Source organism: Dermacentor andersoni, chromosome 9 (assembly GCF_023375885.2).
Source record: "Dermacentor andersoni chromosome 9, qqDerAnde1_hic_scaffold, whole genome shotgun sequence".
Lineage (NCBI taxonomy): Eukaryota > Metazoa > Arthropoda > Arachnida > Ixodida > Ixodidae > Dermacentor > Dermacentor andersoni.
The window spans coordinates 20,750,002-20,970,153 of record NC_092822.1 but is presented as its reverse complement, the minus strand read 5'-3'; the positions used below and the strand labels follow the sequence as shown (position 1 = coordinate 20,970,153).

General features: G+C 44.7%; 8 protein-coding genes across 13 annotated transcripts; 2 read left to right on the top strand and 6 right to left on the bottom strand.

The window, feature by feature from the left end:
- Positions 1-8,271: 8,271 nt before the first annotated feature.
- LanB1 (laminin subunit beta-1) lies at positions 8,272-61,017 on the bottom strand (the record flags this gene model as incomplete). The annotated part of the gene is made up of 29 exons (XM_050174979.2): positions 8,272-11,441; positions 13,348-13,504; positions 15,350-15,526; positions 17,430-17,571; positions 18,090-18,253; positions 20,258-20,446; positions 21,074-21,304; positions 22,006-22,199; positions 24,214-24,398; positions 24,811-24,991; positions 26,729-26,920; positions 29,365-29,601; positions 29,946-30,230; positions 32,831-32,994; positions 36,525-36,756; positions 38,230-38,373; positions 39,940-40,132; positions 42,355-42,482; positions 44,397-44,517; positions 45,023-45,181; positions 45,716-45,931; positions 47,207-47,313; positions 47,750-47,929; positions 50,041-50,229; positions 52,934-53,054; positions 53,172-53,570; positions 54,959-55,136; positions 56,914-57,148; positions 59,382-61,017. Coding segments are annotated over 29 exons (6,876 nt in total), but the record flags the coding sequence as incomplete, so codon positions are not given.
- Positions 61,018-72,304: 11,287 nt separating this feature from the next.
- Positions 72,305-104,086, bottom strand: LOC126527216 (F-box only protein 25). Its single transcript, XM_050174971.3, has 7 exons — positions 103,154-104,086; positions 96,215-96,383; positions 94,084-94,176; positions 92,238-92,366; positions 89,766-89,992; positions 83,367-83,622; positions 72,305-81,143 (listed from the first exon to the last, which is right to left on the bottom strand). Exons 1-7 carry the CDS (start codon positions 103,261-103,263, stop codon positions 81,003-81,005), a joined length of 1,125 nt encoding a protein of 374 aa, XP_050030928.1. The 5' UTR covers positions 103,264-104,086; the 3' UTR covers positions 72,305-81,002.
- Positions 104,087-105,236: 1,150 nt separating this feature from the next.
- LOC126527219 (syntaxin-12-like) lies at positions 105,237-119,699 on the bottom strand. 2 transcript variants are annotated; one of them, XM_055068612.2, is made up of 9 exons: positions 119,453-119,699; positions 118,311-118,422; positions 118,154-118,225; positions 117,927-117,996; positions 115,408-115,633; positions 114,059-114,214; positions 111,768-111,840; positions 110,485-110,567; positions 105,237-105,887 (listed from the first exon to the last, which is right to left on the bottom strand). In XM_055068612.2, exons 2-9 carry the CDS (start codon positions 118,354-118,356, stop codon positions 105,792-105,794), a joined length of 822 nt encoding a protein of 273 aa, XP_054924587.1. In that variant the 5' UTR covers positions 118,357-118,422; positions 119,453-119,699; the 3' UTR covers positions 105,237-105,791. The 2 variants fall into 2 exon arrangements, with proteins under 2 accessions (XP_054924587.1, XP_054924588.1); XM_055068613.2 differs by lacking the exon at positions 119,453-119,699 and adding an exon at positions 118,503-118,599.
- Positions 119,700-121,201: 1,502 nt separating this feature from the next.
- LOC126527222 (zinc finger CCHC-type and RNA-binding motif-containing protein 1-like) lies at positions 121,202-128,517 on the bottom strand. The gene is made up of 6 exons (XM_072284445.1): positions 128,503-128,517; positions 128,219-128,368; positions 124,879-125,098; positions 123,985-124,076; positions 122,768-122,855; positions 121,202-121,792 (listed from the first exon to the last, which is right to left on the bottom strand). Exons 2-6 carry the CDS (start codon positions 128,329-128,331, stop codon positions 121,661-121,663), a joined length of 645 nt encoding a protein of 214 aa, XP_072140546.1. The 5' UTR covers positions 128,332-128,368; positions 128,503-128,517; the 3' UTR covers positions 121,202-121,660.
- A 176-nt stretch (positions 128,518-128,693) lies between these two features.
- On the top strand, positions 128,694-134,699 carry shtd (anaphase promoting complex subunit 1). Its single transcript, XM_050174980.2, has one exon. The coding sequence runs from the start codon at positions 128,922-128,924 to the stop codon at positions 134,622-134,624; it is 5,703 nt and encodes a 1,900-aa protein (XP_050030937.1). The 5' UTR covers positions 128,694-128,921; the 3' UTR covers positions 134,625-134,699.
- A 3,126-nt stretch (positions 134,700-137,825) lies between these two features.
- On the bottom strand, positions 137,826-153,928 carry LOC126527221 (lysosomal-associated transmembrane protein 4A). 2 transcript variants are annotated; one of them, XM_050174976.3, is made up of 7 exons: positions 153,381-153,928; positions 150,661-150,856; positions 146,638-146,714; positions 144,685-144,903; positions 143,407-143,496; positions 142,225-142,242; positions 137,826-139,410 (listed from the first exon to the last, which is right to left on the bottom strand). In XM_050174976.3, the coding sequence occupies exons 1-7, from the start codon at positions 153,477-153,479 to the stop codon at positions 139,318-139,320; spliced, it is 792 nt and encodes a 263-aa protein (XP_050030933.1). In that variant the 5' UTR covers positions 153,480-153,928; the 3' UTR covers positions 137,826-139,317. The 2 variants fall into 2 exon arrangements, with proteins under 2 accessions (XP_050030933.1, XP_050030934.1); XM_050174977.3 differs by lacking the exon at positions 142,225-142,242.
- Positions 153,929-158,407: 4,479 nt separating this feature from the next.
- LOC126527209 (protein phosphatase 1G) lies at positions 158,408-176,776 on the bottom strand. The gene is made up of 9 exons (XM_050174956.2): positions 176,510-176,776; positions 176,039-176,108; positions 173,575-174,018; positions 172,911-173,181; positions 169,034-169,112; positions 166,700-166,934; positions 163,533-163,665; positions 161,143-161,230; positions 158,408-160,856 (listed from the first exon to the last, which is right to left on the bottom strand). Exons 1-9 carry the CDS (start codon positions 176,618-176,620, stop codon positions 160,554-160,556), a joined length of 1,734 nt encoding a protein of 577 aa, XP_050030913.1. The 5' UTR covers positions 176,621-176,776; the 3' UTR covers positions 158,408-160,553.
- A 458-nt stretch (positions 176,777-177,234) lies between these two features.
- Madm (MLF1-adaptor molecule) lies at positions 177,235-209,419 on the top strand. 4 transcript variants are annotated; one of them, XM_050174962.3, is made up of 13 exons: positions 177,235-177,573; positions 182,263-182,385; positions 184,661-184,852; positions 193,585-193,625; positions 193,809-193,903; positions 197,525-197,608; positions 197,906-197,964; positions 199,130-199,231; positions 201,236-201,368; positions 204,755-204,902; positions 206,276-206,462; positions 206,894-207,013; positions 207,745-209,419. In XM_050174962.3, the coding sequence occupies exons 1-13, from the start codon at positions 177,445-177,447 to the stop codon at positions 207,853-207,855; spliced, it is 1,524 nt and encodes a 507-aa protein (XP_050030919.1). In that variant the 5' UTR covers positions 177,235-177,444; the 3' UTR covers positions 207,856-209,419. The 4 variants fall into 4 exon arrangements, with proteins under 4 accessions (XP_050030919.1, XP_054924584.1, XP_050030917.1 ...); XM_055068609.2 differs by having other exon boundaries at positions 197,525-197,617; XM_050174960.3 differs by having other exon boundaries at positions 197,525-197,617; positions 204,743-204,902.
- Positions 209,420-220,152: the final 10,733 nt, after the last annotated feature.

The following is a 220,152-nucleotide window of genomic DNA, read 5'->3' as shown; positions in this document are numbered from 1 at the left end:
ATTACCAGCATGTGCTGTTTTGGCAGTCTAAATAACCCTTGTAGGTGTTGACTTTTTTCTAGAAATAGCTTTGCATTCATTGAGGGTGGTTTCTAAGCCACAGTCATGCTAATTCACACCAGGATAATGTTGATCTGCATGGTCAACAATTTTTGTTTTTTTATGATGATTGGTATACAATCCTGTCTGCTGGCAAAGTAAATGTTTGTTGAAAGTATAGTGCTATGCATTTTATTCATGCGTTGCTTTGTCTTCAATGTAATCTTATGCTGTTCCTTTGTAAGTGATGGGAAAACCAACAAGCCCAACTCGAAATGTTGCTGAACGTCATTTAAAGTAAAACCTGGCTTACTGTAAGTGCACAAGATATAGAATCACTCATTGTTGGACTCTGAAGTCTGTACAGTTGTGCGATTTTCAAAGACCCAAACCAAACTTTCTTTAGCCATCGCATGAAATTTTTTGCTTATGAAATATATGGGCTGACCAATTCCTTCATTTGCACAGCAAACATAATTACCTTTCTTGTTTCATTGTATTTTAGCAAGTTTGCAAAGAAAGTCATTGTGCTAAAAAAAAAGAGCTCTTGCAAAGTATCCTTGTCATTAACAAACACAATTGAGGGTGAGAAAAAGAAAATGTAAAAAAATGCAGATCCATTGTACATGTTGGAACCTTTGTGAAGCGAACCTTTTGTGAAATGGTTGATTAAATGCAATGCATAGAATTGCCTTTATTGTTATCTTACGCATCTCTAATGTCAGGCAATGTTTTTGCACTGCACCAATCATAAGCGATGCCAAAATGCAAATGCAAACAGTATTTCGTGCAAATGCACACTGCGAGACGTCAAAGGAGTGATGCCACGAGGACGAAGGTGACATTTGATGTTCGTCGAGGAGAAAGAAAGGTGAGGAGAGGTGCACGCAGAGAGAAGACTTGAAAGACTGTAGCAGGGTTGGAAATTATTTATCTGTTTTATTCTTGTGTCTTTGGTACCCATGCATTTGCTCTTGCATGCATGTGCTACGCGATGTGATGAGCACGGCAGTAGTCTCGAAGTGCTACTTGGTGCTGGCAAGACGATGAGCAAGACGAGAAAGGTGAAAGCAGGAGCCAACGTTTTGACAAGTAGATTTGTCTTCTTCAAGGCGACATATGCTTTCCTCGCCACAGTATATATAGCTGGGGTTCTTCTAAAGGGAGGAGGGCTTAAGGCGGGTGGGTGTGGCAACGAGCGAAGGTGTGTAAGCGGCGAGGGTGTCGAAGTGAAAATAAAGGGGTAGTGTGCACAAGGCCAGGGACATGGCCGTCTGTCAATCACGTGTCAATGTCCGTGTGTCAGCCGGCATGTCAACGACGTGCACGGTAGCCCTCTATTGCCTGTTTTGCTGGTGGTAGCGGGCTATCGTGTCTCTGAAAGAGATGATAGAAGGAGCGCAGAAACCAGTGCTCGTAAAAAAAAAAATGTAAGAATAGAGAATACGTAAAATAGAATAAATAAATAAAAGGAAAAAAATGGAAAGAAGACGAAGAAAAGAAACGCTAAGAAACCATTAAGTGCTGTTGCCTATAGCTTGAAATTTAGCATAGCGAATAGATATTAAAGCTCCCTTTGAAATGTTTATGCCTATTGGTTGCAATGTCTAGAACTTATGGATAAGGTATGATTCTCTATATTTTATTTCTCGTTCAGAACGAAAGTTTGACTGTAATTTGTTTAGTTTAAGTTCATCAAAGTTATGACCTGATTGGTTGAAATGCTCGGCGACGGCTTTGGGAAGCTTTTTAGCTGTGTCCACGCGATGTCCATTTAATCTGACGTTCATTGATTGTCCCGTTTCACCAATATATCGTTTCTTACAGAAGGAACATTCAAGCATGTAAATCACATCCGAACATGTGCAAGTGAAGCTACATTTGTCTTCGTGTGTATAACTGTTTGCAGTGGTTTTAATTTTAATCTCACTTTGAAGGTGCCTGCAGGTTTTGCACCTGCAGCAACAACACGCTCTTACTACGGGGGAATGATTTTGGCTGACTTTTGCATAGACTAACATGTCTTTAACGTTCCTGTTGCGGTGATAGGTAACCCTTGGTACATCCGGGAACACTTTTCTCAGGCGCTCGTTACTTGATAATACTGGCTGGCATTTTCGTAGGATGTTGTTTATGTTTGGGAGTGCATTAGAATATTTTGTTATAAAGGCTGGCAGTCTGTCAGATTCTGGTGTAGGCTGTTTCTTAGCTAATTCTGACTGTCTCTATCATAAGCTCTATCGAGAGCAACTTGTGGATAGTTTCTTTCTGCTAGCATTGTTTTAAGGTCATTTAGGTGATGGATATAACCGTGGTCTTCGCTGCAGGTTCTTCTTATTCGTTTAGCTTGTCCGACAAAAATTCCTTGCTTGCAGTGTCGCAGGCGATGACTGTTGTCGCCTAATATTTAGGCTTCCGGTAAAGTAGGCTTCCGGTAAAGTGCCGTTCTCAGTTTTCCATTTTCAATGTAGACTGTCGTGTCGAGGAAGTTGATCTGACTAGGAAAGTGGTGAGCAGTAAATTTAATACTCGGGTGAAAGCGATTGAAATGACTAATTAAGTTGGTTAAAGTGCTTGTGCCGTGTTCCCATATTATAACTATGTCATCAATGTAATGAAGATAGGTGAGGGGTTTTAAAGGGTAGGATTTCAACAGGTCTGCTTTAAGTTGTTCCATGAAAATGTTTGCATACGTGGGAGCAAATGGTGTTCTCATGCTAGTGCCGAAAGTTTGCAGCTAGTGAATAGAACCGAATTCAAAATAGTTGAGCATGAGAACTAACCTAAGGAGTCACAGGTAAACTTCAGGAGCGTGCACTTGGCGATTGAGTGCGAGGGATTTCGAAACGGCGTCAGTTCCTTCACTCCTGTGTATGTTAGTGAAAAGGGTAGGAACATCCAAAGCGACTAGAATAGCGTAGTCAGAAAGGATTTTGTTGGCATTGATGCCGTCGATAATTCGGAGGAAGTGCGGCATGTCTTGAACAAAAGATGGGAGGCTGGTGGGGATGCTTGACAGGTGGTGATTTAGGAATTAGATAGTGACTCAGTAGGTGTGTTGTTATCATACACAATAGGCCGACCTGGGATTTCTGCTGCAAATATTTCTTCGACCGGTACTTTATGTATTTCAGGAAGAAGATTAAAGCAGCCCGTTTTTTCGTTCTTGGGTATCATATGAAGCAATAGATTGCATGATTAGTTCCCTGGCCAGGAGCTCCGCTATTGTGTTTTTCACAGTATTGCTGTAGTCTGAAGTTGGGTTAGAGTCGAGTTTTCTGTAATGGGTGTGGTTGCTCAGTTGTTTGGAGGCCTCATTCTTGTACTGTTGCAGGGAATGCTCCCTGTGCTGGCAAGAGATGCATGTGATTGTGGCCTAATGGTTAGAGCATGAAGCTGTTCTGCTGGTCAATTGGACATATAATGCTTTTATTTCCCATGTGTGAGCTATTCAGCAAGGTTGCAGCAGCAGCTGCCACAATCTGCAAAGCCCGAGAGAAGTTTCAAAGAAGGCTTCGCTTCAGTACGTTTTATTTATATTGTGTTGCAAGTGTCATGACAAGCATCCCACGAGTGGACGTGTACGGGGCAGTGACAGCCACGTGTTCGTCGCTCAGGAACCCTCCCATGCGTTCTAGCAAATGATCGCCCAGCTTGGCGGATATGGCATCTTCCCCGGCCATTGGAAGCCGAAGCTGCATCTTCACATTCATTGCTGTGGCATATGGTATCTGTCTCCGGGTCTCAATGCTCGTGGACTTATGGATCAAGATAAGCAGAGCATGCATCGTCATTCCTTTCGTCTACCATGCAGCCGAACGGTACATGCACTCTTTAAAAAAAGTTCGCGCAGAAACTCTCTTGGGAGTTGTCTAAGTATGTGCAAGCATTGTGCCACTTCTTTAACGCGGCGAGCCCGGTACTTTCCAGTAACAAACGACATGCGCGTTATCATCATGACATAGCATTCCCGACAGGAAAGTATATATAGCGGGCGTGGCGTTTTCAAAAAAGGAAACGCAAGCAAGGCAGATGAGGATTATCGTTGTGTGGCAGAGATACACCCCAAAGGGTGTAACTTTGCCTAAGAGCTAGTGTATGGCGCGGCCGCGTGGTTCCTATATTGAAGCGATATGCGATGGCGGCAGAGTGCGGCGAATTCTGATATATAGCTTTGTGAGCGCTGTGTTCTCATCGCTAATTTGTTCGCGTTGAAGCGAGAGGCAGCACGAAGGTGGATTCGCTCGCTGCTGCAGGTCGTATTTTCAAAGCGACCGTCGACGGACGGACGGTTTCCTTTACGCATTCAAAGATTTGCTTCCACACAATCATAAAGTTGTGCGTCTTTTCTTTCTTTAACGCTGCGCGCTGGGTACTTCAATTTTATGTTGAACGGCATGCGGGGCGTGCGTGACATAGCATTATTGACAGGAAAGTAGCGAGCGCACACTTTTCAAGAAAGGAAATGCAAGCAAGGTAGAGGATATTACGGTTATCGTTCTGTGTCAAGATAAGCCCCAAAGGTCGCCAGCTTTCCCTAGATAAGGAAAAGGCTTTTTTTTATCTAGGGACTTTACCGAACCGCTGCCTGGCATTGCCTAGCCGGCATTAATGGACACGGGAGAGCAGCGCAGCCATGTGCACGCCGCTTCTACTCTAAACGGACGAGCATTGTTTGTTTGCTGCTCCTCCCGTGTCCACAAGTATTGGCGAGCAACCTTGTTTGAATGTATATTCGTCGCGGAAGGCTTATTAATGTGTGGTGAGGTCGAGTCCAATCATCCAATGTTCCGGATTTAAGCGGTAAGCCTAATGACGACGTGCTTTCAGCTATCTTTCCTCGAAATTTGAATCGCGGCATGGGCAGATAATCGCTGGTCGTGATGAATTTAATAATAAAGAAGCTCGAAGGTATACGCCTAGCGTTCGAGTAGCCGCAATTGAAGCGTATATTGAAGTAAGCTACAACACAGGCAGTCGAGCACTGATGTGCCACGCATCGTTGCTGAAGCAGTGAGTAAAGTACAGGCCGCACTGCAGTCCAGCCTCGATGATCTCGGGATCGTATGAGACGTGAAAATTCAATATTTTATGGAATCCCCAACACTACTTTGGAATATTGGGCGCAGTCTGAAACGCAGGTGCGCAATTTTCTTTCCCGTCAGCTGAATTTGAATATCCAGGAGGGACAGATTTCGAGGCCACAGATGAATTGGGTAATGTCGTCGCGAGCAAAACTGGACCTATTGTGTAATTTTTGTCTTCGAAATTAAAAGTGTTCTTGCCCAAAGAGCAAAGTTTAAGAGTACTGCATGGTGTATCCTTAGATAAAGATTTCTGCAGGGCCACGTGACAATCGTGTGAAAGCAAGCGGCCATCCTTGCATATGCCTCATCATAGCAGGCTGGCTGTGGACAGAAAAAGCTATCTGTACTGCACAACTACAACCACTAAACTCGCCACACGCCAGCTCATCTTAGTTAATATTGCACTCTAAAACCATAACATATAGATTATTTATTCACAAATAAGCGTCCTTAACAACCAAACCACTTTATCGCTCATCGCCGATTCCTGTTCAGCATTCAGCAGGCATCATTATTCTCACTCAAACGTGGCTATTGACTGAAATAAGACAGCGAAATCTTGGACTGCAATAAAACCTACAATATTTGTAGGTACGAATGTGGCATTTGCTCTGGAGGGGCGTATTAGTTGCTGTCAGTAACTCCATTGTTTCTTCACCTATTGCTATTCCGTTTGCTCTGGATTTAGATTGTGTTTATGCTCAAGCTGGCTACCAAGGATTTCTATTCTTCTGGGCAATTTCAATTGCCCTACCATTATGTGGAGCGATAAGGCTACTACTCTTCAATATAATTCTCCCGAGTGTGTTCATTTCCCAAGCCTGTGTGATTTTAACCTAGCCCAACTTGTTCATCAACCAACATGAACCACTGCATCTATTTCCAACATACTTGATCTTGTGTTGACCACCACGCCTGACATAGTTCGCCCTCTTACTTTACTTTACCATTCACTTTACCATCCGTCAAAGCACGGACCTTTCTGACAAAAGGCATAAAATAATTCTAGGCTATGGTTGGGTAGATTCAAAAATGATAGTAGCAAAAATGCAATCATTCCTCCTTGATTTCATGTGCGATTTTTTTGGGGCGCACAATTGAGGAAAACTGGTGCCTCTACAGAATGAACTGGTTTCCTTGGTCCAACGCTTCGTACCTCAGCAAAACTTAATTTATAACCCACCCACGGTCACCATGGTTTAATTTCTAATGCTCTAAAATGGCTTTTGAACAAATAGAAACATCTTTTTCCTTGTGCTAAGCAAACCAATAACCCTATCATTGGGCTGCCTATTCCCCCCCAAATGAACATGCAGTACAATAATGACATTGAGTATGCCAAGGATTTTTTAAACGCTACTTGGCTGGAAGTGTTGCGAACTGACCCGCGCAAGTTCTGGAATATTATCTGTGGCTCAGCTTCATACAACTGGCACTCCATGATAACACTTTAGTCTCTCCTTGCCAGTACTGCTCAGTGTATAACCACTATATATATATTTTTTTCTGTAATACCGTGCCTGCTTCTTTCCCATGTTTTCACAGCTGAAACTTTCTTCCTATGGATCCCATAAGCATCAATTTTGTAGGCATTGGTACACTGTAATCTTAGGATTTTCATTTCATTTGTCTGTACTGTCAGCCCCAGTAGGGCTATTACTGGGGTGGAAAGAAAAAAAAAATGCATTTCGTCATCTGGCTGTGATTAAACTAGATAAAAAATATTGAGTATGATGGCGCTGTACTCCTCTGTTACCCTGTCCAATATTTTTGCTCAATCCCGTCGTTTGTGTTCTTCTTCTGTCCTGGTCTATTGCGCCTTGCTCTTTACTCATTCAAGTATGAGCCAACTAACCCAAGCAAGAGTTTTACTTGAGTATATTTCTTCTACATTGGGCCCTTTCTTTCAATGAAGCTTTCGCACCGATCCTGCCATTTTATGAGTCAACTTGATCGCAGTCTTAGCTTGCAAATCTCGAGTGGCGCCAGTCCCGTCATTTGTGTTCTTCTGTCCTGGTCTATTGCGCCTTGCTCTTTACTCATTTTAGCATGGACACTAAGGTATTCCACTGGATTAAAGACTTTCTTTCCTACAGCACCCAGTATGCAACTGCTAACAACTGTTTGTCTACTCTTTCTCCTGTGTCTCATACAGTGTCCTAAGAGGATCTGTGTTGGGACCCATGCTCTTTCTCATTTACATTAACGACCTCCCCAACAGTATCATGTTTTCGTCAATAAAAGCTTTTGCTGGCAATTGCATCCTTTAAGAAAAGCTAGCCCAACCCTTTGATAAGCAGAAATTTCAGAATCTTAACCATTTATCCTCATGGTGCAATAAATGGATGATGCAGCTAAACATCAAGTCTAAAAGCATGTGAATAATTCGACAGGGCCACACTATTATGGGCACACATTTTCTTGATGGTATCCTACTAGATTCTGTGACCTTTCACAGTTGCCTCAGCATCCACATCAGCTGCGATCTTTCTTGTTGCATACATGTTGCCTATGTTACTAACAATGCTAACCGCATGCTGGGTTACCTGCATCATTTTTCCTGATGACCTTCTTCAGTAAAACTACACCTACATAAAACGCATGTTCATCCTAAACTAGAATATGCATACTCTTATCTTTCACCCCAAAAACATTACATTTTCAGCATATTTAATCTATTCAGAATTGCACAGCTGATTTCATTCTATCAAATTACTCTCGGCATGCCAGCGTAGCATGCGAAACCCTGATGCCAGTTACGTCGGTGTGACTTCACGATTTTCGGGTTTTTTTTTTTTTTTTGTATTTGGGTTGCATTAACTTAGTAAAATTTCCGGAAACTCACCCTGTTCAATCTTGGGCTCCTTTAGAACACAACATAGCCGAGCTTTACCGCTAAATAGTTAACTAGGCCCTAGAAGGCTCCATCAAAATATGATGTAAAGGCGAGCTGGTGGGGAACTCTCCAACGAGGCGTTACCCCCGTCTTTCGTTTCGTTTTTGCTCTTTTTCTGGCTTACCAAGCGTCTTCTCGTGGTAAGAGTGGGGGTTCTTGGTATTGTGGTAGAGTAATTTAGTGATGCAGAAGAAATCATTTTTCTCTTTAGTGGCCCTTTGGCTTTGAATGAGTTGTACAGTGTCTGCATAGTTTTGGCACACATTCTTTTATTCCAACAAATATGGGTTGTCAACAAACAAAAGGCACTTTCTTTCTTTTTTCTGACCAGTGCAGTGTTTTGGCTGTGAAAGAGGGTATCCACTGGATCATGGCACACAGCAATAATTTGCGCACATTTATGCACACAACTATCTGTTCAGGAAATATGCACGGCACTCAAACAGGAAATAGAACCATAAAGGACACACACACACACAAAGAGGACAAAGACGCAAGCACACTAAAGCATTAAATAGGAGTCAATAGGACATAATGAAGGGTTCTCCAACACTTGCAAGCATGCACATACATGCGCAGCATGGACGAAAACATGAGTTAAGTGCAAGTGAGTGGCAGTGGTACTGGCACATCTGAGAGCCCTCCTCTGAGAGAGAGGAAAAAAAAACACTTGGCTATAAGGCACTGCACTAAATGGACTAAAGGAGAATAAGGAAAAACATCCAGTGTGCTACCTTTAATGTGTTTTTGTGCTTTAGAAGTTCTGTCAGCTGACTGTGATGTTGCATTCCTCATCCCATAGAAAATGTTGTTCCTGAACTGACAGTAATCCTTCACTCAAAAGCCCTTCAGCCCTCCCTGTTGACCAGCTGTGATCAATTAATTTAGTAATCAACTCGTGTTCAGGGTAACCGGATCAGATTGGGCCAAGCTGAGCTCCCTCAAAAAAACTAAACTGAATGCTTTTTCTAAAAGATAGTATGAAACAAGTAGAATGCGTCATTTGAAATATCTACTAAACATTATGAAACAAAAGTTACTTTGTAAAATGCATTACCAAGCACACTCTCAAAGATAAATGCATTTTGCTATAAATGTGAAAGTACAATCAAGACATTGGTCACCGTTATTGATTACAATACTAAAACTAGGCGCTGATGGCGATATTTAGGCTACTTTTCTCATTTATGACAAGACTTGCTATGTAAATGGGTGCACCAGTCCAGGCCACCTTCAAATTTTGCATGTGAAGAAACTTGTGAAACAATGTGAATCCAAGTTGCTACATTTTTTTAAATGGACTGTGTGAGCTTCCAGCACGGCCCCTAAAAACCACGAAAAGCAAACGGAGGATTTCACAAGCGATATTGCAAAAACAAGTCAAAATCCGTTTATGATAAGTGTAACTGGTCACCCCTGGGCATGCATTTCCGATTGATCATTTACGAAAATGCTTTTACTTTCGGGATCACTTTTCCAAATACTCATTAATGCTCTCAGCCACGCGGTGAAATTGCCTCCGAGCACTCTGAGGAAACCAGCCGAATGCAAAGCATGCCACAAGAGCGCTCTAAAGCAACCAGTCGAGTGTACTGTAAAGTTACACAATATGTCAGCAACAAATGCAAAAAAGTTGCGCAACAAGGGAAAAAAGTAAAAAGATTGCACTGCTCCGGTACTGCATGAAGAAACCTCATCTTGAGAACAGCTTTGCAAACTTGCACATATTTTCTTGGCAGGACTTTTCACAAACTGTGATTCACATGACCGAGTACAACACACAAAGCACCTACATTCGTCTTTTTTTTACATTTTATTTTCTCCATTGATTCCTTTACACTGTTATGAGTATACAGGTTGGTTTGCTTCATTAAATACAGATATATGAGAGTGATGTGGACAGCTGTACATTGCTTTATGCATGGCAAACAGCAGAGTGGGCACTTCAAAGTGAGGTGGTAATCAGTGCTCACTCCAATGCTATCCTTTGACACCCCTGTGGCAGGTGAATTAGTAGGTTCATTGGCAGTGAGTTCAGGAAAACCAGCTAGGCTGCATCACCAAAATTTAAGTGAGAAAAATGAGCATGAAAGCATGTGTGTGTGGCTATATGCACTACTTTGATTTTCTGCTAGCTTGGCATGTGATAGTCTCTAATATTGCCTCACTTTTTAAGCACATGAAAGAAAGCAAGGGACATGCATATTCCACTATCTTGCTAATTTGCCATAAGTATCCATTTTTTTTTTCTAGAGCAATGCGACAGCTGTCATCATAAAATATCTTGGTGTCGCAGGAAATATTACCACATTGTAAGCGACATGACAAAAGCATTGACAGAACAGTTGCTTGCAAGGTTTACACAATCTGCGGTTGAGTGAGCATAAATTTTGCTATTTTCTAGGCATGAACCAAGCAGAAAAATAAAAGAAGGAAAATTGTCACAAATTTGGTCAGCCCTTCTGCATTTCCAGCATTTTCTTGTTACCGCACACTTTCTGATGATTGACAGCAGATTTTTGAGACAGATCAAAAGCACTCGCATAAAAGAGTACAGACAACATGGTGGAAAAACTAGTGAATTTTCTTTTGTCATTTGCACTGCCCTCTAAAGAAAGCTGCACTCATGCATGCAGCAATGTCCTTGTGTTGAAGAGGCCTTCAACTGTTCACTTGTTTCGCAGCCCAGCTCACACACAACTGGTCTGCTCATCCAAGCATTCATTGGGCAACATAGAAGCAAACAAGCACCTTCTACTACTGAATGGCTGCTACCAGTATTCGAAAATGAGCCTCTTTCCCAAAGGCAGAGCATGTCTGTATGAATCTCTGCAGAAGGCCACTTGCTGGACTTACAAAAAATAAACCTTGCAGAAATTGATGCAAATGCGCAGCTACTATGTGAATTTGCTCATTGCATTAATGGGGTGGTACGATGTAACGTCCCATTAATTTAATGCATTTGCCTGTTCAACGGGTACAATGACTGAGTTCAAGGGTCGATCATTTTTTCTTGTGTGGAGTGAGCACGAAGATGAAAATGTCATAACACATGTGCATAACACATGTTGGAGCTATGTCTGCGTAGTTTTGTAGTCGATTGCTGATGCGGTGGCATCACTGTCGATGGAAAAAAGGCTCACTATCCGTCTGTACCTTTCTTTGAAAGCCAAGTACTATGCTGCCTCGTGGTGTGCTTTTGATGAACAGAGCCAACCAGTACATGGCACATGACATGTACGTGGCGCCCCCTGAGAGGCTAGGCTAGGCTGCCCAATGTTAGTTCTGACAATCGCGATATTTAGCGGACCGCTCATCGATGCGCTGCAGATGATTCATCATTTCTTGATTCAACTGCTCCAAGATGCCAGAGAAGTCCTGCAGCCGTTGCTCATTCTCGTCAAATTCATCTTCCATGCCTGTGCAAACATTTGAAAAGAAAAAACAAAAAAACATATAATGTGCAAGTAGAAAAATAGCAACCAGCCTGTACACCCAATCTTTCACTTTCCCTTTTCCATCTGCATACAAAATTACAGAAAGGCAAGGAGCTTCAAGTCTGCGCTGCATGTTATCCAAGAAGGCTTTGAGGAACGATGGTGGCTAATCCACACCACATTGATGCAGCTTACAACTGTACCTTCGATATTTTTTTAATAACATAAATCTTGCCTCAAGGCAATGCTCTTCACATAACATGCCATTTCTCAGCAGTCTTAAAATAAAATAAAAATTACTTGCTTAGTTTAATGAGAAGGAAACCGAGGCCCTATTTTGTTGGCTTCTTATGATATTGCTTATTTTAACTGTTTCAGTTAAATGTCTCCAGTACAAAATATTGTCAAGCTATAGTTACTGCAAAGTAAACGCGCTCTATAAGACTTTGTCCAAATTCAGTGCTTTGGTTTCTTTAATAATAGGGAAGGAAAAGGCTTACAAGAAGAGATGCATTTCATCCTCAGCAGTGCACCATAATAACGACTTAAGGTTTCTGGACACAGTCTCGACCAAACTATCGTGATATGAAGTGCTTCTCACCTGCATGTGTGCACATATTATATGTGCTGCAGTGCATGCATTCTTTTTTTTTGCAAAATTAACTAGCAGAGCAGGTGCGACATTCACATAGAAGGGCAGGCGATTTGGTTCATTTATGAAGAATGCATTCTGGTAACAGCGCAAGGAACAAGTCAGAGTAGACGTAACAAGCACTGAAGACGCAACATACTTGTCATCTGACTGTAACTACGAGAAGTCCATGCCCTATGTGCATATTTATCATGTATGCCCATGGAAGACAAAAGGGTGCAAGGATAGCGGACTTGGCATTGACCAACAGTGGACAAAAAAGGGAAGTCTCAGACTGGAGCCATTGTTTTGACAGCCAGGAATGAACGACAGCTGCATTGAAAACAGGCTCTGTGATGCTCTTTCCAAGCATTTCATATCTTGTGTCACTATATGGAATGTGCATTCCGTATCTCAACAGTACATTCCATATTTTGTCGTTGCTCGTGATTTCACTATTGGCATCTTTGGCTCGTTGAAAGATGGCGCGCACCTTGCGTTCGGCTGGTTCTTTTCGATCGCTCTCTTCCATGTTCAAGCGTATGAGGTGCTCTGAGCCCTGTCAGAGAAGTCATCGAGATTCAGAGCGTTTCCAGCAACATCATCACCACACAGCGCTGCTGTTGGCAACAGTTCACAGTAACCTAGGAAACCTAGGCCACTGCATGCTGGTGTCTCAACTAACGCTCGTATGGCTCATCCCATCAGCATGTCCGCTGGAGCTTCGGATAGGCAAAACCTCAGACGTTGGCAGTAGTCAAGTGGTTTTGCATCTGCCATCTCCTCCTGTGAGAGCGAGTCGCACATTTGGCTAGCGCCCTTGTCCCCTACCTCTGAATTCGAGGAAAGCCTGATCTGCCCAACTCTGATTCGGGAGATGGAGGCGACCAGTCTAAGGTACCATATGTATGATGGCTCCAGTTTTAGGCGTCCCTCATTTGCCAAGTGTGCGCCCTAGTTGCACACCACAATTGAATTTCAAAAATTTAAGGGCCATACATATATGGCTGTCGTTAATTGAAACAAATAATTGTCAAAGGTTGTCAAAATGATCTGACATAAGTACACCTTCATTATATCCAATTTCTTTTACAAGCATATGTTCTGTACACGCTGATATCGGAGAAATGCATTTTAGATTTACTTTGTTATGTCCAATAATTCATTATATTCAGGTTCAATATATTAAGGTTTTAATCTTTCTTCTTGTGGTCACAAAGCTGTAAAAACAAAGATGTCCCCCAAATTCAGGCTGACCTTGCAGTTGTTGGGCCTTGGAGTTCACACCTTCGGCTAGCTTTCGGGCTCGCTCTCGCAACTTCTCAGCCCTATCCTTCATGTCTCCGCTGGCTGCAGACTTGCCGCCCAAGTCTGCTACAGCCCTCTTGTACTCTGCTTCTAAATCCTCTGCTTCCTGCATGAAAACACAAGAGGCATACTTTCAGATGGTCTGCCTGTAAAATTTATAGCCACATTGCCATTGCGGCGACAAGTGTTTTAAGTAAGTTGCACATCACTGCCAAAAGACCTCAAGAGAGAGTTGGTGTAATGGGCTAAACATAAACGTCACCAAATCATGAAAACTTTTCTTGGCGTTTCGAAGTCGTCCAAGACATCAGAGGGTGCAGGTCAATGCAAATAAGGCTGTTTTAGTGTTCCATCTATCGGCACTGGCAAGTAAAGAACTGATATTTCTAAGTGTGAAATCCAGGTGATGCCTTGACAGAGCATAACTTGTTGAATGTCGGAAGCAATTTCTTGCGTGTTGTCAGTCGCCATTAGTGAAGACCAAATGGATCACTATTCCTGTATAAGCAAGTGGTACATCCAACAAGTCGTTGAATGTTTGTGCTAGTACCGTCTCTTTCTTTTCTTTTGTCTGTGTGTACATTACACTGCAGTTGGGCAGCATTAGTTATGCACAGTTTTGTTTGTCACTCAACAGGTACTGCACTTAAGACTTGCCATACAAAAAAGTACAGGCAAGATGAATAAAGAATGCTAACTAAAAAAAAAAATACACAAAAAAACTGTATGCGAAGCTAACGGTTCGGTTTCTTGGAGCAGATACTCAATCAACTTATCTTGTTACTTGAGAAGGTTTGGCATTCGCCAAGATGAATGTGAAAGAGCCAAGGAAGGAGATGAAATTCTAATGTAACGATGACTGCTATATTTTACGTCTTAAGGTGTATATAGATGCTGTAGAAAATAAGATGTTCATGTTTCCTGTTTGGCAGCTCAAAAACAGGCAAATGGGACCATAGAGCTTTTTCCAGGGACACTACCACGAGTGTGCGTTGCCTACATAGCGCTTCATTCATTGCCACAGAAAGTTGTCTGTAAATGTAGCCTGGAAAGAGGAGCTTATAACAGTTATCTCTGCAAAATAGAGCTTGCTGTTCCCCAAAAATTCAGAGCCATTCCACTCTGTGAAGGTGGATGACAAGCGGAGTTGTATATGGTGATAAATATGTTGATAACAAGTATGTTGATTGAAAATAAGATACATACTACAATGAATTTAGTGTCTCACGATTTTTTTTCTTGAAATTGCATACTCAATGATTTTTTTATTTGTAACCTTCTTTTGTTTGCTTTTTTTATTTATTATTTGGTCACCAAAGTGACTATCACTTTATGACTGCTATGATATGCGACCAATGGCTCTGGGGACACTGGAAAGGTTCTTGGCCAATGTGAGGTCTGTACACGACCGATGATGCGTTGTGGGCACACTGGTGTTTGTGTAACATTGAATCCCAAACCTTTCCAAGAGAAACGCCACGAATCACTTTCCCTCTGGCTGAGACACGTCTATGTTGAAATCGCCCACTATTACGATGGGAGTGGAGTCTGTAAGGGTGATCCAACGATAGGTGCATACGCTTGCCGTTTGCTGCATGATGTTCGTCCATATTACATGCCGCCTGCCGTCGCCGCTCACATTTTGGCTTCTGTTCACGACGGTGTTCTTCGTAGGCGCACTGTTCTTTCACAGTCCTCACCGCATGTGGCTCAGTGCGCGGGTGGAAGGGCACTGAGATAAGGCTACGTGGTTTGCCTTTTTTGCTTGCGCACACGAACTGCCAGAACCTAGCGCATAACAGCTCCGCTGTAATGAACATTATTTGAAGTTAAGCACCCGTGTTTCCTTGCCCCTGTGTTGTCCGTGGTGTAGAAAAAGTTTGTTCATTACTAGCACATCTGTATCGCCGCACAAGCAGTAGAGTACGCTACGCAAAACAGGGGAACGTACAGTGTGCGCCTGTCCCGCTAGACGTTCGGCCCCCTTTGCTTCGTTGACAGCTTTGCGGGCATCCAGGTTGTTCTGGGTGTACTGCTTCTTGAGCTCAGCCAGTCGATCCTGCAGTCCTCCGACCTGGTCCAGAGACCGGTTGGCCACACCTTGCGCTTTGTAGGCGGCGTCCTCGATCTGCAGCGTGCAAAAGTTGTACAGCTAGTCAGGTCATGCCCAGACACGTCTAGTGATTCTGTAATCGTCTCTGTGCCTGTTGCTGTGGCTTGATGGCTATGGCATTTTGCTGCTGAGCACAAGGTCATAGATTCGATTCCCAGCCATAATGGCTGCATTTCAACAAGGGAGAAATGCAGATATACTCGTATACTTAGTTTTAGGGGCACGTTAAGAAGAAAGCAGGTGGTCAAAATTATTCTGGAATACTGCCTCATAAGGCGGGTGTTGCTTTAGGACACCAATCAGTCTGCTGTACATAAAAAAAGTTTCTTCTATCCCATGATGTGTAATAAAGGCTTTCTCTGGGAAATATATGGAATGCCAATATGTTCCACTGCAATTTTGTTTATGGATAACTCAAAACTGATGCTGACCTCTGCATGTCTATTGAATGGACATGACTTGAGCACTGCTTGTGAATTTCACCTATATAGTATGTATACTGATTATTTTTATTCACTTAATAATAATAAGTAATACAATATGTGCCATAAATGCTTGGTGAACAATACAGAAGTAAACTTCAGAGACACCTTTATTTCAAAAGAAGGCTTCGAAGAATATTCTGAACAATTAAACAGAGAAAAAAAAACATATATATAAAATATTATATAAGGCAACCCTTGTGATGTTTCCCGTGAGGTGCCTAAATTCGGGTAGAACTGCAGTACTTTTGGAGGCTTCACAACAGAGCACCAAGGTTCTGAAGACAAATAAGTCCACACTTCCTTGTTTTGGTTGTTTTTAACTGTTTGGTGGCCAGAACTTGTCCAAGCAAACCACTGATAGATCATGATGTTACTTTTAACAATAGTTACCATTTCAGATGTGTTGTTTCTTTAAATTTGAGTAATTTTGCATATTTTTGTGGCATCATCTTACATATTTATTTTACAAATTATTTTCTTTGGTCTTGTATAACAGGACATAGGCATACAATGAAGCTGAATAAATATCTGGCAATGAATCCAACAATGTGTTTTGTAAGGTTTGATGAGGACAAGCCCAACTTGGTAGAAAATAGGTAAGAGGAAGAAATAAAGCAGCTACTACAACACGTGCAAGCCTTTCCATACTATTTTCACCCCTTGTCTCAATATTAAACAAGCAGTGCTCATCTTACTGCTAAGATCAGCCAATCAATTTGGTGAATAATTAAGCACAGTATAGATTCAAATGAAAATAATCATCGCACCTTCTCAAGACCCTTAATTAAAGGGTTACTAAACCATTCTTTCAAAACCATATATTCATTAATTTTGCAAGTAACAGGTTGATTAAGGAGGAAATGAAAGGAATGAAAAAATTAATGGAATGCAAATGAGTTCCATTTTTCCAAATTCGCACTGAAGTGGCAGGAAGCCAGTATGTCAGCGTGGCGCCACAAATTTCGATGTATTTTTTGTACCTTGGCTGCTGTAGCTCAGTAAAAGTTCTTGAAAGTTGCTCAGTTTAGTCCTCGGCTCTTTTAGAATACAATTTATAGTCCACCTCTAAAAGAATTCACTAGGCTCGAGCAGACATCATCAAAAATCCATGACATCACGACAAGCTGCCGTTGGAACTTCAAGGCAGAACGCCACTCGGTCTTTTGTTGCATTTTTTTCTGGCTTGTGAAGCATTTTTTTTTTTCTGGTAAGAGTAGCTTTTTTACGTATTTTAGAAAGGCAATTTATTAATACCCCAGTCACACGAGGCACTTTCAATCGCGATTGAGACTGCAACTTGCCAAGTGCGATCGAGGATATAGATCCCAACGAGGTTCAATCCCAATTGAAAGCGCCCCATGTGAATGCAGTACATTACAGCTCCTCAAGTTATTTCTTGTTTTAGTGTAGCTTGAACATGAGAAGGTGCATACCTGCGCAAGATCTTCCTCGGCTGTGTTGATGTGCTGTCGAGCCTGATCGATTGCTTGCTTGGCCCTGCCTTGGGCTTCAGCGGCATCGTCCAGGTTTTGCAAGACCTCCTTGGCGGTGTCCAAAATCTTGTTTGCCATAGTCCTGTGCAAGCAGCCGATTAAAGGTGCGCATGTTGCTGAGTGTGTGTTTGTTTCCCCTTCACACATTACTGTGAATAACAGGCTTATAACTACGTCTTTTGGCAGAAAGTAGGGCATAAGTGGATTTGTTAACACTGAAAATGAAGGTCTGTGCCTGCTCAAAATGGGTTGGATATTAGTAAAAGGCTTATTAGCAGTTACCACAACCAATGAGGGAGAACAGACACATTGCAGCAACTTGAAACTGCAGTCAGGGCTTCTTGCTTCAGCATCTGCATTGAACTGGTGATCCAAGTTCCAACAACTCTATGCAATGCCTCGTGAAAAGGTAGAACAGTCTTATTGTGTACTTCTCCAGTACCATTATATTTGAATGAAAACATGTTTCAAAACCACTTGTATGCAATGTGCACAAGCTTTGAATGCAGGACAACAGTGTTGATTAATAATGCCAAGCCTTGTGGCTACCCCAATACTGGTTACCAGTTGTCTTGCCAATGATCTATTTAGAGAGCGTACCTTGCACGATCTGCCTGAGCCTTGAGGTCCTTTGCAAGCCTGAGATCATCCCCGGTTTCTCTCAAGATGGCATCGATGTCAGTCAGGCTAGCTATGGTTTCATTAATTTCCTTCGCCAGCTCACGAATTTGTTCAGGTTCCAGCGAGATGGACAGACCAATACACTGCATCAAAGGAGGATGTCGGGTAATCAAATCAGTAATAAGCAACAACAGATAGATTCAGCAGAAACTATCAGAAGGTGATTGTCAACCTGACGGCGTCCTGACAGATATGCTGAGATGTGCTGCTGGGAACAGTTACCGTATTTACTTGCATAATGATGGAACTTTTTTGTAAGAAAAATTGAGGCAATATCAGGGGTGCGATCATTATGCGAGTTAAATTTCCCGCGAAAAGATAAAAAAATTTTTTTCCGTCTCGCGTTTGCTGCGGGACACCAAAACAAAAACGGCGGCCGGCGGAGCAAGCCGAATGCGATTTTTTTTTTTTCTCATGAGTACATAATGTGCATTGAAATTGTTTCTTACGTATCAGTAATGAATAATATCGTTAATATCGGGAAGTTCGCGGCAATAATGTATCCATGTCCACTTTGAGGGGACAGAAACAGATGGGCGCGCTTAGCTGCCAGTGACATAGAAACACATGGCCGGCATGCTGCGGAAACTACGGCATCTGTCTTCACTACTATTCTAATACGGCACGTTTCCGCTAAGAGTGGGTGAATATCTTAGCTGTGTTACAAGCGTCGGCGTATGAATAGGGTACACTTTTAACGTATCAGTGTAAACGTGGCTACTATCGTTGCCGCTCGCGATTTGTTGCGTGCCCATGAGTGCAGATGAGAAAAATTGAAAGGCACCTTTTTTGTTGTTGTTGACCACAACCATTATAAAGCCTACACATAATAAAGGCAAGTTTGGTTGCAGCTTTCTTTTCGTCATGGAAGTGCAGAAAGTGATGAAAGTAATAAAATGAGGCATCTACTTAAGAATGTTTGGTGTGTGCAGACCGCTTGGTTTGTCTTGAAGAGTCATTCGCGTAGCATTCGACAGATGGTAAGCGCGATCATTATTAGCTAAACTTGGCGCACAACATATCGCTGCGGCAAGTTCGGGGTGCGATCATTACACGGGAAATAAAAAAAATCAAATTTTGACGACGAAACTCGGGGGTGCGATCTTTACGCGAGTGCGATCATTATCAGAGTAAATACGGTATTCACTATCATCGCTATATCAGCATCAACAGCAACAGACAAAATGTCGCCACACATTTCCAACGCCAGCCTACTTGTTTGTCGTCTGCTGCCTCCACTTACGGAAACCACAGTGTAGAAAGTGCAATTTTGACGACAAAATTCAGGGGTGCGATCATTACGCGAGTGCGATCATTATGTGAGTAAATACAGTATTCGTTAGCTCTATCGGTTCATGCTACAAGGCTTGTCGGTGGTGTGACGTATGGAAGTGTCACAGTGCATTTGAAAAGTAGTCTTCAGCCTCACCGTGAGACATGATGAGGGACATGCTGATGCATTAATTTTCGCTGCACCTATGCTTACACGATTAGATACACGGTGGCCAGTGTCTTGTGAAGTGCTGCCTGTGCTGCAAAGCGAAAATTTTTTTTAATACTCATTGGTCCAGCATATAGCGCATTGTGTTCGACAAAGGAACACTACATGCAATGTACGGGGAATGCAAATTCCGTGATTTTTCACTGCGTGACGAAGGCTGCAGTCGGCCAGGACAGCATGGATACATACAGAAATGCGCACGCACACATATCCAGGACAACATGCCACAATTGCAGATGGAATTTTATAATTGCTATTGCAATAAAAAATTCAAGGGCTTTCTGCACTGTATCGTGCAGGAGAAGGGAGGCACCAGCTGGGTCCACTGACACTCTGCTACAATCTTCTGACTAGGTACACCAATTTTCATGCTGCTTATTTCATTAGATCCTGAGCTCGTTGCAGTTGGGACATTCGCATATCAAGCATACTTCAAAGGGGCCATGAAACACTTTCGATGGTTATGCACAAATGCACTAATGTGGTAAAGGGACACTCTAGTGAAGATTCACACGTGTCGGCCGTAACAAGTAAAATAAGCGCCTCGGAACATTTCTTGGTTATAGAAGAGTTTCGATTTGCGTACCTCTTCGGCGAGGACTCGAATTTCAGCTGGTCTCGCTCCTACTTCACTCAGGAATTTGTCAATACGGTCTAGCAAGTCCTGCAGGTCAGTGCCGACTTCTTCCGATTGATTCTTCGCCATCTGGGAGCGTGCAAAAGCCTTCTTCGCTTCTTCGAGGGCCCGTTGCGATTCCCTTTCTGCTGAACCAACCTGCATGTGGGGCATGGACAAGAACTTGGGTCAATCTATGTCGACAAACTTAAAACTTGCTCATTTTCTCCTAAAAAATATTTTTCATCTAAGGTAGTAACCTTCAGTTACGATCACTTCAGCGAGATTTCGTGCGATTCAGCCCCAGACACATTGGAGTCTATAGGCGACAGCATTGCCTGCACTGTGCCAAGACAGCTTCGCACTGTACGAGGAATGCTGTTGCCTGTATGTGCCGACGAATCCATTGCCAAGTTGCGCGAACTCTCATTAAAGTGATTGTTCCCCCAAAAGTGATTTATCAAGACTATGGCTTCTGTCTGGGCTTCTTAATGTGTACCAAAATTTCTTTGCATGAGCATTTTCACATTTCCTCCCATCAGTTTACAGCAACTGTGAACTAGTGCGTAAGAGCTTTTCTTCGAGCAACCTTTTGCAACTTTTGCTGCTAAGTGCCACCCGAACCAACCAGGATAAAACAGCAAAGACTAATCACAACATCGTAGTGCCAGAATTGACAGCTCATGTGTCATGAACACTAGACTGAATCGCGAGAGGGAGAGGAGCGTTAACTTGACACACATACAGTTTCTGTTCCTGACATGAAGAAACGATGATGCCACCCACCGCATTGAAGAGATCTCGGGCTTCCGCTTCTTTCTTCCCGAGAATCTGGTTCGCATCGACGGCCATGGTGAGCGTGTTGTTAGCACGAGTGAGAGCGCCTTCCTCGCAGCCTAGTCCACCACAGTGGTTGCAGCCTGCACCTCCACAGAGTGAATCGCAACGATCCACCGTTCCCCGTCGGTAGCAGACAAGCTCGTTGACGTCGGAGATTTGATCTTCCAAGTCAGCCACCTGAAACGGTGTGTAAGCATATCACATTCATCCTCTGATCTTGCACTTCTGTAACAAAGTTCAGATGAAGAAAAAAAAAATTGACGTACAGGAAAATGATGCAGGATACTGCCGTGATTTTGCATGAACCAACAACAACTTCGCCAACATTAAATTCAATTTTGGTACACACTACTTTGTGCAGCATTAGAAGAAGGACTCCTTCATGGCATAAATGATGTAGACCAGAATTCCCTTTCCGTTCTGTCACTGGGGGTAATTTGGCAAGCACGACAAGGACATGTTCCAGGATGTAAGAAAAATGAAAAGATGTGCACAGACAGAAAGGATGACAGAAAAGGCGAAGTGCTCTACCTTTTCTGACCTTTTTTCTCTGCACACCGACTGGAACATGTCTAAACTGCAACTAGCCCAACTCTCTGCCTTAATTGGCAAGCAAGTCATATACTCATGGAGATGTCTCTGCAAGACATATTGGAAAAGAATCCAAAAGAAGCCATCGAAGATGATCGTTGAAGTCAGCCCTCCTCTCCTCTTATGTGCTGATCAGTCAGGTGCCTCCTCCTCTGTGCAAGCACTTACCTCTCCACACTTTACTCTTCTACTCCTCAATATTTTTACCCTCCACGATTAAGAACATAAATTAAGAACAAATTAAGAACAGCATAACTTGCATAAGCAACCATAAGTCGATAGCCCACCTCTTGCTGCAGTTTGTGCAGGGCATTCTCATTCTCCTGGTATGTGCGATTGTATGCGCTGGCCGTGTCTTGCAGCTTTCGCTCAACGTAACGACGTGTGGCCTGCGACTTGACAATGTCGTCTTGTGCTCCCCGGACTCGTCCCTCGGCCAACTGGGACCTCTTTTGGGCTTCCCTTGTGATGTTTAGTGCTCCTGCAAATGAGTGTTACCAAAGAAGTCGTACACGTCACGAACATGTGTACACTTCAACACTGTTAACCACAGATTTTCAAAACGGGTTCCAAGAAACCTGGGGCTTTCCATGGGCAGCATTTGTGCATTCCATGAGCGTACAAATTAATGCACAACTCTCGCCCTCATTTTAGTTGAGTTGGTTTACGACTATGCATACCTCTTGAAGTTCCTGCATCACACGAACAATAAGTGCCCCCATCACCTGTTTCTTATACGTAACTTCAATATAGTGAAGTTGTATCAGACATGAAAATACTATGTTATATTTGATATTCATTATAAGCATACATTCGTTGCGTGCTGATACTGATGAGACATTTTAGGGTTACTTTTGTATTTCCAATAAATAATTATGTCAAAGTTCAACTATATACAGTAGACTTCCGTTAGTTCAACACCAGTTAATTGGACCTTTCGGTTAATTCGATCCCACTGAACATCTCAGCCAGAGCTCATGCATTTCTGTGGGCCCAAACTTTCGTTAGTTTGACCTTAAAATTTGCCTTCAGCAGATAATTCGAGCTTGACCAATCAGCATGCCTGTGCTTGACCTCAATAATGGCAAGTGTCTGTCTCAGTGGAGCCTAGAGCGCAGTGAATGTGTTGAACACATCATATCCCGTAGAAAATGCCCATCTTCGGCCTGCCCTAGGAAGATCTTTAAGCAATAACTGTAACTCACAATGTCTGATTACGGTACTTATGTGATTCTAATGCGCACTTCTTTCTTTCTTTTTTTCTTTCATTGTTTTTTAAATACAAGTGCACTGCGTCAAGATTAACTTTATTGACTTAAATAAACAATGTGTGGTGAAGCTGATTTTAGAAAAGCAGTTGCCATTGTGCAGCACGTATTAGAATCTTGCCCATCTTTCTTGCTAAAAAATTGGGTGCATGTTAGGTTTATGCTTTGTTTAGGCGCCTTAATGTCATTTCGACATAGTTGTCTACTTTGTACGCAGAAAATTAGTGCCCGTTTGATTCAGGGTTGTGTTAGACTTGGGCAAATGCTGCCAAATGAATTAGCAGTTTGCTTTGTTTTTTCTGCATCTTATTTAATTCAACCCGCTGGACAATTAGATCATTTTTATTGGTCCTGTCAGCGTCGAATTAATGGAAGTCGACTGCATCTACTGAATGGAACAAGGGGCGTTTTTATATATTTTAGTGTCTCAAACCATGGTGTGTGACACTGCAAGGTAAGATTGGCTTAAGAACAAAAGCATGCCTGTGGGCTTCATTTTGGACACAAAAATTAGTTTCCAACTGTCATGCTGCTACCCTGTTGCTTTTTCCCAAGCCGTCTCTAAGCGAGGATAATGTCCTTCTCGGAGCCACTCACAGACTAAATGTGGTGACTGTAAGCTTGCCATAAGGCCTTGCACTGCACACAAGTAACATGGCATCTGGGACAGCTAGCAGAAGTGCCATGCTGACGATCTCGGATGCAATGCTACCGACAGAATACGGTGGATGATTGGCAGTTCAGAAGGTCAAGTACCACGATGCTGGCTCCAATGAAGATTTCTTTCATTTCATGAAGCCAAGCTCTTACAACTCGCCTGTGTAAACTCATCATGCCATGAGGCAGTGCACTCGCAATAATTTTAGTGGCCATGCAATTTTATTGTGCAGAACAAAGAGCTGAAAAACCCCCTTGAAAATTTTTGTATAAAATTTTTCTTTTATACATTGAATTACTTGCATATCGAACTTTTTTGTCATCCCTTCAGATTCGATGTATCTGGGTTCGACTGTAGTATACCTGCCCATAATTTTAGTACCCGTAAAAGTTCATCACAGTTGTTGTTATCTACACACTATTAGTTTCTTGCTACGCTATTTGCGCCCACAATTCATGGTTGCACCCTAGCTGCCTAATCTTCATTCTAACATCTCTCAAACTGTTTTAATTGGTTCGTTACCCACTCTCCAGAAATTTGTATAACAGACCTTGAAGGTGCCTTCCTACCTTCGACGTTGGCCTCCTGCAGGGCTGTGGTGTTCTCGCGCAAAGCCTTGGCATCTCTTCCTAGTTCTTGTGCTCGCTCATGGAGACTTGCAAGCATCAGGTTGGTGGCGAAGGAGCGCTGCGTCACATTTCCTGACCGGTCTCCAATTTCCTCAAGTTGTATTTGGCTTTCAGTCAAGTTGCGCCTGCACAGAGCAAAAGCTGTAGTCACACACTCGTAATCAACTTTTATTGTCAAGTTATTTGTAACCACCCATGCTCAGTGATTCCAAGACATCAGCTCCTTCCACTGCAAGCTGCCGGCATGACTATGTAGGGCAACCCTATCGAACTATCACAGCCACTATAGTCAGCCTATCTAGGTTCACTGCAGAACAACGCCCGCTCCCAAGTACCTCCAATTACAGTCGGATAGCATAACAGTCTCATACTACATAAAAATACCTTTGTTATACTCTATATTTGTTGTTTGCATATATTTATTACGTACTGATATTGGCATGAAACATTTTAGAATTTACTCAGTCATATTCAATAATTCGTTATATCCCTGTTCATTACACAGAAGCTTTAATTATAAGAGAAACAGCAACTGACCGGATCTCTTCAATGAGTGATTGGCGGTCCAAAAGGTCCAGGCCAGTGATGTTGGCCCCGCTCAAGATTTCTTCCACTTCGTGCAGCTTTTCTTCCATCTCTTGGAACTCACGCGTGTAAACACCAGTCGTGCCCTGCTGCTTGATTTGCCGTGCTGAGTTTATCATGTTCTGGGTCTCCTCTAACAGCAAAAAATAAAGAAAGAAAGATGGAGTAAAATAAAATGTGATTCTTACAGTTGGGACAATGCTCCTCTTTATTTTGCTCCTCCCACATTTCACATGGGCCAGCATGTAAACAAAAAAGGAAAGCGGCATTCCAGTGTTTGACCACTGTTCACCACTCGTGATAAGCAAGTAAGGAGGAAGCCGAGGCAGAAACATGCATGTTGAAGGAAATATTTTGCGATTACTATTACATACTGGGTTGCTTATTTTAACAAAAAGACATATTAAAGACGTCTTATGGTAGATAGGTTTTTGCCATGTTCCACCATGCTGATAAGTGTTAACTGGAACATCAAGGCCACAGATTTTCTGGACATATTTCTCAAAATTGGTAGAATTTCCGCTAGATTACTTTTTTGGATCAATTCCACAATTGAGACCTGCTCGAAAGTGATTAATTACAAAGTTAATTATTAAGGATTTGTTCATTAGCTAACATCAATTTGTCTTGCAAGTAGTGTCTGCCTCATCAACTAATCCAGCTGATGCAACAGAACTGCAGTATTTACCACAAAAGATCTTTAATAGGTCTCTCTTCTTTCACATAGATGGCCCGGCACATCCTAATGTACTAATGACAGGCACAGAATCATTAAGTTGCTGAATTTTTCTTCTAATGTTGCTGCCATAAAGCTGCAATGCCAAAAGAGAGGGTTCCCAAGCCTTTTAAATTGCCTATGTGCTCATCAATGCCTTCATTCAGTCTGCACCACGGTACTCAAATCATTGCTAGGAATTAAAGGGAGGGAAAGATACACATGTGGATTAAATCTGAAATAATGAATCTCATCCGCAACTAGCTATTAACCTGTTTTTCTGTGTAAATTTTCCTGCTCTCTGCCCCTCTCGCACAAAACTTCTGTTTTGAAGAAACAAGCACTTGACTCCCTTTAAGACAAACTCTCTTAAGACAACTCTTAAGACAACTCGTATGACAACAAAACAGTTCAGACCTTTGCTAGCAATCCAATGGATCCAGCCCATTTCTACAAAGCCGGGCCGGTTGATGATGGGAACAGAGCTACAGATAACGTGCACAATGTCTGCAGTATCTCACAATCATTAGGGTATGGGCTTGGCTGTAGAGAGGCATAAACTAGTGGGATCAGTAAGAAGTCAAGTGCAGTGCAACATCACGCCAACCCTTTTGCAAATCCAATGCCAGCTGGAAGCAATCCACTAGACTTTGCACACATATGAGCATCCAAACCAAAATGAGCATAAAGAGTGCTACCACAAAGCCCAGTTTTCTTCTTCCAGCTAAGTTGAACAGGGGAGTGCCACAATATTGTGACGGAATGGTCAATGTCGGCTAAAGAACAAATAGCCAGCAACACAGCCTCCATCAGAGCTGTAAAATGGCCATACGGCCAGTCCTTCAGAACAGTCAGATGTCGGCTTCGGTACACCTCTTACAGCGTACAGGAACATGCGTCAAATATATTGGAGAGCTTACGAATACCACATTTAGATACAGTGAAGTGTTTAAAAAGAAAACTGTATAGCGATGCAATTGCACCAGATATGAACTGGTTGCAAAGTATCTGGTAGATTTTGGGCTGCGGCAGAACAGATCCCTAAAGCTTCCGAAGGGTGTGAGAACTCCCTTGTATAGGTTTGCTCTATTTTGCGAGCAAATTGCTAGAATTTGCACACAACTGCAAAGGGTTATCCCCCCCCGCCCAACGTACCACGCAGCTCTTGGATGATACGGTCCCAGTTGTCGAAGCACTCCCCGCAAGAGTCGCAGTACGGCGCCCGTCCCGTGAAGCCACGAGCGCACTGCTGGCAGCGGTCGCCAGCCACTCCCGAAATGCAAACACAGCTGCCGTTGTTCCGGTGGCACTGGCTGGTGGCTGCTCCAGGCACGTTGCACTCGCATGCTGTTCAGAAGCAGAAAAAAAAAAAAAAAAAAAAAATTGTCTCTGCACGTTTATCTTGGAGACATTACAATACAAAGGGGGACAGACTGACTAGAACTTTAATACTGGCAAATCTATTTAATTATTCAAAATATAGTGTAGTCTGAGGACCAAGCAGGTGCACAAACACCAAAATTTAAGAGCATAGAGCAAGAACACAATCTAAAAGCATTTAAAATAAAACAAACAAATCAAAATCAAGATCGGTTGCACCTGACAGGAAGATACCTTCGTTACGTTCACACCACTGTTCATGCTTATTCACTGCACTCCACTATCAGCATGTGCATAAGTAGGCAGAGACATGACAAGGAATGATGAAATGCAAAGGAAAAAAAAAATACTTTGTCTGATACAGTCATATCCTGGTAATTCAAAATCTCATAATTCAACTTGACAGATAATTCGAACTGCTCTGTTGGTTCCGGCAAAGTCCTATGTATCTGAATAGAGAAAAATTGCGACGAATTTGAACTCCAAAACCCATGCAATGGTTATTTTGAACAAAATCTCTCACTCCCATGCACCACTTTCCGAACAAACCCAACCCAAAGGACCATAAGGCCGCATGCCATAAAAATGGTGACCAAGAAAGGCTTAGAAGAAAGCAGAGACCAGGCGGTACCAGGGCAGTGCCAGTAGGAAGGAACCCCCAGTGCGCACTTGATCACCTTACTATGCCCCCTCTCCCCCTAGTGTGCGCTTGATCACGTTACCATGTGCACCATTCACATGCCCACTCTTCCCCACCCCCCTCTCCCTCCTAGCACACTTGATCCCATTACCGCACACTCACCTACACACTTCTCATAGTGCATGCTAGATCACACCATATTTATTTATTTATTTATTTTGTAAAGGGGTGTAGTTATTAACCCAGCTGGTAGCGTCAAGCCTAACTGAGAAGTCGGGCAACGCAGAGCAGGGACAACTGGATGGCCGAGTGGCTCTCTCTCCTCCCAAGCCCTGGCGATCCAGCTGGCTCACTGCAGGCATAAAATAGACGATCTGGCTGGCCTTGTCCGTATGCTCTTCTTCCTTGCAATTTATTTATTTATTTATTTATTCATTTATTTATTTATTTATTAGGTTAACCTACAGCACCAAGGAGGCATTATTGTAGGGAGGATACATTGCTGGCAGAATTGAAAAAAGCAACAAACATTGCAATACATACAAAATAGCCAATAAACGATTAACATTGCTGCAGATGATAAAAAAAAGGAATAACAAAATAGCAAGCATTGTTAGAACATCCAATACAACAAATTATCAAAGAAGATAAAGAAAATACATGTTTCAAAGCATATTTTCAACAGCCATAAGAAAATTGGGGCCATCAGCAGTTTCCTGGGGTAAAGCATTCCATTCATCAATTGTGCTAGGGGAAAAAGACATACTTAAATGCGTTAATCCGACACTTTTGACTATGGTCCGTGCTGCATTTATTACATCATCTCCAACATTGGGCACGCAGGAGTACGATGCATGTCAAGCCACCACCCTTGTCAAGTCGCCATCCTTCTCCGGTCACCCTTATCTTATTGCACTTGAACTTCACATAGAACATGCTGTCTTTTGGCACATGTCTGATGGAGGAAAGATAAGACTTTTTCAGTGCGAGCCCAGTAGCGGTTTTGGTTAGGCGCGCTGTAGCACAAGATTGACTGGGCGTTATGTATAAAGGGGCTCTCCTTAGTTCAAACTCCATTTTTATTTTATTTAATTAAATTTCCGGTCCCCCTGGAGCTTGAATTAACGGGATTCTATTGTATTCCTATTTTGCATTTGTTTCTTGTGATATCTTGTAATATTTACACTTCATTCAATTGATCGATTGCATGAAGTGCAATCGATAACTTGATCAATTGACACGGTGATGTGAGAGGCTATATAACATGCTTTTCTTTACACGTATACTATATGCATAGTTGCAAGTCATGCAAGGGGCAGACACCACAAAAATCATCCGAGGAGCTACTGCGATACTGCTGGATTTCTTCACGGGCATGACTGTTCCACAGCATGGTTCTTGCCTTGCCCAATTTTAAACATATACTTGAAAAAGATTCCACACAATATACGTGACTAGCTACTGCTCAGGGGTGTTAGCATAGCGACCCTGCTCTGCTGAAAAGAAACTTATGCAGGTTGGCACCTGCATTTCCCATAAACCATTGTTCAACTTAGGTCAATGTTATTGTTGATGAGAAAATACATATTAACCTGTTGCAGGGATAAATTTAACGGATGCAATGGCGTAGCATATATAAACCACACTCTTGAACATGGCAAAAAGAAAAGTGGTTCTTAGTGCTGCAGTTTTGGAGACCGTATTTGAAAGCCAATGCTATGTAGCGCCGCACCTTAACTGCACCTAGGTGACAAATACTGAGCATACTCACGATAGCATCGGACACGTGGGTCACCCCAGTGATTATCCTGGCACTGATTGCACTGCCGCCCACCATGGCCTGGCTTGCATGGACACTGGCCGTCAAACTCGTTGCACTTCAGGTCGTAGGAGCCAAGGGGGTCGCAGCCACATGCCTCGCAGCCTTCGCCGCTGGCAATTTTCCAGTAGTTGGGAGCGCAGCGATCGCAGGAGATGCCCTCTACATTTGGCAGGCATGGGCACTGGCCTATACATTGCAGGGAAAAAAAAAGGAGAAGCACCACTGAACTGAAGCAAAGCCATGGGTAAATGTGTTGTAATCCTACGATAATGAGTAATAAGAAAGATCTAGGGTGCAAGAGAAGTTGACAGAACTAGTACAAAGGGCACGACCGTGGTCTTCATAAACCAGCCCCGTCTATAGGATGTTTATGACAGAGATAGGCTGGATTTCCTGCACACCTCAGTTGTCTAGTGGTTAAACTCTCTACATTTTCAAGGGCTCTAATGTGAGGTGCTCCCTCGAGCTGGTATTCATGCAAATACGGTGAAGGAATGAAATGTCCTCGAGACATTTGGCTTTGTACCCACCGGTCACGGGGTCACAGTATCCTCGGTCGGGGTCCAGGCCGAGAAGGTTGCACACACACTCGTAGCACTGCTGGAGCGAGGCATTTCCGTAGTGGCCCGGCTTGCAGCGTTCGCAGTGGGGGCCTTCTGTGTTGTACAGACACCGCAGGCAGACGCCCGTGCGCGAGTCACAGTTGCCTGGCTGGGTCTCATCGACATTGCCACTGCATTCGCACCGCCGACAGGAGCCACCAGGAACGTTGGGTTCACCGTAATAGTTGTTGGCACATCGGTCGCACCTTTCACCTGTACGGTTGGGAGGCAGTGCCAAGAAATAAGTAAATAAGAATTGCAGTTGCAGCTACCAGGAACTCTCGGCACTTTGTATAGCTGCACTAATTTGGCGGGTTGTGAAAAGTGAAACAAATTTTCAGAAGATCAAACAGACAGAAAAGGGGATGCAACTATGCTCGAGCTGTGTCCCTTCATTGTGTCTTTGCGTAGTAAGAGATACTGCATGGTTTAAGGTGTACTGAATCTGATTAGAATGATTAGGCTGCCCCTTTCAAAACTTATTCTGTATTTCCAGTGACAAAAGGTTGCCTGTCAGATCTGAAAATAAGGGATAAACTGCCCTTTTTTTAAGTTTACGCAACTAAACTGCAGCTTACACATCCCGGTGACATTAATGGATTCCACGTTGCAGAATCCTTTTAATTATGTGGCCACTGCACCATTTTAATTAAACTTGATGCATTTAGAAGACACAGCCATGCTCCAAGACTCTTTGGAGTCGACGCCTCATTTATACCCTCAATATTCTACAAAAACTTATTAAAACTGGAAAAGCTCTGTATGTGTCTATATCACTGCAACAAAAACGGATGCAACAATACTGTAAACTCCTTCTCGTAGTGCGTCTAATCTCTGCAAAAAAATTGTCTTAGCATTAACAATGAACTGTTACTGTGGCTATGCGAGTCACAAAAGTCATACAGTGATAGTTTGAGCCATGTGCGGCATATACACTTTCCCTTCAGATGTTTTAGTAGGGAACTGCCATCTACAGAACTGTGATAACTGGTCTTGGTCAAGACTAATGAAAAACAACGTTTCAAGTTTTTGTTTGCTTTATTTTTTTTCCTTTTGGAAACAATTTTTTTTTAGCACAGTGCCCAAATAAAAGATTGTAATAGTTACTAAAATTAACCTTTTACCTTTTAAAAGCAATATAGTTCATTTAAATCAGATCAGCAGTCGGGAAACGAGAGCATTTTGCATGCACTGTGGGGATGCGCGACTCTCGCGCGTCCCCTGATGTTTTCCCGCATAGCGCATCCCCTGATATGCTGTTTTCCCGCACGGCTCGCGTGGCCTGGCGCCCGCGGCGCTCGGAGTGGTACAAGCGCGGTGCGAGAGATGGCGCGACGGTCGCGCCGCGGCGGGGTTACTCGGGCGCCGAGGGACAAGGCGCTGGCTCTTTCCCGGCGGGTCGGCGAACAGCGCCGGACGTACCGCGCGCGCGCGCCAATCCATGGTTCTGCGAGACCGTCTCGCGTGGCCGCCTTGGACACCGTTGGCGTGACTGTACACGCGAACGACCAGGCGTTGGGATCCAGCATGGGGCGAACATATTCGCTCGCAATGCGGTCGCGGTAAGTCGGACTTCTAGATTTGTCGCGCGCCCATCGGCATGTTTTGGGGATAGCAACTCGGCTAGCTGGCATTGATCTATGAAAGGTGCAATAAATGCCCTTGTGATTGTTTGCACTACTGTGTTGTCGTTCCTTTGTCCCAAGAGTACGGAGGAGAACCCCCGTATCTCCCACAGCACTTCAACAGAGAAGTCAGTCTTGGCCCCGAGTTAACATGTGGAAACATCAGGAGCTCTAATCTGAATACATGGGAACAGATTAATAATTTTTTGGGGCTTGCACTACACCGAATTTGATGAGGCATGCTGCATTTAAAACAAGAATTCCCTGCCAACTTAGGTAGCATATCTTTTATTTAGGCCACCAATGTTTTTTTTACATAAGTGGTTGAAAATTGGAAAACTTAAAAAGGAAGAAAGAAAGAAATTCGAGGACACCTAAGCACTTATACAAGTTGTGAATGCGAAAGCATTAATGTCGAATTGAACACTGCTGAGCGGACCTTCGAGTTTTGCGCTGCGAGTAACGTTTTCGTTAATGCTCGTTTCGGCCTGCGGCGTATTGGGAGAGTTGACGACAATGGTCGATTTTGCTGCCTGCCTTTTCGCTCCTTTTGCTGCGTTCTTCTGCTCCCTTACTTCGTCTGCTGTGTACTGGCATGGATGGCCACATTTCACTACTGCCGAGGTTGCGGCCGCCGACAATGTAGATGCTTCAGACTCCATAGCGGTATGTGCTGCCCAAGCCAGCAAGTGCAAGCCAGCATCACGAATGCGCGACGTGCACTTGTGACGTGATGTCGCAGCCAATGAGAAGCTAGGTGCCATTTTCTCACTGCAGACCCCACTTGCTTTTTTGCTCAATGGGCCACTTGACACTTTCGGCGGTGCTAGCTAAGCCAATAAAAGGAAGCCGAGCCAAGATAAAGGCACCCCACAGCTCTGGCAGCTACCATAGCAACAAATATTGCATCGCTCGATATCGGATTTTATCCTTACCTTATTGAGGGCATGGAAAGTACAAATATGTCCATTTCAACCTGCTTGGTTTTGAGAAACATGCGTTTAAATGAGTATGGGAACCTACAAATTGTGTAGTAGGGAATCAGGGGATGATCAAGACTCAAACTTTTGGACACTCTAGAAACGAAGCATATATCAACTGTATTGCCCTTTTGAACACATACGATGCCACCTGACATTGCATTCATTCGCATATGGTGGCATTAAGAAAAATGGATCTCAAACTTGCCTACATATCCTTGTGCACAGTGACAGATAACATTGCCAGTGCGTGGATCCAGGTCACAGCTAGTGGCGTGGTTGACACCACTGTCCGCAGTGCCCGGGCATGGGCACGGGCGGCAGGGGATGTCCACTCCGTACCGAGGGTCTCCATAGTAACCGACCTCACACCTGCATTAATTCAACAGTTCAGTGGTTTGCAACTAAATCATAAATGTGCAACAAATCTGAAATCTGAGTAGTGTCAGCATGCTTTTCACATAACTTGGCTAATATGCTGCCTCAGATTTAAGGATTTATTTAAATAATTTGTTTTCAAACTGACCAAGGGAAAAGCAGTTTGAAATCAATTTACACAGATAGTTTACTCTAAGAAAGCTTAATATTTAGGCAGGGATAGCACTGGGATAAACTGTGAACATTTGTGTGAAACTTTTCTTCTGCAGAAGGTACAAAACGAAGAAGTTTATGGTTAAATAAGTTCTTTGCGAATGATCTGCACTGCCTGTTCTTGCAAAGATTTCAATAATTATGTGTATTACAATACATTTTCATATTAGTCCTACACACAATAGTCCCAAGAGGAGGAACGTGAGCAAGCCCGATACTGTGACACAAAAGTCCACAGGCACTTTATTGTTGCAAAAACTTAACTTACATGTTTGTAGAAGCCCATATGGCAAGCTTGAGAGTCGCATAATCAAGTTTTTTCTCAGACTTAAAGCACATGCAACATTTATTTCAGGAATGCAGAGTTCAAAAAATGAAACATACAAAATTTACACAGAAAACATTATATTGCCTAAGGAATGACAAGAGGCACAGGCTTTGGATTGGAAAGTATTGACTCTTTCATTGTACCATGGGCTCAGTTCTTTAACTCTGCGAGTTTCTAGTTTTCATATGCTCAGTTTACGGGACATTTTCTTGTAGCTTGGCGATTTCACACTTCTGCCATTTATGATCTTATTAGGCTTGTGCAAATATCATTTTTTTGGTTTGACTTGAATAGTGGGATTTGCATAACACCTTCACACAAGTGCCAGACAATGACAAATAAGAAAATAATAAAAAGAAAAACTGGTTTACTTTCAAGGTGCCATCATTCAGGTATTTTCATGCAGAAATGCAAGTTCAACATTTCTTACAACTCCGGCAGCCCAGAAGATTTGTTTACTGAATACGGATTCAAGCTCACTGTGGTGCTTCAGTCTACTTAAAATTTTGTGGTGGTTGAGGCCGTGGGAGCGTTTTGCATCATACGTCGTCGCGATGCTGTGAAGGGCGAGCTTGACTGCGCAACACTGGCTGTTTATGTAGTGTTGTGCAATTTAACCGCTGACATGCGAGCTTAACCCACTTCCGTTCAGTAAGCGCCCGTACGAACTTGGTAGGGACACTCTCTGCTGCCTTTGCAGTCCTCAATTATGCCTGTGTGCATGGTCTCGGGCCCGATCACCGATGGGCAGCAAACTTCCTGCAGTAGTTCACCATCCACTTCCGTGTGTGCCTTGGCTGTTGGACATCAGCAGCGATGTTTTGCCGGGTGTCGACAACGAAAGACACTGTTTAATGCTACCCGCCGAGGGTTGCTTAGTGGCTATGGTGTTGGGCTGCTAAGCATGAGGTCGCGGGATCGAATCACGGCCACGGCGGCCGCATTTTGATGGTGGCGAAATGCAAAAAAACCCTTGCACTTAGATTTAGGTGCACATTAAAGAACCCCAGGTGGTCATAATTTCTGGAGTCCCCCACTACGGCGTGCGTCATAATCAGGAAGTGGTATCGGCACGTAAAAACCCCATAATTTAATTTTGCTGTTTAATGGCACATAGAAAATTTTAAATATGTAACAGTAAAATTGGGGTGCAGGTTATATGCGAATTTCGAGTTAAGATGTGGCTTCACAGCAGCACGGCACACACTGCCATCAAACCATCTTTACAGCAATCTTCTCAATGACCAGCATCGCCAGAAAGCTGGGGAACAGAGCAGCTGGCCGAAGATACGACATAGATGATTCATGCATCCGTGCATTGACTGTTTTTACAAATATTTGAGCGTTGTATGCAGTTTTGTTCCTTTTCTTTCCAGGGTGTTGTAATTGGAGGTGCAGCTTATATGCAAAAAAATTAAGTATACAGTAAAAAGCTTGTTCATTAGCATTCCACGGGGATGCTATGAAAGTCTGGATGAAAGTCAAGAGAAAAGAATTGCCCCGTTAAGGCGCGTATATAGTCCGACATAGCAGGAGCACGTGCGCGCGTGGGCTACGTCATGTTGGCAAGAACAATGTATATGGTTCGAAGCACTGGCGCAGCCAACGTAACTGGATGCCGCCAATGCGGTCCAACGTGCCCAATGTCGAGATGGCTGTTGCTCCATCCATGCGTTCTTCGTGCCGACTCACAATGCATGGCGTGGAGAAAAAAAGGTGCCCATGGCGCTTCACCGGCGGTTGCAGACAGCTGTTCAAAGTCTGCAAAGCGGTGCGGGGATTGGGGATCGTTCTGCACATACTCTGAAGAGAGCAGCCGACAGCGCGCACATCGAAGTCTAGAGAGGACGGCCTTTTCACCGCTGGAAGAAGCTGCGCTCTACAATGCATTTGCGAAACGCACCACAACCTGCTGCGACATTGGTCTCTGTTGTACTTTCGTAGCTGCACCGGCTGCACACTGCAGAGTTCCGCTACACGTACAGGTGTGGCCTTGCTCGTGTAATAGCCACAAATCTTAAAGGCTATGCTTTTTGGTACTGTGAGCGCCAATAAACATCGCGGCCACTATGTTTCAGACATTACCTGGTGCCGTGTAGAGAAAAAGCATAGCCTCTGATATGAAACAGAAAGGTGTAAAATTGTAAAGAAAGAAAGAAACATACAGCGCCACGTGGCATCTATGTTTTTATCTCTTGAGAGTAGCAGAGAAGCGACCTTCAACAGAGGCGTTGACCATGGCTGGCCAGGCGTGAACGCGTCTCTCTCTATTCAGGCCTAAATGAAGGGCTGTAGATTGAAAGAGCAAAGCGGCGTGGCCCACACGGCATTGCCAGCGTTGCTAACGTGATCTCGCGCACTAGCACCTGCCCCATCCACGATGGCACGGAGTTCGAATTATCGGTGGTGGTGTGGATTTCAGTGCTAATTAGCGGGATGTTTTACATATTGCTTTCAATACATTGTTGGACAGACTGGCAGCTACTTCGAATTATCCGAAATTTTGAATTAATGAATTATGAATTAACAAGCTTTTACTGTATTCGTTCAGGTGAAATACTTCGAATACTAAAATTCGAGCAGTAGCGCATATCGTAGTGCTGCTGTAGAGAGATAGCAGACTTTCTTCACGCTGCAAATGCTGGAAGAGCCCAGCAACCTCGCCATCCGCCTATTTCTACACAGCAGCACCACATATTGCAATTTTGCCCTTCTGGTTGCCGAGTGCCTGCGCTTATCTCTTTTCAAGCCCATTGTACAAGAGAACATTTTCGTAATATGTTGTGATGGTGTTGTTGCTCAGAAGAGAGTGTGCACAGCTCCATTGCACTCTAACCCATCAGCCAACTGAGCTAATTGGCATGCTTCCATCATTTGCATGCCAGTTGAAGCGCCACTGTAGAAACTCACATAGACACTAGCTCCAGATGTTCCTTTAAGCACATGTCACTTTCTTTTTTTCCTTTTCTTTTTCAGCTCTAACCTGTCGCAGTGAGGCCCTGATGTGAAGTCCCGACACTGGATGCAGTGACCTGTCCTTGAGTCGCATGTGTCTGCGTGACCGTTGCAGTCGCAGCGCTGGCAGTTGGGGTAGTTCCAGAAGCCAGGCTGGCATTCGTCGCACTGTCGGCCGTACGTGTTGGGCCGGCATTTGCACTGGCCCGTCTGGGCATCGCAGAAGTTGTCCAGGGAACCAATTCCATTGCAGTCGCATGCTGGAAGTGAATGCCTGCCAAGTCACTTTACCATTGGAGGCTATGCATTATATGTAAAGCTTCCAGATTCATGAATAGCGTTATGAATACACATTACAGGCGAGAAGTCCGGAAACAAATCCCCATGTCATGCATAGTACCAGTAACATGTAACTGCAGGGAGAGTCATGCATGCTCTCACAATGCCAATGCAGCTACAAGCACATTCTTTGGCAATGAAAAAAAAGGAATTCAAACAATCATCAGGGGAAACATTTGTTTGCCCAGGAGCAAGTACAGTTAAACCTCAATATAATGAACTTCAATATAATTAAATTCTCAGTATAATGAAGTATTTACATTTTTATAACTTTATAACTGCTATAGATAGTAGCAGTATATATGTGTGACAGTAGTATGGTGTAGGCCGCATTCCTGAGCAATTCATCATATCAACACATAAAACCATGCATTCTGTGCTAGAAAAATGCACAATTTCTGCTCTACAAGATGCTGAAAACGGACTGTGCCACCTTCTGAAAACTTAAAACAAACATGCTTCAACTGCTGTTATGTTTCACTTGTGGTCTCTTGTGATTTCTAGTTTTCTTTTAACTTGTGACCAAGCACATAGTACAAGATAACATTCCGAGTCTTCTAAGAATCATTGGTCATTATACTTTCTACATCCTCCATCCGTCAGTCGAAGCTACTACTAGTTGGGCGAGTTGCCTCGGCTTTGATGCAAGGATGAAAATGTGTGTTAAAAAAAAAAGAAAAAAAAGACATGCCAGTGTAGTTAGTGTCTGTGATGTTGACAGAAAAAGAATTCCTTTTCGGATATGTGACAAGATAGTAGTGCTCACGACTGAGTGGACATATCTTTTGTACATATATTGGTTAATTTAATTATTTTAATGCCCAGAGGCATTATATATGGAAGTGATGATTAAGAAAGAAGTGCAGTATCTATAAGTGACATGGCGGAGGTAGGTTGCCTTTGGGATAAATGAGTCAAAAATGGAATTTATGTGACAAAAAGGAACAGCAAATTTCAGCAAGCGATCAGTACAAAATGACATACAATGTGGCTTACTAAGGAGTGGTACATGTGTCGACAGGGTTTATTGAATAAGACCGTCTGAAGCGCCGTGAGTGGTCCATCTGTCCAATTGTCTGTCTACGTTTATTAACCCCCTTAACTGCCGATGACGAGATAACTCACCATCACAACAAATGTCCTCTGGTGCCGATGACGAGTTAACTTGTCGTGATTGTTTTGCAATTTTTGCACACGTGCAGGTGTTCAGTTTCTTGTAATTTTGACAAGAAAATAATGCACAATTACTTTTGTCATTTTTTTTTGCACTTCTACACACTTTCTTGTTTAGAATTTGTCGTGGCAGTTGGGGGGTTAAGCACATCGTACGTCTTTACATGTGGGTGTTCAAGTCAAGCACATAGAAATTCGAGCGCAGAAACTGCAGCACTTACGTCGGCAGCCTCCAGGACCAAAACCGTAGGTTCCAGGTGCACAGCGATCGCAGCTGCGACCCACCACGTTTGTCTTGCACTGGCACTGACCACCCAGTGTGCTGCACACACTGCTGTGAGAACCCTGTGGGTCACACCTGCAGTCTGCGAGAGGAAAGAAGCCGTGAAAAAAAAAAAGCAAATGAAAACAAGGGGAGAAGAACCTCGCTAGCAGAGAACGGGGTCGTAAACCAACAGGACAGGTGAAAGCAGATTCGTAAGCACTTGGGATGTTGACATTCGCTTGGGGACAAAGCAGCCTTCCAGGCTTTTGAATGGTTGTCTCGTAATGTGCCAACAAATTCACAACGCCTTCAACACGTTACAAGATTAAAGATTTCAATTCTTTGTCAGATACAATCATGGGAGCTCCATAACACTGGCACGAGTTTAATTTTTGCTTTGTTTATTGTTTGGTGCCTTTTGTGTGTATTTCATTCATGTATATTGCTCCAAGTTTTTTATTTTGTTGCTATTTTTGTTGTTGTACATCAATCTTACAAAAGCTTCTGTTCAGAATATAATAAACCACTAGGAAGTTAGTGCAGTGTCTCAATCACTTCTTTCTTTTGTCCATGTTCTAAGCTTGTGCTGTTCTGGTTATCTCCAACCAACTAGACCAAACCTACTTTACCCAGTTCTCTGCAACTTACGCCTGCATTTCTCTTTCCTTGGCACCTATTCTGTTACTATAATAAACTGCCAGTTATTTACCCCTTGCAATGCATGGCCTGCCCAACTCCCCCTTTTCCTCTTGTTTTATTTATAGCATAAGCTAGCCCCTCTTTGCTATATGGATTATACCAACATATTGTTGAAATCAAAGCCTGCCAGTGTAGCTGCTAGGCTCCAAATCCTTGGGCAAGCTTTGAGCTTGGCTCAATTTGCAAACAGTTCCACCATGACCAAAATTTTAAAGGGACACTAATGAGAAAATTTGTTTTAGTTTTATTAGCAAATTTTCTATAATGCTAAAGAAATAAGTCACTCTTAAGTGAAAAGAGGCTTAATAAACTGGAAAAGATGCAATAATAAAGTTGCCCCACAAGCTTTGCGTGGCCTTATAGGTTTTGATGGGAATTATGGGAGAGGCCTTTGCCCTGCAGTGGGCGTAACCAGGCTGATGATGATGATGCTTATTATAGGTTTTGATGGTGTTTGCATGGGCCTGGTTAATATTTCATCAGTAAAGATGGACTATACTGTGTTCTAAAAGGTCCAAACATTAAACTTGGCAAGTTTCAGGAACTTTTAGCGAGCCGCAAGAGCCCAAATAAGAAAAAATATTCTGAAATTTGCGATGTCATTCTGATGTGCAGGCACGCTGGTTTTTGATTTTGTGAAGTTGTCACAAGCAAAACACAAGACTTGAAGAAAGGGACAACATGAAGCGAACCGCTTTGTGTTGTCCTTTTCTTCCAAGTCTCGTGATTTGCTTGTGGCAACTTGACAAAATCATGAAGCACCGACTGGCCTACACCCACACTCTACTCTGGTTTTTGTGGGAAATTCAAGAAATTTAACTTTGACCCGCATTTTCTATTGTAATAATCAACCTATCACCAGGAAACTAACAAAAATTGAACTTTGAACGAGCACTTTACCAGTTCAAACTGATTTATTGTATTTATTTTGTGTTGCTTTAAAACAGACTAGAGTGTTCTTCCTCACCCTGAGCTCCTTGGAAGACGTAGAAGCCGATGCTGTAGAGGTACTTCTTGCAGATTTCGGGGAGGGTGGCCCCTCTTCGTACGGCATAGAATGCCTGCCCGCAACGAAAACGTTCGAATTCTTCCCTTCTGTATTCGTTCGCCGGAGTTCCGTGGAAGAATGGGATGGCATTTATGTCAGGCATGAGTACCATCTGTGGGAGGGTGGGTCAAATTCTTTCACAAAGCTGCAGCTTGCAAGGTACACAGGCACTTCATGTTGGCACAGGCTATTTATTTATTTGTTTTATTTATTTTTATTTATTTCATAGTACCCCTAAAGGCCCCCGAAAGGGTATTACATAGGGGGAACCGATACATGAAAAAATGTGAGCTTTGTGCGTTACGGAAAAAAAAACTAAAGTACACAAAAGTTCCACAAAAATTTTTAGGAAAAAAAACAAAAGTTATACAAAAGTACGTTGTCTAGCAAAATACACAAGTAAAACAATATACAAAATAAATTAGTCAAGTAAAACTCAGATAGAAAATACAAAACTGAAAAACCAAAGTAAGGGAATTAATAGGCACAATGTAGAAGTAAAACGAGGTGTTGCTCGAAACTGCGTCAGTTGTCACATAAACAAATTGATGAGACATGAATACACTTGTACAATGTGCACGCAGAACGGTAAGACAAATGATCAAAACAATATATACACTGGACAACGTATGAAGAAACAGTACGTGATGGATATTTACGCGTAACTATTGCGTAAAAGTTCCTGAAAGGTTGCGAAATCAGTTTGAGTAGCAATGTGTGATGGTAGGTTAGTCCATGCAACAATTGTTCGGGGAACGAAGGAGTTAGCCGATGGTGATAGGACTGCACTGCTTGGCACATAAATAGCAGGCCTTCAGGTTTAATTAATTTATGCTACTCCATGTAGTGATCAGGAGGGTAATGAGCTGCTGTGTTCAGTGATGAGCTCAATAATCTAAAAAAATTTGACTTGTTGATTGAACTGGGCAGACAGCATGCTGGGTGAAAGCCTGTTTTGGCTTAAGGCAGGCATAACACGCATTTACAGAGCACCCCCCCCCTTTTTTTTGCCCAATGTTCTGTTTGAGAAAAATACTGTAGATTACCGTATTTATTCGCATAATGATCACACTTTTTTGTCAGAAAAATTGACGCAAAATCAGGGGTGCGATCACTACGCGGGTTAAATTTCCCGCGAAAAGAAACACAAATTTTTTTCGTCCCGCGTTTGCTGCGGGTCACAAAAACAAAAATGGCGGCCGGCAGAGCAAGCCGAACGCGCCGAATGCGCTTTTTTTTCTCGTGAGTGCATTACGTGCATTGAAACAGTTTCTTCTGTATCAGTAATGAATAATATCGTTAATATCGGCAAGTTTGCGGCAATAACATAGCAATGTCCACTTTGAGGGGACAGAAACAGAGGTGGGCGCACTTAGCTGCCAGTGACATAGAAACACATGGCCGGCATGCTGCAGAAACTGCGGCATCTGTCTTCACTACTATCCTAATACGGCACGTTTCCGCTAAGGGTGGGTGAATATCTTAGCTGTGTTACAAGCGTCGGGGTATGAATAGGGTACACTTTTAACGTATCAGTGTAAACGTGGCTACTATTGTAGCGGCTCGTGATTTGTTGCGTGCCCTCGAGTGCAGATGAGAAGAATCAAAAGGCGCCTTTTTTGTTGTTGTTGACTACAACCATTATAAAGCCTACACATAATAACGGCAAGTTTGGTTTCAGCTTTTTTTTAGTCACGGAAGCGCGAAAAGTGATGAAAGTAATGAAATGAGGCATCTACTTAAGAATGTTTGGTGCATGCAAACTGCTTGGTTTGTTTTGAAGAGCCGTTTGCATAGCATTCGACAGATGGTAAGCGCGATCAATATTAGCTAGACTTGGCACACAACATATCGCTGTGGCAAGTTCGGGGTGCGATCATTACACGGGAAATAAAAAAAACTGAATTTTGAAGACAAAATTCAGGGGTGCGATCATTACGCGAGTGCGATCATTATGCAAGTAAATACGGTACAAATTTTCTCAAACTAGACTACTGCTCCTTTATCCTGTTCAGACGAGTGATTTAACATGGTGGTATGAAATGCATATTTGTTTTCCTCCACGTCTGTGATAAAAGCGTTGTATGCACCCCCCCCCCCCTTCCACTCACACAAGACCACCTAGAGTAATATTTCCAGGGAGACTGACTAGTCTAACTGAATCGTTAGGCCATTCCTGTCTGTAACCGTAGTAGTAGTCTGCGTATCCAAGTGCCACCAACAAACAAATGCTACCAAATGGGCATTGGCCAGTTAGCCTGTTTAGCTAGCTGGTCACTTTCACCAGAGATTTCATTGTCATAGCTTTACACAATTCAACATCACCGGACTCACCGAGTCGATTAGGATCGATGCTGAAGGCGTGTCCACCTCGCGGTCGTATTGCTTGAACGTGACTCGCACTTTGTAGTGCCTGCCCTTCTCCAAGCAGACGGGTGGTGCAACAATCACGTACCTGTCACCTACATGGGGCAGTGTGCAGATTATTGAACAAACAAGAATAGAGATTCGGTGATGACTGTGTCTACTCAAAATAGGTTAACTTGCAAAAAGACGACGTCTTATGTTGTCCAAAATATATAGCAGTAGTGGGCATCATATATTGTGTTTCAATTACCAATGTGCTCTTTAACCAATGAGATTAAATTAGCATATCAACTAATTCAGACATGTTGCAAAAGCTGAAACTGAAGGCAGTTAGTGCCCAAAGCATGTGCAGCTGGCCGGTACACTGAGACTGCCACCGGTTTTCAAATATGTACCAGCAAACTTGCAACAAAGTGCACTGGCATCAACACTTACCATTTTTAAGTAAGCCCTGCTTATGCAATCTCAAACAAAACCAATTTTTGTTGATTAAACAATTTACCATATCGCACAATTTCCAATGTATGTCGACACAAATAATGCACCAGGAAACAAATGGCCTTATCTCATCTGCACCATTTCTAAGAGTCGCTGAAAGTGCTCATTGAACCAACTGGCAAAACACACAAGACGACATGCCAAGATTTGTTCAATACGTATGTGTTGGTATGATACAAGTATGGTATTGTGTTTTCAGTTTAAACCGAAAAAAGAAAGTCAGAAAACACCCATTGATAAATTTTCTGGCCATTTGGTTTTACATGAAAAACATCGATTGTATGCCAAACTGTGGCCATGAAGATCAAGCCTCTTTCTACAACAAGTCCATCTTGATTTTCGTTTTGCAAAGCCCTCAAGGATGTCTTAGAGTATTGGAATGCCATTGTGTCTTTTTGAAAAGCGAGGATGCAAAGGATAAAAAATGTGAGAAGCTGAATGCGCTTGTTTCATCACCCAATACTGTGCCTGACTTGCCACTCAAGTTGATGTTTTTAAATTCATCATCTATGCTATCGATAATTCAGGAACTTGAGGCAGAAAGCACAGTGGTGTAGTGTATGTAGTTTACGAATACAAGGGGGTTGTTTTTGTGCATTAGTACTTAGTCAGTGGCGCAATCCAGCAGAGATAAGCTTCACTGCTGATGTTTCGAGTCTTCTAGACTTGCTAGATGATAGCTACTGCACCAGGACGGTTGTAGGCCTACACGAGTACTCAATTAAACTAATCATTAACTCATTAAAACTCCTTATTTCGGTACTCTTTTAATCATTTAAACTATAAGGTGCAGACATTTATTTATTATGGCCAGTGTCACTGCATGCTAAAATCTGTGGCTTCACGCCTGGCTCCCATGTACTTGAATTCACAATATAGATGACAACCAAGTTTTCGTTTACTTAATAGTCTCACAAGCAACTATTCGAGAAATTAGTCTCACTGAATAATAATTAAGACAAATTTTCTTTTGCATAGCACACATACATAAACATGTAACATAATGTCCAGTGCAAGACCTCGTTGGAACAGTAGGCCTCCAATGTGCTGTGTTATTCAATAAACGTGTGATGAGAGAGGGTTATCCCCAAAAGTGCCGGTCAGTGCATCAGGATTCACGTTCCATCAATCAGTCATGAACACACAGCACTGCAGAGAGGATTGAAAGCAGACCCGCTATCTTGTGTGCGTTCAAAAAGCCGACATTCGGTTTCACCTCATGCGATCGGCCTAGACTGACCTAGGCTATGATATCGGTGCGGCCTGGACAAGTGTGTGAGGCGAAAAAGAACATTGGCTTTTCAAATGCGTACAAGATAGCGGCCCAGGCACCTTGTGATGGTAACGCTATGAGTTTCACACTGAATACATGCACTGCCACGTTTGATATTTAAAATAAAGTTCAACATTAATACTGTTGGTCATAGTATTGAGGCTAGTTGACATCAGGCACAATTTGCACACATAAATACGATTCAGTGTACGTAAGCTCCAAGAAAGTGCTGACTTGCCTGCAGAAAACCTAATCACTTGACGGTCATCCTGAGGAATGGCATTGGCACAGGGCCCATTGGGATCAACTGGCCCCGGTCTGTCCACGGTCACGATAGCCTCTTCCCAGCCTTGAGCAAGCTGAAAGTGAGAAATCTGACGTTTCATTTGAAGCATCGTCATTCAGCTAAGACAATTTGTGAGCACCATCTCCAGTGAGTCTCACTGAAAATGATGCACGCTATTCATTACTTTGAGGTTTCGTGTAGCAATGAGAGTTGTATGTGTAGAGGTCTCAATACAGCAACAGCATAGCAGTGAGCAACTCGGCTTTCTAATTCGCACTGCGAAGGAGCACGAGTTCAACTCTTAAGTAACGGGCACAGTTTTGTTTTTCGTTGCCATGTAGCAAGGGTGAAGCTGAGAATTGGGATGTGACCCGACAATGAAAATGGCAAAACAAAATGAAAGGGTTGGAGAAAGCACAGCTACTATGGAACTTGTAAGTGCCTGTCACAGTAAAAGAAAAATTTTCCAGACTTATGTGACTCTCTGGTTTCCTTATCTCAACTATAAATGTCAGTTATGAGCCTTTAACTCCATGATACACTTATACCAATGTAATTTACAGTCATTCCAGACCTACCTTGGGTTCATAACGGAATACAATATTGTAGTCCATGGACGTCGGTATATCAGGAACGTCAAACTCCAGATAAGAGTCCTGATGGACTTGCATGAAGCCCAGACCAGTCCATGATGCCTCCCGGTCACCATAAGGCTCTCGTACCAGCACTTGGCAGTCCTGCAATGTGAATTATAGGCATGCAAAATCCTGCCTGCACATTTTGTCCACCATATGCGCATTCCATCTCGTGCCATTTTAAGTACAGTAAACACCCGTTAAATCGAAGCTGTAAGAACCAGAAGAAATTTCGAGATAAGCGAAATGACGAAAACAGAATCCCTCTGGCCATGCATAGACCACATGAAGCCTTTCCAATTACCTCTAGTAGTATTAAGCCAGCATGAATGCTTTGCACAGAGTCAAGACAATCGATCTTGATGATATATTTGAAGCCAGTCATCTGGACATAACCAATTTCAGACATCCAAAACGCTGTAAACCAAACTTGCTTATTCATACTTGGTCATCTTTTGTTGGCAACAGTCTAGAAAACTTTCACGACAAGTCATACAAATAAGAAAATAGCATATACTATATAATATTGCCAAGCTTTTTCAGCCCATTCATTGAAACTAAAATAGGCACTGTCCCATTAAAGACACCTGCAGCAGGCAAATGTGTATTCGAAAGACATCTAGAAGAGATACTCACAGGGCTGGCCTTGGCCAGTTCAGCCTCGTGGACCATGAAATCAAGGTTGCCAACAAAGAAGCCAGTGTCTGGCTGGTCACAGCGGCGTCCTTGGACACTGGGCCGACAGCGACACTGGCCGGTGATCACATCGCAGCTGTTCTCATAGGCACCTCCGGGGTCACAGTCGCAGGGCTTACAACCGTCATCGTCGTGACTCAGCCCATAGAATTCCGGCTGTCAAAGTTAGGAGAGCGCAGAGATAAGATATATCTTTGCCACTTGAAACACAAAGGAACCGTCGGAGTGCGGTGGTGCCTCAACCAAATTTTTCTCATTCTTCGCCTCATCCATTCATTGCGCCCAATTGTGGTAGCAATGACTCGGCAGGTATATACAGTGTAGTCTCTAAAGGGCAACTAAATAATATTAAACTGAACTGTATTAGTGAAGCGTGTAAAGTAAAATATAGCCACTGCCATCCTGACAAGAGGCTTTACAAGCTAGAAGAGACACAAAAACAATATATGAAGGGCAACACTGCCCTTAAGTTGCTGCATAAGCTTGTCATGAAGTCATAAATTTGGACATCTACACGGGTCTAATTAGTTTCTTACCGATAAAGAAGGGCCACATTAGGTTCTAAAGGGCCAATACAGCAATTTCAATAACTTGTACCGAGGTGGCCCAAATATGAGAAAATACTTTGGAATCCATGACATGACAACGCCAAGGTTTAAGTGTGGAATTCGAATAAGAAAACTTTGGCCTTTGTTTTCTCCAGTAATACCATTTTTCACCAAATGAATGAACATATAGAGCTTTAGAAGAACACTTCACTGCTCTAAACAGATTTAGTTTTGCTCTTTAGTGTTTCTTCAGATCAACAAAGCAGAATGCTGAACTGAATTTTTATGCAAAAATTTATTATCAGACCACATGCATGGAGTAATGTTGACCGCCAATGTATCTATCACATTCAAAATATTTGTCAAGACTAAACGCTTGAGCGAGTCAAGCAACAGATCAACTGCTATAACATACTGCAAATTTTTCATCGATAATTTTGCACCAATTCTGCAAAAGAAAAAAAAATGTTGCTTTAGAACAACCACTAATTTCACGTTTAAGTGCACCTTGTCTAAAATGCTCTAGAACAACGTATGTGTCTGGCAACCAACACCTGGTTGCCAGATGCTGCTTTAAACAGCCAGAAGTCCCGCAACCGGTATGAGGGAAAAAAAATATATATGGTGTCACTCATTGGCCTTGTTATAACCATAGCACCTTACTTTGATGTAAAAGCAGACAGCCTCCCAAGAAATGCAATTGCATCTCTTGTGAAAGTTGCACTCTTCACACACTGTAACACTGCAGTCTGAAAAAAAAATAGCTGCTCTCTGGATCTTGCTGAATATCTGTGCATTGTGCACGTATATTGAACATAGTCTGACCCTCTTCAGAAGGATGGCACACAGGAAAGTATTAGCCGCAGAGTTACTAGGGACTTACCAGGCACTGGTTGCAGTCGCGACCAATGACGTTGCGTTTGCAAGTGCATTCGCCTGTGTAGACGTTGCAGCCGTCCCCTGCTGTTCCAAGCTCATGGCAGCTGCATGCTGCAGATTGACATGCGTAATCTCAATCTCTAGGCATTAATGAGACTGCGCTTCCAAAATCCCATGATTTTATAATTTTAAGGAAGCTGACATCAGAAGTGTAATTAGTTTATTTTTTCCCTGTTACAGTTTTTTGAGCAATACCTAGGCTTCTAATCTAACCTGTCACAAACAAACAAAAAATATTAAGAAAAAGCATGTAAAAAAATAAAGCGCGCACACTCACAACTTTCTGAGGCACCCAATTATAGTTTTATGTCAGTGATCCAACAAAGATCAAGATGCACTAGGAATTGGGAAGAAAGGGCAAATGAGCTCATTAGTATATTCAAAATTTTTTCGTAAGGAGTGACATCCATCTAAACTTTGCTGCGCCTTTCCTCCAGAGATAAACTGGAGCATCCACAAACAGTGCGACACAAAATGTGGCACTTACGCTCGCAGCCGTCGGGATTCGCTGCCTGGAAGTTGAAAAAACCTTTCTTGCAACGGTCGCATCGGCGGGACTCAACATTTTTCTTGCAGTGGCAGCGACCAGCAACAAGCCCCGATGTTAGGTCATCCTGTGGGTCGCACACGCCTTCGTCCAAGGAACCGCGGGGGTCACAATCACAAGCTGCAAAAGACCAGTGACTGAAGGGATCAGACCCCGACCGATCTGAACAAGCAAAAGATGGGTAGCTCAAAAGCTTGAAACGTAAATGAAAGGCCCTAAGCACACAACTACACAATTTTCCTAATCACAGCTGCTTTGCATCGATGGATGAATTTCAGTTTGTTTCATAACTAAACATTAATCCAAAGTGATCATGGTTCTTATTTTACTATTCACCCTAATAAAAGTAATGATAGACGATCTTGTTCACATTTAGTGGGATGTTCTTTTGATGAATATGTACCAGGTGGCACATTATACATGTTAAGCATAATGTCCTGGTTGACATGTGCTTCTTCAACGGTGTAACGAAGTGCCTTAATGAAGAGCCCGAGGGAACATCCAAGCAAAGAGCACAATCTTATGTTGTTTTTATTTACTTATTTGAAATACTGCTAACCCCAGTAATAGGGGTTGTGGCAGAGCGGTACAAACAACGTAAGAAATACATGAGAACATCTTCATTAGAGTGGTACAGGCTAAAATAAAGCAAGTGTGCCGCTCATGGATATGTCTGCTTGTTGCAAAGCCCTCCTTGCAATCCACACCAGATTCTGACATAGGGCTATCTCTGGTTTCACCTGACGTTTAGGTGCACATCGAGGTGGAAGGCTGTGATGGAATTTATGATAATTGCTGTAGAATTTCAATTTGATGAAGTTCACTAAAGCAACATGAACTTTGATTCTAATTGAAAGTGACTGGGTGGCAGACTTAATGAGCATCTGGTTCAATGCATATTTTTACAAGAAGCATTCGAAGTGTCATTGTGAGAGGTGCACTCAGCACTTGAACATATTTTGATGAGATTGCTTTTAGGTATTTTCTTTTAAGTACGCTACTAGGGCCACATTCTGCTTGCTATACTGTGCAGCTTAATTTGCGAGTACTATACCGCTGCAAGTGAAGCATAATGCCTGTCACAAATGTAGCTGCTGTGTATAATGCCTGTGCCACTTGGCTAGACATAAGGTATAGACTGGCAGGGGTGACAGGATGGGTCTGTGACAAACATGGAAAAGCAACTAGTGCAGTTTAATTGTAGCGACTTACAACTCTACTTAATTCGAAGAAGTCTGAAAGTATGAACGGTTTCATTGAAATTTTTCAGATTCATTCAACCACTCTTAATATGGCTGTCATGTAAGCCTGTTCCTAAGTCAACTCATGCTAAAGCAAGCTGCCATTGATTTCACATAATCTGATAGTTTGGTGAACCAGTCAAATATGCTGTCCTGAACTGTGTAAATAACTGGGATAGCCGATGCGATCAACAGAAAGGTACATAAGCATTATATATGCCTATGCACCTTTTTGCTTTTGTATAAATGTTCATTTTTGTTTGCCTCGCATAGCTTCTACATTTTTTTCTATACTTCATTTTTTGGTGTACTTAGTAGTATTTCCTTGTTTGAATCAACTAATATTTACCTAATGGATCCCAACTAGGCATCCCAACAAGGAAAGCAGTTGCTGCAACAGAACTGCTTGTTGGCCTAGTTTGTGCTTGCTAAAAGACATGTTTTTTTGCCGCAAGTTAAAACACACACAAAAGGAAGACACATAGAAGACAACACAGGCGGCACTTCCAACTGATTTAGTTTGGGCAGTGACCCAGGAATATATATACACATACACGCTTGCGCAGGCTGTTCACAAACCTACGTTATCCAGCGGTAAAACAATCTCATTTCCGATTTGTAGAGCTAGATAGATGTATCGCTAATGCAACTTGAACCTTTCTTCTTTATATAATAAGCTTCCATTAGCTCACATGCTGTTTGATTTCTGCTTCTGCCAAGAATCTTAATCTCAGAAAAATGTGGTTTGCACATGCAGGCCTTGCAGTGCGCTGCAAGGCCTGCATGTCTTTTAGTAAAGCAGTTGCTGCCCTGACAGAGGCAAGACCCCTTGTTTAAATGGCTCCAAATGTCCCTTCTTCAACCACTGCTGATCACTTCAAAGTATTAATAATAATTTAATAACTTCAAGGTCTCTGCCGTCCCATGCACCGCTGTCCCACTGAAATAGCCAACGGCAATTCATAATGCCCACAGGTAGACCAGACTTACGTTGGCAGGCATAGGGATCGCTGATGTCGCGCTGAGGATCCTTGAAGTAAAATGGCACGCACTGTTCACAGTTGAGGCCCATAGTGTTGTCCTGGCAGTCATCACAGACGCCGCCACTCACACGTCCCGAACGCTCCCACACGGCCGCATCGAAGTGGCACTTGCTGGCATGCCCGTTGCAATTGCAGGCTGCAGCACCGGGTGGAAAACACAGATCGTAAGACGGCAGCACAGTATGCAACATGGACCCAATGTGGTGGCATAGTGGCTATAGCATTCTGCTGCTGAGCACAAGATCACAGGTTCGACTCCCAGCTGTGGCAGTCACATTCCAATAGACGCTAAATGCATAAATGCTTGTGTACTTAGATTGAGGTGCATGTTAAAGAACCCCAGGCAGCCAAAATTAACCCAAACCCCTCCACTATGGTGCCTCTCATAGTTCCAGGGTTGTTTTGGGAAATTAAGATCAATCAATCAGTCTGTAATAGGGCAGATTCAGAATGGTTTTAAGCATAGTGTGGTAAAGCTGAAACAAAATGCAATGAGCCTACTTGTCAGCATGAGTTGTCACGAGCCCAGAACTGCATGATCAAAGTGTTTTTATACGAAGTGTAAGACATGTATAAGGGATCGCATATAAGGAATAGCCCCTAACAAGGACACCTTGATTTGCCTGCTGGCCCTTACTTTTCATGTTTCTCTCAGTATTTTTTTTTATTTCCTAATTGAATAGTATACCGCAATGTGAAAAAGGCACTACGAGCAAAGCAAGAATGAATGACTCAATGCATCAAAGACATCAGAGCTGTATAAGCGAGTTCTCACACTTTTTGGACATACTAAGGGTGTCTGCTGGCTCTTGGCTTCGCTCGAATGCAGTGACAGCTGTTACTGCTGTTTGAGTGAGCAAATCAATTACTAAGCTACAAATATGCGCTACTCCTGTTGCCTTTTTATTTCTGCACTGATGTCCCTGGAGTAAAATTTGTTGAGAAAAGCTCAGAAAAGCATGCCCTTTTTGCACAAAAGCATGCCCTTTCGCACAAAACTATGTATGCACCTATTTACTGGAGAGTATTAAGGAATACAAAGGGGCCAAGAAACATGGCAAAGTACATATCCACTTTCTTTCTCAGCATACGTTTGAAGGACTGGGGACATTAACATATTGCCTGCAAGAACAATGAAATGAGAATTTTGAGCAAAAAAACTTCAACAGACGGCAAGCTTTGTTTCCAAGATATAGGTTACTATAACTTTTAATTGGTGTAACATTATGTCAAAGTAAGCATCATTTGTGCACAATTGTGCATCCAGTATGCGACATACTATGTTTTCATTGCAAGTGCAAGCAATATGCTGTGGCCACTGATCGCTGAAACGTTTCACTCTGCTTGTTTGGTGGTAAATAGGTTAACATCTGATACATTTTTCGTGTAATACAAGTGTCACATCTTGCAACATGACATAATGGCATTTAATGTTATGTCGAATTACAGATGACTATACCTGTATCTTTTGTTTTTTTTCTTACCTGACTCGCTACTTTTTCATCGTGGGTGCGAGTAGTGAGATAAGACTCTCTGGCCTTCGTAGTGTTGTCTGCTAAGTATGAAACAGAGTATAGCAGACAAAAAAAGATTGTTTAGATCCCAAGCACTGTGGGAATTGACGTAAGCGAAGAATTCTGTGCTGTTTGCTTTGAATGGCAATAAGCAGTGAGGTTTATGGCAGATGTTTAATTTCTTCAGCATTTAGTGCAATACGAGAGTGTTGAGTTCACGGTAAACATTATTTTGCATGCACCACACCTGCTCGTCTGCGTAATACACAGAACACGTAGCAAGACGTGTTTGCTTGAGGTGTTGCTGTGCTTCACTGTTCATAACCTGTGCGAAGGTTAGCAATGTCATTGCGCCACACATCACGTTGCATCATTGCAGAAGTGTTAAACTTTAATTTGAACTGTGGGACTGTACATGCCAAAACCACAATTGTATTATGAGGCACGCCATAGTGGCGGAATACAGATTAATTTTGACCCTCTGGGGGAATTTAACGAGCACCTAAATCTAAGTACACAAGCTTTTTTGCATTTCGCCCCCGTCTTAATGCGACTGCCGTTGTCGGGATTGAACCTGTATACTCGAGCAATGCTATTGCCGCAAAACTACTATGGCAGGCACAGAAGTGTTGATTTCATGTACAACCAGTGTCACCTAGACGCTATGGTGCTTTAATGCAGCTTTGAGTCTGCAAGCCGTGCATCACTTGTCCGCTTGATAAATTTGCATGGTGTTCATTTTTCAGAAATAGCAGATCTGTACCGTACCTTGAACATAAATTTATCCAGTTTCTGCGCAACTGCTGTCATGTCTAGTAGTAGCACTTCCTCGCCTTCTCGCATTTTTTCCCTCTACCACCCTCCCCACATGTGTGCGAGTTGAGAGTGAAGAGTGCCAAGGCTGTAATTCACTCGTTTCGTGGCTGCATCGGTTCTCCCCATTCTCTGTCTGCTCTCCCTATATCCTCTCTACCATTCTATCTACCTCCCCTCTGGACCGTTGGCATGTTAGCAGAAAGGTAAGCACTGCAGTTTCTGCAATACTTTGGCAAGGAGTCACGGATAATTACGGCTGTCAAGAGGGTATTGTCGCAACACCCAGGAAGCCCCAGAGGGCATTGTGGACATTCGACGTGGTGCAAAGGCCCAAACAAGTTTCTCTCATCGCCTTTCCTCTCTGCCATGCTCCTGCCATGTATATGCACACTCTGAACCACTCCCCCATGCAGTGTGCAAGACAACTACAGCAGCACTGTCAAAGTCGAAGGAAGAGGCAAAGAAAGTTTCGGTTTAAAAAATTAAATGTATCGACGTAGGCTGCCTTACGTTTGCATGGATTTGGGTCCCTCTCACTTGCTGGTCTCCAAGGCTGGTCATTGTACAGATCTTCGCAGCTTTCGCAGTTAAGGCCTTTCGTGTGGTGCGTGCACAGACACTTGCCGAACACCTAATGGTGAAGACAGGTTGAAAATCTCATAAACAGTGGGGGCCAACTCTTCACCAACAGAAGATATTTCAGACCAAGATTTTAAATTTACCCTTTTTATATGTAAAAAGTACACACCATGTCATCTTTTGCAGTAGCAGACTCTCCTTCCTCTGGTATGCAGCGACTAGCGTGTCCATAGCAGGAGCACGAGCCTCGAACAACCATGTCATAGATGGCGTAATAGTACTTCTGCTTGATTTCCCGACGCGAGTCCAGCAGATTGTCACCGAGAGTGTGCAGGCGAGTGAAGTTGATGCGCAGGTTGGTCATCTTGAGCAAGTCTTGCACGTCCCGGCTGTGCGGGTCGTCGATGTGGATGTGCGGTGGCAGCACACGGAAGATGACCTCTCCATTGGTCGAGGGTTCGACGTTGGAATAGTGTGACTCGCACGTCACATCAGTGATGTTTCGCCGTTGCCCCTTCCGCACGTGTGGGAAGGCGTCACTACAGTCGTACGCAAAGTATTGGTACACCTGCGAGTTTTGTTGGACACACATGCCGCATTTGTGACTCGCAGAAAAAAAGAGCACATCGCATTATTTAAGTGAGCCATTGTGTAAACAGAAGCCTTCTTCACTCTTGAACAACATGCTTCTTAGGATGTATAGCAGAATAGCAAAATTCAACGAAAAAGCTTCACTTCACAGTACAACACAATGCCATTGTAATGTGCAGCAGACTAACACAGTACAATGCCATTAACAGAACAGTTTCTTTTTAAAGAAGCTCAATTGCAAAGCTCTACATATCATAATGCCATAGATGTGGCCAGATCTTTGAATCAGAGGAAATTCACTTATAGTGTTTTATTATATAAGAGAGGACGCAAGATGGATGTATTTGAGCACACATAACAAAGAAAACATATCTTTTTTTTGAGGAGCCCCACCAAGCACCAGCATTGCAGTATCACTGGCTCAACTTGTTTAGATACACTTTTAATTAAAAGCATTTCTCCAGTTTAGTAAAGAAACAATGGACCTGTTTTCTGAGAAAGGTGACCACCCAAATGCCTACAGCTTCTAGTGCAGCAAGAAGCAAAATTTGCATATGCAATCGGAACAGAAATTACTGCTTGACTGTATGACAAGAAAGCTGGCCATAAGTCCCATGCAGATTTGTGAAGAGTTACATCTGAGACATGGCACCGGCTAGGCCACCCTTGATGTGTAATGCGATATCTTGCAAAATGACATTATGCCCTGCCAAGGAATTTCATAAAGAAATTTAGTGCCAGAACCCCCTCATGAAGTTGTAAACCTAATATAGGAAAAACAGAAAAGAAAAAAGCAAGTCATAAAACAGTGGAGTTCAGCTTTGTTTGTGCAGGTGGCTACATGTAAGAGTCACGCGGTGTGGTCAAGAGAGATGCGTGGTTCGACACAAAGACGGCGGCCTTGATGTATTGGAACTCCGGCTAGTGTCACCCTGGAGCTCCGTTGTGTACACACTGTATGCACCAAAGTGTGATTGGACGAACGAAGGGGTGAGGGGAATGTTGGAGATGCTCTTAGGTATGTGCAGGGCCGTTGGGAATTCGATGAAGATTTGGCTAAGAGAAGAAAGACCAAAGTTGTAACATCATTGTAACTATTGGCTCGTAGTCTGATGTCTGTGTAAATAGTTTCCATTCTATCGCTTGCCTATTCTGTCTTAATAAACAGTTAACCCGTTGCAATCAGTGTCACAGCCTTGGCTACTGTAGTGTGATTTTGCAGCATCCACAACACCTTCAAATTTCCCTCACCGACATCAAACGAACATCAACTTAAACAAACGCGGACAATTTCCTCAGCAAGCAATGCTCAAGTCAACAGATGAGTGCAGCACGACTAATGGCATACATGTACTTTTCCTGTACCTTCCATGTGTGCCCGTTGTCATGCGATCGTTCAATGAGCATGGCAGCTGGCCTAAATGTCTTGAATGTGATGATCAGATGCGTGAAGTGAAACTCTGCTTCCAGGTCCAGCCGAATGGACACGGATTGCACGCCGTTTTCGGACTGCCACCATGTCCCCTTGTGCCTTTTGCCAATCCTGAAATGCAAACAAAGCAGGGTATGGTACTTGCAACTCCACCATACTGAATGTCACATAAAAAGGAGCACCAAGTGTACATGACTCTTCTAACTTAAGCGATGGTTGATCTCAACTCGAATTTCACACAGACGCATCACCATGCAGTTGGTACAGTTGAATATGAAACTTGTTTGCATTACTTGCCCGTTTCATCTGAAATAAAATTAAAGTGGGTGACATCTGCAGCAATGATACTAAAAAAAACAAAAAAAAAAAAACAAAAAAAATCTAGATTCTACTGCGATGAAACAGTGACGCCGTCCATAGTGGCTGTAACAAACACACATTGTTTCCTGTGAACCCAAAGATGGCGCCACTGTTTCGTTTCAGTACAATCCATGCATTTTCAGTGGCATTGCTTCAGACAATGCCCACATAAAAAACAAGAAAAAGGAGACTGATCACATCCCCGTAAGTAAAGGTAGCGGTCATGTGGTACCACAAACAACTACAGTGGTTGGCGGTCGTACAATGACCGTGCGACTGAAGGCTGCCAAACTAGCCTTTCCAATTTGCTCATCTCAAGGAAACCCATTCTCCCCCCTTGTTCTGTTCGAGTGCTGAATGGACTGGACTTTCAGCAGCATGGTCATAGTGTGCGGCTCTCGGTGGTTTCTAGCACAACGAAACCACATCGGGTTTCACTGACGTGAATAGCCTTCTTTTTCACCTCCGAATACACGCTGCACTTGACTCATTTTGAACTAGTCACATTAATAAAGAACATAAATAATTGCTTGTTGCACTCTCGAGGAATCTCAATTTTGCAAACTGCATTTGCTAACTTGGCCAAAAAGGACATATACTGTGTGTTTGTTTAATACTTACCTAAAATTACTACATCATCTAACTTAATTTTGCAAAAGTCCTGTCCAAAAATTATTGGTACAATTCAGAATATGGTGTGACATAAATGTTGTTTTTTGTGTTTCAGTAGGTGCAGCTTACAAAATTTTGTTGTAACTTCTTATTGCTGTTTTAAGAGTTGTAAAACTGATGCTTGTTTATTATTTCATGTTTTTTTTTTGCAATTCTCAGCGAATTTCAACAGAAAAAAATTGCTGGCCCTAATTCAAACATGCTCCCTACAATTGATAGATTATAGCTTTATTATCATTATTTTTTTCAATGAAAGGAACCTCATCAAATTCGATCCACATACGCCATGCAAAACAATTTCTTTATTTCAATGTATTTAAATGGAAGATGCTGAGGTAGAGCTTGCATTTGAGTGGCCCTCTTGCGAGTATTTCTTTTCCTTTACTTTTACCGGCACCAAGCTTAAAAAATGAAGCATACAACATTGTTGTCATGAAAGGGAAAACTGTCATCCACTTGACTGTAGCATGAAGCTACAAAAGAAATGCATATGAATTTCTCAGGAAGAAAACTTCACAGATGAAAAGTTGTTGTCCAGAAATCGAACCCGAGACCAATGTCTCTCTGGGTCATTGCTCTACATTCTGAGCTAGCCAGGAGGTTGGCATCTAGCAGAGTGAGGCTGGACTAAGCAACAACTCGAAGCAAAGGGACACTGAATATGATGAATCAGTTCTGTGGATAGAGGAAGATTCACGAAAGAATGTCATCCACCAGAGTGTAGGGTGGATGACAATCTTCCCTTTCATGAACTTACCTTCAGCTTGCAGGCTTGCACAGAACTGATTTGCCAACATCCTTGTCCATCGCAGGAACACAAGCAAAGCATTTTATTTCCATGAAGCTATAGACTCACCTGGAGACAATGTTCTCAATGCCGTGGTAATCCCTTCCTTTCTTGGTTGAGTCACATCGGAAGCACTTGGTTTTTTCTTTAAGGTGGCTCACGATGCAGTACGTCTCGACACCACGCAAGCCGCATGTGGATGATGCCGACAATTTTTCCTCCCTACCAATGAGCAGGTTTCCCGTTGCTGGGTAGCAACTCGAGTCTTCGCAGGCATGCGGCTGGTGGGAGCCTCGCGATAGTGCTGCGATGTGGGAACCCCAGAAAGATTACAACTCACACAATGGCGACAGCTCGTGGTTAATTGTGGGCGCACCATCAGTCTTAGGTGCCCCTCGGCTGTGCTAAGAGACATTAACGACAAAAATTACGTCCAGACAAAGTGACAGCTTAAGGTCCTAATATAACAAATGTGTCATTGTTGCCACAGACAAAGCTTCTGTAATTGAGAAAGTGACTGTCACACAGACAATGAATATACAGTATAATATCAGTAGTAGTAAACAATGTATAGTTGCACAATAAATAGAGAGAGAAAGAAAGAAACAAAAAGAAAGGAAATTGGGCAGGAGTCCTCGGAGGAAAATCATCTAAGTCAAGCAATTAACCCGACGGTAGACCTGCTGAGATATGGCGTTGGATGACGCTGGTTGGTTAGGTCCATTGGTTAAAGCTATGGGGAACATGGGCACTGTGATGCTGTACTGCCTCCAGAATAGGCCCACATTGTAAACCGAGTTATAAGCCCCTGCAAGGAAAAGACGGGGAATGCGGGAGATGGAAATTCGAGACGATGAGCAAACGTGAACAAGGTGAATGCAGGAGCCAACGTTTCGACAAGTGGACTTGTCTTCTTCAAGGCCTTGAAGTGGACAAGTCCACTTGTCGAAACGTTGGCTCCTGCATTCACCTTGTTCACGTTTTGCTCATCAAAACCCTGCAAGGACGCCTTGGTATCAATATCAGTCCACCAATTTGCCACCCTTCACTATACTGTCTCAGAGATTGGCCCAGTCTTACTTAGTGAGAGAGCTGTCCACATGAAGTGGAGGGAAGAGGCTAAAAAAAGCTCAGCTCTAAAAGAAAGCAAGCAAAAAAGAAAGAGTGGTGCCATCACTTTGCAAATATAAGCTTGGCTCTTGCTGATGTACACTCTCCTGACAACGATTTGCAGAGAGCCAGTTAATGTTTGATGATAAAATGCAAATTACTCTGCATTTGAATATTATCTTTAAAAAATGGTACTATATGGCCTGCATTTAGTGCATGTTCCCACAGGTGAACTCACTGCTGCTGTCCTTTTTCACAGTATTGTCAGTGGCAATGACAGTATTGCGTGAAAAGGCAGTGGTGCATTTCTATTCTCACACCACCACTTTCTCCCAACTATAAGCATCTATTTCAGAGTCGCAGAGTATAGGTGAGGCATAGAAATAATGAGGCATAGATGACATGCATTCTCCTTCACTCACAGCATTGCTGCATAGACATATTGTCTTTCCCGGCAACATTGCTCGTGATTTAAGTCAGTCAAAGCAATACTGAAGACAATAAACACATGAAAGAATTTAGGGATCACAAGCTGTCATTTTGCCTGGAGTTAATGTTCACCTTTCTTGGTGCCTCTCTTGGCATTAATTTCAGACTATGCTGTGTGTGCCACAAGCTAGCTTGCTACTTCTAAAAAAAAAAAATTTTTTAAATGCTCACGTATTCACATTGTTTTGAGTAAGAGCCAAGCCACCAAGAAAATTACACAGTGCCCAGAGAACATTAAAGTTTCTGTTTTGAAAACGCTTCCCTACATTCCGAAGCTACATAAAGCCAACAAACTAAGTTCAAGCACAATCAAAGCAGTGAATACAAGTTGTTCTGCACTAGTCGCATCACTTTCCAAAGATGTCGAGTGACAAGTACCAGATCATCAGCTCTGTGGCAGATGGAAAACTGTCTTCTTTGTGATACTATGTGTAGCTAGTTAAGGTAGCTATGGATTGAATTGCAGTTGGCACCAGACAAATTGGTAAATTTCTATTGACACGTAAGAAAATAGTATAGAACTCCTGATGCCAAAGTACTGCCCAGTCATTAAATTTGAAAATTAAGAAGTTACCAGTGTTGAAGAACCTTTTTTTGTTGCTTGAAAACACAAAATAATGCATATTCATAGCATTAGTCCGGTGCATAAACTATCATACATGTGTATCGTATACACAAGCTACCATGCACACAAAACTGAATCTGTTCCAGACCGTGGATAGCAACAATAAATGATTAACATTCTCTTGACTGAATGGCCATGTGTAGCTCAGCTTTAGGCCTTTTGGCCAGATTCAATTTACACAGTCTTTACCCACATATGTCACAATACAAAGCAAAATGTAGTGTGTTAGTGGACATGTTGTTCTCATAAAAGGCTGGTTATACCTTCCACCAGGTTAGCGTAATCCCAAACTGTTCAAAGGTTTCGTTTTTACCAGTCAATGGATGCCTGTCGTCTTCGATGTCATCCACACCTCCAGTGACTCTATGCGTCTCCGTGGGTCGTGGTCGGACATAAGGCGGCTCGGTCTGCCCTTCCACACCACCGTATGTTCCACTGGCACGACTAGATCCATATGTCACTGAGCCGCCACTTGTTACATTATCTCTCCCGTACATCCAACGTGATGAATGCTGCCCTCCACCGTAATATATAGTTCCATTGATACGCCTTGTGTACGATGTTCTCGTGTATGTTGTGTCTTCGCCTTGTCCTCTCCTGACGTCATCGTGGCCACCGTATCGCCTCTGCGTATCCTCAGACCAGTGTGTCGGCTCCCCACGGACAATGGTAGTGTTGCGCCAGGCTGTCACACGATGCCTTTGGTGCACAGAGGTTCCATCATATTCAGCACGACTTGGCGGACTGATAACTGTGGGCTGAAACCGCGTACGTGAACCGACATCTACACGGTGTGTTGCGTTTCCATGCTCGCCAAAACGTGCCGTGTAGCCACGCCAGTTCCACCGTCTCTCTTCTTGTCCTCGGGACACGGTATCCTCTGTGCTTGTTCCCCTCTGTGATGACCATCTTCTTGACCCATCGCGATCACTTTCCCGGTCATAGCCAGTTGCTTCAACTTGGTGTCGACTGCCCGCACCCCAGTGTTCACGGCGTGGAGCTTCCGAGGAAGTTTCTGGACGATCACTCGTGCCATGGTGACTTCCTGCTGTGATCGAATGGTACTGCTGTCGAACATAAGTGGATCCGCTCTTGTCCTCCTCAGGAGTATCAGTGGTTGTAGAGCTGATTCCACTCGCCGACCAACTCGTCCTTTCAGTCGCCAAGTGGCTTGACCAGGTCCGTCTGCTTGAGGGGTGATCGGGAGAGGACCGGTGGTGTGTGTAGGTGGGACGCTCTGGCCTCTCTGTGCTGTACTGACCAGACCACCTTTGCTGTGAGGTCACCCGGTCAACTGATGCCCGCCGAGCCTCATACACCGAAGTAGTCTCACGTGTTGGCTGCTCAGTGGTTGCTGACCATCGGTGCCTGCCGGATAAAGTTTCTGCGGAACCGTACCGCCTGGACTGCAACAACGAACTTGTATCATCCTCACTGCCACCACGGCTTGACCATCGGTGCCGTGTTGTAGACTCAGTGCGCCTGATATAAGTGGGCCTGCTGCCATCTGCATCGTCTGGTTTATCTGTGCTTGTTCTCCTGGACCACACATCAGAGTGTGCTGAGCCCCGACGGCCTCCTGATCGGTCCTCTTCTGTCCGGTGCCTACTACCAGAATCAGTTCTGCTGATTTGTCCCCTGGCACCTGATGCAGATACAGTGTACACTCGACGGGTGTAGTTCGTGCGTGACTGATCTGTGTCCTCCTCTTCAGATTCCTCAGGTGTCTGCCGGTAACGATGAGCAGTGAAGTTATGCGATCCTGGTTTGCGCTCTTCGAATACTTTTTGCACTTCAACTTCCGATGTGTGTCTGGTGTCGCCCCCAATGCCTCCAACATGGTGCTGTCCTGAGGGCTGAGCCAAATCTAGAGTGTCTTCCACAACTCTTTGTTGCTGAACACTGTCCCAGTCGTCTTCATCCGATTCTGTCACCGCATGGGTAGAGTTTTGAGATTAACAAAACTACAAAATTTGCTGTGGTAATGTTAAAGGGTCAGAGCGTGGTCAGGTTGGACTTGCCTTGAATGCGCTGGTGAAACAAGCAATCAGAAGCTGCGTGACAAGCTCCCTACACCATAAGCCCGCTGCAGATAGAATGGGTTAAAGTGTGACAGCGGTGCAATTCTGGTTGGCTTCATTATGTACCAAAAGTATCAGCGATGATGTTGTCCCAACACCACATGAAGGTCCACAGAGACAATTAACAGCAATATTAGGGCAGGAAATTGAGCACAGCATTTTCCATGAGTTGAGCGGTACTACTAGTCACCAAAAGGAGAAAAGCACAAAAGATGCAAACAGAGTATACTGTGCGGTGTTCAAATTCCATGCCACAGTAAACCCAAGCTCAAGCTAAGCTCTTCAAACATGTAAAATAGAAAATTAAGCACAATGTCTTCAATCTGCATGTTAGCACAATTTTAAATGTGCCTTTGGGCAATTATGCAGATTTTGGAAAGTTCATGGAAATCAAACTGAAGTCATTCCTACTGGACTCTTTTAATAATGTGACACCCATTTATGGTCATGTCAAGCCTTTTTATTTAACTCGAAGCCCTCACCAGTGCAGTGGCTTGAATACGAAAGCTGGAGTTGACTGGGGCATGCTTTAGAATGTCTTGCATCAGCGAGCTAACTGAGGTCAATAAAGCAGTATGCCAGCACCACAGCTCGAGATGTTGTGCTTCAGAAAGCATAAAGAGCCCACCACCCTTATTTAGGTACCCACCGCACACAGCATGCTAGGATTTGGTTAAGGCGCAACGCAATAAATACAGCACCAATGAAAGCTAACACTGTTAAGTACTCAAATATACACAATAAAAGAAGAAACAGTAAGAAGCTAGCTAGTATCAATAACTGACTAATTTGCACATGCCAATAGCACTTAGGAAATGACCGAGGTCAATTCTTGAATGTAAATTACCAGTGCATACTAAAGCTACAAAATTTTAGGGACTGCACATAATGAGGTCATGACCAAGGTCAACTTTTAAATGTAAATTACCATTGAATATTAAGGTTACAGGTAGGCATTGCACGAGTAACTATAAACCACACAGAATAACTGTGAGCTCATGTTTCATAGGCCTTTGATTTTACTTTTTTTAAATGTATTTATTCTTCTTTAGGTGCAGCTCATGTGTCGGCTTTAGTTCAAGGCTGAAAGGAGAAGGGCATGCAGTTTCTCACCTGTATACTGCCGAGTGTATTGCGCGTGGCGCTCGTCAGACCTCGTTCTCTCTGGAAAGAGTAGTGGATAATGTGCACTAAGTCGCGCTAGCCCACTGTTATGATATGCCAGTGTTATCAATCCAGAAGCGCACTAATAGATTACAAATGTAAGGCAAAGGGCAGCAAGTCAAATAGCAGGCAATTCATATTGTGAACAGGTAACTAAGGTACCCTGAAAGAAAATGCATTACGAGAAGTCTCAGCTACACTGCAGCACAGTTTAGAGAAAATGGCCGGTGCACCGTGGCATAGCTATTTCTCCAAGTCACTAATAAATGAACAATGCAAGAATGAACAATGCAGAAACAAATACAGTAGAACATAAATGTATTGAACACAAATATAACAAATTACCGAATCCACCTAAGTAAATCTCAAAGCTTTTTCAACGATATCAGTGTGTAATAAATGTACACCTATAGGTACACTGTAAGGAAGACAAGAGGGAGAGTAGACTCACACAGCACTGACCTTGAACATATTTGATTAAAAAACAAAAACAAAAAAAAACTACTTCTGTTTTTGTCATCATTGTGCTGTACAGTGCTCATAAACTGAAATGCAGACAGCAATGAATGCCTTTTACAAGTGATTACACATGGAAGTGCGACATGTAATCGCTCAGTAGCCGGTTCCCAAGCAAGGAGTAATCCCAAGTGCAAGTTTTGGAGCCTGAATTAAGCCATTGTTACAAGTACAGGTGAAACTGGAAATAAAATAAAGCGATGTAGCAGTTTCAGCTTTGTTCACCGTTGAAATTGTGAGCACTGTACATATAGTTATGAACCATGAGCTAGCCCAACTTTCTACCCTATATGCTTATAATGAATGTTGGATATAACGGAGATAATTTCTTGTCTGACGTGACTTCATTGTTACAAGTTTTGACTGTGTTGTGATTGCCTCTTGCACTCATCTGGAGGCTGGAGCAATGTTTCTGTAAACACTACTGAAAGCAAAAGTACGGAAAATTAAGGAGTACAAACGCAAGGTTCCATTCAGTTCTTCCATTTTTAAGTGTTTGAAATGCGGTGACCAATGTTTTTATTCTAACAACTTGAAAGGAAATTTTGTGATTACTGCTGCTCCACGTTGCTCAAATTTTTGCAGCAGGATTGCATTCTTTTGTCTGTATAGTTCACCAAAACACTTCTTATATTTGCTTGCTTGGTCCCTCCAGAATTAAAAAAAAAAAAAAGAGCACTGTTGCATGTGCACTTTGCCATTGGAGAAGCACAGAGTGTCTTCACAGCCTATCAGCAAAGTCTGGACACGGCAAGCATGACACCAAAGGTTTTCTTGAATAATATGGACCGATGCAGTCTTACTATGCGGTTTAAGCAAGACCAAAGCAGCAATAAGAGAAAAATTGTTTGAAGTCGTCAGAATTAAAATGCAGGTCAGCAGACTTTCTAAGGCCTTCAGGTGCACATGTGCATGACCGATACTTGCAGTGTAAAAATCGCTACAGATTGCGCTTGCCTCAATCTGTTTTCAAAAGCGAGTTTGATAAAATAAGAGGAGCCTTAGATGTTCTCAATGATTCAGTCACTAAAGATGTATGCTCTATACAGCAGTGACGAGTGATGCAGTCTTACAGCCTCACACACATGCTAAAATGAGATGACCTGAAGGACAGACACAGGACAAGGTCACGGTTGCATGGTTCCTGAATCACTCTCTTGCAACATGTCTATGTGTCTGTGCAAGAGCTTGCGTACAAGAAAAAAGAAAGAAATAGAGATACATATAAAGAAAAAAATTTAAGGAAAGATCACAGTGGCTCTGTTCAAGTGCTGTCTCGTAGCACACCAGGCTGCCATTGCATTGCAGCAGAGGTGAAACTTTAGACTATCGGTGGCTGATAAAAAAATACGAAGAAAAAAAGGCCAGTCAGCAGACTTGCAGAGCGAGCGCTGTATCGTGTTACGGCCTAGAAAGGCTGCTTGGCAGACGTGTGCTAAGCCAGCCAAGATGTTTGAAGAGGGCATGAAGCAGCGTTGGTAACTTAGCAAGAAATTTGCAAAATTTAGAGAGCTTTCGGTCACCATAACAACTACTTCGCCCTTTTTGAGTGATGTAGGTAGCCAGTAAATTGCCCCGGTAAAATTCATCAAAAGCATTCACTGAGTACTGAGCCTCCTCCCCATTTTTTTTACCAACAGGTATATGCATGCCTCTATTAGTCGTTATGTCTAAGGAGATACGAAATATCTTATTAGTGAGCCATCTGATTGCATCAAAATGCCTTTTCTACGCAAGCAAAACCTTGAAATCTAATGCCGGTTTACAAAATCGCAAGTTGTTTTGCTTTTTTACACTCTGACCTCTAACTTGACACCAGAGGACACAATTTAAAACAATAGCTTAAAAAATAATAAGGAATGTGTCTAGTAACAATTAACACATCAAAAAAGTTTCTAAGCAAATCATCATCATCATCACTCAGCAATATTTTGTTGAAAATAAAGTGTTTTGAGCTGCAATCTGCTGAAACTATCCAAACATGAAGTTAGGAACACTGGTATAAAGCAATGCATACTACTCCTGATGAATTTATTGCAGAAAGATATGCAGAGATACAGCTGTAGCAGCATAACATGTGCGCAGTCATAATGCATCGACTGCTCGAGGCATTTAGTCGCAAAATTTCAATTCATGTACAGTCAGCCACAAGACTTTATGGACCACGGAATCTGAGAAAAAGCTGAATTTATTTGGAGCCTCACAATGGAGTCTGGTGTTTGCATTTCCAGCCGCTGCTAGTAAATGCAAACAACAGTGATTTATGGTTTTACTGACTAGTTTTTTTGGCTGCTCGGAAATTCAACATTTTATTAGATACTATGGTCCATAAACTTTTGTGGTTGACTGAACATATTGATGCCCATTTCACTAATGGCTTCATTTGTGACGCTTGTTAATGTTGGTGGTCATGTTTTGCAAGCCATGGACAATTCCTTCGTAACCATTCAAGGTCTTTAACAGCCACTGTTTTTCAACTGCCCCTGCCATATCACTGGAGTTCTTTGGAGCTATAACTTGGAACACTGTGACTGGAAATAAAAGTAATGAAAAACATTGACCTCATATATAAGTGCTTCTTCTTGTACAGTCAAATGTAATAAGACTTCCTTAGTAAATTAAGACTTGCTCATGTAAGCAGTGTTTTTACTCATTCAGCAAATATGTAAGTGATTGACCTGCATATGTATTTTCTGTATTGGACGAGGTACTAGCCACATAGGCTAGTGGTCAACTATTTCGCATGCATGTCTGAAATTGTTTAAACAGAGCTCATTTTCGTGATATAAAAAGAAAATGAATTCCACACGCTTAGACCAGAAGAAAGTTATTTAAGCCAGATCATGTTTACATTTATTAATTCAGTTTTTATTTTCTAAAGTAAGAACGCTCCCAGTCTGAATCTCGGGCACTTGATATCACGTTCATGCGGTAACCAAGTGGAGTTAACTAGACTGCTGCCATGGTAGCTACTGTAATTTTTGTAACGCGCATAAATGACTGAGCTGTAGCAGCTTGAAGAAAAGAAAAGAGTGCAATTCCCAAGTTCCCACCCTTGAACTTTCTTTCGTGGCTTCAATTGCATCACACGCTCTTTCAAATTTTTTCCACTCTTCCAGGTCAGCTTTCTTTCTTTCTTTTTTTTTTTTAGGACGAAGCGATGCAATGGAAAGAGAGGACACAGGGAGACGTCTCACAGGCAGCCTACGTTGGCTCACACGGTACGTGCTGCGCGGAACGCATTCGTCAGTCGCAAAGGGAAGCGCGACCTAGATGGTGCCCTTGCCGCTATCAATTCACTTCCAGAAGTGCCCCACTTCCTCACAGGAAGCGTCATTTGATTCAATTAGAGGCTTCATTAGAGAAGCCGTCACGAAGCCTCTCTCCTCTCGTGACACAGCTTCTCGGACAGACGGCTCTCCGAGAAGGCTGGCGACAGTGGTCCTAGAAAAGCGGAAGGTCGGCACAAGCCATAGCAAGCACTGCCCGCTTCATTGTATATGAAATGCACGAGTGTTCTGTCATTTTACTTCTTCCTGCTTGTGATAAAGTCTTCAGTTTCCTCGAAGACAAAGCCTATAACCTTGATAAACCCAGTACACATAAGTGGTAGAAGAAAAACAGTGCCTTGCTTGCACATGTCCGGCATGCAAGAACTGTGGGTTGATGCATTGTACTGCTAAACCATGCAGCCACCTGAACACACACAACTTAATTAACAATGTTTTTGATTTTGAATTCAATAAGGAAAACTAATAACAAGCTGAACCTGACGTGAACTCAAGAGCTGAAAAGGCAGCAAAGCTGTCTTAACATGTAAATTATATAGGCTTTATGTAGGCATATCAGTCACCCTGAATTAACTGTAAATACTGTACAAACGAAAATTACAGCCATATATGCAGTCAATGAATACACACTGTATAAAGCCTATAGGAACTAAAAATAAGCAAGACTAAGGCTAAAAAGAAACATGAAAAAAAGTTATGCACATCCAAGTGCAGGATGGAGCAATGGGGCTTTACGTGCCAAAACTATGATCTGATTACAAGGCATGCCATAGTGGAGGACTCCAGAAATTTGTGCCACCTGGGGTTCTTTTAACGTGCACCTAAATCTAAGTACAAGGATGTTTTCGCGTTTTGCCTCTATCGAAATGCGACCGCCATGTCCGACCTCGTGCTTAGCAGCCCAACACCATAGCCACTAAGCAACTACGGCGGGTAATGTTTCCGATTTTCCAAGTTTCATAAGGAAAGGTAATAATTTTTGACAGTGCTTACATAAGGATGCATGTAATTTTTTTGCCCTCATTACTGAGAGCTCCTCTGTACAGTCGTTGCATATTGATGAACTTGTATCAAGCTTCTTGTTTCAGAATGAGTTGCATCCTGAAACAATGCTGTTACAGTGCAGCAATTTTGAATTATCTGTGTTATTGTTCTGCCTTTTAAGCTTCAGCTCATTGGTTTCAGCAAAGTTTCAGAACATGCTGCCTGGCAAGCTTTTACACAAACATAAAACAAGACACACTAATGTCAAAGCATAAGCTGACTTGGCAACCTTGTGTCTCTAATAGAGGACAGAGGATCATGCTGTGCTAATCGTGTTTTGGGCAACCGGGCTTGGTCAGTATTTTGTAACTCTTCTACTCTCATTTTATTTGTTTCTTAGCATCACTTGCGCCAAATGGCTAGCAGAAATAATAATAATGCATGCACCACTAACTGATAGCAAGCATGGGATGAAAAAAGGAATGCTAAGGAAATCCAAGTCCAGTTCTCCTTGGTCTCCTAATATATAACGTGATAAAAGAGAAACCATCCAAGCTTCAATAATGTTTCATGTGTAGCAGCTACTTGCCCTCCATTAATGTAGTTCCTTCCATCTTTGCCAACAAGTGATTCCAGATAACTGCTGCAAGTGCAACTCCCGAACTCTCTTCCGTTTAACATTTTTTTTTTCATATTACAGTCAAACCTCAATATAATGAACATGGATATGACAAAGTAAGTATACAAGTTTTTTGCTGGTATCAGTATGTAACAATATATGCTTATAATGAGCATCAGATATAATGGAGGCGTTTTCATGTTGGATGTGACTTTGTTATAACGAGGTTCAACTGTATTGCTTACTGTTTTCCTCCACTCAATTAATGGCATGCAATGCAGTCTACTTATAATGGTACCACTCAGAACAATTAATAGTTGTAATAACATGCTCTCTAACACATTGTATGTTAATTCAATGTACACGAAATCCTACAGCTTGTATACAGTGGTACATGTATAGCTATAACTACCAGACCTTCAGGTTTTGTGAATATCAACATGCAGATTGTGCAGCAGAAGTTGCATGACATAGCAAAAAACCTGTCATATGAACACCATATAAAGAGCACCAGGAGATACGATTTGCCCGAGAATGAGGTGAATAGACTCGCACTTGCGGAAAACAGACTTGGAGTCATAAAATACAGCAAAAACAAAAAAAAGAATGATCAAGAACAGCCTTCTTTTGCCCGACACAGGTACACGCCTGCAGCAATAACAGCGTCCAAGAGACACTATGCACACTTACCTGCATGTGATGTGATGACCAGCAATGAGACAATGAAGAGTATATGTATGCACTGTCTTGATGATGCCATTGCCAAAGATGGCTTGTGGGATGACATCGCGTGTCACAGTTCCTGCAGCAGCGGATGATAAGGTGTTAAAATTCACTCCTGGTGACTTGGCCGTGTTTTTGTTTCAGCTGTCTGTCAGCAGTTGTTCTACAAAGTCCCTCGGGTCTCCATGCATTCTACCAGAAGCTTGTCACAGGTCTCCACATGAGAACAGTGATGGCTGATGGAGGGGCCCCCGTCAGCTAAGCGTGCGAGAGATGGAGCTGCAGCACACGTCTGGGCCCCAGCTATAGTGGCATGAAAGAAGCATTCTCAAGGCTGTTCAGTTTTTACCCACAGGGTTCGGGTTACGCGTAACAGATACATGCGCACTACTGCATTGCGAAATATAAGTAGACGATGAGAAGGAAAAAAGAGGGGGAGGGGGCTGCTGGCAAGGAGGTTTCGGAAAGAGGGGAGAGCGGCGCAAAGGAAGCGCGCACGCTGCGCGTTTCGGCTCGAGCGCACAGCGAGCGTTTGCGCGGCCATGCGCGCGATAACGCTGGCGCGCGATATAATCTGCCGTAGGAGTCATTGCCACTACCACGGCGTCGCCCTCGCGAGCACCCCCCCCCCCTCCCCCCTCTCGGCGGCTCGCGTCTTGGCGTGTACAAGATCTGCCGAAATTCTGAGGACACATTCCGCGGGCAGGACGTAATCGCGCAACTGTGATACAGTACCTCTCTCCCTCCTGGCTCCGACTAGCGATACGAGCGCCCGATCCCCGAGAGATAGCCGAGAACGTCAAGCGGGAGGAAGGGCGCGGGGAGTGAATAGCGGGGTAGCGTATATATACTACGTACGCTATAGTATACGGCGAATACTATAGCTGCATGCCCTTTATCTCCAAAACGGAGCCGTTCGATCATGTGTTCCGAGCACTTCAGCTCAGCATACCGCATCTCTTTTCCACAGCAAAGTCGTGGAAACGTGTTATCAGTGTCGGTTCCGACGACCTTGACCAGCGTGCAGTTTTGGGAGGTGCACAGAGGGCACAGGCCGCTGCTTTCAGTGTGACATGCACGCTCGCCTGTTGCGCGGCTATGTCGTTCAGCAGATCACGAGCTGTTCAGGCATCAATTTATTTCTCCGGCGGATTTTAACCTCGCCTGCGCAGTCGATCGTCAAATTCGATCGATCACGCCCTGCGTAAAATATACAAGTCCCAACTTTCGGCTACGCGGACCCACGGTCGGTATACGTGCCTGCTTACACACAACGCTTCGTACGGCTCAAGCAGAAGCTCACCGAGTGCAGGCGCGACTGATGACTCGGTTTGCTCGGGCGTGGATCTGCGCACGCAGCCTCGCATGCAGTCACTCGAGGCGGGCAGTGGGCGCGTTATCAGCTGGGCGGTCCACGTTTTACGCGATATGTCCATTCAGCGCGGGTCGCACAGCGCGGTTTCCGCGCGGACGTGCCGAAATGGGCACGGACTCGGCGAGCACAGCTAGGACGCGCCCGTTCTGCGGGGGCGAACTGTCCATATATAGGAGACGAAGAAGTTGGCCAGTCGTAGATGAGTGGGAGTACCGGGATGTCTCGGGCCTGTTCTCTTCACTGCTTCTCCGCGCACCGGTTTCTTCTCTCTGTGGGCCTGCTTCATCGACTTTTTTAATTTATTTTTTGCTGCGCGCCCCTCTAGTTTCTGCGGCTGCAGCTTGCTCATCGCGTGTATTGCACAATATAAGCCAAGCGCGTAACCATAACTGCATGCATGGTCGTGAGCAAACCAGAAAGTTCGCCCTGAAAGGCGATGGTGAATTTCGCACACCGCGAAATTCACAATCGTGTCACGAAACACATGACCGTTTAACAGTACATTTCTGAAGAGAATAGCAGCAGGCTTCACTTGTTTTCAAGTAGCTTTAAAGGAGTTCAGTCGTAAAAGACATGCCGGACTACTGAAGCCGGGAACGTGCAATGCCGCGCGGGCCATACATTTCGATCTATGCACCTGTGCTTCCGATGATGCCTGCAAGCGAAAAATAGTTTTCTTCCGGCGACGAGAATTTATCGCAATCGCAAAGACAGTCTCTTGCCTTTATTTGACACATTTCAGCAGCAAAAAGGTCGTGGCACGATGTTTTTTTCCACAACGGCATGGATCCCACAATACCGCCAGACAGGAGGACCGATCGAGAAGCGGCGGATAATCTGCAAGTACTTTCTTCCCGAAGAAAACGGTATCGAACACCAGAGAGGTGGCTCACTAAAGTTTCGGTGTTGCTGCAGTTCGTCAAGCACGGCGCGTTGACAGGCTCAAAAAGCACATTCTCCCGCCAGGCATCAGGAGGGGGGAGGTTGGGATCCCGAGAGAGAGGAAAAGAAAGAAAGAAAGATAGAGAAATGTTGCACTCACCGCAGTAAGCTGCAGCATTTGGGACGAACAATGGGTGCTGGTGGAGGTGAAGAGATGAACTTTTTTTCGATTCACTTTCCCTCGCCGAGCGACTCGCTTCGCGCACCGTCCGAAAAAGCGCCGCACACGAATGTGGTGGAAGTTGTTGTGACTTGTTGCGTCTGTGACGGGGCGACGCGGCGGTTTGAGAAAGCAAACTATAGAAAAGCGGCCCAGCCGTGGGACGTAGAGACGGAGGAGGAAATTTCGGCGGCGTCGGCTGCCGAGGAGGGGTGCGGTTCGGACGAGTGCCGTTAGGCGCCGTGTGGTCTGAGATGTCTGAGGCGCCGCTTTGCCCGCCTCCTCCGCCTCGCCCAGCAGTGCGCGCGCTTGTGGTCGCCCCCCCTTTCGCGGCCCCCTTCCAGCCCCCCCACACACACGTTCGGCCGCCCACGCGATCAGCTTAGCCATCGGGCGAGGAAGAAAAGCACCCTCCTCGCTCCAGTTCTGACGCGGTCGTTCTCTCCACGTACATACCTCTCTCCCTGCACGTGTTTTCGCTGCCCCGAACGGAGAACTCCCTCTTCCGCCGCTGCTGCATGCCACTGTTTCCGCGAGCAGCCAAACGAACCGCAGATGCTTCGATCAGCATTTACATTTCACACTTACGCGAGCCCTTTTCGGTATCTATCCCCTTCTCTCTTTCGTCCCCTTTCTCTGATCAAAGTTCACTGACGCTGTTTTGAAAGCCATCTCGTCGTGTTTCCTGACAAAACATGCCTGGGCTGGGCGATCGCGCTGAATACGGGGAATGTTTCGTGGAGAACAGCGGGTTTTTCCATGCTTCGCGACGGTTTTCAAAACGGCAAAATTCTGTAACGTACGTACAGTCGCGGTCAAAAATACGCGGCCCACGGCTCCAGTCGGCGGAGCGGCCGCGAGCCGCACCGCGGCGCTCGCGTCGGCGCTGCGAGAGTTTGCGCTCTGACGACAGGTATCTCCCTACGTATCGTCCGTATCCGTTACGTATCCGCCCGTTACGTATCCGCCCGAGAGCGAGGGAGATACCTGTCGTCAGAGCGCAAACTCTCGCAGCGCCGACGCGAGCGCCGCGGTGCGGCTCGCGGCCGCTCCGCCGACTGGAGCCGTGGGCCGCGTATTTTTGACCGCGACTGTACGTATGCGTAACGTGACCTCACTTGATGCAGCTCTTCCCATTTTTCTATGAACGTGTTGGCGAAAAAAATTCATTCACTAGTGTATGCGAAATGCGCGTTTTGTCGGGAATGAACACTGTATTAGTAAAGATAAGAGCCATATGTGAAGTTATGTACAAAGCATGATTGCCGCTTCCTCCGGCATTTTGAATTTTTGCTACTTAATTCTAAAGAAGCGAGTAGATGTTGGTGTTTGTGTGTTTGCAGAGGAGCTGAAATATGCTCAACGTGCACTGAATTGATACCTTTGATGGTAGAGACATACGCTTTATTTTTTAAAACATATAATACCATAAAGCAAAATATATTTTTGAGTATATATATATATATATGCATTTACCAGCTTGGATCACATACATGACTTGTTGAAGTAACATTATAGGTCGACAGACATTTCGGAGAAATATATTTGGGAGAAAAAAATATAAGTATCCACGAAAAAGAAACCAAGAAGAAATATGATTTAAACTGTACAATGTATGCATTGTTTATCTGTACACATAGGCACTGCATCACACCTAGTAAGCTGGCAACATACAAGCACGTGTCAGCAAGGCAGTACGGGATTAGTTTATATTATACACATAGAAACATAAGTTATGTATAGACCATATCCAACTTGATTACACAGCATAAAGACGGATTCGAAGGCAAAACACTTCAGCAGACAATTGCACATTTGATAAAACAATCTTTTGTAGAGAACTGCTTTTGATATCCACTCCACACTCGAGCTGAAAAGGCAGAAAAGCTGCCTTAACATGTAATTAACTATTCTCTAGGCATATTAGTCAACTATAATTAACTGTAAACACTGTACAAACAAAAATGACAGCCATATATGCAGTCAATGAGTATACTCTAAGACCTATAGGGACTAAAATTAAGAAAGACTAAATCTAAAAGTGTTGGACAAAAATAACATGTATCCACCTATCACCTAAATTCACCTCTAACATCAAACCAAAATGAGATAGTCATATAACAGATCAAGCTGCACAAGAAGTTTCCACTCCTTGTTCACACGGGTACATACCACTTCATCTTAGCACATTCAATGACAAACAACAACAAGTAACTTTCACAGAAAGCTGTCTAAATTAAGAAATCCAAAACCAGCTTGATAATATTTGGTTGTTTGCACGAAGCAACAGCCATCTTCACACTGTGCTCCATTTAAAAAAAAAGAAAGAAAGCTTTTATTTGGGTGGAGGCTCTTCTATGTGGTGGGAAAGAGTTGCGTTGTCATTAGAAGGACATTGGATATGCCACTTTGACTAGACAACTGTATAAGTTGACTTGGGATGAGAGAGTTATCAGGCCACACTGTTCGCGGACTTTACATTCACGCACTGCACAGAAATTTGCAAAGAGAGGGTCCAGCACGATCGAAATGCTGAGGAGACATAGGCAGCCGAAGCAGTGTCTTACAAATCACCTGCTGTGTATCACACATCTACCAGAATTCTCTCTCTCTTACAACTCCAAGGAAAGAATCACTTGTATTTACTGCACTAGTCTCACAACAGCACAAATTTCGAGCAGTTCTGCAACTTACAAACGGTAGTTGCCAACTTGATGCCCGAGCTGCTAGTATCGAGCACAGATACACGACGTAAGAATTCCATATTTCTAAAATTGTGACCTTTGCATTGCACCACTTTGGAAACTCGTGACATTTTGTTGAGCTCCATGTATCCAACTTGCCAGGACTACATTTAACTGGTCTCTCCTGTCAAATTCACGGGAACGCAATTTTCTTGGTATGCTCAAACACGAGCCAAGGTTGGCACAACAGCAGCTTCTGCTGTGTACACACAGTTTGGTGCAAAAACATGCCAAGGCTTTCCCTTGTCTTCTTGTGCCAAGAAAACAACAAAACTATAGCCTGTGGCTAAAAGCTCTAGACCTTTGTCTTTGATAATATTTCAGTGCGATCTACAGTGAGAAGAAGGGAAGGCTACGCTTCCACAAAGTAACAAATCCCGAGACAGCACGTGTGTTGAATAAAGGTGCTGCTAACAATGTGCAAAGCAACACAGTAAAACACAACAAGGAGCTAGTTAGGAATAAAGATTGCCAACCCTGTGCCGTCAGCTCGACGAAGAAGTGAAAGCCGGCTAGTTTCTGATGCTCCGTCGAGGAATCACAGCAAGACCTTACAGGGACCTTAAAAACATACACTAGAAGCCAGCAGGAGAAAACAATGTCACACTGCATTGTGGGACTGAGGCACTGCCATTTAACGCAGCGTGGTTCAAGCATTTAGTTAACCATACCACTCAAAGGCCCCAAAGAGGTTTGGCCATTGCAAAACAGATTATTCATGGCACAGAGTTTCCTATAAAAATTACAATACAAGACAGAACTCTGCCACTATATGTCTGCAAATACAGCCGGTTAAGCTAGCATGGAAATGACGGGTAGAAAGTGTATTTGCATGACTTTGTCCTAATGGCTTGAAGTGGCGTTGCGACTTTGCAAATTCGTCATTTTCGACTAAATATTGTATTATAAGTACGACAATTTGCAATGATTATGGTTGGAGAAGCTTATTGTCTTCATGCATTCAGAAAAAAATAAATATAAAGATTTCTTGGAAACTTGGAGAGATAAAGAAAGCATGAGAAATAACGCCACAAGAGCGTACGAAGCCACAAACACGAAAATTAGGCAAAGCCACTATTCCTGCACTATCTGAACAATTGCTACAGCAGTTCCCTCTAGTAATTTTTGTAGGAAGCTCTACAGTGCATAGATCCCATGGTGGTGATTGTTACTGCCAAGTACTACACAAATGTACGCTGCAAAAACAGCCAAAAATTCAAATGAAAGCCCACGCCTGTTCTTCTCAGAGGTGCTACTCCCTCTGCCAGCATTGACGACATCGCAGGCAGCTGCCTCTGTATCACACACACTGTGCCGTACAAATATCCAGGAGCAACACAAACAGTTTGGGGATCCCCACGAATAGCAGAGTGCCCAAGACGGCCATAAGAAATGCACTATGCAGTGATAAAAAAATAATAACAATAATAATGAAGGAAGGCGAAGAAAAACAAATGAGGCAGGGACCATGACAAACATTTTGTGAGCCTTTGGCTTTGATATGGCTAAAGGCAAGGAAGGAATGTCGCTTGTGTACAGTGGTCAAGGCAACGTTAGAGAGCCTCTGCTGAGGGGGGAGTTGACCTCCTCGCACCACCACCCTGGTATATTTCATCTGCTTCCATCTCTGCTATTATTAAACAACCTTTTTTTTTTTTTTTCAGAACAATTCCTGGATGGTGCTTTAAAACCTTCAGACTGCATAACCAAATTTTTCCATCTGGCGAGGGGGGTCCTTTAAGCAACATATTGTGAGAGACAAATTCATTTCGTACATTCTCGTCCTCATACATGTAGTAGTTCTTTGCAGTGAACTGGCACCTGCTGTTTTAGATTACATTTTTTTTTTTTTTAGAATGTACACAAGGTCTTGTAGCAAATACATGACCTGCAACTGTCCAGCTGCTAGAACTGCCTCACTAGTGAATGTTGAATAAATGCGAGCATAATAGCTTTTCCTCTCATGTCTAGACTAAAAGCTTCCGCACCCTTCCACTCGGGTATTTCAGTGTACTTTATTTTGCCTCATGTGCTTGCAGACCGTGAATAATGCAATTTTCAAACAAAAAATTCTTGCCAACAGTGATTATTCTGTTGATGGCTAAAATTTTCAGCATTTCCCAGTACATTTTAATGTTTTTCAATCTTCTTCACATTCACACTTAACCCTTCGTGATCATATGTCGGGCCCTTCCTGCCACGCAAAAAAAAAAGTTATGGTTGATCCCTTTCATAGGAATCGGTAGAACACGAAAGTGAAACGTGTCTTTACATAGCTGTGGCATGTTTGCTACATGAACTCACAATCCGTTGCAGCGAAAGGCTCACGATTTGCGGGTTGGCAACCGTGTTGCAGGTTTGCTTGGCGTGCGGTGTCCTGTCCTGTTGGCACGCGGCGTCATGCTGCAGAGTTGCTTCGGCGAAAGTACGAGCATTTTGGTTCGGCTCCGTATTGTCCTGTGCAGCCAGTTGAGTTGCAACGCGCTCAGCTTCAGGAATGCGAGTGGCAGAGTTTGCAGCGAAAGCGTTCTACTTCATGCTGGCAGTGTCTCTTGCCAAATCAAAGAGAGATTCACCTGTTGACGTCGTTGCCTTTCTGTGCCGATTAGCACAGCAGTTTTCTTGGTGTCATCGCAAGTGAAGCAGTAGATGGTGTGTAAGCACTGCTGATGCCTGCTGAAGCTGCACTCTGTAGGCGACAAGGCATCGAAGGCTAATCGGATGCAAAAGACAAATAATGTTGGAAACTGTGTCATCACCTCAGCAGAAGGCATACACTGCCTACACCAGGCTACACCATGTTGGAGCCTCCGAAGTCTACCAAAGCGCTCACTGTTGGCGCTCGTTAGTGTCATGATGCACTATTTCGCTTCACCGCTCCTAGATGGCGGCACCATTTCTGTCAAGAAAGCATATTTTACGTGTTTCTGTTGATGTCACAGCCATAACAGGAAGTTGATGGTGGAGCCCCGCATAAAACACTTTTGTGTTAAAATATTGGTTTTGGCCACAGGTCACAAAGCACCCAATATGCATGCGTGCTCATGTTCGCTGGTTATTTGGGTTGGTAGCGCTAGCTTTCTGAAACTTTTTTGACTAGTTTTGCACTTCATAATGTCGTCAGATGAAGGCAGCACTTCTTTTCCCTTTCTTCATTGCTTGAGGAAATTTTTGCGAAATTCCTGGAGTGAAACATTGACAGAACCGTGACGTCTTCGGCACATGCATCTTGTGGGAGAAATTCCTCCAAGTTCAGTGAATCAGATGATGATTCTAGGGCCGAGGATTAATATAGTTCACCTTCCGGTGGTCAGAAAACATCCTCGAATGACAGCACTTTAGAAGAAAGCAACAATGAGGTTCCTAGAGATCTGCAGTGTAAATCCTGGCCTCCAGCCAGGAGAGTGCTTCGAGCCCCACTACACACTACTCAAGCACTGTTGAGAGCCTCGGGAATACCCAAATTTTTTCTGAAATAAATCACTTAGCATGCCTTTGTTTACCCAAAAACTTTTTCTGTGTGGCATTGAAACGTGTGAAATCTGGAATGACCACAAATTGGATAAATGCTCATGACCACAAAGGGTTAAGAGTGCTGCTTCTATGGCCGAGTTGGTAATTCATACTAAGCGTGGATAAGACACAGACTCTTGGTGAGGTCTTCGCAAGTATGTCTTTGTGTGCCTCAATAACAGTCTGTGTCCTCTAGCACGACCCCACAAGCTTACATTTGTTTGTACAGTCCAGTACACTGTGATAGGGAGCACAATAATGTGTGGCTCTCCCTTTCCTGGTGCTCTAGCTGTAAGTGGCGGCTGAAGTTATGTCAATGCATTGCATAGGTGCGCGGAAAGATGCCAGCGCAACAGACCACAGCTCATTTGCTGCTCTTAAAGCACGGAAGATTCATCACTAGCAGTTGCTGTTCCTTGGGTGCAAGCATTGTTTCAGGATATGCACAGCAAACATTTGTGTGGCAAATAATGGAAAGCTGAGGGCCACATTGCTCAATCTTCAGCACACAGCTGTGCAGCTACTGTTACTACACATCAGTTCTTACATACCGCCATTTTGTCCGCAACATACCATGCGAAGTGGACCAAAATTCAAGTGGATTGCCTTTAATCGCAAGCTACTCTTTCCCTTTGGGATTGGAGTGTAGAGAGCTACGAGAAGTAACTGACAAAAAAAAAAAAAGGTAATAAAGAGGGGGGTGGGGAGGGAATGCAAGTTTCATCAACATTTACATTTCACACAAACTCTTCAACATTCAACAGCTCGCGTTCCACAGCGCTGATGTGTTCATTCCTTTCTTTGCTCCACTGAACACTCTCAGCTTGCAGACAAATGTATGAATATACATTTTTTTTAAGTTCATTATTTTTTATACCTTTTAAATACTGAAATAAGATTTCTGTATAGAAAATATAGCTCATATACCAACCTACATACATATGTACAAACTCTAAAGCACCGGTGATCATAACAGGGGCTCAGTTGGAAACAAGTTTCAGGCGGCGCTATTGCCACGATTCCATTCCACTGGCTTCCAATTTTACAATGCTGGGAGAAGGTTCCAACATAACCTCTACCCCACAGCACTGACATGCGGAGTCAGATGCCAGCGTTTCTGCCGAGATCCAATGTTAAACCATCTTGTTGCATTCTTTGTTTTTTAACTGTTTTTCTTTGGCTGTGTTCACTCTAGTAGCAGCCTTGATATGCACCAGTAAAAGCTGCAGGCATGTTCCATAACAGACTAGGATAAAGAAAACATAGAACTTTCGACACTTAACAGAACCTCTTTCCTTTTCACGGCAGGCAATGACTTAAACAATGAATTTTCTGGGAACGAAACACTTCATCAAAACGTTATTGACCCTGCGCAGTGAAAGTGCAGCCTTGCTACACGCAAATTTGTTTAACGTTCAGAAATCTATAACCTAGACCCTCAACTAGACTTTTAAGCAGGAGTGCCATTCAGTATTGACATTATTGACCAGTACAGATATCACAACTCGCAAACGTTCAAAACACTACCCATAGCACAAACTACAACTTCTTAAAGGAATGTTACGTAGGCTTGCAGGGCCATGTCTCAGTGGAACCTACAGGTTTCATTGAATTAATTTTAGTTTACTGTCATACTAAACAGGCACAGTCCAGCACCTGTACAACAATATGACCTGAATAAAGAAGCAATATTTCTGTCCCGGTTCTATCATGAGCTGCGCAGTGCGCGACCTTTACAACGAAGTGACCTGTGCAAGAAATGATTTCGGAGGCCGTGAGTACTGGATTATAAAGACGTTCGACTTTAGACGAGCTGGCAAGTATTGACGCAATTGAAGTACATGACATGTAGATGAGAACACTGAGCGTTATTCTATGTGTCCCCTTGGCTCCAGTAACTCGGCAACAAACTATATGACCAACTCACCCAGCAACAAGCTTTAGCTACCTAGATACAGTCTACGCTCGTTACAACGAACCCGTACACAACAGATTTTCGGATATAACAGACCATATTTCAACTTTAGTTTATTCTACCTATTTTATTAATGCAACGAAGTTCGCTTTTAACGAACCACACTACAACGGACTATCAGCTACAGCAGACGAAATTAGCAGTAATTTTTTTCAAAGTCAGGCGTATAAAACACTTTTGCCATGTCGACACGGGCCGACATCTGACTTGCGAGGGTCAGCCAACGATTGCGGCTCAATATCGCATGCACAAGAGAGGTAGGCGGGGCATAAACATGTAGTCTTCATCCGCGCGCGAGGAACCGGAGGTGTTAAGGAATAGGGGGGGGGGTTCTTCTCTGGTGGCTGCTGCTTACGACACGGCTGCCATATATTGAAAGCGACCTGCGATGTGGACAAAGTATGCCTAGTGCCGGTAGCTTCGTATGTGCTGTGCTTTCGACGTTTAGTTCGCGTTCAAGCAAGATAGCACGAAGGTCAATTCACTTGCTGCTGCTGCCGCGCTTACTCACTCCAACTTTTTGACAGTGACTTTCCGCGGTTATTGAGCGAGCTAAAACCTTACTTCACATAGCTGTCTACTAATTTGCTCTCACAATCAATGTTTCGCCTGTTGGGCAAAACTGCGACTTTGTTTGTTTTTTACTTTGCACGTTCAGCACTAATTTTTTGTGATAACGTTGTTAGACATCGCGACCAAAATTTCGGAAGTGAGGCGTTTTGGATATTCCAAACTTTTGACATTACGGACTTTTGATATTACGGACATTTTTTGTAGGATTATCAGGGTCCGTTGTAACGACAGTAAACTGTACATATATATATATATATATATATAAAAAGATGGGATGTATGTTATTGATCAATTACACTCAGGAACACATTCTCATTTGCATGCCTCAACGTCCAATACGATGCCTCATTTGGAGGGACAAGCATCCAAAGATGTATGCCGGCTTATCCAATGGTACATGCACTGAGAGTGAAATCCCCAAAAGTGACAGGCTGAAAATACAGTCCTAGATGGCATCAATTTTGAATGAGTTGTCAGACTAATTTAACTGACTAATTTTTCAGTAACATATTCAACCAACGAGTCCTTCAAAAATGAGGCTATTGCTCTCCAAATGGTAGGAGACACTTGACATGCTTTCTAATAACATCATGCATGCCATGAATGTACACTGCCTTGTCTGTAAGACCAGATGGCTGCAATATAGACAGGATAGTGCATGTTTCTAATTTTTACATGACAAAAGTAATCATCACTATTTTAAGGTGCACTTCCTTTCAGTATAATGGCATTCTAGGTTACAGTCCTCTTGATAAAGAGAAATGCATGAAAGTGTTGCCGACATAAAGGCATCTGCCACACAGCACTAAAGCCAGCGATTTCATGAGAGAATGACAATGATTACTGATATGTGACTACAGTACAGCCTGGTACAACTGCACCGCGCCAGGTAACACGTAAAACATGTTATAACCAAACACCGCAAAGGAACAATCCTAGCTCCAAGCCTGCATATAGTGACAAGGTAATGCTGTCCGGAAGCAACACCAATGAATGACACCGTGGCAAGAACGACTCCCTTTTCCAACTTGACAAAAAACCTGACATGCCCCTTCTGCGGGCATGCAACGCACTCTGACCAAAAGTGCTGACAAGATAAGAGCCAAAAAATGTAAAGACAACAAGATTGAGTAGGCTGCCTTTTCAATGTGGACAGGAGGGAAACGACATGCCGATGCCGTGGCAGCACTTGCGTCGTCAGCTGCCAGCACCGTTCTCTGGAACGGCAACAGCTCTGGTTCTGGAACAACATTGGCATTGGCAGACCACCACCTTTCACAGCGAGAAGAACTGGAGAAACGCCTGAGGGGTGACGGGAATGCACATGGGCAATGCGCTTGTCGGCATCACAGCACCACTGTTGGCCTCCTCCGCGGCCTCCTCTCGTGAAGAGTTGAGGCAGGGGTGGCCAAACGACTGCATCAATGAAAGGTTGATATGCATTAGGCAAGGCTTAGTGGTGTGGCAGTGTTTTATGATGATGGTAATGTCTTCTAGCTGCATCACCCTTGCAGCTGTTGCTGCTGGCATACCACAGCTACACCAGCCAATCCACTTCACACGCTGTGCAAACATATTCAGCACTAGCACACTGGGAAGGGTTTTAACACTGAGTCTACAGTAGACCTTCCAGAAGCAAACAAGAAGACGTGTCACCTAGCTCCTTGTAACATGAGGCAATTTTGAAAACATGTCTTCTTTTTATAAAATGGTGTACATTGGGTAATGATCTAACCAGCGTGAAAGTAGACAAGCATTGTTCTTGTCGCTTCTTTCTGTGTTGCGTGTCTACTTTTGTGCTGGTTATATCATTATGGAATACCAACTAGCCCGGTCTCGCACTTTGTGCATTGGGGCCTGTCTGCACAAGACAATGTGAAGCAATAGCACTAAAACAAGCTAAATGGTGTGAAAGCGATGGGACGATGTGCCAACTCTTAACGGTACAATTTTAAGGGCAACAAGTCATACCATTGCTAGCCACTGCATTATCCTGTCATTTTCTTTCCGAAATGGTCATTACCTTTTGTGCAATTTATTAATGATGATTCAACTCTAGATATAGCGCACAATCAACAGCAAAGACTGACAAGCAACACAGCCTAGATCAAGGGTTCCCAAACTGGGTTACACGGGACCCAGGGGTTCTGCAAACGGCCAAAACGAACCCCCCCCCCCCCCCCCATATTTGGTGTATTTTCACATTAGAGTTTGAATTTAACAATTAAACTGCCACACCTGCACTTCGGTAGTCTTCGAGAGAAAATAAATTGCAGCAGCGGCGTTCAAGACTTATTGCTGGCTTATATTGACTTACATCAGCCAGAAAACGAAGGGGGGGGGGGGAGGGGGAGAAGAGGATTCCGTGGCACTCTGGCAATGCAGGTGGGGTACCCGAAGTGCAGGAAGTTTGGGAACCCCTGGTCTAGGTCATGGTGACCTTTATTTAGCAACTTTACTGTTGTTGACTTTGCTTTCAGCAGGGACTACATATTGAAATAAGTGCACCTTTTGAGCCCTTTCAGCAACACAAGACTTCTAACAGAAGGCTCAGAGGTCAAAGAGCGAACCTTTAAAGAACAGAATTCATTTTTCATAGAGCTTAATGCAACATTCACAAAATTGTGAAACGAGACCAAATTCCTAAACTTTATGAAAAATTCGGGAGAGTTGCTAGGTATGGCTTTAGCACACCCAGATTGCTTACTAATAAGCTTTTTGGCATATATTTAGAAGTAGCAACAAATAAAGGCACATATATATCTCCAGAGAAAAAATACGGGGTTGAGCCAAAGAACTTCGGCAAAGTCCCTTCAGGAATTTACGAGCTATTTATGTCACTAAGAAAGTCGCTAAAGAATTCACTAAGACTCAAAAAGAACAGTTGTTTTTAACCTCTTAAATGGCGTGAGAAATTTTGAAAAAGTGATGCAAAGTAATTTCTTTTAAAAATTGCTTTACTTCTTGCCATCCTTTCTTCGTTTCTTTCTAAAAATGTTATACTAGCAATGGTTATAGCTATTTTAGTGCTCTTGTTAAAGAATAGAGCGAAAGACATGACCCATCATCGGCACTTAAGAGGTTCAAATTACTAAAATTTCTATAAATTTTGTAGCTTTTTTGCCATGTTGCCAACACTGGTGTAAAGGTTTGCACAATGCTTTTCCTGAATACATTCACTCAAGAACAAAAATAACTCTGTTCATTTCATTCTGTCAAGCTACTACAAAATAGTGAGCATACTGTCCAAGAAACCTAGCCTGGACCTATCATCCCTAGCCATGCCATTGCAAGTTATTTTGTTAAGGCATTTTTCACACCATATTTCATCATCCTCACCTCCACACCGAGTTCATATTGTCTCCGCAATACGTGTAATCTCGCTCGAACCATGCACAAGAATTTGGAATTCCTTTCTGCAAAACTGACGCTTTTTTTCTCAGTCATCCTTGCAACGGATATCAGAAAAGTGGAATCCCCTGCCTACACAAATAATCGCCACCAAAGATTATCACACCTGTTCAAGAACACCTCCTCATGTTCTTGTCAATTATTGTTTTTTAATTTCTGATAGTTTGTAGCCCACTCTAACGCCTTTGGCCCTGAGGGCATGTTAGATAAGTAAATAGATGCATGCACCTTCCAGAAGAGGCATCGACAGTAGCGGCAGAGCAGCAGGCTATCTGCGTACTCCTCGCGGAGGCCATGCTTCTTCCGGAGGCGGTGGAAGAGGCGCTGCCACCCGGGGGCGCCGTCGAGCTTTTCTGGCGGCTGCTGCAGCCACTGCTCCACCAGCTGGGGCCCAAAGTGGAAGAGGCACAGCCGCCGCCACACGTGCTCCTCTTGCAGCAGCGCCGCCAACACTGGGTGCGCCTCTCCACTGCTGGCCAGGTCCCTACAATGATGAAGGCGACCAAATTGCTGCCGCACTCTTCGCAGTTTTATATTGCAATCTTACGAACACTTCACCCGTACACCTGCAGCCTTGGCGTCATGTCAAGGATCAGCAATTACGATCAGATCAGATCAAGTGCACATCAGCAATTACGCAAACACTGCTCACACAGGTGGTTTGTGCACTTTGGCGGACACAATTAGCGGGTACAAGTAGGGTCTGCATGTGCATAATTACCAAAGATTCATTCATTCACATTTTTAAAATTACATGGTTATGGGATATGTTTATTTTAGGTATTCAAAGACAACTCCATTTTGTTAAACACTTCTGGAGCACCAGTGTTCCGAGATATTAATAAATAAATTTGGCATTCAGTATGCTAATTTTGATTCAAAGGTGGGAATCTCAACCCAAAGATAAACCTCCCCCATGTGATGTCGAGAAGAGGTGAAAGTGGGATGAGGTGTATTTTGGCAAGGACGTACACTAGACTAGACATAAGGAAAACCCCTCTCCCAGTCGTTTTTCAAGCTATTAGTTTGAGCTGTGAACTGGCGACGTCCTCACACTTGGGCGTGCTTCTTTTTTGTCAAGGGCACTGAAACGCTAGAGATACACCACGTTTTCCTGACGTGCGTACGAATGCCTGAGTTGCAAGAGAGAAATGTCGGCACTGCGCCTAGGTACTACTGACACGGACACATTTTTGGCCGTTTGTCTCTAGATGAGCAGCACTTTGTGATCACAGATTAAACTGGAATAAGATATCCCTCAGTTCGTCTTTTGTGGCCGTATATCACTATTTCATAGGTTGTAGAGATGCTATACTTTTGGGGGCATTTTACAATGGATGCTTAGAAAGGATATTGACATCACGCCACAGTACTAGGTCTATACAGCCGCTGGAAATCTAGACTGTGTGATCTCCATGCCAAAAACCCATGATCTACAAGATCCTTCTGCAGTAGATTCCCTTTAAGACGAACTCGAAGGAACCATGAAAATTTGTTCGTCTTATCAGAAGGATGATTGGCAACATGACTAGTTGCATCCAAATACCTTACTTCAATATGGTAAATGAAGTAGACTTAATGCAGGGAAAAAATGACATAAAAAGCATTTATTTAGCTGAACTTAATGGAAAACTGTTTTCAAATGGTAATCTTGCTTGGTTTCATCCAGTCTGTGATGGATATTTGATGCTTCTGGGTAAATCGGCAAGCAGTCACAAACAATGTCATCTCACTTAATGACCTTAAAAATCCTTCTGTGCCATTGCGCTTTTGGAAAAGGTTCACTAGGGAGTTCAAGTAGGCATCTGCTGCCTCGCAGGCCATCGGTGCAGGCTCCAAGCTAGCGAAAGTATGAAGGAGAACGATGAGCTTGAGGCAGAGCAACACAACCTAGAGGAAAGTCTAGGTGATGCTGACTAAGTGGGGAAGGAGAAACAAGGCGAAATGTTGCGGAGGAAGAAGGTTGGTGGAGGCGTACTGGGTTGACCTCCTCTGGCAGTTGCTACAGGTGTCATTTGCGATGCAGATGTACTGGGTTCGCCTCATGACAACATTGTCCTTGTGTGCTGTATACTGTGTGCAAGTCAAAGCATGCGACAGTGAGCCGACGATGGCGGATAAATTTTGCATGCCTGGCACCAGAGATGGGAAGGAGGGAGGTGTTGTACTTCGGCTGTGTATGGTTGCGCGGACTTTATACTGAACACGATCTGCTTTGGGGGCACAGTTTAGGTAGGCTGATGGCTAGTAGATAAGTAGTTAGTAAGTGAATGTTTACAATGGGGCATTCTAGTCCGGCGAGTGCTGCGTGTGGCGCTGCCGCGTGAGCCCCGTCTTGAATACGATCTGCGATGCGGACAGTCTAGGCGCTCCGAGGGCCAATATCGTGGTATGCACTATAGCACCCATACACTTGCGCGTCACTGTCTCATTTTATTTCCTCATCTTGTTCTTTGCTTCTGTCCACAGGCGATATGTGCCACAGGCCTCCAGCAGGGTGCCTTGATGCGTGTTCCCCCGGATGTGGCACATCGAGGCAGCAAAGCCTCCAGGATCAATAGCGGTGGCAGCCACTCCGAATGTTCGTCTTAACCAAACAACACATCTGAGTAGGTTTGTCTTATGCGGATTTTTTTCGCATTGAGTCAATGGAAAACCAAACAAACATTCCCATGGTGTTCGTCTTAACCGAGTTTGTCTTAACGAGAGTTCACTGTATTGTAAAAGTGCAGCTTATGTGAGAAGTGTGTACACTGCGCTGGGACTTCTGCCAGACTGGATGCACTTGTTGGACACGTGTGTGTTTACCCAAGTTTTGAGTGCATACCGATGATCGCTCCAATACGTCTTCAGTTTTATTCTCCATGTAATAAAGAAGGAAGGAAAAAAAAAGCCTTTTATGGTGTAGCAGTCAGAGCACCACAAAGCACCCGGTGCTAAGTGTATGGGTGGGGGCAGATGCCGCTCGCAGACCGATGAATAATGACATGTTACTGCGAATTTGTTGTTTTATATTCTTCTACATTACAGACTCTGTATCGGCCGCTGTGATCTCATTTGAACGGAAGCACTGGTTCTTGTGTAGTGCGCATTGCCATTGGCTAGGGATGTATGGAGCAAAACAAGTAGTCCTCCATACTAACTGGGCGCACAAGCATCAGGCAAAGGTGGCATAGCTCACACGTGTATGCCAACATTGACAAAACGGAAATGTACCACACTTGGAGACTTGACTGCTCATGCATATACAGTAAAACCCCGTTAATTTGTATTTCACAGGACCAGAGAAAATGTCCAAATTAACCGACTGTAGAATTAACGAGGTTTCGACAATAATAACTAAAAAAATGCCTAAAATATCAACATACCTTTACTTCATGAAATAACTGGTTATTGTTACTTGTTGCGCACGAGAAATTTGCCCGGAAAGCACAATATTTCGGAGCTCTTGTAGGTGGTGGAGTCCACACAGACTGTCGGGACAAACGACACAGATGTCCTCCAAAACTTTAAGGGCGTCATCGGCCTCCTTAGCAATGCGGCGCAGTACTTCACATGCATCCATGACGGGCACATTTTCGCAATCAGAGTGGGGCTCTTTGTCGCCTAGTACATCCAGTATTTCGTCGTCGTTGAGGTGACTGGCAACGGCAACGTCACTATAGATGCGGATGTATTCGTCCAGCGGGACATCCGGAGGCAGAAGTCTGTCGAAGCGACTGTCATCTTCCTCGGCGTTTTGGTTAACATACGCATTCCCGGCTTCCAAAGAATCCCCACCACGAACAAAGCCGCTGTGTCGGAAGCAGTTCGCAATTACTGCAGGCGGCGTGTTGCTCCGCACATGCGCCACCATGTGCACTGCATTAAGCAGAGTTACATCATATTTTCTTTTTGCCTCCATACAAAGCAACATGCGCTCAAGCACTTGTCTTCTGTGTTGGCCTTTCACATAATGAATAATTCCCTGATCCAGAGGCTGCAGGGAAGCCGTTGTGTTAGGCGGCAAAAAAAAGCAGCTGTATGTTTGTCAGCCCTTACACATTATTGTGTGCACTACAGTTATCTAGAACAATTAGCGCTTTGCGCGATTTTGCATGAAAGCGGCGGTGCAGTTTGTGCAGCCAGGCCTGAAATATCGCTGAGGTCATTGCGCTTTTCGATTCGGGCGATAGTCTATGGGAAGTTTCTTTATGCTTTTGAAGCATCTTGGCTCTTCTGCTTTGCCGATGATTATTAGCGGTAGCTGCTCCGTTCCAGTCATGCTGGCAGCCAGCAAAACTGTTATTCTGTCCTTGCTTCGTATATCGCCAATGCAAGGGTCCCCCTTAAATGTGATGGTTTTATCCGGCAGGGCTTTGTAGAAGAGGGCCGTCTCATCTGCACTAAAAATGTCGCAGGCATCATAATCAGCTAGGCATGCGGGTAATACGGCCTTCCAATCTTCGACAACGCCTTCATTCACAGCCCCTTTCTCGCCACACACGCTTCGGAAGACCAGGCCGTGTCTTTTCTTGAATCGGTCGATCCAGCCTTCTGATGCCTTTAAGTCTTCAATGCTGAGCTTCAGCGCATACTTTTCGGCCTGTGCACAGATAAGGGGGCCACTCAAAGGTAGCTGTGCGTCGCGTGAATCGGCAATCCATCTTAACAACGCTTCTTCAAGTTTCGGGTGCACTGCCATTCGCAGTCTCTTCCTGTTGTCAGCGAACTTGTCGCTGTGGTACGTCTGAAGAATCTCTGCTTCATTTTTCATGTACGTGCTGAGCGTACTTATGACCTGCCGAGGCACCCCCGCCTTCACGGCTTTCAATATTTCTACTTTCGCTGCCAAATCCTTTGCCTCATACTTCGCTTGCTTCGGTGGGGCACGAGAGCACATGGCGGCGCGGCTAGGCGTGGCAATGAAGCGACGATGTCAAGAAAAAACCAAGTATAAACGGAAAAAAGAAAAACGCAAACAAAATTTAACAGGAAAAAAGGAACTTCCGCCGTCCTCACACACGCAGCTGACGCAAACCGATAAACATGATAAAAACAACAACGAAAAAAAAAAAACTCAACTCCGCAACCACACAACTGCACAAACAAAAGACAACGTTGGAAATGACGGACAGCAATACAAAGAAAAAAACATGTATGTATAGATTAGGGTTGCTAGCCTAGACCGATAACTACCGTGCCGATAACCATAGCGATGCAGAGGTAGTGCCAAGCGCCAAAAGCGACTGCAAAGCCAGAAGTACATCATTGCCACCATGTTTTTTGAGGCATAGGTTTGTCTATTATGTAGCAATAAAATAAACATGGCGGCCTTGACGTATTTCCGGCCTTTCAGCACTCCCAGCACATGCAGCAAGCATGGCCTTTGAGATTTACGCCCGCTAATCGGAGACGCCATTGCTGGCAGTGCAATTTTAACACCCCCTAGTGCCACCTGATCCTACATGTCTCACGTGCCTCTGAGCTCCGCGAACTGTCCGAATTGACCAAAGTACGACCAAATATGTCCAAATTAACGGGAATTCCGTGCCAAAGGGTTATGTACATGTTTGACGGGACCAGACGGCGCGTCCGGATTAACCGTATTTCCCAATTAACGGGGGCCGAATTAACGAGGTTTTATCGTAATGTGTGACAACGGCGCATTCGTTCTTGCTGGACAACCACGCTTCCTTGTGCCAGCAGAATCTCGAGGGAATAATTTCTCGAAATGTGAAGAGAACCAAGGCATGTGCATCACGATTCCGCTGCTGTGTTGACTTGCCACCGACACTGTAGCACACTGCACATGAACAAGAAAACCACAAAGTGGTCATCCCTCAATGTTTCCCTCGCCTCCAGAATGTGCAGCTCCACCTGTCTATCTCCACTTGGCAGCAACATGTAACCTGAGGTGGGCCTGCAGATGCAGGGGGTGGTTGGACTTGGTGGTGTAAGCTGATTACCTTATCCACTCCACCTTCTCCCCCTTTCGTTTGTCTTATATCCTGGCTTTCATTGACAAAAATAGTGTGTGTGTGTAATGCACTAAACAGCAAGCGCTTACCTTGTTGTACTATAGCCGAATCCACTTATAGCTATAGCAGTTTTAACAACATATCGGTTATAACAAGAAGAAGCTGCTGCACTGTCAACTTTTTTATGTTTTTCATGGTGAAATAACCCGCTTGCTATACTCGCGGACAACTTTCTGTGGTAATGAAGGGAAAATTACAGGGGCAGAGCTCCTGCAGATGTGTTACCACGCCAAGTAGTCTGCCAGCGTTTGACAGTGCTTTTGGTTGCTCGGAACAGACACTGAATCGACGCAGCTTCCACATGCGACAGTTTCGCGTTTGCCCAGACGCGCAAGGGAAAAGCCGCAAAATAAGTAAACTTTCACATTCAGTGGTGTGTTTCATCTTATTTAACTGTTGCTAATAAGGTGCTTGTGTTTTCCCGCCGCGAACAAGTCCCAAAGCGCACCTCAATTAAAGTCAATTAGCGCCCAGGGTGTCATCGTTTTTCTTGTGTGTGTTGTTTTTTGGCGCAAAATCTTTTCAGTATCAAGCTATCGCTTTGCGAATTTGTGCGCACTTCACAAACTCGTCTCCACCGTTTGCTCAATGCAAGTGCAGTGCTCACCTGTAGTCGGCAAGACGTAGCAGAACTTCCCTGAGCAGCTCGGGAGGCAGATGGGGAAACTGGGGCGTGTCGTCATCCGGCTTGGGGTTGGAGAGGTCGATGTGCCGCTGCACATTCCAGATGCGCTGCAGGGTCTGCAGGTGCTGCTCCCACAGCTGGCTCGAGCCCAGGGGCCGACCCCAGCAGTGGTACTTGCGCAGCGTCCGCTCGAGGTCTTCCAGGAGAAGCTGCAGAGACGGGTTTCGTGACTCTTTGGGCGCAGGCACAGTTTTTACTACAACTAAACAGAAGGAAAACAGGCAGTGAGTAGATGATGTATGCGCGGTCATATAACCTCTCCTGCACATTCTGTGCCTGCTGGCTCATTCGGAAATAAATGAACTATACCTGGCATCTGAACTCTGGCTGTTCCGCTACTAAGTAAGGAACCCTTGGCGTGTTTATCACATTTTTGGTGCGTGCTTGTGGCTGACAAAAAAAAAGAAAGGATGGAGAAAAAAATCTTTTGGCATTAATAAAAGAATTATAGTGACATGTGAAACATTGATGCTTTGCTTCCAGTTGCTTTTAGGACGAAATCGTCCCCTGGTGCCATAGAGAACCACTGTTGTTTCTAGAGCACAAATATCTTTTGTCCTCTGTTGCTGCGCAATACCAAGAGTGCATGATTTGAGCTCTGGCAAACGTTTTTCATTGAACTTTCCACAATGCATGACTCTCACTCTACATAAGGGTTCCCTCCATAGACAACAGTTCTGCCATGATTCAGCAGGCACAGATGTGTATAGGGAAGGGGTGTCCAAAAGTCACTAGTATTCTTTTAACAAGGCTGAAGAATAGCTGGTACTGATGTGTGCCGCTAGCACATATACTACATCGTCGTCCTCATTCGCTGGCCATGCATTGTCTTTGAGTAGAGTTGTCTGCAAGCTGCATTGCTTTCTTTTGAGCCCCTAAGCCATCTGCGTCACTTTTGCGATGTAACAGAACATGTATGTCTATCAAGCTCTGTTCTCACACAAGAAATTTTTTTATATCGAAGAGCTTGTTCATCTTAAATTTGTGCCGCTAGGTCAGACAGTCAACCAGCATTTTTACATTTTTGTTGCCAAGTGGTTGTGTAATGCAGTTAGAAGAAAACACCCGAATTTGTAGAACTCGGGAATGTGGCCTGTGCACCAAGAAAACACTCCAACTCAACAGCACTTAACGTGCTGAACTTCCAGACATAAATGAGATGGCGGCCACTATCCTACCTCATCATCTCTACTCCCCGCATCTTGGCCCTTGCAATTTCTTACCGCCAAGACTGGAACGAAAGCTTTAGGGAAAGCATTTTCTAGGTGGAGTGGAAATAAAGAAAATGACGGAATCACTGAGTGTCATCAATCTGCAAGAGTTCCAGAACAGTTTTGAACAATAAATAAAGTGGTAGAACAAGCCCACTGTGTCTCAGAGATAGCACTTTGAAGCTAATTGAAGTTTAGTAATAATCAAGGAGTTACGCAAATTAGAAGAAAGGACGATTCTCATTACTTTTGGGTCATTCCTCGTATATAGAAGGCTATGGCATAGGCATGCCAAAAGGCAGAGGCTTCAGATCGGCGCCTTTCCCAGGGGTCCAGTACACTCTGGAGACACGCCTGGTGAACAGCATTTCATCCGTCATAACGGTTCAATCACTACTAAAGCAACGTTCAAAATGCTGCTTTATTTTTTTATTATTTTTTTTAATGTGAAGGTTCCAGTCTCTTGTCGTTTTGGATCTTTTCAATTAAAAACAAAGAAATTCGAGTGCCCAAACGTGGGATCAAACCTCTGTCTTCCAGCAAAACAGCCCAATGCACCAACGATTAGGCTGGAATTACACGCACACATCTCTCGTGCCAATGCCAACTAGCTCTTTGGGACCACTGGTGCATATCTCATGTCGCATTGCATGAGTGGCAGCACATGCGAGTGCCAGTTTCCATTCGGCCACAGGCTTAAAAGTGCCTCTTCTGAGCATCATGCCACACATCATGCTTATAAAAGTGGGAGTGTGGCAGTTTCTCCCATTCTCCCGTGATGGAAGCCAGCATTTTGAGACACTGTTAGACTGTGCTGCCTTCAGGGTTGGCCCATATTCTCTATTCCTTTCCTTGTAGCAGCCAACATAGAAATTGTGGAACATTGTGCTGCCTTTGGGGTCGGCCCAGACCATAATGAAACAGGTTGTAAAGTTTTTTCACCAGAGTAAAAAAATAACATAAATCGTCAGCCACACGCCATTGTTTTGACAAAGGTCAATGACCTGCCTCTTTCCTAACACTAAAATCTCACCTGAATTTGTTGCTATATAGTGAAAAAGCCAAACTCTGTTTCACACTTTCGCACACACACATGTACAAAGCAGACAGTTTCGGCAAGCAGGGACACAAGAAACAGCGCCAGCAAACAAGCAGCTTTCCTTTTTTTTGCTTTTTTCCGCACCTGAAGAATGTGAGTGTTCTGACGACTGTCAGCGACTTGTGACGCCACCTCCTCGAGCATGGTGAACAGCACCCGACTTGCACATCCACTCAGCGTGGTCAGGTTTTCTGTGATCAAGAGGTGCAGCAACTGCAAAAGACACCACACAGGCCTTCAGAAACTGCCAGCCTAGCCAGTATTCACGAACACTGTGTTGTGCAGCTAAACAACTGCCATGAGTAAAGCTTTCTAAATTGGATTCACGTGACAGCCTCGATAGCCAACTCGCAATGAAGACTGAACATCAAAAGAGCACTGACAAAAAAAAACTTCCTTTTGCTTTGTTGACAGGTGCTAAATCTGTGTCACGGTATAAGGTCTCAATTTCTCGAATGTGTAGCACGTCATGAATTATACCATCTTTTAATGTGAATTCGAAAAGGGGGCCAAATGAAGAGCATCATCTTGGCGTCAAAATGTATTGACAAAGTCCCAAAAATGGAAGGGGGGCCAAGTGACACTGATGTGTAGCTCGGTGCAGTGGTCAAAGCTACATTGCGCTCATCTAGCCAAAAGCTTTAGACGAGGAGATAATAGGGGGAAAGAAGCTGAGATGGGCAAAGAGTGCTGCACATTCCCAGGAGCGACAGTAGCACACGAAAGTTCTTATCAATACTGCGTCGAACGCAAAGAAGTGCAGAATGAAAGAAGAAAGACTGGCCAATGCAGCAACATGGTCACCACACATGTGACTTGCTGCCACTGCAGCAGGTTGACAGATGTGTGTGTCAGCGGTTTGTGATACCACGTGCATTTACCTTTAATTACGTGATTCATAGAGGAGCCTTTGTCAACACTCCCTACACCAAGCAGCCACACACCATTCAGCATGCATTTTGAACTGGTTACATAAAAGAGGATATAAAATGTTTTTGCATGTTCAAGGAGGTCTGGCACCATACTATAGTTAAGGAGTTGGCAGCCATCTAGCAAAAAAAGAAAGAAGATGGTATATAACATTTTTGTGTCGGTGCCCCTCAAGTGGCTAAGTGGCGTGAAGTTGGGCTGCAAGCACGTATTCAGGTGTGCCTTTCTGCGCACCAAAATTCAGTGCGGTTTTCTTTATTCAAGTATTTCCATGGAAAGCAGCATACACAGGTTATGCACCAAATGTGGGCAGATGCAAATTAACCTCAGCATAATATAAAATAGGCCAAATAACCCATCAAACAAAACGCAACTTGAGCAAAATACTGTTATACAAAATACAAACAAATATTGTGAATACATGTATAACCTAAAGAGATGCAGTAAGCACACGTTTCAAGGTAATGTTTGCAATGTCACCAGGCAATCGCTCGTTCAGTTCACTGTTTGGATGCACTTTAACAGAAAAACAAACGCATGGAAAGTGCAACTCGTCAAAAATAGTTGTGTAACCTACCAGTCTAACTAGCTTGTTACCCACCCTCGTCTCTTACTGTAGTGCTCGAACAAACACAAGTCAACCGGACCAGATGGTGAACTTGCTCAAAAACCAGTCTATCGATTCACACTGCACGCGCACATCTTTAAACACACACGTGCAATAAGGTGCTCATGCCCAAACACTGGCTTGCAAATTAAAGCACATTCAAAATCACTGTGCGTGCTTTTTCAGTGATGATAATGGTTCAACATCCAGGATAACGCAACAGAATATGCCCAAAACACACTAGTACTGTCCCTTAGCAATGGGTAAAGCATCACAGTTCAGTTCTGGTGTTCCTAGCAATGGTAGGTCTGTCAGTAGCGGATTGCACTGAAGTCTATTGCACAGCGTCCAGTTACCCACAACCACATAAGGAACCGATAACCTTTCACTGACCTTGCAGATGTAGTTGAACCGCCGCACATCTTTGATGCCATTGCGAAAGTCTAGCCTACGGAACGCTTCACTGATGGTGTTGTAGCCAGCAACCTGCAAAGACAAGAAGTGTTGCAAGACCTCAACTGTAAAGTTTTCCATCAGCTTACTGCTCCAGTGCTCACTAAAGCTTTACAAATGTGCGTGAAATGGTACAACTTATAAAATAAATAAAAAAATTCTAAAAAAAGAGATGTTTAATTCAGACCTTCATTAATTTAGGACTTCGACAGATGATCAGATCCAAATTTCTGTATGAACCTTGCATGGGGCAAGCCAGGGCTTCAGGAAGTGTATTTTTAGTATGGGGACAGGATGCAGAGCTCATTTCACTTATGCGAACTTCTTTTGTGGGTGCAAATCCGAGGCCCAATTTACTTTATCAGAGCGGGGTTGGACCTCAGGGATGAGGGTTTACCTGTTAACCTGTTAGCTCCCCCTCCTCTGTTCCAGAGCCCCTAGGGCAACATGCAGATTTGAGCTAGTTGACTGAACACAACTAGTTAGTTAGACATGAATAAAACTAACAGTGCAGAGCTAGAACTTGGCAAAAAAAAGGAACCAAAACACAGAGCTGACTTCCACTGGTTTATCCTTTTCAGAACAGAAGCTTTGATATTACTCCAATACATTGTAGGCAAGATTGCTGATAGAACGGCATGGGAAATACCTGAAGCATCTGACAAGAAACGTTGCAACAACAAATGCATTGGCATACCTTCGATTGCTCTAGCTGACAAAGATTTATTTTTCTTAAATGTTAAGTTTGGGACATGGGTGCTCCATAACACAGGCATAAGTATTAAGTACACTTTGCTCTTTGCTGTATCTTTTGTTTCTTTGATGCCTTTTGTGTAGATTTACTTCATATTTCTCTCAATCTTTTTGTTGCTGTTGCATGTGAATTCTGCAAACACTTCTGCTGCAGAAAGTATAAACCATTTCAAAATCAGCACAGTGTTTCCACCCCCTTCTTTCATTTGTCCAAGTTTTTTACCCTTGAGCCGTTTAAATATAACCTCGTTTGGGGGCTGGATTAAGAAATTCGGGAGGTCTGGGGGTAATGGCTTCTGTCGGGGACCCCTTTCCCTCTATCTTGATAAATAAAGTGTCCGCCTTTCTCCAATCTCAAAGATGGGGTGGTGCGGGGTCTTCAGCTTTCTTAGCTGCCACTTTAACATGCGCTGCCTCACATGCAAGTGTAAGCATGAAATTACCCATGTAGCTTCATCAATGCAGCTTTTCATTATTTTTTCTCTCTCTCTCTGCAGATAATAGAAGATGTGGAGAAAATAAGGGTTTTCCAAACAACAGACAAAAACTTTGAATTTAAAACTTTGAGCTCTGTGCCATGCTGGTATGAGGAGCACCAAACTACCGCACAGACTGCAAGAACAGGACTGCACAGAGGCAGTACAGAAGACCTCTGCTGGTGCAAAACGCAACAAAAGAGCAAAGGCAGGAACCGGAGCACCGACAGCATCGGCTATACCCATGGCTATCGCTGCTCTATTGATTTTCGAAATGATGATGACAAAGATTATGATGATAAGCATGCTTTAGGTTTTATTAGTGTAACCTTCATAATACCCGCCGTGGTTGCTCAGTGGCTATGGTGTCGGGCTGCTGAGCAGGAGGTCGTGGGATCGAATCCCGGCCACGACGGCCGCATTTCGATGGGGGCAAAATGCGAAAACACCCGTGTACTTAGATTGAAGTGTACGTTAAAGAACCCCAAGCGGTCAAAATTCCTGGAGTCCTCCACTACGGCATGCCTCATAATCAGAAAGTGGTTTTGCCATGCAAAACCCCATAATTTTGACCTTCATAATGATAGCATGCTTTAGGTATCGGTTTCAGTTTTACTAGTGAGGCAGTCTCAATGAAATGGGGTTTTTGTTCTTATGCTGCCTTTGGCCTCAGCCGCTGCTGAGGTCAAAGCAGCAGCTTGGTGCAATTTTTCACTCGCATGCAGTATTGGAGCAGGATGGCACAAAGGCCTAATCTTGGCGCAGCTGTTCCGTGATTGCGCAGTCTTTTCCAATGCCCACTGACAGGGGCTCGCAACTTCAGCTGGATAGAGCAACCTCACCTCTCGTGTGCACTTTAGTGTGATCTGGCAGTATGGCTGCTGAGAAAGGCGCCGCTGCTTGGCGTCGATGTCCAGGCACTCGTCACCGCTTCCTGCATCTCCACCCCCTAAGTTTGGTGGAGACGATGGCGGAAGGTCGTATTCAGCAGGCTGTTCCAAAGAATCAAGACTGGAAAACAAGGTGCATTGTTTGTCTCAGTAACGCTGTATAAGCATGATGTGATGTGTCAGCACACAGCAGAATGCAGTGGCATACGTGCCAGCTAACGGCTTCCTGGTCGCTACTACCTGGTGTTTTCCATGCTGCGGTCTGGACTTGTAAAACAAAGCAGTGTGTACTCCTTTTTTTACCTTCTTTCTTCTACAGTGAAGGCCGATGTACGACGGCGTGAGTGGCCAATATCTATCAGCAACACAACCTACCTTGGAGTAAAAAATTTTTGTTTTGAAATGCAATTATCAACAATTATAAAATGAAAGTTACCTTGCATAAACCAGACACGACCTCCTTTCCATGTTTTTCTTTAGCCAGTAGTCTATAATTTTTGTTTCTCACATTGTGTTTTACAGGCGCCACATTGGACGTCAGCTAGGGGGTATGTACGGCTGTGATGATAAATAGCAGCCAGCATGGAAGCTCTGGAGCAGGCAGGCATATGACCAGGATGTCGGTAAGAATGTGCAGGTGACATCGGTGATCAATCATCACTAAGAACAGCCAGCAAACAGACCCCTAGCTAGTAGTTCTGAAGGATGTGTGACCTTGCTTATGCAGCTTTGCTGTCTTTATCAGTTGTCAGGTTCGCATACATATGCGAGGATTTTTTTGATCACCATGGACAACCTCCACCATACCATTGCTACACAGCCATAATGTTGCTCTGCCTACAAATGGACCACAAAGCCAGCTAACCCGGAAGCAAACACTTCAAGGCAATGTGACAATGTTATTTGCTTAGCATTTAAGGCACCCAATAAGCACATACACAATAATTTTAGTGCAAAAGTCACAATGGGGATTTCAGCAATCATTGGAAAACGGTGAACTACTGGCCGATTGGAAGACAGGTAAGGTGGTTCCTGTACATAAATCTGGTAATAAACACCCGCCTTTTAACTACCGGCCCATATCTATTACCAGCATCCCATGCAAAATCTTAGAGCACATACTCTTTTCACATATTGTCACTTTCCTTGAATCAAACTCGTTTTTTCATCCTTCTCAGCACGGTTTTAGGAAGTCCTATTCATGCGAAACACAACTACTCTTATTCACGCACAAACTTCACGCAATTTTAGACTGCCGCTCTATTGCCGACTGCATCTTTCTAGATTTTGCGAAGGCATTTGATAAGGTTTCCCATCATCTTTTGTTACTAAAGCTGCGCATGGTAGGATTAGACACTAACATTCTAAAATGGCTTGAAGTGTTCCTTACCCATCGTCAGCGATTTGTTTCCGTCAACAATGTTAATTCCACCGTTCACCCTGTTCTTTCCAGTGTGCCCCAAGGCATCATCTTGGGGCCCCTGCTTTTTCTTATATTTATCAACGACTTATCCAGTAACCTTTCTTCTTCTGTACATCTTTTCGCCGATGACCGCGTCCTTTTTCGGCAAATAACAAATGATAGTGATAAGCACATGATTCAGTCTAACCTTAACGCTATCTCAACATGGTGCAAAACTTGGAATATGACTTTAAATGCTGAAAAGTGCAAACTTATGCACATCTCTCGTGTTAATAGTGAATTGCCAGTATATACTCTTAATGGTGTGTTACTTGATCCTGTTACAAAATACAAGTACCTCGGAATTCATATTATGTCTAACCTTAGCTGGCATGCGCACATTGAGCACATCACTAACAAAGCTAATCGCATGCTCGGATATCTGAAACGCAACTTTCACGCAGCCCCAACTAGCATCAAACTTCTACTCTATACCACACTCGTACGTTCACAACTAGAATATGCCTCATCAATCTGGGACCCTGGTGTTAAGAGTTTGATCGACCTACTGGAGATGGTACAACACAAATCAGCGCGGTTTATTCTTTCTGACTTTCGGCGTACATCAAGCGCAACCACTATGAAGACTACCCTGGGCCTAACTTCACTTGCATCAGGACGCAAAATTGCACGCCTGTGCCTTTTTCACGAAATATTTCATCATGAGTCTATTGGCTATGAGTTACTTCTTCACCCTTCATATGTTTCACGCCGCACAGATCACATACATAAGGTAGGCATTTCTACATGCAAAACTAAAACATTCTCGGATTCTTTCATTCCTCGCACGTCATATGACTGAAACCACCTTCCTTCCTCAATTGCCACGATTCCTGACCCTGTATTGTTTCGGACTGCTGTTACTGCTTCTATTGAATGATATATTGTGTTGATCACTTATTCTAACTTATCTATGTCTTGGTAATTGTTCTCTGCTGTTGCTTCTATTTTCAGTGTTATGTATTACCCACTCCCCTCTGTAATGCTTTGCCCTGAGGATAAAATAAAGAAATAAAAAAAATATCCTGTTGACACCTGATACCTAATGAACGAATGCAGTCTCCACTTTATGATATAGGGCACTCGTTTGCTCCCCCGAAGTGAACATTTAAGCAGCTTTTCCCTTCCACTCTTGAACCACTATGAATGCAATGACATTAATACAACATTTAAGGCCTGTTATGAGGTCACATTAAATAACCTCTATAAATGCTACTGCATTAAGTATTTATTTAATAGTATAGGTTGAGGCATGGCATACAACGAAGAAGATATTAAAAACAGCAACTTACATATACAGCTAAATTTATACAATAGTAATAAGAGTGGATGATGAAGGCACATTGCCCTAAGAAAAAAAGAAATTTTTGAATAATATAGTCGGCTTAGGCTACACTCCATTGATAAAGACAATAATTAAAACAGCGTCAGTAGAGAGATTGCTTTTGAGCTCACCAGTACGTGCCTGCTCTGACACGTTACAGGCAGCATTTTCCAAGAGGGAGAGGATGGCATAAAATACTATTACAATTACGCAATGGTGAGTTCTGCAAAACTCTGTGCTGGCTTAATTTCTGCTTTAAAACCCGCTATGACATCTCACGAAACCATTCAAAATAGTGATTTTATTTGATTGCCCTCTGCACACATACATGGATGTTTTATATATGTGTATTGTCAGAAAGTCGTCTGCTAAGTGACTGGCAACACTCCCTGGATGAACCCAGCCAGATATACCAAGCACATTAAAGAAGTGTTGAACTTGCTCCTATTGCACACTATTAGCATATATGCTAGGGCCAGGCAATGGGCTTTTTATGCAGACTAACTTGTTCCTATTATCTCCTTTCTCTCAACAGGCTCTCAGCAATCTTCTACAACAGACATTTATTCAGTCAATGTGTTCATAAATTCAAGCACATCTCATGAGCATTTACCCAAACTGAAGGAAAAAAGCAGCCATGCAATTTTTTTAATGCGTTTGGCAACTATAACCACGATTTCTTGCAACTGTCAAACCGTATTCAAGGGCTGATCCCAAAGATAGTGCAGTCTAACACAACAGGAAAAGAAACCTCACACCAGTACCACCACACGATATTGCAGGATTGTGGTAAGGAGAGCATTCACGCATTCTTGACAGCCACATTTTGAAATGCTGTCGTTTGAGACACTACACCTCTGGTCACAGACACTGCATGTCGTTGAGGAAATAGCACTCAAAGTAGCAGGTGACTTCCGCAGACAGGTAAGGCAATGGTAGTCAAGGGAACGCCAACCATATAACACGCAGTGGTACATAGCTCTGCAAATAACCACCTCCCAAAACATGCTAAATGCATTCTTGGATAGCAACCGGAGTTCGTTCTTCACATATTTTTTTGTTTTTTAACGTCGAGCCACTTTTCGTTTTAAGCTCCCACAGCACTGTAGTTCAGTCACTTAACACCAGGGCTATCGCATATTAAAAGAAGCAAAACGTACCACGAGCACCTTCACCTAGAACACGTACGCTCTACCGCACAGGTGCTGCGGGAACGGCTTACTCTTATCCACCACTCAATCGCCCATACACATTCGCCCTGCAGCCCGAAGAACTGCGACCGTCGTTTTCGACACGAGACGAAAGCGGCAAAAATATATAAGAATCGAGCGGCCCCAGGCGAGTTGGCGAGCGGCCCCGGCAACGAAACTGGATGGATACGCAAAAAGCCAACTGCGCGAGCGACGCCGGCGACCTCGGAGTCGAGCGATTAGGCAACTGTTTCCGATTCGTCTTTTTTCTTTGTTTTTCACCCGCGTTCGTCGCAGCAGCAGCAGCAGTAGACGCGTTCCAAAAGCGCCTTGCGGAAGCGGCGGAAACGAAGCGCGCGCATGGGAAAGGGCAATAATTAAATGCGATCGAGCGCAATCGAAAAACGCGTTCGTCCCTCAGTGGCAAGTCGTTCGAATTGCTCCCGGTGCAGAAGTAGTGCTACGGCCGCCACAACAGCTGCGCAATGCAGACGACACGTCAGTGCTCCCGCGCTGGTGTGTTCGCGCTGCAATGAAAATGAAAAGATATACATAAAAAGAAACCCAAGCGTGAATAATCTTCGTGCACGGCTAAATAGGTCAGCGACTATGCCTGGCCAGAGAAACGCACGGCTGCCAGGCAGGAAGCGAACAACCGGCCGCTGCCTAACGATGGCCGTTTTATGTATTTTTCTTTCTTTTTAACTCGTTCGCGCTCTGTTGGATGTCCGGACCTCCCTTACTTTTATTTGGCCCGAGCTACAGAGCGCGGCCAACTCATGGGGAAACAACGGAAACACGGATAACAACGATCTCTAGGATGTGACGGACCGACTGAGAAAAATAAAGGGGAATAAGGTGGGGGAGGGGATACGTGTGAAAAAAAAGAAACACGGACGCAGACTTTGTGCGTGAGGTTCACGGAACGATATGCGCGGTAGGTAGACAATTTTCTCTTTTTTTTTTTTTCAATCGTGCCAACATCCGACTTCTCTTTGTGTGGTTTCTCAAAATACGACTTTTGTGTCACAAGTGTTCTAAGAACGACTCGTCTCTCTTTGTAAACAAGTCGACCGTGCATGCACGGCTGTATACGAAAAAACCGAAACTGAAAATACCTTTGACTTCAGATTAGTATCCAAACCCTAACGCGTTCTAGCTAGATTTCTGCAGCCTTAAGTGTTAAAACAGAAAAATGAACACAAAGAAGAACATACGAAAAACGTTGATGCTCAGTATAGTTTCTGTTTGATATGCTAATGGTTTCAGAGGAACGAGAACACTTGCTTCAGGTTCCAATGCGCGTAACCCTGGCGGAAGTAAAAAGTGCGCAACATCACGGCGAGCAAATATTAAACCAGCAGGATAAACAGGGAAAATAATGTCACAGCTGGATCGGTATGTGTATACACATACGCGTTTAGACCTGAATTTCGTATATTTCTGTGCGTCCGAAGACCCACGAACTGGGGTCGCAGTAGCCTGGCACTCCCGTAAATATAAGAGTTCGCGCGTCGGCCAGACAGGAGTATCAATTAACCTAGAACCGCTAGAAGTACTCGCCGAGGAGGATCACTCCAACCGTGACCACCAGTAGACATGCGCTCTATTCCCGCTTCAGCAATCTTCCTTCGACTACGCTCAACGAAGTACACGCGCGGTTGCGCGCCTTGGAAGTTAAACAGCGGTTGCTAAGCGACTCGACATCCCAGCTGCTATTCAAGCTGCTCTCCGACTCCGCGCAAATCCCGAAGACGCGGCATTTCTCTTGGATGCTCTCTTTTCTCGCGGTTGAAAGCGCAAACGGGCCACAAAGACCGCCCAGGTGAAAATATCAAAACAGAGGCGTAGTTAAGGCGGACTACGTACATACATGTCCACCTGATAAAAGAAAAAAAGAAGCGTTAGAACCGGCCCGGCCGTAGTATGCATTTGCGCTTTCGTATGGTGACACGCACGAAGGGAGAAAGGGCCAGAAACATGGGAAAACACACACTCAAACCTGCCTAAGCTTGTATACACATATATACCGTGCCCACCTTTGTCGTCAATGTGCCAGGGCACGAAAAAAGAAAAGGGCCGGGCTGCGTTTTTTTTACCGAGGAGGAACTGGCCTACTTTTTGCATAAGCACGGACCGACGTCGCGGTGCTACATTAGCACGCATTAAGCAACAGCTGAGCCGTTCCAGCGAGTCGTTGCGGGGGAGAGCAGGCGAATAAACTCCGCTGCCAGAGCGTAGCTTCGTTTCTATTCCCGCCGCCTCTCTGACAAGGGGCGCCCGAGGACCGCCATCTTGACGGGATCAGCTGGACCCAGAAGAGAGTGAGAGAAATTTTGGAATCGCTCTCAAGCACGGTGTAAGAATAGAGAGTGCGCGCTGGCGAAGCCGTCTGCGCCTGCCTTTATCGCAATATTCCTTTGTTTCTCCCGACAGCAGGAGTGTTGTTTGCACGGGTGCGAACTGCGCACGAACTATCATGTCACGCCAGACTCCATACATTTACATTGTCTCGTCGCGTCTCCTTCCCTCTACAGCTGTTTCGACCGATGCGCATGTTGAGTGGAACAGCTGTACACGGGGCTGTCAGAACGGGCACTCCCGAGCTAACGCGGGCTGATAAAAATTTCATCAGCCACGAAATCGGTCAGCCTTTCATCTACCCGACTACTTTCACAGATGGAGAAAGCTGCGAAATATGTTTTCCGAGCATTTTTTCCCTCCCCACTTTCGCTACCTCTTTCTCTTCCTCTCGGCCGTCCGTCTGAATCGATACATGGCCCGTCCCGTTATTGCTCGTCCTTGGCAGAGACCCAGCGACAGACGGCGTCTCAACACGCACGCCAGCCGCGGAAGAAACAAGTGCAACACTAGCACGCGCGTCGTGATATTGTACACACAAACACACGTCGTACCTTTCGTCGGCGCAACAGTAGAACTCGAGGATCTTCTTTTTTTCCCAGCCTTCTCCAGTCTTGACCCAGGCTTCGCCCGGAGAACGCCAGTCCCGACCGATGAACGGCATCGCGGCCGCAGCGTTTGGAGCCCGAGAAACCGCAGCTGTTCGATGATGCGGTAGCGCGTTCAGCGGAGAGCAAGTCCGTCGCGTGGCGTTCTCGGCCGCCGAAGACGACTCGCACCACACCGACGGTCTAACCAGTCCCCGCTCCACTCGCAACAAAGAAAACCCGACGGACACCGCGCGAAGGAAAAACAAAACGAGAAAAACAAAATGAAGCGAACCGAAACAAAAATAAAGCGCGACTGGTCGTTCTCCGCGCTCGCAGGTCCCCGCGCCGTCGCCGTCAGGGGCCCGTCAACTGCGCCGATGCTGAGCGAGCGTAGAGAGCGAGCGCAGCCAGTTTGTTGATGCGTGCTTTTTGTTGACGGATGTGACGTCACGGAAGTCACGATCGAGACGCTCGCAGCGTCGTGTTGCGCGGCTTTTTGAAAACGGAGCGGAACCGAAATTAATCGACCCTCACGAAAGCGGCGCGCGGTTGCTCTTTTTTGCGCAATCACCTCGCGCAATCTTGGCCCGCTTGTTTGCGATTCTTCGTAGTAAACCAGCTCACTGTCGCAACGCAGCGTTAAGCACGCGGAGTAGGCCTAAAAAAAAAAAAAAAAATCCCTCACTAGTTACGCGGCAAACGGAGACAGAGAGAAACGAAGAGGGAAAGGTAGGGAGCTTAGCCAAGGACGTTCCCGGTTGGCTACCCTACAAACGGCTTTTCCATGCTTATCACGGCAATGCTCATTACATGGTGTAGCCATGAAAACAAAACATTCTTTAAAAGTGTCAGCCAAACACGGGCGAAATAATTGAATTTGTCATTACTGGTCGTCTGCAGCACTTTCAACGCCTCAAATTAACTCGGGGACATTTTTCTGGGCTCGACACACTTCACGGCTACAGCCACGCGATAGTTAGCTAAGTTTTTGCTCAGACATTTGTGGCGTATTAACGGTTTTGTTTAGCTTCTAATGCAATGGGGCATTTGAACTTGGGATTTTCTTTCCCCCTGCATTATTGAATGCAACCTGTTAAAAAAATATGCCACCATTTTCCAGACTATTCCATACCTGCTACCTACCATCCAGCTGTACGGCGCTGGGCACTGTACAGCTTTTTTTTATAACATTTGTTAGAACTGTGCCACGTACATATCAAGCTGTAGTTCCTTTGGTGTCAATGTTTCCTAGGTCAGCCTTTTATCACAATTACATGTTCCCCACTAGTCGCATTCTTGTACTATTACTTCAATGTATGCACTTCACTAAAGCTCCCTTCACAAGTGGTAGAGGCCAGCAAGGTTAAATGCAGACTATACAACAACTGGTCAATAGCAATCGGGCCTGAATAGATCATGACTAGGCAATGTATTCGTCTTTCCAATGGTCAGCAACCTCCTTTACAATGACAGGTGGGGTAAGTCTATCCACAGCTGCAGGGAAAGCCCAGAGTGCATGTTGCAGAGTACATTTCCCAAGTCTATATATAATATGCAAAACTGGCATGAAAAAAAGATGGAACTTTTTTTACAATGTGTTTTTCAATAGAATTGAGAAGCTCAAGGGTTAAAATTGGCTGACAATGAAAGTATTAAAGCTCCTCTGTAGGCTATAATTATGTTACAGTGAATTTTTCCCACTTTCAGAACTTAAGCCGTGTATGGCTGGAACACTTCTGTGTCGGCATTTCAGCAGCTGTTGTTTCTAATGGCTGCCTCACTGTTAACATATCTGCACAAGATTGGCTCGAGGATAGCTAGCAAACACTCCTCCAGAAATGCAACAAATGACTTGTTGAACCCTGCTGGCAGGTCAAGTATGGCGTGAAAGATTTTGTGGTGCAAAGTACATTCGACACTTTAAACTCAAACGAATAGAGACGGGAAAAAAGGGGGAAATTGAAAAAGCATAGGAGAATGTAAGTCGTAAAGATAAGGACAAACACCTGTCCGGGGAAATCGAAGAAAACCAAACAAGAAATGCAACTAATTTCTCTGCATACTGTTTATTTGTCACTTCAAACAGGGTAATGGTGCACCCTTGTCTGGGCAACCATAATATATTAGTGTATGTACATCACTGGCTATGTAGGCCAATAGACGAGACGAGGAAGGAAAGAAAAAAAAAAAAAAAGAGAGAAACAGAGAAAACAAATACGGCTGATGGGAAGGGTAGACCTGTGCACAGTTAGCTTTTCCTCGCATCCAAAGTGACTTGGCTCGACAACAACAGTAGGAATCAGCGTGTCAACTAAGCAAACCTCTGCTCGTGCCATGTCCCTTCTAGCCGCAAACTCTAACAAGCTCAGATCTCTTAGGACAACTATCCTCTGCGTGGAATGTTTCAGAACCAGCTGCTGACACTTCCTTGGCCGGTAACTAGCGAGCCGCAAGCTAGTTCAGGTTGTCGACAGAAGATCTTCAAGCTGAAACGTGAAGGCTTTTTTTTTTTTCCTTCATTGCTCCCCCTTATGTCCTTTCACAAACTTGGACACAGACGCAGCCAGACAGGCAAGCTCCCTGCAACGTTGCCTCACTCCGGTTATCTCTTGACGGACACTACAATAATGGTTATCAGTGTGGCCAGCACGATAACACCAATGAGAAGCAGACAAAACATCTTCTTCCGAGCTCTCTCCTGTGTGGACAGGGTGAGGGAAGAGAAAAAAAAGAATACGAAAACATTTTAGTGTGCAAACAACTTGAGCAATAATAGAACAAAAATTTAACACAGTCAGGACACCTATATTAAACAAAGTCTTATTTGGAGCAAAGATTGTGCATCTTATTTTAAATGCTTGCTACAGAGGTAAATGCCAAAACTGGCTCAAAGAAATCTTCAGTCGGGTCTTTGCAAAAGTGTGAATTCAGGTAATGATGCGATGCATGAATGAAAAACTTGGGCCTCTGTACGACCATATGCATATTTGTCTGTGGCCCTGGACTTGGCTGGAGTATCGACATGTTTTCGGCTTGTCATTTTCTCACGTATATTGAAGCTCCAAATCCTAGCAAGGAATACAGGTGAGCATTCAAGTTCTTTAAATATTCCATTATGGTATACATGTTTCCACGAACGAGTTTCGGTTTTCGTACCCCAAGAAGTAGACATGTCACGGGACTTGCGCACGTCATAATACATAGACTCACTTTACTGCTAGAAGTGCTGTGGCTGCCATACTAGCACAACCCAAATAAACGAGTAAGGCACTCTTGTTTATTCTCAATTATTATTACTCTTTTTTATTCTACCTAGCCTCATTGCTACACGTCAACAACTGTCTCCCCATATGATGACTTCACCATGGCGATGGCACCAGCTCCGGCATTCTTGCACCAACTTTCATACCAAATTAGCACATCAGTGTTTTTAAGGCAAAAGCCTTTCTAAGCTCAGGGTGAAGTTTGTGTCAGCAGGCCTGACCGCCAGAGCGAACACCGAAGCGTCATCATGCCATATGAAGACCGATTAAAGAATGAAAAACGATTGATAGTGACAGCTAGTGAATGATAACGTTATAATAGAGCTTGGTAGAGGTTAATGATGACTACTAATGACTCTGAAATGACTAATATGTCTAACGATGGCTTGTAATGATCACAATTGATTACAAGTGACTGGAAATGTCTAGCAATTACTTGTCATAATTAAGATCACTACTAGTTACTTGTAATGACTACTAATGACTACAAAATGACCAACATGTCTAACGACAAATTGTAATGACCACAAATGACTAAAAATGCTTAGTGAGCAGTAATGACTATGATATGATCAATATGTCTAACGACGGCTTGTAATGGACCACAGTTGATTATAAGTGACTAAAAATGCTTAGTAGTGAGCAGTAATGACTAAAAGAAAGAGGCAAATGATAAAAGGAGGAAGAGTAGGCTTTCACCGTTCACCTCTAGAGATACCTTAAGAGACCCTGTATATATTGAACTTTCATACCTGCCAAGTGCCGCTCATCCATTTACAAGCGAGAAGTGTGCGTTAGAGTTTCCGCAACATCCTAAATATGTGCCAATAGTACTTCTATAAGAAATTAAGTGGAAAACAAGATTACTCGAAGTAACCAGGAGTACCTGAATTATCAGCTCTCGTTTCTCATTTTAGGTAAATTATTGCATATTTGATGACCGAAATGCATGGAAGAGTGCATTTATAAGTTGCTTCAATTTTTTGTCTTTCCTTTTTGTTCTTTTTGGCCTATCAGCTGTGCAAAAAAGAAAATTTTGTTCTGAAATAACGGACACTGCAGTGAAACACTTCAATAAAGCATGGAAAGTGAAATTTTAGATGCAGTTTCCCTTGCATAAGTTTGTCACATTAAGTGCCCATAATTTATTGAGGTTATATACAACCGTGTTTACTCGACTGTAATGTTCACCCGATTCTTGTGGCCCGAAATGAAAAACACAATGCTCTCAATAGTAACATGCACCCTAATCATTCATATTTCAAGAAGTTATAGCGGGGCTCTTGATTGTTCAGTGACGATTTTTTTTCAGGGTACATAATAGAGACAGTAACGACAATTTCAGGGTGGCTACCAAACTGACATTTCGAAATTCCCTGAGTTATTAAGGTTTTCCCTGAGTGCCTTCGCGAAATTCCTTGAGTGACCCAGAACTTTCTTTTATGTCAAGATGGGCTGACATTATGTCGCCCGATGCCGTCATTCTCTAGCAAGCATGCTAAAAAATAAAGAAAAACTCAATCCGGTCTGAATAGTAAAGAGTAGTGTTTATTTTACTCCAAAAGAAAATAGAAGGAAGGGGTTAGTAATGTGCAAAGCAAAAAAAAAAAAAAAAATCCGAGAGAAATGGTAAAACCCACTGCAAATAGAGTCGAACATTCTCAAATACAAATAAAAAGGAGATGCATACAGAAGCAAATATTTTCCAATATGAGCTATTTCTATCAACTGATAGCAAGCTCATTGGTACGAGGCCCGAACTTTGTCACAAGTAAGATTTTCTCGCAACAGCTGGTAAGCTAACCTCACCTGACATACTCTCAGCCCGCGCATGACGCCTCAGTGTTGCATTTCACTGCCTTATTTGGTTTATTTAGTTTATTTTGGCTTCAATGATGGACACCTGCATCTCAGCGTCAGCCAACACTTAGTTTTTTGAGCTCAAGCTCCTTCAAAGAAGTGATGGCACTGTTAATTCTTCAATGCGTAGGTTCCCATCCTCCTTCCGCGGCGCATTCGCCCCACAGACCATTTGAAGCATCCTCTTGGTCAGTTGTACAGTCTGATTTTTTGGACTCCCTAGAGGCCGCGAAAATGTCAGAAAAATCTGACAGTTCGAAAAAAATGAATGCATGTCTTATTGCCCTTAAGGGTTCAAATTGCAACAGGCACATCCAAAAAAGCTCTGAAGGCCTACCAGTATACTTATTAGGCATATCGGTGCTCATACTGTGACAGGAGATGGCAGGAGCATGCGTGTATAAGGAATACATACTGTGTGCCGTGATAATTGACCCTTCCCACGCTTGTTATGCTTCACTGCAATACTTTCACGTAAGCTTCACAGCGTAACATCGCTGTATCGAGGCGAAGCTGACTTTCTGGAACCGGCCTTATGCAACGCATTATGCTTTCCGAACTTCGAAGCCAATCGCGTGGACCACAAAGGCCTCCGCCTTTGCGGTCATCTAATTGGTACTCAAGCATACACTGCAGCCCAACCTTGAAGCACTGGCCTGGGTCACGAGGACGTAAAACTATTCCTCTGTTCTTATTCCAAATCTGCCATTAGCCCTCTGTGATTGATCAAAATTTTTGTCTCAAAACATTTTGATTAATCATGAAATTTTATGTACTAATCGCAACCTCGCATATTATTGTGCAGTAACAGAGATCTTGTTGGGTGACATGCTGGCCACTGTTGTTCCATAATGCCTTTGCCGTTGTGCTGCTAAGCACGAGACCGCAGGATCAAATCCTGGCAAATGCCTGTGTACCATGCATTGGGCGCATGTTAAAGAACCCCAGGTGGTTAAAATTAATATGGAGTCCCCCACAACGGTGTGCCTTATGATCAGATCGAGGTTTTGGCACATAAGGCCCCAGAACTTCTTTTTGCTTCATAAAGCATGAAAAACCATGCAGTTACCAAGCGCTGTGTGAATCGGAGAAATCAAAGTATTGTTTGGCGTAGTTTAATTATTAAACTTGCACAAATGAGCGTTTCAATTGGCTCAAAGCTCTAGCTACTGTGATCAAAGAGCGGCAATGGTGAGAATCGTGCTGCGCTTTTCAATCGCCTCAAAGTGATAGCTGCACAAGCGAAGAGTGATAAAGCTGAAAATTATGCATGCACTCGAAGCTCCCACGTGTGGCCTAATGGTTAGAGCATCCTGGGGCCATACTCTGAAACGTTCGCCTTCCGCGATAGTTTCGTCGCCGCGATAGCCACGTTCAATAAATCAAGCGACTGCTTACCCGTGACATCAGCATGCACTACCAACACGCGCTGTCGAAAGCTTCACATAGCGAGTGCAGAGCAGCTTGGGTGTGTTGTTTTCGAGTGTAGTGGCCTCAGTACAGGTTCTGCGCACCGACTACAGTTGGTTACAGCCACTTTAGGTAAAATAAATTGCATAAAGAAGTGTGAAATGCTTTATTCTAAATGAATCAACAAATATTACAGCGAAACAACGCTACAAGACGTCAGCAAGAAGGTTACTATAAACTACCACCTATCTTATCTCTACTACACTCCACTACCAACCGAACACCAAAAGGCACGTTCGTTTACTCAATATATGTAGAGAGCACCTATCGACACTAAGGTGACGTTAAAATGACGTAGGCCGGAACTACTAGATGGCGCTGTTGATTTTCCGGTTTTGCTAAAACCGCCAATCAGCGCGTGCCGTTGGCAGGGCCAAGGCGATAAGTTTCACAGAAGGCGAACATTTCCGAATACGGGCCCTGGTTCAAACGCCACCATAGGACATGTAATTTTTTTATTATTCTTATTCTATGACAGCTTGTGTTCCTAAAACCCTCACTAGACTTTTTTGGCAAAAGCCCAACCAACCGTAGGGAGGAAGGGAAAGGAAGCTTCGATTTAGGAAAGAAGTTATGTCCTCTCTTTGTTGCACAGTTTTCAGCATCACAAGCTTCCTGTTTCTTACTGTAATTTCATGCACTTCTGTGCAGCACAGAAGTCACGTCTGCCAAGCCTGAAAGTGGCAAAGTACAAGAACACACCTGATGCTGTCTCGCCTTAGCAACTTGCTGGATCCCTTCTTCAACATGCACTGCAGCACTCTCAACATTGGCTTCAATGCTGTCTGCAAAGAGGAGAGAAAGAAAGAAAGAAAAAGGAAGGCGAGTCAGCGAGAAACTTTATGAGCACATCACAAGCCTTTCTATAGATTTATGTCAAGGACAACTTAAAAGACATCGAAGAGAAAAAAAATCCATAGATTACTAGAGGGAATTCTGGCACTGTGATTGTTCGGCTACCATGGAAATGATAGTTCAGTACGTGGATTTGTCTAATCTTCATGCTCGTGTGGCTTTGCTTGCTATGCTTTATCTGCTTTTCGTAGCCCAAATGTCCAAGCAACATTATTTTGATTTTGGTTTGATAGCATCATGAAATTTTTCAAGCTTCTAGCGGATAACATGAGCGCATCAAGCATCGCTGGAAGCTCTAAAACCGAGAAACATGTTTTCTTCCACAGCACAATTAGTCTGACGCAAGGTATCAATTTCGGTACCATCTGCCTCTTCTCATCTGCTCGCTCTTGAGGCGCTTCGGATAACAAGATAGCCAATTATCTCACGGCACCGCAAGAACTGACAGCCAGTTTCGTTGTCCAGCGATCTCCCCCAGAGCTCGAATGTCAGTCTGCGTCGCAGATACCGCAGAAAGGTCAACCAAGGTCCCTTGGCTTTACGGCAAATGTTGCTTTTCTGGCCTTGCCCATCCAGACAACACAAACATCCCAGCTCCTTGTTTTGACACCTAAATGCAGTAAGTTGGATTTCTACAGAACTGATTTGCCCTATTCGGTGTCCCTACACTTCGAAGTGTTGATTCATACAACCTTGCTCTGTTATCATCTAGCCTCCTTGTTAGGCCCAGTGGTAGAGCGACCACCTCTGGAAGGAGTTGGTCCTGGGTTTGAGCCCTGGACAAGAATGAACTTTTCTTCTACTGCAAAGCTTACTGAGAAACCTTAATTGAATTTTCCTCATTTAGTAGCTTTGTGCTACTTCTGGATTGATGACCATTTTCCCTTTCATGAATCTACCTTGCTTGACCTGGCAGATTTTCACAGAATTCATTTGCCATAAGAAGTGTTGTCTTGTGTACACGATCGCACCGACTAAGACCAAATTTGGTTTCTTTCCACAAATTGTGGTCATGCAGAACATAGTAGTTTTGCTGCAACACCCAATAACTGCTACAGTTGCACAGAGTATTGTAATTTCACAGCATGCAAGCCAGCAAGTACTGCATGTGCATGTTTCACACGCCTTACCAATCATGTCTCCCTGGTCGTGAACCAGCGTTGCAAGGTCCTTGAATATCGCATTCACATCCACAATGTCATTCTAAATGCAAAAAAAAGGAAAAGAAAGACAATGATGCTGAAATTGAAAGAGAAGGCAGCACACAGCCTTATTCCAAACACTCCAAGAATGCAGTGCATGGACATTTCAAGTCAAAGTTGAACCTAGATAAATGAATGCAGTTTTAACAAATGATGCAACATACATGTATTTTAACTAAGGTTCTAACCTTTCATAAGTAAGCGCATTGGGACCTGGTGTATGACATGATCCTTTATTATAGGCAGAGAGACTAAAATAACTCTGCCTATGCCTTCCAGACTGCTTCACTACTGCTCATCAAGGAATGGCATTAAAAGGAAGCCTTAGCTCCAGGGCTCCTATCTACATACGTGGGAATGGAGAGAAATCGTTTTTCTCAGCATTCACTGCACTGAATTTGATGTTTGTTGCATTTAAAGAAAAGTGAAAAAACCTACCAGCCGCAGGGACTAGATCTATTTAGACAATTAATTATCCTTACAAAAACTGTTAAGTCAATTTTTCTTCTTTTTTTTTATGAGATAAACTGGAGCACCAAGTTTGCTAAGTTGCTTGGTAACTCAGCATAATAATAATAGACATAATATCACAACCCTGTAAGCTGCATATAATGAGACATCTAAAGCAAAGTTTATGTAATGCTATATACTGCTCTGAAATAAGCCGCTGCTACTTTTAAGTAGCACTTTTACAAAACCCTCGCAAATATTTTAACAATTTCATGCAAGCTCTAAGCATATCACATCTGCCCGTTTTGGATGCTCGAACAGATTAGGTTTACAGAACTAAAATAGCCGTTTTTGGTGCAGAGTTATAGATTTGTAAACCTGGTGCTTCAATATTTTTTTTAACTTACAAGTTTTTAAGAATTTTTGTAAAAGCCACAACACCCCAGGTCATGCTGCTGGCAGTGGTTATAAGTAAGCTTCCTCTTAATTGCAACACGCTTTGTTCTTATCGGTCCTGCAGTTGTCTAATAAGAGCAAATGTTTCACATTTGCATGTTTGAAGAGGAAAAATTGGAATTAGTCTTATGGTTAAGCTGCTGCTTCTGATAATGTATCAACAAGTGCAGATCAGCTATGGTAATACAATGCAGGAGCCCAGGCAGCCCCCATTGAAGTGCGCAGACCTTCAGCCATCAATCAGTGGCAGCTCTGCAAGTCGATGGCACAGTTAATGAGGAACAAGCTAAACAGGCACTGCAAGGACACTGCCAAAAAGTGCTCCAAAGCATTCGAGAAACATTTTAAGCAAGTCAGGCTACAGACAATGAATAATTCATATAAACATTACACTCTACAACTGAACAGCCTAATGTCATCCTCGAGTTCAACACAGCACAGCCGCCTAGCAGTACTGACTCAATGGTGACATCAGAATCTTGGCGATGAGTTCATGATACGGAAGACAGCGTCTGAAGCCATATGGCTGCACATCTTGGTGAAACTGAGCAGCCCACAATCTGTATTCATTACTCGCTGTTTTATTTCTTTCCTTAACACCTGCAATTTTTTCTAAATACATTCCTTCTGGGTAAGCATATCTTACTTCTGCTATTTTTTACCTTTCCTCCATCTTGATGTTACTATCAACCCATAGTCTCTCTATAGGATTCTTAAATACTGGCTGTTTAAGTTTGCCTCCAAGTTAATCCTGCTACTCATGTTCGTTCCAGTTATGTACAAACACTGTCACTGCTAATCACAGAGCACGCTGTCACATCTAACATGCTACCATAGCACACCCCATATCTAAAGTTTTTCAAGCGCACCATTAACATGATCACTCAATGGTGCAACAGACCAATCTCGCCACATTTACAGCGCACCCACAGCTGCCCTGCTGATGCCATGGTGCAAACAGTGCACGTACTTTTCCTGTTGTACTTGGCTTCAAGGGTACCTTGAGGAGAATGCCATTGTGTAGCTTTCCGGCGAATTTTGCGGGAAAGTTGAAAATAAGAAAGGGAGGAGGTGAGTTTTTCAAGCCTGTTTCTATGGCAGAATATTTTTATCCTGACCTCCCTGCCTCCTTGCCCAAGACTAATTTAGTTTGTCATAACAAAACAAAGAAAAGGCTTTTTACCCCAGTTGCCCTTCTGCCCACTAATGACTACAACACCAGCATCCTTTGCAGCAGCACACTGAAGCTCGTGGCGAGACCGGTCTGAACCCAACAATGCAGCACGCTTCACCTCTCCATGCATGCTTCTCACCTCAAGTTTGCGGATGGATTGCTCCCGTTCCCTCAGCATCTCGATGTTGACCTGCTCGTCCATTTGGGCATAGCTTTGTGCCTGCTGCTGCGCTTGCACCGGCGAAGCCAACTCAATCAGGTTGCCTCCACCGCCCCGACTGCTCGATGACTCAAACTGCAAGCACAGAGCGAAGAAAAACAAAGTGACTAATAGTGTGAGGACTCTAGACTTTCTCCCATCCCTGCATTCTGATATTTTGACTCAGTTCGCCCCACATGGCTCTCACATCACCTGACATTAAGCTTCCCCACATGAAACACACACAACAATGGGAATCAGTGTTGTAGTTAGGCAGCTGTGATGCGAGATGGTGCAAGTATTTTGATGCAAGCACCACCTGACAGTGCGGTTAACTCCTGCATCCTCAAGGAACTATTCCTTGTATGTAAATAAGCTAGGTGGCATTGCTGATTAAAAGGAGCCATAAAATGTCTTTTTTGTAGGTTTGCACTACTGTGCAGAGTGTCGTTTGTTCTACAGTTGCATGAACACATGAAAGCAACTGTCACGGTCCTGTGAAATAAACACCAACACAGAGAGCAAAAGCTGGGCATGTATTTCTTTCTAAATGTTTTTTTTTTATGCACACAAAGAAAAAGTATAAACAACTTGAACATAAGAAATGTGTCCACCTCATCCCCGATACATGAATCCCCTTCCCCAGGTATAAACCAACCATTCCGAAAAAAATTACTGCTAGGTTACGGCTAGGTCATGCTCACGCTAGCCCCATGTTTAACCTCCACTGCTTTGCAACTCTCAAAATGGCATATTGAAGAACTCCTTCCTATATTTTGCCCACCTGGGTTTCTGCGACATGCAACCAGAACTCGGCGCATGAGTGTTTTTGCATTCTGCTCCAATCACAACGTCACCTCTATGACTAAGAATCGAGCCCGTGACTTTGCCCTCGCCAACAGAACGCAGTGGCCATGGAGCCACTGCAGTAGTTACAACTGAGACCGTGGAAACCAGCACAAGAAGAGAGTAAAATAACATGGTCGCTATTATTGTGTTGAGCAGGTCTACATCAGTCATTTTTGGGCTGCACTGCTCTGCCTCAGGGAGAAAAGCATAAACTAACCGAGAACCTTGCTTTATTTAGCAGTTTTAGAACCCGGGAGCATAACGGTCACCAAAATTTTGCAGATTTTGTTTGAATTAACCGGCACTTTGGGTAACCACAAGTCGCTTGCATGTGATCCACTCTGTTCACTCCCGTCCACACTTCACGGCAGCCCCCGTGGGACAATAGACACTTGACCTGTTTGTGAAAAGGTGTAAAAATGCAGCATGCGAGGACACACCCCGATGCCAGAGGCGGCGCGGGCGCGCTTGACCGAGTCCTTCTCCTTGTCGGCCTCGGCTCGCTGGACGAGCTGGAAGTGGTGCAGGGCCTCGGAAAAGTCGTTGGTGAGCTTCTCACGCAGCAGGCGGCCAGCACCCTGCTCCCCGTACGGCATGGCCGCCAGCGCCTTGAGCTGCGCATTGGTGTCCTTGGCCAGCTGGTTGGTGTACTGCTGGATCTGGTGCCTACACAACACAGTCACATCGCAGGCAACATTTAAAGGAGTCTCAATATATATACATATATAAAAAAATAGGGGTGTGCAAATACTATTCCAAGTTTCGAATAATAAGCGAACAGTGTTTGCTATTCAATTCGAAGGAATAGCACCACTTACTGGTGTGTTTAGAGAGAGAGAGAGAGGGGGGGAGAGAGAGAGAGGCACAAGTGAAGGAGTTTCTAAATGATTCTGCTGGAGGAGAGCTACAGTTGTTAAGCAGAGGCACCAGTTCCTCAATAATTTCTAGTAATTCAACAAGATCACCGCACTTTTAAGCAGCCTACACACGAATTTGTTCAAAAGAACAGACTGGTAGGCTAAGAGCTACTGCACAGCCTGAGGTATAGTGCAAAAGAGCATGCAGGAGGCCAGAGGTAACGAAGACGCAGTGCTGTGTCTTGATCTCCTCAGCTGTTCCACGTATCCTTTTGCGCTATACCACAGATTACAAATTTGTTGTCCCGATTTAGGCAAAGCAATTTACTTGGCCAGTCTCACCATTTACATCCCGTTAACCCTAAATGCGGAAAATTTTACCAAATTTACCGGAAATTTTTTGGGAGCTCAGTTTGTAGATCTGTTTCTTTCTAAATATAAGGGCATGATTCTTTCAATTCAATTGGCTTCCTTTATTTCCCGAATTGCGTAAAAAGATCAATTGAAGGCTTTGCTGTATGGCCCTAGCGTCTTCCAAGAAAGCATTTTGCAGGGCTCTATACACTATGAAATAAGAATACGAAGAAAAAATAACCTAAACGGTGCAAAAACATGCACATGAATAGTGGCTACTTTTATGCAGCTCCTAAAGCAGTTAGTAGACAGTCTTCGTATGGTAGACTTTGAAAGAAGGCACAGAGGCCAACTACATACTGTTCAGACTCCTCAGATGAGAACACATCACTTTCACTTTCCCCGCAAAACACTACAGAGTTGTCTGATGAGGAGTCATCAAAATACTTTCTTTTATGCATGCTTTCATTGCCTCATTTCACGTAGGCAGCCATGTTTTATGCAGGGGTGCGAGACGTGGCAATGTAAAGAAAGGCGGGGCACAAATGGCACAACATGGACAAGTGTGGCCATTTAGCGTCAGGTATCACAACTAGGTGCAATAGGATGAGTATAGTCGTCATAGGTTCACTGCGTGACAAATTTTTATGACGACTATAGTCATAATTGGTTACAATGGTACATTTTTGTTTATGACAACTATAGCCGTCACTGGTTACATTGGTACAAAATTTCATGACGACTATACTCGTCAATGAGAGGTAAAGGGTTAAGACAATGTGCCGTGATATCACACTTTCCCCCTTCCCTGAACAAGACTTTCGACGTGCATCTGTGACATTCTGTTCTTTTGTTTTGTTACCGTCATTGTCACAGTGCACCAGACAAGGGAAAACAGCTGTTCCTTTTTTACAAGATCCTCAGTTGGCTGGGTGTCCAGTTGCAAACGGTACCTCAGTTCACACAGTAAGCGAGGGCACTATGTGACACCTGCGGTTAAATGGGTGCTCCGCATTTACCACCTAGGCCATGAGAGGCACTGGCTAACGCTCCCAGGGATAATATCATACCCAAGAAAGTCGACGAGAGGCTGGCACCGCGATAGCTTAATTGTTAAAGCGCCACACGCATGATGCAGAAGGTGTCGACTCAGATCTCAACTGCGGCAAGTTAACTTTTCATCTGCTTTCATTCCCCTTTACTTCATTATTTCTATACATTTGAACTGAACATAACAATTATCTTCCCCTATGTTTTATCTTCACTATCTGTTTCTTCGTATGGTTGTGACTAACAAAAATAGAGCCTCTCAGATGCCCGTATTTAACGTGCAAATGTTTTCATTGAAGGAAGATCGAGGGGCTGCATGTTAATGATCACATCACTACAAACGCTTTACACTGGCAGTTAATCTGGCAGATCGCAGCAAGAATAGTCATCTCTGGCTAATCTGTGCCATAGGATGGTGCTACCAGTGCTGTTGCTGCGGCAACCTGTCAGGATCAGTATTTCACAAAGGATAGTACATTTACAGACAGGCTAAAACCTTCTGCTGTCACAACCGACTGTCACAGGCAGACATTTCCACTTGGATGCAGGCAGGTATGCTAACCGGAGACATCACTGTAGCATCACTGCAAAACCGAACTGAAAGAATGTAGTGATTTGCTTGCACTGTCCCTGTGCATTTTGTGTGCTAGCAGACTAATATGGAATTGAAATATGGGCATGGCAAATGCAATGCTTACAGCTGCGAGCGCAGTGACTCGGAGTCCTGTGAAGTCCCCAGTTGCTGCACCATCTTTTTCATAGAACCCACTGAAAGGTGGGGCAAAAAAATGTCATGTTACATGGTCACGTATCCTCTTTTCTTATCTTCAAGACAGCACAGATGAGGAAAGGATAAAAAAAAAAGCTCCCAGAACAGAAGTCCTCAAACTTCTCACTGACAAAGGAAAGGAAATATTTCTCTCACCATTCTGACTGATTTTTTGGACATTTGTTCCTATCGTCTGTGACAGACTCTGAAATTCTGCGTTTGAGGATCCTGCAAGATAAGTGACATTGATCAAAAGAAGAAGTACAGTGGCAAATACACCTCAACATGCAGAAGAAACAATGCACGCCCGTACCACCGCTTCCGGACCCGGAGCTGAAATTGGCATATTTCGTTGCCATGCTGGCAGTAAGTGTAGTCGGCCAGTTACAATTTCAAAGCACCTCACAGACCTCTTGGATGCGTTCCTAAAGGGATGGAAAATGCAAATGCGGAAAGCACATAAACATAGGCAACTGAACAACAGCAAAACAAGTGAGCATACTACCATAAATCAAAGATATCGAGTCACACATCAATGCTTCGTTTAATAGCAGCAGCTCTTCAGAATCGGCAACTGTTTTTTGCTTTTGTCTTGCCCGCAGAGTAGCGGGAAACCAGAGGGATAAGCATCTCTCCATTGTCAGACTGGAAAGATTTGAAAAGCCCATTGTGTTTCAGTGCAACTGATACGGCAAGCCGCAGGCGGTGAACTATTTCTTTCACTTTTGCGGAAGACGTGCATTTCGATGAAATCGGGAATACTAAACAGACGTTCAACGACAGCCGATCCTAAGCCGCGGCACCGCGTTCAACTCTAGTGTACAACACACTACGTTCACCAAACCTTGTTTCCGTCGTTCGTATACTCGATTACGCGTACGCGTCACCGATACGGCGTTTTGCACTGTGATTATACGTACTGTACTTATCACACATGTATCTCTGCAAGCGCCCGCTACGCATAGTCCGCTTTTAGTCTCCTAATGGACCGATTGACCCACAATGAGGCTTTATTGCGATACACAGGAAAAACGACGGCACACCAGATACGTGCATCTACGTCGGGCAACGCAACTCCATCAAAGAGGAGGTATTCGAGGCCACGGCAACTGTTGCTGCGCGCGCAGCCACTGTCAGGGGCGCTACGATGATGCGAAAAGAATTATTTACGTGCCCGCCTGTGTTGCTCCGTACCAGGAACAAAAGCAGCAAAATTAAACACGGCGCGACACCATCAAACGAGATGGTGAATGGGCGTTTTCAAATGTCACCGAGCCGGAGGCGTGCTGTTCATACAGACAACGCCCGACCTCGTCTCCGCTAAGCGATTGCGCGTTCGTAATCTGGTTGCAACGGGACTCAGGTAGGGGTCACAAGGGGTGAATCACGCGCGTTGCTTGCGAGAGAGAGCAAAAAAAAAACAACCGGACGGACGCAGGTTCGAAGTAGGCCTACCGCGACGGCGATTGCGATGCCCAACAGCTGAGCGGCTGTCGGTCTCCGGATCCCGCGAGTTAAACCGCTGGGGACTCCAACGAGAGCCGACGTCTAGCTGTCATTGGAGCCTGTCGGTCGTCGATGCTTTTGTCACGGTACGGCGATGCAGTTAGCAGCCATCGACATCCATCGTTCGCGGCGACAGGACGTACCGCACCAGCGAGCCGAACCCAGCAGCAGCGGAGGATCGTTTTTCCAGCAAAGCACTACTTGCGTCACGTGGCCGATATGCGTCATGAAAATTTGTGACGACATAGGTCGCGCGGTCCAGAAACCGAAACTGAAACAGCGCAAACCGAGCCGTTTGACAGAATGGAAAAGAATTTTTCTCGCATGTAACCTCGAAATATATTTCGTGCGCGGTTACATGATGGGATAGACTACACGCAAAAGCAGGTGAAACAAAGAGAAAATAAATTCTGTGCTGCCATGAGGCTCAGAACACTTTGCAGTCATGATAAATATGAAACAATTCGCGGAATGTGTGTGGCCGTAATGACGCCGGGTCTCTCACGTTTGCAAATGAACTAGTTTGCCTGGTATCGGGCGCTAATTTTACTCTCGACATTACGCAGAGGGTTGTGGTACGCACAGATATGCATGACCCATCAAGCAGTTTGAGGTGGCCTGGGATGGTCAACACCTAACTTAAAGCGCGAGATGAAGAATGTTCGAGGTCAAACGGAAAACAAGCAAAGGCCAGCAAGCGTTTTCAGGTACCTGAACCACCACTTTAAGGAGAACGACACGATGGCTGGCAAATATTTATAGATGTCAAATGGAAGCATGAAATACCCAGCTATAAGTAACCTTGAAACCGGAAGCAAACAATTTCCGAGAACAATAGTACGTATAAGAGGCAATTAGAGGTTAACAAGACAGAAGAAGACCAAAAAAACACACAGCGTCTGTGAAGACGCTGGAGTTAGGAATCGCGGCAGCAGCCCCGAGCCAATTGACCTCCGTGCATCTGTCGCTCCAACGCGAACGAAACGTCTAAAGCCTAGCGCATACGAAGCTACCGGCACTCTGCAAACAACGCGCCCTTTGGCCACGTCGCAGATTGCTTATCAAGACGCACGAGCGCCGACAACGCGTCCCGCGTTTCCTACGGCGCCCGCGATTCGCGTGGCCAACGCCGTAGTAAACACCGCGGTAGTCTCCACTCTGTACGGAGCGGCGGGCGAGGAGGACATCGACACCCTGCAGCACGGTGTAAGAATATACCATACTTGCACCGTGCCCAGGGCACGGCAGGGCACGGTGTATTCTTGCACCGTGCCCTGCAGGCAGCCGCCGGAGAAGAATGCCCCTCCTCCCTCGCCGGACCCCCCTTACCTCGCGCGCCACAGCAGAGGGCACGCATCTGGGCCGCGCTCACCAGCTCACCCGCACATGCTTCCACTCGTAGGGAACCTCACGGCGACTACAGACATGCGCCCGGAGTGTCCATATAATCGCAATAAAAAAAGCAAATTATATTTTCAAACTTCAAAAGGCGTGTTTTATTTCTTGAGGCTAGTTAGACAAACATAAACACACACACACGCCAATACGATGAGCATGCACGTGGCATTTTGTTAACTCGTGAATTTAGTCAAATGGAAAGTTGAATGGTTCAACAAATCAAATTAAATGTTCTGTTTTCGACGGGTGTGAAAATCTACATGGCAGGGCACATGTTCAGCCAGAAATAACTTGAAGGTATTGGCTGCAGCAAGTATCTTTATTAGCATCGTGAAAACCATGCGTAGGCATAACAATACACAAGGTTGCTGCAAAACAGTGACTCGCCTCAGGAATTGCACAAAACAGCCTACATTATCGACACAGCAATCGGAACACAGCACACTTTATTTAACGAAACGTTTTTGCAAAACTTTCGGCGTCATTTCTTTTCAACAAGATAAGGCGGCATTTATTTGGCTACAAACCAGCCATGCTTTTCAATTTTTGGTCCTGCGTTACTCTTTAAGCACCCGCATTCCTCATGTACCATAAATGTCAGTGGAAAACTTATATGTGAGCAGCTACTGAGTGTTCTTTCCACATTTTAATTGTCCCAATGTGAAAATCAAACCTTTGCGGTGTCATTGAAATGAGATGAGGTATGTGAATAAGATGACGTATGTACATGAAAACATCTGCATGAGCCAAGCTTCAGAGTCATCCATTGCCTTCGTCGAACTCCTCTTCGTCACTGAAGTAGGCACTCTTGCGGATTCGACGTCGACTATCAGAGGATGAGTGTGCACCAGATTGTTGGTTGCTTCCAGATTCGCGCTCTCGTTGTTGTTGCTGTGAGGAACCAACAAAAATGGAAGGGAAGGATTCTCTATGTCAGTTTCAAGATACCGTAAACAACTATTCTCAAAATGGCAATCCGGGTAAGGCCAATTTATATGGAATGTGTAACAGATCATCTATTCTTGCACACCATAAAATTCCATAACATGGCTGGGTGCAAAGTGTTATTCCAGAACAAAAAGACAACTCTGACAACAATACATTTTAGGATGAAGCTAATAGACATATTTTTACCAAATTTCACTCAATGTGTGTTTCACTCCTTAAAAAAAAAAAATAAAGAAACTGCTCAGTGAAACAAACCTCAGCCTCAACATACCATTCAATGCATCTTCAAAACGACTGTACGCTCAGATTAGGTCAGGTGGTGCATGTATATGTTGGCTTTTTTTTTTTCACTATATTTGTAATGCATGGGCATTTGTTAGTTTCCCTCTCAGTGATGCCCAATACATAGCCGTCTAGCAGCTTTAACTCTTGGGGAAAAGCGAGGTCACAATAAGTATGACACTGTTGTGGAAACTAGATGCTGGCCATTCTTAGGTCATGCAGACAGTGCAAGAATGTGCAATGGCAACACAAAGCATCAGCTCCCAATGTCCTTGCACACAGAAAGCCAGAATACTGACTCTAACACTTGAAGTTGTAGCACTTGGCGACAACTGTCACTGACCTTGCAGGGTTGCCTACCATGATAGCCTATGCCTACTATACATGCCTACTAGACCAAGCCTACTAGACCAAGCCTTCCCTCATGGCAAAAGGGGCTTTCTTTTTTTGGTATTGTAGAAGGGTAATTTATTAATGCAACTGAACTTTTTTGATCTTTACTGTCCCTTTAATTTATACGGTCAATCCGAAGCAGTGTTTTCAATTGCCTCGTGCCACTGGTAATGTGCTGAGCAAAATGAGAATACATGTGTCACTGCAGCTGGGCCTGCTGCTTAGCCTTTATTGTCCACATACCTCATATTTGATCGCTGCATGAAGAGACTCCAAGGCCGGGTCTTCCTCATTCTCACTTTCTGTGGCCTCCACTTCCTGTTCTTTAGGCCTGAAAAGTATTTATTTACTTTGCATAATACTACACTCTTTATAGGTCCAAGCAGAGAGGGCAACACAATAGTGAGAGATCACCCTCATCAATCTGCGTTATGCCCACAGCAGGATGAAGGCCTTTCGCATCAACCTCCAGATACCCATGTCTTGTGTCAACTCACCCCATCCTATGCTTGCAAATTCCCTCATCTCATCACAACATCGAATGCTCTGCTGTACCCAAGTGTGCTTCCCTTCCCTTGGCACCCACTCCATAACTCTAATACACCACCGGTTATCTGCCCTATGCATCACATGGTCTGCCCGACACCATTTAATATCCTATTACTCTCAACATCCTATTAATATCTCAACTACAACTGCAGCCATTTAAAGCTCTCTCATTTAAAGTGCTGTTTTCCCGTCTCTCAATTTAACAAAGGATGCATAATCACAAAAAGAATGGTTGCACTTAGCACCAAAAAACTACAGCCTTGTCGTAAATCAACAAGCTGATTGTGGGTCAGCTCATTCCACTCATCTATGGCTTATGGGAAGAAGGAAAGCTGGTAAACGAGTGGTCTACCTCATACAGGTGCCAATAAATATAAGCAGTGATGCTGTGTATGTCTAGATGTCAACGATGATGGGAGTGAAAAATGCTCGAACAACAATTTCCTGTTGAGAAGAAGGAAAGAAACTTGCACCCCAAATTTTCTTCTACATTGTTCTTTGTTTTCCACATTGTTATTTTATTTCAGTGGGTGAGTCCAACGTCCAATATTTGTTATAAACAGGCCTGACTAAATTATGCTGACGAAGTGATCAGAACTGAGAACTCAGAATGAGAATTGAGCGAAACAAGATGGTTGGGACGGGTGATCACAGCTTCATAAATGTAGCACTACATTTTCCTCCCTCATCATCAATACATGTGATTTCTTAAGCTTTTCATGCCTAATTTGAGGCAATGGTAACCATATGGCTCTGCCTTAATGGATATGGCAAGAACTTTTTTTTTCTTTTTGCTAGCTCAACAACAGCCGTGGAGTCTCATGCACTTGAAGGTGGTGGAAAATAATGATTGAGTAGAGGGTGGGGTGGGGAGGGGGCTTTCTTTCAGATAAAATTTTAAAACCTCTTACAGCTGAGCTTTTCTTCTTTTCTTCTTCTTTTGCGGAGCTTCTCGCTCACCAAATGAATTCCGTGGGCAGCGGTAACTGAGATGACCTTCCTCCTAGAAGAACAACACAACAGAGGCATTCTCTTATTTTGCTCACGTAGTCATGCCGTAAGCCAACCCAGAACAACTAATGGTATGGGAATCACAAAGCATGCGAACATCTGGCTTATTTCTTCAGTCTATATTAGTATGCCTATGTTAAAGAAAAGCAATGACATAGGGGGATGTCTGACATACCCTGTTATAACATCAGCCTTACAAAAAAGTCCTCACTAAAACTAGGACTGATAATTTGTATGTGAATTCCTTGCATTAATTTCCGCCATACCACCCTCTAATTCATTTTTCATTCTCTATCCTATTGCACTCCGTTTTTCCATTCCTATCTTAACTGCTATGCCAAGTGGCTGATTTCTGAGACAACAGCAGCATGGTGTCTAAGCCAGTGACAAAGGAAATGAAAAAATGAAGTAGACTGGTGCAAAGTACAGCCTTATATCTTCAATCTCCTTTAATTGCCAGTCTGTTTCAATATGCAGCCCCAATTTTGTTCATGACTGACCGACTGATTTGTAAGGTTCAATGACCCAATGAAACACTGGGGTCACGAAAGATGCAACTGCGGAGCACTCCGGATTATTTCAAAAGATGTGGGATTCTTTAGTGTTTGCCCAAATCTAAGCATACGAAGGTATTTTCCATTCCGTCTTCGTCAGAATGCAGCAGGTGCGGTCGGGAATCGAACCCCCAATCTCGTGCTCAGCCTCAGAGCGCCATCGGCTCTGAGCTACTGTGTCAGCATCAGTTCATCCTAACCAATCTATTTGCAAATGAAACCGAACTGGTCTTTACTTACACCACACTCGAAGCACCTAGACTTGTCCTTATACTCCTTGCGGCGGATGAACTCGGGTGCTCGGCCATTGTACTTTGCGATGCTTGCTCGGAGTGTGCGTCCCATAAGCTGCTGGTTGTCAAGCGAAGTTGCACATTTGCTAGCTGACTCAGGATCCGCAAATAGCACAAACGCCACTCCCTTGCTTTTCCAGGTCTGCTTGTCCTTCATGACGGTCACCCTGGACAACAAAAAAGAAAAATATTGGAACGGGATTAACTACACGTTGTCTCGTACCCTGTTGCATTCTGCACTCGCAAAGCTGGCAAGGATGTTGAAGCTGTGCAAGTACTACGGTCGCAGAAATGTGTCACTCCTTGTATTCCATAGTGCATAAGGTTTCCCATGAAAACTACTAGGGGAAACGCTAGAACTAGTGTCTATGGAAGTTGCAAGCGGTTCAACCAGCTTGCAATGATGGTTAGTACATAAATTTAGCCAAACGTTGTCCTTCTAGCTTCAAACAGCTCTGTCACTTTGCAAATTGATCGTTTCTAACAACGTATTGCATCACAAATGCCACAGTTTGTAATGATTATGCATGGGCGCAAAGTCTCATCACCTCCTGCATGTATCAAAATAGGATTACCTCAAGATCTAGGCCAATAAAGAGGCATAATGCATATTAAACAAAGGCCACAAGATATTCTGAAGCCACAAGCACAGAAATCAGACAAATCCAAGTACTAATCATCATTCTCATGGTAATTGAAATTGAACAGCTAGAATTCCCTCTAGTAATTTTAGTAGAAAACTTTATGCCACTGTCTTCTACAGAACAACTTCTCGGTATCTTGAACTATAATGTATGAAGTCAACGTTTACAGTATGTGATGCACTATGTTTCGGTCATGAATAGGGATGTGTGAATAGTGATTTTTGAGACCACACCGAATATGAATCGAATAGTGCCAGAAGTGAATCGAACACTTCTTAAATAGTTTTCAAATAATAAACAGCTGTTTTCACACTTAATATAAGATGATGTTCACGTCCCAGTATTCTTAATGCTAGCAAGCTTTTGTCATAACAAAGTACATTATGAAGAGTTGTTTAATAAAAGCACGAATGAAGCACTAGGGCAAACAACTAGTTTTTTCGCATGCACAGGGCTCTTCAGAGAGTACAAATGATTGCTGTACAGCCTGTAAGGTATGGCTACCTAAGTGATGTAGCCCGCTCCACTACGTAAGTTCTAATATTTTTACGTCTATGCTATGCCCACGGGGGTGAAAATGTACCATGCTGTTACTCCAATTTTACATTTACCTAGGTGCCGTTGACATTACGAAACATTAGAAAATTATTCAAAAAATATTTGCATTTACAAATTGTGACTATTCGATCTGGTCTTTAAATCAATAGGCCACTATTCAATTTGTTATTTGAACATTCGCATACCCATAGCCGTGAATGTAGGTGGCATGCTGTAGAAATGTGCAATGAGCATGGTCAAGCTAACATGTACTCTACTTGTCAACCTGTGGTTATGCTTCAGATCTGCAATGTCTTCTATGTTGCAACTGCTTCATATATATATGTGACTGTAATGGAAGAACTCGACATATAATGCTGTATCACCTGGCACATTCCAGTTTCTTGCTGCCACGTAGAATGCACTAGCTTTTGATAACAAACGCAGGTGTAGTGACAGAAGTTGCTCTAGAATCTGCAGCATTGCCTCATATGTATTAAACAGAGTGTACACACATAATTTTGGCCAAGTCAGTGTAGTCGTAAACAAAAGTTTGTCAACCAGTGGTAAGCGAGAAGAGGTGTATTTCCTTGTGACTTAGACACAGCTCTAAACTGATGGGTGCACTATGGTATTTGGTGAGTGCGCTATGACTTTTGAACACTGACATTCAGGTTCCATTTTCTGACCTTCAGGCTGCATCATCAGTTTTCTTGAAGTATCTCTGGTGCAACAACTTTAGCCCCTGGCTGCACATTGCAACGTTAACAGCACAAAAGGGATGAAACAAAAATAAGCATGAGACACACGAGTGCTCCACATATTTTACGCTTAGTCGGCATTCCATCTGTTCCTTCAAGAGAAAACAAGTGCCTTGTGCTTCAAAGCAACTAGTACGGGTTTCAAAAGGAAACTTAAGAGGGGCCCTATAAAAAAGTTTATAGAACAGTAGACTACCCTGTAAAGATGAACTCAAAGGGTCCAAGCTAATCTGTTTGTACTATCAGAAGTCGCCACAGAAGTTCACTATTCTAGGCACGCTCAAGTATACAAACGAAAGCCACATGTAAAAAAACACACACAAAAATGTACACACGTTTATTGTACTTGCAGGTACAAACTATTGGTTTATGTACTTTATCTGGGTACTTTGCAAATCTGTGCACCTACATTTCACCAAACTTGCTAAAGAATTCTCCGGTACCCTCAGGCAGAAACAATGCGTCAAAGTATTCGGGACATTATTAAATGCATCATGTGTGAGCGCCACTTGTCCTTGTGGCACCTCAGCAGCTCCTCACCATCGAAAATCTGCTCAATTTAGATTTCCATGTGGTGTCAGCACTGCATGTCCTCACTTAGTGTATGCATCCACAGATGCATCTGCATTTGGCAGTACAAGAAGTCGCTCCGAGCTTCTCAGTGGGCCAAGTAGCGAGATCAATGAAGGTCATGAAAGTTCAGCTCAAACAAATGGACAATCTGCGCTAAGCACATTTAAAGACCTTATATATACATATATATATTGCACGGTCTATGGTAAACCAGCCAAGCACGTGTCAATGGTTCGGCATAACCGGGTTCGTTATGCTGTTATACAGTTATGTTCAACTGTTTAAATCCACATGTGCACTTTTAATGATCACCGAAACTCGCGATCTCTACAGCCACTGGTGTAAATGGTCGTTGGAAGTTCACGCGCAATATGGGCATTACGCGATGTCGTCGTAATGCGACATGTCTCGACAACTTACTGCAGGTACGTTAATACTGCTTCTACTGCATGCTAAGGATGGGCAGAGGGCACTCCGAAGAAGGCTGGATAAACGCTCTAATGACTACTACGCCCAAGCAGCGATCAATGCTGTAGCTATTGCAACCGTGGTTAATCACGATACGCAGTCACGTAACAAGGCATGTACACGGCCCACTGAGTTCCGGGAGCTGCGCGAACTTCGCCAGAAACAGTCGCACGGTATAGATCGCCGATCTCGCGAACGTGATTGTCCTTCCGAAAGATATAGCTAGCTCCACGAGAGGGAAACCGTTCTGTCGTGAACGACACTACGTGCGCAGTTGATTTCACGAATATTTGTGTCTACTCACTTGGCAACCTTGCCGTACTTTTGGAAAATCTGATGCAGGTCATTGTTTGTGAGCTTGAACGGCAAGTTGCTCACGTATACGGTACTTTTGCTCGGCGTAAGACCCGCACTCATGTCGGCGACGGTCGCTCCAGTTCCAGGATACCGCTGTCTGCACGAATTAGTAGCGAATTTTCCAGTCAATCAGATCAACAAGCATGCTTTTCATTTTTCTGAATGTACTACATGCACAAGCGTTAGAAATCCTGGTGAATTTTTGATGCCGGGAATTAAAATGCACAACACTTTTGCGTTTCGGTGAAGTTTCGGTACAGCCTGCTGCAGAAAACACAACACAGAAACCTATCTTGTCTTGGATTCATTCGACGTTCAAAAATTTGAACAGCCCAACATTTAAAAATGCAAATAAAACTTTAACGTCCTTTAATCAACCTATATATTTTAACTTTAAGGTTATTGTTTTTTGATGGCTTTATTATTTCGTATTGTTTAGGTTGGTAATCATTTGTGGCTTGGCTAGGCTGGACTAGGCTTTGTTGCGTCGGTTGCATTTCAATTATGGTATCATCGTCAACAACCGGCGACGTTCATGAATGCGAGGCGCCCGACTTCGAACGGGTTGCTCCGGCACTCTTGGGTGTCGAAAATTTATGTGAAGGTGTCCGTGGAATTCAGTAAGCGCAAGTCTGGATGATCCAGTGGCAATGATAGCTGCAGGGGAACCCCTGGAGTTCGTGCCGTACGGCTCCGAGTACCTGACACATCACCCTGGAAACGCTCGGCTGCGCAGCGATGGGAGCGCAGGTGACAGAGGCTCGACTGCCCCCACGAACGCTGCTGATCTGTCGGAAGCTCTACAGGGCGTCTCCCTGCGCATCAACAGGCGCAGTGACGACGGTCTTCAGCCGAAAACGTCGTCGTTTTGGAAGCTGAGAGAGAGCTCGTCCCTGGACGACGACTCGGACGGGGAGGAGGAATTGTACGCGTCAACTGACACCGTAATCTGGAGCAAGTCCAACGGCGGTGATGTGCGCACAGTTCTGCGGACTTTCAACATCAGCGGGAAGATCCAGGACGCTCTATGGTGCGACTTTATAGTGGCCGACTACAAGGCGAGGCATCTCGTCGGGAGCGTCAGCGCGTCAGAGCCGGAGACACGAGTGCCCTGTGTCTGTCTCTTCGAAATGAGCTCCGGTACCTTGCACTGTTTCTCGCGCTCCGGAGAGGACTACACGCGCTCCGTGCCTTTCGTCGTGTCGCGCCTGTGGCCCATGCGCTACGGCTTGCTGATCGAGCGCCGATCGCAAGAAGTCGCTCAAGCGGGCGCGCCGCACGTTCCCGCGGCGCCTAGCGAACACTGCGCGGCCGATGCCTTCATGTTCAGCCTGCTACACCCGCTGGACGAAGTGGCTCCTGTGGTGACGCGGACCGCGGTGCACGGCCACATTCCGAAGTTCGGCTACATGCAGTACGACTCCGGCGCCGAGGTGGTGTACGTGTGCGAAGAGCCCTCGCTGCTCGTCATGTTCCACCGGGACCAGGCGACGCACACCGTGTGGCAAGTGCGACGCACCACGGAAGAGGAAGACCAGTTTGTCGACACCACCGCCGTCGTGTGCGGTTTGGACCGGACGCCGACATGCTTCCGCGCCGCCGCCGGTTCGGCGTCGACGTCGGCCACTGCGTCGTCGTTTGGTTCCCCGCGCCTTTTCCACAGCACTCCCGCCACCGGTCGCTCGCCGCTGGACCGAGCGTCGAACTCCGGCCATCACAGCCAGTCCCCCCTCGGTCACATGGCGTATTTGAGCAGATCGCAGTCGCCGTTGCCTAGTGGAACGCCCCTCTTCACTCCGAGCCACGAAAACACGTTTAACACGTACTTGACGCACGACCAGCGTGACGCACAGACTTTGCCGGTCGTACCCGATATTTGCCTCGACCAGCTGTGGTGCGAGCCGCAGCCCTCGGGAGAGAGAGCCTCCAAGGCGTTTGTAATCCGCGACATGGTCGGGAACGCGTACATTTGCTACCACTTGATCTTTCGGAAGACGCTGAAGCTCGTCAGCTTCAACAAAAGTAGGGCGCGGCCAAAGCTGACAGAGTGCGACTCGATATCGGCGCTGGATGTCCAGTATCTGCCGTCTCTAAAGATGTTGCTTGTGCTTGACCTGAACCACAGCCTTACGCTCTATGCCGGACCCAGCAGACTGTGCAAAGTGCACGTGCCTTCATTTGTGTTTGCGCCACCAAGAGAACTCGAGTGCTCACTTCCTCGTGCTGTGCCTTTGGTCCCCCGTCGCAGCAGCTTGAGTAGCGGTGGCAGCGGCGCATTCCCGGATATCGGTGTTTCTCCCGTGTCTGCAAATGCCAGCCACGTGCACACAGCAGCTGAAGACTCGGGACTCTTGCCACTGCCACACCATGTCTCCCTGCTTGATGCCGTCAGGAATCGTGTTACCTTGGAGTCATCGTCCGGAACATACTATCGGCTCAGCCTCCCCGCAATGTCCAAGGACAGGATCGTTAAACGCTGTCTGAAAGCGCTGTCGGTGGTTCTGCCTGAGGAACTGGGTGTCCAAGTGCTCACAAGGTGGTACATGTCACGGAATGCACCTGGACCTACAGACTTGACAGCTTCGACCGAAATGCATTCGTTTCTGTTGTTCATTCTGGGTACAGTTGGCTGTGTTGCTGCCAGCGGTGGCTTACAACAAGTTGGAGGCATGGACCTTGATGTTGCAACTCCCGTAGCAGTGAAAAAATCCAAATCTAGTGAAGGCGGTTCTAATGCAGACTGGGAGTACTTGCTAGAGCGGTCAGGGGGTCCTCTCAGGGTGGCATCAAGAAGTGCACCGAAACCAGGACCGAAGATGCCACTATTTGTCCCCAGCTGTGACACCTTGGCTAGCAATGTTGCACCCCTCCAGGAGCATGCCTACAGCGTGCTGACTGCGCTTCACCTTGTCTACGAAGATGCCAAGTTGGACGTGCTCGAGTGGCCCTCGTTGCCTCGATTTGCCGGATTCCTCTATAGGCTGTCCGTCCATCTGCACTTGAAGTCCTATCAGGATCTTTACAGGAAAGACTTCCCGGAGAAAATCAGTATCGACGATTTCCCATCTAGCACATCAATTCCTGAAGGTGAACCAAAGACCCCGTCCTGGTTTGCTTTGTCCCCACCTAACATATTTTCCTGGATTGCAAATACAATGGCACATCCGGGTGACAAGTCAAGGTTTCTTTATATTCCTGGAACAACCAAATCTCTCAGAGCAGTTGTGCTTCTTTACACTGTGCTCTCTCACCCTCTGGAGTGTTCATTTTCCAGCGACCTTTTGCAGGACATTTCTGCAGCATTTTTAGGAAAACGCGAAAGCCATGGGTTCTCCTTTCCCAAGGAGAGTGGTGTAGGTGAGAGGATAGTCTCTCTTCTTGTGAAGCTCGGCATTGACTTGGACCAGCTTTCTCGTTGGCCCTCTGGAGTTGTCGCACCTCTTCAGGATGCCATGGTTGAGTGTCAAGACAGCCCTGCTCTTGGTTGGGGTCCAGCAGCATATCACTTAGTTGGAAGGGAAGATCTCGCTGAGCTGACTGCACAGAAACAAAGAAAGTGTCTTGCAAAAATTGCTGTGCCAGCTGTGCACGAAAACACAAAGCAGGGATCAGGCTTTAATGACAAGGACAATGGCTTTGAGCTCCTTAACAAAGAAATGTGCAAGTTAAAGTTCAGCAAAGACCAGCGCATAGTTGAAGCATGCCGCATGCTGCAGTCATCAATGCCAGTGTGCATCTCCATCCAGCAGCGACCAGAAGTAAGTGACCACGAGTTTGTGGAGGAGCAGGAGCGTCATCTGTATGGCTTGTGCATTCGCACCATGGCCCTTCCTGTAGGCAGAGGTATGATGACTCTACGCAGCTGCCAACCTGTGCTCGCAGACCCGCTGCCCGTTCCAAAGCTTTGCCTTACAGGACGTGTTCCCCTGAGAAATGCCACGGTTGACATGTCTCACATTGAAGTGCCCCCAAACATGAACACATGGCCCCTGTTCCACAATGGTGTTGCGGCTGGCTTGCGTGTCGCGCCTGATGCAAATGACGTGGATTCAAGTTGGATCACCTTTAACAAGCCCCGAGCCAGCACTGCAACAGACGCCACTATTGAGCATGCTGGCTTCCTCCTCGGTCTAGGCCTCAATGGCCACCTGTCTGCTCTCAGTGCCACGGCCATCCATGATTACATGGTGAAGAACCATGAGCTGACTAGTGTCGGACTGTTGCTTGGCTTGGCTGCTTCAAAGCTGGGGAGCATGGATCTTGCAAGCACGAAAATGATGAGCATCCATGTTGAAGCACTCCTGCCGCCAACCTCCACAGAATTGGACGTTCACCCACTTGTATGCGTGGCATCTGTCATGGGTCTGGGGCTACTCTATGCCGAGTCTGGTCATAGTCAGATGGCAGATATACTGCTCGGAGAAGTAGGTCGTCCTCCTGGCCCAGAGATGGATCACTGCATTGACCGGGAAAGTTATGCACTGGCTGCTGGGCTTGCCTTGGGCTTGGTCATGCTTGGAAAGGGTGGCTCTCAGTTCTATCATTCCAATTTGCGCATGGCTGACCAACTTCACCATTACATGGTGGGAGGACGTGTGCGGTCAACGGGAAACCAGCGGGAAAGGTTCCGTTCTCCTAGCTACCAAATTAGAGAAGGCAACACTGTCAACGTTCATGTCACCAGCCCAGCAGCCACCCTAGCTCTTGGCATGATGTTTTTCAACAGCGGCAATAATGCAGTTGCTGGCTGGATGGCTGTGCCAGAAACACAATACCTCTTGGACATGGTCCGTCCAGACTTCCTTCTTCTCCGTACACTGGCCTCTGGGCTCATTCTTTGGTCCAACGTCTGTCCAACAAAAGCCTGGATTGAGAGCCACATACCTACAGTGGTGGCATCCTATGCATTTCAAGGGGCGTCCGAAGATGCGGACATCGACCATGAGACCATGAGCCAAGCATATTGCAACATATTGGCTGGAGCTTGCCTCTGCGTTGGCCTCAAATTTGCGGGCTCTGCAAATTCTGAAGCATTTGATATCCTCCACCACTACACCATGTACTTTCTGGACCTGCAGAAGCAGGCAGTGGCTGAGCAAGCTGGGCGAAACACGCTGGAGACCTGCCTTCTCGTTGCAGTGCTGAGCCTCTCTCTCGTCATGGCTGGCACTGGCGACCTAGAAATCATGCGCATCTGCCGCCACCTCCGGCTGCGCTCCACCCATGCTTCGAGCCATGTCCTGTACGGTTCTTACTTGGTTACCCACATGGCTTTAGGCTTTTTATTCCTCGGGGGCACGGAGCTTACCCTTAGCACACGTCCCATGGCCATTGCAGCATTGCTGTGTTCACTCTTTCCATGTTTCCCCATCCACAGCAGTGATAACCGCTACCACCTGCAGGCCTTCCGGCATCTCTATGTGCTTGCCGTGGAGCCTCGCCACTTGCTGCCAGTGGACACTGTGACTGGGAACGTTGTGTACAGCCACATAACTGTCTCCTTCAGGCCAACAAATGCATACAGTGCCTGCGAGTACACGTTGAAGGTGCCATGTCACCTTCCGGAACTTGACCTCTTGGACAGTGTCGCCTTAAACGACCCCCGCTACTGGCCAGTCATCTTCAGGCGCGACAAGAACTGGGACCTTCTCAAATCTGTGCTCTCCTCCCGTGGCCGGCTGTGCATCAAGCACAAGGCTGGTTGCCTGCCGTATGCCGTGGATCCTACGGGCTGCAAGACGGCCTTTGAGCAAAGTGCCATCAAGGACCTGCTGCGTGGATGGTCGACGAGGCCCAAGGTGTCTGCCTGCTTCTCTGAGAACACTGTCATTTCAAAGTTCACCGAGTTTTTCCTTCGAGTGCGTGCGTCTGGCGACTCTGAGCAAGCGCTGCAACATGCTTTTGGCACCATACTCTTAGAGTGCACCATGCGCGAAAGGGTGGACACACTTTCCACGCTCTTTGACCTGTTCCAAACAGCCAGGCACGACTTCATGCAGTCTACGCTACCGCTGTGGCAGGCCAGGATTGTGCTTGCCTACTACGACTACTGCCGAGGTCAGAAGCGACAACTCATAGACACTTCCTTTGCTGTCACCCTGCGAGCACGCATTGCGGCCGCCGTCGATGACGACCTCCCCAAGGAAGATTTGGCTGCAGCAGTGCAGATGTATGTAAAGGATGGAGCCACTGTGCCTGCAGCCGTGCTTCCGTTTCTTGTGTGGCATGACATTTCATGCCCTCTGTCGAATACTCGCCAAAGTGGTAACAGTCCTATCCACTTCCTTGCCTTCTGCCTTGAACATCTGTCACCAGCCATCGGCATTGAAACAGTCCTGCAGTCGCTGCTGTGAGTGTGTTGGTGGTTACAGACATGGGGGACTAGACTATTCTACACCTTTAACTTAATAAATGTTTTGTTGATTCAACTTTGGTGCCTTTCCTAAATGTACAATCATTCTTTAAAGGTATTGAAAATGCTTGTAAGTGTGAATATTTGAAACTTTTGAATACCGAATCAAATAGTGCCCTATTCGATTCAGTCTTCGAATCACTATTCAGTCACTATTTGTAAATCGAAATATTTTTCTAATAACTTCTGTTCACGATTCAACATAAAATTTGATCATAAGTACGATAAGTTCATCTCCGCAGGCTTAGTATAGATATAAAACATGATAACTTGGGTAATGGAGCAGGCTACACCACTCAGGAAGGCATACTTTACCGGCTGTACAGTGGCTATTCGCACTATCTGAAGTGTCCTGTGCATGGGAGGCAAAGAAACCGCTCATTTATTCCTAATGCTTTGGGCTTTTAATCAACTTTTCGTAATGTGCAATGTAATGGCACAAACTTGCTACCTTTACGAATACTAAGACATAAAAATAGCTTTATTTAATTGTGAAAACAGCTGTACATTATTCGAAAAGTATTCAATTTGATTTGCTTCTACCACTATTCGATCCGTATTCGATTCGGTATCAAAAAAAATTACTAATTGAACAATACTTGTAATGATGTCAGCAAAACCGCAATGTAACGAAGTCAGTAAAATTGTCACTTTACTTAGTCTTGTTTAAATTCAACCTTTTATGGAACTAAGTACAGTCACCGACAGATACTTCCTACACGGAAAGGGCCACGAAAATTTCCAAATTATCGAGCAATCGAAAAAAACAAAAATCTGAATGACAAAAAAAAAAAGAATTTTGTTCAATTTTACAAACGGCGTCCAAAAATAGTTTTATGCTGTGTCGATGATATCTCCACACCAGCGAAGTGAAGCCTGCGAAGCTTTCATGTCCACTCCACCACGGTGGCTGTTATTGTCAGCCACAGTGGGAGAGGAGACATGTGCGAGCCAGGAGGGGAAATGGGTCGACAGGGACATGTGTGCATCAGCCAACACCCCCTTGCGCGTGCAGGAAAGAGATGTGCATTAAGCCACTATCTTTCTTGGCTCACCTTCAACCACACAGTGTGCACACGACATGGGGAGTGCGATAGGTTCTTAGCGCCCTTGAAATTTATATGGAACATGACGTACGGCGAGAGAGTCTTGCATTTAGCACAAGTACCATTACTCATGTTTATCACTGTTGTAACTGCCACAGGATGCAGAAACAATTGCTAGCAGCAAGAAATTTGACGATTACGATATGCCCCAATGCGAATTTTGAGTGCAGCTGTTTAGGTGTTTTGAATTCACGATATAGCGTGGCAAAGAATTTGACTCTGAACGATGGGCAGCTCTGCCAGTTCGTTTATCAACAGCGGCAGACAAAGCATCCACACTGGTTGCGTTGCTCATTGTTCAGAAAGAAAGCGTCAACACGGGAATGTGTGGTTTGCACGGAGCGCATTCTCTAGTGGCAACGCCGCAGGCAAAGTAGCGCATGTACAGCGAGTCCGAAGCTCACGCCAGCGCTTTGTTTCCATATAGGGTATGTGTGGACGCACTCGCCGCCGTTGAGCATGTCTTTCCTCCTCACCCTTTTGCCATACTCTCCTCCTAAAGCTTCGACTGCATCCTCCTCCTCGTGCCCTCTTGGCTATCGCTATCGTTCATTCTCCGCTGCGTTCCGCGTTAGCTCTTTCATCCTTCGCAGTGCTCGTTTGCTCGGTTACGCTGATACTCAACGCAGGAACGGGTGCCTAAGAGCTGTGCTCTTAAAATGCCAAATTGGGCATGTTCAGAATACAGGACTAGATGCACCGAAACTAGATGCACCGACACTGTACTAGCCAGTTATCTCTGGTTAAATCAGGCGGCATGCGCAGTGATTTTGGAGGCCATGACCAGCTGAATTCGAAGACGCTGCTCCACTTCAGCGGCCGCTCTCCTTCATGCGATTTGAGAGGTGCATTCGCAAGCAGCCACATGTATTCAACCATTTGACCACCTGAACCCACAGCTGTTTACATTTATTGTCTTGGTATTTCTTCGCAGTGGCAGTGAAATTTAGCTGTATCAAAATCACGTCTAAACACACTTCATTATACTGAGGTTCAAGATGCAACATGTTCTGTGGACAAGAAATTATAAAATGCAAAACATTTGTTATACTGAGAATTTCATTATATCGAGGTTGAATTATAGTACATGGATTTGCGTAATGTCATTCTGGCTTCAAACGGCTTTGCAGGTTATCAATTTCGACAATATTAAGTGCAACACTTTATAGTGACTATGCGCGAGCGTAAGAACTTAATGCCTTTGTGCATTTAGAAAAGAATGTTTCTTTGAAACTTGGAAAGATAGCTCAATAATGCCACAAGAACATGTAAAGCAGCAGGCATTAAGTTTAGACAAATCCATCTAGTACTACCAATCATTCCCATGGTGCGTGAATGACTACAGCACCAGCACGCCCTATGATTTTTGTAGGAAACCCTCAGAGTAGAAACAATGGTCAATTCCCTTTTCTACTTTGACAGTGTTTCAACACAGATTTTTCAAGACTTGCACCTATTTCATAAATCTAAGTCCTAGTGCAGTGCCGTGCTTTAAACTGCTGTCCATTAAGACTGCCGTGCTTTAAACAAACAATAAGCCAACATCTGTGCATGTATGCCTACAGCACAGACTAATCTTGCACCTTCAGGCCCTTTCCTGCAAGCTGTTCTAGTGTTTCGACTATGACAGGATTATTACAAACTTAACTAGATAAATCTAAACTGCAGCACCAGGAACACGGCCCATTTTTCTTGAACAAGTTGTGCCGAGCATTCTCCTGTTCAGCTTTAAAGAGTCGGAAATAAAGGCAGTCTACCTTGTTCTCTAGAGAATACGACAGCAGATGGCAGCACTGGAGGCAAGGCTTCAAAATGTCTCACTGTCCACTTGAACATAAGCTGCCATGCGATCAATAAAACTCCTGTTAGCCAAAGAAACATCCAGGATTTCCACAGAAGGCCTTTGTTGAACTAGGTCAAATGTTTTTAGCTGCTGGACTCTAATGGGACAAGGCACTATGTACACACAATCACGAGTGTGTTCAATTCAAACACAAGGTTTGCTTCGCTAAGAGAAAGCAGCTTGTAAAGCGAAGTTTGTTTTTCAAGTTTTATTTCACTGCACACTACATCGCAGATACATTGTTTTCCCTCCCTGGCAAGAAAGAGGTTTTTCATTACACACAGAGAGAGGTGGGTGGTCTACTAGAAATATGTGCATTTAACCATGAAACAAAGAACAACGTAAAATAAAACTGCACTAAATTGAGTAGCACCCACAATAACCAGAAACAAGAAGGCAAACTCTAGAACATTGCACTTGTAACAGACAACACGCATGTCTTATCGGTTGCATCTATGTATAACGTAAGCAATCCTACATCTCCATAAAGTCATCTCCCCTTCCCACAATGCCAGATTTGCTACCGATGCTCATCAAGTTTGGACAGGCACCAGACAAGCATTTTTAGTAATGTATCAAGTGCAAATTGCGCTTGTTTTTTTGTTGAGAGCACTGTCGGTCTTGGGAAATGCCCGAGCTACACGCGATGAAAGGCCCATTTACGGTATGTGCAAGCAGCACATGAAACAAACGCATGACTAGGAGGGGGTAGGAGAAAGTACCCAGACACAAGTAGACAGCATAAAGGGGTTTCAGTAGACCAGCAAATAGAAAATGTACGAGGTCATAAAGCAAGCGAGGAGTGGGTAGCTTAAAATACAAAAAACGATAAAGAAGCATATTAAAAAAAATAATGCACAGCCTCTGATGAAAGAATCTGGGGTACTGCATGTTAAACCAACAGCTGTTAGTGGGCCTCATGGCTTTACATTGCTATGGGACTCCGAGCTCGAAACAGCGTGGCCTGCACAGTTTTGACAAAGGACGTATACTAATGTAGAAACAAACGACACGTGCGTGTTGGTTAGTTCCACTCTCACTGGAATGCTGGATCACTCGGGGAATAGCAGAGGTCAAGACTATGCTGGTCCACGGTGACCTCGTGCCAAATGAAATGTGGACTGCCCACTTCCAACGAAAGCTGTAAATCTTTCTTTGCAATACTACGATAGTTGCACGCATAGTCGGACAACCTCTGGAGGGTGTTCCGCAACTACCAGAACAAGCAAAACGAACCTGACCTACAAGCTGAGCTTCCCGTATTCTAGCAATCCAGGATCCTCGCTGGCCTTACACATACATTCTCGAATTTCAATTTTCTTTGCTTCTGGCAAAGCACTGTCACGAAGCTGCACACCGTGAACCCCAAATACAGCCTGCATACAAGCAGCTTGTTACAATTTCCTTTTCCGATGTTTTGAGAAAAAAGGAGATATAGAGCGTTAAAAGAAACAAAAGCATTACTGTCTTCGTGTCTGTGACATGCAATCCTCAATTCATACTTTTTTGTGGGGTGCGGTTATGAACTGACATGAAACCAAGGAAAATACATCAAAATGTACACAGGACGTCCAGATTTGCACAGAAGTGGGCCGTTTTAGAGACCGCAAGTGCCGTTTGGCAGCTGGAAGCTGCTTCGGGTGGTGGTGACCATTTTCCACGCGCCGACTGCCGTGTCAGTGTATTCAGGTGCTGTGGTTTGGGTACGGCGGAGGTGCGTAGACGGGCACAAATGCAGGCATCTTGGTCGCTGTCTCGTAATCAGGTGGCAACAGGGCCTGAAATCGAAGGGCGTGTACGATCGGCAAACGGGACAGGTACCATTCACCATCAGCTGAATTACAGGGGGCACAACAGTGACATTGATAATGCAAAGAAGAGGTGAGGTGTGCAGACAGGACACAAGAGTAGAGAAGTGGACAACAGGAACGCCGACTAATGTCCACTTCTCTACTCTTGTGTCCTGTCTGCACGCCTCACCTTTTTTTGAATTATGAATCCTTACCAACTAGCTCAGCTTTCTGTCATTCTAAGTGACATTGAAACCATTTTAGATTTGTTCAATTAGCTTTAACGAAACTTTACATACATGCTAAGTATTTTCACACTGATCTCAAAAGTGCATCTGATTGGTTTTAGTGCAGGTCAATAAGCTTATAACGTTCACTTCACCCGTTTGAGGCCACAATGAAAAAAAAGGGATGGCATGATTAATGCCTAATTTCTAAGGTATGGCAAGATAGCCTAAAGGCATGAAATGCAAGAAGCAGATTGCCTTCACTTCACTAATTATTTTGCTACATTTTCTGTTTTTACAAGGTTTCCACATTGTGAACGGTTAAGTACAATGGACTGTAATATAGCTAATTATGCTAATAACAAAAGACTGCTTCTGATATTTCAGTCCTTGCCATTATAAGTGTTTCCAGAAACTACAAATAGGGCCATTCTTATTCATGAACAAGGCTCGAAATGCATGTTTCCAGGGATTACCTTCGAAGAAACTTCCACAACTTGCTCCTCTAGCTTCTAATACCCAAGAGCTCAGTTATGGCAGCCAGAATAATTTTTCGCTGCACTTGACAGCCAAGCTGGACAGTCACCATTTCGTATTTACAAATGCATGTGAAGTAGCTCCTACAGAAGGTGCATCATGATCACTGCATGCACTAAAGGTGATTCCTGAGCCACCCAAGGTTCTAGAAAAATCTGCAGATACTGTAAGTTATTGCTCAGTGTCGTTCAAGTTCCCAGCTTGAGAGTGCCTTGCTCCCTCATCAGCCTCTCTCCATAGCAATGTATAAAAGCATCTACATTTACAATCCATAATGTGGACTTGCTAGTGGGAAAAAAGATCTGGAAGTTGACAGGGCAGATCCTTTACGTCAACAAAGACTTAAAGAAATTGACTGGTAGGTTGATTGCTTCGGATTCATTGCTTCTAACATTATAGGCCAATGCAAGGACTACGAGAGGCGACGTAGGGCTTGTGGATTCATTTTGGCTTGCATTTCTTCAACACGCACACAAAGCCCAAGAGTACCACATGAGAACTACTGCATTCTGCCTCAAATTGAACACTGCTACTGCATCTGGGTGTCAAACCCACAATTTTGCACTCTTAAATTAAATTAATTAAATTAATTTTGGCTACCTGGGGTTCTTTGATGTGCACCTAAATCTAAGCACATGGGTGTTTTTGCATTTCACCCCCACCGAAACGCAGCTGCTGTGGCCGCGATTGGATCCCACGATCTCGTGCTCGGCAGTGCAACACCAAAGCCACTAAGCAACCGCAACGGGTCACATTTACGCACTCTGCACAAGAATGCCATAATAGCCACTTCAGTGGGATAAACTGGGTTTTTCAAAGGGTACAATTTTCCTACCTTCCCTTTCTCAATCAGTTAGCTTGCAATCAGACGACCGAAATAGTACCATATTAGAAGAGATACAGAGCCACTCTACATTTTTCTTTAAAGGAGTGCCGACACACAGGTTGCAGAAACTCTGTCACGCAATGATCGCACTAAGTATTTATTGTTTGGAATGAATTTTATGATGCTTTAACTTGATAACTAAAGTTGGGCTCCCGATTCTGAACCTGGCGTCATCGGCATTATCGCGACGCACAGCAAAATTTTCCGATGTGGTGTAGCAATAAGGCTACGTATAGTCATGTTGCTCATAAAAAAATAGAGAGTACTGTGCATGTTGCTTCTGGCTGCGCTGGCAGGAATGGAGCAAGTCAATGTATCGTGACATCATGATGTCATCATACATGACATAGCAAACCGAAACTGGTTTATAGCAGCAAGCACTATTATAGTAAATTACTTAAGAGTGCTCCAATGCTCTCCAGTACGTTTTCTATGGTTCACATGGCTTGAGCCTTCATTTACCGCAAGAAGATGGCAAGCTGAAAATGCCATGTCACTACTGTAGTTTTGGGCTCTTAAACTCTGGGATTTTACGTGCCAAAACCATATTATTACGAGGCATGCCGTAGTGGGGCGGGACTCCGGATTAATTTTGACCCCCTGGGTTTCTTTCGCGTGCACCCAATGCACGATACACAGGTGATATTGCATTTTGCCCCCATCGAAATGCAGCCGCTGTGGCAAGGATTTGATTCCGCACCCTTGTGCATAGCAGCGCAACACCAAAGTCACCAAGCAACCCCAGCAGGTAATTCTGGGTTGAATTCTATGTTTTCAGCCCAGCTGCTTTCAAGGACAAGCACAGAGAGAATTTTACTCGCACTGTGCGCTTGCAAGTTCACTGTAAAACTAAGCAGGCTCGGTTGGTTCGTATTCTGTGATGAGTAGGATAGAAGTGCGAAAGAAAAACGGGGACAACCACGTCTGTGCCAGTTTCTGTCGGTCATCCTTGTTTTCCTTTTGGGCTTCGACGCTATTCTTCACTGAAAAGATGGACGTCACTGTGCAGAGTAGGAATGTCTGTAGAGATTGCATAATGCAACCTGTCATGCTATCAATGCCCAGCATGCTTCTACCACTAGGTAACTACTCTACATGTGAGCCCCGGTTATGCAGAGGAAGCAAAGTAAAACAAAAAAAACCAACGCCTACCTGGCCGTACGGCAACACCTGAAAGCAGAGAATTCACACCACACTGAGTCACGCAGTCTATGTAACAAATAACGATTCCTGAATGCACACTTTTGCAGACTTTGAAATAAACTGTTAGTACAACAAAATGAGGGGAAAAATGACCTACAAGTACATCTTCAGACAAAGAAGCAAACACTATGACAAACGATGGTTCGCTAGAGGTGCTCCATTTCAAGAAGCAGAACAAATGAGACCTAAATGCTGCGACCATACTGCGGTATCATCAATTTCGAAACCGCTGCGTAAGTTTTCACAACAGCCACACCTCCAATCCGACCCTCCGGCATGGGTAGCATTCTTGGCGAGGCTTTGAGTGAAACATCGGTAAGCAGCTGATACACAATTTTTTGGTCTTCTAGGGGGGGGGGGGGGGGGGGGAGCAATGTTTCTTTCCAGACATCACCCTTTCATCTTCACAAGGTGGAACTACTGTGCAAAGAAAAATGGGTTGAGGTGCAGAACAAAGCTAGGAAGACGCACAGACTGCACTGTTGTACGCACATCTACGCTCTTGTGTAGAGCATCGAAGCACCGTGTTGCGAGGCAGTGAAAGCAATAGTCGTGTGTTGCTGCTTAGTTTGAAAGACTGCACTTGTGAGCAATGGCAGTCCCCTGCATGTGCATGTCAAAGTTTTAAGACAGTGTCCTGAACTTAATAGCTGCCTTCGTAATTACTCTACATATGTTGTGTAGTGTAGTGCTGAAGCATTAGAGGCAAGCACACAAACATTTGTACAACCACGGTTACGGTTTGGCAAAGCATAGTAAAGCCTTCTTGAAGATAGTTCTCTTGTCTGCACCACTCAGACACAGCTTTTTTTTCTTTTTTTTAAAGTAATTCATCGGGAATTTTTCATACAAAGTTGGGGGTTGGCTATTACACAGTGCTTGTATTTGTATTGACTTTTGCGCTTGGCAATTAGCAGAACTGGCGGAAGCTGTCGCAACCAAAAAAATTCACGAATTATTCATTGGCATTTTTTTTTGTTTTTTCACTCTAGAAAGTTGTTGTTTCAGAATCTGGGCCCCACTATCTGCCACATTGGCTACACAGTCCCCTGATAAGCAGCAGTTGGTCATCCTAGCATGAAACAAAGCTTTCTTATTTTTTTCTTCTTCTTTTAAGGATGCAGCTCTTACCTCAGAGTCAGATTCCACATCAGGAAGGCTCGCTTCTTGCCTGAGTCGCAGGTATTTGTAACAGGACCAGACAATTCCCATCACATAGGCCTAAAGAGATACAACAGTCAGCACTAAATTCCACGGTCAGCATAAAAATCACCCTTGTTTTTTTAAAAGAAAACACAGTAAGTTTACTTGCTTTAAATGTCAAAATTTTTCCCAGAAGGGAAGTGAACATTGGATACTAAGGTTTCCAGACATGAGGCCATGTTAGTTTCAGGTCTGGAAAGGATATAACCTCGAAAAAGAACATTCCTAGAAGTCAGCTAGGAATTCCGACTGTGGAAAGAGAAAAAAATCCCTTTAGACTCAAACTCCATTTGGGTAATTTTGTGGGCGACATGACTGCACAGCGGTTGCAAGTGACAAGATGGGCATAAAGTGGAGAATCGCTACACTTTCACGTATTGTGATGAAGCACATCTCAGTCGAAAAAGCCTCTTGAGCAACTCAAGATGAAATGCAAAAACTGTTACCATTTCCATGGGTTGAAAGCACAGTTGAAAAGTCACAAAAGCTTTTTGTTTTTGGTGCTGCAGGAAGCGCTAAGTTGCTAAGACTCCATGTAGTTAGTTGCACAAGGCACGGTGGTAGTGGTGCATTTTGGCTGCTCGATTTCCGCAATTGTGCTGCTTCAGCAATGGGTGCAGAGGTCATTGCACAATTTCCGGCTGTAGCTAGCGCACTCACGGGCAAACTGGAGTGGAAAGTGCGAGCCTGCTGTCAACAGAGATGTTTTATGACAAGAAAAGAATGCCAGAGCAGACGTCCGAGTGCATTGTGCTGCCAGTGCCACCTCCTTGTCATGTTGCCTGTAGCCATCACGCGTATGTTTTTTCACTGGCAAGCAAAGCATCGGGAACAGCAAAGACTAAGAAAAAATACATTGTTTTCAGATCAGAATTACTTTTTCAGCAACATTGCTGTTGTCGATTTTGTCTGCTTCAGAAAGTTCTGTATAAACTTGCTTGAACCACGCAGCCTTCTGGCATTCTTTCACCAACAGTAGACTTCTAAGTGTTGGAGACCTAGAAGTGAAAATTTTGCTGGAACAGACTTGATGCAACATTAGTATAGTAAAACGAGCCCAAATTCATAAGCTTTACATGAAATTTGGGAGAGATGGCAGGTATGCAAGCAGGAGACTGGAGTGCTAATGATTCCAGTCCTGTTGCTTGGTTTTTCGCTGAAATGGGGTTTACACTTTACAGTGCGAGGGCAAGACAAGCGACAGACCTTGATCATCATGCAGGCAACGAAGCCAACCATGACAACGGTGCATAGCCACTGGGGGTCGAGACGCAGCAGCTCCTTCTGCAGGGGCAGGTCTCGCGACGATGCCACCAGGCGGCGCACATCCGGCATGTACGAGAAGTATCCCACCACTGTCAGTGCCGACAGCACGAAGTCAAACACTTGCAGGCAGAAGAACGGCATCAGGTACGTTGGCTGACCCTGCGCAGCAACAGTTGGGGCATACGTCACACACGCACAGCCAGGCACAGGCCACCACAGAGTTTCACCACACCAAAATTATTAGAGGGAAACGTGGCACACAAGTGTGGGTGCACTGTTCGTATTCCACTTTAACTCTTTCTCTATTGCTGACGTGTGTAGACGACACCAGAATTGCAACTAATACAGCCAGTGACGAGGATAGCCCTCATGAGGAAAGATATGTTGCAGTGTGAACCAATTGCAAGGACACGTGTACCAGTAAACTTGCGCTGAACAGCTGTTTTTGACACTAAATTGTAGCGCTTGTTGGTTGTAGTAGGTATTGGTCAAGGCTATATATGCCTGCCTGACCCAAACAGTAATGACCATAGCCATCATCATCATCAGTGGCATGGTGTGTGTTTTTTCTCCTCCCTATGTGTTGCCTGAAAGCTTGGAATCCAAGTATGGCTGTCTGCACACAGTGTTTCTGGGAAATTTGATACAATCTTAGTCATTACTTGTAGTGCTAATTCTAGCATGGGTGAGAATCATAGCAAGCATTGATTCGACCGACTGGTGTCGAACAAGTTTCCAAGTTCTTGTTTTAACCTATTATTATCAATGTGCTGTATGACAATGATTGGCTTCATTTACACTTTAATTTCTACCACCATATTGTTTTCAGAACATAACAAATTAAAGCTTTTTAAGATATCTGAAATAGTCACCCGCAGCAAGTGCTGCTGCCCGCAAGCTGTCCAGATATACCAGCATGCATGCTCATAAGTGTGAAGACTTAGTTGCGCAGCCGAAATTACATGCCAGAATGTAGTAGTTATTCAATTTAAAGCACTCCACTAGTCTAATAAGATGTTGTGCAACTAGCACGCAGCAGCTGAACCATGCAGAACAATAAACGAGGCTGCAGTTTCCATTCTCAACGAAGCCATGTTAGATTGTTGAAAAAATCCATGGTAGACTACCCAGCATTCCCATGGAAGTTCAATTAATTCTGCTAGGGAACTTGCATGCATCACACCACTACAGGTTTCACGAGGAGTGTGATATATCATGAATAATTTGACAAACAGCAAAGGGCAAAGAGGGACATTTTTTTAACCCAGTAAGTAAACTTTCATGATCTGTAGAAAATCCTGGAAACAAATGCAGAAGACACATCAGAAGACACACATGTTGCCATGAACATGCAAGCCAAGTATTATTTCACTGCATGCAGATGAGACCCCACAACCTTGCATATTGCTTGCTCTCTTCTATTGGTTTCAAGGCCCTCCCACGTTTATTTATTTATTTATTTATTTTCCCACCGCTGTCACAGATGTCAAAGCCAGCGCAATGGTGCCATTCCACAGACACCAGCAACTAGGCAATTGTTCATGACCATCAACCACTACAGAGTGAACAACTTGCACATGCAAACACACCCCTCAAATGTTATACAAAATGGGGAAGCAGTGGTTGTTCACACATCCCACCCGTTTCGTCACCACTCTGTTGCTCTATGGCGCCTGTGTGAGACACCAAATCTGGATGTGTTATATGCGCACCGCATTAACAGAAAAAAATAAAGGAGCAATCAGCAGGCCATTACTATCAGTGCTGTCCCAAGCTAAGAGAAGATGTGTTGAGAGAGGATGAGGAAACTAAGCATCACACTTCTTATACAACCGCTCTCACAACACGCCAAAGATGCAGAAGTTGAAAAGGCACATACGTGCGAGTCCTTACCCATATGGTTCCATACAGTAGCAACAGGGTAACAACTCCTGTGCAGACGGTGATGGCTAGAGCCACATGAAGGTCCTCTAAACAGCGGGAACAAAAGAAGATGCCAGCTCAGTGCCCAGAATGAAAGCCAACAAACTTACACCCCGTCTGACCAACTTTGGCCAGTGTGCTAAAAGCCACAGGTTGTGATAGCCAATCAACGACAGCACGATTTACTAACACAGTTCCAGGAATGCTGCCACCCGTAGGCACTGACACGTCTGGCACTAGTAAGATGAAATCTTGCGATAGTGCTTCCAAAAGGGATCGCCCGAGAGTAATGCCCCAGGTTCACACGTGCAAAGGTTGTGATCAGGAATTTGTGGGGGGAAATGGTGCTCTTGTAGTTTCATCACTGGACAGTGTGGCCGAACATACTTCAACACAACATGCTCGCTCACTTTATGTGTTAGTGTACCATACAACTACGCTACCATGCACAGAGATGTAAAAGTAAAATAAAAGTGAATACCTTGGTGCTGTCCTGTATGTCAAGATAAGACAGGGGAAAGAAAAAAAAAAGAAGAAAACTAGAGTCTCCAGAGTTGACATAAGGCTTTGCCATCAAGGCACACCTTACACTATGTGGTAATCAATGTAACCATTAATTATGCGATGAAAGGTACACACTGTTAGAAAAAAAGATGCCCAGCCATTGTCTACTGCCTCCACAGACTAAGCTGCTGAAACGAACAAAGGCCATATTTTGCATTTGGTTGTGCACCAACATGCAAGTTTATCAAATCAGATTATGCAAGTTTTATCACATCATCATCTCCTGATTGTTCTCACAACATTACAAGTAGACCAAATGACAGTATACCATATATTATGTAAAGGCATACACGAGCAAGCATGATTAATGGTTCACACAACAATGAAAATAAACGATTGCACTAGATAGGCTATCTATTGTGTTAGGGCTCCTTTTTGTGCTAACTATATTTTAATCAATAAATCTATCAATCACCTTTATTCAGCACATTACCAATGTTTGGGGCATGGACAAAAAGCCTGTACAAGCTTGATGGCGTCTGTGTCCCAGAAACATGGCAAATAATTAGTAAGCTCACCAAGTACAAAAGGAAAACACATACAGTAATTGTAATAGAAACACAGTACAGTAAAACCTAATTAATTCGGAAAATCGGATAATTCGGACTTGTCCTCTTGTCCCGGCAGGCGTATGCATCATTTAATGAAATGAAACAACCATTAATTCGGACGTATTTGGCCGCACATCGTTTAATTCGGACAACTCTCGGGGATTGGCAAGCGCGGGGCACCACAAATGTACGACGCAAAAGAGCAGAAACGGCGCTAGCGTCCACCAAAATGAAGTGGCAGAATTCGCATTGCCATGGTCGATCAGTGGAAATAGTAGATGCATAACAGTAGCATCAGAACACGTCGTGCCTATTTGTGCCTTTAAACGCCTTCCTTGCGTTTACCGATGCGCTTAGCACCGCATTTGCTGTATGCCTTCACAATTGCATAGTCGCCATCCATGATCACGTCGATAGCGACCGTGGCTTCATCCGCAGTGGTTGCAGCAACAGTAGTTTCTTCAGAACCGCAAGGTCACCGTGCACGATTGAATTGACAGCGGCCGCGGTTTCTTTCACAAGAGTTGTGGCAAACAGTAGTTTTGTTTTTACTCAGTGCGAAGCTGTCGAGCAGGTCTTTAGGAGAAAAAGTAGCCGAAAAATTCCTAAATTTAGCCAAAAATGTCGCCAACTGCGGCAAACGCTTTAATTGGTAGCCAAAAAAGTAGCCACGTTGCGACAAGCCAACAACTGCCAATTTTTTACACGAAAATAATTAAGAAAAAAGTGAAAAATACTGGTGGTTTCCTGCTTCACTAATGGCAAACAAAAATAACAGAACAAAGCAAATGTTGTCACATATTGTGTCATAATTTACCATAATGACCAGCTGACATTCTTTGATAATTCTCGCCGCCCACTTTCGTGCTTTCTCACAGCTTTCGTGCTTTCTTACAGTATGGCCGACTAGTAAAGCGATGGCTGCCACATGCCACTGAGGGGGAGAGTAAAAACATTTTGTGACAGCCTGCTGTACAGCTTCTCTCTAGTTAAAATGACAGATTCGCTAAACCACGCAAAATTAATTTCGTCTTTACACAAGTGCTTCTGAAATTAGGAACGCTCAATGTCATATTTTGCCTTGTCTCTGGGGTGGAGAGTATACATTCGCTTCGAGTGCAAAGCCAAATGAGTTTCTCAAACTCATTCGATTGCAGAAGCCATTCGATTCTAATGGCATTAAATATTGCTGTGCAGCAGCCAAATAACATCATCTGATGCTAATGCCATTCAATTCGAATGACATTAAAATGTCCAGTGTGAGAGGGGTATAAGGTTGTACATCCGAACACCAGTACAATGAATGTCTCTTCAATGAAAAATATAACAAAGGGTTCCGTATGCCCAAGCTGAATTATTTTTCTGCCCTCTACAGCGAACATACCATTGCGATGAATATGCCTGTACAACAAAACAATTTAGGCATCCTTGATGGCTGATTTGTTGCTTTACGATGAAAGCATGCTGTGGCGCTGTTACAGCTCTCTTCACCTGCCACTAATGTACAGTGTGCATTGTGAGCACTGGTCTACCTGAAGTCCCAGTGGCTTCTATCCTTAAGTATCTCTCTAATTCATGTTAAGTAAAGGTTGTCTTCTGCAGAATGAGCTTAGCCTGCTTTATTGCAAAAGGTATGGTGCATGATTTTTACACTGAAGTTACCTGCATAAAACAATTTTTTAGGTCCCAAGTGCTTTGTTATAAAGGCATTTGACTGAATACTTGCTGCAAGGCCTCTTTGTGGAGAGGGATCCCAAGTTAATGTCACTGCTTTCGCGAACATGTTAACAAGGCTTCTTATCTCCATAGAACAACCATACTGCTTGCAGTCTTTCTTGGCGCTGGTGCTCAAAATTTCCAACAAGGGCACTAGCCATGCTCATCAATGTTTGTCTGTAGAAATATACAACTTACGTGTGAAACTCATTAAGACATCAACTTTTCTTTCGCAATCCAGAAGGCATTGAATGGCGTTGGGCCCAGGCTTGTTAAAATACGCATTACAAAAGTTCCAGAATCCTTCTCAATCAATTTATTTATTAATTCATTTTTGGACAATACAAGACATTCACAAATGAACAAGTGCCTTTGTGTTGAGCAGCCGTTTTTACCTTCAGATTATTAGGGGGAAAAGAAGAATGAGAAATTGGCGATCTCTATGGAGAATGGTCAGAATTTTATAAGCTGTTTGTTCCTGATGTCTTGTCAATGCTGAAATAGTTATAAGCATGAATAATTTGTCCCTTATAAGCGAATCAACAACCTTGGATATTTGAAACTTGCCCATACCAGTATTGGTAACTTTGAAAGTTGTTAAATTTAGCGAGTTCTTAGTCACCTTAACACCCTTGCCCTTGCCATTTCGGTGTCTTAGAAACTTTTTCAGTGATGTAAATAGCCAGGAAATTGCCCTGGGAAATTCCTCATGGCCAGCACTTTGGCCAAGTTCAATGCTTCCCCCCAATTAATCCCAAGAGGGATAGATGGGCCTCCACAGGCCGCTATTTCTGAAGAGCTTATTAGTGAGCTATCTGGGTGCATGAAAGCTGCTTTTCTAGGCAAAGCACAACATCGAATTCTGGTATTCCTTTTAGAAAATCATAGGTTATTATTTCACATCCTGACCACTGATTAGCCACCGAAGGAATTAATCTAAAGCTATAATTTAAAATATAAGGTACATGTGTAGGAATGTCTAGGAACAATTCCGAGCAAGTCGGCAATGTCATCATCACTTAGTGATTTTTCACTAAAGGTCACTAAATCAAAGTTTACCCTAAAAAATTTTTTAAATGTCAAAAATGCTGTTGCATACAGAGCTCAAGAATGGTAACAATGACTGAGAAACAAAGGTACATCCTTGAAACACAGAACTCACCATCACGGATGCTTGCCAGCTTCGGGTCATTGGCCATGTCAGAAAGTTCGTGGCTGTAGACGGAGGGACGAAAGCGGGTGATGAAGCTGCCCGAAAGCTGTGTCGTCGCTGATCCGTTGTTTCCGTACAGCTTTTCGATTAGCTCCGGCCGCAGCATCATGCTGACGAGAATCGCCAAGGCAAGGACATGGAGAATCTGCAATGGCACAACAACATCCCCGATCGGGTCACTAGATGTGTTTCTCCATGTATAAACGCAGTCGTAATTTGCTGCGTGAGCCTCGCAGCCGTTTGCGCCTGGCGGATTACACTACCAAACCATGCTATGAAATACCACATTAAGAGCTGCTGTGGAAAACCAGCATGTCAATATGCGGCAAAAAAGCCCAACACACTCCATGCTTACTGGAAATTCCCTCCCCAGAGCACTCTCTTCCCCCAACTTTTTAATTGGCTCAAGCAACCCACCCTTACTTCCCTACACTATGGCTACATCTGGCGGCGCACACAGAGCACGTCATTATTAAGTCCAGACAAATGGACTCGCCACCAACACATGGGACCCAGCTGAACGCCAATAAGTGATGACTCAGATAAAGGAGTACATCTTTAACATACCATTTTCTGGTGTCAAATCAAGGTCCAAGCCTTCTCACACTGGAAAAGAATGCTGGCAAGTAGTATCTGAGTAGACTAAACAATTTACTGCAGCACTTCTAATTTTGGTGCCCAGGAAGTGGATGACATGTATGACATCACAATACACTGGCTCGTTCTGTAGCTGTGATACAAACAGAAACAAACATAGCCCCCCTGCCTCCTAAAAGATGGCAGGGAGCCCATCTCCAGCACCCTTGTTTATTTATGTATTTAATTTTTATGAACAGCACCATCATACCTAGCCTTACTGCAGTACAATGTCAGCAAATATTGCTCTGCGTCACACATTATGATAATGTTGATAACACCAGATATGTAGTTTCAAAGTGAACTTTTTTTCAAGGCGCACTTTAATATCGAATTCCCAATGTTAATACTTGCTATGTGACATGCGAGATGTGCCAAAGCCCTTCCTATGACTACGGTACTTTCATCATGCATAGTTGGCTATCAGCACTCGGAACGCAGCTTTAATGTTGTATTTTATTCCAGTTTACAGATGCTTGAGTTTCACCTTTATTCATAATCAAATGCAAACTGTTTAGAGGCATTATGCACACTACATAAAGCTTAAAACCTGTGCTGCATATGTGGCAATCACTAGAAACACAGTGACCACAACATGCATCACATCAACTTGCTGCACACAAGAGTGCACGAGACAGCACAAATTTGCTAAATCCAGCACAAATTTGCTAAATCAATCTTCTGTGCGCCCATGTTGCTCTTGTGAAATTGGCACAGAACAGAGAAACTCTGAGAACGCTCAGAGGAACTTCATTGCTCTATGCCATACTATGGTCACATAATAACGATGCAACAGTAGCACCTCACAAGTGCAAGATGCACGATTTTGCAAAGGCGAGCGCAGAAGTGTTGCGGAGAAAAAGGAGACTTGGACAGGAAAGGCCCTCTCCTGTTCAGGCGTCTTTCCTGTGTCTCCACTTTCTTTTCTTTCTTTCCACAAAACTTCTGCGATCCCGGACTCTGCAAAATCATGTCAATCCAACTAGCCTAACAGCTTACTATTCTAGCTAATGCAAGATGCAATGTGCACTGCAATGTTAGGGCTTAGTTTCGAACTCCAAAGCAAGTGCTGAAATGTTACAGATGCTGACTGCTGCAGGAAACATTGCTCTAACTTTTTTCGTGGTCAACACTTCTGAACTGTGGTATATTTCCTTCAAGACAGTGTGTAAACATGGTCGGCCCATCTGTCATGTGCACAAGCTAGAACCTTAGAACAGAAACTTCAGCTTTAGGAAATACGTAGACGTGCAGACACGGACACAAGAGAGAAACGGACAACATAAACGAACTTTTTTTCTAGCTAAACCCTGTATCAGTTATCGAGGCTTTCGTTGCTTTAACAAACAAATGTGGATTTCTTTTCTTTTTTCTGGAGGCTTAGTACATGAGTTATTTGATTTGTACAGGGGGAGAATGAGCTTCGAGTAATTTCCCTCCATAAACAACCAACCTCCGAAACCTGTTTACCCGCGTTAGCAGATCGAACACATTCCTGCACGCATAGGCATGCGGTTTTAAAAGGACCTTCACAGTTCACTGCTCGGAGAAGAGAACAAACAAAAAAAAAAAACCGAAGAAAAAGAAACGCGTTTGCGCCGGCGACATTTTACGAAGCACCTGGCGCGCGTCTACTAGGCAGATGCCGCGGGACTACGGAGCGCAAGCTGTGGTTTCGCACTGCACTTTCTACTTGCGTCATACAAGCGTGCGTCACTTCAGGTCATGAAGTGCAAAAGATGATAACGTAGACAGCCGACTGCCAGCCAAGCAAAACAAAAGTAGCCTTTATACCAATGACAAGACGCTCTCGTCTCAACCTACAAATATATCGACCAGCGCCTCTACACCGCCGACCGCTCCCTGCATCGCATTTCCCCGTTCCTCTCGCCACAACATACTCCTCTGTATCCCTGTCGCAAGGCGAGGGCCGACGCGATTTGGGCTAGTATACTTTTAATGTAACCTGCTAAACGCGATCAGGAGTAAAGGATAACGGCACGACATAGCTGCAGCTGTGGGTCAGCACTCACCAAATGCCAGATGCCCAGAATCACCGTGCCAGTGCGAACATGACAGCAGAAACAGCAGCGAAACGCGCTGTGATTCACGAGGTCACTTTTCCTGCGCATTCCTGTGCTTGTGTCAGGCAGGGTCACAGACGAGCTCGCTGCAGTCACAAACACGCCGGTTCGACGAGACTTGGGGCAAATGACACAAGAAATCGCTGTCAATCACAAGACGGCTCAAGAAATTAAGCCTAAAATGTGGTATGCACTGCTGCAGTCCGCTGTTTCCGCCACCACTCTGGTGACGTCGCAGTAGCACGCGTTCACAAGATCGCTTTGATAGCCTCGATTGCCGCAGCGGTGCGCGGAGATTCCAACCTGCCGTGCTCGCGCGCGTTAACACGACGGCACAGCTGCTTCGAACGAGGTCCTTAGGCAAGCAAATCTACAGTTGCAAACATCAGGCGCGGTGCGCCCAGATCGCCCCCAGCAGCGCAGCCGGCGCGGGCGGATCGCGAAACCAACCGCCACCCTACCGATCGCCGCCGAAACGCGCAGTATACAGTTGCAACACACCGTACAGCAACAATACGCACACAAGCGGTTTATGAAACTGGCACGACTCTCATGACATTTACTATACTTGCGCCAGCTTTGGCGATAGCTAAGCCGAGTAAACAGTTTAATTTACACGCATTTTTACGATAAACGCTTGTCTGTTTTGTTAGCAGATGGCGCATATATCCGCGAGTTCCATCTTGCGCGCTCGAATACGTTAGCAACTTGATTTTGCTGCGACAGCAGTGAGTGCTTGAAACTGGGTTCCTTTGTCCGTCCGTCCATTCCGTTACCATAATCCGTCATGCTAGAGTGTACTCTAGTCAAGCCGACTACCGTTGGCCACAGAACACCTATAAAAATGGCATTGGGCCGCCTCGTCATCTTCGTCTAGTGTAGCTTGACCACCGCCATAGTATGGTGGCTCTAACCACCATAGCCATAGGGCCAAGTTCGTCCTTTATTCTATGATAGGGCCATAGAATGCCATTCTCTATGGCCAAAGTATGAAGAAAACGTCTTTCACCACTGCCACTTCATTGCTTGTGCTGCAACCTAAGCCCCAGAAAGCAGGTTTATAATGGCTTTTTGACCTACGGCTAGTGCCAGTGAACGCATGTCTGCACCTTGTAATCGAATAAATCATTACATATTACCTGCATAATATAAAGTTGCCTTGTAATTCTCTGTTAATCGCACATGCGTGATGATCAACGGCTGTTGCGCCACATCAGGTGGCACATGTGGATGTGGGCAAAACACACGGAGGGTAGCCAAACAAGAGATTAAAACAGAAGCGATTGGTTCCTTTCCGCAACCTGCGCAAGGGAGCCAATCATGGTCCAGAATTTCGATCAGGATTGGACATGATCGTAATAGAAAGTGGCCGTGTGACACCAGTAACTTTAGCAATGTGCACTTAAAAGTCGAACATTGTGCGATACTGCAACGATATTGTCTGGACGTTTGCGCTTGTATTTCGGAGGCCTCAAAGCAATATGTTGTAGTGGATGGTAAAAAAAAAATTATGAGGTTTTACATGCCAAAACCACTTTCCGATTATGAGGCACGCTGTAGTGGAGGGCTCCAGAAATTTCGACCACCTGGGGTTCTTTATACGTGCACCTAAATCTAAGTACACGGGTGTTTTCACATTTCGCCCCCATCGAAATGCGGCCGCCGTGGCCGGGATTCGATCCCACGACCTCGTACTCAGCAGCCCAACACAATAGTGGATGGTGCTGACATATATGCATCGCATAGGATTTGTTCTTGAGTATATGATAATATGCCAATGTACAATTCTTCGTTGTCGTGGTCACAAAAAGTGTGTCAATGGCCTGTACGAGACATACACAAGCGATAATGACGAGCCCCAGACATGGCGCATACTTAGAGCGGAGGATGCACTAAGAATCCGAAGGAAAACAATGTGCGCATACTTGGAACGGAGGATGCACTAAGAATCCGAAGGAAAACAATGTGCGCATACTTGGAGCGGAGGATGCATTAAGAATCCAAAAGAAAACAATCTGCGCATACTTGGAGCGGAGGATGCACTAAGAATCCGAAGGAAAACAATGTCGAAAGCACTACCAATAAACGGCGTAGTAACAACAATGCCGCAATTTCTTTTACACGGTAGATCACATAACTCGGAACGACGAAGTGCCACAGAAACTTGTGAAAGGATGTTGGCTTTCTTTCAGGGGGGCAAGTGATTAACATTGCAATTAAACAATGACTGTTCTAATTGCAATTATTTTTATCGTAACTATAATAGGTTGAGGTTACATGTGGAAAATCCAGCCAAGCACAGGCTCCCGCGTCACCGCCTCATCTGTTCAACAGTGAGAGAGGGAACCAAACACTGAGCGTTCCAGCTAAGGTGGTGCCATCCATGTCACTGATGAGTAGAGACACAAATCTATGCGCGCTGCACTTCGAGCCAGCGGGACAAGTGCTCAAGCGAATATCCTAACTGCAGCTGGGGTTTGTTTAGTCTGAACTCGAGATCAATAAGCTCGATGTATGTACACTAATGCAAGGTGTCGCTGACACGACACTAAAGGTAGAACTACAGGCAATTGTTATAGAAGCAGTGTAGTTTGTTCAAAATGTATGTACAAAGATTATCGGTTTTGATTTCTAGCTCACCTATGCAAATCTACAAATTCAATTATTAAATTAAAAGCCCCCAATTAATTGGGTTTAAAATATTGTTCAATGTCCAGCTCGATTAATTACTTTCAATTACTACATTACCTTTTAACAGCAATACCCACCACTTTGCCCAAACTACTCTATAATTTATGAGTTCCTGACCATTCTCTCGTAGTCGGTGTGCGCAATTATTAGAGAAACGTAGTCTTCCCCAAGGAAAATGATGCAGTCGTAGTACTACAAGCGAGTTCAGAGCCTGAGAAATTGCCGTCTGCTATATTTTTTTAAGGGTACCTAAACTACCTTTGAAATTTTGAACACATATTAATTAGATGTGTATTGTGCACAGAATGCCGTGACAATAATCTTTGGTGAACATGGCAACACGAGGTGCTGCAAGAAAGCCACAAATTAGAAAGGTTGCCATTTCTTTCGCCCGAAAAGCGAAACACCGATTGCGATAGCAAATTGGTAGATAGCTATACGAAGTAAGGATATTTTTATCAGCCGTATAGACTCATAAACATTCGCTTCCTATACAGATCACGGCTCAGAATAAACGCAGACGGCACAAATGGTGCATCGTAAGCTCGCAGTATTATTTCCAGCATGACAGACCATCACAAACAGCTCGGGAATTCACTCAGACGAGGGGCTGACGCACACAGCTGACATGACTTAGCCGAGTTCGAAGCGTGGGCAACCATCTTCTTCGTCAGTGTGGTCACCAGCCCGGCTCATGACGTCAGTCCAGAGTGCGCGTCCATTGGTGGAGGCTCATGTGCATCCACAGGAGTAAACACCCCCTTTTTTTCTAAAGTTGTACCAGACTATAACTAAATTAAGAAGCACAGTTTCACGTGCGCGCAGGTAAACATGAATGCATCTTGCTCAACGACCATGAAAATTCGCCGTCAACATGCTGGAGTAAGGAAGTGCGGCAGCAGCAGCGAGCGAATTGACCTTCTTACATCTGTCGCTTCAACGTGAACAAAACGTCGAAAGCACAGCGCATACGAAGCTACAGGCACAATGCGCACTCTGCAAACATCGCAGATCTCTTTAAAGATGCAGCACCCACATGGCGATGCCGTAAGCAGCTGGAGAATAACGCCCCTCCTCTCTCGCCTCACCCCTGTGGGTCGTGCGCGACAGAAGAGGCGCGCTTCCGCCCCGCCTTCCTCGCTTGTACACGCGAGATTGAGCCGCGTTCGCCGGGCCACCCTCGCATATACAACATACGAAGCGCGGCGACTATTTCATCGCCCTTGCACTTTATATGGAACCTCACGGCGATGGCAGAAATGCGCCTGGAGTGTCCTCATAATTTCTATCACAATAATAAACAATCCCATGTTCCTCTCTGGGTTTTTCCAGTCCATATTTCAGGAGTCACGACACCAGCAGGGTCACGTGCACGCTGTTGACAAAGTTGGAAGCTGTCGATTGGTCAATCGACAACACGCGAGAGGTCCAGCATGATGAAAGCGGGCTGTGTGTTCCAAAAAAAGGGAAGAGAGGCTTGCTCATTGTATGTCGCTGATCCTACCGTAAAGCTTCCATTCAACAGACATCGTGAATCAACGGCGGAAAATGAAGGATCCCTTCTGGCTGATACAACCTGTAGCTTTCACTGCGCTGCCAGCAGTTGTACGCAGTGACGAGGGGAATGTGAAGGCAATGGAGAAACTGCAGCGAGTGCGTAATCCTTCATCAAACGCCTGCGAATTTTGAAAAATGCTTGCGGCTGTATACTTGTTGTAGAGTGCTACACATTTCCAAGCTCAGAGTGGTTTAGGGGCGCCCTAAGAGCTGTGAAACTGTAGTGACTGTGCTTTGAGAGTTACTGGAGCAGTGTTTACTCGGAGTGCTCTATGTATGCGTGCTGAATTCATTGTGTTCTGGGATTCGAAACCGGTGCCAATGCCTTTCCGAGGCGGTCGCTCTACCATGTAAGCTAACCAGAAGGCTAGCAGATTGCAGCACGAGGGAGAATTAATCAACACAAAGCACAGGGACACAGAATATGGCAAATCAATTCTGCGGAATTCCGCAAGGTGGAGGAAGCGACAAAGAAACACACACGGGTATCCTTTGTACAGTTGTGCTACATTCGGGTGGATGACAATTTTACCTTTCATGAATACTTCCTCCACCTTGCAGGATTCCGCAGAACTGATTTGCCATATTCCAGGATCGGCATTCTTGAAGTTTAAAGAGGGTCTCTGCAAGGTGAATGTGCCGGTCACCATGGAGCAGCTTTCATGTAAGAGTAGGCAAAAGTGTTCTTAAGTAATTGATCACTCAAAAGAAATGACGCTGCAACATCATACTTTCAATACAATTTCTTAAGAATCATTTTTCCCCCAGTTGGAAACTGAACGAGTGCAGCAAAAGCAACAGCAGCCATTCATGGAAGTTTGTACACAGATCCATGCAGATTATCACTTTTTCTTTTTTCATTGGTTTGAATTGGACAGAGAAAATGTCTGTTGTATAACAATCCGCTGCATGTGTCAAAGTGTCATAATGGCTGATGTACTGTATCTAGAATACTTGTATTAAAAAAAAAATTATGATACAGTATATCGCTTCTTCCATGAACTTTATATTTATGTGTGATGCTTCTTTGTTGAACATAGCATGTCTGAGAAAAAGCAGCAATTATTTACAAGCATACAGTGCATACAAGACATAACAGGACTGAAAAAAAAATATTGTGATGCAAACATTCTGGCAACTGTACCTTGAGATATGTACAAGCACCATTCCTTGCACATGGATTTGGGGCAACAACCAAGAAATTAACCAGTGTTAAAACTTTGCATGTGTACGAGATGGTAACACACAGTACAAAAGCTGCAATAATGTTGCCTCTTATGAAACAGCATATGCTTTACACATGATCTACTTCAACAAAGGTATGCCAGTCAAAATATGAGAGACAGGCAAGTCAGCTTAGAGTACAAGAGTCAATATATCTTACCATCATATGAAACATAACAGTTTGCTGGCGGCAGCTTGATTCGCATGAGACTACCGCCTATGAATGCGTCATCATAAACAACAAAGTTCCTCTGCACAACATTTAAAAAACACTAGGAGACGACACTTGATGCGAAATGATGGCCAGCGGAAGTCCCAGGAACGTATGAACTGAAGGCCAAGACACTACACCTTGGACGAACATTTTAAAGTCATAATGCAATGCACCTAACATGAAATACTGAAGCACTGCATAATTTTCTGAAGTACAGTTGTCACAAATGAGCAAAGCTTTCACATTTGCATGTTCCACCTTTGCAAGCTTTGCAGTGTGTCAATTTATGCAATCATCAGCATGGTTCATCAGATGGGCTTGCTAGCGGAACATGCTATGCAGAAGAAAACAACTTGCTGTTAAACCACCCATTTGAAAAGGATGCCCTCACACCTTTTGCAGGCATGACATGGGTAGGAAACATTTGCTAATGAACTGCTTTGCTTGCGAAAAATGGTACCACTGGGAGCTCTGTCTTGAAATGTGCTTCTGTGCCTAAACAGATATTCCATTGGCGATCCAAGGCAATATGCAAAGCATTAAAGAAGAAGAAAAAAATAAGAATAAATAAATAAATGACCTTTTGCCTGCTCGCGCTGCTGCTGCAACAAACGTTTAGCTGTGTTTTCAAGTTCTTGATTTTCCATGCTTAGACTTCCATAGCACTGTTGCCGAACCATAGAACATAATTACATGCTAATTTTCTCCACAAAGCTGGGCAGCTGTTAGACAATGTTCCAACAGTGCTAAAGATGAAAATGAAACAGACACAACAGAACGATCGCTGTTCCTTTCTTCTCTTGCGCTGTTCAAATGCTCTCGAAAGACTAACCGACTGACCGAGATCAAGGTAACATTAGACAAATACGCAAGCAAGTACTCTTGGCCTGCACTTCATCATGGGTACTGCTGACCAGAATACGTGTTCCGTTTTTCATAAACCTACATACAAATACCGATCTCGCTAGGACAATTTTCAAATAACTTCTCTTTTTGCAACAGCACAGGCAAACAACCTTTCTGAAATTACAGAATGCAAAATCCTTTGCTCTATCTTCATGGTGCCCTCTTATAGCATACCTGTTTTGTTTATCAAAAGAAAGCCTGCACAGGAAAATGGTCACAGCATCTACGAACTACAAGAGCAATCAAATTAGAAATAAGACTGAAATCATGAGTCCCTGTATGTAGCCAAGGGAGAACTCTGCACAGATTAAAAAAAAAAAATAATAATGAAAGAGCTTTCTTTCCAATCTGTAAAGCGCTTATGCTGAACACACGTTACAGAAGTGCTTGCACTGTGTGGACTCTGCACTAAGCGGCATTGAAGTGAGGCCAACAGTTGTGATGCAAAAAGAGAGTTAAAGAAGGAAGGAGGGAGATTATATATAAAAGAAAAAAGGGGAAACAAACTAAGAATGACAGAGTTTGTACGTCTATGCATCTGTCACTTCTGTCGCTTTGGCACCGTTAGGAGTGGCTTCAACGTCACTGGCAGTTGCAGAATCGTCAGCACGGCGCCGCTTTGATGGAGTCTCTTCTACGCTGTCATTTTCGGACTTCTCTGCCCCCTCAAGGGTTCCACCGTCTGGAGATACTGGCCGCTTCTGTCCCCTGCTGCCATTGGCGACATGGTCGCCACTGTCTTTGTCTTGATGGAACTGTACAATGATGCAAGTCATGTTGTCACACCCTGTGCCATCGCCTGTTGTGTCCGGGGCGAGGCAAGCATCAAATAGCTGAAAAGAACAAGAAGAGGTATGAAATGATATTACCAAGGGCATCACAATATATATATATATATAAAAAAGAACATTGCATCAACATCTGGAAAACACTTCTCTTTAACATGGCATGCAGAAAACAAACTGATGGAACATTGTTAATTAATGAATTAGTTCACTTACATGTTTGCACATCTATACCAACCGTAGGGGCATCATGCAGAAACTCAACGATACAATGGGAGAGGGGGGAGAGAGAGAAGTTGGAGTTGCCTACAATGCCACTGATTGATCAGCTTACCATTTCACAGATTTTGGACAGTGGACAAGTACCCTTGTCCAGTTCACGCTTCACAAAATCTACCACCTCTTGACTCGTCATGTTGTTCCTGCAGAAATAATTTTTCTGTTTTGAAACGAGGTATCAAGAAGACAGAAAGAAGAACCTGCGCCACCACAGAAAGATCCCTGGCACAGTTCTCACAACGTTACACCAGATCTAGGGACAGCAAACTTCTTCATGCATTACACACTGCATGTCCAATTATGCTCCGTCAACCACCTTTATAATAAAGCTAATCTCTGTTTCGTACTTGGCAGACACATATGCAGAAGATGTGCAAGCGCTAGTTTCACGGTCACAGAAGTCACTCTGTGCATTTCACAGCGCAGTGTTCTTTTTATCTGCGACACTTCCTACGGAATAATTATACTTCATATATTACAACTTCACCCTGCGAATGTAAGGTTAGATTGAATTACACACACACACACACACACACACACACACACACACACACACACACACACATACACACACACTAATGTGTGTATGTGTGTGCACCTTTGTGCTTCCAGCATGTGATATACTCTGTTTACCTCGCGAGTACAAGCAGTACGCTGTGGTAGCTGGTGGCAGAAACATGTCACCCCGCTTGTTTGGTGGTAACAAAGTCAGGCTTCCGTTTCGCTCTAACAGGACTGACCAAATCGGTCGAATGAAAAAAGAGGCTGAAGAGCACCAAAACATAACGCTGGTTCATTTGGCAGTGTTTGCCAAATTCTTACAAACTTCTCATGACCCAGCACTTTATCACTAAAGGCCGTGTAAGGTTTGGTATTGTTGGTTTGCAAGGTCGTTCAACTCATGGAACTTCCTGCGACTGCTAATCTGGATGCCGCATATTAAAGTTAAAGCTTACCAGCTAAAGTGGCACCGCGGTTATGGTGTTCTCCCATGGAGCACAAGGCTGTGGGTTCGACTCCCACCCACGACATCCTCATTCCAATCAAGGGCAGAATGCAAACACATTCGTGCACTTCGATTTAGGTGGATGTTAAAGAACCCCAGTTGCTTGAAATTAATCTGGAGACCTCCACTACAGTGTCTCTCATAGTGCTGGTATTGCTTTGGGACCTTAAACATTACTAATTAATGTATCGGACTGAAACTCAAACATTTTCTTGTTGTACTGCGAGAACATGATGCAAAGAGCTTTGGTAGTACGCACCTTCACGTTGAATAACGTAGGTACAGCGCAACAAATTTATGGGAAGGACAGCTATCTTTCCAGTCTCTTTGTTTTTCCTTCCCATAAATTTGCACCTACGTTATTCAGTATGAACCAACTCGCCAAAATCAAGCTGTTACCTTCACATTGCGTCTTTAAAAAATTTTGTTGGAACTCCCCTGTGTGCTTATCCACTGCGACAGCGAGAACTAGGGTCAGTTTTACCCAGTGTGTCGGAAATAAACAAAAATGAAAAACAACATTAAAAAGGGAAGAGGGGAAAAATATTTTGACCATAACGAAAACCTAACTGAAACATTATTTATCCGTTTTCAGTTCAACGGGAAAGTCGGCGATCCGAAACAACTGACGCCATGCAATGTCAGCATTAGGGCACATATCTCAGGCAGGGATAGCGTAAGCGATAGTTGATCGAGTGCTCTACTAACCTAAGCCTGTCGTTCGGTGCACTAGCAGATTGGCATTGTAGCAAAGCCCAGAGCTTTCACGCTGAAGAGCTTATCGTTTCATTTTCTATTGGTACAATGCTTTGTTACCGAAGTTTTATCATTCGATTATATTCGTTTTATCAGAACGGCAGCCTGCATTTCGGCAACTACACTCAATGACATGCTGTTTCCAAGGTCACACTCAGTGCCTTGACTCGAGACCCTGAGCAGGATCTCAGAATTCATAATTCACTGATTGAGAAAAATAAATACTATGTTTCTATTGTTGCTTTGCTTAAAAAATTATTGCATGCGAACAAAATCCGTTATGAACCGTTACGAATCATTTTTGTGTCGTTATGAAGCAGAACCAGAACAGAACTTTTTTTCAGTGGAACGAAACTAAAACCATGAATAAAGGGAAAATCAGACATCCACCCTTTCGTAGCAATTGCTACAAAGGAAACCCATACGGGTTCCTCAAAGGAAAGCCAAATTCTAAAACTAAAACCAGAACAAAAAACATTTCGTTCTGGCACCTCAGTTTTACCACACAAATGTTTGTCTTCAGTTCGAGAGACTGTTTCACTGAATTCGCAGCTCGATAACAGGAAGAGCTAACACTTTATCACAAGTTCTTCTCTTTCACAGATTCTTTGCTGGTAGGCTCAACTGCAGTGCAGAACAGATTTTACGAGCCTACACAGAAGCACACTTTGAGGAACTCTCACCAGATGCCGTCGCAGGCCAAGACCATAAAATCGTCTGTGGCAGGATTGATGTCGAGGGTCTTGACATCAGGAAGTGCGGTGATCATCTGATCCCGCAGCTCGAGATCTTTGTTCCGCTTGTATGCATGATCACCTGGTCAGAAAAAGAAGGGACCTTTACAATTAATTAAAAAAAGAAAGCTTAGCTCATTAAACTGAAGCATGAGAAACTTCTACAGTGGCACAATGCCAAAGTCCCAATAATTTGGACCCCAGGCCACATGGCTGGCACAAAGCAACATGCCGACACATGAGGTGGCAAGGAAGAAGATGGCTGTGGACATACTAGTCGCCCCGTTACCGCTCGTCTGATCAGTCAACAAGCTCATCGACACAGCAGTGGAGTTACATCTGTGCAAAGCCTTCTTGAACGCGCAGGCAATTGGGTTAATACTATGCTTGGCACATCCGCCTTCCACCAGGTCTTTCAAAGGTCTGCCAAGAGCTGATGTATAAGGCAAGATCCAGCATTGACCTCACAGCCAATGCTACAGCCCAATGGAGTTGGATAAACTAAGTTGGAACTCAGTGCCTTGGGTGCATGTGCTTGCTGTTCATATTTCTTGTCTTTTAAACTGTTACCTTCAAACAAGTTGCCTTACAAACGAGCTTGGATTCAGACCTTAGTCCAGAGATCGTCCTGCATTTTTTTTCTCTCTTTGTCTAGTGTGTTTACTCCTGGTTAGCAACAGCGCATGGTTCAAATTACCGATCAGTATAGATTTGCTCTTTAACTCACACTGTTACAGCCTCAGCCAAGGCTAAGACAATGTTGCTAGTGGCAGAATGTCTTTTGCTTTTTTAGGAATGATATCTTCATGAAAAAGGTAACTTTTTTGACTTAGCAGCATGTGGTGGCAGGAATTTTTAGGATAATAAAATGATACTAATAATAAAGTAAGAAAAAAAAACGAATGAAAGAGAGTGCCCGCCAATATCTGAAGCCTTCTATAGTCGGATACAACTTTAGATAAAAGGGGGCGTTTACTCCTCCGAGGCGAAGGCACACGAGCACCCACCAATGGGTGCGCACTCTGCACTGTCATCAGCCGGACGGCCGGTGAGCCCGCCGACGGAGAAGATGGCCGCCCGCGCTTCGAACTGGGCGAGGTCGCGTCTGCTGTGTGCTTCAGGCCGTCGTCAGAGTGAATTCCAGAACTGTTTGTCATGGTCTATCATGCCGGAAATATTACTACGAGCTTACGATGCGGCATTTGTGCCGCGTGCGTTTATTCTGAGCTGTGATCCGGCGAAGGAACATTGCAGTGAGCATCGCTGGCGCTGCGCTACGCTTTGCCTGAAAACAGGATTCCGCGGCGACCGCTACGAACACACATCCTGCGTGTTTGTTCTATGTTTTATTTCGCTCCCGAGTGACGTTACGACGAGAAAAGCTTTCCAAAGCATGATTTTTCGAGCGGGAGTATTTTAGTCGTGGAGGCAATCGGCTGTCGCGCTTCGGTCATCTGGGCGGGGCCTCCCCTTTTTTCTAAAGTTGTATCCGACTATAGGAACAAATACGGTCCACATACAGTCCACATTTTGATGCTGAAGCAATGCAAGAACACTGTTTTCACATCCCACATTCCATTTCTGAGCACTTGTTCTCTCCCTTGCACAATGGGCGCTTAGTTTGCTTTTCTGAACAGCGCAGCCAAATTCATTCAGTCAGAAGCGCATCCAAAGTGCACCATGAGGATCTCCACTTACCGTATTTACACAATTGTAAGTCGACCCCCCCATATCGCGTGACCGAAAAAAAAAAAAAAAAAAAAAGAAATTAGAGAGCATACCCGAGGGCGCATTCGATAACGAAAATTTATTAGTAGCTGACATGGTCACTGGGCTACTTGTCTTCACTAGTGCTGCCATCGTCATCGTTGCTGCGGTCCCACAGCGCGTCGTGGTCCAGCGAAATTTCAAATTTGGCAAACGACCGCACCAGGACACCTTGCAGAACAACAGCCCACGCCAAATGCACCCAACCACTCGCAGCCATCAGGGAGGCTCTTTTGACAGGTCCGGTTGGCGTAATTTCGCAGTCTTGTGCCGCCAGCCACTCGTTGTACTCACGGCGGAGCAGAACCTTAAAATTAAGGCGAAGGTCCGGGCTTGTTTCATGACCACGTCGCATTTCACTGGCAGGGACCGATCACGCATTTCAGCGACGTACGCCGCAAGCTTAGCCTACAGCTCCGGAAAGCGTCCTGACTTTGGCACGTGGGAAATTTCTCACTTGTCACAGGTGAAAATTTCGTATCGCTGCAGTCGCCACTCTCGCACCACCCGTTTAGAAACATCGAAATTGCAGCCCGCTGTGCAGTGATTTGTTTCTTCGGCGTAAAGGATGGCAGCCCTCTGTGAACGAGTGCCGAACGATTAGTGGGCCTGGAGCACTCATGACGACTGGGGAAGCATAGAAGTAGCACAAAGCCGGCAGTCAAGTGGAACGCGTCAAACCAATACCATGCCCCATGCCAATACCAATGCCTTCAAACAGAGAAAAAGGAACCAGCGAGCGGTGTCTGCTCTTCCATGAACTACCGATACTCCCCGCAAGCGCCGCCGTTCTGAGGGTGCCGCCGCAAATGGGAACAGCGGCGCTTCCATCAACTATCGACACCCCCCCATAAGTGTTGCATGCACTGTAAAGCTCTCAAAAATGTTGCAAAACCCTTCCGAAAAGCGAACAAACACGCGGGATAGCGAAAACATACGGGTAGGGCCATAGAGCAAACATAAAATTCTAACTACGTTGTAGCTCCCGTTGGTATCGCTTTTTTTTTTTGCGGGGCCATGTTTCGGTTTCGATTGTAAGTCGACCCCCCCAACTTCAGACTTTCAAATTTAAAAAAAGGGGTCGACTTACAATCGTGTAAATACGGTATCTGAAAAACACAATTGCTTCTCAAACACCATGTTGAGAATAAAAAAAGAACAATCAGTAAGTGCAGGCATGCACACATGCAAGACAATGTACAATTTGTAGGGTTTCAGTTCATTGAGTTGTAGTTCTCTTTTTCTCAGAGATTTGCATGACATATACGAAGGTGTCGAATGTTGAATAACAGTCGCTTGTACTTTGCGACTGATTGATGCAGTTAGCAAATAATTTGTGGCACACTGACCTATGGCTCGAGAGAGGTTGAGGCCACCATTGACCCGCCCTTCCTTTGTGACGCGACCGCCGGCGTTGCGGATGCGGTTGTACTCCGCAGCATCCTCTGGCTTGTGGTCAAGCGACATGTCGAGAGCCTGGCCAGAACGGCAGACGACGCAGCGCGAGTCGCCTGCGTTTGCCACCACGAGGTGATGCCCTCGAACGAGACCAACAACGGCTGTGCAGCCGCTGTCATAACCAGCCTGCAAAGAGAAAAGACGTGTGTGTGAGCTAAGCAACATCCATGTACAGAGCTGGTCTCACTCCTACACACGACAGGAAATTTAAACATGTTGTGAACAGAAGGCAATGACCCCCCTGCTACTCCTCAGTGTAGCTCTTGTAGCTAGTCTTATTACCATACTAACACTTCACAAGCAGTGTAGTCATAAAAATCTCATTCCACATGTTTCACAGTGCAGTTCCTTTTGATATGCAACGCTTTCTACAGAATAACTGCTTCATATACAGTCTACGCTTGTTAAAACGGACCCGGTATAACAGACTTTCAGATATAATAGACCATACTTCAGCCCCAGTTTGTTCTACCTATGTTTACTTTTAGTTCACTTTTTATGGACCACACTACAACGGACTATCAGCTACAGCGGACAAAATTAGAGGCAATTTTTTTTTTTAATTGGGCTTACGAAATGCACTTTTGCCAAGATGAAAAAAGCTGACAACTGACTTGCGAGGGTCAGCTGACAATCGCGGCTCAATATCGGGGCGCGAGGGAGGAAGGCTGGGTGGAAACGCGCAGTGTTCTTTCGTGCATGCGGCACAAGAGGAGTGTGATGGCGAGAGAGAAGGGGTTCTACTCTGGCGGTTGCTGCTTACGACGTGGCTACCGTATCTTGAAAGCAATCTGTAATGTGGACAAAGTGCGCCCAGTGGCGGTAGCTTCGTACATGTATGTGTTGTGCTTTCAATGTTTAGTTCGTGTTGAAGCAAGAGACAGCAAGAAGGTCAATTTGCTCGCTGCTGCTGCCACGCTTATCTCGCTTAATTTGCTACCGCAATTGATGCTTCGCCTTTCTGGAGAAACTGCGACATTTTTTTTGTTTTTTACTTTGAACGTTTGTCACTCACTCTTTGCAATAAAGTTGTTTGACATCGCGACAAAAGTTTTGGATGCGAGGCGTTTCGGATATCACAGACTTCGGATAAAACGGATGTTTTTTTGTTAGATTATAAGGGTCCGTTGTAACAAAGCCGACTGTATAATACAACTGCAACTAGTGGATGGAAGTTTACGTCAAATTACATATACTGTGCATTTTTGTGCTTACAGTATGTGACCCACTACATTTTGATAGAGGGCGCAAATAGTGTGCTATGGCCTCTAGTCACAGAAACATGTCACTCTGTTCTTCTATGGTAAATAAGTTCAGTATCTCCAATGCATTTCATGCAATATATATGACATATTTTTACATCGAATTATATGACACACGCCTTATGTTGTTCTTTCATATGTGATGCACTGTCTTTTCGTCCCAAATGTGAGCTACGAGAGAAGCAGCATGGCAGTCGCCTGTTTCCGGAGCGGGCAACATGTGGCAGCCCTCCCTGAAATCCTGCTTTCTACAGCTGATGGCAGGTGGCAACACAAGTTTATGCTTGCGCCGTCGTGGTAGCGGCACGCATTCCCATAAAAGCAGACAAATTTGCATCTTTTTCTTAAAGACCAGGCAATGAACTATGCCAAGTGTTATACTAAACGAATTCGATGCCAAAATGCGATCGTCCTGCAAAAGTTGAGCAAGAACAGCGCAGCGGTGAGCGGAAAATCTTTTGTTCAAACACGCGCAGCAAAATATTCAGGACTCTGTACATTGATTCTATGGTGTACGTGGCGATGCCGCGAAGGTGTCCAAAAAATCGGTGATTGGCTATATGAGCCTCAGCATTCCCAAGAAACTTTTCTCCACTTCATCCTCTTTCTAACTGTGACATCTAGCGGGTAGCGTCCGATATTTTACCTAAATATCCTATTTAATGTTTTCTCATGCCGCTTCTGGCGATTCCTGAGCTTCAAACATTGTAATTAAAGCACTGAGCACCTACTCAAAGGCAATAACGTACAGCAGCATTTCCTGTGCAACTACTCATTGCAGGAATCGCTGAGAAACTTTGTCGTCGCACTTCAGTCGAGAAAGGTTAGCGAATAAATGAGTGAGGGCAAACACAATTCTCTGCTTTTCCTCGAGTGTGTTCTTGGGAGCACTTTAGATCGTGGATATGCCGGTGCATTTCAAAAAGAATTAGCAGCGTAAAGGGGATCTGAAGTGGGACTCACTGTTTCAGTATCACCAGTTGGCAATGTGTTGAGTTGGCTAAGTCTCCGCTTCAGTCGCTCGTTCCAGCCGCCACAACCCCTGCACAGATGAAAAATGAGGTGTCTTGTTGGGGTGCTCAAAGGGCCAGTACACATAGAGAGACAGGTTTAATGAAATAAAACAGGCAGGAAGACATCGCAAGAACCCAGTAAGCAAGCACTCGCGCAATGCACCTCTTGTTCAGCTACTAAAGCTGTTATTCATGTATGCCTAGCCCAGGCTATGGCTGGAACAGGCTAGTTCACAGAAATCACGTGTAAACAATGTCTATGGCTCTCAGTAACAACTTTCACTTCTTCACAGAACAATATCTAGACAATAAAAATCCATGAACGCACTTTTCCCAGTGTGAAACAGTTATCCACGCTTTTGGCATTTGACTCGGCAATGTTGTGACGGAACTAGGCAAGACAGTACGATACTGGCGCTCTTTCATAAGTATTTATGAAGCCCCCAGAGTACCACTGCAGTCAGACTTAATTATAAGAAACCCAGGTACAGCAGTTATGCTTCTTATACCCCTGTCACACACACACTCAAAAGTCTTCCGAGCAAAAGGATTTCTCCTGAAAAAGAGTTTCGCCTGCAGACACATGACAGGGAGCAATCTCTTTTTTGGAAGCTGTTTTTCCTGGAAGTGGAGGAGTTTGTTGATCTTTTTCATGGCCAAAAAGGAGTAGCTTCAAAACCAGTGGGTGCCAGCAATTATTAGATATTAAAGAAAACACACAAATGCATAGTTTTCTGTCGCCTAGGCTCATCATAAAGAATAATGTTATTTTTCTCAGGTCTAGTAAACCCAGTGATACTCATTTTCTTTTGTTAAAGCCGAATTGGGTGTCCAGTAAATCGGTCAGCATTCCCAGAAAAACATGTGAACTTTGCTAGTTCTGCAAATGCTGCTTAAACTACTATCATAAATCTTTACATTAACGTTTGTTAATCTGGCATTGTTAAATTTATTTGACAAATGTGTAATACAATAAGCTTTCACTTTAAATTTCGAGATACATCAGTTTATTTTGGCCAATTTTGTTTCGAACTCTAGCGCCGCGCATTCTGTAGCGTGTCCCGAAGGAAACAATAAAAAGAGATCGTCAATGCTGTCGGCTGTACAACACCTCTTCATTAAAGCCTTTCAACTTGGTAAAAGACCGCTCACATAAAAGAGTTTTTGCGTGCTCGTGTGACAGAGATATTATCAAACATGCAAAACTTATTTAGCAATATTCATGTATATAATGAATCACAAGAGCCTACAAGCAGCGTCACAAAACAACCTGCAGCACCTTTCTTTTACTGCACATGCTTTCCTCTTGTTCAATGATGCAGCTAAACATGCTTTGGAGCACTGTAAGTAATGCTGTTAGGTGGTCCAGTTTATTGCGCTCTATGTGGAGCATCATTTCGAAGAGGTAATAAAATTCAAAAATGCTTGAAAGCGTGTTTAGAAGTACTAGATAAGGTGAATGACAACGCATAACCTAGGAAATAGCTAGACTCTACCGCGTAACTGCGTTACTCACCCATCACACTGGCAGAATCAAGTTGCCATGGGGTATTTCAGCTAGATTAGCACGGTTCTGTTCTATCATTTCAATAATGAACTGACCACCAAAATTTGTTATAGCCAGGCTTGGATATATTTAATTGACAAACTATTTTTAGAGCATGAGTCAATTAGTGATAACCATGTGTGACTGTATACGAGAAATGTATTCATACGCTGATGGCAGGAGATCAGAGTCAAAAAGCCTGCGGCCCTGCTCAAAGTGTTGATATAGTCACATGATGCCTTCTGTGAAAGCTTCCAGAGAGGTTGGTCTGGATGCAAGTGCTGTATTTCATTTTGCTTGGCTCAGTCCCGAAATCAAGATATTAATTTTCCATTTAAACTATGCTATATTCATCTGAATAAGCAGACCGTGCGCCGGCCGGATGCTTGTCGCATCGGAGACCCTACCACGGCTGCATGGAGTTTTGCGAGGTGTTTCACTCTGTTGCATCTAGTTTTGATACTCGGTGGCAGAAACAGTGATTTTATCCCCCACCGACCTGTAGTCAATAAAACGGAGAAAGAGCGACAGAAATGATGCAAACGACACAACAACGATGGTGCGTCGAGCAGATGACAGCTACTCAGCCTGTGAGCTCGCCTCAGCCAATGGGCGCTGCTGAAACAGCTGGAGTTTCAGGATAAGGCGACGGCAGTGCCGCCACAATTAAAGCGTTTTTTTTTGCACCACCCTTGCCGCTTGCCAAGGCGTCCGCTGGACCCATGCCTCCATTCAGATGCACTCTACTACAGACAAGTTGACTGAAGTAAAAACTTGTTTTTTGTTGGAATCAACATTACAGTTACAGTGCTGCAATGCCTTAAGGTCTCTCGCGCTTCGACTTCGCTTATTCGTGACCTTATGGGACGTAGCACATTCGACATGAGGCCCACTTCGAAAGACAAGCAGTTTTGACGGCCGAGAAGTAGGGAAACTCTATCGTGGCTCAGAAGCTCAACGTTAACGATTCACGGAAGGCAGGACCAGTGGGAGGCGCTCTTTAAGTGCAATGCCAGTCGGAAGGGCTCTATGGGCCTCGTAGTGAACTGGTACCATTCCCAAATGAAATGGTTCTGCAGCCTCTTAAGAAGTGCTTAAACTCAAACAAGCTCGAAGGTGGCGTGACCTCGTGCGATCACTTACAGAGATAGTTTCACTTCCGTGAGACTCGGCTCAACCTGGTACCGATCTCCTCGAAGTATATGGCCGATAGTGCTCTTGGCACTGATAACGAGTTTCGCACAGCGCCAAAAGCACTTGCCGGGGACGCTTTCAGGGCCAAGTCACACGAAATTTCATGAAAGTGAAACTATCTCCGAAAGGGATCGCCCAACAATACCACCCAAGGAACGCTATCTCCACCTCGCACGACGACGATAAGCGAACTTGTTTCCGAATTGTCAGTTCGTTCCAGCTTACGCGAGCATGTTGTGCAGTGTCAATAACATCTGGCGGTTTGTTCGTGCACGCAACAATGTCGGCGACTTGCTGCCAGGTGTTGCGACTCTTTGAGAGTAGGCTGATGCGTCGCAGCTAAGCAAACGTCCAGAAAAAGATCACTAATTTTTTTATGGGTGAGAATAAAGATTTGGCCAAACCTCCTCCAATGCTTAGTTGTCATTTTTTTTGTTTATAATTTACACCATCTTCCTTGGAGTAGTGCAGGTTCGTGTCGTGGTCTTATTCAAGCGAAGTGTACCCTCTTTTTGGGCAATACTGAGCGTCACTGCTTACATTCTTTACTTTTTGATTATACAACGTCCGGATTAAATGACAGTTTTGCGTGGTCCCCTCAAAGTCGTATAATCAGAATTCCACTGTATTTGTTCATCATGCAAAACGAGACTAATTTTGGAAGCAGTTGTCCAAGCACTGGTCATCAATGAAGGTGCCAAACTATGATGCCGCAATGGCAGCTTCTCCATGCTGCATGCTTTCAGCTTGAACCACCCGACAGTGCTCGGCGAATGGAAGTGTGAGCAGTGAATGGAAAACAAACGTGCAACTCTGCTCTCTCTCTGAGAGCATATGCAGTTGTACCTCAATATAATGAAGTCGCGTCGAGATGAAAATACTTTCGTTATACCTGATGTTTGTTCTAAGCATACATGCTGATACTGGCAAAAAAGGAAATGAGGAATGATTAATTTTATGTCTGCTTCGTTATATCCAATAATTCATTATATTGAGGTTCGACTGCACAGTAACTCTAGGAGCATCCGGTGCCAAAAGGGCTCCTGGAGAACATCCACCTGCAAAAGGTTGAGCACGAGCGACTCACGCTTCATCTTCCCCGTCTGCTTCCTCCTCTCCTTCCTCTTCATCCTCCTCCTCCTCCTCAACTTCCTCCTCTTCCTCAGACTCTTCCTCGTCCTCCCCACTCTCTGAGGAATCGGACGACGCGTCCTGGTCAGCGACCAGCGCCATGTAGGGCTTCCAGTTCCGACGCGATGACCTCCTCCCGGACTCTGGCTGCTCGTCGCCTGCAGCTGCAGACCCCGATGGCGATGCCGAGCTCCCTGCCTCAGTGTCGCACGATCCTCCAGCTTTCACTGCATGACAGCAACACAAAGAAGTAAACAAAAGTGAGACTAGACCACTTTTTTTGAGACTCAACTTTAATGCACTTGCATTTTTCTTATGTTTTAGAAATTAGTAGCCAGATAAAAATTTTGTTATATCTTCAGTCTACTATAGATGTAAGATTTTTTTTAGTGACCCTCTCTGCATCTTGGATGATTCTTGAATCAGAAGTATTGATGCTCACATATAGAAACAACCATTCTCAGGCTGCACACTTGAGAAACTGTGTCAGTTGCTTTTTTTCATCTGCCATCTTTTCAAGCTACTAATCCAACTCCACAGGTACACTAACTCACCCAGCAGACAGTATTAATCCAGCAATGCTTAACCGTCGTTGCACAGGAAGGCAGTCAAGGACTCACCTTCATCGTCAGCTTTCTTCACTGACTGCTCTTCCTGCAAGCTCTCCCCGTTGACGAGCTTCTCCCCTGTTTGAGATTCTGGTTTGTCAACAGCACTGCTTCCATCGCCCACATCTCCTTCGCCTTTCTTTCCACTCTCTTTCTCTTCGCACACAACTTCCTTCACTCTGCCGCTGTAGCGTGCTAGGAGGTCTTCGATGGGCATTGTGGCTTCAGCGTGCAGCATGTCTGCCTCACCCTCTTCCGGAGTCGCTTCCCCCGAGTCATCGGAACTCGTCCCGGCTAGTGCCTTCAGCTCGCTGAGGCCGGTGGCAGTCACCAGGCTGGCATCGAACTGAAGAAAGCCCTCCCGTAACGCTTCCTCAAGGTTCCCTTCCTTATAGCATGACAGTGTCTTGACGAAGTCGGGCAATTTCATGGCGCAATACTTGGCCACCTCGGCACCTGCGATGAGCAAGGAAACGCACCAAGGCAACAGGCGCTGAGCACTCCTTTAATTTCAGTGCCTGCTTCCAGCCGAAAATCAATTGTAGCTGTAGCCGGTTTGAACCTATTAAGTTAGTTCTTTTGTAGCTCATGTGAGTGCATATCTGCCTCGATTACTCAGTGGCTCAGGTGTTCTGCTGTTGAACCTGAGGTTACGAGTTCGATTCCCTGCCTCTGTGGTTGCCTTTCACTAGTGGCAGCATGCAGAAACACCTGTGTGCCAGGTGGGTTTTGGGCAAACATCAAGCATTCACCAGATCAAATCAGATATGCAAAGTTAATCTAGAGTTTGCCAATACGTCTCTCATGGCCTCTGCGTTCCCTTGGGACATTAAAGCCCATCGATCTCAATCTACTGCAAGAACACAAGCTTTTGCAAGGTCACTACCAGTGCACACACCACAACAGCCAGGCATGTAAGAGTTGCCTCGACAAGTAACCATGCAGCCACAACACTTGTTTGCCACACCGATGCTACGGTTGCCCTTACACGGCCATTTTATTAATTGTAATCAACCATTGTAATACTACAAGACAACATAACACAAGCACAGTGCGAAAAACGGGGACAACATAGAACGACACACACGCCGCTGGCTTCCAAAGGAGACTTGTCCCTGTCTTTTATGCTGTGCTTGTGTTGTGACGAATTACCAACACACCCAAGCCTCTACCTTTGCCAGCTACAAGACAACAAAAGCCAATTTCATTTTCTACATAGTCTACCTACTGCATGATATCTGCAGACGGGTTAACAAGAATATAAACAAAAGTCAACTGACTGGCACATAAAGGAGCGATGGCGCATAGTACCAGTACAGCAGCAGGTTTTTGTATTCATTATTCTTGGTTCGAATACTTGCCCTAGTTAAAATTTTCCTTGCTTAGAGGGATGCCTGAATGCCGAGGGGAAAAGCTATTTGCTTGTTTGAAAACATCTTTGTCGTGTATTTTTAAGATACCAAAGCTACCAAAGGATGATGGGGTAAGATCACTGTGCACAAATTTACAGAAAGGTATCTCAGGTTCGTTCTAATGAGAAATCCAGAGCTATTGCAATACAAGTTTCAACAGTAATCTGAACTTTATTAATATAAAATGTGGCCTGTTGGCCGCCGGTACGTATGTCAACATGATGTGATGAATAAAAAGGTGGTCAGTCAAGGTCAGCCTGCTATGTTGTACACAACTAACAATCGTCAGTGAACAGATAATAGTCTAGCATCACAATTCACAGTACCATGAAGCTTATTGCATCATGTGCCATGCCAAGCTTAGCCTAGTTCGGCTGAGGTTTATGCCACAAGACTGCACCTTAGTCATCAGAGATGCAAACTAGGAGGCTCTGCTTTAGTAGTTAAGTATGTGAACCGAACACTGACTGGTACAACAAACACGGATATAGCGAAATATCGGGTATAGCAAAGTAAATGTTTCTCTCCGATACCACTGTGTAACAAACACGTTTATAATAAATATCGGATATAACGAAGTTATTTTCGTGTTGGATGCTGCTTCGTTATAACAAGGCGTTTTATACAACGAACTTTTACGAGAATGCAGCTTCAGCAGTCGGGTGCGCAAACCATAAGCTCGCGCTCAGCAGCACCCAAATGATTTGTTCATTCGCCTCGGGATCGTTTACATGTTTAATTCTTGCGCCGCTAAAAGTTTCTCACGTGGTTACACTTCGACAAACCAACGAATAACTGCCTACAGCTCCAACTCCCTCCAAACGTGGGAGCGAACACGGCATTGTTAATCAATATGTCTCTATACTGATTCCGGTCAAGGAAAGCATCTCTGAGCAACATGCTTCACAAAACAGAAACACTCACGCACCATGGGGGCACGTTATTATATAATATTTTGCGCATACACAATTAAGCAAGTGGCAAGCAATGATCGAATGGCTAAGGTGTTCGGCATGCAACTGTTATCTACAGGTTTTGCGTCGAATGATCGGAGGCATACTCACCACCGTGACCGTCGTAGACGGCGAAAAACGACGTCTCGCGATCGTAATTCAAGATCGTGTTGTGGGCATCCTGAAAGCAAGAACGAACGAAAGTCGTCAGGTTTGTTTACATCAACAACGTGGGCGGAGCCTAAGCGTTCAAACAACCGCCTCAACGCGAACGCAGTGTTTAGATCACGGTAAGGGGAGCCATGCGCAGAGAATCGAAATCTACATAACAAAAAAAAAAGTCAAATAAAATATGCATGGAAAGGTCGCGCCTTCCTAGCTCGCAATTGTATTTCACGCTATTTCACGGATCAGAAAGGACCGGCTAGCCCGCCAACACCGCTGACCAAAACACGGTTGGGCGCTCGTATCCCATCAACGGGACTGCGGCTTCCCAGTTCTCGGACGCCTACAGCGTCGTTGACTTACGGCGACAATTGTGCGATCTGGCACGTCATGAACACAATTCGAGAGAGGTCTTACCTCTTGGCTCATTCGCCAGCCTTGCATCGACGACGCGCCGTACGATATACGGTTCCCCGTCTCGTTGGAGGAGAACTTCTCCGTTACTGGCTCCGACAGGTAGGCACCCATAGCGAGTCGGGAATCGACGAACGCCGGGGTTGATTTTGCTATTCCTCAAATGTTTTACTGTTTACGGGGATTTATTGTAACTGGGCGCACGCAGCCATTACACGTGCCCGCTTATGCCCGCTTTGTGGAGTTGAAAGCAGCGATTGCAGCGCTCCTGAGATCGACTATCGACGAAACGCAGCAATAGAAAATGCCGGAGATGACGTGAATGCTAATAACAAAAGGACGTTTACGTAAATAAAAGTCAATGCCATACTTCTTCAAACAATGTAACGTGAGTTCTGCAGCCGCGAGTAGCCCGCCCCGCGTTGTAGTTGAAAGGTAATGTTTTGTGCAATAAATTAGCGGCGCACTTTTTTTGCTCGCGGAAACGGCAAGCCAGCAGCCGAGTTACTCCGGAAGTTGCGATATATATAAGTCCAAATTAGGCATATTTATGAAGCTTTATTGCAAAAACGCACACATTCCTAATAACGCGTTGAGCTTATAATGAGAGTTAACGTTTGTTTTAGTAACTTCAAAGAAATTGAAGATTTCCTTTACTTGCTAATGCTTTAGGTAGGTTATAGCCGTCTAGCTCTTACCGCCAACCAATTAACAAGGATAGTCCTACGCTAACTCAGCCGAAATAGTGTATTTAATAGCGTGTGGACGCGGTTGTGCGTGCATTGTGCGCTTTGCGTCGTGTTGGTATTCGCACCATTTGACTCGATTTTAGTATCGTTTGTATCGTATACAGCCTTAAATCTGGTCCCGTTGGTAGTAGGCCCCTATTTTGATGTGTTCCGCATGATACAGCTTTCACGAAGCCTTCTGTTGCGACTATGGGCGACGCAAAAGACAAGATTCCTCAGGAATCCAACGAACAGCGTGGGAGCGGCGACGATTCCGAAGATGAAAGCGAAGTCCTAGAAGAGAGCCCTTGTGGCCGATGGCTCAAGCGGAGGGAAGAGGTAAAGCTTTCGATCAACCAGTTCTCTCGTTAACCGCAACCAACCTTAAACGTATTTTTCTGTAAAGAAAATAGAGAATTAAGCAAATTGGGTCGCATAGGGCGGCGCTAACGAGGCGTCGTTTGACAATTCGCCGAAAGACCTATTCTCGGCGTCTCCCCAAATGCCGCCGCCCCGTCTTGGCCGTTTAATCAGTCCGTGCATCTAACCACGTCAAAGATCGACGGACGTAGTCGTCCACTTGACTCTATCCATGGCCTTCTCAAGCCAGCGGTTTGGAAACGCCCCGGCTGCTGCTGTTCTAGCTTTATAGCAGTTTTATTTTTATTTTCTCTTTGCTTGCGCAAGTTGTCGGAGCGCGTCGGGGCGATCGCACCCACGAGGTCGGGGTTGTTTGTCAGGCCCCCTGATGATTTACAAACGACTATCGCCGAGCACGGAGCTTCGTGACTCAGGCATATGCGTAGAAGGGTTAAGCTGCGGTTGACAGTCGTGTGACAACGGCTGCTCAGCCGTAGTGGTCCCGTTCATTTTTTTTTTCTTTTCTTTTTTTCTATGTACGTACATACACGTGTGTGTGTGTATGTGTGTGCGTGCGCGCGCGTTCTTTCGCGCCTGTGCTGTTTGTGGTGACGTCATGCACGAGACGTTTAATTATCATTTCAGTCCCGCCGAAAGAACGTTAGTCGCTGCACCGGTCTGTTACAACACGGGACGGTTCAGCGCGAAGTTTCGGAAACAGTTTCAGCTGGCGATTGTGCTCCGGGTCGCGCCGAGCGAGAGAGGGAGAAAATAGTGAGCCGATGTCAGTTGAAACCCCCCTGGCTTCTCGCCTTTTATTACAAGTTACAACTTGTCACAGGAAAGGACAAGGCAGAAAAAAAAAAAAAAGCTCTTGGGAACTGGCACGAATCATCTGCCCACAATGCAAGCGCTGTGAAAAAAAAAAAAAAAGACGCCGTCTTCTGTATGGTGTACCAGGCGCAGCAGTCGCGTGGACAATAAAATGCTAGAAAGCTTTGGAACTGTTACACGTGTGCAACAAAGCATATGGAGGAATAGAGATGGTTGTGTGTGATACAATTAGGGTAGGATGGTGGGGAACTCCGTGGTAAGCGTCGCAGGACTGTGCACCAAGAATGTCGCATTGTGAACTGCTTCTCTCACTCTAAGGATGTTGCGCGAATTCCAAAAGAATTTAATTCATTAACGCAATTTTCGCTTCGTGCAGAAAGTGCTTGTGCAACTGTACCTATTGTATGAAACAATCTAAAAACCCTTTTGACAGCTGTGGACTTCTTTGCACGTCAGATGCTGCGCACTATTTCCTCCTCTATTGTACAGCAGATCAGACCCTCTGTAATTTAACCAGACCTCGCAACATAGCACTGTGCTGTATTTGCATTGATTGAAGCAAACACCACCTTTGTTGTGAGAATTCTGTTACGAAATAGCAGCAATCGGGGGCGGGGGGGAGGGGGGGGTATGGTCCAGACTCTTATTATATAAAAGATTTTTCAGTGTGACAAAGACATCAGTTACAGGCAGGCATAGTTACCCCCCCCCAAAAAAAAAATACTAGAGGGAACTTTGATGCTAGTGTCTGCAAGTAGGGCAACAAATCTTGGGTACCACGTGTATTTGGATAAATCTCTTCCTTCTGGGTTTGAAACAACTTTGTGGCATTGCAGATTGATATTTTTCAACTGAGTATTACACTATCATTATGCATATGCGCTGAAATTTATCGCCCTTATGTGCATCTAGAAATATACGATTACTTGGAAATAAGAGAGAAATAAACTGTAATAACAAAAGAATGTCTGAAGTCACAAGCATGAAAATGAGACAAATCGATGTGCTATGCACCATTATCAAGGTAGCAGTACAAATATGGCACGAGAGTTCCCTGTGGCAATCTTTGTAGGAAATCATGTCCACGAGTACCCAAATTCCACGAGATTAAAGTGTAGCTTTGGTACGTAGCTTATGCCAGGAAGACTGGAGCTTTCATCATAATGAGCCAACAGGCAAGGAATTGTCAGTTGCACTTGTTCAAAACCACTGACAGCTAAGCCAGGTTGTATGCCCTAGAGAGGCTTACTGCTGTTACAAGGTGATAGGACTGTCAAGTTGAAAGTTTAACCAATCTAGGAAGGCATGATTCACAATGCATTGAGTAGAAGTGTAGATTGCATGACACACAGATCTATTGTGTTGCTTTTCACCGGGGGCACACTAATTTGGTGTGTTGTAAAAAGAAAGAAAAAGAAAAAAAGGCGGGCAGTGGTTTTCTTGTAATGCATTTGCGGTGAGACCAGTCTGTGACTATTTAAGAATTTCACTTGGGAAAACCATAGAATTTCCCAAGAACATTTCTAGACGAAGCTTTGGCACAGTAGAAATGTAGTTTAGTAGGAAATTATGTCCACAGGTACCCAAATGCCACGAGGTTAAAGTGTAGCTTTGGTACGTAGCTTATGCTAGGAAGACTCGAGCTGGCACAGGAATGGTTAGTAGTACTACATGGATTTGTCTAGTCTTCGTGCTTGTTCTGTTATTCATTGCACGCTACCTTTAGGAAGCTCCAAGAAAGATTTTTTTCTAATAGTTTGAAAATAATAAGTTTCTGTGCACATGCATACTCCATGTGAATTGTTGCATTTATTGTACAATATTTTGTCAAAAGATGGTCAATTTGCAAAGTCAAAGTCCCCACGATAAGGAACTGATGCCAACAAACGCAGCTAGATGTGCCAACTGGCCCTTACCTTAGTGCAAAAGCACTGCTAGCCTACCAACCTGGATTTTGCCTTTGTCAATATCAAGCCACATGCCTGCGTGTTTGTATAAAAATAAAAGTTTTGTACACTTACAGGAAGCGAATTCTGGGAGCGTAAAATTATTTACTCTAGTGGTTGGAAAAGGCAGTTTTTTTTTTTTTTTTTTCTGGTGAAGTTCAGGGGAAAGTGGTGGTGGTTGCAGGGCCTTATCCATAATACTATATATAACTGATGCTGTGGGCGCATCTGTGCTTAGAGCGCAGTCTTAATGCTAATGCCGAGTCCACGAGACACACGTGGGCTAATGAAACTCGTGAACCAGTTTTCCACTACAATGTAACCCGTAACCTGCTGTTTATCTTGTGAGACCTTCAACTCGCCAGTGACAGCATATTCCCGTTAAGACAAGCCCAGTTAAGCTTAATTTTTGATTATCAGCAACACTGTGCGAACATTTGGTTGGTTTCCCATAGACCCAATGAAAAGAAAAAAATCTTTAGCATGAACTGCAAGTTCAGGCAGACAGACTTGGAGGCGATCCTGCTTGCTGCACAAAATGCAAATGGTGTTTCCTTGGAGTTGCCCAGCTGCACCAGCGCTGATGTAACCTGCACCACTGCAACATACATACATCAATCCATGAGGTCCTCGGTCCCTCTTTTAGGCTGATAATTTTGGCGAGAATGCCGCCGAGGAACCACAATAACATGTGGCATTCACACTTGATGCAACTGAAAATGTCCAGAATATAGCTGCCTTTTTTTTTTTCAGCATAAGCACAGTGAAGAAATTTTTAGGAAGGTAGTTGAGATGTCATTTTGTGGAAGTGCAAGTGTTCAGCAAGATTTGCACCACTGCACAGCAGTTGCATCCTCATCGTCATCATTGGCCTATTTTATGTCCACTGCAGAATAAAGGCCTCTCCTTGCGATCTCAAAATAGCCCTGCCCTGCACCATCCGATTCTAACTTCCACCTATGAATTTCCTCATTTCTAGATAATTTACTATAATACTTGCGTCTGGTCCATCAGGTTTCCATCTGGTCGATGTTCTATGGTGTCGTGATGCTCAATGTGGTCACGTGGGAACAGAACATAGTGACATCTTGGCACGTGTGGCTGAGTGCGGAGTACGTAGGAAAGGTATCGTGAAATGAACGTGAGGCCACATGATGAATAGCCGTATCAGCGGTAGCAAGCTTGCCAGTATCTTTTTTCTAAGGTTCCGATGTCTACGACCTTCATTTTATCCTATTTGGTCCCGTAGTATCCAATTGGGTACATTGCTTTTAATTGTTTTCAAGATTAGCTCAGCAGCAATTACGTAAAATACTCATCCCCGATCTAAAGTATGATGCACGTGGAATCCTGTGAAAGTGGGTTAGGGATGTTATTCTGTCAGCTTTAGAGAAAATTGACGCTATAATTTGACATAGGCCTCTGTGTTGTCACAGACGATGAAAGGCACCCATAAAGTGCTCTTCCATTATTGCGAGTTGACATGAAAATAGAGGATGTTGCATCAACATGTCTATATACCACACAATGTTATTTTTATCTGTTTGTTTAGACCAATAAAATTGGTTTTTATGACAACGATCATGAGAGTGCAGTTACTTTCTTCATACGTGTTGAGATGCTGCATTCAGCATCTAACAAGGGTTTTTATGTTCATGATATACCAGTCGGTAGCAATGCAATTGTCCTTGAATGGGCTTCAGGTTTAAAGAGATTACTCAAAAGTAAAAATTGGAAAATGTCATTTCAGTACATCAACAGGAGTCTACAGTATAGCCAATGCCGCTGGCTTGCTGGCTTGGCTGCATTTATTTATGCTGGCTTGCATATTGACATGTTTTTTCTCTCTCTCTCTCTCTCTCTCTCTCTCTCTCTCTCTCATCTGCAGGTTCAGCAGCGGGACATTCCAGGCATAGATGCTGCCTACCTTGCAATGGACACAGATGAGGGTGTCGAAGTTGTCTGGAACGAAGTCAAGTTCTCTGAAAGGAAAAATTTCAAGGCCAAAGAGGTGGGAAAGCTTACTGACAACATTCCATGTAATTTTTTTATTATTTTACTTTTGCAGACCCAAGGTCCAAGCAGGGCAGGCAATACAAAGGAAGAAAAAACAATACACAACATAATGAGCGACAGCATTGTATTCGCAACAATGTTTATTTTGCAGTCTGATCTGCTTTAGTGAAGCAATTCCATTCATGTGTCATCCTTGGGGGGGGGGGGGGTAGAGAGGGGGAACACTTAAACTGGTCAGTGCATGCAAAATATGGCTCAAGGTTGCTTTGTTGGTGGTGTCAGGTAGGCCTGCTAGTTAAACGCGGTATAGAGGTGATGGATCTAGAGCTATTTTGTTATTCCCAAGTTGTGAGAGAAATTATAGCCTAAACTTTTGGCTTAAAACTTGTAAATGTCGTGTGTGTCGTTAGCTTTTATTATGTCGCAGGGTGTGTATTACATGGCAAATTTGTTAAATATAAACACTGTGCCACACTGGTGGAATCTTATCAGCCACGACTGACAGTGTTTTTCCATGTATGTGGCACATGGTTCTTATGGTAGCAAAGCAAAGCACTGACATATTTTCGAAGTTATAAAATATCTACCACACGGTTCTCATTCTTAAAGGATGACACTTAGCAAATACGAACGTTAAGAAACGCCTTAAAGGCATTCAAATTTGATGCCAAAGACTTCTTGAAATGCTGGACTTGGCATCAATATTATTGTAGTGCCATGACATGCAGCAGTATTTCCTGACATCGTGTAGCCATAGGGCTAGGTATGCTATTGTTGCAAACAAAAGAAAAGTTGCACTTTTTTTTTTTGCCTTGCTCACTCACGGCAGCAGCAACGATCATAGGAACAAAGTGAGTCAGTGTGTGAGGATGAATTCACCTTCCAGGTGTCAAAACTGGTTAGTAGAAAACTATCGCAGCACATTGTTTAGGGCCCTGCACTTCTTGCCAGTACTCTCCTAGTGTTCAGAGGGTTTGGACATTCGAGATGGCTACATCTTCTTGCGTAAGGACCCTGTGACTCAATGTTGGAAATAAACCAATTGAGCCAAGAATGTTCTGTCATTAACTCATTTAATCATTTGTGGAGGCAGAAGCACAACTATTCAGTGAAAATCTGAGTTTGAGGGAAATTTGGGATATATATAGTTTTGCTGCCAAAGTGAGTGAGCTTGTTGTCTTTCTAAAATTCTATATAGAGGTTGAAAGGAAAAATAAAACTCCCTTGAAGACTTTAGTTGGGTGTTGGACTCGTCTTGCATATTGAAATAGCATGTGCTGCAATGTATGTGCCAAACACATGCCTGCCAATGCTCCCGAATTTTGCAAGTAAACAAAAGAAACATGTTTCTGGTTGATATTGGCACGTAATGAATATATGCTTTAATGGATTTTGGATATATTCAAGGTAATTTTGTCTCGAATGCGACTTGAATGTTGTAACTGGCTTCGACTGTATTCACAGCATTGCCAAGTTCCTGCCCTTAAAAGTACAAATGGATCATCAAGAACAAGTGGTCAGTTTATTCGCATAGTTGGGACTCTTTGAAGACAGCGAATGATTTCATCCTAGCCGGAGAAATCTGGTCTGGCTGAGCAATGTAGTGTGCTTCACTGTGTAACTTTGCACACAGGTGACGATTTGAAATATTGACTACTCGATTCACGAAACGATTCAATTCAAAATTTGAACAATTTGATTCAAAAACAGGTGCTCAGTGGCTGTGATGTTCTGCGGCTAAGCACAAGGTCACTGGTTCGGTTCCTTGTCACTGCTTGTGCATTTCGATCAGGATGATAGGAAAATTAAGCGCGCATTAAGGACACCCCCCCCCCCACTTCACTTTTCGGTATGGTCAAGATTAATTCGGTGCCCTCCATGTGGCATCCGTTATAACACGCTCTGCAGTTTTGGGACGTTAAACACCTTTAAATTTTAATTCATTATTCAAAAGTATGGAATTTTCGTACACCCCTAGAAATCTATGTACGCGGTCGTCTTGCTCGGACTCAATTGTCATTAGTGTTGCACTTGGCATTGTCATGGACTTGATTAGGCTGATGGTAATGTGGCAGGAAGGAAAGATGTCTGTTGCGTTGACTCTGTTTGTACTGTCTTATGTACATGGTAAACTGAAGTCATTCAACCCAGTAAAACTGTGCATGTGACCTTTGAAGGTGGCCCTCGCAGCTCGTGTTGTAACAGCCGAGGAGGCAGCAGTCCCTCCTCGCACACCAACACAACTTGGGATCTGGCACTTGTTGTTGCAGGAGAAAATCCGTGAGGTCTTTGACAGCTTGGCTCAACTTGAGCACCCAAACATAGTCAAGATCCACAAGTACTGGATGGACAAGGACTCGGAAAAGCCAAGAGTCATTTTCATCACTGAGTACATGTCCAGCGGATCGCTGAAGCAGTTCCTAAAGAAAACGAAGCGAAATGTCATCAAGCTCCCCCTGCAGGTACGTGCTAATACTAATGTGCCTTCTTTGCTTTTTCTCTTTTGAAACTGTCTTTTCGCAATGGGCCTGAAGGGGGTCCTGAAAAAATCGGCAGGAGCTGAGAATTTGCAGATTTGGTGGAGTGAGACAGCACTGACAAAAGAAGTTTGCCACTTAAGAATGTCTGTTGAAAAAAAAATACTCTGAAGGAAAACATGAAGTCAAGGTAAATTGGAAGGTAGAAGACACAAAATAGTGGAAACGATTTTTTGAGTCTGAGATGGTGATGGGCCAATCTGTTTTTGTTGGATGATTACATGGAACCAAAATCAACTTTCTCTCACTTAAGCGTCATGATCGCATTCAGGTACTCAAGTTTGGTATGTCCCGAAGTTCTGGCTACAATTGCAGGAATGGAATAAAAAGTGTCCTGTGTACTGAAACTAGTTTTTTAGGTAAAGCTTGCCAAATCTGCTAGGTAAAGAAGTGTAAGGTAGAATTTTTTTCTTCTCGTGTTTCTGCTGCTTTTTCTGGGCCCCTTTGAAGGCAATGCTAATCCCTCTTTAATGCAGTGAAGTGCAGGTTATGAATACCGTAAGCACTACTTCCTTATTGCCACATTGTTGCATATATTTGGACGTTCGTAGAGCTGCCCAATTCTTGAATAATATAGGACGAGCCGCCACATGTGCAAGGATAAAGCACGTGTTTATCACAGCGTTGTCTGCTAGGCTCTTTCATTCACTGCAAATTCCCTGCCCTGCTGCAAGGCACTCACACAATTTGTGATCACCGTTGTTATTAGACAATTGGGGTGAGCTCTACAATACACTCTGCAGGTGCAACCTTTTTCTCTCTCTTTTTTTTTTTTTTTGCAATGCAGTACTGCACCATTGGAAACTTCATATAACTGTAGCTTATTAACCGGAAGTCTTATTTTGACTTGTTAGGTTTCACGATTTTTACAAGAGTGAGTAGTCTTCACCATTACCTGTACTTCACTGATTAAAGAGAGAGAAAAACAAAGTGATGGCTTGTTTGCTGCCATTAGACGTCGTGTTGACTATGTTTTTACGCACCTACAGTGTGTTGACTACTTTCTTGCGTACATTCAGCTGCAAAGGTTTATGGGCTACTGGATCTGAGAAAAATGTATCTTGGCAGCCTTGGAATGCAATCTGGCATTCGGACTTTTGGCCTGTACAACGGTGTGGTGTGTGGGTTTTACTGCCTTTGGTCACAAATCACTCGGAAATTTAATGTTTTCGCAGATGCTGTGGTCTGTAAACTTTTGTGGATGGATGACTGTACAGTGATGCCTTGTCTTGTCTAATTGCATCTCCTGCATCAGCACTTTGTTGTGTTACACTGCCCTCTTATCAATTTGCATGTTTGGCTTGCAAGGGTGGTCAAGGGAAAGAGAGAACAAATGCATTTCTCTCTCTATAGTGAGGACACGCTCAGTCAACATATGTTAGCATTTTCCCTCCCCTAAATCATATCTGAAAATTTGGTATGGCTGCTGTAGGTCAAAGATAGAGAAATATGTGTGCAATCTTGCCCAATGTTGCCCTTGTGAGGGATTGTTAATGACCATTGCCTGCCAGTTTACTCAAGTCTTAGTTTCACATATAAACTTGTCTGTATTAACTTGCGCTCATTGCCTTCGCTTCACAAGTAAGTTTGAACCTATGCTCCAAGCACGAACTGTTAGTTGGAACTTTCTTTTTACGCTTATTTTGAGCATCACTACACTCCCGCATTTTTTTTTTGCAAATCTGCACGGCTTTGAATCTTTCTGTTCAACATAAAAAAAAAAAAACTGGAACGAATGCAGACAGTTGCTCTGAAAGCCTTTTTTTTTTTCATTTGTGGTTAAAGGCATTGAGGAGTTTGCACAGTGTTGAAGTTTTGATTCGCAATTCTTTGCCATCATGGTGGGTCCCATAGTGTTTCCAGTAAATTAAGCAAGGAAGTTTTGCATGTTGAAACTTAATTCATCTACTATTTGAGAGTTCTAACTGAGCGTTTACCGTCGACTTTACTTCAGCCAGTGTACCCTAACAGTTTGCACAGAGCTGCTCACTGGAAATGCTAATGGGCACAACCCTCACGCCAGCAGCAGAAGGTAGAACACTGCTTATGCTCCATTGTAGAGCTGATTTACCAGATATTGAGAGTGGGTCACCTTGGCTTATTTGTTTTTTGTAACCAAGCCAACCGTGCGTTGCCTGCGCCTTTTGGAAACACTGTTTTCCAAAATGCTAAATCAATGCAGTTTAGCACATGAAATGTGAGCAGAGCGAACTGTAAGCCAACACTAAACTAAAACTGTCTAATGGTAGTGTTCTTGTAATGGCATTTTGTCTATCACATTTTCTCGGAAGTTGTTTTGAATTAGCTTTCTTTCCTGCATGAAATATCTAGGCAAGGTTAATGATAGCACAATCTCTAATGGTTATTTCATTTTGATAGCTTTATTTTTTTTCTAAATTTTGTTTTTATAATGAACCAGTAAAAAAGCAGGAATTCAGTGGCTTGATTGGATTATGTGTGAAGAAGAAGACGCGCCTCGCGGCACAGACACATCGCCAACGCGCGGCTCGGCTCCGCTCGCGCTGTTGATTACTGTCGCCTTTTTTGGACAGTGCTTCGGGCTGTCTCGCCGTTCCCGGTCGCTGCGCTTTTGCCTTAGGAGCCGCCAATAAACCTCTTCTCAATTGGTGGAGGTGCTGGGACTCAAACCCCGTCGCTTGTAACCCTGGAGCTGCGATCAAGAACCCTATCGCCCGCCATGACCGACAGCTCATCCCAAACGGCGCCGACGCCGCAGTCCGTCACTTGCACCGGCGTTGCACGACAACGCGACCCCAAGATCTTCAGCGGTGCAGACGACGAAGACGTAGAAGACTGGTTGGCGTCATATGAACGGGTGAGCGCGCACAACAAGTGGGATGATCCAGCCAAGTTAACCCACGTCATCTTTTATCTGGCTGGTGTTGCCCAACTCTGGTTTCACAACCACGAAAGTGACTTACCCACATGGTCCATCTTCAAGACAACCTTTACAGAAGTGTTCGGCCGACCCGCTGTTCGCAAACTGCGCGCTGAACAACGCTTGCGCACCCGAGCACAGCAGACGGCAGAAACATTCACGAGCTACATTGAAGACATCATGGACCTGTGTAAACGAGTCAACGCGGCAATGCCCGAAGCTGAGCGAATTCACCATATACTGAAGGGCATCGATGACGGCGCTTTCCAGATGCTTCTAGCCAGGAATCCGCGCACTGTGTCCGAAGTCGTCAGCCTATGCCAAAGTTATGATGAGTTACGGAAGCAACGCGCTTCGACTCGGCGTGCTCTGGGCAGCGACGACTTGGTGGCAAGCCTTGACAGCATGTACGACCCATGCTCGTTACTTCAACGGGTCAAGGACTTCGTGCGTGAGGAAGTTGCCCGCCAACTTTCTTTAGTCCCCTTCACTCAGGAGCCCACCTCCCGTCTTCCAAACACGCTCCGCACTCTCATCTCCGAAGAGGTCGCTCAAGTTGTCCCTTCCGCACACCATCAGCCGCCTGCAGCCACGAATCTCAACTCTGCTCTGGCAGTGCAGCCTGTCGCGACTCCTCCCACCTATGCGCAGCCAGTCCAGCCTGTGGCCGCGCCTCTTACGTACGCGCAGGCAGTACGCAGGCCTCCGCCTTCGTCTTTCGCGACCCATTCCCAACCGGTGCCACCGGAAGCCCATGCTGCATCTTGGACCGCACCGAGAGCTAATCCTTGGAGGACGCCGGATAATCGTCCCATCTGCTATTCTTGCTGCACTCCTGGACACGTCGCCCGATATTGCCGACGTCGGCCTCAAGCGTTCGGCGACGCCTCTCGGCCCTTCCAGTACGGCAGCCAGCCCTTTCGCCAATACGCCACTCCTTCCCCTCAACCGTATGCTCGTGCTGACCTTCCAGAATTTCCTTCGCGTCGCTCGCCATCCCCTCGCCGACGCTCGCTCTCCCCAATGCGTCGGGGACCCGCACCACCTGACCAGGAAAACTGAACGTCGCAGTTCACGAGGCAAGAACTGCGCCCCATTCGAACTGTCTAAGTCCTCGCGCCTGTCCTGCTAACGTGGTCGAAATTAGTGTAGAAGGTGTTCCTGCATTCGCTCTTGTGGATACCGGCGCAGCCGTTTCTGTGATAGCCGCCAAACTGTGCCGTTCGCTGCGCAAGGTGACCACGCCGCTTTCTGGACTGTCGCTTCGTACGGCAAGCGCTCAGCACGTCACTCCGCACGCAGCCTGTACTGTACGTGTGCTTATTCACGGCATTGTTTACATAGTCGAGTGCATTGTTCTTCCCACCTGCTCGCATGACGTCATCCTCGGATGGGACTTCTTATCCCGTCATAAAGCCGTGATCGACTGCGCACGCGCCGAAGTTGAATTTTCCCCTTGTGACGCACCCTTGCACGAAGATTGTGACCGCCCTTCTAAACTTACCGTGCGCGAGGACACAGATATTCCACCTGGCTCCTTCGCTCTCGTACCCGTCTCTTGCGATGCCATCACTGATGCAACGGTCCTCTTCACACCTTCCGACGTCTTCATGAGCCGTAAATCTCTCCGACTACCCTTCGCAACACTTGGCATGGCTGGCGGCTGTAGCAATATATACTTTTGCAATCCCCTCTGTGCGCCTATTACATTGCTCGTTGGTGAATGCCTTGGCATCGTGGAACTCCTCGACTCTTCGTCTTTGCTTGACGTCCCCGGAGACTCTTTTGATGTCGACTCCGGCCCGTCGTCTTCGCTTTCCGCGCTTGACGAGACGTCCAAGGATGCATTCTCGAGTGCCATCGCCGATACCCTCACACCTGCCGAACGCGCCGACCTTCTTGATCTCCTGCACCACTTTAGAAGTTCATTCGACGTTTCACAACCTCACTTGGGCCGCACGTCGGAAGTGCAGCACTACATTGACACCGGTTCACATCAGCCGTTACGTCAACGACCCTACCGCGTCTCGGCCGAAGAGCGTCGTGTCATTACCACCCAAGTCGAAGATATGCTGCGCCGTGACGTTATTCAACCTTCGCACAGTCCCTGGGCATCGCCTGTCGTTCTCGTTCGCAAGAAGGACGGGTCTATTCGTTTTTGCGTCGACTACCGTCGGCTAAATAAGGTAACGCGCAAAGACGTCTATCCTTTGCCGCGCATCGACGACGCCCTCGACAGTCTTCAGGGAGCAGAATTCTTTTCGTCCCTTGACTTGCGTTCGGGGTACTGGCAGGTACCGATGGCTGCATCCGATCGCCAGAAAACCGCATTCATTACGCCTGACGGCTTATATGAATTTAACGTAATGCCGTTCGGGCTTTGTAACGCCCCTGCCACCTTTGAACGACTCATGGACAACACGCTGCGTGGCCTCAAGTGGTCCATATGTCTGTGTTACCTCGACGATGTCGTGGTTTTCTCGCCTGATTTTCCGACTCACCTGCTCCGCCTCAAACTTGTTTTGACCTGTCTAACGAACGCTGGCCTCCAACTCAACCTCAAGAAGTGCCGCTTCGCCGCGCGAGAGCTCACCATTTTAGGCCACGTTGTGTCCAAGCACGGCGTTCTACCCGATCCTGCAAAACTTCGAGCAGTCGCTGAGTTTCCGAAGCCTCAGACCATCAAAGAACTTCGGAGCTTTGTGGGCCTATGCTCATATTTCCGGCGCTTTGTTCGGAATTTCGCATCGATCATGGCGCCATTGACTCAGCTTCTGCGCGGTGACACCACCCTCTCCTCCTGGTCCCCTGCATGTGACTCCGCCTTCGCTACGCTGCGTCGTCTTCTCACCTCCCCACCTATTCTTCGCCATTTCGACCCGTCGGCTGCAACTGAGGTACACACAGATGCCAGCGGGGTCGGTCTCGGCGCCGTCCTCGCCCAACGAAAGCCAGGCTACCCCGAATACGTAGTCGCCTATGCGAGTCGCACGCTGACGAAGCCTGAGGCCAATTACAGCGTGACCGAAAAAGAGTGCTTGGCCTTAGTATGGGCACTTGGCAAGTTCCGACCATACCTGTACGGGCGCCCATTCGACTTGGTCACAGATCACCACGCGCTTTGTTGGCTTGCCAACTTGAAAGATCCCACTGGCCGCCTAGCCCGTTGGGCATTACGCATCCAGGAGTACGATATTCGCGTCGTATACCGCAGTGGGCGAACACACTCCGACGCCGACGCCCTGTCTCGTTCACCTTTACCTCCAGACTCGGCCTGCGGAACAACTTCCGCACACTCCATCTCATCTCTCGACATGGACTCCTTTGCCACCGCACAACGTCGTGACCCGTGGATCGCTTCTCTTTTCGACTATCTTTCTGGATCATCGACCATCCCTGTATCCCGAACCCTCCGACGCCAAGCAGTTCATTTTGCCATTCGTGACCAGCTGCTCCACCGACGCAATTACTCGCCTGAAGGCCGTCGGTGGCTTCTGGTGATTCCCCGCAGCTTAAGGTCACAAATATGTGCCGCTTTCCACACCGATCCACAGTGTGGCCACGCCGGAGTCTTCAAGACGTACGAACGAATTCGCCACCGCTACTACTGGCGCGGCATGTACAATTTTGTACAAAAATTTGTTCGATGCTGTCTTGACTGTCAACGCCGCAAATCGCCGCCTTTACGCCCGTCTGGTGCCTTGCAGCCGCTCCCGTGCCCTGCCACACCCTTCGATCGCGTCGGCATCGACCTATACGGCCCGCTTCCTATGACGCCAGACGGCAATAGGTGGATCATAGTTGCTGTTGATCACTTGACACGCTACGCCGAAACTGCTGCTTTACCAAGTGCTACGGCACGGGATGTAGCCTTTTTTGTTCTACATCGCTTCGTGCTTCGACATGGCGCACCTCGAGAACTCCTCAGCGATCGGGGTCGCGCCTTCCTCTCCGAAGTCGTCAAAAGTTTGCTCTCGGAATGCCGTATTATTCATCGGACAAGCACGGCATACCATCCCCAGACTAACGGACTCACAGAGCGATTTAACCGCACACTTGGTGACATGCTGTCGATGTACGTGGCATCTGATCATGGTAACTGGGACCGCATCCTTCCATTCATCACGTTCGCGTACAACACCGCGATCCAGGCCACTACGGGATTTTCACCTTTCTTCCTCCTGTATGGCCGCCAGCCTACGCATACCATCGACACGCTCCTTCCGTACCGTTCTGACGCCTCCGAGTGTCTACCTGTGTCCGACGTCGCCCGACAGGCAGAAGAATGCCGCCAGCTAGCGCGCTCCTTTACGGCCGAGCAACAGCAGCGCCAGAAAGAAAACCGCACCGACACGCTTCCGAACACCACCTACGCTCCAGGCGTTCTTGTGTGGTTGTCTGTGCCTTTCCAGACTCCGGGGCTTTCCTCGAAACTCGTCCCAAAATTCGAAGGGCCTTACCGAGTCTTGGAGCAAACATCTCCGGTGAATTTTCTAATTGAGCCACTGTCACCACCTGAAGACTTGCGCCGGCGTGGACGTGACATTGTTCACGTCTCGCGTCTCAAGCCCTACCACGACCCTCTGCCTCCTGATTCTTAAGGCGCCAGGATGGCTCTTTTTTGTCCGGGGGGAGATTGTGAAGAAGAAGACGCGCCTCGCGGCACAGACACATCGCCAACGCGCGGCTCGGCTCCGCTCGCGCTGTTGATTACTGTCGCCTTTTTTGGACAGTGCTTCGGGCTGTCTCGCCGTTCCCGGTCGCTGCGCTTTTGCCTTAGGAGCCGCCAATAAACCTCTTCTCATATGCTTCAATGATGGCCAAGCTCAATTGCATTCAACGTGAATGTCTGGTGCTTGCATGCGAAGCTGCAATTATTATAGGTTGGGGCCTAGCAGTAGCGTTATAATTACTGTCTATAGCTTTTAAAGCATTATCTTAAATAGTATACCTGCGCAAATTTACAAAGTATTGTGACCCTGTCTTGTTATGAAGTCTACCATTCAATACTTGTGCTTGTTTCGCATGTTAGTGTCACAAAGTCTTTGTTGTCATAAAGTGTCGTAAAGCACTGTGAATGAAGGAATGTGGTATAAATACCATAGAGTGGACACACATACACACTGTATATGGAGAACTCTAATTGCACTTGTATGGCAGTCTTTACTGGAATTCACTTGAGCTACCACTCATCTAGACTTAGAACATACAGTCCAGGTTTTGTTCACTAGAACCTGTACCTCATGTACTACCTCAGCCACAAGACTAGTAGCAATTGTGCAGATATATTTTACTGTGCTCATTGTGCTCTTCACGTTGACTATAAATTGGCTTGCCATCTTTGTTGGCACTGGAGGCTGACCTACATGACTGTCTTTCTCATTGGCCATCGGCTGTCTCGAATAAGCAAGGCAGCATCCATACCACTTATAAACCTTTCTGTTGAATAGGATTACTGAAGATCTTTCCAGCCTGCCATGATTAAGAACCCAAGATGCAGGTTGGCAGTCAACTTTTAATTTAATGTAGCTTAAATAGGGCAGATTATCTTTTGCACTTCTTCAGTAGTCCTTAAATGTTTCTTCTTTCAAGATTTTTCACTCGGTCGGGTGGTGAAACCAGATCGAGTGGTGTGTAGCTCAGTCTCCACGCGCGAGACCTCTTGGCCAAAAGTTGTTGCCGCCTGCTGCTACTGTGCTCAAAGTGCACTGCGTCGTGTCACTGGCACGCGTCATCACCTTTGCAATTTTTGTTTTAGGCATGGAAGAGATGGTGCAACCAGATTCTCTCGGCCCTAAGGTGTGGTCCCAGCATTTGATGTTACTTATTGCGGCAGCGGGACTGTCGCCCAGTCCCCGCTGCCGAACTTGTTGCCTGTTCTTGGCTGACGGCCTTGCCGCACTCTTTGTGCCGGTGGGCCTGAGGCGCTAGGGGCGGGCCTCTCTCTCACTGCTCTGTTCCTCCCCCTCCCCCCCTCAACAGTTACCTCCACTCTTGTCTGCCACCCATCCTGCACGGCAATATGACATGCGACACCATTTTCATCCAGCACAACGGCCTCGTCAAGATTGGATCTGGTGCGTTGTCCCTCTTTTTCTCCATTTTGTTTCTCTGTTTGCTGTGCACGCCAGCACATAGTTCGGCAGAATAAGGGGTCACTCGCTCATACTTGCTCTAATTTTGTAGGCTCGCTCATACTCATGTACCTTTGTACTTGTCGGCATTCACTTGCATTCAGTCACTTCCAACTACACTTACCGGCACCCACTCATGCGCATACTCGCATCGGCTCCCACTCACCAGCACCTTTTTACATGCTTACATACAGACAGGCATACACACATACATACTGTATAGTGCAGAATATAGGTCGAGGTTTTTAAAAAAAATATAGTACTAAAAGGTCGCCCCTCGACTTACATACCGGCCCTTGGCACAACCTGAATAGTTGTCTGGCAACATGTAGAAGTGCGGACCTTTCGGCATCCGCATTGTTGTCACCTCCATGGTGACCGATGCTGCCGAACATTGACGCGGCCTATGCAGTTGGACCAACGCCATCTTCCCTTCTTGTGCAGCAATCGTTCCTGGCTTTGCTAATTTCCCGACAACCCACAAAATGAGTACTAGTGCTCGACGTCCGTTCACTGGGCATTTAAAAACAAAGTGATTGAATATACTGAAATGCATGGGAACATGTCCGCCCAGCAGCACTTTGGCGTCTCGGAAAAAAGCGTTTGGTACTGGCGAACGCAGAAAGTCAAGCTGTCTGCCTGCAACACGTAGAAGACGTCCTTTCACAGGCGCCGCGTGGTGCATTCGGAGCTCGAAGACACGGTGGTGGATTTCATCTGCGAGCATTGTGCCCGATCTTTGCCAGTGACAGCAGAACTCATCCGCATCAAAGCTATCGAGATCGCCCGAGTACCGCACTTCGACGGCGCACATCCATCTGCCAGAAGATGCCAGAGGCATATGAGGACAAGCTGGTCGAATTCCAGCACTATGCTATCTGTCTCCGGCAGCAGCATGGCTACATGTTGGGACAGATTGGCAACACTGATGAAACGCCGGTGTGGTTCGACATGCTGTCATCCACCACGGTGTGCGAACGCGGCGCGAAGGAAGTCAAGCTTCTTTCAATGGGGAAAGAGCATTCGCGGTTCACGGTGATGCTCACGTGTACTGCAGACAGCAGAAAGCTGCCCCCATACTTAATCTTCAAGAGGAAGACTCTGCCGAAAGAGGCTTTCCCACGGGATGTTGTCGTTCGCGTGAACGAAAAGGGCTATGGATGAGGCCCTCATGCTCAATTGGATCAAGACCGTCTAGAATCGGCGACCCGGTGCACTCCTGTGGTGTCCGAGCATGCTCGTCTTGGTTGCCTTTCGTGGGCACTTGACCACAGGTGTGAAGCAGGCACTCCGCGACGGGAGGACGGAGCTCGCTGTCATTCCGGGAGGCAGGATGTCAACACTTCGGCCACTGGGCGTCATGCTTAACAAGCCCTTTAAAGACAGTGTCCATGAACAGTATAATCAGTGGATGGCCGGCGACAACCTGACGACCCCAACCGGGGCCACATGGGTGTCGCAGGCTTGGCGCTCGCTGCCCGAGGATATGGTGGTGCAGGCATTCAAGAAGTGTTGCATTAGCAACTCCTTGGATGACATCGGGGATGACATGTTGTGGGACGCAGCCAGTGAGAAGCAGTCGTCTTCGGACGAGAGTTCAGACAGCTCGAACGATAAGCAGGCAACGAGTCTGGCGGCACCAGTAAATAAAACGAAGTTTCGTGCCTTGTAATTTTTGTGTTGACTTTGCTTCAATGTAAGGGGGTTGACCTATATTGCACATTATACGGTACATACAGTCGCCTTGATACGTGAACTCAAACTTGCCGTCACTGACTATTGTTTGTGCTCACATTAACCAGCACTTACTCCTGTTCATACTCGTATCCACTCACTCACCAGCACTTGCACCCATTCATACTCGCGTCTGCTCAGACTCTTCATTATTCACTAGTACTCGCACTCGCTTTACATTCATCTACATCTGTGCGATAGTCTTTGTCCATGTGAGTAAGTGTGCCAACATATGCTCCAGCACCGCGGTAGTTGGGCTGTAATAGACCAACTTCATAACATGTTTCACTACCCCATTGCTGCCATGAAGCATGCTGGTAGAGCAGTCCTTAGCAGGCCGAAGGGAAGCTTGTTGTGTTTATACTATGACAAGCCTGTTTAGCCCTCGTGATCAAAGAGCAAGGATGTGAGAATACTAGAAAGATACAGAAGGAGTGAGGTAGAGGAGGTGCAACCCTCCCCCCTACTTTCCTCTAACGTTAACTGGACAAATCCACAATAGCATTCCCTTTGACGTTACCTGTAATCCAAGTACAGCGGGACAGCAATGAGAATTCACAGCTGGTGTGTTGCTTCAGGAGGATATTTTAATTTGTAATTTTGTCATTTTATTTGACCTGGCAGCATCAAAAGGGGAAGACTGTTTCTGCATTTGCTTCTATGCACTTATAACGGTGAAAGCCTTAAGCAGCTCATGGGCCAAAAATTTGACCGTACGACATTATGGCACCAAAATTCAGTGCCACCAAAATTGGGGGTCAAACCCTTGACCTTTGGTGGGAGTCAAACCCACGGCCTTTGGTGTTAATTACAACAAAGTGAATTAAGGCACTCAAACCCATGACCTGTGGTGGGAGTCGAACCCACTTGGAGATATGGGTGAACCGGCCATATCACCAAGTTGGATTCCAATAGACATAGTGAGGGTCACGAGTTCATCCCATGACCTTTGGTGGGAGAAAACAATAGGAAGTAACAACACATTATAACGAAAATGTAACGTAATGTAATGAATGTCTCGTGTGCGTGCAAGCTTTCGCCTTCATCCTCTTTAGCGTATGCTAAAGTGACTGTCAACATTTTCTCTGAGTACAGTGTAATAGGAGAAACAAATAACTCATGCGCACTTGCAAAAAAAGATGTCAGAAAGTTAACAGACGAAAATTAAAATAATAGCCAACTGCTTTGCATTCCACCCTCACTTTGTAATTTCAGTGCACTGTGCTAATGTTGTGGTAATCATTTAGGACAGTGGCATGTCATTGTACGACTGTAGGTATACTGCAATTATTTTTTGAATGTGTGTGTAACAGGGAACTTGGGGACACCATGCCATCTTTACCAGGTAACATTGGGGTGCTCATGTTTGCTGCCTTACTCTGCACCAAAATGTGCTTGGCAAGCTGCCTTTGTATACGTGCGTCACGTCGGCATTTAATTTCCAGGCTCTCTTGCGTGTGCAAGACTTGCTACTATCTCTTATGGTGAAATTACCCCACATGGTAAGCTGATTGATTGAAATGTGTTTTAGCATAACTAAATATATTATTTCCCATTATTAATCTTCCATTATGCTCTACAAGCTTTAGGGACATTTGTTGCGCCTACTAAAGGCTGTCTCGAAAGGTGTCTGTTTATGTAAATTATGTCAAAAGCCTAAGCACTCTTGGTACCATGGTACTGTCCTGGTTGTCCACTTTTCCTGTCCCTTTCCTTAAGGCAGGGTGACTTAAAATGTGCGCTGCGAACATACTTAATGTTTTTGTACAGTTTGGCAATGTTGTCATATTAAAACCTTGCCCCCACCTCCTCCTCCCTTCATTATTCCAGTGGCACCTGATGCAATCAACCACCATGTCAAGACTTTTCGGGAAAACATCAAGAATGTGCACTTTGTGGCGCCCGAGTATGGAAGTAAGTCGAGTACGTGTCTGGCACTGGGCCGCTGCTGTCTTCTGTCTTTTCCTCTCGGTGGCGACATCGACCTCTCTTGTGACGTGCTTCTTTCATTTTTCCTTCTTTTCTCTTCCTCTCTTGTTAGACTGTTTGTTGTTGAGGATCAGTAACCGCTGATATATATATTAATCTTGTGCCCCAACTTGCTCTAGCATAACTTAGTTTCTTAGCATTGCTGTAACATTGCTTCCTTTTAAATTGACTTCTCTGAGATGAGTTTTTTTTTTTTTCCGACTTCTTCCTTTCTTTTTCCAGCTGCGCCTGTTGTAACACCCGCTGCTGACATATACTCGTTTGGGATGTGTGCTCTAGAGGTGAGTGACCTCTTTTTTTCTTTTTCAAAATTCTTCGGTTGCCAATTGAAGACATCAACTGCAACAGTGTTTTCGACAGTGGCTGGTGCAGAGTGGCAGACAGATGTAAATCTTTATAGCTTTTATAGCTTATGCCATTTGACTGAAGTATAGTTAATGTGTTCCACTGCAGCAATACCCACTGGTAGTGGCATACTGGCTATACAATGTTTTGTTGCTGAGCACGAGGTCGTGGGTTTGATACCTAGGCATGGTGGCCTCATTCCGCTGAGGGGGGAATGTGGAGGTGCTTGTGTCCCGTTCCTTGATCACGCATTTAAGGAATCCCTAGATGGCCGTGGATAATGCTAAGCTCTCCGCAACAGCGTCTCTAGCAGCCTCTCTTGATTTGTGTCTTTGAATGACGGCACCATGGGTATGTTATCATTGACCATGAAAGAATGATGAAATCAAATTGGCAAGGTGATCGTAAGGTGCAAAGGTGAAAAGATATCGGGGGGGGGGTAGGACATAGTGCAGTAAGTGCAAACATTTGTAAAATATGGGGCATTCATTGCTCCTTGTATGCAGTAATGCCAACTAGCAGAAAGAAAGGAATTGTTTCTCGCTGAGGTGCTGGGAGATCTAGGAAGTCTGACTCTCCATTTAAGGATACGAAGTGGAATATTTCGCCCATGCTGGGCTCTGTAGTGTTGGTCATTCTCAGGTGCAGTCCCACAAACCAAAGTTCATCCGAGTGACTTTGTTTACCCATCCTTGTTTTGCTTTCTTAAGCCGAACAGGAAGCCTATCGCAGTACAGCCCTCAGAGTGCACTAACGAGGGCACAGTTCTTTGCATTCCAATGTTTCGCAGACAAAGGCTGATATCGACAGCAGTGCAGTTTTTCTGCAGATATGCCTCAAATTCTTTACTGCCTTGCATGGCCACTGAAATCGGTGAAGCTTTTATTTTTCGGTTTTAGTCTCTGCTTTTTGCGGGAGGGCTTGAAATTCTGCCTTGCCTGAAAAACACTGTAGCATGCAGTTTGACGGCTTCTGGCACAAGATGGTAAGTCATCCCTTTTTTTTTTTCTTTTTTCATTTTCATGTGTGTGGATATATGCCACACTTTTCTGACTTGCCTGCTCTTACTTCGGTGTCTTAGATGTTTACCTTTTCTCCTAGATGGCAGCACTGGAGATTCCTGGAAATGGTGATTCGGGCACGCAAATCACCGAAGAAGTCGTCAACAAGACGATCGAGTCTTTAGAAAACGTTCAGCAAAAGGTACTAACTCGTTCTTTCTATCACCTCTCCCAGAAACATTTTTGCTTGGCAGATAAGGCAACGCATTCTACAGAGTGTTTCAATAATTTGAACCAAGCTTCTCAAAAAAAAAAAAAAAAAAAGTGGCACATCTTAAGAAAATGGTAGTACCGGCTTACTGTTCATTGTCAACTTGTAATCAGAGTTGGTCCCAAGCTAATGCTTCCTCCTAAAGGGACAAGGGACGTCAAACAGAAAACGAGTTCGAGAATTATTAATATATTACGTTCCATAATTTCAAAACGGGCCATTCTTAATATGGGAGGAGGCACAATAAGTCTGGAAAAAAAACTCCAACTTTACAGGTGACAGCACTGCCTTGAAATTTCTTGTACCAGCTCCCCCTGGTGTGATGGATTTTCACAGCATCTGCTCTGGCCTACTTAGTTTTTTATCAATGAAGATGGACTACATTGTAAAAAAAAAAAAAGAAAAAAGAAAGTGAGCGACTGAACTTAAGTGGGGACGAGGCACCTAAAAAACTTTATTTTGTAGACAATTGGCATAAAATTTGCCCAGTTAATGTATTTTCACCAGCTGATCTCAAAAAATGAAATAATGTTCTTTCTATGATACATTTTTTTAATATCCAAAACAGGGTGTTCTTTGTTTAGGGCCTAATTAGCTAATTAACAGCAACGTACAGCACACGGAATCGATTCTCCACATTTATAGTGTTGCGAGCCATAAATTCTTGTTTTAGGCCATTTTTGAAGCAAGGTTATAGGTTGTCAAACTTAGAAAAATATAAAGTGGGGAATTTGTTATGACTATTATCAAGGTGGGCATTTTTTATTGACTGAGTTAGGCAACATATAACTTCACTCAAAAATGACCTAAAACATTTATAGCTTCCGACACACTATGAACAATCTGATTCGATTCAGTTTGCTGTGCGTTACGTGCAAGTTGCTGTTAATTAGCTGATTAGGCCCTAAACCAAGAACACTCTGTTTTGGATATCATAAAAAACAAGATTTATCATAGGAAATCAAAATAATTGCATTTCTGAAATCAGCTGGTAAAAATACATTAACTGTGCAAAGTTTATTAACATTGTTTCAGAAAATAAGAAAGTAATTTAAAGTGCCTCGTCCCACCTTGACTGAGCCACGGTGGCCCAAATACGTAAAAATTAATTATTTTAACATCCGTGACGCCACACTGACGTACCAGCTAGGGTTTGTCAGAAATGAAATGCTCAAAGACCATTTCACATAAAAGAATATTAAAACAATTTGTTCACGTATATTTAGGGTCACGGAGAGTACATTGGTCCAAAAAAAACAACAATTAAAATTGCTAAATATTAATTAGCATAGTAATTAACTGCTTCCGTGCCTTGGTTCTGTGCCATGGGTTTGTCCACGGTTTTCTGGTAAAAACGGCCAAGAACGAGCTCGGCTTGTCAGCGGCACATTTCATTTTCAAGCAATGCCACGGTAGAGCCTAGTTTTGCCTCGGTGCTTACTGGTGCTTTTAGTAGATGGCAGCACACAGTCCATAGGACAGCGCAAGCGGAAGCGAAAACATGTTGGAAACAGGGGTGTTTAAAAATAATTTGACCATTTTTAGTCCGGATGTGGGATAATAGCGAGGCACGGAAGGGGTTAATTAGTAATTGGTTTGCTCAACTATCCACAACTTCAGCACTCCATCTCCAGAGTATCAAGAACACTACTGTGGGCCTTATGCTAAGTTACCAGCATTTATATCTGAATGTTGAGGTATCAAATTTGGCTCATCAAAGATGATATGTGGGGCTTTTGGAGGTTAAAGAAATATAAGCCTTGACCTTCATTTTTTTTCATTTTGATGATGAGCTTCTTGTCGGGAAAGTAATGAACATGTGGCTTTAAAGAAACACCGTGTCAGTCTGAACTGATTTAGTTTCTTTTGTCTGTACCTTTAAACTCGGAAACCGGGGTAGCGCTGCACTAGATTCGGCTTATTATTATTTTTTAGGACTTTATCCGCAAGTGCCTGCGAAAAAATCCGCTGGAGAGGCCCACTGCCAGGGAGCTGCTGTTTCATCCAGTCATCTTTGAGGTTCACTCCCTGCAAGTCCTGGCAGCACATGTCATCATCGAAAGTGCCTGTGAGTATGCTTATTTTGTGTGATGGTAGTGGCTGCTGTGTTGTTGTGTGGAACCTCAGTATTGGCAGGCTTGCTGAAACCAGGACTAGGGCCGTTTTGATCTTAGGGCCTTGGCGTGTAAAGGCCAACTGCAATGAATTTGCACCTTGGCTAAATTTGTTATAAATGGGCAGTAGTCACTGAAGCAATCCAGGCAAATCCGCAGGGCGGGTAATTGTATAGTTTTCTTATTAGCAGCCTTCAAATGGCACTGCTGGCACTACTGGGCCTAAAGAAATTGCACCGTCTTAAATAACTACTAAACTTTTAACTAGTGATCAGATTTGACAATGTTTGACTGATTGGAGAGTCTGGAATAATTAAGCTACAACTGGAGGTATCGTCGAAGCTAGCTTCTAGTGCTCCTAGCACGTCCACAATAAAATCGCGCAAAATTTGCTCTTTCGTCGACTCGGCAACATAATTTTTAAATGACAGCAGCAGTGAAGACTCGGACGCTTTTGTCGAGTTGTCAAATTTTCCGATTCGACATCTAGGCTGGTTTAACGATGTCTCAAACAACCGTAGATGTTCATGGGTGCATGTTATTCTGATAGTTCTGTTTGACTGATATCGAGTGCAAATTTATTTTTCCCACCATGAATTGCCTTTGTTTATCAGCATTTCAACAGCATATGTACAAATTATGGCGAGCCGTCCTTCCTGCTGTGTGGGGTTTTCACTTGCTGAAGAGCACGCAGTCTGTTTCGGACCGACTTTTGATTGAAGTCTGATTAGCAGTCTAATCTCTTGCATTTTGAACACTAACTGTGCAAGTGCCCTTAATCATTACTGTACAATATTGTGGAACACTTTGCATTACTGTATAGTGCTGTACAGGAACTGAACAAGGCCCTTGAAGGCTCCAGTGCCAGTTGAATGCACACTATGGGGTGATCAATAAGCTTTCTGGAATTTTCAAAAGTCACCTGTTGTGGATAAGGTAATTCTAATCCTTGAGCTGGGTTATTCAGGGAGGCAGACGCTATTTGCAAAAGAAACCGAAACACATATCCAACTAGTTAAAAAATCGCTAATTAATTTCGTAATTCATTACATTACGGCACATATTGCAATTTGCAAATTGTTGCCGGTGGGTTTGCAAGGCGTACCCACTTGGGATGCATTTTCAGAATGACACTAGTTTAGATTTATGCACTGAAGTAACTGGAACCCCATGGTGTTTCATTCCATACTGGGAAATATGGGGAAAAGGAGGACATCAGCTGTCTTTCTGAAGGCACACAGCTGAACTGTTCCGTGGCACCAGGGGTCGTCACTTGGCTTTCTTAAATGTTCTGTCATCCCTAGTACTGACCAATCAGAGCTGCTTATTTTTGAACTGGCAAGAGCCAGCAGTGGGCTTGGCAGTCTTGGTGTAACGTGGTGTGAACTTTGGCCAGTTTGTTACTCATAATATACTTGCAAAAGCATGTTAGTAGCAGGACAGAAGCAAGGAAACTGGCAAACCAAAGACTCCATTAGCGCCATGTTTGCTTTGCCGCTTTTTTTTGCCTCTGTCTTGCTCATAACATGCTTTTGCAAGTTTTCAGCCTTAGCATATTTATTGTGGCAAAGCATAGAGAAACTGTTTAAAAAAAAAAAAAGCGTGAAGGCTGCCACAGAGCTGTGACCAGAAACAGTGGTGCTTGTCATAACAATGCATTGATGTCTCTTAATGGAACTCTAGTTACAGTAAGCTTAAAATCACTTTATTCTATTTTATTTTACTCTTATAGGTACTTAAAGTTTCCAAATTGTGCTTGTTTTGTGGCTTTTCTGGCTGCTCCCTCCTGGGACAGTGCTTCACTAATGTTTACCTGGTCATCACAGTATTGAATTCGATAGAGGCATTAGCCCTTAACGAATTCATGTATCTCTGAGAACACTTCTCAGTCACTTAACCCTTTGCGGTCATGAGCATGTGCCCCCACTATGGTTTTTGACGCCATGCATAGAGAGCGCTTGTGCAAGTTTTTTAAGTAAGTGATTTATTTCAGAAAGTCTACTTCATTTGTGGGGCTTTCTTACAGTGTAGTCTCCAGCTAGCATCCTGTTGGGGGTGGTAACCATGGGAACAGTTTTCTTTAGGGTCTTCATTGTTCCTTTATTCTTCAGTGCTCTTCTAAACTTGTGCGAATTCTTTTTGTAAAATGCGTGTAGAGATAATGTTACCATACTTGATGCCTCGCAGCACAAAAGAATGCTTGCAAATTCCTTCAAGTGCGCTGACATGATGAAGTGCAATTATCAGCAGTTGTATGTGCTGCAGCAAACGCTAGGAAGCCATTGCATGTAAGCAGGACTAATATTTTTGCATGTCGGGAGGGGGCCTGACACATTACTGCAAAGGGTTAAAGCTGCATGCTTCAATATGTTTGGTTGGTTTTGGCTGTTTTATTCACACAAAATTTACTTTAAAGGGACACTAAAGTGAAACAATAAATCAGTTTAGACTAATGAAGAATTGTTTCAGAACCCTGCAGGCAGTCATTTCAAAAAAATAGTTTGATTATTAGATGAGAAAATGAAGGTCCAAGTATCAGTATTTGAATTTCGCGCCGAAACCCCAGCGCCAGTACGTCAGCGTGACGTCAGGGATTCCAAAGTATGTTTTCACATTTGGGCCGCGTTAGCTGAGTAAAGGCTCCCGAAACTTGCCATATTTAATATTTGGTTCCTTTAGAACACGATGTAGTCAGTCTGTACCGCTATATATAATTAGTAGGCCCTAGAAGATGCCATAAAAATCCATGATGTCACAGCTGCCAGGTGCGGGAACTTAAGTAGGCGTCGCCATCCGTATTTCGTTCTTGCTCTTTTTCTGGCTTACCATGCGTCTTATCGTTGTAAGAGTGGTGTTTTTGGTGTAGTAGAAAGGTAATTTACTGATGCAGAAGAAATCATTTTTCACATTAGTGTCCCTTTAATCTGTTGTGGGAGTGTCAAGGCGAGAAACTCCATTCGTGGGGCAGTTATTATCTTGAAATCTGTGTCTTGGCATTAGCGCCCTTGAACTGCCATGCATGATGGTTGTATTGTAGAACATTGTTGATAGTCAGTGGTCGACTAATACAAGTTCCCAGTTTGCATATAATCTGATAAGATCAGTGAAGTTCATTTGTGCTATCTTGGTTAATGTTGCCACATTAGGTGCTATTTTGCATTAAAGTAACAGTTAAAGCTTTCTTTTTTATGTGTGTGTGCGATTTTATATGCATTGGAGTTCTCAGTGTCACGGGATTGTGGCATAGCATTGCTAGTTTTTTTTACCATTCGGCCACAGCTGGAATGGTGGTCTGTTGGTTCCATAAGGTGGGCCTTCACACTTTCAGCTTATCACCCAGACCAACTGACGGATGAGGCCGTGATTTCGAGGTACAGCCAGGCAGACATCGTTGCCGAGATTACTCACCGGGACGGCAGGGTTGGAGTGCAGCTGCGGAAGAACGAGGTGCCCAAGCTGGAGCTGGAGAAGCTGCTGGAAGATGTCAGGTGGGTGGTATTCTCCCCGTGCATATCCACCACGAGCAATGACCGCTGAAAGTTTAGTAGTTTCACCACAGTTCTTGCATCTTCAGAACCGTAAAAAGTGTGCAGCTGCAGAATGGTGTAAGCATTCTCGAGCCTTGCAGTCGGATTTTTCAAGCATACAGAATATTGACTCCATGCAAGAACTGTCCACTGGAACGTGAGATGTAGCATCAAGTATTATTGTCTAGCATATTTGAAAGCACCTATCAAGCCGCAAGTGGTCATAATTGGCGCACTCCGTAATCTGATCATTCTATTGGCACATAAAATCCCAGAATTTAATTAAGCTTAATCGCTAGAAAGTTCATGAAGTATCCTCCTACCACTTCTCCAGTGCCATGGAATAAAATTATGTAACTTTGTTACATTTATCAACACTCTGTTATTATTTCTGACTGAAGGAATTGACAGGCTTCACTGCAGGATGGCATGAATAAGTTCAGCTGTGAAAGTCATTCCTTGGTCGGTAATGAGGACTACTGTTAAAGGATCAAATTTTGTACGGGCTGTGATCATTCTGGAGCAATGGTGTTCTGTTGCTGGACATGTGGTCACGAGTTTGGTTTTTATCTGTTGCAGCCACGGTCTAATGACGGAATCCAAAAATTCTCGTGTATTTAGATTTAAGTGCACGTTAGGAAACACCAGGTGGCTGAAATTAATTTGGGGTCCCACAGTATGGCATGTCTTGTAGCTCATGCCTGATTTGGGACATTAACCTTGTAATGCCCAACCTGTCATTTTTTGCTACTCAGTTTGATACCTTGAAATTGACTTATGTGTGGGAAACCTAATACATGGCCTGTAGTAGTGTTTTTTATATGCTGGAGTGAGTTTTCAGTTGTATAGATAATTCAGCAAAGCCATTGCTAATTAAATACTATAATAATTAGGTGTTTTGGTTATTTATTGTTTATTATTCTGTATGAAAGTACTCTTCACGGCAAGAAATCATGGTGGACAAGTTGCTATAATTTTCCTTTATGTGGAAGTGTGTTAAAGCATCACAGGTTTAAACCACATAATTTGTTTGCTTCTTGGCTGCGATAGCCACATGCCGGTGTGAGTCAAAAAGCAAGTACACTCGTGTGCATGTAGATTTAGGTGCACATTGCGGAATTCCATGTGGTCAAATTACAGGTTGAAACATCCGTAGACCTCTTCGGCACTTTCCAACATATCAAATGACTCGGTGTTCAAGCCAGCCATGCATTTCCCATTAAGTTTTGAGTCAATGAAACTTGCCTTTGAACTGAGAGTTTGGCTTTTTTAATCTTGCCACGTCTCTCACACCTTCTTATGCTTTTTTCGTTTTGTTTCTTTTTGCTACCCAGAAATGGCATCTACCCCTTGACGGCATTTGTCATGTCGCACCAGCCGGTCGTGAGGCCCCGAGCGTCATCACCCGAGGTGTCCGAGTCTGTCCAGTCCGCATCACCAGAACCGTTCGACGCTGAGACGCGCCGCATTATAAACATGATGTGCAACATCAAGCAGCAAGACGAATCTCAAAACTTTGTCGTAAGTCCTGTTAACATCAGTCATCAGTTTGTCTGCTTTCATTTTTATTCAACTTGTATATCTGCCAACCCTTTCCAATGTTTCGCATGGTTTATGAATTCGGTATTGGTCTACGATTTTGCTAATGCTTCGTCGGTTTTACGAAAAGTAAATTCTGTTTTGAAAAAAATTTTGCTCTTCAGTCTCCGACCATAACCTTTGAGAGTCTTCTGATCGTGAAAGTACACCAGTGACTACATATTAGATCCTTCTGAGAAAAGGCCTTATCTGTTAACTCTAAAGACATCTCTAAGGCACACTGAGAGCAGCAGGGTATGAGTCATGTTTGGCTGTGTGTAGAGCACCATGGCTGTATTGTTTACGGTGGAGTTCTCAAGATATGAATGCACACCCGGGGTCTTAAGCACCAGATCTATTGCCTTTCTTTGCAGATGACACTCTTGCTGCGTATGGACGACAAAATGAATCGCCAATTGACTTGTGAGCTCAGCATAAAGGACACGCCATCCGTGCTGGCCACAGAGCTGGTTCACTATGGCTTCATCAACAAGGTACTGTACCTTGGATTTGCACATTTTGCTGCTAAAGGAAGCTGACTGTTGACAGAATAAACTGTATTAACACTAATTGCAGTTAAAAGTAGATACCCCCCCCCTTATGACAAGTGTGGAAGGACTTTGAAAACATACTACTTCTAATACAATTTGTTGTTTGTTTGTCTTGCTAAAACTTTGCGAAATGTGCACCCACTTTTTGTTGATTCCGTGTTATGAAGTCAAGTGTACATTAGGTATGGGTGCACATTATTTTCCAACAAGAACAACAATAGCACGGGTGATGGTCCACACACCTACTGGCCACTTCATCAGTTTGTCCTGTGACCTGCCGCAGTAGCTCAGCGGCTATGGCGTTGCACTGCTGAGCTCTAGGATGCAGTTTAATCTCTGCCTCAGCGGCCGCATTTTGATGGGGGGCAAAATGGAAAAATGGTAGTGTACTTGGATTTAGGTGCACCTTAAGGAACCCTAGGTGATCAAAACTAATTCGAGGTCCCCTGCTATGGTGTGCCTCATAATTAAATCGTGGCTTTACCACATATAATGAAAGTTTCAATCTAGCATGACGGCGCTTTGGCTAGGATTGGCAAGTTTTGAATAAAAGAAGTTCATTATTAGGTGTGCTTACTGTATTTTAGTGGGACTGTGATCAACAGGAGAGAGTCCTGCAAGCTATACTTTGGTCATGCAACTGGCTCTTGCTTTTTTTTTTTTTCTTTCTTCAGGATGACAGAAATATGGTGGAGGTTCTGATCCAGGACACGCTAAGCCGCAGTCACATTCCAGGCATCTCCAATCAAGGTCAAGGAGCCCCAATCTCCGTCGGTGCCGCGTGACCTCCCACCTCGAGACCATCCTCTTTAGTCATGGTGCCGTCTCTTTAGAATGGACTCCGGGGGGCGAGAGAGATGGGGCTGGTGTTGTCTGTGCCTGTGTGGGGTGTGCTTGTCCAAGGAACTGCTAGCTTCTCGAGGAACTGCTAGCTTTCTTTCTAGTGTGTGCATGTGCGAAAGTGGTTGCTCGTGCAGCAATTGCAATGTTGACCGCTCCCACTTGCCTTGCGAATAAAGGTGGGGTTTCTCAAGGTCAGTCGAAAGCCATCTGTGAGTTCGGCCTTTCCCAATTTTTTCTTTCTTTTTTTGGCTCCGGAAGGAGCAAGCCGGGGCCAAGTGCTCGCGTACTGTACAGAAGTTTGTATATCGTGGAGTGAGGTGGAAACTTGAGCTGAAGAGAGAGGATCAGGGGAAGGGTTCTAGTGCAATAGGTTGTATCATGCTAGAGCTTTTCTTAGCATCATTTGTACTAGCCATATTTTGTGTTACGCTGCTCTGACAACCCCGTCTGTGCTACCAGGTGCTTGGCGCATCAGCACAAGCAACAGCTGCCGAAAGAAACTTGTGTGACGTGCACTGGTTTAAGGCTACCAGAACTTGCTTTAAATGAGCTCTTGTGCTGAGCTTTCGCAATGCAGCACAGTCCTTATGCAGTATACTAGTCCTTGTTAGCAGCCCGCAGTAGTGCTGGCATGAGACGAAATCTATTGGCAGATGAAGCGACTTCCAGGGGGACATGTCTGTCCACTGCTTTGAAAATGTTGTGGAACACTGTTCCTGAGAAGGCATGCACTGCACCGGCGCTACAGTCGCTAATTAATCGAAAGAGCACATTTAGTCTTTGCTGCCCCCCCCCCCCCCTCTCTCTCCCCAGTACTGTACAAAGGTTGTCAGGATAACCGCAAGAAAGCTATTGTCATTTTGCATGATAGCATAAGGGATAGCACATGCCTTGGAAAGCTGAACGTGCATTCCCGCTTCCTTTTTACAATGCTGTTTGTATGAAAAGCAAAAGAAGGCCTTTTAAAAAAACATCCTTTTCTCTGCTCTGCACTTGGGCTAGTTGCCATCCTTCATTGTGCCACTTTTTTTAGCCATGGCGTGTCTTAAACTGATGTCACACTGTCACATTGTCACACTGTCACATTTTCGATCACAGGGCTCAGTTGCCATCGAAAGTAGCCATGTGACACTAATGTTATCGCAAAATTATTTTTAACAACAGTGGGCGCAGTAGCTTACAGCAAGGTTTGCTTGGTGGAGAAGTTTGCGAGAACAAGAGGTGGTCACCCACATGACAGTTGGAGTATGCCTTAGTGAGCTGTTAATTATGCATTAGCCTTCATTGAGCATTCTCTAGTGGTGCTTTATGGTTGCCAGGAACAAAAAGGGTAGGATTTCAGCTGATTACCAGGCATGTATTTTTGCTTTTTAACAGATATACAACTGAAAGGTGTGGCCTTTCTTTTTTTTCTGCCTAGTTTAAGGTGTCTCGCTTCAATTTTGTTGTTTCTGTGAATAGAATTTGTCTGCCACTGGGGACTATGAATAAAAATTTAAGCCTTCACACTGTGGTTGTATGTTCATTTTTTTTGTTCTCTTACTGTACAAGTTTCAAACAATGATGAGCAACTATGGTTGTGAATGCCATCTGTCCAGAGTTCACAGTTTTCGCTACTTTGTTGCATCTCTCTCGAGCGCAGGTTTCACTGTCGTGCTGCCCTGCAGTCTTTTTGTTTGTGCTGTTTGTCCTACAGTTCGGTATTCCTCATACTAGCGTGGCCTGGAGCTCGCGCATCTGGCAACCATCCTTTGAGACTTGCCCTCGCATACTCCTTCAATCACAGCAGCCGCCACCGTATTGCACTTAAACATTACACAGAACCTTGCGGTGACGCCGCTGACGACTCCAAAATTCGTCTGGAGTGTCCATATAATTGCTGTTGCAATAATAATTATGTAATTATGGTGATGCACGATTGTGAGGGCACAGCTGCTTGACACACCTTTCTCGCAGTCACTTAGTGGTATATCGACTAGTGCGCAAGGTGCATTTTATTGCGACTAGTCAGCGCCGACATGAGAAAAGAATTGAAAAGTGGACACAGAAGTCATCGTATGCACAAATTGCACAACACAGACGCTATACAACCTATACATGCGAGGACAATTGAAATAGTATCATTGTTTCTGTTCCATCTGGACTTGAGCTGCTCAGTTGTGCGTGCTTTTAATCAACTACCTACTTGCTTGGCTAGCAATGTCAATTGTAGAGATATATCGTGTTGGTCTAGTACAGCCACCCAATTCTTTATTAACATCTCATGAGCACCGAACAGATAGTGTGCCAGTGTCTTGCTTGGAACAGCCTAGAGGACCATATGCTGCGTCTAGCAACTTGTTTAGCAGATCAAATGCTATAACAAGTAATGTGTTTAGCAGACGAAATGAATAATGATACCAAGGACAGCTTGGGGGGGGGGGGGGGTGCTAACGCTTCATTCATATACACTATTCACTGTGAATTAGGATCAAGTTTGTGCCTATCTTCACCTTATATAATAAAATGGAAAAGTTGAAAAAAATACTTGTCTTAGTATAACACATTTAATGCAACGAGTCTGAATATAGTAAATTGTACAGAATTGCCTCATTGCACCAGAGCAGTAAGTTACTGCTCCAAACAGCGATTTTTCCTGCTCCGGGAAAGATGCTCCAAAAGACCGATTGGCCCTTCCATCACTGACATAGTTTAGCATATATGTTGAGGGTGCCACTTAAGAAGTATTTTGCAAATCGCGTGCTTAACCGCTAGCATTATTTGCTTGTTACTGGGGGCCTTTCATATAACCCTGCACGATCGGAAGAGCAGGAGCGCGATTTCGTAGCGATGCCATCTGCTCGATGCTGTAGAGAGGACACGCGAAGGGGGTCCTTGTGTTGTAGTAGGTTGTGCAGTTTCGCACCCGTTCGTACTCTCATTCCGCTTAGAGCTCGGTAGATCTAATTGCCTTGGAAAAAGAAAAAAGAAAATGGCACAGCTTCGCCCGAAAAGCTAAGCATTTATAGCGGCAGCGACAGATATGCCAAGCTATAATTTAGACATCTTCAATATGGCTAGCACTTACATTTCTAGCCATTGTGCAGACAATTTCTTTAAAGATTGGTCAGAATTTCGAAGGCATTCAGTATCCAGGGAAGCCTGAATGAATTGGAAGGGGGGGGGGGGGCGACACGGCCAAGTTCTGTGGTTCAAATCTGGCGCCACATCGATCGCAAGCTGCGACTTGCAAACCGCAAAGGGGGGCGCGTAATTTAAAATCAACATAAAGAGGGGGGGAGAGTAAAAATAAATTATATTCTGGTAAAAAACATAACTGTGCATTAAAGTTTTTTAAAAGTGAAAATAGGTAAGCATGAAAAAAGATAGCTTCATTTAAGCGCCGCGCCAGTAGCGAAAGTGGCGCCACATGCAACGGTGCCGTTACGATGCCGCTTCGCCTTCGCGCCCTTTTTGCCGATTTTGAAACTTTCGACAGCGGTAGCGGCGATTCATTCGTGCTGTTCGCTTGCTTTAACAAGGGGAAGACGGGCGATACGAGTTTTCGAGTCGAGAACTTCGGATCGTGTTTGCCAGAACGGCAAACACCGCTTTATTTCGGTTCGGTAAGTGATTTTCTTATATGATTGAAGGGTTCCTACTTCGCAGGAGATAATGTTTCATTAATCATCGCATTGTCGCGTTCATGCAGTTGTTGACGGAGCCTGTTGCAGATTGAAAGTTTTTTTTTTTTAAAAGATTTTTAGCAGCATTTTTTTCCCCTTTTGCCTCTTTGGAATTTGAATGTGGTACTGTCTTTCAGGCTACGATGGCCGGGAGCTGTAATTCTGTTACCGCCTCGGTATACGGTTCCGATACTGTAACCAACACTATGCACTGTAATTAAACATGATCGCGGGCTGCAACTACAGACGAAAAATAAACGAAACCACAAAAATATCGCACAAAAGTGGCCTCAACACCGTACGTTGACCTTCCGAATCGGGAAAAAAAGGGAACTGCTGATGGCCCATCATTTAGCTCGTGGAAGTGTGTCCACTCCACTATTAGACATCAAGGCAATGCAATCAACACCAACGGCAGGCAGTAAACAAGTGCGTTCGCCGAAGGTAACGACCGCCTGCAGCTGAGCTCTCTTTTGCACACAGATGACTGTAAAGAGCAGAAGATTGTGATGAAACAGGGTTTAAAACAAGACCATAAGCAGCTCATAAGCATCCATGGGCAACATTTCACGAAAATTGAACACTTAAAGCGGTTGAAAAATCTGATGGGCACTGCATGCTGTTTTGAGTGCAAAAGAATTATCACTTTTACATATCAGCTGAATGAAACTTGCAATTTTAATGTTCCTGTGTGAAATGTAAAAAAGCCCATCCGCAAATCATGATGAACTTTAAATTACTTTTGCGTGTATTGTTTTGGTTGAATGAGTACAATTTATTTTTAAAAATATTTCAAGTAAGATAGCTTAACCGTCAGTTGGCCTTCTCTTTTTACTGAATGGTTTCTGCGCTGCGCTATCACATGTGACTGTCAAGACAGCTGTGTCGCTTGCAGTGTTGTCGCATAGTGTGTAATCACTTATATGGTCTGGATCGTTTTCCATTTTTGTCGTTCCGAGCATATGAAACTTTCTTTCGGAGCACCTGTCTTCACTCAGAGGTTGCATTTGAAATTCTGTGTAGAGAGAGAGAGAGAGAGATGCAAATGAGAGAAAGGCAGGGAGGTTAACCAGACTTAAGACGTCCGGTTTGCTACCCTGCACTAGGGGAAGGGAAAAGGGGGAGTAAAGATGGAAACCTCCTCAACCTCGACCAACTCCCGCACCCAACGGCAAGGTCCAATATCTGGGGGACAGCAATTGGGATTGTCCTTCAGATCCAAAAACTTCTGTGTAAGCTATCACTGTTCCTATGGCATGATGAAGCGATTCATCGCTGTCAGTGACTGTGAGTTTGAAGTAAGGTGCAGATAGAAAGCACCGACAATAAATTTGAGACAAGAAACAAAGCTACAACCAGCGTTAGATACAGGACCTTTTTCTGAGCCTCCTTCGGGTTCACCAGACCACATCGAATCGCGTCACACCTAATTAAGGAGCGCAGAAGCACATCTACCACGTTCCCGAGGCGCGGCACGTCCAAACAAGTTGGCGTCCCCCACCTCGTGTGCCGCATGTGGAGCTGTTGTCCCACTGCTTGACTCTTCCCGAAAGTGTAGTGGGATCCTGGCACTGTTCCAGGTAACGTGGGTCCCGAGCAAAGCTGCTTTGCGGCTCTGAAAGGTCGTTCGAGAACAAACCGCCTGCCCCCGCTGTGCGCTTGCAAGCCGCGAGGCAAGACGGCTGTAATGCACCGTGAAGCCCTGGCAGCAACCCCCCCATCCGCCTTTGTGACGGCAGTTGCAGACCAGGAAGGCAATACACCAGAGAAGTACTCCCTCGGACAGGTGGAGACAATGGAGCGACCCTCTGCGCCGGGTGGGACGTACATTCGCACGGGCGCCTACCATTGGCCGGAAATGACGCCACCTGAGCGGGCTCGCCGATTGGCCGAAAATGACGGCACCTGAGCGGGCTCGACGATTAGCTGAACGGGACGAGACTTCGAGACACCGAAGGGGTTAAAAACCAGAGACCGGGAGCAGAAAGAGAGCATTCGTTCATTCATCTCTTTCGAGCTTCTTGCCACGGGCCGCAGCGTCCGAGTTGCTGCCGGCCCGTAATGACTTTATTACTGTTAATTTCTTTGTACTCTCACAGCAAATAATGTAAATGAATCTCCAGTTTTCGTCTCTAAGTCCTCCTCAACCTCGGCCAACTCCCGCACCCAACGTTAAGGTCCAATATCTGGGGGACAGCAATTGGGATCCAACACCAGGTGCATATATTTGTTGTACAGTGAGCTATCACATTTAAACTGTTTCCTTTACATAAGACTGCAGCTTAAGGCTGTTAATAGCTAATGTGCTATTATTTCAGTGTTCTAATTTAAGTAGTTGTTTGTTACCTGCATCAGCTGATCAATATTTTCTGGATTTCATAGGTGGCTGGGAACGGCCCAAAGTGAGCTAATATGCTGTCACACTCTTTTAAAACAGTGGCAAACCGTCGTCATGCGACCATTTCAAAATGGCGTCGTACTTCATACCTCCGGAGCGTTTGCTGTTCTTGAAGAGTCTTTTCATCGGCGGAAGCGATGAGGTGTGTAACAGACATGGACAAAGTGTATGGAGTCTGAGCATTTCACTCTTAAAAAGTCCGCAGTACAGTTAATTTTACTGCTTACCCCACTTTACTCATGAAACTTCACTGCCAACTGAAGTGAAACTTGACAATAGGTAGTTGCATCGAAACAAACGTTTTATTTCAGTTTAATAAAGAATTAGGTTTTCACCGTTCCACTATAAAAGACGAGTGAAAACGTAAAAAAGATATGCGCTTATACATTTTTTTTGTGTGGTTACCGCCTTATTTAGGTAGCGGATAGTTTGAAGTACGAACTATTAGCAGCCTCGCGGAGGAACAGTAGCTGGCGGTTATGAGGGCGTGGGCGGGGCTTCACTGCAGACCTAAGTTGTAACGCGGCGGCGGAGCTCGGCGCGGCGAGCCACGTGATACGTTGCCGAGGCTACGGCGCAGCGGCGGTCAAATGAAGGTCAAATTTGCGGCGACGGCGAAACTCGGCTCGACGAGGTTAGTAAAGGTTTCGCTTTAAAAACGAATGCAGAGTGGCGACGACGCCATGCTGCATTGTGGAAGCTGCAGGACTCCTTAGCGAATAATTGGAAGGCCGAATGGCCCTGGAAATGTGTTCATCCGCGCCGCGTCATTTGCTCAGCGGGTGATGTATTCGCGGGAAACGGCGTGCATGCGCAGATGGCCTAACATGGTCACGTATCGCTGTAATGTAACACGCAAAAACAAAGCTCTCTAACCGTGCCCATTATTCAGGCACTTACGCCCTGAACTATATTCCGTTGCGCAAGGCTATTGTTGCCCGTGTACGCCTCGTATCTCCGGCAGTGCTTCAAACGACTTGTGAGATGGAGTATAGAACACTCTAGGGCATTATATTCTAGCCAAGGTTGACGACTGGGCGTGTTGGTATAGCATATTGGAGGTTGGATTGCGCAACATTTTGACGAGACACATAGAAGAGACACACACAAGCGCTCTGTGGTGTGTGTCTCTTCTGTGTGTCTCGTCAAAATGTCGCGCAATCCAACCTCTAATATTATATTCTAGTTGCTGTGCTAGAAGTTTTATATGCTAGTTCTAGATGCTGTACGAAGGTCCACCTAGTAAGACTCGAGAACTTTTCCTACGCCACCATCGCTCAAATGCAAGAAAAATTCTCTGAAATCCATTACGTCGCGCTAACACACCGGCGCTGAGGCTTGGGTGCGAATTTAATAAAAGGGAATTAATAAATGAACAAGCATAGCATTTTAAAAGAATGCCTTACCAGACCTAAACTGCCTGAGCGTGGCAATTCAGCGTCTCTTTAAAGGCAAGGCCGCGATACAAGCACAGAACACGTATATAAACTTATACAAGTGCTTTCAGTCACTACGCCGCAGTACAAGCATGCGTTCTGCGGTGCATGCTTTACAGAGCTTAAACTGGTTTTGTAACTTCGTGCCAGCAGCTGGTATTTGCTCTTCTTTCGTTCTCTGTTTCTTGCTCGCGCTGCCACACGGCATTTTATAATCGTTAAGAATGCGTAATTGAAAGTCCTGTTTCGTTCAGAAGGAGCGGAAGTAAACTCCAGGACGGTACGTAACGTAGGCCGCTTGTTGCATAACTCTGTAAACGTGCGTGTGGGTGAAGCCGGACTCGCACGACGGGTCACCGATTCGGTGCGCAGACGACCGTGACGTTTCAGATCTGCAACGAATCACGCCGCCATCGCAGCTCGTCTGCACCTGTTTTCGTTTGGGGCGTGATTTGACAGCACCGAGTTACGTCATGCTCACCTGCTGACTGAATCGGCTATCCGCCCCGTCGTGTGAATTGCGCTTAAACAGTTGCAAGGGCCGTATTCTCGGACGATCGCTTTGGGCGATATCGCTTTCAATGCGCGCTTATTGGCTGGTTGAGCACTGCGTCACGCGAAGGCGATAGTATCGTCGCCGAAAGTGATCGTCCGAGAATATGTCCTCTGGACGAGGAATTATGAACGACTGAGGAGGACGGCGCGCTGACTCACAACCGTTTGATTTCATTACCCGAAAAAAAAAAAAAAACAGGAAAAGGACATTTAGATAAGCTGGCTAGCGGCGTTGTCGTGTCGTTCTTGCTTTGTCTGTCGTGTCGTTCTTGCGTAGAGAGGAGGCCGAAGCTCGCAGACAACGGCTTGCCACACGTGTACTACGTCCCACTACGTCACGCTACGTCGTTATGTCTAGCAAGGAGTCTGACCCGCCTATCGTATAATGCATTGCCAAGTGTGCAGCAGGCTTTCGCCTTCACGAGTTACAGGAGTGTAACGTGCTGCCGAACAGTTCTTTCTTTAGCTTACTGCAGGAACTTTAGCGATGCACCTCGTACTTCGCTGTGAGGAAGATATACAGGAATGCGGGAGCGCTTTCTGGAAGCTGCTCGCACTTGCTCGCCCCTGCACACATTTGCTGTAAGCCTTCGATCTGAGTATTCACAATGTTCGGTTGTTCTTCAAGGCGGAAGCCCAAAATAAGAAACGAGAAAGAGTAGTCGATGGGAGTTTGGCGTGTACAAACAGATCGAATGAAATCGAACTTGTGCGAAGCCGTACAAAGGCAGGCCTGCCCTTTGTGAGCGAGCGGCGTATATATATATATATATATATATATATAGGTCGGCGTCTTTGGCTGCGCTGTAGCAGTGACGAGGAACGTGGTGTGCGTCACCGTGATCTCTCACACACAAAAAATCGTTTTGCTCTGTTTAGCCTTTCTTAATTAATACGCCTCTTTGTTTGCCCTTCGATCGAGCACATCCTTTTTAAAGCAACAGGAGCAATTGTGCTATGAGTGCTTCAACTTTTACGGAGTGTCAAAATGTCATTCGCTTCCTGCATCTCTACGGCCAACACGCGTAAAGCACGTACGCGAACGTAGAGGCGAACACGCACATGTGCTTGTTTCATTAAACTGAAACGTAACGCGGTTTGTTCGACAGCACAGACAGGCTGATGTATTAGGACTGCCTTAGCTTAAGCAATTAACCTATATGAGAGACACCATCGGTCATGGAGGAAGAAAAAAGAGACTGAAGGCCCTGCCCAGTCCGCGCGCTAGGAGAAAAGTGTAAAGGAAACCACGTGTGTGTGTGTGTGTGTGTTTTTTTTTTGTACCGGCCGGGGTGGTGGCGTGTGCCAACGCAAACGATGCGAGATAGCCGGGAACATCTTTGAAATGCTTTGCATAGAACAGATTCCCACAGTGCGTGATAGCTGCTTTCATCTTTTCTTTTCCTCTTTTTTCTGTTATATATATATTGCTACTCGAAGATGATGATGTCGATCTTTGGATTTAATGGCTCGCACCCATAAGCGTCCTCTGGTTATTCTGAGGAAGACGACGTGCCATATGGCACGTCGTCGTCAAGCATATGCTTAACGTTGGCTGACTTCCGTGTTTTCCAGCGCTTGCTACCCCTTCTAACTTCACCTATTAAATAGCTTTCCTCCTGTGTTTCCACGTAACATTTATTTGGTGGAGGTGCGGGGTACTTCTGACGACAGAGCTTCGCAGTGGGCGCCACCCCAAATCTGCCGCCATGCCGCCAGGTCGCCGCCAGCTATACGCCTGCGCACGCTACCCAGTTTATCACCCTCTCACAGCCCTGTGATCCCGGGACCTTTTCCGGGCCAAACAGTGTTGACGTGGATGAGTGGCTCAGCACGTACGTGCGTGTCAGTGAACAGAATGGCTGGGATCCAACTATAATGGAGGCCAACGTCATATTTTACCTCGGCGGAACCCGTCGCGTTTGGTTTCGGACCCAAGGGGAAACGTGAAGGCCCCTTGCGGGCTGCGTTGCGATCGCGGACCGCACAGGGGTCCGAAAAAGGGAGCAGCAACGGCCCGCGTCCCAGGCGCTCACTCGTCGCCGGAGCGGAGCGAGAGCGCACACGTTGGCACCCGAAACCTGGTGGACTATGCCCGGGCAGGACGAGGCCAAGGAAACTCTCGTGGAGGTCCGAAGTGATTCTGACGTGCGAATCGATCGTCCGACCTGGGTATAGAGGCGAAAGACCAATAGAACCATCTAGTAGCTGGTTCCATCCGAAGTTTCCCTCAGGATAGCTGGCGCTCGATGGGAGAGCAGACACGCCTGGTAAAACGAATGATTAGATGCACTGGGGTTGAAATGTCCTCAACCTATTTTTAAACTTGCAACGGGTGTACGGGAGGCCTTCTGGGTTGAGGCCTCCCGCTGCGATGAGAGTGCCAAGTGGGCCACTTTTGGTAAGCAGAACTGGCGCTGTGGGATGAACCAAACGCCGGAGTAAGGTACCCGAGTCGGGACGCTCATGAGAACCCACCTCGCCACCTGGGACACGTTCAAGCAACAGCTCCGCGACCTTTTCGGCAGCCCGTTTGGTCGACAGCTTGCCGCCAAGAAATAGCCGGCGGTACTTATACCCAAACGTCAACTGAGCCTTACCTGTCTTACATAAAGGACGTGCTGGCCTTGTGTCTTCAAGCTAACCAGAAGGTGTCCAAGGCTGACAGGATCGCCCACATATGAAGAGTATCGCTGACGACGCGTTCCATCGGCTCGTCGTCACCAACGTGACCACCGTTGACAGCGTGATCAAAGAGTGCCGTCGTCTGCAGGAAGCGAAATGCCGGCGCCTCTCGCCGCAGTTCAAGCATCTGCCGAATACCGCTGCAACATCGCCCTGCGAGTCAACTTCTTGTCAAGCATCCACATCGGACGACGGGATGCGCATCATCCGCGGAGGACTCCAGGCCGCGTATCCGGCTTCTTATAGACCCATGGCATCCGGGACCTCGACGCTGGCTGTTTCATTAATCCAGGCCGTTGTTCGCGAGGAATTTGCGAACCTTGTCCTCTTCCCTACGGTGCTTCCACGTAACATTATAGACGCTACAAGTCACTGCTGTGAGTCTATCTTAAGATATTGAAGGAAGGAGAGAACTGGCATGACGCGACAATTCGCGCCATCGGCCTTGGCAGAACGGCACGCTTGGCTTCTTTTCATAAGAGGTCATTTCATAAAAAAAAAAGAAAAGTTTGTAAGTGATCAAACCGATGAAACGCACGTCACCTTACCTCTAATGGTGCGAAATTCCACTTCTGCGCTGTTGCTTGTGACGTGCACCTACAGCGGGAACTTGTTGATGTGCGACAACCGAGCTTCTTTCCTCTTAGTATTTTTCTTTTCTCTTGCGTTTGCGTTAAAACGACGTATGTGAACGCTTTCGTGATCTTGCAACAGAAAAAAATAACTTCGATTTCACCCATTTTTCTTCCTTTCTTTCTTTCTTTCTTTCTTATTTGTTAAAAAAGAGATACAATGGAACCTTGATGTAAGGAACATGGATATATCGAGCTACCGTATGTAACGACATAAGCTTAAACTTCTCAATTTTATTACCATATCATCGTGTACGCCTATAACGAATATTGTATATAACGAAGGTATTTTCTTTTCGGGGACGCGGCTTCGTTATAACGAGGTTAGGCTGTTTTAGTGAACGCTTCTGTGTGTGTGCGTGTGTGCTTGTCCTCATATGTGTATGTCTGTGTCTCTGTGTGCATGTCTTTGTGTGTGCACGCGCTTGTGTGTCAGTTTCTCTCTCTTTCTGTCTGTTTCTGTGTGTGTGTGTTTGGTGTCTGTCTTTGAGTGTGTGCGTGTGTGCTTGTGCTCAATTCCTATACGAAAAGACACGAGCAAACGCAAGTTCGTATGCATGCACGTGCTCAATCAAGCGTTGCAGTGCACTTTACGTACGGGCACCTTACGTCAGTCGGCACCGGCGCTTGGAGCCTCATAATGAACTGCCGCTGCTCTTCGACAACCGACTGTTCTCGCTCGCAAAATGGGTTAACGAGGCGACCCGAGGAGGTGGCAGGTCGTCCATCATGCCGCGGGATTCCTTGACATCCAGCGTAACATGGCCCACGTCTGCCGCTGTCTCGTATAACGTGCCGCAATGGGCAAGCTATATAGCTGCTTCGGTTCCATTCTTGAAAGCAGCGCAGAAGACACGGACGGGTGAGC

What these genes read in the sequence shown, in the direction of transcription:
- LOC126527222 (XM_072284445.1), bottom strand. Translation starts at nt 128,331, where the DNA reads ATGAGTGCGGGTCTTACGCCGAGCAAAAGTACCGTATACGTGAGCAAC. An exon ending in CTAGGTGCTTCGAGTGTGGT is followed by an intron (nt 124,077 to 124,878) that starts GTAAGTAAAGAC and finishes TTGTTCTTCTAG; the next exon opens with GAGGAAGGTCATCTCAGTTA. An exon ending in ATGCAGCGATCAAATATGAG is followed by an intron (nt 121,793 to 122,767) that starts GTATGTGGACAA and finishes GGTTCCTCACAG; the next exon opens with CAACAACAACGAGAGCGCGA.
- LOC126527219 (XM_055068612.2), bottom strand. Translation starts at nt 118,356, where the DNA reads ATGGCAACGAAATATGCCAATTTCAGCTCCGGGTCCGGAAGCGGTG. An exon ending in CCAAAAAATCAGTCAGAATG is followed by an intron (nt 117,997 to 118,153) that starts GTGAGAGAAATA and finishes CCCACCTTTCAG; the next exon opens with TGGGTTCTATGAAAAAGATG. An exon ending in CTAAGGCGAGACAGCATCAG is followed by an intron (nt 105,888 to 110,484) that starts GTGTGTTCTTGT and finishes CTGTCCACACAG; the next exon opens with GAGAGAGCTCGGAAGAAGAT.
- LOC126527221 (XM_050174976.3), bottom strand. Translation starts at nt 153,479, where the DNA reads ATGCGCAGGAAAAGTGACCTCGTGAATCACAGCGCGTTTCGCTGCTGT. An exon ending in TACTGTATGGAACCATATGG is followed by an intron (nt 144,904 to 146,637) that starts GTAAGGACTCGC and finishes GTTGCTGCGCAG; the next exon opens with GGTCAGCCAACGTACCTGAT. An exon ending in TTGCCTGCATGATGATCAAG is followed by an intron (nt 143,497 to 144,684) that starts GTCTGTCGCTTG and finishes GTATCTCTTTAG; the next exon opens with GCCTATGTGATGGGAATTGT.
- LOC126527209 (XM_050174956.2), bottom strand. Translation starts at nt 176,620, where the DNA reads ATGGGTGCCTACCTGTCGGAGCCAGTAACGGAGAAGTTCTCCTCCAAC. An exon ending in CAACTGGTGATACTGAAACA is followed by an intron (nt 166,935 to 169,033) that starts GTGAGTCCCACT and finishes TTCTCTTTGCAG; the next exon opens with GCTGGTTATGACAGCGGCTG. An exon ending in CAACCTCTCTCGAGCCATAG is followed by an intron (nt 163,666 to 166,699) that starts GTCAGTGTGCCA and finishes TTTTCTGACCAG; the next exon opens with GTGATCATGCATACAAGCGG.
- Madm (XM_050174960.3), top strand. Translation starts at nt 177,445, where the DNA reads ATGGGCGACGCAAAAGACAAGATTCCTCAGGAATCCAACGAACAGCGT. An exon ending in GGCTCAAGCGGAGGGAAGAG is followed by an intron (nt 177,574 to 182,262) that starts GTAAAGCTTTCG and finishes TCTCATCTGCAG; the next exon opens with GTTCAGCAGCGGGACATTCC. An exon ending in ACTATGGCTTCATCAACAAG is followed by an intron (nt 207,014 to 207,744) that starts GTACTGTACCTT and finishes TTCTTTCTTCAG; the next exon opens with GATGACAGAAATATGGTGGA.
- shtd (XM_050174980.2), top strand. Translation starts at nt 128,922, where the DNA reads ATGATAGCTGCAGGGGAACCCCTGGAGTTCGTGCCGTACGGCTCCGAG.
- LOC126527216 (XM_050174971.3), bottom strand. Translation starts at nt 103,263, where the DNA reads ATGCCGTTCATCGGTCGGGACTGGCGTTCTCCGGGCGAAGCCTGGGTC. An exon ending in TACTGTTGCGCCGACGAAAG is followed by an intron (nt 96,384 to 103,153) that starts GTACGACGTGTG and finishes CTTGTTTTCCAG; the next exon opens with TCTTGATTCTTTGGAACAGC. An exon ending in GTCGATGCCTCTTCTGGAAG is followed by an intron (nt 81,144 to 83,366) that starts GTGCATGCATCT and finishes TCATTGATGCAG; the next exon opens with TCGTTTGGCCACCCCTGCCT.